Source organism: Grampus griseus (genome assembly GCF_964374135.1).
Source record: "Grampus griseus genome assembly, chromosome: 6".
Classification (NCBI taxonomy): domain Eukaryota; kingdom Metazoa; phylum Chordata; class Mammalia; order Artiodactyla; family Delphinidae; genus Grampus; species Grampus griseus.
In genome coordinates, this window is record NC_139000.1 from 81,601,676 (window position 1) to 81,890,033 (window position 288,358).

The following is a 288,358-nucleotide window of genomic DNA, read 5'->3' on the forward strand; positions in this document are numbered from 1 at the left end:
GTTCTTGGTGAAAATGAAAAATGTGTCTTTTATTTTTACTTAAAAACCGAAGGCACTTTTTGGCCAACCCAATATCTCATGCAAGTTTTCTCAATTTCCAAACAATGTGATATCACACTCTAATATGTATGGTAATTTTTTGTTGCTGCTGCCATTACCCACCCCCACCTTCTATTTCCCCGAGCATAAGCCATTTGAGGATATCTTGTACGTTCTGTAGGGTTTAGCATGCACAAAGTGCTGCGTAAATATTCACTGAGCTTAAATCCAATTAAATTGATTGTGCTATAAGCAAAAACAATACTTTCACACTGTTTCTGAAATTTAAAAAAAATCAAACATTAATGGAAGAGTAAATTAATTTTATTGACTGATGAAAAAGTAAAGTGATAAGAAGTACGAATAGTAAACAATAATCATTGAGTTGTGCTGGAATTCTATTTTTCTTCTTTTCACTTTAAGCCAAAAGGACATAAAATTATAAACCATTAGTGAGCTATCATTTTAAGTTTCTTCAACAAAAACTGCATAGTTCAGCAGTTGCACAGCATTAAATATATACATTTTTGCAAAACCCTGAAAGTTTTAATTTTTGTGTTGACCTCAAAGGCTAATGGAATCACCTACACTGGTCGGATTCAGAGTTTCTTTTCCCTTTTCTGCCACCCTGTAAAGAAAAATAGGGTAAATTATTGAGGAAATAACATTTTGGGGGCATTTTCTTTTCAAGAATAAATGAGATCAAAGGCATATTTGACTATGAAAAGGAAGGAACTTCTTTTCTGAGTTTGTTGCAAATTTGAATGAACATACCACTAAATTATTTTTACGTATTTTAAATAGCAATAACCGTTGTTATTTTTACAAACGGTTAAAGTAGGTTGTAGAAAACAGTTATCTATCTGAACTGGTCCGGACTTAGTCTGATCACCAGTATCTTATTTTTCAGAGCTCATTTGCACTGTCCCAGATTTTTTTTTTTTTAATAAAAATTTTGGTCAGGACTTCCCTGGTGGCACAGTGGTTAAGAATCCACCTGCCAATGCAGGGTTCGATACCTGGTCTGGGAAGATCCCACGTGCCGCAGAGCAACTAAGCCCGTGAGCCACAACTTCTGAGCCCATGCTCTAGAGCCTGCGAGCCACACCACTGAGCCCACACGCCACAACTACTGAAGCCTACGTGCCCTAGAGCCTGCACGCCGCAACTACTGAGCCCACACACCGCAACTACTGAGCCCACACGCCACAACTACTGAAGCCCACGTGCTCAAGGGCCTGTATGCCACAACTACTGAGCCTTCGTGCTGCAACTACTGAAGCCTGCACGACTAGAACCCATGCTCCACAACAAGAGAAGCCACTGCAATGGGAAGTCTGTGCACCACAACAAAGAGTAGCCCCTGCTCGCTGCAACTAGAGAAAGCCCGTGCGCAGCAACGAAGACCCAATGCAGCCAAAAAAAATTGATCAAAATAGACAATTTGCTCCATATGATCAGCAAATTTGGTGATTCACTTCATTACCCTTTTGGGTAATTCAATTTCTAATTCAAGTTCTGTATAGTTTTGTTCATATAAGACAGCATTAGAAATCTGATTTTGTTCATCAGTGGGTTGAAAAGATTGTACTTTTCATATTTGCTCAGTGACATATATAAATCTGTTTAATTTCCTCCAAATGAAATGCCATCAATGGTATTTGACTTGAGCCAAAGAAAGAGAAAGGTGGCTTAAAAGACAGGAAGTATTTTTCATTAATTACTTTTAACAACATTTTCTGCCTTACTCTGATTCAAAAAGCAAATAATCATTTTAAAAATATGGAAAGCACAAAGGTACAAAAAAATTTAATCATCCATAACTATTCTACCCTCCATTTTAACCATAAATAATGGTTTGATGCATTTATAATAATTTTATAATTTTTCTACATTTTTGTAAACTATGGCAATGATACTCAAACTTGGTTAATTACTAGAATCACCTAAGTAGTAATATTTTAAAAATTCTGATCTCTAGACTTTGTCCCAGCCTATTTACTTATGATAATTAGTAGTGGGCTGAACAATCAAAAAGTTCCCAAGAAATTCTGATGATCAGCCAAGTTTGGGAACTACTTGTCTGTGAAAGCACATTTTTTAGAGTGGTGGTTATATCAAGGGCACATGGAACCCAGACCCATTTAATAATGTTGGCAGCTTCTCTTTGTTTCACCCTTTTTCTGCCCATAACCTCCCTCTTGGTGTTCAAAAACATGTCTACAACAAACCTTCTTTAAAAAAAAAAAAACAGTATGAGAATGCTGTTATTCAGTCCTGACCAAATAAAAGTTTTGCAAAGATTCGTTCAGAGAAAAAAAAGTACGAAGAGGTTATATGAAACTTGAGATGTATAATGACAGGTGTTAAAAATAAGATTTCCTGATAGCAGGGAAATAAAAAATAAATTTACTAAAAAACTTTCTACAAGGTAGATACCCACTATACAGAGGTACCAATGTTATATAGCTTAAAACTCTTACCTTTCTTCTAAACAAGAGTTTTTTAAAAATAATAATAATTCAAAGATCCTTTTCAAAGCTTCCCAGGCAAAGGGAATCTTCCTTCCTGGATTGATGACATGTCAAAGCTGGAGCTAAACAACTTTTATGTTCTGTAGGCCACCAGTGGTGGCTTTCGAACTTTTTTGACTATGACCCCCACATCAATTAACTCATTTTATATCATGACATAGACACACATACATATGTATATACAAATATATGTGTTTGTGTGTATTCACAAATATACATATACACATATATTGAAACAAAGCCCTGATATTGTTTACTGCTTCACCCTGAAAAAAATGCTGAATGCCATCTTGTAAATGCAGACGAAATGACAGAATTAGAAAAATCACTATTTTGCAACTACCAAAATAATAACTGATAAAAATATCATTAATCTGGATGCTAAAATCATTGGGTAAAAAGAAAAGGATATTCATACAATCTCAAACTATAACTTCACATATTATTTATTAATTACAAAGGGGAAAAGATATCTTTACAATGAAGATATCTAGGAGAGATTGCTGTACCCAAGTGATAAAACTTATTATATAATGGGATAAATGTCATTATGTACCTTCCCTCGATAAGGTTCACTGGCACATATCTCACATCATCTATGTAGTACCAAAGGTCTTTTTGAGTTACTTTAGTTATTGCTGTATATACTAATGTCTAGAATAAACTTAACATTTTCTATGATGTAAATTATATAACCAATAATAACAAAATCATCAATATGTTTGGTGAATAAATTTTGGCCTAAGAATAAAATAGTACCTTTATTCTCACATGTATATACCTATTCCAAATGTATTATCTGTGATGAAAACACTTTCATAATTATAAAAGCATACCTGATATTTGGCTAATTCTGCTTGTAATACTTTCACTTTAGATCTTTCTTGTTCTAACGCAGCATGAAGTGAAGTTACCTATAACCAAATATTCAATAAAAAAAGACTTTTTTGGGTCTTTTTTGGTAAATACTCTTAATTGTTATTCACAATGATGATTTTTGACTATGAGATTAATGAGCATTAGAAGAGAACCTCTCTCCTCACAAACAATTTCAATTAGGCATTTTATTCAGCTGTATATTAAAGATACATAGGGCAAGCTCAGTGTTCTAAGACAAGACCAAAGAATAAGGATGGGAAGGGGAGAAAATCAAGTCCATGAACAGGATAAGTTCTGTCTGTCCTTTCTATCTCTATATTCAGCCCACATCAACTAAAATACAACCTTATCTTCCCCTATTCTTTAGGACATACATACCTCCCTCAGTTCAGTAAACAGAATTTTCAATCATTTGCTATTACATAATAATAATGAAGTATGGTTTGCAGTATTGATGGGCTGTGTTTTTGTTTAGTCAAGTTTCATAATTCAGGACTAAAGAACAGCTTACTATAACCAGTCCTATATATAGTTTTTCTTACCTGTATCGTTAGCTCATTCTTGATACTTTGTGATTCATCAACTTGCAGAAGTATTTCTGCTTTATCTTTCACTGACAAAAAAGGAAAAACAGCAGTATAATCTTTTCAATCACTCAGATACTTTAACAATACTTTTACTGAACCAAGACAGCAATACAGTCAGGCAAAGATTAATTGTCCTCATACTTAATGTATTCCTTGACCCTATATATACCTCTTAATTTTCACTGGTAAATTCTGATCATTATTATCACCACAGCAGCTTTTATTGGAAATCCTACATTTCTGTGGTGTTAAAATATTAATTGTACAGACATGACAAAAGATTAATTTTTTCCATTTATACTAAAAAGGACAAGGACAGAGAAAATAAAATATTTCACATAGGGAAAAAAACTTTAAAATGCCTCGACTAATCTTAAAGCAAGATTTTAAAAACAATTTAGAGTGTTTTTGTTTGTTTTGTTTTGTTAAATTGTCAAGGTGTGCATATCATAAGGTCCACAAGAATTATTTTTATATGACTTTTCATACCATTAAAGCACTATCAAATAAGTGTTAGCTCATATGAGCACAGTTAATCATATAACATCTGTGGTCTTAGAACTGTTCATTCGTCTAGAGGTTTTTCCCTCTTTGGGGAAGCAAGAGATCTGTTCTTTGGCCTCTGTGTTCCCTAAGCTTTAAAAATTTCCACATGGCTGACAATTTACTTAACCTATGGTAAAGGATAATACATGAAAAACTAATTCTTCAACTTTGAAAAGCTAGGAGAGACTGAAGAGGTAAAACTAATAAAATGAGTAAAGGAGGAAATGTCCAAATATATAAGAGTACTGATATCACCAGAGCTCCACCAATATAACTCTGTCATTCAAATTTATTTTTCATAGTTTAATATGATATGCACTAAGGTGAGATGCTGTGTCAAGAAACAAATCACAGTCCCTTAAGAATCAACTTGGGAACTTTTACAAATTATACTTTCTACTCCTCCATCCTCAGAATTAAACACACTCACTGAGAACTAGTGATTTTTAACAATTATGTAATATTTTAACTACATTCAATTTTCCTATAATGCTGTTTTGTGTTTCAAAGAGATTGATAAATCAGGGAACAACATGAACATAACATGAATTGTGTACTTAATGCTTAAGCACAATTTCATGAACAAAGAAAACTGCACCCACTCACACACCTCAAATATCTACCAGCTATTTCAGCGCACTGTGTCAAGAACCACACCAAGTTTCCATCCTTCCATCACTTAACAGTTAACACACACAAGCTGCAACCCTTCTGAAACCTACTTCTACAGCAAACTTTAGGTTGTCTTCAAAGTGAAGTGCCATATTTATTATAGTATTTATGTATTCAACCATTTTATCATGTATAAAACTGTTACTGTTATAGGTTCCCTTTTTTTTTTAAATGTGTCACTGATGAAATTTTTGAGTATTGTATGCTCCTAACTCCATTTTCCCCATAAACTTTGTGGTTTTAACTGTATGATTTTATAGAGATTAGTGATTTTTAGGAACACATGTTGTACTGTAACATAACTGACTGTATTTGCATTTATATTATAAATGCTAGAGTTTGTAAACTCTAACGTACTGTATTTTTCATGTCATGGTCCTGTATAAAATTGTTCTACTCGGACTACTTATAGTACGGAGTATGGACACTGATATTATTTACTGGTAGCCATTTTTAATCTATTTTTAAAACTTTATTTATTTTATTTATTTATTTTTGGCTGTGTTGGGTCTTCGTTGCTGCGCGCAGGCTTTCTCTAGTTGCTGCAAGCGGGGGCTACTCTTCGTTGCCATACGCAGGCTTCTCACTGCAGTGGCTTCTCCACTGCAGAGCATGGGCTCTAGGCACACAGGCTTCAGTAGTTGTGGCACCCGGGCTCAGCAGTTGTGGCTCGTGGGCTCTAGACCACAGGCTCAGTAATTGTGGCACATGGGCTTGGTTGCTCTGTGGCATGTGGGATTTTCCTGGACCAGGGATCGAAACTGTGTCCCCTGCATTGGCAGGAGGATTCTTAACCACTGTGCCACCAGGTAAGCCCCTTTAATCTATTTTTGAGAGTAAGTTTTTATCAGTTAATTTTCTCATTTTTCACAAACGTTTCCTTAAGGAATATTACTTTATTTTTAGGTATTTAAAAATCATACATCCAATGTTCAATGATACCCTTACTTTCTTCAATTAGAAATACATCTTGTAAACAATTATTTTCATATTTTTATTCATTAAATGATCCACATGAAGCTCAGTGACATGCATATCTAAATTAATCTCAGGACACTGATATCTAATTGTTCAAATAATGCCTTTTCCCATTATTATTTAACTTCTATTTTATCATAGTTAAGCTTGTAACAGTTAAGTTATATTATAAAAGTCATAAAGTTATAAAAAGTATTTGACTCTACTTCAAGACTATATATTCTGTTCAGCTGGACATGATTTCTGGTTTTTGATAACTGTTATTTAATAGTTTAAATATTTGGTTGGACAATTCCACTCCCAGTATCTTCATATTTGAAACAATTTAGGGTATCTTGTTTACTTAACCTTTAAGGTGAGCTTCATAATTTCTCAAGTGCTATACAGTACTCACAGGAGCTATATGTGGGATTTCATTAACATTTGTTAACAAGGGAAATTGTTTATTACACTTAATTTTGTCTATTCAGAAGACTTTCTCATTTATTCATGTCTTTTTCTATGTCTCTTTTATGGTTCATTTTCTTTTGCAAATTTAATACACGCTTCCCTTTCTGTTATTAATGGAAAATTTTCAGAGAGCTTTCAAGGTTAGCATCACTAGGTATTCATATTCAGGAATGCAATTGATTTGGGGGGTTTCATATAACATCAACTTTACTAATGTTATTATCTCTAATCTTTTTTGATTGATTTCCTTGGCTTCCTGCTGGTAATCTACTGCCAAAAGTTTAGAGTGGCAGCAAAAGTATGAAGAGTCAGGGCTGGTGGCGGGGGTGTGTGGGGGTGGGGGGTGGGGGGTGGGGTGGTGGTGGGAGGGGTACAAGGAAAACCTAAAATCATGACAGGCCTTCTCCTCTAATAATTAATAAACAGAATCTTAAGCAAATGTTTTCTTGTTTTGCCTCTAAATGTACTCCAATAATTCATAAGAATTGAAATTTCAAGAGTTTCTTAGCTGAATAGTTGTAAACTTGTAATACTAAGGTGCTGCAAAGGAGACTTGTAATAATAAAATTATCAACAATATCCAGTTTGTATCCTTTTGGGAAACCTTTTTATTTTGTTGAATTAATAAATCATATATCTTGAAAAGTTATCTTCAAATATTTTTAAGATTAACTTTTAATTCTAAAAACACAGAAATCACTTACTTTCACCTTCCTGAAGCATTTTCAATAACTGTGCATTTCTTGCCTTTACTTCTTTATACTTTGCCTAATAATCAAGGAAAAAAGATTTAATTTTTAAAAAGTAAATGGTATAATTAACGATTTACTACCAATTTATGGAGCTATGAATCTAGGCTTGCTCAAAGACATAAATTACTTCTGAAAGAAAAAAGATGGAGGAAAATGTATTCACAACTATCTACTACTTAATTAAATCCCTCGTATAATAATACAAATCAATATTATAGGTGACTGTATTTAAAAAGAGTAGAGTAAAAGTGGAGAAAACTCAGAATAAAACTAAATTTTCCTGAAGAGTCTTTCTCTTTTCTTCCTCAAATAAAATCCTTATACAATTCAAAATAATTATATGAAAACAAAAAGAAAAATGATTCATAGTTCTATACCAGTACTATACTAGAACTCTCTGTATCTGTTCTTTATCGGCCACTGTCCAATATGTGGCTGCTAACTACTAGAAATGTGGCCAGTGTTACTGAGAAAATGACTTTCAACTGTATTTAGTTTTATTTAATTACAATTTTTATTTTATTTAATTTTTATATATAAAAATTTAAAATTTTACTTTTATGTATTTAAAACCCATGTAGTGTATTAATTTTACACCACGTGTAGTAGTTACTGTACAGCACAGTTTTATATTTGCTCAGTTAAGGCTTTACTAATCTTTTGTTATTTCATTAAATATTTTTAAAGTAATTTTTGAATTACTTACATTTTGGCTGAAATGAATTAGTAATTTACTGAAATATCTTTCAATTATTTTTCAACTTAAAAAAAATGGCTTAGCTTCTTTTCAAACTACATGAATGACACAATTATACATTATAAATAATTTTGGAATAGTGTTCCCACATTAACATCCATATTCCAGGGAATTTTTCCCCTACACTACTCTTATTCAACGTGTCTTATAGCACACACTGAAGTATTTATAAATATTTAATACATTAGAGAAAACAATATATTTAGTAACTATAGAAATACAAGAGGTCAGAGAAAGAAAACAGATCAATATAAGAAATTTGTCATTTCTTCTCTCAACATGTACACAGATATGTGCAGAAGTTACCAGATTCAAAAATCTTTCTTGTAAAACAAAGTTGATGTATTTTAAATTAAGTCCAATAGATGACTTTTACTAAATACTCTGTCCAGTAAATTGCTGAGGATAAATCAATAATGTTACTGAGTAATACTGCAGACAATACATTGAATGGAAGAAGTAAACATAAAAGGGAGTAGGACTTTTGAGAAGCTAAGTAATGAAAGAGGGAGATAAGTCAGATGGAAACATAAAAATATGAAGGGGAAAAACAAATACAGTCAACTACAACTATACTCACTATGAATATAGAAATATATCTACTGGGAATATAAAACTGTATCCACTATGAAATTCTCACTCTCAGGGTTTCAATCAATGTTAATATCTCATCAAACTCTAGCTCAAGCCTTTTCTCCAAGGTTCAGATCAGTGTATATGGAAGCATGTCTTTAGTTAGTCTTCAAGACCTAAAGCCAGCTCATAAAGCAAAAATTGCAAATGAACAAAATTACCCCTGAATATTCTTTATACTGCGATAAAAATAACATATATAGTTTTGCATTTACAATACTGAAGAGTAAATGTATCTATGAAAACATAAGAGTATAAAATCCTAGTACTGTGCAATTTATAATAAAGAACATATGAAATATACAGTGCCCTCATTAGTATTTTTAACTTCATGAAAAAGAGAACACAAAGTTAAACGCACGTATGGTGTGACTTCAATGTGTCCAACACAGATGTTCAACATCCTGAACATCTATGCCTGCATCCACAGCCATTTCAAACTCACCATGTCCAAAACGAGATCTATTAGTTCCGTTTCCCCAAACCAGTTCAAAATGTGTTCTTCCTCTTACACTCAGTACCTGTTAATTTTGTTACCAGACAGTCTTCACTCCAGGCCTCAGCTATATGCATTATCTTCCACAAAAAAATTCTCATGTCACTTCCCTTCTAAAGCCTTCACTGCCCTCTCCGTGTCTAAAATGCAAATGCCTTCAAATACTGACCTCAACTAACACCCCCAATCTCACCTTCTACAACTTCGCATTTCTCTAAACATCAGTAACAATGCATTTCCTACCATTCTCATGCCTTGTATGCACTGTTCTATCTGGAAAAACTATCTTTTTTTTGGTGAAACCTTTACCAAGTTTCAATAGCAGCAACGGATTTATTCCTGTTTCTGGGCTTCTGGAGCACTCTGTCAGAACTCAGTCACAAATTCTACATTGTACTGCAATTATTTACATGATTACCTTCTCCATTAGACTATGAGCTTCTTACTAACTCATCTTTGTATTCACTGTGCCTAACACATGGTAAATGCTCAAAAAAAGCAAAAGAAAATATAAATGACAAAGAAAAAACTAAGGCAGAAGTGGGTGCAGTTCAAAAAGGTTTTAACAGGGATAATTCTTAAAAGCATGAGTAGACGAGGAAGGGAAATATAAGAACCAGCAGGGCTGGAACTTGACTCTTTTTCACTATTACATACACAGGGTCTAGAAAAGCACCTGGCCTATTACAGGCATTCAACAAATAATTGTTGAGTGAATAAATATTAGTTCAAAAAGAGAATGATACTTGAGATGAATAAGAGATTTTTTTAAAAGCCTAAGAAAAGAGGAGAGTAATAGGTTTGTGTTTAAAAAAAAATTGTATAAATGACAAGTGTTGGCAAGGATGTGAAGAAATTGGTACCCTTGTTCATTGCTGGTGGAAATGTAACATGGTACAGCTGCTATGGAAAACAGTTTGATGGTTCCTTAAAAAGTTAAACATAGAATTACCATATGATCCAGAAATTCCACTCTTAGGTATATACAAACAGAATTGAAAGCAGGGACTCAGATACTTGTACACCAATGTTCATAGCTGTATTATTCACAATAGCCAAAAGGTGGAAACAGTGCAAGTGTCCATCAACAGAGTAATAAACAAAAAATATGGTATATACATACAGTGGAGTATTATTCAGCCATAAAAAGGAATTAAGTTCTGATACGTGCTACAACATGGATATGCATGCTGAAAACATGCCAAGTGAAATAAGGCAGACACAAAAGGACAAATATCATGATTCCACTTATAGGAAGTACCTAGAATAAGCAAATTTACAGAGATCAGAGGTTATCAAGGATTGCAGTAGAAGGGGAAATAGGGAGTTTAATGGGTACAGAGTTTCTGTTTGGGATGATGAAAAAGTTCTGGAAATAGTGGTGATGGTTACACAACAGAGAAAGTACTTAATGCCACTGAATTGTACACTTAAAAACGGTTAAAATGGCAAATTTAATGTTATATGTATTTTACTATGGTAAAAATATACTATCATTCAGATTATATATAATTAATGCATTAAAAAAACCTAAATAGCAGAAATATTATTTCTATCAATCAAATATTAAACATATTTCAATATAATAAAAACAGAAAATGTACAAATTTATAGAATTAGTTTACAACAGTAAATATATACAAACCTCCCACTGAGTGATCACATTTTTCAGCTTCTGGATTTCAGCATCTTTTCTTTCAAGTTCCAACTTTAGTCTTTCAATTCTTCCATCTTTTAGAACTACTTCCTAAAGGGGGAAAACATTTTAGAACAAAGACAGTTCTGCCAATTCTGATTTACAATATCCTTTTTGAAAGGTTTAAGAGGAAAAAAAGTCCCAATTTTAATTCATTTTCTAAAGCAACCTAAACTGTTGAATACATTTCCACTTGTACTCAATTTTATAAATGTAATTATGTACAGTACAAGCAAATAAGATATTTATGCCTAATCTCAAACTACAAACGTAACCTAGAACAATATCAGGAATTTGAAATGATATTTCCATCCTGGAATAAACATACTGAAGTGGTCTCTGACAAGTTGTTATTAGTCTATCTTAACAACCTAAAAGAATTGAAAACTTATGAGAAAAATACAAAATAAATAATACAAAAAACCAAAAATAGGGCTTCCCTGGTGGCACAGTGGTTGAGAGTCCACCTGCTGATGCAGGGGACACGGGTTCGTGCCTGGGTCCGGGAGGATCCCACATGCCGCGGAGCGGCTGGGCCTGTGAGCCATGGCCGCTGAGCCTGTGCGTCCGGAGCCTGTGCTCCGCAACGGGAGAGGCCAAAAGGAGAGGCCCGCGTACCGCAAAAAAAAAATAAAATAAAAAAATAAAAATAGAACAGAAATAGTTTTTCTCTATATTAGCAATTAACACATAGAAGATATAACTAGAAAAAACATTTTCTCCAGACAGCAATAAAAAATATCCCCAAGAATAAAATCCAGTAATTTTCAGGATCAATAAATGATAAAATATTGAAAAGGACAGAACAAAGCATGTTTTTAGATAGGAAAACTAAGTATTACTAAATATTAATTTGTACATTCAACAGAAATTTCAATAGAGTTTTGTTCTTTGGAACTTAGCGAGATAGTCAAAACTTCACCTGGGAGAATACAGGATAGAAACAAAAAGTTAATGCAGTAGAATTTGCCTACCAGATAATTATATATTATACAGCAAAAATAATTAAGACAGCATGTCATGGCACCTATGTTGACACAGCAATGTAACAGAAAAGAAAGTCCAGAAAGAGATTTAAGACACAAGAATTTATTATAATATAACTAACTATGGTATTTTAAAGAAGTGAGAAAAGGCTGAATTACAGAATAATGGTAGTATATGGGACAAATGGCTAACTGAAAAATCAAGTTAAATGCCTGCCATCTTGTAACATACACCAAAATAAATAAATTTAAATGCAAAAAAATCAACCCGAAGTCATACTTTTCAGAAGGATATATACTGGTTCTCTATATCTAATGAGTAATGTGGTGACAATTTTATTCCAAAAATACTCACTGAGCACCTATGCTGGGTGCTGGGTGTACAATGGTGAACAGAACTGAAAAGATTCTTGCCCTCATGGGATTTGTCTGGTGGAAGAGGCAGATATTACATAAAGAAATGCTGCAATTAGAAACCAAGGTTTAAGCAATGACGAAAAGAAACACAGTGCTGTAAAGGGAATAATGTGGATTATTCCCTGGTGGATCAGGGAAGCTCTGAGGCCATGACCCTTAAGATGAACCTTGAGTGACTGGGTAGGAATTGGCTAAGTAAAAAGTGGAGGGAGATAAGAGCTTTCCAGGTAGAAAGAACAGTAGGTATAAAGGCCCTGAGGCAGGAAAGAGCCTACAGAATTTGAAGGATATTAAAGAGGCAAGCCCGGTTGGAGATTAGTGAAGAAGATGATAGTATAAGATGATTATGGAAGAAAAAATTTGGATCAAAATTAGAAATATACATACTATTATAATGGCCCAAAAATCTCATTTCCGGGAATTTATCTTAAATAGATACGCGAGGGGGGAGTATCTATGAAAGTGTTCACTGCTGTTACAACAAAAAATTGGACATCAATTTAAATGCCCAACAATAAGGATATAGGCTAAATATATGACAAATTTACAAACTGAAAACTCTGAAATCACTAAAAATGATGATACAGAACCATAAAACACATCTGTATGATCTCAAAATTGTAATACTATATACAAAGAAAAAATCCTGGAAGGACATACATCAACATTTTAATAACTCTCTTAGAATTATTATGGAAGATTTCACTTTATTGTTTAAAAATTTCCTTTCATCAAAATTGTTTTATACTGAGTATATAATCATTGAATAATATAAAATAGTATTTAACTAAAAAAAATAAAACCACTTAAGTATTAAACTCTTTATAATATTACTAGCTAACATCTTTGAATAGGAAAGCTCTTCTGAACATAGTATGAAAGGGAGAAAACAAAAAGGAAAAGACTGATAGATTTAACTTAATGAAAAATCTCCAGAAATACTGAAACAAAATCAAAAGGTAAATGAAAAAAACTAGAAAGAACAGTTGCACCTATATGCAGGCATATGACCAATAAAAACTCAGTAAGTGTGCAACCTCAGTAGTAAGCAATGTTATATCAAACTGGTATATTTAAATTTTTTCCTCATGGGCTTCCCTGGTGGCGCAGTGGTTGAGAGTCCACCTGCTGATGCAGGGGACACGGGTTCGTGCCCCGGTCTGGGAAGATCCCACATGCCGCGGAGCGGCTGGGCCCGTGAGCCATGGCCGCTGAGCCTGCGCGTCCAGAGCCTATGCTCCGCAACGGGAGAGGCCACAACAGTGAGAGGCCCACGTACCGCAAAAAAAAAAAAAATTTTCCTCAGTGTGGGTAACTGAAATCAATTTAGCTATAAACATTATTATTTAATGTAAAAACATTACAGTTGACCCCTGGACAATGTTGGGGTTAGGGACACCAACCCTCTGAGAAATCAAAACTACACATAGTCAGGGACTTCCCTGGCGGTCCAGTGGTTAAGAGTCTGCCTTCCAATGCAGGGGACGTGGGTTTGATCCCTAGTTGGGGAACTAAGATCCCACATGCTGTGGGGCAAGAGCCCGCATGCCGCAGCTAAGATGTGATGCAGCCAAAAAAAAAAAAAAAAAAAAAAATACACATAGTCGTATATAGTCAGCCTTCTGTATATGCGGCTCCTCTGCATCCGCAGATTCAACCAACCTCGACTGAAAAATATCCATGTATAAGTAAACCCAAGCAGTTCAAACCTGTGTTGTTCAAGAGTCAATGTCTTACTTAATGATCTGAATTGCTCACCATCTCTGTATTTAACTGAAAAGTGGTCCATGTAAGTTTCTACATTATTGGGGAAAAAGTGTAAATCCATAGAAAAGTAGGACCACAACGAAGTATCAATGGTAGTTTTCTCCAAGTGAATGAGATTAGGGTCAATTTTTTTCCACTGCATCTGCAAATTGGGGATCATAAAGGTGCCTATCAACTTCACAGTTAACTGTGAGAACTGAATGAAATAATCATTTTAAGTACTTAATAGAATATCTGGTAAATATATACTAAGCCCTCAAGTATTTTTGCCACTATTAAAATTTCTTCACTTACCAGTTATTTCCAGGATTTCTACAACAAACATCACTTTTTAAAACAGAAAACCATATTGTTTTAATGTATACCCATTTTTATGAAGTCCTATATTTCATTAAATAAATTTTAAACTTATCTTCTAAGTAGAAGACATTATACTAAAATGAAGATAAAAGGGTCTATAAGTCTATGTCCACAAGGGATTTGTAATCTATGTGAAATGTGCCATAAGAAAAACAAAATGCTATGAGGTATAGAAAAAGAAGGAAAGATCATATCCAGATTTTCTGTGTTTGGGATTGGGATAGGGCAATGAGAGAGCTTCAGGGAGGAGACGGCATGTGAAATGAACCTTGAGCAAAGCTGGGAAGGATCCAGCACTGTGATAGGAGTGCTCTGCTCTAGCTAGAAGAAAAAACTGGAAAGAGTACAGCTGAAGTTACTTAGGCCAAAGCTACACTGTAGAACAATGCTTTCAAACTTACTGGACAGTGACCCATGTTAAGGAATGTTTTATATCGTGACCCAGAATGCACATACATGTCAGTGTATGTATGTATTTGTATGTTATATATATACACATATACACAGAAACAAATTTCATAAAATACGAACAGATGTCATATATGCTGACAACTTTTTTTTTTGGTTAGTGCTGGTAGCAATCTACTAAATTGATTTCAGGACTGGTTAAGTGGGTTGGGACTCTCAGTTTGAAAAGCTTGAGGGCTTTAAATGTCAGGTCGAGGACATCTGCACTTGATTCAACAGACACTGAAGCTTAGGGACATGGTGTGGCATGGTCTTGCTTTTCAAAAAGTCATCTGTTCAGCTTCCCTGGCGGTCCAGTGGTTAAGACTCCACGCTTCCAGTGCAGGGGGCACAGGTTCGATCCCTGGTCAGGGAACTAAGATCCCACATGCCGTGTGGTGCGGCCAAAAAATTTTTTTAAAAAGTCATCTGTTAGCAATGTATAAGATAAATTACCTAGAATTAGAAGGCAGGATGCAGCAAGACTTATTAGGTTACTGAAATAATACCAGTAAAAGATAATGAGAGCCAAAAAAAAAAAAAAAAGATAATGAGAGCCTAAACTAGAGAAATGTTAATAAGAATGGAAGAGAAGATAGATCTGAGAACTATTTCAAAGATTAAAAACTCCCCAACTTTGAAAAACAGAAAAGTGAAACAGGAGGTTCAGAGTCTGAATATCTGGATAAAATGATAAAACCAAAAACAGAAATGAGGCAGTCAAGCCAAACGCTTGGTTTGGAGAGTAAATGATGACCTCGAGTTTGGACATAGTGAGTATAAGGTATCCACAGAACAAGAGTGAAATATGCCACAAAGACAATTGATAAAACAGAGCCCCAAAGGCCATTAGAGGGAATGCCAGTGAAGCTGTGGAAAAGTTAGTAAACTCATATCCTGCTGCTAGAAGACAATGTTGGTAACACATCAAGAGCAACACAGATGTTTACATGCTTTGATGCAATTACTATTTTTTTTTTTTTTTTTTTTGCAGTATGCAGGCCTCTCACTGTTGTGGCCTCTCCCGTTGCGGAGCATAGGCTCCGGACGCGCAGGCTCAGCGGCCATGGCTCACTGGCCTAGCCGCTGCATGGCATGTGGGATCTTCCCGGACCAGGGCATGAACCCGTGTCCCCTGCATCGGCAGGCGGACTCTCAACCACTGCGCCACCAGGGAAGCCCTGGTGACTTGCTTTTTTCATTAAAGATTATGTTTTTGATATTTATCCATGTTGCTATGTATTGCTGTAGCTCATTCATTTCTCCTACTGATTTTGTTGTCACAAACAACTGAGTTTGAATCATTCTTGTTGAAGATGTCTTCAGGGTTTAATCTAACGTAGAATTTCTAAAACACAGTCTCCCCATCATCTTCAACTTTAAAAGTTAATGCCAAATTGTTCTCCAAAATGGTCATACCAAATTACATTACCACTAGTAATTTGTTACTGTTGTTCTACATCCTTACCATATGGCATATTGTCCAATTCCTATCACTAGTCTTCACCTTCCTTCCGTTTTTCCTAGGCACTGCAGTGAAATTAGTATTACCATATAGAACTTTGTCCTCTGCTCAAAAACTCTTTATTATCTCCTGACTAAATCATAAATCAGGCTTTTAAGTCCTCCACAATCCCTCCAAACCCACTATGCCAAATTTATACTATGATCCTCTTTGAATTTTGTCTTAATTAAACTGGTTTATTCTTCACTGCCTCCATTCTTTTACTCTGACATTCCAGTTTCTTCTCCCTCACTTCTTCATGTTCAAATTCTACTGTCCCTTAAATTCCAATTCAAAAGCTATTTTCCGACTTCCCTGGTGGTCCAGTGGTTAAGATTCCACTCTTCCAATGCAGGGGTCCCAGGTCTGACCCCTGGTCAGGGAAATAGATCCTGCATGCTGCAACTAAGAGTCTACATTGCCACAACTAAAAGAGCCTGCATGCTGCAACTAAAGATCTCACATGCTGCAACTAAGATCCCACACATCACAACTAAGACCTGGCACAGCCAAATAAATAAATAATTTTAAAAAGCCCACAAAAACCAAAAGCTATTTTCTCCTAAGAAAGCCATCTCTCATCTCCATTCCTATGAATTACCTTTTTTGGATCTACCACTTTCCACCTTGTACAAAAACAATTATCAAGTGCATGCTGTGTACAACATGCTCTGCTAAACATTTTACATCATAATCGCTAATTTTCATAATAACAGTGCCTGAAAGGCAGGTAATTTCATTCCAATGTAACACAGCTGATAAGCTGCAGTGCTATATTTTGTGTTATTAGGTTTGATTTCAAAGACTGTTCTCTTTCTACTATACTGCACTGTCACTTTGGTTTTAAAATATCATTAACATTACTTAATAATTTAATTAAACTTATGTGTACCCAACTTTGCCCTACAAAAGATCTGAAACATCTAATTATTTGCTCAAGTATATTAATATCATTCTTACTATCCAACAATGATCTGAGATGACTCAGAAAAATAAGAAGATACAAACCACAACGGGGAAAATCATAATCAATGTAAAAAGAGGAAACAAATATGCTAACTATAAATGTTAACACAGTTGCTTGCACTGTACATAAAATTTGACAGTCAAGACAAGACAGGAAAACACAAAATTTAATTCAATGCCAGAAAGGAAGAAGCTCACAAGTACCTCAGGGCAGGCAAGGATTTCCCGTACTAAGTTGAAAATAGATTTTCATGTGGTATAGTGTTTTTATAAAGCAATATTATTGCTGCATTGGAGTGACAAGTTCTTAAGAGTCTGGCTTCTTTTGTGTCCTATATAACACAACACAGCAGTGTTTAATTTGTTGAATGACTGACCAGTAAGTATTGGAGGTCAATATAAGGTAAAGAACAGATTCACAGTTTAAGAGGAAGTAAAAGAGAAGACTGGTGGTTGTGGTGAGAACAATAAATGCAGACTTGGAGGTCTCTATAGGATAGTATCTTTTCTTTCTTTCTGTATTTCTCCAAACAATATTTTAAAATGTGAATACCATTCTTAGCTTGTGAGCCTTACAAAAACAGAATGCTAAAAAAAACAAAACAAAACAAAACAGACTGCTGACCAGCCATAGTTTGCAACCCCTGGTCTGCAGGATAAAATTCTAACTTCTTAGTTTCACATAAAAAGACCTTTATAATCTAAATCCAATCTATTTCTCTAGTCATGTTATCCCACACTCACTTAAGTCTATACTTCTTAGATGCAGAATTTTTCAGTTTCCTGAATATTAAGTCTAAGGCTTTTCATAGCTCTGGGCCATTGCTCTTGGAGCTCCCTTAGGTTTTCTCCATTTCTCAATTTATACAGTTATTCACCATTCAAAATCCATCCCAAATGTCACTTATTTATATACCTTTCCCAATTCACCCAAGGAGTGATCTATTACCTTTTCTATTCAAAAACCTTTTTTATTGTTCGTTTCTCTCTTAAAGCCTTCATCATGCTGAATGATATTTTTCCAGTCTCCCTCCTCCTATCCCCACTACTCTGTCTAAGGCATGGATGGTCTTATCCATCTTGATATTCCCACTCCCCTACACTGGTGCCTAACAATACCTAGCATTATAGCACATGCTCAATAAATATTCATCAACTAAAGAAGTCTTCATACTTTTTAATATAAGTATCTATGTGTAATAATGACTAAGATAATATCCTAAAACTGTAACTTTATACAATCATAATTGGGTTCCACTGCTTAGGTTTTTTAAAAAAGAAAAATAATTTCACTGTGATTTTAAGAGAATTTTCTATTTTACATGCCTGGTTGTGTTCATGAGCTGTGCAATTATCTGTTCCATTATATTCTGTAAGCTGTTCTCTTCTTTTTTCTCTAATAAGAATTTTATGAACATCATCTTCCAGTCTATTGAAGAATCCTCCATCATGTGATAAAGTCTGAGAAGAACTCAATTCCTGTCAAAAATGAATTAAGATTTACTATCAATCAACACAAAAGTGCATGCATGCATTTAATAAACCTGGTCAGCCACTAGAAGGATAGAGAATGAAAAAAAAATAACATAAAGACAATCAACCATCTGATTCTTCTCTATCTCCAGAAGATAACCAGTACAGATACATTTGCAAATGTCCTTTTCTTTACTTCATGTTTTTTGAGTTGGGTATTGCTTGATTTTTAAATTATTTTTTATCCATGTACCATACAATTTACCCATTTAATTTGCATATTTAAATGGTTTTTAATATATTCACAGAGTTGTACAACCATAACCCATTTATAAAGTTACATCAAGCCCAAAAAGAAACCCAGAACTTATTAGCATCATTTCCCATTCCCTCCTAATCCCTCCCCTCAGCTGTTCCCTAGGCAACACTAATTACTTTCTGTCTGTATAGATTTGGCTATTCTGGACATCTGATATAAATGGAATCATACCATATAAGGTCTTTTGTGACTGGCTTCTTTCACTTTGCAAAATGTTTTCAAGATTCATCCATATTATAGCATCTATCAGCACTTCATTCCTTATTGCCAAATAATATCCCACTGATGGATACACCATATTTTATTTCTCAATTCATCAGTTGATGGACATTTGAGCTGTTTCTACCTTTTGGTTATTATGAATAATGCTCCAGTAAACATTCATGCAACAAGTTTTTGTGTGGACATGTTTTCAGTTCTCTTGGGTATATACCTGGAAGTAGAATTGCTGGGACATATGGTAACTCTATGTGTAACCTTTTGAAAAACTGCCAAATAGTTTTCCAAAGTGACCATACTATTTTACAACTTGTTAATGTATTCAGTGTATGAGGCTTCTAATTTCTCCACGTTCTCACCAACAGTTGTTATTATACATCTTTTCAAATTATAAACACCCTAGTGGGTGTGAAGTGGGTGTGAAAGAGATTCATTGTGGTTTTGAATTGCATTTACCTGATGGCTAATGGTGCTAAGCATCTTTTCATGTGCTTATTGGACATTTGTATATCTTTGTGAAAAAACGTTTATTCAGATAGCTTGCCCAATTTTTTTGTTATTTTTTTGTTTTTTAAACTACATGTGAATTTATTACTAAAAAAATTTTTTTGGGCTGCACCACACAGCACATGTAATCTTAGTTCCCCAACCACGGATCGAACCTGTACCCCCTGCATTGGAAGCATGGAGTCTTAACCACTGGACCGCCAGAGAAGTCCACTTTGCCCAATTTTTAATTAGGTTACTTTTTATTTTTGAGTTTAGGAGTTCTTTATAAATTCTAGAAACAAGTCTCTTATCAAATACATGATTTGCAAATATTTTCTCCCATTCTGTGGGTTGTCTTTTCACATTCTTGACAGTATCCTTAGTATCACAAAAGTTTTAATCTTGACAAAGTCCAATTTATCCAAGAATTCACTGCCTAACTCAGGGTCATCAAGATTTACTCCTGTATTTTCTTCTAAGAGCTTTATAGTTTTAGTTCTTACATTTAAGTTTATAATCCATTTTGAGTTATTTTTGCATATGGTGTGAGAAGTGGTCCAAATTCATTCATTTGCATGTGGCTATCCAGCATCATTTGTTAAAAGATTATTATTTTCCCATTGAATTGTCTTGGCACCCTTGTCCAAAATCAACTGAACATAAATAAAAAGGCTTCTTTCTGGACTCTTAATTTTATTCTTTCAACCCATATGTCTACCCTTATGCCATACCACACTGCCTTAACTACTCTAGCCTTGTATTACTCAAACTTTTACAGTATATTTAAAAGCAATTTTTACATAAATTCTACACACAAATGATAAGGAGATAAGACTATCACAATCTACTCAATTATGTAAAGTTAGAGAGTTTATATGTTCTCCAAGAAAAGTATCATTTCCTTTCCAACTTCCTGTCGCAAGACAGAGACTGAAGAAAATGTTCCTCTCACTCTCATAGCTTTTCCCTATGTCCCACGTTCTTGAGTTTTAATATTCCCGATTTTACCCATTTCAACTGTATTTGTCAGCAAATGACCCAACAGTTCAATGACTGTTCATCCTTTTCCTTTCACCTTATCTTAGAAAGTGTTTGAAAGAAAAAAAAAGTGTGTATCAGTGCTTAATATACAAATAATATTTTAAATGTTTGTAGAGCACTTTATATTTTGCAAAGCACTTACAGAAACATCCCTTTAGTTGAATCTCATTAACACTGTAAGAAATTGATAGAGCAAGAATATTTTCCCCACAAAGTAATCATAGTCATAGGAAAGTTAAATAACTTGCTCATGAGTGATTCTACTGCCAAGTGGTACAGCTATAACTCAAAGTCTACTGCTTCATAAAATACTTCCAGTATATTCTGGTAAGACTTCATTTTAAAGCAATGAATACAGCAATGCTTAAAACACTGCTGAGCTTCTATGGAAGGTATAGCATGATGATGGCAACTAATCAGCCTCTGGATTTCACTACTTTAAATAGTGCAGTTCCAACTAATGTCCTCTGTTTTTTGATAGCTGCTACCATTACCAGCATGCCTATCCCAAAGGGTACTCTGTCCTTGATATTTTTTCTTTAGTGAGGCATAAAATTTCTTTTCAGCCTAAGGATAGAAGTTTTCAAAAGATACCTTGACAGGAAACTACAGAGAAATGAAACAAAAATGAACCAACAACGCCCCCCTCCCCCAACACACACCTCAACAGAAAAAAGACAAAAATGCACCAAGTGTTAAGAACACAGATCCTTTAATAAGTCTAGCCAATTCAATTTCAATTTAACAAATTCTGAGCACCTATTATGTGCCAAGAATGTAATGAAAAAGACAGTACAGTGTTTGTGTAGGTATAGCCTTATAGATCACTGGAACATAATTAGGAGACTGGACATAAGCCTTCACATTTATGGTCAATTTATTTTTTATGAAGGTGTCAAGTTACTTCATTAAAGAAACAATACTGTTTTCAACAAATGGTGCTGGGAGAATGGATATAAACATGCCAAAAGTGTATCTGAACTCTTTCTTCACACTACACACAAAAATTAACTCAAAATTAGATCATGGAGAAGATTCTGTGAAGATGGCAGAGTAGCAAGCACCAGGAACCTGTGTTCTCACACAGACAATAACTGCATTGGCAGAATCTGTCTGATTTGGGAACAACTATTTTGGAACTCTGAAGTCTGTTGAAGGCTTGCAACTTCCAGGGAAACTCTTGTATGGTAAACTGCAGTAAATTTTGGTCAATTTCAGCTCTTAGCACAGTAGCAACTACCCATCCACCACCCTCAGTGATGTGGCAGGCAGCTGTGTACATGTTCCTGGAGCAGCTTGTACACAGTTTATGGGAGCCAGGGTGGGCAGCAAGGAGCCTCTCCTCCAAATAATGGGGATCTGTGTTCTGGTCACTAATTGCCACTTCTGATTACAGAGGTGCAGACCAAGACACAAAAAGGCAGGCAGCCGTTTTTGCTGCACCTCCCCTCATTGTTGCAAGCCCCTCCCCATCTAGCTGAAGTGACTTCCAGTGGATTTAAAGAGCTAGTGCTCTCCCCCACCCCCTCATATTTTGCTTTTCCACTTTTGAGAGCCAGACTTTAAACATGAGGCCATTCATGGGCTTCCCTGGTAGCACAGTGGTTAAGAATCCGCCTGCCAATGCAGGAGACACAGGTTTGAGCCCTGGTCTGGGAAGATCCCACATGCCACAGAGCAACTAAGCCTGTAAGCCACAACTACTGAGCCTGCACTCTAGAGCCTGCAAGCCACAACTACCAAGCCTGCAGGCCACAACTACTGAAGCCCGCACATCTAGAGCCCATGCTCTGCAACAAGAGAAGCCACTGCAGTGAGAAACCTGTACATCTCAACAAAGAGTAGCCCCCCGCTTGCCACAACTAGAAAAAGCCTGCACGTGGCAACAAAGACCCAACACAGCCAAAAATAAAATAAATAACAAATTAAAAATATATATTAATGTTTGAAAAAGTACAATAAAGACCAGCTTATTAAAAAAAAATAGGCCATTCAAAAACAATTGCCTGTAAGGGGAAAATTAGAAAGTGACTATGAATGCCCAAGGAAAGGCTATGAAAAGACCTAAGAGATTAAGTTTACAACAATCAAAAAAAAAAACCCAAAACAGTAATAAAAAACACCAATCCCTGAGGAAGGAGAATCTGATTTCCAGAGTTACCATATTACTAGACTCAAATGTCTCATATTCAACAAAAAATCACAAGGCATACAAAGAAACAGGAAAGTATAACCCATTGAAAGTAAAAAGAAATCAATAGAAACTGTTCCTGAAAAATACTTATTTATGGCAGTTGTATTAGACAAAGACTTTAAAACAACTCAACTGTCTTAAAGACGCTCAAAGATTTAAAGGAAGATGTGGAGAAAATCAAGAAAACAATGTGTGGACAAAATGGAAATGTAATTAGGGATTAAAAAAAGAAACTTAAAGGGATGCCAAAAGGAAATTCTGGAGCTAAAAAGTACAATAACTGAAACAACACATTCACTAGAGTGACTGAAAGGCAGAGTTGAGCAGGCAGAAGAAAGAATCAGTAAACTTAAAGACAGGACAACAGAAATTATCTAGGCTGAAGAACAGAAAGAAAAAAGATTGAAGAAAAGCAAACAGAGCCTAAGGGACCTGTGGGACACCATCAAGCAGGCCAACATACAAATTGTAGGAGTCTTAGAAGAAGAAAAGAGATAGAAAGGGGCAGAGAGAATATCTGAAGAAATAATGGCTAAAAACTTCCCAAATCAGGGCTTCCCTGGTGGCGCAGTGGTTGAGAGTCCGCCTGCCAATGCAGGGGACACAGGTTCGTGCCCCGGTCCAGGAAGATCCCACATGCCGCGGAGTGGCTGGGCCCGTGAGCCATGGCTGCTGAGGCTGCACGTCCAGAGCCTGTGCTCCGCAACGGAAGAGGCCACAGCAGTGAGAGGCCCGCGTACCGCAAAAAAAAACAAAAAACAAAAACCACAAACTTCCCAAATCTGATGAAAGACATGACTATAAACATCCAAGAAGCTTAAAGAACTCCAAGTAAGATGGACTCAAAAAGACCCACAGCAAGTCACATTATAATAAATTTTCAAAAGACAATGACAAGGGGCTTCCCCAGTGGTCCAGTGGTAAAGAATCCCCCTTCCACTGCAGGGGACACAGGTTCAATCCCTGGTTGGGGGAACTAAGATACCACATGCCACAGGGCAACTAAGCCCACATGCCACAGCTACTAAGCCCACGCACCTCAACTAGAGAGAGTCCACATGCCACAAAATACAGAGTCCACATGCTCTGGAGCCCGCACACCACAAGTACAGAGCCAATGTGCTCTGGAGCCCATGCGCCACAACTGGAGAGAAAAAACCTGCATGCCACAACTAGAGAGAAGCCTACGCACTGCAACGAAGACCTGACGCAGCCAATTAAAAAAAAAAAAAAGACAATGACAAAATAAAATCATAAAAGCAGCAAAAGGAAGAAAAGCATCATATACAAGGGACCCTCTATAAGGTCATAAGCAGTTTTCTCATCAGAAACTTTGAAGGCCAGAAGACAATGGGCTGAAATATTAAAAATACTAAAAGAAAAAAACCTTTCAACCAAGAATGTTGTATGTGGCAAAACTCTCCTTCAAAAGTGAGTGAGAAATCAAGACATTCCCAGAAAAACAAAATCTGAAGGAGTTTGTGACCACTAGACCTGCCCTGCAAGAAATACGGTAGTGCTGGGAAGGTAAAAAGAATGAACATTAGACAGTAACTCAAAGCCACATGGGGAAGTAAACATCTCAATAAAGGCTAATTATAAAAGCAAGTATTGGGCTTCTCTGGTGGCGCAGTGGTTGGGAGTCCACCTGCTGATGCAGGGGACACAGGTTCGTGCCCCAGTCTGGGAAGATCCCACGTGCCACAGAGCGGCTGGGCCCGTGAGCCATGGCCACTGAGCCTGCGCGTCCGGAGCCTGTGCTCCGCAATGGGAGAGGCCACAACAGTGAGAGGCCTGTGTACCACAAAAAAAAAAAAGCAAGTATTATTGTAAAAATGGCATGTGACTGTACTTTTTGTTTTCTACATCATTTAAGAGACTAATATGCTTAAAGGAACAAAAACAATTATTGGTGTAAATGCTAACATTAACATAACTTTGATTTGTAACTCCAAATCTTGTTTTCTACATAACTTGAAAGACTAATGCACTTAAAATAATTATCAGTTTATGTTTTGGGGCATGCAATGCATAAAGATGTAATTTTGTGACATCAGCAACTGAAAAGGAAGAGTGGTCAAGACAGCAGAGTACAGAGACCAAGAGCTCACCTCCTCTCACAAGCACACCAACTTCACACCTATCTGCAGAACAACCACTGATGAAGAAGACTAGAACCTACCAGGAAAGATCTTCTACAACTAAAGACATAATGAGATGGGTGGGAGGGGTGGACTCGTGACACAGTCTAATCCCATACCCCCAGGTGGGCAATGCAAAAACTGGAGAATAACTATACTGCAAAGGTTCTCCCACAGGAATGAGAATTCTGAGCCCCATGTCAGGCCCCCCAGCCCAGGGGTCCAGCACTGTGACGACAAGCCCCCAGAGCATTCAGCTTTGAAGGTCAGTGGGGCTTAACGACAGGAGCCCCACAGGACTGGGGGTGATAGAGACTTTATTCTTAAAGGTTGCACACAAAATCTCATGCACACCGGGGCCCAGGGCAAAAGCAGTAATTTGACAGGGGTACATCTACCTGCTGGTCTTGGAGAGTCTCCTGGAAAGGTGGGGGGTGGATGCGGTTCACCCTGGGGACACAGACACTGGTGACAGACATACTGGGGAACATTCAGCTGTGTGAACTCTGCTGCCATGGGGGCTGACATCTGGGCTCATCAGCTCCAAGACCTGGCACCACCCAAGAGCCTGCAGGCTACAGTGCTAGGACACCTCAGGCCAAACAACTAACTGGGCAGGGACACAGCCCCAGGCATCAACAAACAGGCTGCCTGAAGACTTCCTGAGCCCACAGCTGCCTCCAAACATACCCCTAGATATGGCCCTGCCCACCAGAGGGCCCGAGACCCAGATCCACTCACCAGTGGCCAGGCATCGGCCCCTCCCACCAGCAAGCCTGCACAAGCTCTAGATTAGCCTCACCCACTGCAGGCAGACACCAGAAGTAAGAAAACTACGATCCTGCAATGCAGGCCAGACCCAACCCTGGGACCAGCCAGGCCCTGACCCTGCCCACTAGCTGGCCAAAGCACCCTCTGGGACACCGTGGACCCAAAAACTGTATCAGGAATTGCCTCCCCCCAAAAATCTGAAACGAGCTCTGAGATCCCTGGGACCTACAGCCAGACTCTAGGACAAGCTCTGCCTGCCAGTATTCCAGCACTAACCACAGGATCTGGCAACGGTGCACTGGCAACAGCCACAGACTCTTCAGGACCCTGACTCGGCCCACCAGTAAGCCAGTATTAGCCCCGGGGCTCCCTAGGACTCTGCATCCAATCCAGCCACTTTATGACCAGGCCCTATTAAACAGCAGCCAACAGCATCTGCACGAGGCAGGGTCTAGCAACTAAGCAGACTAGGGGCCAATCAAGGCTACCAGACTGCTCACATAGTGAGCCTGCTGCAAAAGAAGGACCACACAGCTCTCTTAGTGGGAAGCCCCAGAGCACACAGCTTGGGTGCCAAGAGGAGAGTGCACAGTGGGGACACACAGGATGCTTCCTACAGAAGGCCACTTCTCCTAGGTCAAGAATCAGAGCTGACCTATCACATACACAGAGATATGAATAGCAACATAGACAAAATGAGGCAGCAGAGGAATATGTTCCAGACAAAGGAACAAAATAAAACCCCAGAAGAAGAACTAAGTGAACTGGAGATAGGTAATCTACCCGAGAAAGAGTTCAAAGTAAGGATCATAAAGAAGATCCAAGAACTCGGCGGGAGAATGGATGCACAGAGCAAGAAGTCGGAAGTTTTTAACAAACAGCTACAAAACCATAAAGAACAACCAAACAAAGATGAAGAATACAATAACTGAAATGAAAAATACACTAGAATGACTCAATAGTAAACTAAATACTTCAGAAGAATGGATCAGTGAAATCACTGCCACTGAACAGTAAAAAAGAAAAAAGAATGAAAAGAAATGAAGACAGTTTAAGAGACCTCCCGGACAACATCAAAAGCACTAATATTCACATTGCAGGGGTCCCAGAAGAAGAAGAGAGAAAGGGCCCGAGAAAATATCTGAAGAGATAATAGCTAAAAAACTCCCTTGAAAAGTAAACAGTCACCCAAGTCCAGGAAGCACAGAGTCTCATACAAGATTAACCCAAAGAGGAATACACCAAGATAAACTGTAATTAAAATGACAAAAATTAAAGATAAAGAGACTATACTAACAGCAGCAAGGGAAAAGCAAAAAATAACATACAAGTGAACTCCCATAAGGTTATCAGCTGATTTTTCAGCAGAAACTCTGCAGTACAGAAGGGAATAGCATGATATATTTAAGGTGATGAAAAGGAAAAACCTACAACCAAAATACTCTATCCAGCAAGGCTCTCATTCAGATTTGACAGAGAAATCAAAGGCTTTACAGACAAACACAAAATGAAGGAATTCTGTACCACCAAACCAGCTTTACAACAAACGTTAAAGGAACTTATCTAGGCAAAAATGAAAAGGCCACAACTAGAAACAAGAAAATTATAGAATGAAAAAGCTCACTGGTAAAGACAAACATACAATAAAGGTAAGAAATCATCCACACACCAAGCTTGTAGGGAGATTTAAAGACAAAAGTAGTAAAATGGGGCTTCCCTGGTGGCGCAGTGGTTAAGAATCCGCCTGCCAATGCAGGGGACATAGGTTTGAGCCCTGGTCCAGGAAGATCCCACATGCCACAGAGCAACTAAGCCTATGCGCCACAACTACTGAGCCTGCGCTCTAGAGCCTGCGAGCCACAACTACTGAAGCACACATGCCTAGAGCCCGAGCTCCGCAACAAGAGAAGCCACTGTAATGAGAAGCCTGCACACCACAAAGAAGAGTAGCCCCCGCTCACGCAACTAGACAAAGCCGCACGCAACAACAAAGACCCAACGCAGCCAAAAATAAATAATAAATAAACAAATTTATTTTTGAAAAAAAGTAGTAAAATGATCTGTATCCACAATAAAGCAGTTAAGGAATGCACAAAACAATTAGACATAAAATATGATATAAAGAAACAGTAATCATGAGGGGAGAATACAAATGCAAGGTATTTAAAAGGCATTTGAAATTAAGGAATAAGCTACTTAAAACAATCACGTATATACATACACTGCTATACAAAAACCTTGCGGTAAACACCAACCAAAAATCTATAACAGATATACACACAAATAAGAAAAAGGAATACAAATACAATACTAAATATAAAGTCATCAAATCACAAGAGAAGAGAACAAAAGAAGAAAGGGGGAAAATACCTACAAAAACAAATCCAAAACAATTAACAAAATGGCAATAAGTACATATTAATAATTACCTTAAATGTAAATGGATAAAATGTTCCAACCAAAAGACATAGACTTCCTGAATATATACAAAAACAAGACTCATATATATGCTGTCTATAAGAGACCTACTTCAGATCTCGAGACACATACAGACTGAAAGTGAGGGAATGGAAAAAGGTACTCCATACTAATGCAAATCAAAAGAAAGGTGGAATAACAATATATCAGACAAAACAGACTTTAAAGACTGTTACAAGAGACAAAGAAGGATACCACATAATGACCAAGGGATCAATCCAAGAAAAAATATAACAATTGTAAACATTTATTCACCTAACATAGGAGGACCTCAATACATAAGGCAAATGCTAACAGCCATAACAGGGGAAATCAACAGTAACACAATCATAGTAGGGGACTTTAACACCCCACTATCACCAATGGACAAATCATCCAAAATGAAAATAAATAAGAAAACACAAGCTTTAAATGATACATTAAAGAAGAAAGACAATTGATATTTATAGGACATTCCATCCAAAAACAATAGAATACACTTACTTCTCCAGCACACATGGAACATTCTCCAGGATGGATTATATCTTCGGTCACAAATCAAGCTTTTGTAAATTTAAGAAAATTGAAATCTTATCAAGAATCTTTTCCAACCACAACGCTATGGGACTAGATATCAATTACAGGAAAAACACTGTAAAAAATACCAACACGTGGAGGCTAAACAATAGACTACTAAATAACCAATAAATCACTGAACAAATCAAAGATGAAATCCAAAAATACCTAGAAACAAATGACAATGAAAACATAATGACCCAAAACCTATGGGATGCAGCAAACCAGTTCTAAGAGGGAAGTTTATAGCACTACAATCCTACTGCAAGAAACAAGAAAAATCTCAAATAAACAACCTAACCTTACACCTAAAGCATTAGAGAAAGAAGAAAAAAAAAAACCCCGAAGTTAGCAGAAGGAAAGAAATCATAAAGATCAGATCAGAAATAAATGAAAAAGGAATGAAGGAAACAACAGCAAAGATCAATAAAACTAAAAGCTGGTTCTTTGAGAAGATAAACGAAATTGATAAACCATTACCCAGAATCATCAAGAAAAAAAAGGGAGAAGACTCAAATCAACAGAATTAGCAATGAAAAAGGAGAAGTAACAACTGACACTGCAGAAATACAAAGGATCATGAGATTACTACAAGCAACTCTATGCCAATAAAATGGACAACCTGGAAGAAATGGACAAATTCTTAGAAAAGCACAACCTTCCAAGACTGAACCAGAAAAAATAGAAAATATGAACAGACCGATCACAAGCACTGAAATTGAAACTGTGATTAAAACTCTTCCAACAAACAAAAGCCCAGGACCAGATGGCTTCACAGGTGAATTTTACCAAACATTTAGAGAACAGCTAACACCTATCCTTCTGAAACTCTTCCAGAATATAGCAGAGGGAGAAACACTCCCAAACTCATTCTACGAGGCCACCATCACCCTGACACTAAAACCAGACAAAGATGTCACAAAAAAAGAAAACTACAGGCCAATATCACTGATGAACACAGATGCAAAAATCCTCAACAAGATACTAGCAAACAGAATCCAACAGCACATTAAAAGGATCATACACCATGATCAACTGGGACTGGATCCCAGGACTGCAAGGATTCTTCAATATACTCAAATCAATCAATGTGATACACCATATTAACAAACTGAAGTATAAAAACCATATGAAAATCTCAACAGATACAGAAAAAGCTTTCGACAAAATTCAACACCCATTTATGAGAAAGACTCTCCAGAAGGTAGGCATAGAGGAAACCTACCTCAACGTAATAGAGGCCATATATGACAAACCCAAAGCCAACTTCGTTCTCAATGGTGAAAAACTGAAACCCTTTCTGCTAACATCAAGAAGAAGACAAGGTTGCCCACTCTCACCACTATTATTCAACACAGTTTTGGAAGTTTTAGCCACAGCAATCAGAGAAGAAAAAGAAATAAATGGAATCTAAATCAGAAAAGAAGAAGTAAAACTGTCACTGTTTGCCGATGACATGATACTATACATAGAGAATCCTAAAGATGCTACCAGAAAACTACTAGAGCTAATCAATTAATTTAATGAAGTAGCAGGATCTAACATTAATGCACAGAAATCTCTTGCATTCCTATACACTAATGATGAAAAATCTGAGAGAGAAATTAAGGAAACATTCCCATTTACCACTGCAACAAAAAGAATAAAACACCTAGGAATAAACCTACCGAAGGAGACAAAAGACTTGTATGCAGAAAACTATAAGACATTGATGACAGAAATTAAAGACGACAGAAACAGATGGAGAGATAGACCATGTTCTTGGATTGGAAGAATCAACATTGTGAAAATGACTACACTACCGAAAGCAATCTACAGATTCAATGCAATCCCTATCAAACGACTAATGGCATTTTTCAAAGAACTAGAATAAAAAATTTCACAATTTGTATGGAAACACAAAAGACCCTGAATAGCCAAAGCAATCTTGAGAAAGAAAAATGGAGCTGGAAGAATCAGGCTCCCGGACTTCAGACTATACTACAAAGCTACAGTACTCAAGAAAATATGGTACTGGCACAAAAACAGAAATATAGATCAATAGAACAGGATAGAAAGCCCAGAGATAAACTCACGCACATCTGGTCACTTTATCTTTGATAAAGGCGGCAAGAATGTACAATGGAGAAAAGACAGCCTCTTCAATAAGTGGTGCTGGGAAAACTGGACAGCTACATGTAAAAGAATGAAATTAGAAGACTTCCTAACACCATAGACAAAAATAAACTCCAAATGGATTAAAGACCTAAATGTAAGTCCAGACACTATAAAACTCTTAGAGGAAAACATAGGCAGAACACTCTATGACATAAATCACAGCAAGATCCTTTTTAACCCACCTGCTAGAGAAATGGAAATAAAAACAACAATAAACAAATGGGACCTAATGAAACTTAAAAGCTTTTGCACAGTAAAGGAAACCATAAACAGACAAAAAGACAACCCTCAGGATGGCAGAAAATATTTGCAAACAAAGCAACTGATGAAGCTGCTTGTGTATCTCCAAAATACACAACTCCAGCTCATGCAGTTCAACATCAAAAACACAAACAACCCAATCCAAAAATGTGTGGAAGACCTAAATAGACATTTCTCCAAAGAAGATATATAGATTTCCAACAAACACACGAAAGGATGCTCAACATCACTAATCATTAGAGAAATGCAAATCAAAACTACAATGTGATATTACCTCACACCACTCAGAATGGCCATCATCAAAATATCTACAAACAATAAATGCTAGAGAGGGTGTGGAGAAAAGGGAACCCTCTTGCACTGTTCGTGGGAATGTAAATTAATACAGCCACTATGCAGAACAGTATGGAGGTTCCTTAAAAGACTAAAAATAGAACTACCATATGACCCAACCATCCCACTAGTGGGCATACACCCTGAGAAAACCATAATTCAAAAAGAGTCATGTACCACAATGTTCACTGCAGCACTATTTACAATAGCCAGGACATGGAAGCAACCTAAGTGTCCATCGACGGAAGAATGGTTAAAGAAGATGTGGCACATATATAGTGAAATATTACTCAGCCATAAAAAGAAATGAAATTGAGGTATTTGTACTGAGGCGGATGGACCTAGAGTCTGTCATACAGAGTGAAGTCAGTCAGAAAGAGAAAAACGAATGCCATAAGCTAACACATATATATGGAATCTAAAAAGAAAAGTGGTTCTAATGAACCTAGGGGCAGGACAGGAATAAAGACACAGATGTAGAGAATGGACTTGAGGACACAGGGATGGGGAAGGGTAAGCTGGGATGAAGTGAGAGAGTAGCACTGACATATATACGCTACCAAAAGTAAAACAGATAGCTAATGGGAAGCAGCTGCATAGCACAGGGAGATCAGCTTGGTACTTTGTGACCACCTAGAGGGGTGGGATAGGGAGGGTGGGAGGGAGACGCAAAAGGTAAGAGATATGGAGATATGTGTATATGGATAGCTGATTCACTTTGTTATACAATAGAAACTAACACAACATTGTAAAGCAATTATACTCCAATCAACATGTTAAAAAATAAATAAAATAAAATAAAGACTATTACAAGAGACAAAGATGGACACTACATAATGATCAAGGGATCAATCCAAGAAGAAGATATAACAATTATAAATATATGCATCCAACATAGGAGCACCTCAATATACAAGGCAAATGTTAACAGGAATAAAAGAAGAAATTAACAGTAACACAATAATAGTGGGGGACTTTAACACCCCACTTACATCAATAAACAGATCATCCAGAGAGAAAATCAATGACGATACATAGGCCTTAAATGATACCTTAGGCCAAATGGACTTAATTGATATTTATAGAGCATTCTATCCAAAGGCAGCAGAAGACACATTCTTTTCAAGTGCACATGGAACATTCACCAGGATAGATCGCATGCTGGGCCACAAAGCAAGCCTTTAAGAAAACTGAAATAGCATCAAGCATGTTTTCTGACCACAACGCTATGAGATTAGAAATCAACTATAAGAAAAAACTGCAAAAAACACAAACACTTGGAGGCAAAACAATATGATACTAAACAACCAATGGATCACAGAAGAAGTCAGAGGAAATCAAAAAATACCTAGAGACAAATGACAATAAAAACACAATGATCCAGGGACTTCCCTCGTGGTGCAGTGGTTAAGAATCCACCTGCCAATGCAGGGGACACGGGTTCGAGCCCTGGTTCAGGAAGATCCTACATGCTGTGGAGCAACTAAGTCTGTGTGCCAGAACTACTGACCCTGTGCTCTAGAGTTCGCGAGCCATAACTACTGAAGCCCGCGTGCCTAGATCCTGTGCTCCGCAACAAGAGAAACCACTGCAATGAGAAGCCCACGCACCACAACAAAGAGCAGCCCCTGCTCTCCACAACTAGAGAAAGCCTGAGCACAGCAACGAATACCCAACACAGCCTAAATAAATCAATTAATTAAATTAAAACACACACACACACACACACACACACACACACACAAAAACACATGATCCAAAACCTACGGGATGCAGCAAAAGCAGTTCTAAGAGGGAAATTTATAGCTATACAAGCTTATCTCAGGAAACAAGAAAAATCTCAAATAAACAACCTAACATTACATCTAAAGCAACTACAGAAAGAAGAACAAACAAAGCCCAAAGTAAGTAGTAAGTAGAAGGAAAGAAATCATAAAAATCAGAGCAGAAATAAATGAAACAGAGACTGAAAAAACAGTAGAAAACATCAACAAAACTAAAACTGCTTCTTTGAAAAGATAAATGAAATTGATAAAACTTTAGCTAGACTCATTGAGCAAAAAAGGGAGAGGGCCCAAATCAATAAAACCAGAAATGAAAAAGGAGAAGTTACAACCGACACCACAGAAATAGAAAGGACCATGACAGACTACTATGAGCAGCTATATGCCAATAAAAATGGATACCCTAGAAGAAATGGACAAATTCTTAGAAAGGTGTTATACAATCTTCAATACTGAAACAGGAAGAAATAGAAAATATGAACAGACCAATCACAAGTACTGAAATGGAAACAGATTTTAAAACCCTCAACAGAAAAAGTCCAGGACCAGATGGCTTCACAGACGAACTCTATCAAACATTTAGAGAAGAGTTAAAACCTATCCTTCTGAAACTATTCCAAAAAACTGCAGAGGAAGGAACACTTCCAAACTCATTCTATGAGGCCACCATCACCTTGAATACCAAAATTAGACAAAGATATCACAAAAAAAGAAAATTACAGACCAATATCACTGATGAACATAGACACAAAAATCCTCAACAAAATACTAGTAAACTGAATCCAACAACACATTAAGGGGTCATACACCATGATCAAGTGGGATTTATCACAGGGATGCAATGATTTTTCAATATCCACAAATCAATCAGTTTGATGAACCACATTAACAACTTGAAAAATAAAAACCATATGATCATCTCAACAGATGCAGAAAAAGCTTCTGATAAAATTCAACATCCATTTATTATTAAAAACTCTCCAGAAAGCAGGCACAATGGGAACACACTTCAACATAATAAAGGTCATATATGATGAACACACAGCTAATATCATACTCAAGAGTGAAAAGCTGAAAGCTTTTCCTCTAAGATCAGAAACAAGACAAAGATGTCCACTCTCGCCACTTTTATTCAACATAGTTTTGGAAGTGCTAGCCACGACAGAAGAAAAAAATAAATAAAAGTTATCCAAATGGGAAAAGAAGAAGTTAAACTGTCATTGTTTGCAGATGATATGATACTATACATAGAAAATCCTAAAGATGCCACCAAAATATTACCAGAACTCATCAATGAATTCAGTAAAGTTTCAGGATACAAAATTAATACGCAGAAATCTGTTGTATTTCTATACACTAACAACAAGAGGTGAGAAACAGAAATTAAGGAAACAATCTCATTTACCACTATCAAAAAGAATAAAATACCTAGAAATAAACCTACTTATGGAGGCAAAAGACCTGTAATCCACAAACTATAAGATGCTGATAAAAGAAATCAGAGATGACACAAACAAATGGAAAGATATACTGTGTTTTTGGATTGGGAGAATCAATACTGTCAAAATAACTATACTACCCAAGGCAACCTACAGATTCAATTCAATTCCTATCAAATTACTAATGGCATTTTTCACAGAACTGGAACAAAATTTTTTTTACTTTTTATGGAAACACGAAAGACCCAGGATAATTAAAGGAATCTTGAGAAAGAAAAATGGAGATGGGGAGGAATCAGGCTCCCTGACTTCAAACTATATCACAAAGCTACTGTAACCAAAACAGTATAGTACTAGCACAGAAACAGAAATATAGATCAATGGAACAGGATAGAAAGCCCAGAAATAAACCCACACAGCTATGGTCAGTTAATCTATGACAGGGCTTCCCTGGTGGCGCAGTGGTTGAGAGTCCACCTGCCAATGCAGGGAATACGAGTTCGTGTCCCGGTCCAGGAAGATCCCACATGCCGCAGAGCGGCCGGGGCCGTGAGCCATGACTGCTGAGCCTGCGCGTCCGGAGCCTGTGCTCCACAACGGGAGAGGCCACAACAGCGAGAGGCCTGCATACCGCAAAAGAAAATAATAATAATCTATGACAAAGAAGGCAAGAATACACAATGGAGAAAAGACAGTCTCTTCAATAAGTCATGCTGGAAAAGCTGGACACCTACATATAAAAGAATGAAATTAGAACATTCTCTAACACAATACACAAAAATAAACTCAAAATGATTAAAGACCTAAATGTGAGACCAGATACTATAAAACTCCTAGAGGAAAACATAGGCAGAACACTCTGACATAAATCACAGCAGTATCTTTTTGGATCTGTCTTACAGTAATGGAAATAAAAACAAAAATAAACAAATGGGACCTAATTAAACTTATAAGCTTTGCACAGCAAAGGAAACCATAAACAAAACAAAATGACAATCTATGGACTGGGCAAAAATATTTGCAAACGATGTAACCAAAAAAGGTATTAATTTCCAAAATATACAAACAGCTCAATTTTAAAAAAATCAAAAAATGGGCAGAAGACCTATATAAACATTTCTCCAAAGAAGACGTAGAGATGGCCAACAGGCACACGAAAAGATGCTGAACACCACTAATTATTAGAGAAATGCAAGTCAAAACTACAATAAGTTGTCACCTCATGCTGTTCAGAATGGCCATCATCAAAAAGTCTACAAATAAATGCTGGAGAGGGTATGGAGAAAAGGGAATCCTCCTACACTGATGGTGGGAATGTAAACTGGTGCAGCCGCTATGGAGAACAGTACGGAGGTTCCTTAAAAAACTAAAAATAGAGTTATCATATGATCCAGCAAGCCCATTCCTAGGCATATATCCAGAAAAGACGAAAACTCTAGTTTGAATACATACATGCACCCCAATGTTCAGAGCAGTACTATTTACAATAGCCAAGACATGGAAGCAACCTAAATGTCCATCTTCGGATGAATAGATAAAGAAGAAACACACATACACAGGAAAATTACTCAGCCATAAAAGAACAATGAGATAATGCCATTTGCAGCAACATGGATGGACCCAGAGATTATCATACTAAGTGAAGTCAGACAGAGAAAGACAAATGATATCACTTATATGTGGAATCTTAAAAAAATGATATAAAGGAAGTTACAAAACAGACATAGACTCACATAGAAAACAAACGTAAGGCTACCAAAGGGGAAAGGGGGAAAGGGATAAATTAGGGATTTGGGATTAACAGATACACACTACTATACATAAAACAGAAAAAACAGTAAGGACCTACTGTATAGCACAGGAAACTATATTCAGTATCTTGTAATAATCTATAATGGAAAAGAATCTGAAATATGTGTGTGTATGTATATACACATATAACTGAATCAGTTTGCTATACACCTGAAACATTGTAAATCAACTATACTTCAATTAAAAGAAACTGAAAGGGGTGGGGACAGCAGTGTAAAGGAATAATTTTTGGATGTTACTGAAGCTAAGCTGCTATAAATTCAAATTAGTATTATAACTTTAGAATGTTAAATGTAATCCCCAAGGTAATCACAAAGAACACAGCTAGAGAATATACACAAAAGGAAACAGGAAAGGAATTTAAAATATTTCACTACAAAAAATCAACTAAACACAAAAGAAAACAGTAATGCAGGAAATGAGAGACAAAAAAACTATAAGGCATATAAATAGCACAATGACAGAAGTCCCTCCTTGTATCATGCTAAGTGAAATGAGTCTGACAGAGAAAAACAAGTACCATATGATTTCACTTATAAGTGGAATCTAAAAAACAAACATACTTATAGATACAGAGAACAAAGTGGCAGTTGCCAGATTAGGGGAGGGGGACGGATGAAATAGGCTAAATGAATTAAGATGTACAAACTTCTAACTGTAAGATAAATAAGTCACAGGGATGTAATGTACACATGGGGAATGTAGTCAATAATGCTGTAAAGGGCTTCCCTGGTGGCACAGTGATTGAGAGTCCGCCTGCCGGTGCAGGGGACACGGGTTCGTGCCCCGGTCCAGGAAGATCCCATATGCCGCGAAGCAGCTAGGCCCGTGACCCATGGCCGCTGAGCCTGCGCATCCGGAGCCTGTGCTACACAACGGGAGAGGCCACAAAAGTAAGAGGCCCACGTACCGCCAAAAATAATAATAATAATAATGCTGTAAAAACAGGGGACTTCCCTGGTGGCACAGCGGTTAAGAATCCGCCTCCCAAGGCAGGGGACATGGGTTCGAACCCTGGTCCAGGAAGATCCCACATGCCACAGAGCAACTAAGCCCATGCCCCACAATTTCTGAGCCTGCGCTCTAGAGCCCGCGAGCCACAACTACTGAGCCCACGTGCCACAACTACTGAAGCCCACATGCCTAGAGCCTGTGCTCCGCAACAAGAGAAGCCACTGCAACCAGAAGCCCACACACCGCAATGAAGAGTGGCCCCCACTCGCTGCAACTAGAGAAAGCCCACGCACAACAACGAAGACCCAATGCAGCCAAAAATAAATAAATAAACAAAAATTTTTAAAATACTGTAAAAACAACTTTGTGTGATAATGGATGTAACTGGTTTTATTGCAGTGATCATTTCACAATGCATAGAAATATCAAATCACTATGTTAAATCTGAGAAACTAACATAATATTTTAGGTTAATTATAACTAAAAAAAATAAGTACCTCCTTATCAGTAATTACATCAAATGAAAATGAATAAGCTCTCCAATCAAAAGACAGAGATTGGTAGAATGTATAAAGATTCATGATCCAAGTATATGCTCTCTCCAAGGGACTCACTTGAGATCCAAAGACACAAACAGGTTGAAAGTGAGGGATGAAAAATTACACTATGTGAAAATAATAACCAAAAGAGAGCAAGAGTGGCTATACTAGTATCAGACAAAACAGACTTTACATGAAAAAAAGTTTCAAGAGATAAAGAAGGACAGGATATATTAATAAAAGGTTTAATACAGCAAGAAAATATAATTATAAACATTTACACACCTAACTACAGACCCTAAAAATATATTAAGCAAAAACTGACAGGTTTGAAGGGAGAAATAGACAGTTCTCCAATAACAGTTTGGGATTTCAATACACCACTCACAATAATGAACAGAACAACCAGACATAGGTAAGGAAATAGAGGACTTAACACAATAAACCAATTTGATCTGACAGATACATGCAGAACACTCTAACCAACAACAGTATACTCATTCTAAGTGCACACATATTTTCCAGGATAGCCCACATTAGGCCACAAATTAAGTCTCCACAGATTTTAAAAGACAGATATCATACAAAGTATTTTTTCTGACCACAGTCGGATGAAGTTAGAAATCAACAACACAGAGAAAAGTGGAAAGTTCACAAAATGTGGAAATTAAACAACACAATTTTATGCAACCAAAGGATCAAGGAAGAAATCACAAAGACAATCACGTAGAGACAAGTGAAAACCAAAACACAACATACTAAAACTTACGGGACACGGTGAAAATGGTGCTAGAGGAAAAATTTATAGCTATAAATGCTTACCTTAAAAAACAAGAAAGATCTCAAATCAAGAACTTAACTTTACAACTTAAGGAACTAGAAAAAGAACAAACTAAATTCAAACCTAGCAGAAGGGGGCTTCCCTGGTGGCGCAGTGGTTGAGAATCTGCCTGCTAATGCAGGGGACACGGGTTCAAGCCCTGGTCTGGGAGGATCCCACATGCCACGGAGCAACTAGGCCCGTGAGCCACAACTGCTGAGCCTGCGCGTCTGGAGCCTGTGCTCCGCAACAAGAGAGGCTGTGATAGTGAGAGGTCCGTGCACCGCGATGAAGAGTGGCCCCCGCTTGCCGCAACTAGAGAAAGCCCTCGCACAGAAACGAAGACCCAACACAGCCATAAATAAATAAATAAATTTAAAAAGAATAACAACCCAAGCCAAGCTGTAGGATTAAAAAAAAAAAAAAAACCTAGCAGAAATAAGGAAATGATAGAGATAAAGCAGAGAACAGAAAAATAATAGAGAAAAATCAGGCTTCCCTGGTGGCGCAGTAGTTGAGAGTCCGCCTGCAGATACAGGGGACACGGGTTTGTGACCCGGTCCGGGAAGATCCCACATGCTGCGGAGCGGCTAGGCCCATGAGCCATGACCGCGGAGCCTGTGCTCCGCAATGGGAGAGGCCACAACAGTGAGAGGCCCGCGTACCGCAATAATAATAATAATAATAATAATAATAATAGAGAAAAATCAATGAAACCAAAAGTTGGTTCTTCAAAAAGATTTTTAAAAATTGACAAATCTTCATCCAGAAGAGCTATGGAAAAAAGAAAGAAGACTCGAATTACTAAAATCAGATATGAAAATGGGGGGCTTCCCTGGTGGCGCAGTGGTTGAGAATCTGCCTGCCAATGCAGGGGACAAGGTTTTGAGCCCTGGTCTGGGAAGATCCCACATACCGCAGAGCAGTTGGGCCCGTGAGCCACAACTAATGAGCCTGTGTGTCTGGAGCCAGTGCTCCGCAACAAGATAGGCCGCGATAGTGAGAGGTCTGCGCACTGTGATGAAGAGTGGCCCCCGCTCGCCGCAACTAGAGAAAGCCCTTGCACAGAAATGAAGACCCAACACAGCCAAAAATAAATAAATAAATAAATAAATTTAAAAAAAAATAAATGAAAATGGGGACATTACTACTGATTCTACAGAAGTGAGCATTATAAGAGTATTATAAACAGGTATACACCAAATAAATTGGATAACCTAGATGAAATAGACAAGTCCCTAGAAACACAAAACCTACCAAGACTAAATCACAAATAACAGAAAATCTAAATAGACCTAAAACTAGTATGGAGATTGAATCAGTAATGAAAAATCTCACAGCAAAAAAAAGCCCTGGACCTGATGGTGTCACTGGTGAATCCTACCAAACATTTAAAGAACTAAAATCAATCCTTCTCAAACTCTTCTAAAAAACTGGAAAGGAGAAACACTTCCTAACTCACTTTATGAGGCCAGCATAACCTTGATATCCAAGCTAAACAAAGACACTACAAGAAAACTATGGACTAACATCCCTTATGAACATCAATGCAAAAATCCTCAACAAAATACTAGGAAACAGGATTCAGCAGCATACTGAAAAAATTACACACTGTGACCAAGTCAACCCACAGAATGGGAAAAAAATATCTTTGAATCATATATCTGATAAGGGATTAATATCCAGAATATATAGAGATTTCTAAAACTCAGTAACAACAACAACAAACCAAATTAAAAAATGGACAAAGGACTTGAAGAGACAGTTCTCCAAAGAAGATATACGAATGGCCAATAAGCACATGAAAAGATGATCAACATCACTAATCATTAGGGAAATGCAAATCAAATCACAATGAGATGCTACCTCAGACCCTTTAGGATGAGTACTGTAAAAAAAAAAAAAACAGAACAAGTGTTTGCAAGGATGTGGAAAAACTGGAACCCTTGCACACTGTTGGTGGGAATGTAAAATGGTATAGCTGCTGTATAAAATAGTATGGGGTACCTCAAAAATTTTAAATAGAATTACCATATGATCCAGCAATTCTACTTCTGGGTATATTCCCAAAGGAACTGAAAGCAGGGTATCAAAGAGCTATCTGTACACCCACATTCACAGCATTATTCCCAACAGCTAAAACATGGAAGCAACCGAAGTGACGAACAACGGATGAATGAATAAGCAAAATGTGGTATATACAAAAAATGGACTATTAGCCTTAAAAACAAAGGAAATTCTGCAATATGCTGTAACACAGATGAAACTTAAGGACATTATGGTAAGTGAAATAAGTCAGTTGCAATAAGACAAATATTTATGTATGATTCCACTTATATTAGGTACTTAAAAGTACTCAAAGGCATAGAAAGTAGAAGAATGATGATTTTCAGGGGTTGGGGCGGAGGGGAGAATGAGTTATTGTTTAATAGGTACAGATTTTCACTTTTACAAGGTGAAAAGAGTTATTGGGATGAATGGTGGTGATGGCAGCACAATGTGAATGTACTTAATACTGCTGAACTGTACACTTAAAAATGGTTAAAATGGTAAATTTTATGTGCATTTTACCACAATGAAAAAAAGAAAAGAATGGATCATAGACTGTAAAAGAAGAATTAAAACCATAAAACTTCTGGAATAAATCGCTGTGGCCTTGGGTTAGGCAAAGACTTATTAACCAAAATCATGACATAAAAGAAAAAATTGATAAACTAGACTTCATCAACATTAAAAATTTTTCTGTTTCAAAAGACACCATTAAGAAAGTAAGAAGGCAAGTCACAGTCTGGGAGAGAATATTTGCAAGTCATATATTTGATAGAGGTCCTGTATCCAGAATTTTACAAAATAATAATAAGACAACACACATAAAAATGGGCAGAAGGGGGCTTCCCTGGTGGCGCAGTGGTTGAGAATCTGCCTGCCGATGCAGGGGACACGGGTTCGAGCCCTGGTCTGGGAAGATCCCACATGCCACGGAGCAACTAGGCCCGTGAGCCACAACTACTGAGCCTGCGCGTCTGGAGCCTGTGCTCCGCAACAGGAGAGGCTGCAACAGTGAGAGGCCCGCGCACCGCGATGAAGAGTGGCCCCCGCTTGCCGCAACTAGAGAAAGGCCTCGCACAGAAACGAAGACCCAACACAAACAAAAAATAAATTAATTTTAAAAAAATGGGCAGAAGGTATGAATAGACATTTCCCCAAATAAGATGTAAGAATAGATGATGAGTAAATGAAAAGATGTTCAAAATCTCTAGTCATTACGGAATTGCAAGTTAAAGTGAGACAGCCACTCACATAGCTACTAGTGTGGCTATAATCAAAACAAGAGACAGGGCTTCCCTGGTGGCTCAGTGGTTGAGAGTCCGCCTGCCGATGCAGGGGACACGGGTTCATGTCCTGGTCCGGGAAGATCCCACATGCCGCGGAGCTGCTAGGCCCATGAGCCATGGCCGCGGAGCCTGTGCTCCGCAGCGGGAGAGGCCACAACAGTTGAGAGGCCCGCGTACCTCAAAAAAAAAAACAAAAACAAAACAAACAACAAAAAAAAACCAAGAGACAGTATCAAGTGTTGACAGGGATGTGGAGAAACTGGAAGAACCTTCATATATATTGTTGGGAATGATAAATAGTACAGCCACTTTGGAAAACAGCTTGAAAAGACACTTAAATAAAAGTTAAACATAAATTACCATACAACCCAGCAATTTCACTCCTAAGTATCCACCTAAGAGAAATGAAAACACCTCCACACAAAGACATGTATCAAACGTTGATAGCAAATGTCCATCAACTGGGGAATAAATAACATGTATACAATGGAATGCTATTCAACAATAAAGTGAGGTGAATTACTGACACATCCTATAACACAGACAAACCTCAAAAACATTATGCTAAGTAAAAGCCAGATATGAAAGAATACATGTTGTATGAGTCCATTCACATTAGATACCAGAATAGGCAAATCTATAGGGACACAAAGTAGATCAGCAGTTGCCAGGGGTTGAAGGTGGAGTAGAAATTGACTACAAATGGATATAAGGGAATTTTGAGGGATGATAGAAACGTTCTAAATTTAGACTATAGTTATGGTTGCACAGTTCTTTAATTTATTATAAATTATTGAGTTATATACTTAACAATGGGTGAATCTTATAGTATGTAAATTATAACTCAGTAAAGCTTTTTTTTTTAAAAAAGGACACCCATGATTCCACTATTTTACTTAAAAACTAGACTATTACCCATACCATGTGCCCTCCAAAAGAGTAACAAATTTAGTGTTTATCATTTCCATCTTTTATTGTTGTCTTATAGATGTAACAGGAAACAATATATTTTCATTTTGCTTGTTTTACTTTTTATTATGAAATTTTTCACCCATATACTCTACACCTAGTTTTAACAATTGTTAAGATCTTCCTTAACAATTTATCCCACCCCCTTTTTTGCTTAGGTATTTTAAAGTATTGACATCACAACATTTCATCTTAAAATTCACATGCAGCTAGCTACAAAAAATAAATTTTCTAATTTAACCATAATGTCATCACACCAAACAAAAATACTCCTTAATACCTACTTCATATTTAAATTTATTCAATTGTATAAAAATGTCTACTATTGCTAATCTAATTTGGGTCTAGACATTACACTGGTCATTCTTAAATCTCCTTTAATCCAGAACCTCTCCTCTCCACAGTCCACCTTTTCTTCTCCATAATACTTTCTTGCTGAAGAGACCAGGCCAGTTGTCCTACAAAATGTCCATCTTCTAGATTTCCCTAATTGCTTCCATTAGATATCAGTTAACTTGTACATCTAATCCCTATAGTTCTTGTAAAATGGAAGTCAGATCTTCAGGCTTGATTTATGTACAGCTTAAACATTTTTGGCAAGAGTGTTTAGTTTTGCTTGATTTTACATTTTATAAAATTGGTATCACATAGTTCTAAGACATTTTCACTTAACATTCTCTTTTGGATTCATCCATTTTGTTGCCTAGAGCTACACATTAATTTTCACTACTGCATAAACCATCGTGTGATTATATTTAAAATTTATTCATTCTACTTTAGATTAACATTTGGATCTTTCCATGGTGTTTTTTTTTTTTTTTTTTTGGCTGGGCTATTACACATTCATAAGCATTCAAGTACAGTTCCCAGGACACATGGGAAAGTTTCTCTAGGGCATGTATACCTATATGAGAACTGGTAAGTCTTATCAGTGGTCAGCAAACTATGGCCCAAAAGGGGCCTGTTGCAGTTTTCTGTAAATAAAATTTTATTGGAACACATCCATGCTCATTTATGTATTGCCTATGGCTGCTTTGCCTATGAACGCTACAGTAGCAGAGTTCAGTTGTTGTGAAAAAGATTTGATATGCCCCAAAGCCTAAAAATTTGCTACCTGTCCCTTTACAGAAGTTTACTGACTCCAGGGTTATAATGTATATCCAACTTTCCAAGAACACCAAACTTATACAAAATATTTGTACTAATTTACACTTCCACCATTGTAAATGATCCATAACTCCCTTGATTTATAACCTCTGAATCTCGGTATTTCCAATCTTCATAATTTTTGCCTGTTAGTGGGGAAAAAAATGGTATCTCAGTGTGGTCTTAATGTGCATTTCTCCAACAGTAGCAAAGTTGGACATTTTTTTCATGTTTTTTGCTATTAATTTTTCCCTGTTCTGTAAAATGCCTGATGTCTCTTACCTATTTTAAAAAATTTTTATCCCATGTGACAGTAAGAAAACAAGACAACAATCTCTTTTTTAACCATGTGACAGTTGTTATATATCTGGACACTAATAGAGATCAGTTCCGTGTTTTGAAAATAGCTTCTCTCAATTTGTGCCTTGTCTTTTAAATTCTTTTTAGTATTTTTGTGGAAAATAAGTTACTTATTTTGAACAGCATCCAATTTAACAATCTTTCATTTTATAGTGTCTCTGTTAAGTTTTCCCCTATCCCCAGGCCAGAAACATATTCCCCTATATTTTATAGTTCTAAGGGTGGTATAATTTGTATTTCATATACAAGTATTTAATCTGTGTGGAACAGATTTTAATGTATGATGGAAGGTAGAAATCCAATTTGATTTTTCTAATGACTAACAACTGTTCCTTGCTCTTTCATATATAAGACATTATGATGTGATGAGCACATTGCAATATTAGCACAGGAATAAATGGACCTGTGTAATAGAATACAGGTATACCTCGTTTTATTGTGCTTTGCTTTATTGCGCTTCACAGATATTGCGTTTTTGACAAACTGAAAGTTTATAGCAATCCTCTATTGTCAGATGATGGTTAGCATTTTCTATCAGTAAATTATTTTTTAATTAATGTATGAACATTTAAAAGACATAATGCTATTGCACACTTAACAGACTACAATATAGTGTAAACATAATTTATATGCACTGGGAAGCCAAAAATTCGTGTGACTCATTTTACTGTAGCATTTGCTTTATTGTGGTGGTCTGGAACTGAACCAGCAGTATCTCCTAGGGTACTCCTGTAGTTTTCAGTGTACAGGTCTTTCACCTCCTTGGTTAAATTTATTCCTAGGTATTTTATTTTTCTGATACAATTGCAAATGGGATTGTTTTCTTAATTTTTCTGATAGCTCATTATTAGCGCATAGAAATGAAAGACATTTCTGTACCTTGGTTTTGTACCCTGCAAAGTTCATTTATTAGTTCTAACAGTTTTTTGGTGAAGTCTTTATGGTTTTCTATATTACAGTTGACCCTTGAACAATCCGAGTTTGAATCACATGGGTCCACTTATACGTGAATTTTTTTTCAATAGTAGATACTATAGTACTACATGATTTACTGTTGGCTGAATCTGTGAATGCGGAACTCCAAACACAAAGGAACCTCTAATATAGAGGAACTGTGTATACAGAGGGCCAACTATAAATATATAAATACATGGATTTTTGACTAAGTGGAGGATTGTCACCCCTGACCCCTGCATTGGTCAAGGGTCAACTGTAGTATCAGTCATCTGCAAACAATGACAGTTTTATGAATTCCTTTCCAATCTGGATGCCTTTTTTTTTTTTTTGCGGTACGCGGGCCCCTCACTGTTGTGGCCTCTCAGCGGCCATGGCTCACGGACCCAGCCGCTCCGCGGCATGTGGGATCCTCCCGGACCGGGGCACGAACCCGTGTCCCCTGCATCGGCAGGCGGACCCCCAACCACCGCGCCACCAGGGAAGCCCTGGATGCCTTTTATTTCTTCTTCTTGACTAATTGCCCTGACTAGGACATCCAATACTATGTTGGACCAAACTGTTTATAACAGGTTACTTCTTCATAAGCAGTGTACTATTCATTATGCTGTATCCTCAGCAACACTTCAGATCATCAGACTCTGATTTTTGCCAACATGGAGGATAAATAATATTCTCACTGTGGTTTTAATTTGCATTTCCCTGATGACAAAAGAGGGTGAACATCTTTTTGTATGTTTTTAAGGACATGTAAATATCCTCTTTTGTGAGTACTTGTTTTTCCACCCATTCTTCAATTGAATTCTTCTTTGGAAAAAAATCTTTTCCTACTCTGGAGATCATCCTTTCACTTTTCTAATTTACTTTGATGAAAAGAAGTCCTTGATTTAAATCTAGTGGGTTTTGTGTCTTCCTTACCCTAAAATCATAAACATATTCTTCTTATATTTGTACCTAAAAGAACACTGCCTTTGACTTTTAGGTCTTTGATCCACTGTGGATGAATTTTTGTGTATGATGTGAAGTAATAATCCAATCTCTTTTTTCCATAAATATATTCAGCTGGCCCCCAAAACCCACTTATTCTAAAAAGTACCTCCTTTTCCCAGTAATACTCCACATCATTCTGTTATAAATCAAGGGTACATACATGGTTGGTCTGTTTATGGGCCATTTTGTTCTAATGGTCTATTTGTCTATCACTGTGCCAAATCCTTTCAGTATTAATTATTAGTTTTATAAAAAAAAATCTTGGATATGTGATAGCTCAAGTGCTCCTTTCTTTTTCTTCCTCAAGAGCATTTTGGCTATTTTTGGTCCTTTGCACTTTCACATTAATTTTTAGAAGTGATTTCATTTTTATTTTAAAAACTAAATTGTGATTTCAATTGGGATTACACTGATTTTATAGATTAACTTGAGGAAAAGTGACCCCATTATAATAAGTCTGCCAATCCATGAATATGGTATGTGTCTCCATTTAAGTCTTTACTATCTTTCAATAAAGTTTTATAATTTTCCCAATATAGGTCTCACAGACCTTTCATTAGATTTATTTCTAAGTATTATTATAATCTATTATTGTAAAAAGCATTTTGCTTTTTTAAAAAAGTTATTTATTTATTTATTTGCTGCACTGGGTCTTAGTTGCGGCACATGGGATCTTCATTGCCCCATGAAGGATCTTAGTTGCAGCATGTGGGATCTAGTTCCCTGACCAGGGGTTCACCCCGGGCCCCCTGCAGTGGGAGCGCAGAGTCTTAACCACTGGACCACCAGGGAAGTCTCGCATTTTGCTTTTAAATTACACTTTCTGCTGTTACTGGCACAGAGGAATACAAATAATTATTGAAAATGTTTTTTCATTTAAAGTTTAGTGCAAGGAACTAAGACTAGCATCATAAAAAACCTTTTGTCAGCCTCCCTGCAAGGAATGCGAAAATAACTTTCTTTATTTCGCAAACTCCCACCTATACTTCCACAAGTGTAAAATGGTACAGCCACTTTGGAAAACTCTTTAGTAGTTTCTTACAGTTACACCTACCCCATGACACAGCAACTGCATTCTTAGGTTTTTACCTAAGAGAAATTGAACACATGTTCATAAAAGAACTTGTACACAAATGTTCATAGCAGCATTATTCACAATAACCAAAAAGTGGAAACAACCCCAATGTCCAACTGATGAATACAGAAATAAAATTAAATACAATGGAATGCTATTAACAATAAAAAGGAACTGTAGCATGTCCTGATACATGCTACAACATGGATGAACTTAAAAACCATCATGCTAAGTGTAAGAAGTTAAAAAAGACTACATATTTTATGATTCCATTCATATAAAATGTCCAGAATAGGCAAATATATAAAAACAGAACATAGATTAGTGGTTGCCTAGGCCAGGGGAGAGGGGAGGATAGGGCAAAAGGGGTATAGGTAATGGGCACGAGGTTTCTTTTGGGGATGATGGAAATAATCCAAAATTAGATTATGGTAATGGCTGTACAACTCTGTAAATATACTAAAATCCACTGAATAGTACACTTAAAATGGATAGCTTTTATAGTATCCATAAATTATACCTTGATAAAGCTGTTTTTTAAAATGTCATAGCAGCCTTATTCATAACTGTCAAAAAATGGAAACAAACCAAATGTTCATCAACAGGATGAATAAACAAACACATTGTGATACATTTACACCACAGAATATAATTTAACAATGAAAAGGAAAAAGCTACTCCTACACAACAACAAGGATGAATCTTCAAACATTTTACTGAGGGTAAGAGCCAGACCAAAGAATAACATACTGTATGCTTTATTTTAAATAAAGAGGCAAGACTAATCTATGATGGTAGAAATCACAAAAGTGGTTGCCTGTGGGGGACAGGGGAGGGCATGAGAGAATGACTGCGATGGGGCAGAAGGGAATTTTTTGTAATGTAATGAAAATGTTCTTTATCTTGATAGAAATGTATGTCATATAACTTTATGTATGTGTCAAACCTCATCAAACTGCACACTTAAGACTGGTACATTCTATTGTGTGCAAATTATACTTCAATTAATAAACCTAGCTTCCCACTGAGTACCTGTTTCCTATCTGAAGAACACATCATTTATGGAGTAAACTGACAAGTATAAACTCACTGATTAACAATTATTTTCATATTTCTAAGGGCTCCATGCCAACTCTTAGAAGAATAGCCTCCCAGCTTTACAGTTAAAAAAAAACAAAGAAAAAAACCCCCCAAATAGTTTTAAGATACTTTAATATACAGTAACATGTAAACTTCAAAATGTTCCATCTGTATGTTATTCCTCTTTTGCCACTTAAGTGCTTTGAATTTATTCCAAGAGTAAATCAAAATAATGGTGTTCTTTATATAAGCATAGTATTAAAGATGACAGTATATATAGGATAAGTGTACTTTCTTCTCTCCCCTAGAACAGACCCTGATGAACTCAAGTCTTGAATTTGACTTGAAATAATTATTTGTTAAACCCTTACTATGCAATTAATACTATGCTACATATCAGCTACTCTCACGGAACTCACAATTTACTACGAAAGACAAAAACCAACACACGATATAATAATAAACACAATAATTAAGCACTCTTCTATACACGTCAGGGATGGCAAATACCTGTAAAGCATGCAGCCACTTCTTCCTCTTTTATAAATGGCAAACATAATTAACTGATAGTGTGGCACTTTTTCTTGCTGAGCAAGGATGCAGTCTTAAAATTCTTCTTAATGCAGAACTCCATGAAGGCCCTAACAATGTGCTTGAACTGGCAGAGGAATTAAAACCTATATGCTTCTGTTACAGTGTGATAAAAATACACAGAAGAAGCAGACCAAAAAAGGCTAGAGAAAGTTTTAGAAAGAAAGCAGAACATTCACTCATCAACCAACATTCATTTACATTACCTATTATGTGAAAGGAGTTAGGACTACCAAAGAAATTAAAGCAGTAAGATATGGTCGCAGACTTCCAAAAGCTCAAATTCCAGTGAAGAAACAAAACAATGATAAAACAGGGTGTTGAGTGATATTAAGAATACACAGGATGTTTGGGCATCTAAATAAGACCATGATTAGTGAACCCTTCCAGGAAAAAGTGACTCTTTGGCCGAGTTCTGACACATAGTTAGCCAAATAAAAAAAGATGGAAAGGGTGTGACATCACCAACATGGTGACATAGGTTGTTCCTGATTTCACTCCCCCTCACAAGAACTAACAACTATCCACAGACAAGACACCACTGAGAAAGATGGAAGGGAAGAATACATGGGAGGCAAGGTAGTATGAAAAAATACAGCACGTTCAGAAGAACTCTAAATACTCTTGCATGGCTTGACACAGAGTCAATCTTGAAATATGAGAAGGACTTTAAAATGTAGTAAGAGAATGACAATAGCTGGGATACTACTGGTTTCATAAACTCTACCATTCAATTATTACTGTATGCATGTATTCCTGAAGTAATAAATTTAAATTTAATGAAGAACAAGCTCTAAAGAAATAACAGATCAAGCAAATAATCATTAACAGCTACTAAAAGCATCACGTGAAAGTCTGATGGGAAACTTTATATTGGCTCACAAACCTGAACCCACTAATCAATTTTTAAAATAAACTTTTAATTGCAGAATAGTCTTAGATTTACAGAAAAGTTTCACATAGTACAAAGTTTCCATATATCTCTCTCACCCAGTTTCCCCTGTTGATAACTTCTTAATTATGGTACATTTGTTAAAACTAAGGAACCAACATTGGTATATTACTCTAATTAGACTCCACACTTTATCTGGATTTCCCTAGAAGCAGTTCTCCTCTAATGTCTTTTTTCTGTTCCAAGATCCCATCCAGGATATATTACATTTAGTTACCCTGTCTCCTTAGCCTTCTCTGATCCATGACATTTTCTCAGACTTTGTTTTAGATGACCTTGATATTTTCAAGTCATACTGGTATACTGGTCAGGTATTTTGTAGAACATCCCTTGATGTGGGTTTGTTTGATGTTTTTCTCATGATTAGACATGTGTTTTCAGAGGAATAGGCCATTCTCTTCACATCGTATCAAGGGTACATGCTATCAACATGATTTATCCCTAATAATATAACATTGATCACCTGGTGAAGGCTGTGTTTGCCAGGTTTCTCCAGTGTAGTTATTTTCCCTCCCTTTCTGTACTCTATCTTTGGAAACAAGTTACTAAATACAGGCCACACTTAAGGGGAGTGGAAGGAGTTAAGCTCCCTCTCCTGGAGGGGGAATAAATCATATAAGTTACTGCAAATTTTCTGTATGGGAGATTTGTCTCTTGTCTCTCATTTATTCAAATAACTTATTTATATTAGTATCAACTCAGGGATTTTATTTTGTTTCTCATGTTGTCCCAGCTCTGGCCATTGCAAAGTATTTCAGGTTGGTTCCTATGTCCCTCTGATATGCCCCAAGCCTATCCTTTTGTTTTTTGAGCACTTCCTTATTTTCTGGCACTACAAGATGCTCCAGGCTCATCTTACATATACCCTGTTGCAGCCCTAGAAGTAGAGCCATTTCTCCAAGAAATTGTGGTTCCTTTTATTGGAGAATGATAGAACCACTGATCAATTTTAACATAATAACCAGACATTCTATGCCCCCTGATGCTGAGATGACAGGAAGTGTGACACACCACCCAGGAAATACTTTTGCTCTCTTCTTCTCCAAAAAACAAACAACAACAAAAAACACCTGAACTTCACTCTATCAAGCCTCAAGAGCTAATTAATAGTTTATAGGAAATCCTATAAAGATGTAACCCTGAGGTCCCCCAGTAACTACGTGAACTGCCATGAGGTGAGGCCATAAATGGTAACTGAGACTTGGGAGAAAAATGAACTATCCTAAGGCTATATAAAATACATGGCTCCAGTAACTATGAGGCCAGTTCTTTCCCTATTCTTCCATGGTTTGGCTATATGAACCAAATAAGTGTCTCCTTTCTTGCTTATGCTCAACTGAGTTCAGCTTCTGTTACTTATAACCAAGAGAGCTAACAAATATAATAAACATGAATAAGGGAAGGCATGGGAAGAAAAATGGATTCAGGACATTGAGAGGGGTAGGATATAGGCTGAATTGCTTAGGTAAAGTCAGATTTTAGGTGAGATTTTTTAAAGCTCAGGAGAATTTATTTGTTTTTAGAATTTAATGATCTATTATTGCTATTCTGTGTTTTGGTAGTATTAACTACTGGGTTCATTTTTTAGCATATAATAATTTCAGTCACACACTGACCATTTATCATAATTTTAGAAATCAACAGATCCCACATCTTACTTTTTAGCTAATATAATTAGGATCTAAAATGAATAAATTATTTATACAAGCTCATATATCCAAGGCAGACATGCTGAAAGCACAGTGCAATAAAAAAGAAATAGGCTGTGGACCCACATAGGACTGGGTTTTTTCCCCGGTTCTTTCTCTCACCCAGTGCTTTTTCTTAATGTAAAATTTTAATAGGTAGTACATAGACTAGATAGAAAATTCAACAGCTTATATTGTGAAAAGTAAGCCTTTCTCCTATCCCTGTCCCAGGAACCCCTTCTTCCCCACCCTTTGGCAACCACTGTTACAACTTCTTGCATTCTCTTCTAGAGGTAGTCTATTTAGGCTTATTGAAGACTTGACCTTTTAGACTGCAAGACATATGATGATCACTAAAATTTTTAAAGTTATTCAGTGGCATTAGAAGGACTGGAGTTGGGAAGGCCTGATAAAAGTGGGGCTAAAGAGAAAGGAGTAGCTACGTGATACTCTATCCAGAAGCACTGACATTTAAAAAGACAACAAGTTAAAATTAAAAACAAAAAAACTTTAAGGATCAAGTAATGTTCCTTAAAGGCATGATTAGTTGAGGTTTTTAAGAGCACCTATTCTATTATTCACTCTGCTTGTCTAGAATTCTCTTGGGATCTTCTTGACTATTGCAGCAAATAATGGGGAGGGTACTGATTTAACAGTGTAACATCTCCTGGACATCTAACAAAGACAATTTAATTGTTCCCACCTTCTACTCCTACAAATGTCATTTTTATTCCAATTGTTTTAGGGTGAGAGAGATTAAAAAGAACTGGAACTGAAAAGAAAACACTGAGATTAATAACATATAACCAAGATGGATGGAGAAAGAAAAGGGGGAATGATGAAATTAACCTGAGAACACGTTTAGCTAGCAGCTACAGAAATATACAGGCAGTTTAAGTACTCATCCTCACCAAGCAATAAAGTAAACATCTCTTCTTTTTTGAATTTTACCCAGTAAACTCCTGACTTAAAAGGGGATGGCTAGGATACCATGCATATTGCTCTCTACAGAGGTTAGGAATTTTACCCATGGGAAAAAATCTCTTGGCATAAGTGACATATTAAATATGGAAAGAATTAAGTCAATTATTGAGCATACAAGGTAACAAAACTTAGTACATTTTTAGGAGTAGAAAACATATCTCATTTTAGAGTTGAAATGAGAATTTTTTTCAGACTTATTTTTTTAACTCTCCAGAAAAAAGTTTTTCTAAATTCCTAGAACAATGGCATAACCATTGCACATTTAAATATCCAAGTCCCGAGAAAATAGGTAATAATTCTAACAGAAATACAACATAACTTTGGTATATTTTTAACAAGTGTCATAGGATAATGTGAATTACATATTCTTTTGACCAATTTCTTAAAACAGTTATGTAGGAAATAAATTATAATTAGAATGCATTTACAAATGTTTAAAATGTCTTAATCATCAGGATTACGCAAAGTGAATTTTATTACACATCAAATTATTTAATAATAGAAAACAGCTCTAAAACTATAATGGGAGACAAAACATATGCTATGTCACATACCTATGCTTGTTTAAATACGACTTGGGTTAAATATATTAAATAGATGAGATCCTGTCAGTCTGCATTTTTTTCTTTCAAATCAGTGAAGAAGAAAAAGCAAGCATGAATAGTTTATAAAAATTATTTTTCCCTCCACTACCAGTTGCTGGTAGTATCAAGAACAGTGTGTACCATTTGTATCTGCTTTCTCATTTGCGTAAAACTATCTTCCAAATAAATCAATGGGTAAAAAAAATTGAAATCAGTCCAAAAGTACATGTTTTCCACTTTCAAACATAATACTGTCTATATTTGCAGTCATTTAAATTTTAATCTAAAAACAGTGACAGTGGTTTGTAAATAACTTTAAAAGAATTTCTATCATCTAACAACAAATCAATTTTGTGCTTGTGTGCACAGTTGAGGACTATATTATTAATGTAGTCAAAGAGTTATTTAGATGTGGTTTTTTTAGAGGTGGATTTCATTTCCCTGACCTGTCAAGAAAACACCTAAAACAACAATAAAAAATGCTCAAAACCATGTATGCATTCTAAAGTGAAATCAAGGAACATCTGACCATTAAAAAAAATCAATTAATGGAATTACAAGAATAATATGTAACAGAAGAATAATAAAACTTTCAATTATTACCTAAAGAAGTCAAAAGAACTCTAACATTAGTACCTTCCTCAATATTAGAAGATATTTTATAGTAGTATCTTCCAATTCTAAAAGGTTTATAGAGGCTGTATTAGAGTCTTAAAAGAAAAAAAGTAACCAATAACACTAGGAAATTATGTGTAGGCTGCACTACCCTCTAATGGTGAATGGTAAGAGAAGTATATGATCAGGTTATCTTATCCACAGATATAAACTATAAAATCACAGCTTACCTCACAATTTCCATAATTCCAAAATATCTTGAGTCATGGTTTCAGGATGTTTTTTAGTAAAGATTGAAGTGTTACACCACTTTTCCCTAAAATTTTAAGCTTACATGTGGTAACCTTCGGACACACAACAATTAGGATGCTAAAGTCAAACGATATTATACTGCATGCAAATAGTATTTTTATTCTACTGTAACGTACTTTATATCCTTTTAATTGCCAGAGACAGGATTGAGTTCATTCATGACAAGCTAATGGGTTAAATAGCTATGTCTCAAAACAGACTTACTGCTAAACACTAAAGTATCATTCTTAAAACCATCAAGTGGGCTTCCCTGGTGGCACAGTGGTTAAGAATTCGCCTGCCAACGCAAGGAACACGGGTTCGAGCCCTGGTCTGGGAAGATCCCACATGCCGCGGAGCAACTAAGCCCGTGCGCCACAACTACTGAGCCTGCGCTCTAGAGCCCGCAAACCACAACTACTGAAGCCCGTGCGCCTACAGCCCGTGCTCTGCAACAAGATAAGCCACCACAGTGAGAAGCCCGCACACTGCAACGAAGAGTAGCCTCCGCTCACCGCAACTAGAGAAAGCCCGCGCGCAGCAGCGAAGACCCAATGCAGCCAAAAATAAATAAATTAAAAAAAAAAAAAACCATCAAGTGTTTTCTAGAATAAAGATGGTTATAATATTACTTACCTCAGTCTTTTTACTAATGTGATCTGTAAATGAAAAAAAAATGGTGAGACTTTACTGAAGGACATAAACATATAAAATATTTCAGGATGTAAAAAATATTTAAACAAAGTTATTGAAAAGAATTTCAAAATTATAATAAGAGTTACAGAAGACATTTGGGGGTTGTCTGGGACTCACATCAGGATTTACTTTTCTAGGGATACGATGTTAAAATTTACCATATAATTACTAATTTGCTCAGCTTAAAAGACTTCTATCCCAGTAAATGCCACCCATACCAAGGTGTATTATTAAATTTTAAACATTTGAATCCCATATACTTTAGATTTGTGGTTTCACATAATTTTGGGGGGGGGAGAACTTGCAGGGAGGTAAGTATGTCTAAAATCAATCACAAGGTACTGTTACTGTAAAAACTGTACAGATCACTGCCTTTGTGGAATAAAAGGTAGAATAGTAATTTGTGTCCTTCAAAACTGTTACCTAGTTTTTTTTTAATTTTAAATACATATCATAGTGATTTAATAATACTGTGAAAAAAATCCTAAAAATTAATGTATGTTTATAAATGAATACAAAGAAGATGGCATAACTATATCCAAATTAAACACATCATTGACTTAGTAACAACAGTATTTCTGGGAAGTGATTACAAGGAAGACATAGGGAATCCACATAGATATAAGGTTGAACTAAAGTACAAATAGGTAGCAAGTGTTCTTAAATTGGAGATGATCAGGATATCTAATATTTAACAATGCTTCTCGTGCACAGCAGAAATTTTCCATTCTCAAGGACTAAAAATAATTTAATAGCATAGCTTCTTATGAGAAATCTATTTGAGAATCTAAAAGCTGGTCCAGTTCTCTAAAGCATCTGTTGATCAGAATAGAGTCCATAAACCCAGTAAATGTCAAAATCACATGTTTCAGGTCAAACTACCAAATTCTGGTGGGTTATCCAGTCATTCTTCTAGCACGTTCTACTTAGTATACAATGTGATGCCCGAAACCCAGGGAAGTACTATGACTGTGTTAATCATGCTTTGAAATAGTTGTACAGCTTCCCTTTAACATTATCATACTAATGTTTTTCTCAATGCATCTAATAAATTTACATAGTACTTAAACATATGAAAAATAAAGAAGTTTTAAAAAGCATTCTTTTCATGTCTCTGCCTAGTTTTTAATGACATAATTCTTATATTAAAATCTTTCTTACTAAAGTTGGAAATTTAACATATATCTGTTCTTTTTAACCCCGAAACAAAGCAACTTAGAGAAGCAGACTATAGGGAAACGTTTCCTCATCCTTAAATGAAAATACGATCCTCTAAATTTATTCCTAACTTCACAGGTAGGCTTCTTTCTGAAAACAAAGTATTTTGGGGTTTTGTTTTTTTTTAGATTATTGCTACGGTCTTATTAATCCTCATGGAACAAATGCCCAACGTATTAAGCTTAAATTCATGAGTCAAACTGACTTCTTGGTCAATGAAGAAACAGGTGTTCATTTGGTCAGCAACTATTCCTTTTCCTTTTTGAATATAGTTCCTTGCGCTATACAGTAGGACCTTGTTGTTTATCCGGTTAGCAACTATTCTGATTGATATAAGCACAGCACTCTTCATTAAAATTTTCTGTGATGACAGTAATGTTCTATACCTGTGCTGTCTAACATTGAAGCTACTAGTTACATGTGGCTACTGAGCACCAAATGTGGCTAATGCAACTAAGGAATTTTAAATTTTAGTTCATTTTAATTAACTTATCTTTAAATTGCCACACATGAATAGTAGTTACCATATTATACAGCACAGACTTAGAGTTTTCACCATTTCCCAATTCAAAAATAATGTGCTTTGTGCTCTGTCTTCGAAAGGTCAGTGGATGGTATAATCTCCTTCTGTCTTCTTTGTTCAATAAAACCAATACAAATGATATTATAAAGAGATTTCTGGTAATAAGTCTCATTCTAAAAATTTACATTTTAATTTTCTAAGATATAGTTCCAGATAACTTGAAGAGGTTGACCAATAACGGATGAAATCTGAAAATACCATTCCTGGTCTAGTGTAAGCCAAATCAATTTATGTATAAGGACAATATGTTTCAAGATGACTCAAAAACTACAAATATCAATTTTTATTTTCAGTGAGTTTTAGAAAAGGAACAAATTCAGAATTACATAAACAAATTCTTATTGAAATTTTATGAGGTTTTAATGACTGATTTTAAATTACTTTAACCCCGAAATAGTTTATTTTCAAGCAGGTTTACATTTTTTACATTCTAAGTAACATATTAATAAAACAATCTTTACTTATTTTAAAAATTAGAGAGGTACTTAAAATGAAATTATACAAGGACTAAGAATAGCTTCTCTAATGTAATAGATTTCATACGTATATTACCTTCAGATTGAAACTTTTTTAGTGATATTGGGAGAGGTTTGTCTTTTCCCTGATGAGTCTTTCTTTTGTCTTTTTTATTCATAACCCTTGACTGAGCTGATGCATTTTCAGCATTTTCATATTCCTAAAAAAAATTACCAACAATAATTAAGCTTGGTTTAACACTAGTAAAATCAACTAACCAATGGGCAATATGTTTCTTAAAGTTTTATTTTTTAAAGATAAGAGGCAAATAAGAAAATCAAAACATAGGCTAGCCAAACCGTATAAAAAGACACCTGTTTATTTATACATTCAATCTCTTCCCTCTTAAACACTAAAATAAAAATAAAAAGGTATTCCTTGGTCTGTAACTCCTAGTTGCCACCCTCTTCTTCATTTCAGGACCAAACTTAACACAATAATCTACAGTCAATTTCCTTTCTTAACCACACTGAAATCTGGATTCTGCTAGTCTCTGACACTAAAATTAAAGTCAACCTTCTCTTCAATGCCAAACCCAAAGACATTATGTTTTCAACCATCTCTTGGTTTTCTCAATACACTTTTGACTATTCTTAAGTCTCCTTCACTGGTTTCTCTTTCCCCAACTATATTCTTAAAAATGCAGCCGCTGTTTACCATTATTCCATTCTTAACCCATTCTTCTCATGTTTTATACCTGTTGTTCCTCAAACTCAAAATTTAAAGTTCTACCTGATAACTTGTGTATGTACAGACAACTCAAACAGAATGTTCAATAAACATCTGCAAACTAAATATGTTCACCCTGCCTTCCCTGCTTGATCTTCTAGTAAGTACCTTGCTTAATGCCACCATCACCTACACAACTGTCTAGGTTAGAAACCTCAGTCATCCTTGCTTATTCTTCCTATACACTTCATATGCAAATTAGTCCCTAGGTCTTGTTGAGTTTATCTCCTAAAGATCTCTTAAATCTATTCTCATTTATTCATACCTTCTGTCACTTCCCCTATCTTCTCTAGCTTGACACTGCAACACTCTCTAATTTTAGCCCCTCCATTCATCTTCTACACTGTTATGGCATAAGTTTCTAAAATGAAAACCTGAAATCAATCTGAAAGTTAAAAATATTCAATAGCTCTCTGCCAACAAATGTATAAAACTCAACCTCCTTAGCCTGTACATGAGGTTCTTTATATTCTATTCTGGTAGCAGTATCTCCAGCAACTCTAGGTCCGTAAATTATAGTTTTTCAAAACGCTACTCTTTCATGCGTACATGTCTTATGTACTTGTTACTCCTTCCCTGAGAATGCATACTTTCTCTTGCCTACTGCTGAACTTCTAATACATTGAGTAAGACTCCACTTTAAAAACGCTTTCCTAAGATATCCTGTCATTTGTGACAACATGGATAGACCTTGAGTACATTATGCTAAGCGAGATAAGTTAGACAGAGGAAGACAAGTACAGTATGATATCACTTATATGTGGAATCTTTAAAAAAAAAAAAGTCAAACCTGTTAAAATAAAATGAGTAAAATGGTGGTTACCAGGGGATGGGGATGGGGATGGGGGTATGGTGTTTTAAGTATACAAACTTATAATGAGTAATAAATAAACCATAGAGATCCAATGTACAATATAATGAATATAGTCAATAATACTATACTACAATGCTGTAATATGATGAATATTGCTTCACTGGCAATCATATTACGATATATAAATGTATCAAAGTAACACACTGTACACCTTAAATTTACAAATGGTAACATTCAAATTTATCAAATAAAAAGAATCCTTTCCTAAAACCCACCCCCATCAAAAGCACAGAAAATTCTTCTATCTTCCTGAATTCCCACTGCACTGAAAACATAAAATCTCTCAATACACTACAATTATGGGTGTGTCTCCTTCCACTGAACTCAACAGCTTGGACCATGTCTTTATCTTTGTCTGTTTACACACGTAACAACAAGGATTACAGTTATTCTTGATAATTCTGGATAAAAGGAATAGGGACATGGAAAATGAAACTAACACATATAGTGTACCAAGTCCAGTCTAACAGCAATCTTCATTCTCTTCCCTTGAGCTATAAATAAATAGCAAACTCATCTACTGTAAATGTTAATTCCTCTCCTCCCTTCCTCTTGAGCGAAGAAGCTAGTGTACATAGTATAAAGGCCCTTAAGCATGACCAGAGGCCATTTATGATCAACCACTGAGTAATCACAAGTTGAATAAACTTTACAGACCAAAAAAAATTCCCAATATATATAAAGGACTAAAATGTTAAATAATATGGAGATGATATAAATGCTCAATTTAAACATAGAAAATGGAAACAAACACTACTTTTTGCGCAAATGTCCCTACAGTTACAAGCTGTAGAATGCATTTCAACACACAGCCCAATATCAAAGCTTAGTGATAAATGCTGAATTCACAAGGCCAAATTATCAGAAATGTCCTTCTATTTACTTCAGTTAATTAGCAGTGTATCTCTAGCAGAGGGTCTCTTAATGGATGCCCCTGTACTCACAGTTACTTAAATTTTTAAAATTTAACTATTTTCTAGGTTCATTTAAAATAAGTTAAAATAAATCATCTGCTATTAGCCTCATTTCCTCTCTCCCCTTCATCTTGGTTGGAGAAATTTCTTAACTGAACATTCCAAATCACCGGACAAAGCTTAGTGTTTGTGTTTCTGTTATCTCTAAGAACTTGAGGAGAAATCTCATGAAAACTTTATGTTAATTACTTTGTCACAAGGATAAATTTTTAGGACAAACTTTAAAGAACTTTTACACAAAATTCAGGAAGGGTGGTTCTAACTTTTGACCACTTAAACCTAAAACATCTAAATCCATAAATGTGTAAATACCTTTTTGTGTTCTTCATATTCTAATTTACTTAGCAACAATGCCTTCTCAAGATCTGCTTCAAACATTTCAGATGTCAGCTAAAAATAAAAAGAAAGTTTAACGATAAACAGATAATAGCATTATACAACACGACAATATATACAGGATAAGAAAACAAATACTTCAATAAACAGTCTGGGTTCTCCAAAGTTATCTACCATGCCAAAGTAGAGAACTCTGTGTTTTATAGAAGATACCAAAGCAAAAACTTACTATTTTGATATTTTTACTTTCTCATTGTCAATTATCTGTTGTATAATACATAATCTTTTTACTGTAACAAAACAAAATCTCACAAAGGAATTGACACTGTAATAGATGTTAAAGATGGTATCTAGTTTTGGACACAGAAAATATAACAGTGATTATTACTCAAAAATATAAGAATATTGAGAACTCAGTAAGCATTATAAAACATACCATTTACTTAATACAGACTAATTCACAGGTATAGAACCTTTAAATAAGGGACCAATTGTCCTGGTATATGCGTGATGTTACAGAAAAATTGTAGTGCATCTTTTTACTGCTATCTTTTTATTCCTTTTGTATGACTTCCCTACCTTTAAACTCCTCTAACACTATAATAAAATGATTCTTTGTGATCTGTATCTTTTGGTTCCTCTTTCTCACCACTCAATCTCACCTTAACTTCTCATAATCTAGCTTCTGCCACCCTCCAATCAAATTACTCTCTAAGAATTACTTTTCCTAATTGCCAAACAGAATTGGTACAGTGGTTGGATGGGGCTTTGGGTTGTCTACCTTGGGGGATAAGGTATATCTGCAGCTGAATAGGATAGCTGCCACATGTAAACATCCTGGATTTGTTTACATGTATGTGTTGACCTATGCATACTGTATAATAAAAGCATAAATTTAGTAGGCATCGCTTGTTTTTGTCTGTCCATAATCCCTTCCTTTATTTCTTTGAATAACTACAATTCAATCCAGTGTCCTAGGATTCTAGCAAGACAGCCAATCACCTAATTTTATATACCACCCACTACCACACCCACACAAATATGTATATGGTATCACCAACAACAGGATGGGAGCAAAGGACCTAACTCTTTTTTGTTCTCCTAGGAACTAAAATTTGAGAACACAAAGTAAGTGGGGTTCAATCAGCTGATGATAGCCTCTAAAAGTGAGTGTACTAGTTCATGCCTCTGAGCACCCCAGAATTCCTTTATTTCCATCTTTCCCAAGGTCTCATTGTTTAGTTTTTAATTCAAATCTGTGAATCACTCAGTATCCTTTTGTCAAATTATTTTTTGCCAAAGTTATTCAGAATTGTTTCTGTTGTTTAACAATTTAAAAAAAAAAAAACTAAACTAAAACAGAAACCGATTCCAAAAAGAAGTCATCTGTTTCAAAAGGACACCTTAAAAAGTAGAAAAATGTTAACACTGGACACCATGAACTAATAAATCTTTTATTTCTAGTCAAAGCATTTCATCCAATCCTATACTAAGACAACAAAAAGAGGGGGGAAAAATAGGTTCATCACAGAAAAAAATTAATCTAACTCAGAGAAAAATAGTTAGAATTAAAATGGTAAATAAGGGCATATAGCACTCGAAATTCTGGTTAAGCCCCAAGTAAACTGTACATACTTTTTCTATGGAGTAACTGAAAAGAACTGAAGAATTAATTCGATCCAAATTAGTAACAATCAGGAAAAAGTAATCTTTTTTAAAAGGTTAACCTTTTAAATACTTTATTATATAAATGTATATTAAAAAACAATATACAGTTAAAAGGTAAAAAGGAAGTGGATTCATGTTAGTGTTACACAAAAAAGGAAGTTTACATCAATTTCTCCACCAAAACTCAAAGCAATCTGAGTACAAAATACTTCAATATAATTAGAGCATAGCAGTCATTCCAACATAGAAAAAGTGACAAAACTACTTAAGTTTATTCTGAGAAAAGTTGGTTAAATTTACCACTAAGCTTTTAATCCATATTAATGACATTTAACATTTACAGAAAACACATTTAAGATTATTTCCAATATGTCACATATTCTGACTGATATTCCAAAAATAAATTAGTGGGCAGAAGAGGAGACAAAGTTGGGAGTCTTGCAAGATGCGATTATTTTTTTTTTCAAACTATCTCAAGTAACTTAGATATTAAGACAGCTGATTCTAAGAAAATGATAAAAACTGAATGAAATGGACCTTTTAAAAGTTAAAAATACGCCTCTCCCAAGCATTTGATTCTAAATACAGCAGTTTAAAGCTTACATTTACCTTTTAATTATTAACAAAAACTAATATACAAGGAAATACAATTAGGCAAAAATGATTTAAATTTCAGTTTAACTCTTTGAAAACTAGGAAAAACTTCCCAAATGTCACCATATGACCGTTTAGCCTATAAGGATTCACAGAGAACCCTCTATGTACTTTGCCTCTAGTCCTTTAAAGTAGCAGCAAAAATTTGGCTGTTGCCCTCAAAGAATTTCTACTCCAGTTGGGAATAAAAAACTAACACACATGACATACAGAAAATAGAGTAAGATATTAAAAGTGCTACAAAAGTTGACAGAAAATAGGTAAACAAGAAATAGAATTCAAAGAAGCATACAGAAAAGAAACTAAGTTGGTCCTTAAAGGAGAGATATAATTTGGATAGGTAGCAAAATGAATGGAAGAATTTTAGGAGGAAAGAGTCACGTGAACAAAAAGCGTGATATTAAGAATATATATATTATGGGATACATGATAAAAGATAAATTCTATGCAATACAAGAGAGATGTGGAAAAAACCCAGGCTTTGGAAGATCACACAGGTGGATAATTTAAATTTCTATTCCACCCATTCTAGCTGTGATCTGGGGCAAGTTATGTAACTTCTGTGAATCTCAGTTTCTTCATAAATAAAAAGGAAATAGAAATATCAACCTTGCAGTGTAGTTTTGAAAATTTTAAGCTATAATATATGTCAAGTACCTAGCACAGTGCCTACCTGGCACAAGAGTTACACACAATAAATTAGAATTCCCCTTCTCTATGCTGGAGAATAGTAGAAAATAAGATTGCTTAGGTAGGGTAAAATTAGGTTCCAGACACTCCCTAAAAATTATGGATTCAGGATAGATGAAAGAGGAAAACTGATAAGAGTAATTTTAAAGAAATAAACTGTCATATTAGAAGAATGAGAACTTAGAATCAATGGGTCTGGCTAAACCACTGTAGCCTCAGCATACAGGAACCTGGACCTGAACATAGCAATGCAGGAAACAAAGAAGGCTATTTCTCACCAAAGAATGACCAAGTTTCAGAACACTGATTAAATATGAAGAATGAATCAAAGATAAGATTTTTTACTCCAGATAACAGGGAGAAAGGTAACACAAGACTACAATACCAGGAAAGAGAAAGAAAACATGATTCCAAATTCCCTAAACATGCCTTAATTAGAGAATTAGTTAATCATAAGACTGCTGTCAATGTAATTAATCAGTACATGTAGAGGTAGAACTGGGAAGGAAAAAAAAAAGAGTCTGGGCCTGAAAGACAGGCACTGGACATGAAAATGCAATATAACCATGATTTTTAAAAAGTATCTTATATGTTAAGTTTGCAAATTGAGAATTCCTCATCATTTTCTTTGTACTTATGGGAGGAGGAGGAAAGGAAGAAAAAGAGGAAATAGTAGGCACTAAAATGCCTACAGGATTGGAGAAGATACTTACATGTGCCCAAGATGGAGTACTTCAGATCCCCTTCCTCCTGGCTTCCTTCATTGCCTCCTATCCCCATCTAGTAGTAAAACATTTTTTTTCTATTTAAATAAATAAACCTATAGCTCAAGGGTTTATGATCAGTTAAAGAGTATGAAGAACCAACGAAAAATGAGGACAGTAAATATTTTGTAACTAGATTTTTAAAAATTTGTAAATTAAAGTACCATAAAAATTTTACCCACTTTAAATCCAAGCAAAACAAATCCCAAATGAAGAATTAATCTTCATTTCTCAGAGGAACAGGGTTATTGTAAAACAACACACAGCAACATTCTGAGGACATCTAACACTTGCAGCCAAGTGCTTAGCCACAGTAGCAGTAGCGCCTTCTGGTCCTCTAACTCAGTGATTTTCAAAGTGTGGAACATATACCTTCACTAATTTGGAAAGCAGAATCATTTCCCAGAAAATCTTCCAGTAGTCTTATTGAACATTATGATTTTTTTTTTTTTTTTTTTTTTTTTTTTGCGGTACGCGGGCCTCTCACTGTTGTGGCCTCTCCCATTGCGGAGCACAGGCTCCGGACACGCAAGCTCAGCGGCCACGGCTCACGGGCCCAGCCGCTCTGCGGCATGTGGGATCTTCCCAGACCGGGGCACGAACCCATGTCCCCTGCATCAGCAGGCGGACTCTCAACCACTGCACCACCAGGGAAGCCTGAACATTATGATTTTAAAGGTTGTAAATATTCTACAAAAACTGTATCTACGTGTTCATACTAATGATCAGGTTTTGTTCATCTCAATTAATGCATCTTCATATCTTTTGAGTGCTGTTTACATTTTTTAAGTTGTATGTTTTAATTATATCTCAAAGTAATAAAAATGGTTCAATGATTCACTGAAGGATTAAAAGTAGTAATGAAAATAGTAAATAATGCAACTTATAAAAACACATAAATTTTAAAATGAAGAAGACTCTAATACAGTGAATACAGAATATAAATCTGCATGTGTCAGCACAAGAGTGATTGTCACATAAGCAAATGAAAAGGAAAATTATAAATAGAAAATTAACATAGTGAATATTTGAAATTTCAATTTATTGAGTCATCAATCTATTTGTTCCTAGCTTCCTGCTATGAAACATGGTCAGACCAGTGGCCTAAAGACATTATAGTTTTTGTTTCACTTCCAAAGCACAATGACCTGTATGAGTCTTTCCAGAACAGAACAAGTACCAAGTAATGCTTTCCAGAACAAAAGTGATGAATTTTGTTGCTAAAGAAAAAGCCAAAAAAACAAAGAGCACTGCTTATAGTAAAACCAGGTGCAAGTCAAACTATCAACAATAGACTTATTATACCAGCCACAAGGTTAATGAGAAATATCACACTCACAAACAAAAAACAGAACAAACTATTGGCAAAATGCCTTAATCAGATAGATGTACTAGAGGCTACAGTGTGAAAAAACAATTAACTATGCACAGCTAGCAGATATTCAACTTCAGAGTTGGACAAAACCAGTGATATGTGGAGTCTGAATCAATACAACAGGAGTAAGAAATACACAATAAAATTTGATCTATTTATCACTGAATATCCACGAGAAGAGACTTTTCTATTCATTCATTATGTTTGAGCCATGATGTAAAATTTTAAAAAGGTAATACTGGAATCAGTATTATCAATGCACTACCACAAATATAAGAGGTTATACCTGAACAACATCTACACTGAGATTTATTCCCAGGCAACAAGTAATGGTGAACAATATGTCTCTTGATCTTGATTCAATATTTTAAAAAAATGTTAAAAATTCTGAAAACAATCAAAGTCATGGCCTATTCTACTTTTTTTTAAACACCTTTACTGAGATATAATTCACATATTTTATGTATCACATAAAATCTACCCACTTCAAGTGTGAAACGTATACCTCCTTTGATGTATACATCTCTGCAAAGAAATTCTGTATTCTGCTCATCTCCCTTTCAATTTCTCTTACCCAATTTTTCATCTTAGTCTATTATTTCACCTTTTTATATAACATTATCGACACCTTGACTTTTACAAAATGTTCTAGCTCCTTAGTTTTTATTAAATCAAAAAATAGGTGCTGTCTAAAATCAATTTCTCTGTTCCCCGTAGCAAATCTTTTTCAAAGTACACTTTCACTTTGGACATTAAGTACAATGTTCTTCTCCTTTTATGTGGCAGAAACTTTTCTTCAGCTGGCATGAGATCAACTAAGATCCAGTGTTTGCTTCTAAGTAAGTGGAGTGGATGTTTCTTTACTGTCTATCTTGTTGCTGTTTAATGCCAGCTCTCAGATTTTATGCTGAGGCTTAGCCAATGTAAATTTACATTATCACTTTGATAATTTAGGAGTAGTAAACTCTGTCTTAGCATTTCTCTTTTGTGTTTACAATAAGCAGCCACATAACAGACAGGATTTCTATATCCAGCTTTTTGACTGGCTCAGCCCTCAACACGTGGCGTTTCTCATAGTGTTGTTTCCCTGTGTGAGGGAGAACACCCACCACAACTGTATACCTTCTGCCTAGTACAGTCACTGTCTGGTCCCTACTTTTAAAATCTATTATTCCACACAGTAAAATAGATTCCAGATGGTATACTGTCCATCAGTCCCAAAGCTTGCCCTTATCTCTTCTTCACTTGTCACTGTAATTATCCCAAGAACTACTTTACTTCTCATGACCTTGATTATTTTCCTACAAGTGAGACTTCCAAATAAGGTACCAGGTTTTCCTAAGTGACCCATCAATAGTATATCCAGCAGAAATTCCTGTAAGTTCCTCAGCCTTGGATGATATTTTTATATAGGGTTGGGGCCAAGTTGACTATTTCCTTCTCATAATTACCTGGTCATTTTGGCAGCAATCAATGGCAGCAGGAAGAAGGGCAATCAAATATCTGTGCTTAAGTTCCCCTATTACGTGGCATTTATTTTGGTGCAAAATTGAGTAGTTTTCCTTTATTAATTTTCCAGTGCCTCTTGGGCCACTGGGAGAAATTCTCTCTGGTGAAGACACTAGCAAATTCTATTACTGTCTAAACAAGTAGATCATTACGTTAATAATACTTGTAAACCAGAAAAAAAATTGTTATAATGAATGCTGTAGAAGGAAAAAAGAATCAAATAACCCCTCTAGAATAATACAAGATGATTTATCCAGTTAACCAATGCTCGGAAATATCATTTTTGCACAGCCCTAGTGTAATAACTGATGCTCGTAAAGATGAGCCCAAGGCACTACAAAATTCTATAGAAAATGTTATAATTAACATAGTTTATGTTAAGAGCAGAGTTTAGTATAGTCTACTTATTTATTGGCTGCGTTGGGTCTCTGTTGCTGCACACAGACTTTCTCTAGTTGTGGCGAGCAGGGGCTACTCTTCATTGCAGTGTGCGGGCTTCTCATTGCGGTGGCTCCTCTTGTTGTGGAGCACAGGCTCTAGGCATGTGGGCTTCAGTAGTTGTGGCACGCAGCCTCAGTAGTTGTGGCTCGTGGGCTCTAGAGCACAGGCTCAGTAGTTGTGGCACACGGGCTTAGTTGCTCCACAGCATGTGGGATCTTCCTGGACCAGGGATCGAACCCGTGTCCCCTGAATTGGCAGGCAGTCTTAATCACTGCACCACCAGGGAAGTCCCTAGTCTAATTCTTTTAAAACTGGTAACCCAAGCATGATAGGTATAGCCACTCCATTAAGCCAAACATCTGCTAAAACAATACCTATTCCCAACAGATCAAATGGCAGTTTAACAGATAAGAAAATAACTATTCATTTCCCATACATACAGCACCTCCTAGAGTACACTCCAGGCTTAGTGTGTTATTTCCCTGGATACCACACACACAGAAAGAAATTGATTGGTTTTATTAAATTATCTCTTTGATTTGGTTATTAATGACATTTATTTAATAGAGGCATAAAAGAACAAAACATCGTGTAAATAGGCTAAAAAAAACAAACGTCATAAACTATTTTACAACAAGGTTGAAAAGGAAAAGTTTCCCCTCAAAGTCTTTCTTTCTTTAAGTAAAACTGTCACTGAGTATTTTTTTTTAACATCTTTATTGGAGTATAATTGCTTTACAATGGTGTGTTAGTTTCTGCTTTATAACAAAGTGAATCAGCTATACATATACATATATCCCCATATGTCCTTCCTCTTGCGTCTCCCTCCCACCTTCCCTATCCCACCCCTCTAGGTGGACACAAAGCATCGAGCTGATCTCTCTGTGCTATGCACTGCTTCCCACTAGCTATCTATTTTACATTTGGTAGTGTATATCTGTCCATGCCACTCTCTCACTTAGTCCCAGCTTACCCTTCCCCCTCCCCATATCCTCAAGTACATTCTCTACGTCTGTGTCTTTATTCCTGTCCTGCCTCTAGGTTCTTCAGAACCATTTTTTTTTTTTTTTTGATTCCATATATATGTGTGAGCATACGGTATTTGTTTTTCTCTTTCTGACTTACTTCACTCTGTGTGAGCCTCTAGGTCCATTCACCTCACTACAAATAACTCAAGTTTTTTATGGCTGAGTAATATTCCATTGTTTATATGTGCCACATCTTTGTCCATTCATCGGTCGATGGACACTTAGGTTGCTTCCATGTCCTGGCTATTGTAAATAGAGCTGCAATGAACATTGTGGTACATGACTCCTTTTGAATTATGGTTTTCTCAGGGTATGTGCCCAGCAGTGGGATTGCTGGGTCGTATGGTAGTTCTATTTTTAGTTTTTAAGGAACCTCCATACTGTTCTCCATAGTGGCTGTATCAATTTACATTCCCACCAACAGTGCAAGAGGGTCCCCTTTTCTCTACACCCTCTCCAGCATTTATTGTTTGTAGATATTTTGACTGGTGTGAGGTGATACCTCATTGTAGTTTTGATTTGCACTTCTCTAATGATTTCACTGAGTATTTTTAATAAGAGACCTCTGGTCTTACAAATGTGATTTTTTTACTTGAAATAATTTAATCCTGTTTTTCTCCCTTCCCTATCTCTCCCTCATTTGTAAAAAGGCAGATGAATTTAAAACTCAGAAAATAATTGCTTGAAATTGCCAAAACTAACAAATATAATATGTGTCAATCTGCTTTCCTAGTAGATAAAAACCAGAACCTCTTATAAAAAGTAGCAAACACATGGGAGTTAATCCAATATAAAATGCTCCTCAGAACAGTGGTGTCATGGTCAGATGCACTGCTATCTTAAAAATGCAAAAATGCACTGAAAACCAAAGCAAAACAATTTGATTTACTTAGTTGTACCTGCTCATCTCTTTGTCTCCACTCTTGCCAATTTTCTTCCCGTGAATCCTTCTGTACTGGGTTTGGTAATGATAGCTCATGCTGAGCATTACAAATGCCATGGGAGGATTTCTGGGGAATTTTCTTAAAAGCAAGATTCCTGAGCTACGAAACAAACAAAAAATTAAATTCAGTTTACCAATCCTGAGATACAAATGATTATTTTGGAAGTTAAGAAATCAATATTTTTATACTTCTAAATACTCATTATGCTAACTCACAAAGTCACTATTTGAATTTTTTGTAGTCTTTGTAGAATGCTAATTTCACCAGCATTTGAGATAATTTTGGTGGATTTCTCGATGAAATGATTAATAAGTGAGAATGGATTATACTCTACTATACCACCATTTTAATGAGTCTGCTTTACTAAAGGGAAGTTTATAGGAGTAGAGAACAGGATAACAAGTATGCTTTTAAAATGCAAAACAATAGCGTTCAATAAGATTAAAGTTTAATAGCTTATAAATTTAAAAGTTTAAATAGTGAGAGAAGATAGCTTAAGGAACTCTAACAACTATTTTGCTAGTCCTGAAAAATACAGGGCCTAGTCCACAAAGTAACATAATGAACTAAAACTGTACTGGTCAAGCCACTCCCAACAATAAGAAAAATCTTAGTCACAGAGGTTGAAACAGGGAGAAAAATACTGAGAGGTTACTATGGATTAAAATGTATTCTCTCAAAACATATGTTGTAGGCCTAACCCTTGCTCTCTGTGAATGTGACCTTATTTGGAAATAGGATCTTTGCAAATATAATCAAGTTAAGATTAAGGTTATACTGAATTAGGGTGGGCCCTAATCCAATGAAGGGTATAGACAAAGATACACAAAGAGAACACCATGTAACAGAAGAGGCAGACTGGAAAGATGCAGCCACTAGCCAAGGAACATCAAGGACTGACAGCTACCATAAGAAACTAGGATGAGGCAAGGAGGGAGTCTACTCAGTCTCAGAGAGCGCCTGGCCCCGCTGACACCATGGTTAGAACTTCCAGCCTCTAGAACTGTTAAGAGAATAAATTTCTGTTGTTTTAAGGCACCTGGTTTGTGGTACTTTGTTACAGCAGCCCTAGGAAACCAATGAAGAGGCTTTAAATCAAGGATCAACAATTTAACTGATAATCAATAGACTGTTCTGCAAGAGTGATGAGATACAAACATCACTTTAAGCAGCTGTTTTCTGCTGTGGAAAAGACAGAGTAGAGGGGATGCTGCTAGAGACAAAGCCATGGCAGGTACACTACTGATTTATTACAGAAAGTAGACTGACAGAACTATAGCTGTGGAAGTGGGAAGGGAGGATCCTCAGGCTCATTCTCAGTAATGTAATGTAAACCCCACTATTACCTTATTTTTTGTTCCCCACATCTAATACCAAAAAGAAAATGGGGGCTTCCCTGGTGGTGCAGTGGTTGAGAGTCCGCCTGCCGATGCAGGGGACTCAGGTTCGTGCCCCGGTCTGGGAAGATCCCACATGCCGCGGAGCGGCTGGGCCCGTGAGCCATGGCCGCTGAGCCTGCGCGTCCAGAGCCTGTGCTCCGCAACGGGAGAGGCCACAACAGTGGGAGGCCCGCGTACCGCAAAAAAAAAAAGAAAAAAAAGAAAAAAAAAGAAAATGGTGGGCAATCAAAAGTTCTGTAAGACTGGACTTCTGAAAGGTTGTATGGTGAGAAAAATGTCTTTTAAAGTGACTCTCTGTGTGGCAGCATTTTAAAGAGATACTTAGAAAGCAATGGTGATGGAAATAAATTGAAAAGGCTTTTTCTAAGTCTTGGGATATTATAAAATGAATACAGGGGGAAAAAAACACTTTTACTACTTCTCTCATTAAGTGATACTGAGAAAAGTCCTTAATATCTAACTGCTTCTTCTGTTAAAACACAGATAGACACAGACTAGAGGTGTTTTTCAATGTTTCTTTTAAAAATAAATGGGCGCATTAAATGTTGGTCACGTAACTCATGCTAGGCATGTCTAGGGGAGAAGGGCCTGTTTACTACCCTTAAGAAACAGATGCCCATCAAATGCATAAATGTTCAAGGTTAGTCATAGGCTTATTGTCTAGTCATAGGATTACTGTCTATAACAGTAAAAAAAAAAAAAGGAAACAACCTAAATGTTTATCACAACAATCTGATTAAGTAAACTATGACAAAGCCACATAATTTTAAATAATGTGGATAAAATAATGTAGATCTTCATTTACTCATGGAAACCTGCTCATGCTAATTTTTAAAAAGCCAGATATGAAAGTCTATTATATAGTCTCATTTTCATTTAAGTAAAATATGAATGTATATATGAATGTATCTATATATTCAAGTAAACTTATATATGTATACAGAAAACACATACCAAAATATTAATTTCTTATATCTCTAGTTATATTTACAAATGACCTTTGTTTCCTTTTAAGACTTTGTTTTTCAGAAACGTTTTGGAATGAGCACATAAGCTTCCGTAGACAAAAAAAAAAAGGCAATTTAAAATATGTTCATTACATCTGACTTCAAATACACACAAATTTATATCCATTCATTCAAGTCATATTTACCAAGTACCTATGGACCAGGAACTGTGGATACATAAGTCAACAAGATAGTATCTACGCTCATTATGCATACAACCTACTGGGAAAGCAGACATGAATAATTATAATTGCTACCTCATTTGCTTCACTCTGTTGCTGTTCCTTCTTTTTTCTTCTTTTCTCTCTTTTCTTCTCATTTGTAGTTGATTTATTTGTTTGAGACTTTCCAGTATTCCGACCTTTGCCTTTTCCAGGCTCAGAATCAGAACCACTGCCACTATCCACTTGCAACAAGGCAAAACGAGAAGCAGTAGTGGGAACAGAACTAAGTACTGCTGAGGCCATTGTAAGGATTTTTCTTTTAAAATACTTCTGTCAAGAATAATTCCTGTGGGAAGGGAGAAAGGAGGAAGATGAATAAACACAGTAGAATTTGTTTCAGATTTTAGAACAAATATATATATATACACACACACACACATACACTTCTCCTGACACTGAATTTAGTTAACAGTTGGATTCGTACACACAGTTCTACTGGTAGAAACATACTTTTTAAACTTAAGTAAACAACGTAAGATTGTATAATAAAAAAAAAGAAAAATGATATACTGAGATTTCACAATTATTGCAAGAATACCACCAATACAATGTATTGATTTTCCATATACAGTTTCCAAAAATTAATGATTTTCCTCTTTCTCTTTTTTTTTTTTTTTGCAGTACGTGGGCCTCTCACTGTTGTGGCCTCTCCCGTTGAGGAGCACAGGCTCCGGACGCGCAGGCTCAGCGGCCATGGCTCACGGGCCCAGCCGCTCCACGGTATGTGGGATCTTCCTGGACCGGGGTACGAACCCGTGCCCCCTGCATTGGCAGGTGGACTCTCAACCACTGCGCCACCAGGGAAGCCCTTTCCTCTTTCTTTTAAATACACTGCTGTATATTTACATAATTATGGAGAATATCCTAATATATACATATATATGAAGAATATCCTAAATCTGATTAATATATACGTATTTATGGAGAACATCCTAAATCAATATGGTTTACAATGGAAGAGTAAGAATATCATTTTTCACCGCACACAGAGACCATTGGTCCAACTACATACTTATCCCCAACTTCCAAGACAGGAAAAAAGGAGTAGGAAACAAAGAACATTCTTACCGTGTACAAATTCTGCTTGAGTTTGATTCTAGAGGAGTGACAGCAAAATAGAGAACTTAAATTCTCTCAACCAAAGGAAACTTTTCAAAATCACCTTCCACCATTATCTTTTAGTTCACTAGTCTCAGTGCCCCCTACCTCTCTTAGTTTTTTTTTCTTTTATTGAAGTATAGTTAATTTACAATGTTGTGTTAGTTTCAAGTGTACAGCAAAGTGATTCAGTTATTTATATATATATATATACATATATATTCTTTTTCAGATTCTTTTCCATCATAGGTTATTACAAGACAGTGATTATAGTTCCCTCTGCTATACAGCAGGTGCTTGTTGTTTACCTATTTTATATATAGTAGTGTGTATATGTTAATCCCAAACTCCTAATTTATCTCCCCCCACTATCCCCCCTTGGTAAGTGTAAGTTTGTTTTCTATGTCTGTGAATCTATTTGTTTTGTAAATAAGTTTATTTGTATCATTTTTTTAGATTCCACATATGTGATATCATATGATACTTGAGTTTCTCTGATTTACTTCACTTAATATGATCATATGTAGGTCCATCCATGTTGCTGCAAATGGCATTATTTCATTCTTTTTATGGCTGAGTAATATTCCATTGTATGTATATACATCTTCTTTAACCATTCATCTGTCGATATTTAGGTTGCTTCCATGTTTTGGTTATTGTAAATAGTGCTGATACGAACATTGGGTTGCATGTATCTTTTTGAATTAGAGTTTTCTCCAGATATACGCCTAGGAGTGGGATTGCTGAATCATATGGCAACTCTATTTTTAGTTTTTTCAGGAGCCTCCATACTGTTCTCCATAGCGGCTGCCCCAATTTACATTCCCACCAACAGTGCAGGAGGGTTCCCTTTTCTCCACAGCCTCCCCAGCATTTATCATTTGTACTTTTTAATGATGGCCATTCTGACTGGTGTGAGGTGATACCTCACTGCAGTTTAGATTTGCATTTCCCTAATAGTTAGCAATACTGAGCATCTTTATGAGCCTGTTGGCCATCTGTATGTCTTCTTTGAAGAAATGTCTATTTAGGCCTTCTGCCTATTTTTTGATTGGGTTTTTTTTTTATGTTAAGCTATATGAGCTGTTTGTATATTTTGGAAATTAATCCCTTGTTGGTACCTTTCAGCTTTTTAAGAGCCTTTTAAACTTAAGACAGGATTGCAAAGGTCCTCTAGTAAAATATATGTACATAAAAAACTGAATCACTTTGCTGTACACCAGAAACTAACACAACATTGTAAATCAACTATACACCAATTAAAAAAAACTTTTTACAAAAAAGGTCCTCTAGTAATATCTAACCCAAATCCTTTTTTACAGATGAGGCAACTGGTACTTAGACTGGTTAGGTCACTCTGCAAGTTACTGGCAAAGTCAGGACCTGAAACTAGATTTGCTGAACCTTACTCTGCAATTTCTAAGTAAGCAGCCTTGTAACTACTAGAAGACTAAGTACTCTCTCAATTCAAAAGAAACAGATTCTCTTAATAAGTTGTGAAACTGAGAAACTTGTTTATTTTGAAATGTATTGAGTACATAACTGAATAAACTATAAAGGAACACTCCAAGTACCTAGCACTAAGATTAACAAAATGTTAACCCACCCCATGCCTCTCCCCAATAGCAACCCCCCAACTCCCACTCTGTCCAGAGATAATTATTATTCTGATTTGTTACTTATTACTTTGTTTTTCTTTATAGTTTTATCATGTCTGTCTTGAGCCACAGCGCTCATATCTGAACTAGCTACTGTTATTTCCACAATATCCTACTGTTTACACAGGTCCACCCTATTCATTGTGGGAAGGGACTGTGTGAAAGTGTGAATACTAAGAGGTGAGGATCACTGAGGTCCATTTTGAAAGCTAACCACACACTACAGTTTGCATGTTTTCAGGAGGGAACAAAAATGAGAAGCATACGTTCAATCTTCCATCTTAACCTAAGAATCTAGAAAATTATTTGGAAATCTTTCAATTTTTTGTTAAACAATGAAAAAAATCAAAAGAAGAACTGAGATTTGAAGATGTCATCTAATAGTTATGAAATCAAAGTATTTTTATCACAATACCACATTCATACCTACTGCTCCTATGTTCAGAAGCATACAGATTAAGATAAAATACCACAACATACAGAGATGACATCATACCATTAAAATTATGACGTATTTTTAGGCTTAAATCTTTCCCACAGACATGAGAATTAAGGCTTTGTAAGTTACTATAAGGAAGAAAATATTACAAAATGAAAAGGAAATTCCAGACTCAAAAATATTAAGGAAAACATTAATTCTGCTTCAACTTCAACATGCCATGTTAAAATCCTGTAAGTTTTAGTAGCTTTGACCACTTTAGGTACACTAATCCTACACAGTTGTTCTACAACTACTGTATTTAATTTTAACTGTCGCAACTATAAATTGCATATGATAGCTGTTCACAAATATTCACCGCCCCTCCCTGAAAGAGAATTGCGTATCACTCTCATGTTAAATGCAGGCTGGCCATGTGACTACCAGTGAAATATAAGCTTTAAAAAGCTTTAAAAGCCAGAACATGGTTCACCGTGTTCTCTTTTCTCTGCTTCTGTTATTGTGGAAGTGTATGCTGAGATGAAGCCTCCTAGAGTCAAGTCTGATGGAGTCTAAAACTACAATGAACAAAATCTCCTTACTAACCTGTAATGGATATGTAGCTTGAGCAAGAAAGCAACTTTGCTGCTTTAAGCTGCTGAGGTTTTCGGGTTGCTACTGCAATATAATCTAACCTTATCATCACTGATAGCTTACACAAATACATTTCCTCTCCATTTCAGGACTGATATCAAAACTGTGAATTTCATATTTGGATTGTTCTGCATGAGTGAAATGTTCACAGGTGTTCTAAATATCTCTCCAAAGCTCACAAAAATTTTTTTTCTTTGAAATGAAAAGAAAAAAGTTTTTAGGCATTGAGAATTTGTGGTTGAGCAGTCGGCCACTGAAGAGTCAGAGATCTAAAGATTATACCTAACAATGCATAAGGAAAACACCAATCTATCTGAAACACTAGAATCACAGTAGAGACTATCTCTTATACAGTGGACACACACAACAAGCAATAAATATTTCCTGAATGAATGAAAAGAATAAAAGAAAGACAAAGTGAAAAGAAAGCATCAGAACAAATACTGTTAACTGAGAAAAGAATCAGTGATAAACACTCAAAATAATTATTTTTCTGAGGCAGCTACCTATGCTACATCTTAGCAACCCATGTGTTAAAATACTTTCTCTAACTAATGAAAGGGTAAATGGAAAGGGTAAATGCTCACCTCCAATGATCCCTTGTTCGGTAAGGGGTACAGGTAGAATAGGAGAGTGGTAGCCACCTGCACTATACTCTACATAATAGTAAATAGTAAAGGCCAAAAATAGCTCTACTCAGCAGCTGAGGGAGTAAGGAGATGGGACAACTGGAAGGGCTCATCATCTGTACTCAAGCTGTACTTAAAAAAAAAAAAAAAGTAATAAACAGCCAACACATCAACTACCTCATTAGCCATGAGAGAAATCTGTATACTATGTCAAAAATCTATATACCATACACTAACCAGTACTTCAGAGGTGGAAGAGGGGGGAAATGTAAATTTTAAATGAAAGAAGGGAATAAAAATATAAAAATAATCCCCAATTTGTAAATATGTGTATTATTTATTTACATACCAAAAGGAGGAAATGCATGGGACTACTCCTTTTCCTTTCTATAGTTTTCACTATTTCCCCAAATATTCTGTAACGACCATATTCCTTCTATAAGAAAAAACTCTCATCGTGAAAAGGAAAAATGGTCATCTATACCCAAATTCAAAAAAGAAAAACATAATGTAATCAAAGCAATATTGATTTTTCTGCCCTGTGTCAAAACTTAAAAAGGGCAACTACAGGTCAGAATTAACAATGACACGCCTCAGGTTCTTTTATGTTAGTGATTGAGAAGACAAATGACACAAAGCAATTGTCAAAGACTGATTATGGTGCATGTTTTTAAGAGAACATTGCCTTCATTAACAGATTTTTCAGAATTTGCAAAAAGATAATCATGTTATACAATCCAGGAATTCATTTGTAACTGCTTTAAAACCTTGAAGAGAAAAAGAGATAAATAAGCAGACCACAAAAACATGAGACTTTTAAAGATACTATTTCAGGGAAAGGCTAGGGTCAGTATTCTTGTGAGGCTACCGTTAGAGGTCTTGTGTCCTAAACTTCTGCATCTCCACCTACGGTCATACCTAAGAGATACTTGGATAAATAGATTCAGAGTTCTTCTCCCTCCCCCTGTTATTTTCCCTTTCTTTATGCCTCACATGGTCTTTAAAATCCAGATACCTGAGTATATATAAATGCTCATTTATAAACATACACTTAAATAACAAGGACATAATTAAGATACACAAAACAAAAATACAGTGGACATCCACTAAGCTACCTACATTGGTCAGTCTATGAGTACAGTGGCTAGTGCTCTATGTTAAACAGCTACAAATTACTAAAATACTACACAAATTAGGTTTTTAGTCCAGAAATTTAATGATTATTTTCTATGTTTCTCCCTCTTCCCTTTGAGTCTCCTTTTATTTTATTTATTTATTTATTTATATATTGGCCACACCCCGCAGCATATGGGATCTTAGTTCCCCAACCAGGGATCAAACCTGCAGAGTCTTAACCACTGGACCACCAGGGAAATCCTGAGTCTCCTTTTAAAAAATAATTTAAAGGCTAATTTAAGTAGTTGAAGGAAGACAAAAGAAAATTTGAAAGATAATTTGAAAACAAATGTTTCAGGTCAAATGCATAAGAAACAAATAAGTTTACAAATATGCAGGCAGCTCATCACATATAAGTGCAACGTTCTATAATTTCTTAATGAATCTATTAGTAAAAACTATTAATTCCTCTATACTTAAAATCGCAGCAAAATCAAATTATAGTGAAGTCTCCACTTTATATATACTCAATACTAGAAAAGCCAATTACTTATTAAATATTAGAGCATATGTTAGGGCTTTCTATAGCAACTGTCCTTCCTCAGATTTTGTACTCCAGCAAAACAAACTACTTAAAATTTCCTGACCACACATTTAGTTTTACTTGCTCAAATCTTTTTGCTGTGCCTTTTGCCTAAAATGCCCTCCATCTCTTCCACTTACAACTTGTATTTGTTCCTTAAAATCCTGCTCAGATGCTAGGATCTCTATAACGCTTTCTCCGACCTGCCTGTTTAATCATTCCCTCCTTTGTAATATTTCTGTAGTTTATATTTACTTTTATTACTGAATAGATTTAATTAAAATTATCTGTTTACTGTTGTGCCTAGCCCCTTATAATCCTGATTTCAACATTCTGAAAGGCAAGAGCTTCCTCTTTCCACCCCTAACAAAACCACAGGACCTGGCACACAGAAGATACATTTATTGAATTTGTTTTTTTAAAAAATATTTACATTCCCCAAGTACACAGCTATCTATGCATTCAAAGACAAGCTCTAAAATAGAATGGAGCTAAAGAAAATGCAAAGTGCACTAGAGATAATCCTCAATTCCCAGAATGCAAATGTGAGTTAACAGTGATTATTAGCAGTTCAAAGTTGCTTCATTATAAGGGCCATTCTACTAACTGATTATCACCACAACTAATTTTGTTTAGGAAACATATTTGTTTAGGAAACACAACTGGTTTCAAAGTATTGATTAAAAAGAACTAGGATACATGAGGAGCTTAAGTAAACTACTTTTTTAAATGAATAGCCTAAACTGCAAGAAGGATTTATAAACAGCTGATCCTCTTGGGCTCCTCTACTAAGGTTCTGAGGACCAGTGCCACTATGATGTAATCCCTTTAGACTATGATCTCTCTAAGGTCAAGAAAGATGGTAGGAGTAGCCATACCTCAGGTCCAGGGAACCACAATTAGGGCACTTCAAAACTGGTATATGTATAAGCTCCTCAATCAAGACCAAATATATCCCTTTTATAAAATGTAATGATAGTCATCTTCTATTAACACTATTGACCAGTAAGCCTGATGAAAAAAGAAGTGAATACCATGTAGATACCAACTAGTGTGGTCTCACTGAAATGTAGCTTAGATTAAAAAAAAACAAAAACCATAAAATGAAATGGCATTGAGTATGAATGACTTAATACCTGGTGAAATTTTTTATCATATTATTTCACGTCTGTTCCTCAAATAACACAACTACACAATATCTTTCACTTTGGCTTCTTATAAAGTAAGGTTCACAACCAGTAAGTGCCAAGAGCATACCAAAACTTTGCTCGCAACAAACTTAACGCAAACAAACCATATAAACTTAATGGGTATGCCCTAAATTCCATTTTTTTTCTTCATAGTTAAATACTGCCTCCCATCTCCAATCTGCATCACCTAATTTCTGTGGGTTGAAAAACCTAGGCAAAAAGTACAAGCAGGTACCGGTTGAGGACCTAAGGGATTCGCCTATAAATAAAGCACATGTATTTTCATTTGCCCCAGTGATCTCTTGGTCAACTTCTGGGTTCTTCACTCTTAAAGAGTGAAGCCACCTGATTATCTTATAGATAAGTTTCTTGTAACCATTTATGACAATATCTTCCATTAATTAGGATTTGACTGATGAGAACTTAAGTGTTATGAACCTGTTGAGAAAAAAAATCTAAGTTTCCACAGATTAAAGATTTAAAAAATTTTTAATTGCCACAAAGTTCAATATTCTTATGGCTGCAAGTCAAATTTGTTAAACTGATGATTCAGGTTACAATCACAAGCACGTTTACTACGTAAAGAAATAGTAATGAACAGTGCAGAGAAAATTTCACTGGCTTTTCAGTAGAGGAAAGACGATCTTTCATTAGTGCTTCTAATGAAAGCCATAGCACCTACTCAATTGTAGAATCTAGCTAAGGTAAGAATGAAAAATCTAAAGGCGGAGAGAAAAGACAATTTAATAAGTCATTTTTTATCACTGTTCAATATCTACCAAGCACCCTAAGTGCTAGAGATGACAAAAATTCTGGAAGAGTGCTTGTTCCAAACAATAACTACAAAAAACAAACAAAATTCAAAACCCTTCTCCCTTTTACTCTTCAATAGTTAGCGGAGAGGAGGAGAAGCACTTTACTCAAAAAGTAATTCACTATACCTCATTCACGAATGAAAGCCAAATTTCACCCACAGGCTGTTAACCAATGCTCCAAAACTTATTCGCGCAAAGTACATACAGAAGGAAACAGAGCTGGGCGAGACCTAACTCGGGCAGAGAAGCGGCTTCAAAACCTGAAAGGGAGAAAACAGCGAGTCAGTTCGAAGCTCCAGAAATTTCCGAGCGCCTGGCTCCCCGGGCGGGAGCGCGATGCCCGCGGCGGGGAGGGGGCGGCGGCACCTGTCACTCGACGGCCCAGACACCGCGGTCGACCCCGGCCCCGGCCCCCGCGGGGTCTCGGGAGCCGCAGGCACCGCCCGGGCGCCTGGGCCTGAGGTCGGCTTGGGTCTCTCTCCGCCGCCCCCGAGACCAGAGCCGAGCGTCGGGGCCGCGGCCCTTCCCAAGGAGCGGCCCTCCCGCGCACTCTGCCCAGCGGCTCCGGACAGCGGGGCCCATCGCCTCAGGCCGAGTCCCCAACTGCCGAGACTGGGGCGCACGGAGCAGCGCGGCCGAGCCGCCACCACCGCCTCAGGGGCCCCGGAGCGGTCCCCCGCGAGGCGGCCCGCCCTCCGCGTACTCACCGGGCCTCCCCGGCCGCCGGCACGGCCCTCCTCTCCCTCCTCCCCCCGCCGCCGCCGCTCCGCGGCTCCTGGGGCGGCCGCACTGGGCGTTGGGACTGCGCTGGGTCAAGTGTCGGGGGGCAGGGGCGGGCTCGCTCCGGGCGGGGGTCGCACGGCGGACCCGCGAGCGGGCGCGGAGCACTAACGGGCCCCGGGGCGGCGGGCCGGGCGGACCGCGGCGGGGAGCGCGGCTGCGGGCTGCGGTGAGGGGCGGGGAAAACGCGGCCGCGAGCTGAGGGCGGGAGGGAAGTCCCGGCGGAGGGGGCGGCTTGAGAGCCGCGGGGCGGAGCGGGGGAGGGGCCTGACGCGCCCGCCGCCGCGCGCGGGGGTTTGTTTATTTTCTAGGTTGGTTGCTGCGCTGTCGCGTGGGTAGGGGTTCGCGGGTGACGTGAGCGCCCGGAGTTGGGGGAAAGGACCAGACCCACCTGCTGGAGAAGGGGAGCTACGGGGGCCGGGCAGGGTCCAAACGTCTCACGTAGGCGGCGGCGCCGCGGTCTTCGGGGTTACCGGGAAGAGAAGGGCTTACCCGGGGTAGGTGGAAGGACGGAGGCCTCCCGAGAGAATAGGACTCCAGGCTATTTCTCCGCAGTTCGGCGGCTTCACCTGAATCGCGAAGAGCAGTTAGAGAGCCCTGCAGTGGAAAAGGGCCAGTGGAACGTGGGGGCCCGAATTCCCAGCCCCTCCGGGCTCGACCTCCAGTTAGTGAAGTAGGGTTGGTCCTGCAAACAAGATTTGAATAGAAAGACTGCATCATTTCTCTGTAAGGAAAATAATGAACATTGCTCAGTTCTCTGTAGAGTTACAGCACTTTCACGTTACCTCCCTTCGTGCTACATCAGGTAGTAGGATTCTCATTTTGCAAGCCAAGTTAAGTGACTTACCCAAAGCCTCACATCTAATAAACGGCACAGCCGGAACACAGCTGTCCTGACTTCAAATTCTGTGCTGCTTACCGTTGTGTCACATTATCTTCCTAAATCACTTTGTTTCAACTAATAGTAGACGCCCCCATAGGTAAGACGCTGCAGGGTTACAGAGGGGAGTTAAAGCTGTTATCCTTGCCTTCAAAATAAGAAATAATACAAGGATAAAACAGTTAAAAGACAAACCATGACAGATGCCATGTGAAAAATACAGAGTACTGCAGAATATCAGAGAACTGCTCACACCTGTCTGGGGAATCAGGAAAGAAAGGCAGTAAGGAGGAGAAGGCATTTGGGATTGACCTTGAAGGAGATGGGGATGGTTTTACAGCAAGAAGAGACAGCATGAGAACATATATGAAAGTGAATCAATGGAAGTTGTGTTCAGGAAAAGCAAATGGTAAGGCTCTAGGGCATGTTGAGAAGTGGCAGACACAGAGGAGAATGGGGCCTGGGATGCCAAGTGGAAGAATTTGTATTCAAATCATTACTTAGTTTTTGTGGTTTAAAAGTTTGGGGGTTTAAAAACCTTGCTTTTCTTTGATCTCTCTGTGAATGGATACAGAAATGAGAGGTGGGAAAATGGTCAGATAGACTTGCCATAGGCCAGGTAAAAGGTAATGATAAATCTGAACTAAAGGTAAGGCAGGAGGAATTTAAAAGAGCTTGGCTAAAAGATGATGTGGAAGCAGAATCTACAGAATTTGGCATTTGATTAATTGGTTTTCCAGTAAGAGGGGATTGCTTGAGAACATACATGAAGGAGGAAGAGAAAAATTAAAGGTAATGGAGGTTTTGAGTTTGGAGATAATTATAGAAGATAGAAAAAAGACAATTAGAGATAGGAATAGGAACTTCTTGAGAGATCAATTTAGACTTGGACATTTTAAGGGTTTGAAAGATTGTTGAGACAGCCAGATAGAGGTGGACACTGAGAAGTTAGATGTAAAGGTTTTGAAGTAAGGGTAAGAGGGTTGAACTAGAAAATAGATTGGGAAGTTATCAGCCTAGCAGTGATACCACTGTGAGAGAAAAAAAGAAAACAAAGGGCAGAATCTTGGAGAACCTCTTCTTTAGAACCTTGCTACTCAAAGCATGGTCAGTGGCCCAGCCACACTGGCCCAGCATCACCAGGGGGTTTGTTGGAAAGGTGGAATCTCAGCCCTCCCCACCCCAGACCTGCTGAATCAGGTCTTCAGTTTAACAAGAACCCCAAGTGATTTGTATCACATTAAAGTTTAAGAAGCTCAGACCTAGATGAGAAAAGCCAACAAATAAAGAAGGGATCTAACCTAGATAGAGAAGCCAGCAAAGAAAGAGAGGAGGAAGTGGGAGGAGAACCAGAGAAACACAGAATCACCAAAGCAAGATACATTGGAGTTTCACAAAGACAGGGGCAGGAAGGAGAGTTGATCACAATATCCAAAACCACAGAGGTCAAAAAGTGCAAGGAAAGAAGTTATGTTTGAACTTTGTGATTAAGTGGTGTGGTCATTATGACCATGTTGTTCTAACTGAAAGCTTGGAAACTGCCCCTTTGTGATTGGGGACAGCCTAGAAATATAATCCCTCCAGTCCCCACATCTATGGGACATATTAAAGTAGGCTTGTGGATTTCATAGTGGGACAAAGTAGAAGTTCTTTTCTAGTTGCTTCTATCTTCTCAGTGAAATAAGAAACAAGATCATTTTGGGAGACTGCTAATTGTCCATCACAATGTATTCTCTCTTTCTTCCTAACCACAGAGACTATTTTTCTCAGCCTTTCTTTCAGTTGGGTATGGTCAAATGTGAAGTTATTGCTACTGGAATGTGAGCAGAGATGATGTCGGCCACTGCCAGGCTAGTGTGCCTCCTTCATGCATTTTTCCTTCCTGCCAGCTGGATTATGCAGATGACTACAAGTCCCTGGAGTTGGCAGAACCACAGAAAGAACGTGCAGGGATGAAGGAGAGCTGCCCATTGACCTGGAACACCCACTCTGGATTATTTTGTGAGCAAGGTATAAATTTCTATTGAGTGGGAGCCATAACATTTTTGTTTGTTATAACAGTTTAGCCTACTGTGGCTCATGTAGTTATTAACTGAAAGTAATGAGGGGGGAGTTAGCAGGGGAGGGAGAGAAGAAGAGAGATGAAATACTAGTCTGTCAGTGTGGGAGAGGGAATTGATGAGGGAAACATGGTAAGGTTTCCAGGCACTAATAACGCCCACCTGAGTGAGTGGCCATGAATTTATAGTGAGACCAGTCATTATGATTGTGCATTTTTCTCCAGACAGATTTAGTTGCTCATGCGATGTGCAAGCACTGAGTAGGCAGTTTTGGATTACCCAGGACTGAGATTTGGCTGGGCAAGTAGGATGGGGAGAGATTGGCAAAGGGTAGTTGAGGGTAGATGCAAAGGAGGCATTATAATTTCAGATGTGGTAAGAAATAAGGCTTTGAGAGGGGTGGGGAACTGTGAAAAGATGGGAGGGTGAATGGAATGGTGTTTCTGATCAGGTTGAAGAATTGCTGGAGTTTAGGTACCATAGAGAATGACCTGAAAAGAGAAGAGAGGGGTTGGAGAGTAGTAGGCTTGAAATTAAAATTAGAAGTAATGTCAGTAATGTCAAGGTGTAGGGAATGACCATAAGAGTGGGTAGATGCGATAGCAGAGGGAAAGATCATTCCAAGAGAGATGGTCAAGGAACTGAGAGGCAGTAAGAATTTGAAAGATATCTATGTCTATATCTATATCTATATCTTGCAAAGAATTATCTGCAGATGTGACAGTGGTGTTGGAGTAGTGAGTAGCTTTGAAGAGAGTGATAATGAGCCTGGTCCTAAAATCTTCAAAGAATGAGGGGCTGAATGCTCTGAATTAAGGTGTTCAAGGCCATCAGTGATTTAAGATGTTAAACTCTTGCATGTTTCAGGCACTTTAAAGTTTTGTTGCTAATGTGAGATTTCTAATTGCTTCTCTTTGACCTCTCAGATTACAGATGGTGACTGCTTTCTTTAAGAGGAAATGCCCATCTGTCTGTATTATAAAACAAACACATGCTAGGGTTCCCAGTTTAAATGACTATGCTTTAAAATTGGTCATAAACTACTCCTTCTACCTCCAACATGTATCTTCAAATAGACACATCAAAAGTGATGCTAGCCTTGCCACATCAAATAATGTGCTGTAAATGTTAAAATTCTGTGTGAAAAACCTCAGCTATAGCTTAAGCTAACAATAAATAGGGATTCATTAGAGGCCTGACAAGTTGAAAATAACAAGATTACCTGTAGTTTAAAACATGAAGTACCCCATTATATAGCATAGGTGGTCTGGAGTCAGACTGCTAGGTGTTGAATCACAGCATCCATCTCATGGGATTATTGTGAGGATAAAATATTAATATATATAATACATATAAGCATTTAAAAGACTTTTTAGCACATATAAGCACTCAATAAAATTTAGGTATATTATTGTACTAATCTATATCTAATTCTTATAGAATTGCCTATAACTATAGTTGGACTTTTCCCACTTAGAAAACATGTTCGTTACATCTATTCGTGTTCATGGTAAGGAGACTTCTGGTTAAACACGGTGCATTGATCACATGTTTTTCCCTACTCACTCCAGATACCTCATTAAAATGAGAGTGAAGGGATAAAAAAGGTATAAACCCATAAAGACAATGCAAACAGGAAAAAAGATCCCTGCTGATGAAGGATGTCAACAAACTTAGGAACATGGAAGGAGATGGATCAGTGACAACTAACTTACCCAAACTAAAAAATTTAATATCTAAGCTTCTGGGAGGAGGTTGACCCAGCCAGAGTGAACCTTTTCACATCCCAGACCCTGGAAAGGGTCTGAAGCTAGAGCTGCCGCACCTCTGAAAGCAGAAGTAGAGTGGGACTGAGAATGAGAATTTATTATGAAGACTTTATGATGAACAGTGGGATCCTTCCTTCCCCCAGTCCCTAACCCATTCCCTCCTGCCTTAACTCAGCAGACAGGAAGTTTACTTTCTGGACAGTTTGATGCAGAGCTCCTCTGGACCCCAGGCAGAGCTAAGGACAGGGATGACTCACTCCATAGAAAAGCAGAATTAAATGAAGTTATGCATGTTGAGTTATGAGACATATCCCCCCCACCCCAGCTTCATTCCCGAATTCAGATTCTAGAATGCTGGGATCATGTCAGGGAACTAGAAGCTTCCTCTGGGTGGAAAACCAGCTGGTCCAAGAGTAAAGGCCTACAAATATTGACAATTGGGGGTTCTGTAATGGAGAATGTGGCTTGTCACCTATCTCTTTACAATGAAGACCAACAATAGACAAGTCCTGTTCCTACCAACAGAAGCTCTCATCCACTGTTAGTCAATAGTGAATAGTCCAGGATCTCCAAATATTTGAAGAAACCTCCTTACATGAAAGAGCCTGAAATGAACAAACAGGGTAAAGAAAGAAAAAAAGAAAAAGTCAGAGAGAGAGGGAGGGAAAGAAGGAAGGAAGGAAAGAAAGAAGAAGAAGAAGAGAAAAAGAAAAGAGGGGCTTCCCTGGTGGCGCAGTGGTTGAGAGTCCGCCTGCCGATGCAGGGGACACGGGTTCGTGCTCCCGTCTGGGAAGATCCCACATGCCGCGGAGCAGCTAGGCCCGTGAGCCATGGCCGCTGAGCCTGCGCATCCGGAGCCTGTGCTCCGCAACGGGAGAGGCCACAGCAGTGAGAGGCCCGCGTACAGCGAAAAAAAAAAGAAGAAAAGAAACAGAGACAATGGAGGGAGCAGAAAAAGATGTCAAAGTAAAAAATTTTAACTCACATATGCTCAGGAATCTACTAGAGGGAGATGCCTCATCAAAATAAGGGTGTAAACCAAGAAACAGAAACACATAGGACCTACCTGGTAAACAGGAGCTCCAACAAAAGAGAAAATAGGGAGAATTCCTGAGATAAAGGTGAAGGGAAGTTCCAGGATGACGACTGTGTAGCAGGCCTGGAGAGCAGTCTACTCTGACACAGGAGGATGGAGGGCTCCAGAAGGGATGTCTCCAAGGAAAAAACAAAACAACAACTATAAAAGCCACAGAATTGATCGATTACCTACTGTGTTTGAACCTTATGAGAGAAATTTCACAGCTCTGGTGGAACATAAAGAGATGAAATGGTGATAGGATATAGAGAAAACTAAGCAACCCAAGGAAGAGGGGGCTATAAATTTCAGGGAAAACAAAATAATTGTGGTGGACTATATGATTGTTTAGTACTTGATGTTACCTTCCTGGAGGAGAATTATACTTCCCTGCCCCATTGATGTCAGACCCGGCAGGGTGAATTACGGTGGCCAGGGAAATAGAGGCACAGGCAGAAGCTTTAGAGCCATGTCTCTGAGCCTGCCACAAGGTGGGCACTTGTTAGAGGCTGCCTCTGGCCATCTGAGTCCTGAATGCAGACACGGTAGAGCGAACTGCAGCTGGCCTGCCGCCAACATGCTGTGTAAATGAGAAATAACCCTTTATTGTTGTAGGCCACTGAGGTTTTTGTGGTAATTTGTTAATGCAGCATAATTAACCTCTCCTGACTGATATAACATGGGATGCTGTGGACAATATATAAAATAGAGATTAAAATATATAAACACTGAACAATGGGATATAAGCATATTGGGAAATTAGTAAATGGCATAAAATGGCTAAAACGGAATAACTAAGCCATGGCAATAGAAATGTGCTCTTTAGGGCTTCCCTGGTGGCACAGTAGTTGAGAATCTGCCTGCTAATGCAGGGGACACGGGTTCGAGCCCTGGTCTGGGAAGACCCCATATGCCGCGGAGCAACTAGGCCCGTGAGCCACAATTACTGAGCCTGCGCGTCTGGAGCCTGTGCTCCGCAGCAAGAGAGACCGCGGTAGTGAAGAGGCCCACGCACCGCAATGAAGAGTGGGCCCCCACTTGCCACAACTAGAGAAAGCCCTCGCACAGAAACAAAGACCCAATACAGCCAAAAATATAAATAAATAAATAAATAAAAGATTACTGTTAATTGAAAAAAAAAGAAAAAAGAAATGTGCTTTTTAGAAACGTGGAGTTAAATAGTAGAACAGCAGTTTTCCTCTGAGAAGCAGGCATCAGAGTGACGACCAATGGAGCAGGGCCTTCTGTTTATTGTTACGAGCCTTGTAATTATTTGACTCAAACCATATATGCTGTCACTTTGAAAAAAATGACAAGAAAAAATGTAAGAAAAATTTTTTTCTTACACTTAAGAAAAAATTAATGCCAAGTGAGAAGAGGGAAATGTTGTAGTATTATTGTTTTCTTGTTTTTTGTGTGTTTTTTATAAATTTATTTAATTTATTTATTTATTTATTTGGCTGCGTTGGGTCTTCGTTTCTGTGCGAGGGCTTTCTCTAGTTGCAGCGAGCGGGGGCCACTCTTCATCGCGGTGCGCAGGCCTCTTACTGTTGCGGCCTCTCGTGTTGCAGAGCACAGGCTCCAGATGCGCAGGCTCGGTAGTTGTGGCTCTCGGGCCCCAGTTGCTCCGCGGCATGTGGGATCTTCTCAGACCAGGGCTCAAACCCGTGTCCCCTGCACTGGCAGGCAGATTCTCAACCACTGCGCCACCAGGGAAGCCCAGTATTATTGTTCTTAATTCAGTCAATTTAATAGACTGATCATTAATCATCCCACAGTAATATTAAGATTGTAAGTAAAACTATTCCTGATTAATAATTAATTTTAAAATATCTTTTTCAAGAGAATTGGATGAACCAAATAAGCTAAACTTTTTCATTCTACCTTCACACTGTCCACTACAAAATAGAAATGTCAATATGGCTTTGCTAGTATTTTGACTCAGCTACCTCCTTCCCTTGCCCTTACTATGGTGTTATTTATAGTGTACTATTTATATGAAGTCAAACATCACTAACTTGAATTTGAAAAATGACCTACGTGACTATGGAATTGTTTTATGAAAGGCTATTTTGTACTTTCAAAAATAATTAATTTTTAAAATACCCTCTCACACTAGACCCCCCCCCAAAAAAAAGGATTTTCCTCAGGAGCCTTGCAGTGATTAAAATCGATGTTATGCATAGATATAGACACAGATATCACCTATAAATTATTTGTAAATAATTAGTTCTACTTAATGGGTTTTAAATTCTCTTCTGGTATTTTGTACATCATTTGTACTATGTCTAAAGAGAAAGGATTTCGGGCAGCAAAAGTAAACCAGTCCAATTGCTGTGTAAATTGTACAGAATAAATGCAGCAGGCTTTCCATAGCCTTTCGATTCTTTAGTGTGGTCCTTTTGTGATCTAAGCTACCTTCCTATCCTCAACTTCAGCCATCCCTTACACCCAGCACTAATTCAGTCACTCAGCAGATCCTTATTTGGAGTCCCCAATGTACTAGGACCATTACTAAACTGCTTGCTGTTCCCTGAGTATATGGTGTTGTCTCCCCTTTCTTAGCCTTTGCAATGGGGTTTCCTGATCTAAAATGCTATTCCTCTTATTCTTATACCTTCTAAAACCCAACTTATCCATTAAGACACAAGGGGCACCTTCCCTTACCCTTGAACGTTAAAAGCCCTTCCTCCATACTCCCATAGTGCCCTCTATATTTTTACCAGAGCCATTATGTTCTCCTTTATATTGTGAGTCCCATTAAAACAGAAACCTGGCCTTTTACTCACTTGTATGTCACTAGAGTGCCAGGCTCCTTGTATGCGTTCAAATGGTCAAAATGTTACTGTCTGTCTTTATTCAACAGAGTGTGTGCTTCTTGGTGGATGGGTCTGTGATTTATTAAACTATGTTTTTTTTTAGCATAACACCTAGCACATAGAAATTGGTTGAATAAATTAGCTTTCTCTGCATCACCATTAATCTTTAAAATATATAGCATTGAGGAATATGCAGAAAGTATCCTCATGATACAGAGAGACAGGGTGCTGAGGATTGTTCCATTTGTGTTTTACTTAAATAGGAAAAATACATGTGAAAGACCTGAGACTATAGACTACAAAGGCCAAATTACCTAGTGGTGCTCTATGCTCTTACCATCCTTCACCTAGCAATAAGAAAAACAGAAATAATTCTTGAAGAAATAATCTTAAAATAATCAGCTAAAAAGTTATGATCATCAACAAAAAAAAGTTGGATTTCTGGGAATTCTTTAGCAGTCCAGTGGTTAGAACTCCGAGCTCCCACTGCAGGGGGGCACAGGTTCAATCTCTGGTTAGGGAACTAAGATCCTGCAAGCCGTGCAGCGCGGCCAATTTAAAAAAAAAAAAAAAGGTGGATTTCTGCTCGTTCAGTCAGTTTGTATGGGTAAACATTACCTAAGTTCCTTGATTCATGGTGTGGTGTGTTTCTAACCCAAATTTACTATTCATCACAAATTGTGATCAATATACAAAAATTAGTTGTATTTCTATACACTAGCAATGAACAATCTGAAAATGAAATTAATAGAACAAGTCCATTTACAATAGCATCAAAAGAAAAGAAATATTCAGGAATAAATTTAGCCAAAGAAGCATAAGACTTGTACACTGAAAACTACAAAAGATGGTTAAAAGAAATTAAAGATATAAATAAATAAAAGACAGCCCATGTTTATGCACTGGAAAACTTAATATTATTAAGATGGCAATACTCCCCAAATATAGATATATATTCAATGTAATTCCTATCAAAATTCCAACAGACTTTTTTGCAGAAATGGGTAAGCTGTTCCTAACATTCATAATCAAACTCAAGGGACCCCAAATAGCCAAAACAATATTGAAAAAAGATAAAGCTGGTAAACTGACACTTCCCAACTTGAAAATTTACTACATAGCTACAGTAATCAACTGTGGCACTAGCATAAGATATAAGCCAATGGAATAGAATCAAGAGTCCATAAACAAACTCAAACATCTATGGTCAATTAGCTTTCAATAAGGGTGCCAAGACACTTCAGTAAGGAAAAGATAGTTTTTTTCAGTAAATGGTGCTGAGACAACTTGATATACACACGCAAAAGAATGAAGTTGAACCTCTACCTCACACCGCATACAAAAATTAATTCAAAATGGACCCTAGACATAAATGAAAGAACTAAAATAATAAAACTCTTTTTATTTATTTATTTAATTTTGGCTGCTTTGGTCTTTGTTGCTATGCGCAGGCTTTCTCTAGTTGCGGCAAGTGGGGCCTACTCTTCGTTGTGGTGCGCGGGCTTCTCATTGTGGTGGCTTCTCTTGTTGTGGAGCATGGGCTCTAGGCACATGGGCTTCAGTAGTTGCAGCATGCAGGCCCAGTAGTGTGGCTCACAGGCTCTAGAGTGCAGGCTCAGTAGTTCTGGCGCATGGGCTTAGTTGCTCCGCTGCATGTAGGATCTTCCCGGACCAGGGCTCGAACCCATGTTCCCTGCATTGGCAGGTGGATTCTTAACCACTGTGCCACCAGGGAAGTCCCAACAATAAAACTCTTAGAAGGAAAGACAGGTGTAAATCTGTATGATATTGGAGTAGGCAATGGTTTCTTAGATATGACAACTAAAGCAAAAACAACCAAAAGAAAAAAAGATAAACTGGATTTCATCAAAAGCAAAAACTTCTACAATGCAAAGGACACCATCAAAAAAGTAAAAAGACAACACAGAATGGGAGAAAATATTTGCAAATCATATCTGATAAGGGACTTGTATCTAGCAAATATAAAGAACTCTTACAATTCAACATTGAAAACACAAATAGCTCAATTTTAAAGGGGCAAAGGATTTGAACAGACATTTCTCCAGAGAAGATAAACAAGTGGCCAATAAACACATGAAAAAAATATTCAGTATCATTAGTCATTAGGAAAATGTAACTCAAAACACAGTGATATACCACTTCACATCGACTAGGATGGGTATAATAAAAAAGACAGACAATAACAAGCGTTGGCAAGGATGTAAAGTAATTGGAATCCTCATACACTGCTGGTGGGAATGTAAAATGGTGCAGCTGCTATGGAAAACAGTTCAGCAATCTCTCCAAAAGTTAAACGTAGATTTACCATATGAATCAGAAATTCCACTCTTAGGCGTATACCCAAGAGAACTGAAAACATATTCACACAAAAGCTTGTACACAGATGTTTATAGCATTCTATAGCATGGTTATTCATAAGAGCCAAATTATAGAAATAATCCAAATGTCCATCAACTCATGAAAGGATAAACAAAATGTGGTATATCCACATAATGGATTATTATTCAGTCATACAAAGGAATGAAATACTCTTACAGGCTACATGAATGAATCTTGGAAACATTATCCTAAGGAAAAAAGCCATACACTAAAGGATGTATGAAATGTCAAAAACAGGCAATTCCACAGAGACAGAGAGATTAGTGGTTGCCAGGGGATGGGAGAAAATGAAAATTGGGACTGATTACTAATTAAAACAGAGGTTTTTTTGGCATGATGAAAATGTTCTGGAATTAGTAAGATTGCACAACACAGTGAATATACTAAAAACTACTGAACTGTGCACTTTAAGATGGTAAATTTTTTGTTATGTGAATTATATCTCAAAAAATTTTTAAGTGGAATGTGATCCTAAACTTAAAATAAGTTCTAAGCAACTGTATAGATCAAAACAGTAGATCTAGAGCAGTTTCCAATGGCTCAGCAAAATTAGTCAGTGCTCTTCCCCTCCCATAAAAACTGGCTGGATGGGATTTCTGTGTTCAGATGCAATTTATGATAATTGCCCCTTTTGAGCATGCATGCACTGGGTCAATTGAAAAGCAATTTTTAAGTTGGTGAGCTTACATCTGTTTTTTACAGCTTTGTGTGTTTGCCTAACTCAGAAACCATTTCTAACTAAAAAAAAGCATCCTTGATTCTCTATTCCCTTACCCTGCTTTATTTTCTCCATAGTACTCATCACTGCGATCAATGTAAGTTCCTTGAGTGATAGGGCTTTTAGTTCTCAGCTCTAGCCTCAATGATAAAAGGTTAATAGAAAACATAAAGCAGAAAAATGCCTACAAATATCTAAAGAAAATTTCCATCAGTTGTCTATAGATGCCATTTTTGTGATATCTTCAGAATACAGGTAACTTTAATTATCAGCTCACCCTTTGAAAGAGGTACAGATTTTTCCCCGTACAACAACTAAACCCCGGGGTACTGGCCTGGTTCTGAAGGGTGTTTTGGTTTGCTGTAGCCTGGCCAATTAAACTCACATAATCAGGTCCTTACATCTAGTTTCCCTTCTCAGTGATTAGTGAGATAGTGAACTTTGTAATAAACCTTATAAGAGGACCAATGAAAGTAACTCTCCCAGGAAAAGTGTATGTTAGTATTCTTCCTCTCTATTTGTTCACAATCCACTAGAATACTTCTGATTATAGGTTCCATTACACTTAAAGTCTTGGCCTTCTCTTTGATTACTTGGCTGCACAGGTCATGGGTGCTTTGATCTAAATAGAGACAAAGTATTCCTTAACATTGGCAGATACTTGTGAACTAAGGGAAATGAGCTTCCCTCAGAATACTTACAAAGGAGACTGCCATGGTAATGTTAGATTTAATTCTAATATACTTCTTGTATATAGTAGCTAAGAGTATGAAAGGCCAAAGACTGACTTTGCTGTTAATTTGATCACATACCTATACATGTACCAAAAAATTAACTTTTACAGTTTCCCTAAGGGAAAAATTGAGCTTAAAATATTTACCAAATAGAAACTAGACTTTTCAGTTTTAAGGAAAGTTATTTTCTTTCTTTTTTTTTTCTTTTTAATTTTTGGCTGCGTTGGGTTTTTGTTGCTGCACTCAGGCTTTCTCTAGTTGTGGCGAGCGGGGGCCACTCTTCATTGCGGTGCGCAGGCTTCTCATTGCGGTGGCTTCTCTTGTTGCGGAGCACGGGCTCTAGGCGTGCCAGCTTCAGTAGTTGCAGTGCGTGGGCTCAGCAGTTGTGCCGCACGGGATCAGTAGTTGTGGCGCACGGGCTCAGTCGCTCTGTGGCATGTGGGATTTTTCCGGACCAGGGCTTGAACCCGTGTCCCCTGCATTGGCAGGCAGATTCTTAACCACTCCACCACCAGGGAAGTCCCAGAAAAGTTATTTTCTAGCCAGAATTCATCAATAACAAAAAAATGTAATTGTTACTAAAGAAATAAGTAATAAATGGCCAAAAACTGGTGGTTAAAAACCCAGTAAAAACATATTTTTTTGTTTGTAAATCAAAGAAATAGTAATGAAGCACTTCTGAGGCCTATAAAAATAGACTCAGCCAAGTCTTTAAAATATTTTCTTGTGAGAATTGAATTCACATGAAACTTCCCAGAGACTAGTTATTTCTACTGTTGCTAACATATATAATTAAAACTCTGAGAATTTGTTTTAAAATGTTTTTTGATATATATAAAATAAGCAACCACATTTGTGCTAAAAAGTTATCACATTTTGACAACCAACTCCATGGAAAACCTACTTGTAATTCTATCATAAACATGTATGATCCTTTAGTTTTCAAAGTGCTTTTATATATTTATTTGATAAAGCAACAAACTATTTACATGTAGTAAAAACAGTAGTTTCACTACCAAATAATTTATTAAATAATTAGAGTTGCATTTGAAAAATAAGGTTTTGATTTTAAATGCAAGGGAGTGATTCATACATTGCTTTCTTTTAAAAGAAATGGCTGTTTGGTGTTTTAGAAAATATAATTATTTAAGGTACTCCATTAATAAGATTATAACCTGGGTCATTCTGATCATGTTCTGGTTGTCTTACAGCCAGTGACACCTAGGGAAAATGTCCAGTGAAACAGACAGGCTTACTTCCAGGCTTTGAATGGAACAATTTAAATGCTGCCCAACCCCCAGGTGATGGGTATGAATTTCAAAAGAAGACTGGCACCTCAGTATACAAATACCTTGCCCTTTTCCCGATCTAGAAAAAAATAATCACGCTAGAAAGTGACAACAAAACTTTGATAATACTTATAAATTATCAAAATTATAAATTCAGATTCACTCCTTACTCCTTTTCATGGTGGACAATGAAATACCACTGAAGGCCACAAACAAAAATGAATAACATCAGTTCAGCCTCTCAAGGCAGTCTAAGAGCTGCTGGTTTGTAATTATGAATGGAAGTCTTTTAGCCAAAGATTTTTCAGGAGAAAAATTCAGGGATATTTTAGCAGAGAGAAAAATTAAGCAAAATGGTTAAGTATTGTTTTATAAAGATAAATCCTGTCAATTCTGCCTACAGTGTTTGTTTTTGCATATTCTTGATGGTTCTTCAACGGTAAAATCACTTAAGTCCTTCACTTAAATTCTTCAGTTTATGTTACAACTGATGAAATTTATCTAAAACTAATGTTTCTTGTAATTCTCTACTGAATGGCTCCACAATTTCCATTCAAATTCTGTCTAGGGTGGCTTTTTTTCATACAATCCTGAATTAATAGTAATCATAGGAAGAGAGATCAGTATTAAAAACTGGGATGTATATTTTCAAATGGCAAATTCAATACTAACTAGGAGTATTCTTTAGGGTATAGAGATAGCCAAAGAGTGAAGTTAAATTTATGTTGCTTCAAGAGAAATAAAATATATTCTCTTAAAACATTTTTGAAAATTCCTTGCTGGCCTATGGAATGCTTTAAAATAAACCTCTTTTTCTTCTCTTTTTATCAGAGCTATTTGAATCCTGGAACACTGTGAGGAGTGAGGGGAGCTATAATCTGCCTATAATTTGTTGTTACTTGGGGCAGGGTTCAAGAAGTGGTTCTTTTAAGAGACCCCTCAGATCAAATAAATTCTAACAATATTTACCACTTTGGACTTGAAAAATCATACCTTGCTTTGTATATACTGTAATAAGCTTGAAAACACAATAATACAGTATGCAAATATTGTTTCAAGATGCATTTCTTTTGTTCTACTTTAATTACATAAGTATTTACTAATAAATGGAGTTTTAAATTTCCAAAAATCCTAAGTATACAAGTTTTTAGATGTTTAGTTTTCTACTCTTCTGTTGTGAATGGTTCTGTTCCCTGGACATATAAGGATCTTGCTCATTATAACAAAGTCTGTGAGATTGTTCTATTTTTCTCTTTGAGTACTGTAGAGATCACTCAGTGGAGTTTTGTGTAATAATTTACCAATAGAACCTAATACCTAAATCTAAGTCAATATATTTGGGTTCAGTTAAATGACAATAGTGACAATTCTGTTGATTCATTGTGGACATTCCTAGGAAAGAAGATATAAAAATGGACAAAAAGAACTATGCAAAATATCAAAAGCCAACATTATAACATCAAGTTTTTCTGAGCTTTCTTTTTATAATTTCTCTTGTTCTAACTACCACCACATTGAGGTATTTTTGGTGTCAACATGAAGGCCATCATAAAAATCAAACACCACTCTAGTATTCGCTGCCACGTATGCACTGCATTCCAAAAGCAAGGAATGGAAGCAGTCACCCCTAATGCAGGCATTAAGGGGTGCATTGTTTGTAGAGAATTTTAAAACAATGAAACTTATGAAAAGTCAGTCTACTTATTATTATTAGCATCAAGGTAAACAATGACAGTGATAAAATACTCCTCGCCATAAGAAAGATGCTCCTATATCCACCCTTTGAGTATTACTGCCCAGATGAGCTCAAAATACTACATACCCAATGCATGAGATATTTATTGTGGCAAGATCTCACTCTCAACTTTATTTTCTATTTTTGAAAATATAAACATAGAAGATATATGTGTTATCAATCTAATCAAGGCAGCCTGCAGCCCGTTATATCTTTAAATGTAAAATATACATAATGAATATTTTAAAAAATTCCAGTGAAGTTGAGAGAGGAATTGTAGACATGAGTGGACACTGAGCTTTCATTATTCATACTCCAGGTGCTTTATAAAATCACAAGTATGTCCCTAAGGAAATAAATGAAAGAGCAGAACATGTCACACTTGCTTTTAATGCATGAGAATTTGTGTTGACTATAGAACCGAACTCCCACTAAGGACTTCACTTCTTAGCAATTCATTCTAAAACTTAGTATGACACTTTGTTTTAAAATATAAGACACCCATTCTTAAATAAGCATTTATCACTTTATTGACCTGGACTATTACAAACAAGCCAATGGCAATAAAGTCCACATTACTGAAGATCATATGTATATTTTTGCTGACTCCTTGGACACTAAGTTCATGAAGATATGAAGAACTAAGGGGGGGAAAAACATTAGCGAAGGAAAACAAACATTAAAGCACAAAAGCACCTTCACTGATGTTCTTGCCACCCATAGTTCTCAGACTCATAGAATTCTCCAACTCTGTTATCTACAACACTCTGGAGTTAGGGAAAGAACTAGTACTTTATGGAGGCAAATATGTTTCTTTCCAAATGCTCTGTTATAGGTGGAAAAAAAATAATGAACAAAAAAACCCCCACAAACATATTTCATATACACGCAAAAAGGCAAAGACAAAATGTTTAGACTAAGGAGAGCATATGAAACAGAGGGTAAATTTATTACTAGTTAATGTAAAAAAAATTGTACTTGCCTTGGGGGAGATGACAATTTTTCTTTCCTTTGTGACTGCACTGACTAAACAAGAAAGACAAGAGGTTCACTCCCAGAATATATTATCCAGGACATGATTTATATGTTTGTTTATTTATATGAAATCTATCATAGCATATAAAGGATGCATGTTTAACCAAAAGGAAGAAAAAAAATTGTACCTTTGTTATTTAGATGTCAGTTCACATTTGCATTATCAAATCTACTCATTGTTGGTTTAATATAAATTTTCTTGCTTTGTTAGTGAGCTGGCTTTTAGAAAATGTGTTTATATTTCCACAGGTAAAGCAAATATGTGTCAATTTCTTGGGCAAGCAGAATTCCAATGTCAAAATACATTCTTATATTAATTATTTCTAAATTATTACTTAATTTTATAAGGAACTTAAAATTAGGGGCTTCATTAATATGTACATATTAATAAATATATGATTGCTGTGCTTTGCTAAGGCACTGGCCTTTTGCCATTGTCTATCTATCTATCTATCTAAAACACACATTATATACAATATATATATTAAATACATATCATACAAACCAAAGGTAAAAAGAGAAAACTAGCTGAAAACAGGAATCTGACTTCAAATAGTCCCTGTTAAAAAAATAAAATCTCTAAGTTGGTTTGTAAATTTGTTGGTTGAAACAGTTTCTCATTGGGCCGAAGTTATAACTTGTGGTTCCGTTTCCAGGTTAAGTCCACAGAAGTCTATTTAACCCATAATTCAAATGAGTTTTAATACCATACTTAAGAGATCTAGAAACTATTCACCAATTTAGAAGTTTGTTTTGGCTTGGTTTTCTTCTCCTATAGGAACTGTTTTTTACCGGTAAGACCAAGGAACCCTACTTCCTAGGGGCTAGAAAATAGAAAAGGAAAACAGTCTTTGAGCACAGGGCAACAGTCTGGGTCTTAGGTAAGATGGTCAGGGTCAATAGCAACAAAGGAAAGAACAAAAAAAACTTAGTATCAGGTAGGAAAAGTTGGAGTCAGTAATAAAGTGGGTTACTCTCATGGAGTAAGCTTCCATAAATCAGGGTGATTTTGCTACTGCCCCCCAAACAAACATTAATTGGTTTAAGAAAAAACTTTATTTTACAAGCAAAAGTTTGGAAAAGTAACAAAAATAACAATATAAGTAACAAAATCATACCTCTGGTCATTATAATGAAATGTTTTCTGTGATTGAAAACTACGATGAAAAATTTGTTGGGCAAAGCAATGTTTAGTTCTTAATTCCAAACTGAGGTTTACATTATATAAGATTTAGACCAAAAATATCTTGAAGAAAAAATTTCATTTACATATTTACAACCCCCGTGCAATCTGGGCGGCCTGTGTACAGGCCTGACTAACCAGGTTGTAGAGGAAAAAAATCTCAGATTAAGCCCATCAACTTATTAGCTAAAGATCCTCTGGCTAGATGTCAAGCTTTATAGGTGTACTCCATATGACTAGATACCTTTTCCTTGATATGTTAGAATACTTCAGTGTTATTCTGTCCTTGTTTCCCTATTCCATGGAACTGTATTCATTTCTCCCAATTTTAGTAGCATAATGAGAGATATGCTGAATAGATAGGGCAAGAGAGAGATGATAAACCTATATTCCAAAATATTAGCAAACCAATAATATAATACTCTAAAAGCAATTCCAGAAAAAAGAGCAGAGACCATGTTTAAAAAGTCAAGAATGATCACTCAGCCTCTGAGGAGCATAAATTAACCTTAATCCCTAAACCTAGCCAGTTGCCTTAGCCCATAGAGTGCATTCTGGCACAAATTTTCAGCTGTTTCAGCCAAAACATATGCAGCAGGTGACTCTCTCTCTGATATAAGCAATATTTAATTGTTTCTTTTTTTTTTAAATAAGATGTTGGGGGTAGGAGTTTTAGTAATTTATTTATTTATTTTTGCTGTGTTGGGTCTTCGTTTCTGTGCGAGGGCTTTCTCTAGTTGTGGCAAGTGGGGGCCACTCTTCATCGTGGTGCACGGGCCTCTCACTATAGCAGCCTCTCTTGTTGTGGAGCACAGGCTCCAGACGCGCAGGCTCAGTAGTTGTGGCTCACGGGCCTAGTTGCTCCGCGGCATGTGGGATCCTCCCAGACCAGGGCTCAAACCCGTGTCCCCTGCATTAGCAGGCAGATTCCCAACCACTGCTCCACCAGGGAAGCCCCCTGTTTTTTAAAAAAATAACAAAATATACTTGTATTTGAGAATAACAATATAAATTTATATTATAATTATTGTATTATAACATACTCTTATAATATTACAATATACTTAATAATATACTTTTATATTATATAATAATATACATTTAATGGATATTTTAGTTTATTATTCTACTCTTAGTTTTGTTCTTCAAATATGCCTGGAAAAAATTTTAAGCAAATTTAGATGTGGAAACATTTAAATGTTCCATTACTTGATAAAGTATGTGTTTGGTTATTATGGAAATACAAATTAAAACTCCTCAAATATACTATAGAAGATATACATATCCATGGTATACAAAAGGATTAGGGATTACTTCCTCCCCTTCTTCTTTTATCCTGAGGGAACAGCTAGTGATCTTAAGCTTTAATTTTTAACAGATTAGAAAAAGGAATCTTACCACCTACTAAATTAAAATTTTTCTTATTAAATGCCTAAGTTTTTAAGTCACTCATTTTCCTAGCTACTTCAATGGAATCAGCAGTCATAGACCCAACCCCAACTCCAAGACTGGAACGTCGTAACAACAGTTCCAAGGCAGAAATCTGACGTAACTCTTTGCGACACAACTTTACACGTGTGACAGTATGCAACTGTGCCACATTTCCTACTGGCTGAATTTGGGGTGTTGGTCGACTGTGAGATTTTGTAAACTGATTGCCATCCCTTTCTGTTTTGGCCTCATTGCTTAACAAATGCCCACTAGTGGGTGCTAAAGAGCTATAAATTGGTGGTAATTCTGCGCCTTCTTCCCAGAGCTTCTGAGGATTTGGTTGTGTTCTTGAACTGCTTGCGGAACTCTCCAATTGTCTTTCCCTTCCACTTAATTTTATACTTTCAGTTCTGGATGCCCGTTTTAATTCTTCTGAAACCATGCCTGCTTCTTCTGGGTTCTGTACTCCATTTCCAGCATCATGATCTAAAAATAATCCAAAAAGCAGAAAAAAAAATTAAGAGGTTTCCTCCAAAACAGGTATTTTAATCATGATATCTTAACATAACTACATTATTATCATGCAATATAAATTGTCTTCCAGCTTTTTTTGTTAAGTGACTTCTTTGAGAGGAACAGAAGTGTGAACATTAATTATTCTTATTTCACTTAGAGGCATCTTCCATGTGAATAACTGAGAACTTTCAATTAATAGAACAAAACTGAGAAGTAGTCTTCTAGAGATTTTGGTACCCCTGGAAACACAGAGGTGCTTTAGGCCTCTCTGGTGCCCTTCCACACCTGCCTCTGCTGGGCTTGCCACTGGTGAATCACATTTCAAATCCTGGTCATATCTCCAGGGAATGTTCTGGGACTTGGCATTATATGTGTGAAAAATCTAGTCTTTTTTTTTAAATTTTTTTTTTTTGCGGTACACGGGCCTCTCACTGTTGTGGCCTCTCCCGCCGCGGAGCACAGGCTCCAGACGCGCAGGCTAAGCGGCCATGGCTCACGGGCCCAGCCGCTCAGCAGCATGTGGGATCCTCCTGGACTGGGGCACGAACCCGTGTCCCCTGCATCGGCAGGCGGACTCTCAAGAACTGCGCCACCAGGGAAGCCCAAAAATCTAGTCTTGATTGAACTCCAAGCATGAGAGCAGGGTTCTTCCGTCTGAATGTACTCTGGGGTACATGCCACTGCTTTCACCATCAAAATGGAAATGACAGCATACCCCTCAGTGGGGACCACCTTGCTGGAATGAGTGATAGGAGTGAGTGAAATTATCAAAGCTTGAGGCCCTCAAATCATAGAATAATCTAATATCAAAGACAAAACTTACTTAAGGGAAGTCCATATAGGTACTAGACCTAATGCAAAGAAACAATGCCAACTTTAAAATATGTTGATGATGCAATTAGGACACTTCTGGTCCTGCGAGAACCAAGTTTAAAAACAGAAGTTGCACACTGGCAGCTCCCAAGCCAAATCTGCCCACAGACATGTTTTACTTAGCCTATAAAATAATATGTGATACAAAATTTAAAAAGTGGAAAGTTTCATATAAAAATATAGATTTCCGGATTTTAAAGAAAATGAGAAAAACTGACAATTTCTGCCTGGCAACAGCAGCTGGAGCAGAGCTGCCCCTGCCAATTTAGACAACTGCTGCAGTCCCACCGCTCACTTTGGCTTCCTGGCTTCTGCAGGCATTTTAGTTTGTGACCCTGGTTTAAAACATAATTGATTTTCTATATAACCTTTAAAAATTGTGAATAACTCTTTTGGGGCTTCCCTGGTGGCGCAGCGGTTGAGAGTCTGCCTGCCGATGCAGGGGACACGGGTTCGTGCCCCGGTCCGGGAAGATCCCACATGCCGCGGAGCGGCTGGGCCCATGAGCCATGGCCGCTGAGCCTGCGCGTCCAGAGCCTGTGCTCCTCAGCGGGAGAGGCCACAACAGTAAGAGGCCCGCGTACCGCAAAAAAAAAAAAAAAAAAAAAAATTGTGAATAACTCTTTTGTACACCTGAAATTTATATAATATCATACATCAACTCTACTCAATAAAAAAAAGAAAAAAAGGATTGATTTTCTAGTTTTTAAAATTCTTCTCACAAACAAAAAACTTGAACTAGCAAATGACATAAATCCTCATGTGGAATTAGCAGGTACAAACTTGATCATAGTGCTCACAGTGGCTCCCCAACTTTGCTGCACATTAGTGTCACCTGGAAGCTTTTAAAAATCCTTTGGCCTAATAACCTATAATGGAAAAGAATCTGAAAAAGAGCGTGTGTGTATATATATATCTGAATCACTTTGCTGTACACCTGAAACTAACAGAATATTGTAAATCAACTATATTTCAATGAAAAAAAAAAATCCTGATGCCCAGGTCACAGCGTCTCGGGGAGGGAGCCAGGCATCTTAATTTTTTTTTTTTTTTTTTTTTTTTTTTTTTTGCGGTACGCCAGCCTCTCACCGCTGTGGCCTCTCCCGCCGCGGAGCACAGGCTCCGGACGCGCAGGCCCAGCGGCCATGGCTCATGGGCCCAGCTGCTCCGCAGCATGTGGGATCCTCCCAGACCGGGGCACGAACCGTGTCCCCTGCATCGGCAGGCGGACTCCCAACCACTGTGCCACCAGGGAAGCCCCTTAATTTTTAAAGATCATATGAGAAAGAGCAGAGATGGGCTCATTGGAAAGGCTCACTCCCAAGCCCACTTAGATTCCTCACAATATAAAGTTTCCCTCTTCCAGAATTTCAACACCAAAGGAACAAACTAAAGAAAGATTTATTCACCCATAGTCACACAGCCAGTAAAAGAAATTAGGATCCCAACCAGATCTTCTGACTCTAGTATCCTGACATGTAGAGTTTTATAGTGGTTTAAATTGATACAAGAATAGAGTTTTGGGGGAGACCTTCAAGATGGCGGAGGCGTAAGACACGGAGATCACCTTCCTCAGCACAAATACATCTGAAATACATCTACATGTGGAACAACTCCTACAGAAAACCTACTGAACACTGGCAGAAGACCTCAGACCTCCCAAAAGGCAAGAAACTCCCCACATACCTGGGTAGGGCAAAAGAAAAAAAAACAGAGACAAAAGAATAGGGACAGGACCTGCACCTCGGGGAGGGAGCTGTGAAAGAGGAAAAGTTTCCACGCACTAGGAAGCCCCTTCACTGGCGGAGACAGGGGTTGGGCGGGGGGGAAGCTTCAGAGCCACGGAGGAGACTGCAGCAATAGGGGTGCAGAGGGCAAAGCGGAGAGATTCCCGCACAGAGGATCGGTGCCGACCAGCACTCACCAGCCCGAGAGGCTTGTCTGCTCATCCGCTGGGGCGGGCGGGGGCTGGGAGCTGAGGCTCGGGCTTCGGAGGTCGGATCCCAGGGAGAGGACTGGGGTTGGCTGCATGAACACAGCCTGAAGGGGCTAGTGCCCGAGGAGAGGGGATTCAGAGCACCACCTAAACGAGCTCCTGAGACGGGCAAGAGCCGCGGCTATCAGCACGGACCGCAGAGACGGGCTTGAAACGCTAAGGCTGCTCCTGCAGCCACCAAGAAGCCTGTGTGCAAGCACAGGGCACTGTCCACACCTCCCCTCCAAGGAGCCTGTGCAGCCCACCACTGCCAGGGTCCTGTGATCCAGGGACAACTAGCCCGGGAGAACACACGGCACGCCTCAGGCTGGTGCAACATCATGCTGGCCTCTGCCGCTGCAGGCTCGCCCCACATTCCGTACACCTCCCTCCCCCCGGCCTGTGTGAGCTAGAGCCCCCTAATCAGCTGCTACTTTAACCCCGTCCTGTCTGGGCGAAGAACAGACGCCCTCAGGCGACCTACATGCAGAGGCAGGGCCAAATCCAAAGCTGAACCCCGGGAGCTGTTTGAACAAAGAAGAGAAAGGGAAATCTCTCCGAGCAGCCTCAGGCGCAGCAGATTAAATCTCCACGATCAACTTGATGTACCCTGCATCTCTGGAATACCTGAATAGACAACGAATCAGCCCAAATTGAGGAGGTGGACTTTGGGAGCAACTGTTGACTTGGGGTTGCTTTCTGCTCTAATTTGTTCCTGGCTTTATGTTTATCTTAGTTTAGTATTTAGAGTTTATTATCATTGGTAGATTTGTTTATTGATTTAGTTGCTCTCTTCCTTTTTTTATATATATATAGATATGTATATATTTTTCCTCTATTTCTGTGAGTGTGTATGTGTATGCTTCTTTGTGTGATTTTGTCTGTATAGCTTTGCTTTTACCATTTGTCCTAGGGTTCTGTCAGTCTGGCTTTTTTTTTTTTTTAACTATAGTTTTTAGTACTTGTTATCATTGGTGAATTTGTTTTTTGGTTTGGTTGCTCTCTTCTTTGTTTCTTTCTTTTTTCTATTACTTTTTAACTTTTTTATTTTTAATAATTATTTTTTTAAATAACTTTATTTTTCTTTCTTTTTTTCTCTTCTTCTCCCTTTTCTTCTGAGCCTTGTGACTGACAGGGTCTTGGTGCTCCGGCTGGGTGTGAGGCCAGTGCCTCTGAGGTGGGAGAGCTGAGTTCAGGATATTAGTCCACCAGAAACCTCCCAGCTCCATGTAATATCAAACGGCGAAAGCTCTCCCAGAGATCTCCATCTCAACGCTAAGACCCAGCTTCATTCAATGACCAGCAAGCTACAGTGCTGGACACCCTATGCCAAACAACTAGCAAGACAGGAACACAACCCCACCCATTAGCAGAGAGGCTGCCTAAAATCATAATAAGGCCACAGACACTCCAAAACACACCACCAGATGCAGTCCTGCCCACCAGAAAGACAAGATCCAGCCTCATCCAGCAGAACACAGGCACTAGTCCCCTCCACCAGGAAGCCTACACAACCCACTGTACCAACCTTAGACACTGGGGGAAGACACCAAAAACAACAAGAACTACAAACCTGCAACCTGCGGAAAGGAGACCCCAAACACAGTAAGTTAAGCAAAATGAGAAGACAGAGAAACACAGCAGATGAAGGACCAAGGTAAAAACCCACGAGACCAAACAAATGAAGAGGAAATAGGCAGTCAACCTGAAAAAGAATTGAGAGTAATGATAGTAAACATGATCCAAAATCTTGGAAACAGAATGGAGAAAATACAAGAAACGTTTAACAAGGACCTAGAAGAATTAAAGAGCAAACAAACAATGAAGAACAACACAATAAATGAAATTTAAAATTCTCTAGAAGGAATCAATAGCAGAATAACTGAGGCAGAAGAACGGATAAGTGACCAGGAGGATAAAATAGTGGAAGTAACTACTGCACAACAGAATAAAGAAAAAAGAATGAAAAGAATTGAGGACAGTCTTGGAGACCTCTGGGGCAACATCAAACGCACAAACATTTGAATTATAGGGGTCCCAGAAGAAGAAGAGAAAAAGAAAGGGACTGAGAAAATATTTGAAGAGATTATAGTTGAAAACTTCATAATATGGGAAAGGAAATAGTCAATCAAGTCCAGGAAGTGCAGAGAGTCCCATACAGGATAAAACCAAGAAGAAGCACGCCAAGACACATATTAACCAAACTATCAAAAATTAAATACAAAGAAAAAACATTAAAAGCAGCAAGGGAAAAACAACAAGTTACATACAAGGGAATCCCCATAAGGTTAACAGCTGATCTTTCAGCAGAAAGTGCAAGCCAGAGGGAGTGGCAGGACATATTGAAAGTGATGAAAGGGAAAAACCTACAACTAAGATTACTCTACCCAGCAAGGATCTTATTCAGATTTGAAAGAGAAATTAAAACCTTTACAGACAAGCAAAAGCTAGAGAATTCAGCACCACCAAACCAGCTTTAAAACAAATGCTAAAGAACTTCTCTAGGCAGGAAACACAAGACAAGGAAAAGACCTACAAAAACAAACCCAATATAATTAAGAAAATGGTAATAAGAACATACATATCGATAATTACCTTAAATGTAAATGGATTAAATACTCTAACCAAAAGACATAGACTGGATGAATGGATACAAAAACAAGACCCATATATATGCTGTCTACAAGAGACCCACTTCAGACCTAGAGACACATACAGACTGAAAGTGAGGGGATGGATAAAGATATTCCATGTAAATGGAGATCAGAAGAAAGCTGGAGTAGCGATTCTCATATCAGAAAAAATAGATTTTAAAATAAAGACTATTACAAGAGACAAAGAAGGACACTACATAATGATCAAGGGATCAATCCAAGAAGAAGATATAACAACTATAAATATTTATGCACGCCACATAGGAGCACCTCAATACAAAAGGCAAATGCTAAGAGCCATAAAAGGAGAAATCGACAGTAACACAATCATAGTAGGGGACTTTAACACTCCACTTTCACCAATTGACAGATCATCCAAAATGAAAATAAGTAAGAAAACACAAGCTTTAAATGATACATAAAACAAGGTGGACTTAATTGATATTTATAGGACATTCCATCCAAAATCAACAGAATACACTTTCTTCTCAAGTGCTCATGGAACATTCTCCAGGATAGATCATATCTTGGGTCACAAATCAAGCCTTGGTAAATTTAAGAAAATTGAAATCGTATCTAGTATGTTTTCCGACCACAACGCCATGAGACTAGATATCAATTACAGGAAAAAGTCTGTAAAAAATACAAACACATGGAGGCTAAACAATACACTACTTAACAACCAAGAGATCACAGAAGAAATCAACAAGGAAATAAAAAAATACCTAGGAACAAATGACAATGAAAACACGATGACCCAAAACCTACAGGATGCAGCAAAAGCAGTTCTAAGAGGGAAGTTTATAGCAATACAATTCCACCACACGAAACAAGAAACATCTCAAATAAACAATATAACCTTACACCTAAAGCAATTAGAGAAAGAACAAAAGAAGCCTAAAGTTAGCAGAAGGAAAGAAATCATAAAGATCAGTTTAGAAATAAATGAAAAAGAAATGAAGGAAACAATAGCAAAGATCAATAAAACTAAAACCTAGTTCTTTGAGAAGATAAACAAAATTGATAAACCATTAGCCACATTCATCATGAAAAAAAGGGAGAAGGTTCAAATCAATAGAATTAGAAATGGAAAAGGAGTAACAACTGACACTGCAGAAATACAAAGGATCATGAGAGATTACTAAAAGCAACTCTATGCCAATAAAATGGACAACCTGGAAGAAATGGACAAATTCTTAGAAAAGCACAAACTTCCGAGACTGAACCAGGAAGAAAAAGAAAATATAAACAGACCAATCACAAGCACTGAAATTGAAACTGTGATTAAAACTCTTCCAACAAACAGAAGCCCAGGACCAGATGGCTTCACAGGCGAATTCTATCAAACATTTACAGAAGAGCTAACACCTATCCTTCTCAAACTCTTCCAAAATATAGCAGAGGGAGGAACACTCCCCAACTCATTCTATGAGGCCACCATCACCCTGATACCAAAAGCAGACAAAGATGTCACAAAGAGGGCTTCCCTGGTGGCGCAGTGGTTGAGGGTTCGCCTGCCGATGCAGGGGACACGGGTTCGGGCCCCAGTCTGGGAGGCTCCCACATGCTGTGGAGTGGCTGGGCCCGTGGGCCGTGGCCGCTGAGCCTGCGCGTCCAGAGCCTGTGCTCCGCAACGGGAGAGGCCACAGCAGTGAGAGGCCCGTGTACCGCAAAAAAAAGATGTCACAAAGAAAGAAAACTACAGGCCAATACCACTGATGAACATAGATGCAAAAATCCTCAACAAAATACTAGCAAGCAGAATCCAACAGCACATGAAAGGATCATACACTATGACCAACTGTGGTTTATCCCAGGGCTGCAAGGATTCTACAATATACATAAATCAATCAATGTGATAAACCATATTAACAAATTGAAGAAGAAAAACCATATGATCATCTCAATAGATGCAGAAAAAGCTTTCGACACAATTCAACATCCATTTATGATAAAAACCCTCCAGAAAGTAAGTATACAGGGCACTTACCTCAACATAATAAAGACCATATATGACAAACCCACAGCCAACTTCGTTCTCAATGGTGAAAAACTGAAAGCATTTCCGCTAAAATCAGAAACAAGACAAGGATGTCCACTCTCACCACTATTATTCAACATAGTTTTGGAAATTTTAGCCACAGCAATCAGAGAAGAAGAAATAAAAGGAATCCAAATCGGAAAAGAAGAAGTAAAGCTGTCACTGTTTGCAGATGACATGATACTATACATAGAGAATCCTAAAGATGCTACCAGAAAACTACTAGAGCTAATCAACGAATTTGGTAAAGTAGCAGGATACAAAATTAATGCACAGAAATCTCTTGCATTCCTATACACTAATGATGAAAAATCTGAAAGAGAAATTAAGGAAACACTCCCATTTATCACTGCAACAAAAAGAATAAAATATCTAGGAATAAACCTACTTAAGGAGACAAAAGACCTGTATGCAGAAAACTGTAAGACACTGATGAAAGAAATTAAAGATGATACAAAGAGATGGAGAGATAGACCATGTTCTTGGATTGGAAGAATCAACATCGTGAAAATGACTCTACTACCCAAAGCAATCTACAGATTCAATGCAATCCCTATCAAACGACCAATGGCATTTTTCACAGAAATAGAACAAAAACTTTCACGATTTGTATGGAAACACAAAAGACCCCGAATAGCCAAAGCAATCTTGAGAAAGAAGAATGGAGCTGGAGGAATCAGGCTCCTGCACTTCAGACTATAGTACAAAGCTATAGTCATCAAGACAATATGGTACTGGCACGAAAACAGAAATATAGATCAATGATACAGGATAGAAAGCCCAGAGATAAACCCATGCACATATGGTCACCTTATTTTTGACAAAGGAGGCAAGAAGATACAATGAAGAAAAGACAGCCTCTTCAATAAGTGGTGCTGGGAAAACTGGACACCTACATGTAAAAGAATGAAATTAGAACACTCCCTAACACCATACACAAAAATAAACTCAGACTGGATTAAAGACCTAAATGTAAGGCCAGACACTATAAAACTCTTAGAGGAAAACATAGGCAGAACACTCTATGACATAAATCACAGCAAGATCCTTTTTGACCCACTCCTAGAGAAATGAAAATAAAAACAAAAATAAACAAATGGGACCTAATGAAACTTAAAAGCTTTTGCACAGCAAAGGAAAACATAAACAAGACGAAAAGACAACCCTCAGAATCGGAGAAAACATTTGCTAATGGAGCAATTGACAAAGGATCAACCTCCAAAATATACAAGCAGCTCATGCAACTCAATATCAAGAAAACAAACAACCCAATCCAAAAATGGGCAGAAGACCTAAATAGACATTTCTCCAAAGAAGGTATACAGATTGCCAACAAACACATGAAAGTACCCTCAACATCACTATTCATTAGAGAAAGGCAAATCAAAACTACAATGAGGTATCACCTCACACCAGTCAGAATGGCCATCATCCAAAAATCTACAAACAATAAATGCTGGAGAGGATGTGGAGAAAAGGGAACCCTCTTGCACTCTTGGTTGGAATGTAAATTGATACAGTCACGATGGAGAACAGTATGGAGATGCTTTAAAAAACTAAAAATAGAACTACCATACGACCCAGCAATCCCACTACTGGGCATATACCCTGAGAAAACCATAATTCAAAAAGAGTCATGTACCACAATGTTCACTGCAGCTCTATTTACAATAGCCAGGACATGGAAGCAACCTAAGTGTCCATCGACAGATGAATGGATAAAGAAGATGTGGCACATATATGCAATGGAATATTACTCAGCCATAAAAAGAAACGAAACTGAGTTATTTGTAGTGAGGTGGATGGGCCTAGAGACTGTCATATGGAGTGAAGGAAGTCAGAAAGAGAAAAACAAATACCCTATGCTAACACATATATGTGGAATCCAAAATAAAAAAGGTTCTGAAGAACTTAGGGGCAGGACAGGAATAAAGATGCAGATGTAGAGAATGGACTTGAGGACACGGGGAGGGGGAAGGGTAAGCTGGGACAAAGTGAGATAGTGGCATGGACATATATGCACTACCACATGTAAAACAGATAGTGCGAAGCAGCTGCATGGCATAGGGGGATCAGCTTGATGCTTTGCGACCACCTAGAGGGGTGAGATATAGAGGGTGGATAGAGGGATCTAGGGACCACCTAGAGGGATAGAGAGGGAGACGCCAGAGGGAGGAGACATTGGGATATATGTATATGTATAGCTGATTCACTTTGTATAAAGCAGAAACGAACACACCATTGTAAAGCAATTACACTCCAATAAAGATGTTAAAATAAAAGGTAAAAAAAAAAAAAAGATGAATGGTTTTACTAATGTAATTGACCACATTGTAAATTATATATTTACAAATGTATGGTATAACACACAAATCTAATTAATGCATTTAGTATCATATACATTCATCAAATTTTTATTGTGTCATAAACTTGTACCTCCAGTGTAACGTCTTCAAAATATTATATATTTTATAATTAAGTTCATAACTTTTGCTAAAAAAGAATTTTCTTTCTCAGTGAAATTCAATGTAATCTCTGAAATGAATGATATGTAAGTATTTTTATATTCAAACAACAATCCTCTCCAAAGAAAAGAAACAATAATTAAATTCTTCTAATTATGGCTAAAGCTGAATTTAAAGAGTTGCTTGGATTTAACGAAATAAGAATTTATGTCTTAAATTGTGTATCTTTCAAGACTTTTATGTTTTGTTTTGGGATAAAATACAATATTATTCAATTAAAAAAAGTATAGAGTTTTAAATACTTAAACAAGTACACAGACTGCATGTCCATATGTACTGATTTTATCCTCACAAAATGTTAGAAAATAGATGCACTGTGACAGAAGCATGACCAAGTGCTTTTAGTCTTTTTGTTCACTTTTTAGAAGTGACCAAGATATTTTAGTCAAAAGATTAATTCTTTTGCTATTTGAAAATGCTAAAAATATTCAAAGCAGATAAAGTCTGGTAGGCAGACAATGAAAAGACTACTAACAAAACCCCGTCAACTGAATACCAAGACAGTTATATATTAATTAGGATACTGATTATTAAGCATATAATACAGGTTAGGGAACTCAAAATTTGATATATTTAAACTGCTATATTTTATAATTCAAACAAGTCTTATTTAATGTCATTTTATTGGAGCTGCATTTTGAGGTAGGATACAGTACAAGCTATATCACCAATATGATTCCAAATGAATTTTTTTAAAACATAAGGAAAACAGTGAAAAGAATTATGCTGAAATGTTAATAGTTGTGGGTAGGATTATGGGTGGTCTTTTTCTGATTTTTTTCTATATTTTCAAAGTTTTCTATAATGACTATGTATTACTTTTTATAGCCAAAAAATAAACATATTTAAGATGGTTCTAGGGGATATAGCAAATTAGCTGAGATAACATCTTCAACATTATTATTTTTAAGACTAGACTTCCAGGAATTCCCTGGCGGTCCAGTGGTTAGGACTCTGAGCTTCCAATGCTGGGGGCCGGGGTTTGATCCCTGGTCGGGGAACTAGGATCCTGCAAGTCACGTGGTGCAGCCGAAAAAAGAAAGAAAAAGACTAGACTTCCCAGGTCAGTTGGTAAAACAGGAGTTATCCTCACTTTACACATCTCCAAGATTATTTAGCTTTTTTAAAGCTTTTTATATTTGTTTCATTCAAGAGCATGATTAGGATCCAGGTTTCTTTCTTTCTTTCTTTTTTAATATTTATTTATTTACTTATTTTATTTTGGCCGTGCCGGGTCTTAGTTGTGGCACATGGGATCTTCGTTGCTGCGTGCGGGATCTTTAGTTGCGGCAGGCTGGATCTAGTTGAACCCTGGCCTTCTGCATTGGGAACGTGGAGTCTTATCCACTGGCCCACCAGGGAAGTCCCAGATCTAGGTTTCTTAAACCTGTTTACCACCATATACCACACTGTCATTTTAAGAGATGTCTAGTAGACTCAGCAGTATAAACATGGGCCATTTAAACAGTAAACATCTAATTTCAGATATCTCAAATTTGAAAGTGAATTTTTTTAAAGCAAAAATGGTTTTGTGCTAATTGCTCTGTGTCCTACTTAATACCTGTTTACATTTTAATTTTTTGCAGATAGTGTTTCAAGTAAAAGGTTCAGCTATATGTTGCAGGCTGTATTTCAAGTAAATATTTTAATTATATGAGTAAATACCTCTGCATTACTACATTGAAAATCAGAAAGGTTAGTCTCTTTGGCAGAATTCATATGTTTGTATCACATCTCTATCCTAAAATGACTTTTATACTAGAACACAGAACCAGGAATCAGAAGACCAGGGACCTTAGACCATGCTCTAATTACTGGTCAGCTCGTGAGTCACTGGACCGCTCTAAGCTTTAATTTCCTCATCTAAAAATGAGGTTAGCATATACCGGCCTACCCTGAGTTTGAGGGCTAAACTGAACTATTTGGGAAAATGCCTGTAAATGATAAATACAATAAATATAAGGTAGTATTAGAACTACTTTTCTAAAATATTACTAAGTTTTAAGATTTAAAACTATGTTAATTCTGCTTATATTATATATTCAGTATATATCTTTTCATTATGCATATATATCATTTTCCATTGGTTTCTATATTTTTATGGTTTCATTTTTATAATTATATTTTTAAGTTGAGATATAATTGATATATAACATTATATTAGTTTCAGGTGTACTCTTTATATCTTGTTGTACCCATCTTTAGTTTTCTTTACAGGTACAAAATAGTTGTGTTCCTAAAAAGAGCTGTAAAGTCAACTTTCAAAAGCCATTCTTAACTTATTAGAAGAATACTTTCTCTAAAGGAAGGCTAATTCTTTTATAAAATGAGTATACATTATTTTAGAGATATTGATTTCTCTCTATTGGTGGCTTAAAGACAATATGTTTTTTCTTTTTTCTTTTTATTGGAGTATAATTGCTTTACAATGTTGTGTTAGTTTCTGCTGTAGAACAAAGTGAATCAGCTATACGTATACCTGTATCCCCTCCCTCTTGAGCCTCCCTGCCACCCCACCCCCATACCACCCCTCTAGGTTATCACAGAGCACAGAGCTGAGCTCCCTATTCTATACAGCAGCTTCCCACTAGCTATCTCTTTTACACATGGTAGTAAGACAATATGTTTTAATCATAACAGTATATCACCTTCATGGCACTTCTTGCTTTTGCAAAGTTCTTTGTCATGTTTTATCATTTCATTGAGGAAGATGGTTATTTCTACATATCTACATATAATTATGCAAGAAAACTTCCTTGTCTCAATGATGGGTTTTATTATATGTTTGAATTTCTAGAGGTCATGATATGAAAAAACATGACTGATCTTAGAAATACATAAATATTATTTTACTTTTATTATTCTCTATTTTACTTTTTTATGATAATCAGAAGGCTTAATTTACTATAAAACAGGAAAACAACAGCTATCCTATATTTAGGGTTATTTTAAGAATTAAGTGAGTTAGAGAACACAAGAGCCCCTGGTACATGGCAGGCAATCGAATAAATGATCATTTCCTTCACACATATACATTTGTTCATTTATTCTTTTCTCCAGTGGTTCTGTGTTACACATAGACTAGACAACTATTTTTGTCTACAGAGACAAAGAGAAGTTAAATATCTAATCCTAAATAATCCAATCAATTGGGAAAGGCTCCACTACAAACCATGCTATGGTGTTGGCGTGACAAGTAACACTAAATCTCTTACTTTCTGATGGTACTAGTTGTCGCCGAATTGCTTCCCCTACCAATTCCTTAAGTTTCTTCTTAAGATCTCTGCTGGTTTTCTTATAGAAATAAAGCTCTCTTTCCAGCTGCTGGATTTTATCTCCATAATTTTTTAAAGTTTCCACAGTGCCTTCCCCATCTTGCTCTATAAAACAGAAATTTACATTTAAAATCAGTTTAAAGTAAATGATTGAAAATTCTAACAGAACTCCCAGACTGTATTGTAGGGTCAGAAGTATGTTACATGTATCTATTACTTGGCTGGATTTGTTTTCAGCTACAATTTGGAGTCTTCTGCCTGTAAAATTTTTCGAAGTAGGATGAGCCCTTCTCCACCCTAATCCCTACCAGCTACCGCATTTTTCATGATTCATAAGCACTTTTTGAATAGCTACTAACTAAATTTATCCTCAGAAGAGCAGAAGTAAGGTTCACATTTGGAACTCTGTCCAGCTGCATCAATGTCTTGAAGTTTATATCAGGAACCACGGATATATGGAAAGTTATAAGCCTAAAGTTTATAGGCCCAAGAAATATAGAACCAAAAAAACGCTCAAAAACTGGAAACCTGTCAAAAGAGGCTAGAAAGATTAAATTACAAAGGAAAACACCACCAAAAAAGGAGAAGGGGGGGAAAGTATAAGTAAAGTTCTAGTTTATGACACAATATAATTTTAAAGCTTCTAATTAATATTTAGGAATGTCTAAAACTGTCCCCTTTGGGTTAGGTTCTAGAACCAGTAAAACGCAGTTTACTGACCTTCAGAAATACACACTTTCAGATCTACTCTTTCCTATTGGTAAATCTACAAAATGGTCCTACTGGTTTGTAATTTTCTTTTGTTATAATTGGTTGTTTTGTTAAAATTGATCTAAGTATATCTGTAATTTTATATTAACCCATCATCTTATTTAAAAAACATTTTAAATTAATAACATTACAAATCAGAATCCCCATGAAGGATATCATAAAAATGAACTTAATTTTATGGCCTATATTCAGTTGAAATTAGAAAATTCATAAGTTGTTAACATTTTCAGTTATAACCTTGCTATGAAAAACTTGTCCCAGCTATAGAAATGAATGATTTTTTAAATGTTCTCATTTGGCTAAAGCATGAACTTTTGCGGTAAAATGCCAACCACTTGAAAAACATATTAAAAATTCTATTAAAATATCACTTTTAGAGACTTAAGACAGAATTAACATAAGGTAAGGAAAGCATGTTTGAATGAAATAACATATGGAATCCAGTCAAGGAAATCCTGTCATCAGGCAACTGGTTGCTAATTAACTTGTTATAGAATTAACTTAGAGGCAAACTGCCTCAACACTCAAATGCATATATTTTCCAATTTTCTGCTTACTCAGGTTGCTTCTTCCAGATCCTTTTTAGCACATTTCCAGCTATAGATTCATAAGAATCAAGACTAAACAGCCAAGCCACCTGGACTGAAGCATTCCAGGCATTGAAGTTATCGCCAGGCAGTGATTTTGTTGCCACAGGAACTGTGTGTACCAGCCATAAGCCCAGGTATTGAAGACCAATTGCTATGACAACTCCATACCACAGTTGACGGTTGAACTACTGTGCACTGATAACACTATGTGCCCATCAATGGTAGACTAATTTTGACCTAAGCTATAACTTAATGCATAAAATTTATAATTTACTGAAAACTGTAACAAGAAATATAACCAGAAACCTGACAGAACCTATCAGTTTAATTTTATGAAGGGAAAGTGATTTAAATATCAAGGTTCTATATCCTAGAGATGGGGAACTTTTCAACTGTACACCACCAAGCCAGAAGTCATCCCACATTCCTACATAAAAAGTAGACCACAACAAAGTAACAGGATTGCAGCAGTTCTCTGTGTGGCACTGGGGACAGGCAGAGGAGATGGCATTTCAAGCATGAATAGCCCTGCAACAAAGTCAACTATCCCAACATGTGGACCAAAACATGTAAAGCACAAAACACATATAAGTAGTAACTATTTATACATGTTGGACTTTAAGTGATCCAATTCTGTCCTACCTTCCTTTCCCAATCCCCCTCCTACACGTCCCCATTACACAACTGATGTGAAGGGGCAGTTACCTTTGAAATGATGTAGCAGAAGCTGCATTTTTTGCTCGTGTTCCTTTTGCTGAAGGGTCAGTCTCCGGTCACACTGCAATTTCAGATGTTCCAGTGTAGATTCCAACTCACGAACCACATTATCCCGTTCCAGAACTTTCATTTTAATTTCTTCATTCTGTAACTGTAGTTTCCGTTCAGCTTCTCGCAGATTAACCACCTAGCAAAGACATTTTTTTGATCTTTTAAGTGTGTTTTAGACAGCCTAATAGACAATTTACTTCTCTTAGACTTCATAAAGATGAACTCCCTTAATCCCCATGGTATAACTAGGCAAATGCTTTGTAATATACCCACAAGATAACCTAACAGCCTTTTTAATTCGTTGAGATTCTGAATTGGTAACAACTTCATTTTAAATATAATGTTGCTCTACTCTAACAATCACCTCTCCATCATTTCTTAGACATGATCTTTGAAGTTTACATTTATATTCCTACAACTCCATTTCTCCAGTCTAAAAAGATATCAAGAATCTAAAGATTTCTGTAACATCTAGATAATTCTCATCTTTAACTCCAAAGTGAATGTTATAAATAAGTGACAGAATTTTTAAGCTATAGAGTTCAGTCTCAGATTGTACATTTAGTCCAGTGGGTTCCTCTCTGCACTGATATAAAGTAAAAACACTTCAGACAATATCTGTGTCACAGAACTTGTTAATAATGTAATGACATTCTCTCCAGAAAAATACTCATTTCTACAAAGAGTTCTTAAGACCAGAAAATCCACTGACCTTCACCTGGGTGCTTTGGGTTAAGAACCCTTGCTCTAAGAACACCACAGAAGAGTTATCTGTATCAAAGCCTCAGACAACATGCACCATATTTCTGCCCTCCACACACCCAGTGATGGGATGCACTTGCATCAATAATAGAAGCTTACTACTGACGGTAATTATCCAAGAGAAGGCCTGTGTATCACATTTCCATTAATTTAGTCATCTTTATTTCAATTGTCTAACAGAATTAGAACTTTATTTTAAAACTTCTGTGTTTCATTTTTCATCAACTGTCTGCTATTCCCTTAAACTGAATATATTTTTCAGAGAAAAGAGTTATCTACTTGTTTAACACTTCATAATATATATCTTAAGAGAAGACATTAGAGAAAAGACAGATATAGTTTTCAATGCTGTGAAACATCTCTATCAGTAAGCTGTCAAATCTGTATAAAATATTTTAATTTATATTAAGCCCATCCAGGTTAATGCGAAAATCTATTACTATCTTTGTCACTGATGCACCATTTCACCTCCATTTCAATTCATAGGGTATAATGAGAAGGTACAGGTTACCCCTACCCTACAGCAATGAAGGAAAGGGAACCCAAACCTGGAGGGCCCTTGATTTTTCACGAATGCTGAGTAAGAACAATCAAATCTAGAAAACATACAACCAAGATATAGTGACTGAGGAATATAACTTAAATTCTTTGGTTTTTAAAACTATTCCCAAAAGCCCTCTTTCAAAAGGCCCTTCAACTTTAAGAACCTCACAAAGTTAGGCCTACATACGTGGATAAGTGCAAAGATTTCAGATGACAACATTCAGTGCTGTAAATTCTACATAAATGTGAGCTGTATAAGCATCTCAACCCCTCTTTATAAGAAAATCCTCTGTCCCTGAAGAACAAACCTTATTGAAATATCTGAAAAGAATAGCTCTAATCTCAACAGGACTCAGGCAGATTAGTTTTTCTAAGACATTTTCTTCACTATGAGAGAGATTTTGAAGTGAAGCTCTGAGTGAGTTCTGGCGACTCTGGATATGTTCGTTCTTGTATTCAATTGCAGCTTCCAAAGCTTCAATCCCTTCTTCAAGTTGGAAAAGAACATGTTCTTCCTAGATATAATACAAAAGAAATCACTCATTTTAAATGAAACAGTATAACTTGGACTTTGTCATATACTAAGATCTTATTATGCTATTTGAGTCTAACGGACAGTACCATTCTTCTACTAAATTAAAAAAAATGTTTATTGAGTGCTTACTATGCTACACAATGCACTGTGTGTACACACACACACACACAAACACACACACATATATATAACAAATAATCATTGAATCTTTGTAGTAAACCTTGGGTAGCAAAATGGAAGAGGAAGAAGGTTAGGTGAGTTATGAAACATCCCAAGGTCATAAGCAAATGCTGATCACGAAGGAATACACTTGAACAAAGCCTCAGCCCACAGGTTTGACAGTGTCATCATGTTATCTCCCTCCATGGCTCCTAAAGTGCATATTATGTGTCACTGAGATCTGGAGACCTCAGGGGTCCCTTCAAGGATCTATCAAAACAATATATTGCTAGGAAGGAAAGAGGAAATATATTAAAATAAGTTATTAAGAACTAGTAATCAGAGGAAAGTCTCCAGGGAAAAAACACTGTGTAACATAAGAAAAAGTAGTGAGGATTTAAGGACATGAAACATTTTATAAGATTCCTAGGAGATGTCATTAGAGGGAAAGTGGAGGCACTAAAAATGGTGGCAGCAAAACCTTTTTTTCATATGCCAAAGAAGATTCCCTCTGTAGGAAAAAAAAAATCTGATGAATTGCTGTCAGAAAACCTAGCCGTTCTCTGAATTATCCAAATAACATCTTATTTGGGGGATCTAAATCTCTGGTAAGAAATTATTTTGGACATGGTAAGACCTGGATATATATTTTTGTATCCCCGTACTTGTGGTGGAGGCCACTTCAACTTTAAGTTCCCTGAGGGCAGATGGTCTTGTCCATACTCACATCCTTATTGCCCAGCACAGTACATATTACATAGTTTAAACTCAGTACGTATCTGCTGAACAACTTAATGAAGAGAGAGGAGCAAAAAACATTTTCATATGTCTTGGGTATATGACCCAAGTATTTCTCTCCTCTCCTCCCCATAGCATTTCAAAGAAAAATAATGTTACTATTTCTGATCTCCCCAACGAACAGTTAGAATGACTTCTGGAACTCCTTTTCTGGAATTCAGGGAAAAGGTAGGTTAATAACCTATTCCAATGGGAGGTTGAATAATACTTATATTTTTAAAGCCATTTTATAAAATCTCCTGAAAGAGCCATTTTGGAAAAAAAAATGTTCAGCAGCCATTTTATTTCTTTGTGCAATTACTGAATTTGAAGATTTGATAATCACTCCATAAGGAAGAAAATAATATTCACCTTTTTAAGAAAAACAAACTTAAATCCTGAAAGGTACTTAGGTGAATAAGAAGAACCAGAAAATAAAAGTGAATAACCCAAGAAAATATTTGACTTTTGAATGCATACTATGATTATATTCTACCAAAAACAAATGTGGATAGTTTTCTGCATATAGGTCTTTTGTCTCCCTAGGTAGGTTTATTCCTAGGTATTTTATTCTTTTTGTTGCAGTGGTAAATGGGAGTGTTTCCTTAACTTCTCTTTCAGATTTTTCATCATTAGTGTATAGGAACGCAAGAAATTTCTGTGCATTAATTTTGTATCCTGCAACTTTACCAAATTCATTGATTAGCTCTAGTAGTTTTCTGGTGGCATCTTTAGGATTCTCTATGTATAGTATCATGTCATCTGCAAACAGTGACAGTTTTACTTCTTCTTTTCCAATTTGTATTCCTTTTATTTCTTTTTCTTCTCTGATTGCCATGGCTAGGACTTCCAAAACTATGTTGAATAACAGTGGTGAGAGGGGACATCCTTGTCTTGCTCCTGATCTTAGAGGAACGGTTTCAGTTTTTCACCATTGAGAATGATGTTTGCTGTGGGTTTGTCATATATGGCCTTTATTACCGTTGAGGTAGGTTCTCTCTATGCCCACTTTCTGGAGAGTTTTTATCATAAATTGGTGTTGAATTTTGTCAAAAACTTTTTCTGCATCTATTGAGATGATCATATGGTTTTTATTCTTCAATTTGTTGATATGAAGAAAACTATAAGACACTGATGAAAGAAATTAAAGATGATACAAACAGATGGAGAGATATACCATGTTCTTGGATTGGAAGAATCAACATTGTGAAAATGACTATACTACCCAAAGCAATCTACAGATTCAATGCAATCCCTATCAAATTACCAATGGCATTTTTTACAGAACTAGAACAAAAAATCTTAAAATTTGTATGGAGACACAAAAGACCCCGAATAGCCAAAGCAGTCTTGAGGGAAATAAACAGAGCTGGAGGAATCAGACTCCCTGACTTCAGACTATACTACAAAGCTACAGTAATCAAGACAGTATGGTACTGGCACAAAAACAGAAATACAGATCAATGGAACAGGATAGAAAGCCCAGAGATAAACCCATGCACCTATGGTCAACTAATCTCTGGCAAAGGAGGCAAGGATATACAATGGAGAAAATGCAGTCTCTTCAATAAGTGGTGCTGGGAAAACTGGACACCGACATGTAAAAGAATGAAATTAGAACACTCCCTAACACCATACACAAAAATAAACTCAAAGTGGATTAGACACCTAAATGTAAGACCGGACACTATAAAACTCTTAGAGGAAAATATAGGAAGAACACCCTTTGACATAAATCACAGCAGGATCTTTTTTGATCCACCTCCTAGAGTAATGGAAATAAAAACAAAAATAAACAAATGGGACCTAATGAAACTTAAAAGCTTTTGCAAAGCAAAGAAAACTACAAACAAGACAAAAAGACAACCCTCAGAATGGGAGAAAATATTTGCAAACGAATCAACGGACAAAGGATTAATCTCCAAAATATATAAACAGCTCATGCAGTTCAATATTAAAAAAACAAACAACGCAATCTAAAAATGGGCAGAAGACCTAAATAGACATTTCTCCAAAGAAGACATATAGATGGCCAAGAAGCATATGAAAAACTGCTCAACATCACTATTTATTAGAGAAATGCAAATCAAAACTGCAATGAGGTATCACCTCACACCAGTTAGAATGGGCATCATCAGAAAATCTACAAACAAATGCTGGAGAGACTGTGGAGAAAAGGGAACTCTCTTGCACTGTTGGTTGGAATGTAAATTGATACAGCCACTATGGAGAACAGTATGGAGGTTCCTTAAAAAACTAAAAATAGGGCTTCCCTGGTGGCGCAGTGGTTGAGAGTCCGCCTGCCGATGCAGGGGACATGGGTTCGTGCCCCAGTCCGGGAGGATCCCACGTGCCGCGGAGCAGCTGGGCCCGTGAGCCATGGCTGCTGGGTCTATGCGTCCAGAGCCTGTGCTCCGCAACGGGAGAGGCCGCAACAGTCAGAGGCCCGCATACCGCAAAAAAACAAACAAACAAACAAAAAAAACAACTAAAAATAGAATTACCATATGACCCAGTAATCCCACTACTGGGCATATACGCAGAGAAAACCATAATTCGAAAAGACATGTGCACCCCAGTGTTCATTGCAGCACTATTTACAGTAGCCAGGTCATGGAAGCAACCTAAATGTCCATCGACAGACGAATGGATAAAGAAGATGTGGTACGTATATACAATGGAATATTACTCACCCATTAAAAGGAACAAAATTGGGTTATTTGTAGAGACGTGGATGAATCTAGAGTCTGTTATACAGAGTGAAGTAAGTCAGAAAGAGAAAAGCAAATATCGTATATTAATGCATATATGTGGAACCTAGAAAAATGGTACAGATGAACCAGTTTGCAGGGCAGAAATTGAGACACAGATGTAGAGAACAAATGTATGGACACCAATGGGGGGAAGCAGCAGGGGGTGGTGGTGGTGTGATGAATTGGGAGATTGGGATTGATATATATACATTAATATGTATAAAATGGATAACTAATAAGAACCTGCTGCATAAAAAAATAAATAAAATAAAAATTAAAAATTAAAAAAAAAAGAAAGGATTACCTAGTACACCTGAGCACAGTGAGCCCCATTATTTGTGAAAAAGACATAGTTCTGCTGATAACTCTTTCTCCTGCAAAGTAGTAAGTTCATGTTTTCTGCAAGCACAGGAGCTAATATTTATTGCCATAAAACTGACATTTTATAAGGCCTGTAAGTTAAAACAGTTCAGAAAGGTCACAAAAAAAAAAAACCAAAAAAAATAAATGTGGAAAGAGTTTGCCTTTATGTAATGGCTGAGAACAATTTGGTACAAATTTAGTTTCTATAGTTTTGGATCTATGTTAGCGAAGCACTGAGATAATGTAAGGTAGCAAATCTATAGAACCCTGAGGATAGCCTGCTCTAGTGAGGCTCCAGCATATAAATATTTGTGGTTCCATCTAACCCAGCAAAAAGTTGTAGGTTGAGAAGATGAGGGGCAATGGGAACCTGTCCCAGGATGAAGAATTTGCCACAACTCAAACCTTAGATTATCAAGAGTTGACTATGCTTTGTCACAGAGCACTGCTTTCCAAACATGCACCAGGGAGCTTGTAAAAATGCAGACTTCTAATTCAGCAGGTCTTGGTGGTGCCTGAGGCTCTGCATTTCTAACAGGCTCCCAGGTGATACTATTGCTGCTGGTACAGAGATCACACTGCGAGTAACAAGGATCTAAAGCAGTGGTCTCCAAACATCTTAGATCACAAATTTCCCATTAGTAAAAAACAAACATGACAAACAAAACCTTTTGAGCAAGCACTGCATGTATTTCTCTATAAACTATATGCATTTTCTAATGATAAAACATGAAATTAAAAAAAAACCGAAAAAACATGAAATTGAAAATGTAAAAGATGAAATAAACATAGATATTCATATGTATTCTTCCTATACTCCACTTACTAGGTAACTGCTCTGCATTATTAGAAAAACAGAGTTCAAATATTTTATTTTTTCTAAATTTTAGTTTCTGGATTTTACCCCCCAAAAAAGGAGGTGATTTGTCTATATTAAATTGTTGGGTAATCCTGTACTAGTATAGTGATCTAAAATCTTTCTATCATTTTCCATGAAGTAATACAATTAGAAAAAATATTCTGATTTATTGTGGAAAGAAAAAATAATTCTGAGCAAGTTTAAAGACATCAAAACAGCAAACCATTCCACCTAGATTTTACTGATGTCTTACGTCACAGCAGAATCTCATGTTCCTGATCATCTGCTACTGGAGATCTATTTAGTACTACCAATCTTGGCGTGAAAACAGTGGTGAGAGCAGAGCCCATTTCAGAGCTACGCTAAGAAGAACCAACCATGTGGAAGCAGGGTGCACAGACGCTCACAGGACTAAATGGAACCCCACCGATTGTAGGCGGCTCACTCTTCCCTCAAACAAATCCAGGGTGGCTGCCAAACAAGTACCATGCATTGTGCTGCATTTTCACCACAAAACACTACATAATGTTTTTAGTTACAGAATTCCTCATGAAATAGAAACTTAAAGGTTTCTTGAAGATAAGAATTGACCCTCTAGAAATGCAGATGGCCAACAGGCAAATGAGAAGATACTCAACATTGCTAATCATCAGGGAAATGCAAATCAAAACCACAATGTGATACCACCTCACACCTGTCAGAATGGCTATCATCAAAAAGAACACAAATAACAAATGTTGGTGAGGATGTGGAGAAAAGGGAATCCTCATACACTGTTGGTGGGAATGTAAATTGGTGCACAGTGGAAAACAGTATGGAGGTTTCCCAAAAAACTAAAAATAGGACTACTATATGACCCAGCAATTCCACTCCTGGGTACATATCCAGAAAAAAAAAAACACCCACTAATTAGAAAAGACACATGCACCCCATTGTTCACAGCAGCATTATTTACAACTGCCAAGACACAGAAGCAACCTAAGTGTCCATCAACAGACGAATGGATAAAGAAGAATTGGTATATATACACAATGGAATACTACTCAGCCATAAAAAAGAACAAAATTTTGCCATTTGCAGCAACATGGATGGACTTGGAGGGCAATATGCTAAGTGAAATAAGTCAGAGAAAGACAAATGCTATATCAGTTATAGGCAGAATCTAAAAATTACAACAAACTAGTGAATATAACAAAAAAGAAGCAGACTCACAGATATAGAGAACAAAATAGTGGTTACCAGTGTGGGGGGAGGGGCATTATAGGGGTGGGAGTATGGGAGGTACAAACTATTGGGAGTAAGACAGGCTACAAGGATGTATTGTACAACACAGGGAATATAGACAATATTTTGTAATAATTCTAAATGGAGTGTAACCTTAAAAATTGTACAAAAAGGGCTTCCCTGGTGGCGCAGTGGTTGAGAGTCCGCCTGTCAATGCAGGGGACACGGGTTCGTGCCCCGGTCCGGGAAGATCCCACGTGCCACAGAGCGGCTGGGCCCGTGAGCCATGGCCGCTGAGCCTGCGCGTCCGGAGCCTGTGCTCCGCAACGGGAGAGGCCACAACAGTGAGAGGCCCGCGTACCGCAAAAAAAAAAAAAAAAAAAAAAAAATTGTACAAACAGATTAAAATTAAAAAAGAATGGCCACGCTACCCCTCTGCAAACATAATTTGCTCATTCCCATCTCTATGCCTTATTTAACAGTGTTCTATCTAAAATGGCCTTCTTTCTTATATCTATCAATATATACCATGTTTTTCATAATCCAGCTCAAGATTCTGATCTAACAAGGCTGCCTTAATTGAATCTTCCCCCAAATGATCACTGCATTGTTTTGTATAAATAATGTAATAAGTATAGCTTTATTACATTATCTATAACTTGCTTTTTTATGTTCTTCAGGGTTTAGAGTTTTCTCATCTTTCTATCTGTCTCCTCAGATGTAGTATGAATTCCTCAGGAGAAGCATAATGTTTTCTCCTTCTTTTTTTTTCTCCCATAGGGCCCAGTAACTGTCCTGGGCAGGCAAGAATTCCTTAAATCCTATGTTTTGCTGAATCTAAGGCTCTCAGACCTTCACATCTGTAGGCTTGGGGCTCCAATTTAACAGCCTCAGGAGGACAACCTCATTCTGTGATCCTTGACAAAGCTACCCCAATTAAGTTATAAAATAGGGCAGTAGAAGCTTATAATGTCACATAGCCCCCAGTCAAGGTTGTCTTCAATTTCTTTCATCAACTCAATGAACAATAATGTCATGAAATCCTTTCCCCTGTTCCTTCTTAACCAGCCCCTTTCACTTCTTGTCACACTTGCTCCAATCTAAAACACCACAAGATACATGATTCCCAGCCACTTACTTTCTCTCAGCAGCTTTCCCTTACTTTGGACATCAACCATAAATATTTGCAGAGAAAATCCAGGCTCAAAAGTTCATCTTTGGGGCTTCCCTGGTGGCGCAGTGGTTAAGAATCCACCTGCCAATGCAGGGGACACAGGTTTGAGCCCTGGTCCAGGAAGATCCCACATGCCGCGGAGCAGCTGAGCCCGTGCACCACAACTACTGAGCCCGCAAACCTAGAGCCCGTGCTCCACAACAAGAGAAGCCACTGCAATGAGAAGCCCAAGCACTGCAATGAAGAGGAGCCCCCGCTTGCTGCAACTAGAGAAAGGCTGCACACAGCAACAAAGACCCAGTGTAGCCAAAAATAAATTAAAAAAAAAAAAAAGTTCATCTTTGTCTGATAAAGTAATAAGGTATAGATACCACTGCCAACTGAAGTAAAATTTTGAAAAGACAAAGTCTGGGACAGTTTGCTAGCCAACAAATGAAACATCTTTTACATAGTTAAAAAAAATAAAGGTGAGAGAAGTCATATCCTCCCCTAAATGAAAAATCCTAAAAGGTGTTTTTTTTTTGTTTTTTGGTTTTTTTTTTGCGGTATGCGGGCCTCTCACTGTTGTGGCCTCTCCCGTTGCGGAGCACAGGCTCTGGACGCGCAGGCTCAGCAGCCATGGCTCACGGGCCCAGCCGCTCTGCGGCATGTGGGATCCCCCTGGACCGGGGCACGAACCCGTGTCCCCTGCATCGGCAGGCGGACTCTCAACCACTGCGCCACTAGGGAAGCCCCTAAAAGGTGTTTTTATTGGGGTATGAGTTTTATGCATCTACTTGGCTAGGACTTAGAGTGGAACATGCTCCCATACTTTCTGAAAGAATTAAGCATTAATGCCCTAGACATCGGTTATATGTGATGAATTACCAAGTATCATTCAAGAAAGGTACATAGAGAGAAGACAGGTGCCCTCTTTGGAAGAAATGAAGAAAAGTGTCCCTCAAATCTTTTTCTGTGTTCTGTGATTTCAGATGAGAAACCCCAGCTAAGAAAGACCATACTCAAAAGAAACGTTAGTCTCCCAGTCCCTGGCAATGCCTGGAAGGGACCACGTTCATGGACCTCTACGAGAGGACATCACAGTTTCTAGTCAAGCATGCCTCATGGCGCCAAACAGGTGACAGGCAGACTCATTACATCTGACAAAAGTCTCAAGGAAACAAAGTTGACCAGATTTGTCATTTTTATGTTTAAGTAACAAAAATGGAGGAAATCATCCAAGTGATCCATCATACAGTACTTCTAGTTTCAAAGCATACCGACTTACTTCAGGTGATAACACACTACCATTTTTAAGTTTCTCATCCACGCTGTTTCTTCGTCTCTGTAGCTGATCCTTTTCTTTCTGGAGGGCTTGAACTTGTTCTGAAATCTTTATTTTCTCCTCAGCTGTGCTGTTCTGGAGCTGCACATTCTTTTCAGACAACTCTTGGTCCAACAAGCTCAGGCGAGTTGATATTTTCAAACTATCTGTGTTTAAAGCCTAAAAAGACAATCAACCAGACGCCCCAAGATCAGTTATTAGAAATCCAGACTGTAAATAAATTAGGAAAAACACAGAGAAAATTACTAAGTGAACATATTTTTAGCTTTTACATTATTGTTTTCTCCCATGGAGTTTTTTGGGGGACTGGGGAAGCTTCATTTTCTAAAATCTTAAGTTGAATGCCTTTTTTTAAAAAGTGGAGATTTTTCAAACAATGAATTTATTACTAAGTATTGCTTGGCCAAACCAGACTATACAACACAGGTTTGAGAGGCAGTATTTTTCTTTTGTATTATTTTCCAAATTAAACTTTTCTTTCTTGGCCTGTTACATAGTAGAATTAAGTATGCTAACATTTCCTAGAGGTTGACATTTGGTTTGTTGTTATTTAAACATACAATTTGTTTCTACTCTTATTTCATTCCGGTCAAAATTATGGCCAGTTAGATTTACGGTGATCTTCATTATGACCAATTTAAGATAATCTTAAAAAGAGTTTTTCGTCAAAGTAATTATATGTATATACTGCCATAAGGTTTAATAATGTTTTTAAAAAGAGTCCCCTACCTGACCCTTTCCCCTGAGTCCTGCTCCCTAGAAACAACCATCTTTAACCTTTTAAGCTATTTCTTTTGGTGTTTATGTCCATGTTTCTAAATAACATTACCAATTTTAGATACTGTCTGCTGATTATCTATTACGGAAGACAAGGATTTAGCACTCCTATGCCTCCTCTTCTGTACTTCCCCTCCCTCTATTCTCCCAACATAAGTTGTATTATAGTTTTTAGATAAACCAATGGTCAGTTTACATGATTTTGTGAATACATGAACATTTTGCCTGGAGCCTCCATCCTCCTGCTCCAAACTGGACTAGTTGTTCTTGGACTTCCTTTGGTATTATCCTGAAAATTTCCAGTTAGATCACATTTGCAGGATCCTGAGTCTTCCTTTATCATAGCTTGCACCCTCATTTTTAAGGAGCACATCCTCTAGTAGTTTCCTGAGACAGGCTAGGTAGTAGGTAATTTTTTCACCGGAAAATGTCCTTATTCTACCTTCCCATTTGATTGATAGTTAGGCTAAAAAGAGAATCCTTGTTTGGAAACCATTTTCCTTATGAATTTTAAGACTGCTTCAGGTCTTTTAACTTCTAATGAAGAAGGTTGAGAAGTCTAATGCCATTCTGACTCTCAAGATTTTCAAGTGACTAGTCTTCTATCTGGAAGCTTTCAGGATACATTTTTTCCCCTAGTGTACTCAAAACTTCACAATGATATGCTTTTAGTACTCTTTGCTGTGCCTTTGATAAGCTATTTCAACCCAGTCTTATATCTTCAGTGCTGACAAATTTTTTTGTATTATGTCTTTGATAATTTCCTCTTCTCCTGTTTTCCCTGTTGTATCTTTCTGGAATTCCTGTTACTTGGATGATGGACTTTGTGGGTTTACCTGCCAATTAAATTTTATTCCTCCTAATTTCTATTTATCTTTTTATTTACTTTCTGAGATACTTCCTTAACATTATCCTCCAATCCTTTTAATTTCTGAAAGTTCTTTCATGTTTTTTATAGGCTGCAATTCTTGCTTTATGGATAGAGTATCATCTTTTACCACCTTGAAGATATTAAGGTTTTTTAAGAAGTTTTTTCAGCTCCTTGCTCTATCTCTATAATTTATCTGAGCTTCTTTTTTTTTTTTTCCTTTTGTTTTGGCCTCTGTCTTTAATGTTAGTAGCATTCCTGAAATATACATCATACTTAAGAGTCAGGTATTAAAATCCTGATAAACTGCTGTGGGCAAGATGTGTCACAATAGGATATATCTGGGATCTGGCCACTTAGTTGGGGGCTCCCAAATGTAAATTTTTTAAGGTCTTTTTTTCTGGGACTGTTTCAGAAAGATCCACCAATCTCCTGCTGGGAAGTGTAAGTCTGGCTGCCAGCATTTTGGGATCCAAGTAGGGGTTAGGAAATGGATATCTCAGGATTCAGACTTTCATTCATTCCCTGTTTATTTTGACTTAACCCGGCCCTCTGCTGTATCTGGTTCAATCTTCAGAAAATAAATCATCTAGTCCCAGAATCAGAAAAGGATGCTTTCCTGACTATGCCCTGTTTTCATCCTTAGGCCTCACTCCCGCCGTCTAAAAATCAGGGTCCCTTCATTTCTGAGTCTTTTTCATGTTTATGTGAATTATATCTCATAAAGCTGTTATTTAAAAAAAAAAAAAAGCTAAAGTTAAAGGCTTGGCTCTCATTGATGTCCCTCTTCTAGACATTTGGATTTCAGCTTCTTCTGTTCTGCTAAGTCAGTAACCACTTATCTATCTGCTTTCCATCTTACATTTTTTGGTAACATTTTGTCCTCTGTTGTCTCCCCTACTGTTTTTTCCCTTTATGGGTTTATAGATTTTTTGAGTAATAGCTTTACTAAAATATAGCTCACGTACCATACAATTCACCTAAAGTGTATAATTAGATGGTTTTAGTATATTCTCAAAGTTGTGCAACCATCACCAGAATCAATATTAGAACATTTCATCAGCCCCAAAAAAGAAACTCCATGCCCACTAGCAGTCATTCCATTTCCTCACCAAGCCCCCACCCAGTCCTAAGTAACCAGTATTCTACTTTCTGTCTCTATGGAACTGCCTACTGTGACTGGCTTCTTTCACTTAACATAACATTTTCAGGGTCCATCCATGTTGTAGAATGTATCAGTGCTTCATTCCTTTCTATTGCTGAATAATATCCCATTATTTCATTTATATATTATCAGTTGAAGGACATTTGGGTTATTTTCATATTTTGACTATTATGAATAATGCTGTTATGAACATTCATGTACAAGTTTTTCTGTGCACGTATGTCTTCACTTGTCTTGGATATACACCTAGGAGTGGAATTGCTAGGTCATTTGGTAATTCTATGTTTAACCTTTTGAGGAACTACAAGATAGTTATCCAAAGCAACTGCACCATTTTACAATCCCACCAGCAGTGTATGAGAGTTCCAATTCCTTCATATCCTCACTAACACTTATTATCTATTTTTCTGATTATAGCCATCCTAGTGGGTGTGAAGCAGTATCTCATTTAAATTTTAGTTTGCATTTACCTGACGGCTAATGATGTTGAGCATCTTTTTATGTGCTTATTGGACATTTGTATATCTTCTTTGAAGAAATTTCTATTATATCCTTTGCCCATTTTTTAATTGGGTTGTCTTTTTATTATTGAGTTGTTAGAGTTTTTTATCTATTCTAGATACAAGTCCTTTATCAGACATATGATTTGCAAATATCTTCTCCCATTCTGTGGGTTATCTTTTCACTTTCTGGATAATGTCCTTTGCATCACAAACATTTTTAATTTTGATGAAGTCCAATTTATCTAATGTTTCTTTTGTTGCTTGTGCTTTAGGTGAAATATCCAAGAAACCATTGCTTAACCCAAGGTCACAAAGAGTTATACCTATGTTTTCTTCTAAGACTTTTATAGTTTTAGCACTTACATCTAGGTCTTTCATTCATTTGAGTTAAATCTCTATATGTTATGAATATAGGCTTTTTTATATCATGTTTCTTGTCTGAAATGCATATGATCGCATCTTATGGTATTTCTTAAATACTGAAAAAATATGTAATATTCTTATGACTTTTGTTTTAAAAGAAACCCAGAAATATGTCTCAAGTTTCTCTTCTGTTTTATTAAAACAACCTTCAAAGAATCAATTTTGCTATGATTTCCTGTGGGTTTCCTTTATTTGCACTCTCTGCTTACCTCAGTATGTTCTGACTTCCTAAATATCACATCTTGTTGAAACTAGAAAACTAGAAGTCTCCCTTGTCTTTTTAATTAGAAAAATAAACAAATCTTCACTATACAAAATCTTCTTTCTTTTACAGGAAACCTGCAAACCCCTAACTGTGAGTAGTAAATGACAGATCGTTTTCAAGTCTATTCTTCCAAATTATCAATGTTCACTCTACAGCATCAAATGGTACAATTAATTTTTAAAATATCCAATAAGGGGGCTTCCCTGGTGGCGCAGTGGTTGAGAGTCCGCCTGCTGATGCAGGGGACATGGGTTCGTGCCCCGGTCCGGGAAGATCCCACATGCCGCGGAGCAGCTAGGCCCGTGAGCCATGGCCGCTGAGCCTGCGCGTCTGGAGCCTGTGCTCCACAACGGGAGACGCCACAACAGTGAGAGGCCCGCGTACCGCAAAATAAATAAATAAATTAATTAATTAAATATCCACTAAGGTTAATAATAGAGGCTGCCAGGGGAAATGGTGAATTATTGCTTAATGGTTACAGAGTTTCTGTTTGAGGCAATAAAAAGTTTGGAAATAGACAACAGTGATGGTTGTGCCACACTGTAAATGTAATTAATGCCGCTGAATTGTACACTTTAAAATGGTCAAAACGGTAAATTTTATGTTATGTATAATATACTACAATTTTTAAAATACCCCCCAAAAGTTAATAATAAGTAAATCATACTTGGTAGAACATTGAACATTTTACTTCAAAATAGATTTTAGTGATAGACATTAAGTAAGCACTAATAAGCGAAATACACTGAAAACCAGAAAAGTTTTCTTTTGGTTTCTAACTTTACAGTGGTATGATTTACTTCATAGAGAAAAATAAATCCTAGTTTATAAGGCTTACAACCAGAATCAAAGAGCATATTAAATAGAATACCTGACTAGATCGTAACTTCTTATTTTCCAGATGGCTCTTCTCCTGTAACAGGGCCTCCTTCCTACAAACTATGGCCTCCCGTTTCTTTAAGTCTTCTTCCAGCTCCTCTAATTCTTGGCGTTGGTTCAGAACTTTCTCTACTTCTTCATCTAACCATTTCTTTTGCTCATCCAATTTCTACATTAAAATTCCAAAGAAATGTTATAATTTTTCTTCACCATAAAATTTATATGGTAATAATATAGCTTCAGATTGACTAAAACACCTTAAATGAACATTTAAAAACTATCTGGAATACCTTAAATGAACAGTGAGAATAATAAAATAGTGTCTGTCCAAAACTGTCAAGAAATAAGTGGTTCTAAGCTAACATCTTTCTGTGTAGTTTTATAAGGAATTAAAATTTATTCCACAAATATGTTTTGAGTCTGAGATTTTTCAGGCTGACAGTTTTCTTTATATTGAGAGTTAGTTCTGAGAACATGCTGGAAATCTTCTCTGTTACAGAGGTGCACACCTCTCTCACAGCACTAATACTACTGATTGTTCTACAGTCTTTCTCCCCTACTTGAGCTCCTTGACTGATTGCAGCGACAGTGCTTTTTGCCTCTGTAGCCTCAGTGCCTGCTCTACTGCCTGGCCCATGATTGGCTTTCAATAAAATGTTAAATGAATTCTTGATTCAATCAATCAACTAATGAGGTGAATAAATGAATACGCATTGTGGAAGACATAGATGATGGAGCATGGAAATCCACTCTGCATTGTAGCCTGTCAACATCAAATAATTACAAAATAAAATAAATTGAGCTGTAAAGATTTCCAAAACAAACATCTCAGTATTCTCTTCAGTTAAGGATACCCAGAAATAAGTACAAACAAAAATGTGAATGGAATGATTGTCCAAGATGAACTCTACCAAGTGTCCATCTGCACTGGGACATAGTAATGAAGCAATGCCACCTAAATAACAAATAATAAGAAAACAAATCAATATAGAACTATTTTCCAGTTCTTCTCAAACTTGATAAAAACTGTCCCTAGAAATCTATATTAAGACAATAAGACAGTGAATATGCATGAGAAAAAGAGAGCAAAGTGGCCAAGGCAAAGCAGGTCCAGAGCTATGTAGTTTTCCATCCAGACCTAGATAGTATGGTCCTATAAGCAACAGCACATCCAAATAATATTGAGGCCTAAAATAGCAGCTCTACAATTATTAGGAACAGGAAGCATATCCCAGAGCAGCTACAGAAATACTTTAGTTTTGTTATATCCAGCTATACCTTAGAAACTCCATATATGAGACCCTATGAAGACTAGCAATTAACTTAAAACATATTCTACAAATATTTCTTGACTGTGAGTGGGGTCTGAAAGACGAATAACATATTCTGTAAGCTCCATTCCAACAGGAAAGAAACCAAAAAATTATGACGGTTGATAATAAATGTTGTATACAGCAAACTCCTAGGTACTATGGATGCAAAAATGGAAGGAGGGATCGGTTCTGTCTGAGAAATGGAAGAAATGTCAGTGCCAGCCTCACAGAGTAGGCAATATTTTAGCTGTGCTTTGAAGAATGGGTAGGAGTCTGCTAACATAATACAGGTTTTTTTAGGGAAATAATAATAAATGAATGGATTTTTCTGCATTTGATATAATAAAGGGTATGATTTGTGCAATTCACTGTATCTTAGTAACTTTTCTGAAAATTTCTTATTTTGTCTTTTCTTATAATAAATATTCCTACCACACAGTTCCAATTTTAAATACTCTCTTCTTATAAGAGAGCTTCATATCAAATCAATGTCCTATTAAAAGGTCTTTGGATAGTCATATTGATTAATATATAATCTTGTTCTTGTTTAGAATCAAATTCTGGAAAATGTTGTTTTACAACATTAAAAAGCATGAAGGTCTCTGTTTGTTTGTTTTATTATTATTTTTAACCCAACATAATCAGTGCAAGCTGTGGGAATCTATTATTGTATTCATTTAAAATTTAGATCCTTAACATTTTGAAAAGCAGGTCTAACTATTTTATGCATTCCTACCTCACCTACTCCCCCACATACCCTTCCACCCAGAAATATTACCAAGCACGTCAGAGAGAGAGCTCTTCAACTAATTTCTAAAATACACTAGTAAAATAACTGAGAATACATCCATGTCCTAAATTTTACTATTAAAATATATAAGGTTTAAGAAGAGAGAGCAAATAAATTTTTCAGAATTAAGGTGATGTATTTGCATTTGAGGGTAATTACAGTTTTAAGCACATTAATCTTTAAGACTTTTAGAACTGCCATTTCTAATTTACATAAAATTAAAACTTTGTTTCTTTGAACTTTGATATTAATCTATGGATTTCATTTTTTAAATGTGGCACTAAAACAATAGCTTTTTAATATATTATATATGGTGCATATACAATTTGGTTGTGCTTGAGTAGAGATCTCTTATCTTTAGAAATATATGTTTCCAGGTGAATAAACCAGTCTTGACATGGGAATAAATACAATCTAGTTTTCATGTTTACATTCCTCAACATTCAGATAAACCCATTTCTACTGAAATAAGAATACAGCACATTTCCGGATGGGAAATTAATTTTTTAATAACACAAAAAATTCAGAAGAAATATTAGAAATTTTGTACTTGAGTGGCAAAATCTAGTGTTTGAAGATTTTATTCAGAGTCCACCACTTTTTACCCCTACTTAGACAATCATCAAATTGAAGTGAAACCAGGAAACACTAAATAGAATCGACAAACCTGGAGTTGGTCTATACTTCCAAACGAACCTTTTCTCCTTTTCATCTTAAATGCATCAAGGTCCTCAGCTTTCAGTTTTAGACCTTCTCCCTGTTCTGTTTTTAACTGTAGTTCCTATAGATAACAGGAATTGAAAACACCTTATTGCTTTTACTACATGGTCATCATTAAATATTTATGCAGATAATCATTTTAACATTTACTTTCTTAGTTGCAAAAAGAAAGAAAACGAGTAGATGAAGGTTGGGACCATTTAAGAAGAAAATAATGTTAGCCCCTCATTCAAGCAATAAAATCTCACAGTAAAAATCAGGATTTACTAGAAAAACTAGGTATTTTTTTTCATTCTTTGCCAGTGTTACAAATTTGCATAACAGGGATAAGAGTATGAAAATTATAAATTTGCTCTTTTCTTCTGCCTTTCTGAGTTCATTACCTTCAGTTAGTCCACCCAAGGCACCCATCTGCAATGGGGATATTAGAATTTATCACAGGAGAAATGTAAAAAGAAAAGTTATATTCAGTTTCCAGCATTCAAAAATCAGATTCTGCAGCATGAAAATAGTCTTTCAAGATTGATCATGGTCCTCTGAAGAGTATTTTCCAAATTCCTTTAGTTTCCATTCACATCTTAAGAGTCATGTCAAGAGGGCCCTTGTGTTCTACTGGGGTTTAGAGACGATGTTGCCATCCACCACCAAAGCTTAGCAGGAATCAGGAAGGAGGCCATGAACTCAAAGTGAACTGGTCCACACTGCTATTCCTTACTGGTCCACGATGGATAAGTACAGAAATTAAAAGTAAGTGTTTAGAACCTTTTACAAAAATTTAACAGAATAATTTTATGTCTGTTGAATCTAATAATTAAAAGATAGACTTGTATATTTTAGTTTTTATTTCATTTTTCTACTAGTTCTTGTTTTACAAAGGTATTGGGCTGTGACAAATTAATAATAAAATGAAACTTGTATCTTTTCCATAGGTAATTTCAGAAGTACTGATAAAAAGGAAGTAAAAGGGAAGTCTACCATTTTCCAGCCCTGGAAATGGCAGAAAGGAGAAAAGAGACAGTAAAAAAGATGTGTGTCCCAATTTTCTTCTCTCTGAGTTTTGGCCCAGAAAGGGGATGATAAACAAAGGTATCACTGAGAGCAGACGGAGAAAATGAGGACTGCAGCGCAGAGGCCTCACACACACATGGATCTGCCCAGTCTTGCTGAAAGAACAGAGAAGTACGATCAGGAAACAGAGACTAATTGGACTTCTTGGCCTCAGATGATGAGGATCCTGAGTTGAGAACAAATAGGGGTCAGTTATTGTGGGGAATTGACCCCAAAACTGAAGGTGAGGACAGGCCACTGGGCTAGCAAGCTAGATGTAAGATCTAATAGTCTCAACAGGGATTTATAATGCCATTAGGAGATGAGATGAAGCCAAAGCACCTCCAGGCTCTAAGCTGAAAGTGAGACCAATCTATGAACTATACTGGCTTCATATCAAGTGCCAGCAGGGAAAGGTGAACAAGAGAGAGCAGATTCCAGCCAGTCACATCCAAGGACCAAATGAAACTCAGAAAGTCCCTTCCCCTTCAACACCATGTGATGCAATAAAGCTACACACCAGAACACCACATATACCAGACTCTATCTTTGAGAATCATGGGGAGGAAGAGGCCAAGAGACTGAATATTCTTATTCAAGAGAACTGAGAATTATTTGAAGGAAATGTTTAAACTATCAGAATAAGGTTTGGACAGACTGGTAATTTGGTTAGTTCCCATGATATTTCCAGAAATTCTCGTGACATGGTTTGGGCAGGGCAGGGTGGGAGGGGTGTCATAAGGAACACAGGTCTGCTATAGACTAGATAAATTTTCTATGCCCACTTGAGTTGAATTATGAGTGCATTTGGACCCTGTTATATTTACTACCCATTAATTTTTCATGCTTCCCTAGCTCTAGTTCACAGTTATAAGTTAGCCCCTGTCACAGTCACAGCAACTTCAGGATGCTGAAATAAAGGCACCTTATACTGGAGCTGACTGCCTACTATTCCTATTCTTCTACAAATGCTTTGAAAGTGTACTGCAGGTGGTCTAATCCCCTCTTTTGCATGTTGCTCTAGACATAATTACCTTTACCTTATATTGTAATCTCTATTATAATAGTAAAATAACTGTCTACCAGGTACTGTGCTATGCTTTTTACATCTATTTAATTATCCCATTTAATCCTCACAATAATCCTATGAAACAGATACCATTATAAATCCCATTTTATAGATGAGGAAATTGGTGCTTAGAGAAGTAAAAATCCCAGGTCACATTTCAGGGGTTCCTATACCTTTCCTTTATAGCTCATCCATAGTCTTCAGTTAAGAACTGAAGAACCTATGCAGAAGAACATGCAGAAGAACATGGAGAACCTATGCAGAAGTCATAGTATTCTCTGGAAATGGTTTAGTCAAGTGAAAAATGGAATGTTAAACAGTTAGCTCCAAACAGAAGACAAGATATCCCTTAGGACTCTGAGCAGGTTTTGCTTTTGCATTAAGTAGTAGAAACTTCAATATATCTTCGGGGCAGACTGTTCCTTTCTCTGGAATACTCATTCTCCCCTTAAATGGGTCACATTTCCCTAGAATGAGAGAAGGAACAAAATTACCCTAGATAAGAATGTAAAAAGTTTAAGTTACAGGCAGAGTTGCATTTCAGCAGACTATGCATTCTGCTCAAAAGTATTTTTCTTTTCCCTAAACATAGATTTAGAGAGTGCTATGTCTTGTTGCTTTAAGCCAGGGTTCATGAGAGATGAGAAGCTGAGACCCAAAGACCACAGGACTGACAGGCAGGCCTGATCCTCACACTGGAGGAAGGACAGGAACGAACAGACTAGGCTGTTGTCAGCGAAATGAGAATTGAACAGATTCAAGATATTTAGAAGACTCAATTTATAGGACTTTGTGATTCATTGGATATGCGTAATGAGGAAGAGGACAGAGTCAAGGATGACTGCTAAATTTCTAGCTTACCCATCTGAATGCATTGAAATGTCATGTAAAGTACACTGGAAAACTATATTTTCTCTCCCATGAAGGGAGCAGGGAGGAGGAATAGTGGCGAGGTAAGTAAGGGAATTCACCTATAAGACAACCTAATAAAGATGTCAATGGTTGGATATATGAATCCAGAGCTCAAATGGCAAACCTGGTATTAAGGATTAAATCTGGGAGTTGTCAGAGTTAAACTGCAGTCATGGAAAAAGACAAGGTGAGAGGTCACCCAGGACAGAGTATGGAAGATACGAGGGCATAGGCTAGAGCCCTGAGTAATTTCCATAGGTAGGAAACGATAGTGTAGGATAAGCTAGCAAAGACAAAGAACAAGCAATCAGAGAAGAAAAAACAAGGTGAGTATAATTTCACAAAGGCAAAGGGGGAAATATTTCAAGATGGAGGGAGTGGTGAACTATGGTGGATGCAGCTGAGGTGTGACAGAGAGAGCACTAGTGAACTTCTCAAGAGCTTTGAAGTGAACGGTACAGCCAAGACCCAGAAACCAGACTGGAGAGGAGAAGAGAACAAATGAAAGGAAAGGAAACAGAATCAAATATAGTAAACTTTTCCAAGAAGTTTGGTTATAAAGGGGAGAAGTGAGAGAGAGAAGTATAAAGTTGAAGGAGAATAATTTTAGGATGAGAAAAGTCTAAGATGTTTAAAGAAAGAATCTAGGAGAAAAGGAAAAGATGAAAATACAGGAAGAGAAAAAGACAAATGAGATAAAGCACATAAGTGCTTAGCACAGTACTGACGGAAGACAAATAATAAATATTATTTACTGCTATAATAATGATTATTACCATTATTATTTAGAATGAGTAACTCAAGGAAATTAAGAAAGCAATTCCATTTATAATAACATCTAAAATAATAAAATATCTGGGAATAAATTTAACCAAGGAGGTAAAAGACTAGTACACTAAAAATTATAAAACATTCAAAGAAATTAAAGAAGATTTAAATAAATGAAAAGATGCCCCATCCTCATGGATAGGAAAACTTAATATTGTCATGATGCCAATACCACACTAAGAGATCTACATAGTCAACACAATCCATATCAAAATTCCAATGGCCGCAGGCTTCCCTGGTGGCACAGTGGTTGAGAGTCCGCCTGCCAATGCAGGGGACACGGGTTCGTGCCCCAGTCTGGGTGGATCCCACATGCCATGGAGCAGCTGGGCCTGTGAGCCATGGCCACTGAGCCTGCGCATCCGGAGCCTGTGCTCCGCAACGGGAGAGGCCACAACAGTGAAAGGCCTGTGTACTGCAAAAAAAAAAAAAAAAAAAAAAAAAAAATCCAATGGCTGGGACTTCCCTAGTGGTCCAGTGGTAAAGAATCCGCTTTCCAATGCAGGGGACTTGCATTCAATCCCTGGTCAGGGAACTAAGATCCCACATGCCGCAGGGCAACTAAGCCCACGCGCCACAACTACTGAGCTTGCACGCCTCAATGAGAGAGCCTGTGTGCTGCATACTACAGAGTCCACGCACCCTGGAGCCCACGCACCACAACTAGAGAGAAAACCTGCATGCCACAACTAGAGAGAAGCCCACATACCACAACTAGAGAGAAGCCATTGTGCCACAACAAAGAGCCTGCACCACAACGAAAGATCCTGCATGCCTCAACTAAGACCAGATGCAGCCAAAAAAATAAAGAAAATAAATAAATTTTTAAAAAGTGGATCTACAGAGAAAAACCGAAGAACAGATCGTCGTAAAAGGAATAATTTGAAAATAAAAATTTGTTGAGTACTGCTGTAAAAAAAAAAGAACCATGCATTAAACACAATTAAAGCATTAAAAAAAAATTCCAATGGCCTTTTTTGCAGAAATGGAAAAGCTGACCCTTAAATTCATGTGGAATTTCAAGAGTCCTCAAATAGCCAAAACAATCCTGAAAAAGTGCAAAGTTGGAGGACTTACTTCCCAAAATCTACTGCAAAGCTACGGTAATCAAAACAGTGTGTACTTGCACAAGGATAGACATATAGACAAATGGAATAGAACTGAAAGTTTAGAAATAAATCCATAAATCTACAGCCAATTGATTTTTGACAAGGGTACCAAGTCCATTAAACAGGGAAAGAATAGTCTTTTCAATAGATGGTGCTGGAACAACTGGATTTCCACATGCAAAAGAATGAAGATGGACCCCTACCTCACACCATATACAAAAATTAACTCAAAATGGACCAGGAACCTAAATATAAGAGCTAAAACCATAAGATTCCAGAAGAAAACATAGGGGTAAATCCTTATGACCTTAGATTTGGCAACGGATTCTTAGATATGATACTAAAAGCACAAGCAACAAAAGGAAAAATAGATAAACTGGAACTTCATAAAAAATGTAAAACTTTGGTGCATCAAAGAATATTATCAAGAAAATGTAAAGGGCTTCTCTGGTTGAGAATCTGCCTGCCAATGCAGGGGACACAGGTTCGAGCCCTGGTCTGGGAAGATCCCACATGCCACGGAGCAACTGGGCCCGTGAGCCACAACTACTGAGCCTGTGCGTCTGGAGCCTGTGCTCCGCAACAGGAGAGGCCATGAGAATGAGAGGTCCGTGCACCACGATGAAGAGTGGCCCCCGCTCACCACAACCAGAGAAAGCCCTCGCACAGAAATGAAGATCTAACACAGCCAAAAATAAATAAATAAATAAAATTAAAAAAAAAAAGAAAATGTAAAGATAATCTACAGAATGGAAAAAAATATTTGGAAGTCATGTATCTGATAAAGTTTAATGTCCAGAATACATAATGAATTCCCACAACTCAACAACAAAGAGACAACCCAATTAAAAAGTAGACAAAGAACTTGAAAAGACATTTCTCCAAAGAAGATATACAAACGGGCAATAAGCACATGAAAAGGTGTTCAATACCATTAGTCATTATGGAAATGAAAATCAAAACCACAACGAGATTCCACTTCACATGTACTTGGATGACTATAATAAAAAAGAAACAGAAAATGACAAGTGTTGATGAACATGCAGAGAAATCAGACCCCTCATACATTGCTGGTGGGAATGTAAAATGGTGCTGCCACTATCAGAAACAGTTGGTGGTTCCTCAAAAAGCTAAGCATAGAATTAGCATATGACCCAGCAATTCCACACCTAGGTATTTCAATTCCAAATTGAAAGCAGGCACTTGAACAGTTACTTCTATGCCAATGTTTATCACAGCATTATTCGATAGCCAAAACGTGGAAACAACCCAAGTGCCTATCAGATAAATGCAGAAACAAAATGTTGTGTATGCAATGGAATATTACCCAGCCATAAGAAGGAATGAAGTTCTGATATATACTACAACATGGCTGAACCTTGAAAACATGATGCTAAATGAAAAAATCCAGATACAGGACAAATATTGTATGATTTTACTTTTATGAAATATCTAGAATAGGCAAATTCATAAAGAGAGAAGTAGATTAGGGTTACCAGGGGCTTGGGGGGAAGAGGGAAAAGGGAATTATTGCTAATGGTTACCAAGTGTCTATTAAGGGTGATGAAAAAGTTTTGGAAAAAGACAGTGGTGATGGTTGCACAACACCGAATGTAATTAATGGCACTGAGCTATATGCTTAAACAAAGTTAAAATGGTCAATTTCATGTTATATTATTTTATAAAAATCAATAATGTAATATACCAAAACTCACTGTACGCTTTACATGGGTGAACTGTATGATATGTGAAGTATATCTCAATAAAGCTGATTAAAAAAAAAAAAAGAATCAGTAATTTGGCTTACATGCTCTTTTAAGTTCCCTTCCATCACTAAATTCTGTCATTTTTTTTTTTGAAGGTCTGAGAATATATTATTTTCCAAAGTTTAAAATCTAGGAAATCTCCAATTACGTTCCAAACCTTGGGTCTGGCTTAACATTTGAACAGAACAGAGCCTGGTACACAGTGCTAGATAAGTGTTTGTTGTTGTTATTATGATCATTATCATCATTCTCTTCTTCAAAAGAGCCCTACTGAGGCAAGTATGATAAGGCCATCTTAGATAAGAATAAACAGACACAGAGAGGGTAAGTGATTTTCTCAGTAAATGATCTTATCTAGCCAGGAAGTGAGAGAGTTGGGATTGAATACATGCAAGCCTGGCTCCAGAGCCCAGGCTGACACCACTAGTTCCTCCCCAGCCCAATCCATTCTATAGAACGGCTGGGCATACAGGTCTGATCACTTTCCTGCACACTATGAATGAAATGGTACCATTTTACCTTGTACTTTTTTCTATGCTGCCACATGGACAATGCATGTCAAAGCACTTTGAAAATGGCAAATCCTATTCAAATGTTATATATTTTTTTAGAAAGTCAGCTTTATAAATTTGTGTTTTTGACAGCCTCAACTGAAGTTAAGATCCTAGTTACAGAAATTATCACGGCACTTTCTTTTGGGAAGTCAAAGCCTTCAAGACAGTACTCAGAATTCAATAAATAGCTTTTACTATGTAGATCAACAAAGTTTTAAAGTGAATGAGGACAGCAGCCAAGGACAGGCCAAGGTGAGATACCTCACAAGCCAACTGAATCAAGACCTTGGTTACATTAGCTCTGAGCCATTGAACATTTCATATTATGCTTAGCAGGAAAGTATGACAATATTACTTTGATTTTTTGTTGACCCCGCTTAATTTCTGCATCCAGTTGCTTCCTTTTCTCATTTTCTTCTTGAAGTCTTTTTTGCAGCTGTACCTTTTGATGCTTCATGTGATCTACATTCTGCTCTAGTTCATTAGCACGTTTCTCATTTTGGATCGACAGTGATGCCAATTTCTTACTATTTTGTTGCTTCTTCTGTAAGACCTGGGATCATATGAATATTTCAAAATGAAAAACTGCAACTCTCATATCCCTCCACTAAACTTAAACTTTTCATTTAATGACGCAGGTAGGCATTTTTGCCTAGATTTTAATTTATTCTTGATAGTTTCACAACTGTTTTCTACATTTCTACTTTTACAGTCAAGCAAATATCATAATTTTCACCAGATATAAAGAATAATGAGACTTCCTGGTGCTGACAGCCAAACAGAACAAAATTGACATCATTGCTTTTTTTATTGTTTTAATTTTAAAATATTTTATGTACATAATAAAAATTAAAACAATACAAAACTAAACTTATATTTAAAATGACTCTTCTCTCAGGCGCCTAATCTACCTGTCCTGTTTCCTGAAACAAAATTACCAATTTCTTAAATATTCCTTGAGAAATAATTTATATGCACATAAGTAACTTTATGTTCTAGGTAGACTATTCTCCACCTCCCCTTTTTTTCTGTTTAACGTATCTTAGAGGTGTTTTCTCATAGATTTGTTCTTTCTATATGACTGCATAGTATTCCACTGTGCTCATCTTTAATATCCAGCTGCAGCCTAAATCATTAATCCCTGAGTTAAGATGATCAGAAATGATACCATTTTCCCTGAGAGTGACCAACCATTGTAATTACTATTTTAATTACCTTAAATAAGGCTTTTCCTCTCTAGGTAAAGTTATCCATAGACAGCATTAAAATTTTTTGAAGAGTTTACTAATATAAAATACCAGAGTATTTCAATTTAATCCTGATCAAACAAGCAAACATATATTAGATTTGTATGCTGTACTTTAGCGTTACACTAAGTAAGTACCTCTTATGTGACATAAAAAAGTTAAGGTGAGGTCATTTGTAAGTTATGCAGACTATGATTAATTATTTTCTTTATCTTGGCGATAAATTGTTGACATAAACACATTTTGTTTTAATTAAACTAAGTATTCACAGAGGCATTGTAGCTTAGAGCAGCGCTACTCAAAATGTGGTCTGTGGACCAGTACCACTCACAGACTGTTGTCAGCCTGCACCATGAAGCACATTATTAGATTCAGCTGATGATGTTTTCATGCAAGACTTTGTTGATGAGAGAAGCTGTGCTCCCATTTACCTTTATCTCACTGCAGACCAATAATAAACAATCTGCAGATGGACTACTTGGAGTACTACTAGCTTGGAGGCCACAGGACTCTGCAGTTTCCCATGCCTGGATTTGCACCCTGGCTTTGTCACTTTTTTTTTTTTTTTTTTTTGCGGTATGCGGGCCTCTCACTGTCGTGGCCTCTCCCATTGCGGAGCACAGCCTCCGGACGCGCAGGCTCAGCGGCCATGGCTCACGGGCCCAGCCGCTCCGCGGCATGTGGGATCTTCCTGGACCGGGGCACGAACCCACGTCCCCTGCATCGGCAGGCGGACTCTCAACCACTGTGCCAACAGGGAAGCCCCTGTCACTTATATTTGACAGTATTGCAATACTGGAGTAAAAAATGTTAATACTAGAATTTTAGTGTCTTTTCCACATGATATTGAAGATATCAGTATAAGTACTGATAATCTTATTTAAAAGTGAGATAGGTTTGTCATTTGCACTTATTCCACAGATGCTCAAACGTGCACCTCTGTTAGCATTAAACAGAGCATATAATGCAGCATATAATGCTATATATATCTAAAGACCAAGAATACAGATTTTAGATTTTTTTTAATTAAAACAAATTTTTTAAGTTTTAAAAACTAAAATAACTTCATTATACCAATAAAACCACTAGTATTTCAATGTTAAAATGGTATGAAATGTTAGAGTACTGAAAACCATTATTATCATCACAATTATGTGACTGAGTGAGTTATTTTACCTTTGTAAACCTTAGCTTCCTCATTTGTAAGAGTGTAAAAATACCCACTTCAGGGCTTCCCTGGTGGCACAGAGGCCGGCGTACCGCAATAAATAAATAAATAAAAATACCCACTTCAAAGGATTAAATAATGATTAAGTAATACATATAATACATATAAAACATCTAGTATGTATATAGCACTTGGTAGATACTTAACTATCACACTTCTCATCCCCACCACCATCCTTATCATCTTTAGCATCCCAATCCCCATCAGTTGTGCATGCATATGGCAAAGGCACAGAAATCTCTAAAACTATGTGGGACACTTCTTTCAGTCCTCCTTCTATGAGATGTTTCTTTTGAATTTAATTAAGTTCTTTCCTTTCCTCATCAGTACCCTCAGCAGAAAAAGATACACAACAAGAAACATGGAAAACAAAAAGAACATGATAATTCAAACCCTATTAATAATCTTTCATTTAATCTTTTTATCACAACCATAAAAATAATCTTTGCTAAATCCACACACAAGGCTTAAGCCATAGATTCATATGGTTAATATAATAACCTCCTTAGAAAAATAATAATTTTGGCTATTTCAAGAAAACTGGAAAAAACACAAACACATGAAGACTAAACCATGTGCTACTAAACAGCCAATGGGTCAACAAAGAAATCAAAGGAGAAATCAAAGGAGAATCAAAAAATACCTTGAGACAAGTGAAAATGGAACCACAACTGTCCAAAATCTATGCGACACAAAAAAAGCAGTTTTAAGAGGGAAGTGTACAGTGATACAGGCCTTCCTCAAGAAACGAGAAAAATCTCAAATAAACAATCTAACATTACACCTAAAGGAACTAGAAAAAGAAGAACATGCAAAGCCCAAAGTTAGTAGAAGAAAGGAAATAATAAAGGTCAGAGAAGAAATAAATGAAATAAGACTAAAAAAACAATAGAAAAGATCAGTGATACTAAGAGCTGGTTTTCTGAAAAGGTAAATAAAATCGACAATTTAGCCAGACTCAGAAAGAAAAAAAGAGAGGGCTCAAGTGAATAAAATCAAAAATGAAAGAGAAGTCACTACTGATACCACAGAAATACAAAGGACCCTAAAAGAGTATGATCAGGGGCTTCCCTGGTGGCGCAGTGGTTAAGAATCCGCCTGCCAATGCAGGGGACATGGATTCGAGCCCTGGTCTGGGAAGATCCCACATTTAGTTGCCGTGGAGCAACTAAACCCATGTGCCACAACTACTGAGCCTGAGCTCTAGAGCCTGCGAGCTACAACTACTGAGCCCACGTACCACACCTACTGAAGCCCGCGTGCCTAGAGCCCATGCTCTGCAACAAGAGAAGCCACCACAATGAGAAACCTGTGCACCACAACGAAAAGTAGCCCCCACTCACCGCAACTAGAGAAAGCCCGTGCGCAGCAATGAAGACCCAACACAGCCAAAAAAAAAGACAAAAAAGAGTATGATCAACAATTATACACCAAAAAATTGGATAACCTAGAAGAAATGGATAAATCCCTAGATACACACAGTCTTCCAAGACTGAATCATGAAGAAATAGAAAATCTGAATAGACAGATGACCAGTACAAGATCGGTTCTTACTTATTAATACTGAGTATAAGAATTACAATCAGAACTGAAGGTAGGATAACCTTTCTGCCCGTGGATGCCGCCAAGTAAGCATCATTGAAGCCTCTCCCCTCTACTGCCGTCGTGTCTAAGTCAGTCTCCCAAAGAGCCCGAACAGCTGCAGAAGCTCCTCATCAGACGTCTGAGCTTTGAAACAATTGATGCGAATCTGAGGAGCCACCTGAGCAGCGGGCAGCGCTCACAGACTGTGTGGTAACCAGGGGTCCAAACACCAGGTGCTCCAGAGGCTTCGGGTTTGTCATGTATGCCATTGCAGAGGAGGTGGATGCAGCCATGGACGCGAGGCCACACGAGGTGGATGGAAGAGTTGGGGAACCAAAGAGGGCCGTCTCAAGAGAAGATTCTCAAAGACCTGATGCCCACTTAACCGTGAAAAAAATTTTTGTTGGTGGCATTAAAGAAGACACTGAAGAACATCACCTAAGAGATTATTTTGAACAGTGTGGGAGAACCGAAGTGATTGAAATCATGACTGACTGAGGCAGTGGCAAAAACAGAGGCTTTGCTTTTGTAACCTTTGATGACCATGACGCCGCAGACAAGACTGTCATTCAGAAATACCACACAGTGAACGGCCACAACTGTGAAGTAAGGAAAGCCCTATCTAAGCAAGAGAAGGCTAGCGCTTCATCCAGCCAAAGAGGTCGAAGTGGTTCTGGAAAATTTGGTGGTGGTCATGGAGGGGGTTTTGGTGGGAATGACAACTCTGCTCGTGGAGGGAACGTCAGTGGTCGAGATGCCTTTGGTGGCAGCCATGGTGGTGGGGGATATGGTGGCAGTGGGGATGGCAGTAATGGATTTGGTAATGACGGAAGCCATTTTGGAGGTGGCGGAAGCTACAATGATTTTGGCAATTACAACAATCAATCTTCAAATTTTGGACCCATGAAAGGAGGAAACTTTGGAAGCAGAAGTTCTGGCCCCTATGGTGGTGGAGGCCAATACTTTGCCAAACCACGAAACCAAGGTGGCTATGGTAATTCCAGCAGCAGCAGTAGCTACGGCAGTGGCAGAAGGTTTTAATTACTGCCAAAGTTTAGCAGGAGAGGAGAGCCAGGAGAGTGACAGGGAAGCTACAGGTTACAAGAGATTTGTGAACTCGGCCAAGCACAGCGGTGGCAGGGTCTAGCTGCTACAAAGAAGACATGTTTTAGACAATACTCATGTGTATGGGCAAAAAAAACTCAAGGGCTGTATTTGTGCCTAGTTGTATAACAGGTTATTTTAGTTTCTGTTCTGCGGAAAGTGTAAAGCATTCCAACAAAGGGTTTTATTTAATGTAGGTTTTTTTTTTTTGCACTCATGCTGTTGATTGCTAACTGTAATAGTATGATCACGACGCTGAATAAATGTGTCTTTAAAAAACAAAAAAGAACTGAAGGTAGGATAAAAACCTATGAAATTATAAATAAATTTCATAATAATCATAAAGGAAAGCTCTTAATTGTTTTGTTCTACTAATGTTTTGTTAAAACGAGTACTTTGTTAGATGTCGCAGCCTTAATTTAACGGTCAAGAAATTTTAAAAAATTGATCGCAAGACTCTCGGAGGTGAATTGCTAAGGGAAAAAATGTATTCTGAAGGAAAGTGCAAAGTGTCACGTCACGTTATTTTAACTTGGTGTTGACTTGAGAGGCTACTTAAGTAAAAAAAAATTTTAATGGCGATGTGCAGATGTTTGAGATGGCATTAAAAACCCTAGAAGAAGGGACTTTTTTGCTCTTTTCACTCCTGCATCCCCATCTAGAACAGGACCTGGCACACAAGAGGTGTGCGGTGAACACTTATCTTGTTGAAAGAAAATAACTGTCGCACAGTTTCAAAAATAGATAACTAATGCTCTGACTAGGTTAACTACAATTCCATTCTATGTACAGTGGAAACAATATGAAAGCAATAGATTATGAATCAGGGACTTCCCTGGTGGTCCAGTGGTTGAGAATCCATATTGCAATGCAGGGGACGCTGGTTCGATCCCTGGTCAGGAAACTAAGAACCCACATGCCATAGGGCAACTAACCCTGCATGCCACAACTACAGAACCCATGCACTCTGGAGCCCTCACACCACAACTACTGAGCCTGCCCACACGCTACTAGAGAGCCTGCACACTGCAACTAATGAGCCCATGCGCTAGAGAGAAGCCTGCACACCACGGTGAAGAGCCCACATGCCACAACAAAAGATCCCACGTGCCGCAACTAAGACCCAACACAGCAAAAAAATAAATAAAATATTTAAAAAAAAAGATTATGAATCAAAAGAACTGGAAAAGGCACTTTAGTAAATTCCTTATAAGCAAACTAACAAAGCACTCTGACTATACCAAAAGCATCTGGGAACGGCTTCATACACAAAATCTCTCTATAATGGAATACTTCTCAAAGAATAGAATTTTTAAACTGTAGCTATATTTGAGGATATAGCAAAGTACAGCATTAGGAAATTAAGAATAAGATGTGGTACTCAAAGTTATTAACCTTTCTTAAACCAATCAGTTATGATTTCAGAAAACTGTCTGAAACACTTATATTTGTTGAGTGTCAAGAAAGTGCTATATACATACCAGATGTTATATATGTATTATTTAATCATTAGTTAATCTTTTATCCTTCAGAAAAGGATACTATTTTCTGTGGTTATCTTTATTTCTCACCATGTGGTTTTTGATAAAAAGATTAAAATAATACACTTCCTGAATGAAGAAATATACTACCCAGACTAAAATTATGTAAACCCACCAGCATACTGGAAAAGAAAACTTGCCATCCAGTTCCTCCCGCTAGTAAAAACTGAATCCTACTTCTTTCCTAACTAGGTACAAGAATCCTCAAAATCAGGAAGCCTTAAATAAGTTTTCTCAATTATATTTTTTAAATTACCTGGACTCTTAGCTTCGCAGCATCCATCTTTTTACGAAATTCCTTCTGTAATTTTACCTTCAAAGCAACATCAGAAAGATCTTTGTTTTCCAGTTCCTCAAGCTGCTTTTGCGTTTCAGTTAATTCCACTTTCGCCTGTTCTGCTTCCTGTTCAAGTTTTGTTACTTTCAGAGAATACTGTTTGCTTACGGACTTGACATCATTACCTTCATAATAATAATAGTAGTAATAACAATTATAAATTATGTTTAAAAACTAAGTAAAACACCAGAAACATAAAATTTCCCTACTCTTAAAAAGCTGGGGGCTTCCCTGGTGGCGCAGTGGTTGAGAGTCCGCCTGCCGATGCAGGGGACGCAGGTTCGTGCCCCGGTCCAGGAGGATCCCACATGCTGCGGAGCAGCTGGGCCCGTGAGCCATGGCCGCTGAGCCTGCGCGTCTGGAGCCTGTGCTCCGCAACGTGAGAGGCCACAACAGTGAGAGGCCCACGTACCGCAAAAAAAAAAAAAAAAAAAAAAAAAAAAAGCTGGGCAGTAACTATTTAAGGCATAGCATTAAAAATCCAGCTGTCCCTCCCATCCCCATCAAACACAACTTGCCACCTGTCCTTTTAATAATTAGTTCCTTAATGACTGTCCCCATCTGGTGCCATTCTATCTTCTCCCTGGTTCATCTTTTGTTCTGAATTTGCAGTTTACCTTTGCTGGCATCAAACTTCAGTTAAAAGGTATTTGGGGTGACTCACTGGCCTACTGCTTACTACACTTTGTCTTCCTACCACCCATAATCTGTCTCCGAATTCTTTTCTTTTACTATTATGAAAAATTTTTAACATATCAAAAGTAGAGAAATAATATAATGAAAGTCCATCACCCAGATCCAACAGTTATCAAGATTTTGCCACAGCTACTTCATCTATACTTTTTTTCTTCAATTTACTTAAAAACTTTAAAGCAATCCCAGATATAATGTCATCACCTATGTATACTTCAATAAGCATCTAAACAGAATATGGAAATAATCAAAAAGTTATTATCACACCTAACAATGCTAATACCCACCAGTTCCTATTCAGACTTCCCCAACTGTCTCAAAATGTCTTTTACAATTAGTCTATTTTAATCACAATCCAAACAAGGTCACAGTACATCTTACTGTTATGTTTCTTAAGAATCCTTTAATATAGAGCTAGCCCCCTCTCCTTTTTTATTTCATTTTAACTTGTTAAAGATAATTTTTTTAAAATGCTTTTCTTATGAATATTTAGAACATAGAGAAAAATAGAATATAGGTATTTCTATATCTCTTTTCATTCTAAGCCCAGCTACTGACCCTAAAAATTTAGTTCTGATTTATTCTGAATAGTCGACTGTCCTGAACCAGACTGGCAAACTAGCAGCAGTGGGAAGTAAGAGTCTAGAGGTCATGAGGTGAATAATCACCAGGACAGGTTGTTATACTGGTATACTGTAAAGCTCTTAATTTTTTAATACAGGGAGTTATTGAACTAAATGCACTGTAAGTTGTCTTCTGGCTCTACAATTCTATGCTTTCAACTAACTTCAAAATACATAGGACAACAATGTTTTAATGAATCTGTGATCCCATAAATTGTTTAACACGCTAATATTTTATGAACCACTAAGAAAAAAAATATACAGTACCAATTACACCATGACAAAATGCTAAAATGCCACTGATTTTTAAGATGCATCCTGATTTCAGAGATATTAAAATGTGAAAAAAGTGTGTATTAAAATTGATGAAATACAGTATAATTGTCATTGTTATTAATTTTGGCTGAAGTAGCTACTGTTTGGGGAAGTCTTCAGTGAGAGGACTTGGAAAAGTAAGTACACATTGACCCTTTTGCTAATCACCATTTCTAAGGGACTTTAGGAAAGCTCCAAACTGCCCTTCGTTCTATGAACAAGAAGAAGACCTTCTCTGTTTAAGTTCAGGTATCCTCTATTTTAAGGCAACCAGGATGGGTATACCAGGTTACAAAAGTGTGCTTGTTTAGTTAGATATCCCATGGTGGGATAACCTATATGAAAGAAAATCGTTTATTTCAGAGTGGTAAATATCCTCAATTTCTACACTCACTACCCTAAAATCATGGGGATAGAGAAGCTATTTAAACCCCTAAACCATTTCCTAGATACTCCTAAGAGAGGTTTACTGGCATTGATCCTGCCTATGAGGAAGGAGAATGGTCAAAATCAAACATCTGGGATAACTGGAGCTGGGACGATGCATAGCCCATACACCACTAGGAATGAGAAAGGAAAACGCATTGGACAGCAGCTAGAGGAGAGGAAGTTGAGAAAGGAGGACCGACAGTCAGAAAGCAAGCTTGCAGGAAAGAGGAGGGAGAGGCCAGGCAGGTTTCTCTTTGCTGGCAGAGGATTTGGGAACCACAATTCGTGTAGTTTGAGTGTGATTATAGTCTTGGGCTTGAAGAAGAGGAGGATAGTATTTCCTTCAGTTTCCCCAAATGTGACCAGAGTTGTTTTGCATTGACATTGGGGAAAAGAAAAGCTAGTGTGTCTTATTCCTTCAATTCTTTACTGAATTTCAGAGTAGTCAAGGCTTACACTTGGAGTGTATTAGTGAGAGGAACCCCAAAAGCTTGAGATGTGCATTTTAAGGCAAGCCTAATGGAGTTGCAGGGTGAGGAGAGGATGTTGTACATATGCCCAACCTGGTAGATTAAGGGGAGGAGATGAAAGCCTGGCTCACTCAAGAGGACAGCTCTCAAGGACAAATCCTTATATCTTCAGAAAAACAAAAATTAGCTACATTTAAAATATAAAGTTTATAATTAAGGTTAAATATGAACTATCCAAGAAAATAAAGACTAATAATTTAAAATAAGTATTTACTAAAAATGAACTCGGAAAACATCTCAGACTTATCCCAGATGCCTAGTATAATGTTTCTAAAGAGTGGCAAAAAACATTAAGTACCATAGAGTTCCAGCACAACACAGAGTTCACACTGGTTAGAAAAATTCATAGATGAAATCAAATATAACAAAGTTCTTTTGATAATTAACCTCCACATACTGGCTCTAGAGCACACCTTGTTAGAACGAATTCCAAGCTAACGTGGATAGTCCTGAGCATCAAAAATTAAAGTAAATGTTACAACATCAGAAGCAACTTTAGAAGATTTTTTTTTTTTTTTTTGCGGTACGCGGGCCTCTCACTGTTGTGGCCTCTCCCGTTGCGGAGCACAGGCTCCAGACGCGCAGGCTCAGCGGCCATGGCTCGCGGGCCCAGCCACTCCGCAGCATGTGGGATCTTCCCGGACCGGGGCACGAACCCATGTCCCCTGCATCGGCAGGCGGACTCTCAACCACTGCGCCACCAGGGAAGCCCTAGAAGCTTTTCTTTCTCATACAAGCTGGTTCACAGGATACTATTACCTGTTTTAATTAATTCTTTAATCAGATCTTCCTTCACCTTGATGTTGATAGTAAGTTCCCTCATTTTTTGTTTAGCTTCAGTAAGTATGAGCTCTGAATTCCTTAATTTTTGCAAATTCAACCCTTGACTCTCCTGGAGACATTCAATCTTTAAATCTTTAAAATAAAAGAAACAAAACTGAGAAATAAAAACTATCTGCTCAGAAATATTTGACAGAAGTAGAGTTTAAAAAAAAAAAGGCAGATACACAAGCAGTCTAGAGGAAACAGAGGAAGGGACAGACAGAAAAAAAAAGGAAAAAATACATAGCAATTGGGACTTTAGTTTCCCAGCTCACAGTGAGTTTTCCTTTTCTTAAAACATATGTATATGCTCTAGTCATATCCTGTAGGTTCTGATACAGTTTTTCATTACCCTTAGATATTCTGCAATTTGACTTTTTCTTTAACCCGAGTTATTTAAGAAAGATATAAAATCTCCAGATAGGTAGAGGTTTTAATTTTTTTCCTATTAACTCACAGTTTTACGGTAATCAGAGAATGTAGTCTCCCTCTACCCCAGGCTAATAAGAGTGTGGCCTCACACTGTTTGTTTCTGTCTTGTACTAGAACATAAATCAATTACCTCACTCTTTTAGCTCAGCTGACATTTTTTTCACAGTGAGACTTCCTCAATGAAGGAGCTGGTGCACTGATTTACATCCTGACATTAAGTTTCTTACCTGGTTGTAGACCAGTAACAAACAGTTCAAGGATGGCTACTTGGGTAGCACTTATCTACACTATTTATACATTTTAAAAATTTATCTCAATTTCATTTTTTAATATTACATGCATAAGCTCAAATTTATTTTTAATTATTTATCTTTGGTTGCACTGGGTCTTCGCTGCTGCACACAGGCTTTCTCTAGTTGCGGCAAGCAGGGGCTACTCTTCATTGAGGTGAGCAGGCTTCTCATTGCGGTGGCTTCTATTGTGGACAACGGGCTCTAGGCGTGCGGCCTTCAGTAGTTGTGGCTCACGGGCTCTAGGGCGCAGGCTCAGTAGTTGTGGTGCGTGGGCTTAGTTGCTCTGCAGCATGTGGGATCTTCCCGGACCAGGGCTCGAACCCGTGTCCCCTGCATTGGCAGGCAGATTCTTAACCACTGCGCCAACAGGGAAGTCCCCCATAGGCTCTTAAAAAGATGCTATTTTCACAGTGTAGGACTTATCATGTTATTTATATTCTCTGTACTCTTACTCTTGGTGTTGTGACCACACATAGGCTGAGAGAAATGAGCTAAAATCTCCGCGTATACTTTTTGCAACATAAATGTCTTTTATGCTGTTTTTTGATGCATAAATTCTCGTCAGTTGTGAACATTATAAGTACCCACTAGACTAAGTTGGCTCTAATGCCAAATATATCACTAATGGTAGGCATGGGTGCCAGTGAAGCAGTAGAGAGCTAGTAAATTACTTAAGATGCATTTTAAATAAGTCAAGAGTACAATGTATATCAACTCATGTTTGAATATAAAATCCCCATTCTGAGAGATTTAGCCTATAACTCTAGCTTGAATTGATTGGTGGAAAAACTGTTTTCATTAAGGAATAAAAACGAACAAAAATTCAGAGGTAGAGCAGAGAACACAAAGGAAAAGCCAGGAAAGCACTCCTAATCAAGTTCCCGTCTTGGAGAATTCCCAGATGCTTCTTAAATTATTGCCTGAAGAAAAAGAGAGGTGTCATAAATATTAGATCTAAAGTACTTGAGAAAGTCTGTGTACCTTCATTCTCCAATCTTGACTTTTGTGTTTGATCCTGAATATCATTCAATTCAACAAAAGAACAAACAGAGCCTGGCTTTTGAATCCACGAGCAACCTTTATGTCTAAAAAAAAAAAATATCAGGATCAAAGGTAACTTGTCTGTTAGTGGTTTCTAATATGCCCTCAAATTAGTTTCCCCCCAAATTATTCTTTAAATTGATTAATTATTCTGTAAATGATTAATACAAAACAAATGGAACTTACTAATATTCCACAAAATAAAAAGATATCCCCCACCATGTTGGACCCAGTGGAAAATTCATCATGTTTGTTGCCACTGTGGCAGCAGAATTAGGAAATCCAAAATCATTCTCTCTGAAAATTAAAATTCAACCACCATAAACGCTTTAAAGCAAAATTATTTTACAGTTGTTAGACGGATGACTTGTGTTCAAACACTGGTTTCATAACACATTAGTTGACAGTACATGTAGCAAAAACCACTTAACTCTCCTACTAAATGGAAAAAGATATACTTTAATGAAAAAAACCCTACATCTGTATATATTAATTGCATCATGTAATTATGTTTATTAAATCAGTCTATATTAACATACCTAATTTCAGATTTCTCTTGGCCTTCTGACTCTTCATCATCACTGTTATCAGAAAACTGGCAGTGGAGGACTTCATCCTGCTCTTCTAAGTGACCCAGCAGCATCTGACTTCGTGTTCGAAATCCGGCAACTAGTCGATCCAGAGAGTATACAGGAGGACTTGTGTAGACCTTACAAGTGATTCCCCCACCCAACAACAAAAAACGTGATTTTTAGTGTCTGTTTTTATGCTATCACTCAAAATGTTTTTTAAAGAGGTTAGACAGGTACTCTTAAAATAGCCAATCACTGAAAATATACATTCCCCCCCCCCGCCCACAAAAAAAGTCAAAATTCATTTCATAATACTATTGTGCCTCATGGACACACACTTCTTTCAGAATCTATACACAGCTCTTCCTCTTCTAGAAAGCTCGTATAGCTTCAGGGAAAATAGCACTCAAAAATGAAACCAAAAAGAGGCATGAGTGAAAACATCACAGCTCTTTTTTTTTTAATATATTTTTTTAAAGATTTCTTTATTATTTATTTATTTATTTTTGGCTGCGTTGGGTCTTAGTCGCGGCATGCGGGATCTTCGTTGAGGCACGCGGGATCTTTCATTGCGGCATGTGTACTTCTCTCTAGTTGCGGCCTGCGGGTTTTCTCTTCTCTAGCTGTGGCGCGCAGGCTCCAGGGCGCGTGGGCTCTGTAGTTGTGGTGCGCCAGCTCTAGTTGAGACATGTGAGCTCAACAGTTGTGGCACACAGGCTTAGTTGCCCCTCGGCATGTGGGATCTTAGTTCCCTGACCAGGCCCTGCACTGTAAGGCGGATTGTTTACCACTGGACCACCAGGGAAGTCCCAACATCACAGCTCTTAAACATAGCTCAGGCACTCCCCAACAAATGTGAAGCCCATACACAGTGTAATAGGAGACAACTGTTACCCACCCCACCACAATCTTCCCATTTCTGAACACTTGGAGAATTGCAGTGCTGCTAAGGATCTGCAATTCCCCTCTAATCCAAATCCCACCACATGAAGAAATCCAGAGCCACTACCACTCCTTCTGCCAGGGAAAAATATTCCTGATTTGAAAATTTGAATGTATTTATTCAGACTTTACATGTAGTAGTCAGGGAGAGCTGAATTAATGCTCTAAGTGACACTTAATATGTATCATGGGATAAACAGATTTTCATGGACTAGCCTGGAAACTTTCTATATTATTATTCTATTGGCCTTAAGTTCTCAAAAATTCACCTTGGAAAACAATGAATTAGATATTGCCTTTATACTTTTATTCTAGTTTCTGTTACCAAATATTTCCTTTTTAACCACTTCTCTATAACCAAACCTGAGGGTAATTTCTCAAAAAAGGTAAATAATAAGATCTTAGAGGAGACATTCAATTTATTAATATAAATCATTATAAGCTATTAAAATTACTACATACAGTAGAATGTGTATATCACATGGTGTGAAGATTCAATTGACGTAGGTCCTTTACACACCACCTCCCAGGAAAGCCAACCTGATACTGGATATTCCTTGATACTTGATTTTTGTGCCTCCACTGTTGGTCACCTAATAAGACCATCCATCACATCAGCACCATGATGGATGGAGGGTAAAGTTTTCTAGGTGGCCTCCCAATTCTGGGGTATGGAGATTATTTACAGAAGAACCAACTCAAGAAGTATTTATCTAACAAGCACATTGTACCTAGCATGGCCACCTGCACCATAACCAACAGGATTCAAGGTTGCTTTTTGATGAGGGTGGGGGTGGGGGCTGGGAGGAGGGCTTTATTTCAGGAGCAAATAAAACTTTTTGTTCAGAATCAAACTTTGTTTTCTGGGATTGTAACTTGCTTTAAAATTTTCTTTTTACAAAGAAAAGCAAATGACCCAGCTTAATAATGAACGCCAAATGGGTTCTGCCACAATGAGTAACATTCAGTAAATTAATTCCTTAACAGTCATTCCACCCAAAAGAATGGTTCTTAGCCCCTTCTGGCTCACCAAGCCTTCTATAATCTGGCCCCTTCCTACCTAAGTGTTGGGTCCTGCTTCTTTCAGTTGCTTCTGCACTCCCTGCTCCCAACAAAGAATATTTTTGCATTTTCAACCATACCCCAAGCAACACTGATCACAATGTAAGTACTCAATAAACTGAGTAATAATTCAGATAACTTAAGTGTATCCAACTAGAAGGCAATTTTTTTATTCTAACCATTTTTTCCGAGAATTACATAGCAACAGGACTGGACAGAACTTTAAAGATTAGAGTTCAACTCATCCCATGTTTGACTCTCCTCTGTAATACTGCAAGTTATCATTTAACCTCTGCTTAAACAAATTCACTGTGGGGACCCGCACAAGCCCTGAGACCTCTCATATTACTTTGACAGTTCTCATTAATAAATCCCTCTTTATATTGCCTCTTATATTGCCTTATTGCTTCTCATTGGTCCTAGCTCTAGAGACAAAGTCTAACAGTAATGATAAGCCTTCAAATACTTGAAAGTAGTTATCATGTCTCCTCTGAATCAGACTAAATCTAGAGTTACTTCAGATTTTCTCCAAGGTCCTTCAGCAACTTGGTTTTCTCCAAAAATAATCTAATTTGACTTAGGTGTTGTACCCAGACCTGAGCATAATATTCTCAATCATCATACAATAAGATAATCTCTTCTCACTAGTGATGCGTTTGATTTTGTTTCATGAGATGTGTTGTAACTTATTTACCACAGATTGTGGCTTTCACATATTTAATTTTGTAGTTGAATTTGAGAGTTCCACAAAGGTTCATAAGATGTAATTTGTCATTTTGCTACTGTGAACTTGGTATGTTTTGCAGGAATGAGTGCTGGGCTGGCAAGGGAACCTGGTCAAAGCTCAGCAGACACATCTCACACAGCTCTGCTTCATCATGAGCAACAATCTATGCAAAGACGTGATTAAAAAGCAAAACTAATTAATTATTTTGTGAGAAAAAAAATGGGCTTTGTGTGAAAGATAAAATCTTAATGAAAACTGAAAAGGCTGTTGACTTCAGTGTATGGGATTTAATGCATAAGAATTTTGTGACTCAATAAAAATGTAATTCATTCAGGAAAAACAGAAAAGATTTTACAGATATTTCCACTTTTGTGAGTTTGGAGATTCCAGAGGTTTTAAAAAATATATCCCTTGGGACTTCCCCGGTGATCCAGTAGCAAAGAATCCACTTTCCAATGCAGGGGATGCGGGTTCAATCCCTGGTCAGGGAACTAAGATCCCACATGCCACGGGGCAACTAAGCCCGCATGCCACAACTACTGAGCTCTCGCACCTCAACGAGAGCCCGCATGCCACAAACTACAGAGCCCACGCACCCTGGAGCCCACGCACCACAACTAGAGAGAGAAAAACCCTCATGCCACAACTAGAGAGAAGCCTGTGTGCTGCAACGAGGAGCCCACGCACCGCAATGAAAAAGAAAGATCCCGCATGCCGCAACTAAGACTCGAGGCAGCCAAAAGAAAAAGAAAGAAAGAAAGAAAAAAAATCCCTTAAGAACATTTTTGTTGGTTTTCTTACTATACAATTATGTCAAGTACTGAAAGTGATATTATTTACCTATTGCTTTTATTTCCTTTTCATAATACAATATTTTATCAAATCTAAAATGTCATCAACTGTAAGACACACCATTATTTTTATACCAGCAAAAAAGAAAAAAGCTATCATCTATGACATACCATCAATTGTAAAACATATCCTACCACCAAAGATGATAAAGTGAAAAAAAAAAATGTGAGTCTTATAACCATGAAAAATGGTAGCATCATCAGCATATATGGTATTATTTTAAACCTAAGTAAAGACTGGTACCACTTTGTAATTTTTTTCCTTCCAAAGTGCCTTTTTGGTATGTACTGATATAACACTGGTGTTTGGCTTTAATTATATCATATTTACCACATTAAGAAAATAGAAACCTCTGTTACATTTTTTTCCTTAAATTTAAATCTAGATTCAATTTTACATGAGTTTACATTAGATGAGTTTCTGGTATCTTTTGAGACAAATGAGTTTCTTTCTCGTTTTTCCTAATAATTTGGTAAATTATAATATTTAGTTGTGAAGGGCAATTTCTTTAGGATTTCTACATAAGTAGATAAATCCTAAAATTCCATTTTGGAATTAAACTTTTTAGATTAAGAGATGGTTGCAAACAACTTAAATGTGCAACAATAGGAAAAAGTACACAATGGTATATCCTTAGGATAAAATATTATTACCTGTCAAAATCATGATATAGAATATTTAATGACTGTCAAGCATTTGTGATACATTAAGTGAGAAAAGCTAGCTACAAAAGTATATGTTTTATATATATATATATAAAAAATACACTTTTAAAATAAATAAGATCTTTTCACTTTCCCTCCAATATGCATAAACAAACATATAAGAAATAAAATCAAACTCTTTATGCAATCAATTTAAAAACTAATTAAGCCATTGTTCCCCTTTTCCTTTGAAAGTTTTTTTTTTGTTTTGTTTTGTTTTGCGGTACGCGGGCCTCTCACCGTTGTGGCCTCTCCCATTGCGGAGCACAGGCTCCGGACGCGCAGGCTCAGCGGCCATGGCTCACGGGCCCAGCCCCTCCGCGGCATGTGGGATCTTCCCGGACCGGGGCACGAACCCGTGTCCCCTGCATCGGCAGGCGGACTCTCAACCACTGCGCCACCAGGGAAGCCCTCTTTGAAAGTATTTTAAGTCAAGGAAATATTTCCCTTGTCAGACTATTTTTACTTCAAGAAAATATTTGAGCTAAATTCTAAAAGAAAATATTAGAGCTGGAAAATATTAGCTCAACTTCTGCCAAGGTGACAGAAATCCAGGAAAAAATGAAATGAGATTTCAGACGTCTTCTTTAGCTTAATTTAACTAGTTTTGGTATTTAATATGAAACGTTCTGCTCACTCTAGAACAATGGAACAGGAAACAGGACTTGAACAAGGCTTGGCAGGCTTTGTGTCTTTCCATGCAAGTCTTCATGTCTGCTGCAGTAACCAGTCCAAGCAAGAGTGGGGGCCAGGATTCCTGGACACACAATAGGAGCAAGAGAACTCTCAAAACTGCTGATCATTGCATTTTCTCCCTTTTCCCCTTCTTTTAGTGGCTAGAAGGGTTCTTTTGGGGTAGAAGGAAAATTCTAAAAACAAAACTAAGAATTTGCTAATTTGAATACATGTCCATCCATGATGAAGGAAACAGCACTGGGAGTAAGTGTTGCCATTCCTCAACATAATGCAGAGTCTCTCTGGTCGGGTCTTTTCCTTCCATGTCACAGCAATCTTTTGGCAAACTCACTGGTTCTTTCTTTCTGTTACATCTTAATCCCACTTGGTCATAAGGGAACTTTGAGATTACCTGTAACCACAGAGGAGCTACAAGTCTTATAGTGTATCTGCCCTCTCCTAAGCTATGGTAACCACACTTATGTTTTCCAAACCAAAACCCTTGAAAGTGAAAGGGGGCAACGAAACTAATTAAAATTTTAAAAATAATAATTTTCTAATTTGAAACAATAACTGTGGAAGTCTTTATTCCAGTCATGGCTGTTCAGGTCTAATCAAACAACTAGAGATAAGAACAGAGGGGCCTAGGGACCTCCCTAGTGGCACAATGGTTAAGAATCCACCTGCCAGTGCAGGGAACATGGGTTCGAGCCCTGGTCCGGGAAGATCTCACATGCCACAGAGCAACTAAACCTGTGTGCCACAACTGCTCTAGAGCCCAGGAGTCACAGCTACTGAGCCCATGTGCCACAGCTACGAAAGCCTGCACGCCTAGAGCCCGTGTTCTGCAACAAGAGAAGCCACCGCAATGAAAAGCCCGTGCACTGCAACGAACAGTAGCCCCTGCTCACTGCAACTAGAGAAAGCCCGTGCACAGCAACGAAGACCCAACACAGCCATAAATAAATTTATTATTTTTTTTTAATCTTAAAAAAATAAAGGAACAGAGGGGCCTAACCCCTTCTCAAGAGTCCATGGAGCTCTGTCTCCTCAAAGAATGTGTGTGTGTTTGTGTGTGTGTGCGCGCACGCATGTGTGTGAACATCTAGTAAAAAGAGAAAGAAACAGAGACTGAGATAATAAATATGTCTAACTTTTATAATCAGAAAAATATGTTGTTATTATTATAAAATAAAAGAATGAACAGAGGGACTTCCCTGGTGGCGCAGTAGTTAAGAATCTGCCTGTCAATGCAGGGAACACAGGTTTGAGCCCTAGTCAGGGAAGATCCCACATGCCGCGGAGCAACTAAGCCCGTGCGCCACAACTACAGAGCCTGCACTCTAGAGCTCGCAAGCCACAACTACTGAGCCCACATGCCACAACTACTGAAGCCCGCGCGCCTGGAGCCCATGCTCCGCAACAAGAGAAGCCACTGCAATGAGAAGCCCGCGCACTGCAACGAAGAGTAGCCCCCGCTCACCTCAACTAGAGAAAGCCCACATGCAGCAATGAAGACCCAAAGCAGCCAAAAAAAAATTTAAAAAGAAAAACAAAGAATGAACAGAAACAGGAAATTCTTTCACATTACTAGCCAATAGTAAAAAAAATTCTTTTTAATATAGAAGACTTGATATATAATTAAGTTGAATTAATAGATATCCAATTTGAATCCTACGAAGACCTTATCTTTCTTCTCAAATGTTCTATGCAAATTTACCATGTATTCAACCAAGAAAAAAATGTCAATAACTCTAAAAAGTTTAACTGAAATTAATAGTAACGATGGTTTAAATTTTAAATCCAACCACTCAAAATTGAAAACTGTAGAGGTAACAGCAGCATCTGTCCCACTCATTCTGAGGCATGGAGCCTGGGACATAGTAGAAGCACCCCATGAACATGTGTTAGGATGCAGTGTGCCAGGCACTTTTGGAGTCAACATCTCATGTAAATCCTCCATACACCCCCGCAGGTCCCCCATTCTGACAGATAAGGAGCCTGGGGTTCATACGGTTTTAGTCATCCATCCAGGCCTACACCATAGAGATGGTATCCACACCCAAGCCAGCCTGACTGCAAAGTCTATGACACCTCTCATATTTCTTATCCCTTTGACTGTAACCAATGTATAGATCTCAAACAAATCATTTCCAGTCCTAAAATTAATAAATGGAAACCAAAATTCATGAATCTGCTAATTAGTCTTTTCCATGGTGGAGATTCCTTGATTTTTCAAGAGAAATCAGTGTGTGCACATATTTACCACCCACACACATATTTTTTATAAACAAATAAAAATTAAGATGAAACTTCACACTCATTTTTATATAGTCTTGATTATGTCAAACTTGGCAAGACTGAATAATACATAAATGTCATTTTGAAAATAATCAGACAGACAAAGTAAGTCAAAATAAATACCTCCAACCTCATCAACTTGGGTTGGGTAATTAAAGATAGAAAAAATTCATGAAGATATCAGACTTAGTCATGTCTGAAAATACAATAGCAAAGAGTAGCTTTTTTCTCCTTGATAAATGTAAGCATTATCTTCAACTATTCCTTCCAAATGTATCTATACATTCTCCTACCTACTAATTTTTTTATTAAAAAGAAGCATGATTTAAAAAAGAGTATACATAACAAACAAAAAAGAAGAGTATAAACAAAAGTGTATGAAACCAAATGGAAAAAAAACCTGCTAAGACTATACAAATACACTGTGATATTATATTATATACAATATTTTTAAAATCTCATAATAAGAAAGAAATTAATGCTTAGACTTTACCTTCCTGGAATCTGATCTTGCTGGAATATAAATATAATGCTCCAAACGGGTATCAAATGGTACAGTATATGGTCTCTTTTCAGGTATCCTGGCATCTGGCCCATTACCACAAGTTTCCTTAACTGACGAAGTCATTGACAGGTTAAGTTTTGTTAGTTCTTCACTCAGTTGATCCACAAGAAGTTGTTGTTCTATTATTTTTTCATTCTTTGTAGAAGAGAGATAAGAATTTTAAAAACAGAGAACCTCAGTATGTGTATAATGATTAAAAATAACTGTACATCGACCAAAATTACAACTACCTTAACAAAACAGTAAAACCTCATTTATCCAAAGACTAGCCTTCTGGGATTTCCCTGGCGGTCCAGTGGTTAAGACTCCACACTTCCACAGCAGTGGGCGCAGGTTCCATCCCTGGTCACGGAACTAAGATCCTGCAGGGTGTGTGGCGCAGCCAAAAAAAAAAAAAAAATTTTTTTTTCTAAAAAAAAAAACCCAAAAAACAAAGACTAGCTTTCTGGTGTTCACAAGAATTTAGGATTGTCCTGAGTGGTAAAAACTTTCGAATAGTAAGCCGATAAATACAGCCTAAAGAGTGTGCAAGACAGTGCCCCACACACTGTGACTGGTTAGCTTGCCAACCTGAAGCACTGTGATTAGCTGATCTTTATAAAAGTTTGAAACTTCAGAGTGAAATCCAAGAAGTAACAAGAGACCAGAAAGTTAAAAAGTGTAGAAAATTGCAAAGAGCTGAGGTGACAGCAAAGGGGACAGAAAGTGGTAACAGGTGCAGTGAAGTGAAAGCCTTTACTCAGCAAAAAAGAAAGCCAGAAACACAAAGAGATAGAAGATAGGCAATTGAGAGTCGTGGGAGAAAGAACTTGGAAATCAAAGGCAGAACAAATTATATGGGGGGGTGGGGGGGGGGGAGACACCGTGTGTGGTTTAGCTTCTTACATATCCTCTAAAGAAAAATTTTGAAGTATATCCAATCTAGAAAGCTCTAACATCAATCTTTGTTTTATAAGCACAAAATTATGTAAATAAGAAATGTCATTCATCTTAATATTTCACATGTATTATAATGTTTAAATAGGAGAAAAAAAAACCCTAAACTTTCACTGTGTTAATGCTGAGCTATAAAATGTAACTTTATTTTAAAAGTCATGTATTCAGATAATTAAAATATAAAACATCAATAGCATATAAGTTGACGGGGGATATTAAATGGAGTCCTTATACTCTCTAGGAAAAGGGTAAAAATACCAATTAATATTAGACTGTATTAAGTCAAGGGTGCATGGTATACTCTCCAGAATAACCACTAAAAAAAGTGAAAGTACAACTTCTAAAGTAATGAAGTAAATTTAAAAATACACAATTAATCCAAAAGAAGGTAAGAAGGAGAGAAGAAACATAGAGCAGATAGGATAAGTAAAAATCACAATGGTGGGATTATAACCAGAATGTAATAGTAATTATGTTAAATTCAGAAATGAACTAAGTAATCCAATTAAAGGATAAGGACTGTCAGAAAGAATTGTAAAATTATCTAACCTGCTAATTACAAGAAACACAACTAAAATAGACACAGAAGGATTAAAAAGAAGATGGAAAAAGAGATACCATGTAAACATTAATCAAAAGAAAGCTGGTATAGCTATATTAATATAAAATAGACTTTAAGGCAAAAACCATTAGAAGAGATAAAATGAGGGAAAAAGTGATTTAAAAAAAAGGTCAATTTACCAGGATGATGTAACAATTCTACATTTCTATGTACTTAATAACCGAGCTTAAATATATATAATGCAAAAATGGTCACTATTCTCAAGACAAATCCAAAATTATAGTGGGTGATTTTAACATCACTCTAAATCACTGATATGACAAAAAGACCCCCAAAAAGTGAGTAAAAATATAGATTTGAATAACAGGATGAACAGGATTAAGAGTACCCAATGATTGCAGAATACACATTCTTTTCAAACACTTCTGTAGTATCTACAAAAACTGGCCTTATGCTAAGCCATAAAGCAATTTTCAACACAAAGAACTGAAATGATACAATTAAGCTAAAAATTGATAAATCCAACTAAGCTAAAAGTTAATAAAAAGAAATCCTCCATGTGTTGGAAATAAAATAACTATATAACCCATAGGTCAAAGAAAAAAGTCACAATAAAAATTAGTAAATATTTTGAGGCAAATGTGAAATGCAGGTAAAAATAAGCTTAGGAGGAAACATATAAATTTAAATACATATATTATAGAAGGCTAAAAATATATAGAAAGGCTAAAAATCAATGAACTAAGCATCCATCTAAAGAATTTAGAAAGATAGCATAGGATGCTATCCCCAAAAAAGCAGAAAAAATTAAATAATAAAGATAAGGGTAGAAATTAATTAAATAATAAATAAACATATACTAGAGAAGATCAACAAAGTCAAGAATTTCTTCTCTGAAGAGACTAATAAAATTGATAAATCCCTGGTGAAGTTGATCAAGGAAAAAAAAAAAGAGAGAAGGCACAAATAACCAGGAATGAAAAGGGGGATATCATCACACCTCTAAAAACATTAAAGAGATAAGAGACTATTACAAACTTATGCCAATAAATATGAAAACTTAGACACAGTTGTTAGATTCTTAGACAAATAAACCTTATCAAAAGGGGGGCAAAAAGAAAATATGATTGAATTCATAATAAAACATTCCACAAAGAAATGTTCCAGTCCCAAATGTTTTTCAGGTGAATTCAACCAAACATTTAAGGAAGAAATAACACTAATTTTTCACACACTCTTCTAAAGTATAGAAAGAGAAGGAATGCTACCTAACCTATATTATTAGGCTAACCTAATTTGTTACAATATCTAACAAGAATATTTTGAGAAAGGAAAATATAGGCTAATCTCACACATGAATAGAGATGCTAAAATCCTTAACAAAATAATCACAAACCAAATCAAGGACACTTGTAGAAAACAGTTAACACAGCAGACCTGACTGCTATCCTTTGAAAGACCTGCTTAAGAGGTTGTCCATTGGCTGGTGTCTGGGAACTTGGATCCTAAGAGGGTTCCCAACACCCTAACTGGTAAGAGTGGCTCACTGTGCTCAAAGTGTTTGTACAGACAAGGTGGTTTATGTTGAACACCTGCTTTCCTTCTGGTAGTCTGGAATTTTGGTACATGCTGGGCAGAGAATGCCTTCATTACCAGCCCTCAATAAAACCTGAGTCTCTACTGAGTTTCCTTGGTAGACAACATTTCACGTGAGTTGTCACAGGCTTTGCTGGGGGAATTAAGCACATGTGGATGACTCCACCGGGAGACAACTCTTGGAAGCCTGTGCCTGGTTTCTCCTGGACTTCACTCTATGTCCCCGTTCCCTTTGCTCTCCTTTCACAGTAATAAATCTTAGCCACGAGCACAACTATATGCTGAGTCTTCCTGGTTCATCATCCAACCTGAGGGTGGTCTTGGGGACCCCCAACACAATACATCATGACCCAAAAAAAGGTTTATTCCAGGAATATAAGATTGGTTTAAAAATTAGAAAAATCAATATAATTCACCACATTAACAGGATAAAGGGAGGAAATCATGATAAAGAAAAATCATTTGATAAAATTTAATATCCATTCATAATAAAAATTCTCAGCAAAGAAATTTTCCTTGGTTTGATAAAGGATAAATTAAAAATATATATATATTGGGACTTCCCTGGTGGTCCAGCAGTTAAGACTCCACACTTCCACTGCAGGAGGCACAGGTTGATCCTAGTCGGGGAAGTTCCGCATACTGCACAATGCAGCCAAAAAGTAAAAAAAAAAAAAAAAAAAAAATCTACAGCAAACATGATACTTAATAGTGAAACAGTGAAAGCTTTTCTTCAGCAGTTGGAAACAAGACAAGGATGTTTGGTATCAACACTTGTATTCAACACTGTATTAAAGATGTCAGTCAATGAAGTAAGGTTAAAAAAAAAAACAGAAGGTATAAGGATCATAAAGGAAGAAATAAAAATGTCTTCATTTGCAGATGACATAATTATAAATGAAAATCCTAAAGAATTTACATAAAATATCAGAATTAAAAAATGAATTTAATCAGGTTGCTGGGTATAAGCTATCAACATACACAAATCAATACAGTTACACATACCAACAAAAAATGAAAATCTGAAAAGATTCCATTTACAGTCACATAAAAAAATAAAGTACCTGGGAATGAATCTAACAAAAGATGTGCAATACTTCTACATACACACAAAAAAGTCATTATTGAGAAAAACCAAAGAAAACATGAGTAAATGGAGGAATATACCATGTTCATGGGTTAGTGAAAAGACTCATGATCAAAAGATGTTAACTCTTTCCAAATGTATCTTATAGATTTAATGCAATCCCAACCAAAATCACAAAAAAGTTTTTGTTTTTTTTTTTTGTGGTCCTTGAAAAGCTGATTCTAAAATTTATATGGAGCAACCAAGACATTCTTGGGGAGGAGGGAAACAGAGCAGAGGCCTTGCTCTATAGAATATCTAGACTTATTAGGAACCTGCAATAAATAAGAAATGTGACATTGGTCCAAAGACAGAAAAACCAATGAGATACAACAGAAGTCCCAGAAATATACAATAGATGCATGCATGAATGAACCTTGACTTATGACAAAGACAGTGGTGAAAAGATGGCCTTTTCAAAAAGTGACGCTGGAACAAATGGATAGCTATATGGAAAAAAAATGAAATTTGACCTTTACTTTACCCCATACGCAAAAATCAATTTCAGGAGAACTGTACAGCAAAATGTAAAAGGCAAAACAATAAAGCTCCTAGAAGATAATAAAGAAAGACTCAGTCCAATAGGAAAGCAAGCAAGAAACTTGAATGAGCATTTCACAAAAGAAGGTATCCAAATAGCAAAAAAACATGAAGAAGTGCTCAACTTCACTAGTCATCGGGGAAGTGCAAATTAAAACCACAATAAAATAATATTATATACCTACCAGATTGCCTAAGATTTAAAACTTTACAATAACAAATGCTGGCAAGCAAGTGGAGCAGCAGGAATGCTCATACAGTGCTGGTGCAAGTTTAAACTGGAAAACAAGTTTGGTATCATTTACTAAGGTTGAAGATTCGCCTACCCTATGACCTAGCAATTCAACTCCTAGGCACAAATCCAAAAGAAATGTGTGTGCGTGTGCACCAGGAGACATGTTTAAGAAAATTCATAGAAAAAAATGTCTATCAACAGTAGAACAGAAAAATAAATTGTGGTATATTCATACAATGAAATCCTGTACAGCTATAAACTAATCAAGCTACAGCTACACACAACGTGGATGAATCAGAACAGATAAAATGTTCAATAAAAGCAACCAGATACTAAAGAATATATATTGAATGATTAAATTTATAAAAATTCCAAAAACTAAACTGTAGTGTTCAAGGATACATAGTAAAACCACAAAGCAAAGCAAGGAAATTATCATTATGAAAATTAGGAGAGCAGCTCTCTCCGAGGAGGAGAGACTAAGGGCTTCCGAGGGGCTGGCAGTGTGCTATTTCTTGAACTGGTGGTGGCTACCCAGCTGTTCTCTTTGTGATAAATCACTGAACAACACATATTATTTTATATATGTTTTATGTTTTTAAATTATTACAGAATTAGAAGGGTTAAAAAAGAAAACAAAAATAATGTCAAAATCAAAGTCTAATTTGTCTGAATCAGATTATTACTCAGAGCAGTAGTTACTCCTTGATAGGAAGCTAAAGTCTTTAAATGAAATTAACTGTTTGGGGGGGGTGGTAGGGTTCATAGCCAGGGAGTATAATATTTAGGGACATACCATGTTACTCTGCAGGCACATCCATGTTAATACAGAAAAGCTAAGATAGAGAAATTGAAATATTTAGCCAAAATTAAAGAGGAAATCACTGATGGAGTATAAAACGATAATCTAACAAATCAAAAAGTTTAAATTATGTGTTTACCTTCCAACACTTGACAATATCATATTGCCTATTACTTTGGCAAACAACGGAAGGGAAAGTATAAAGAAAGGATAACCATAATATGATTTGCAAATTAAGTTCCTGGGTATAAGGTTTTGTTTTTTTGTTTGTTTATTTGCGGTACGCGGGCCTCTCACTGTTGTGGCCTCTCCCGCTGAGGAGCACAGGCTCTGGATGCGCAGGCCCAGCGGCCATGGCCCACAGGCCCAGCCACTCTGCGGCATGTGGGATCTTCCCGGACCGGGGCACGAACCCGCGTCCCCTGCATCGGCACTTGGACCCCCAACCACTGCGCCACCAGGGAAGCCCCAGGTTTTGTATTTTTGAAATATAAGTCAAGCTAACTATAAAAATGTTTTCCCTTCACACCAATTTAGGAGGAAAACTGTAATAACTCTTTCAGGTGCTTGTGTTCAGAATTCCATCTGAAACCTATTTTTGCAAACATTCCCACTTATCATTTACAATGCTATTTTATTTAGTCATGTACTATTCCAATGAAATATACAGAGCAAGGTACATTAAAAAACTCTACCTGCAACCTATTCACTTTTTGTGCTTCTTTCAAAGATATAACATGTCCTTTGTTTTCCTGCATCATCATTTGCATTTGATTCTTTAGTTCCTTCACTTCCAGGTCCCTCTGATTAAATACTACTTCAGCAGCAGCAAGAGCACACTGGGGGGAGGGAAAGAAAGCACAAGAGAGATTCAATATGGAAAGTACTCGAGAGCGAGCCCACATAATACCACAAAAACTGTGGTTTAATGACACCTTGAAGATGTCTCTTAAAATTGTCTTATCCTTTGTTTCTGGTTTCTTTATAAGAAAGGCAGAAACAGCTGAGAGGACCTATTACTGCTATAATGTAAGAATTAATCACCACAAAGACAGGAAGATTTTCCTTACTTTTATTTCCTGCATTTTAACATTGAAGCCAGTTATTCAAGTTCTAGAGTACATTCAATGAGATTTTTATAAGTTTTCTAGAATTGCCATGAGATTTTAATGTGGGTTTTTAAAAATCAAAGAGGTCACATTTCCCAAACTGACCTATAGAATATAACAGTGCATTTGGATGTTTAAATAAAGAACATTTGCTAATTTTGCACTCTTTCACTAAAAAGAGATATATTTTGAAGATGTCTGGAAATATGGTTAAACGTATAGTTTTCTTAGTTTGCCTGTCTCCAAATAAACTCGGGATATGCAAATAATACTTTTAAAACAAATTTTGAACTAAATAAACAGAAAATTAACATTGATCAAGGGTCTACTTTATGCTAGATTGTAACTTGGCATTTTAAAAATATCTCACTGAATTGACATGATTCCTTTTTCATGAAGAAACTAAAGCTCAGTGAGTTAACACCTCTTCCCAGGACAACACACTGGATAAAACCAAATTCCTGACAGTCAACTCCAGGGCCTTTCTAGATCCGAAGCCTATGCTCTTTCTGCTAAGCCACAGGAAAAGAGAAGAAAGAGTAGCTATTTACAAAATGGTGCTCTCTTTACAAACAAGATTTAATTCACAAAACCAGAGCATGTGCGTGACCTCTCAGGCGGTGGTGTGGAGGTGGATGGGCCTCTGCACTGGGAACCCACGGACTAAGGCCAGCCTTGAATTTGCTACAGCCTTCCCTTGGGACTTTGGGCAAGTCCCTTCTTTTCTCTGCTTGGGATCTTTGAATGACCAAATAAGGAGAGGACGCATGACCCTGATGGTCCTTATAACCCTATATATTTATATGACCTTTATGACTTTTCTGTTTTTAAAATAAAATATAACTATAATTCTCATTAGTTAATACCCTCTGCTATGGGCAATTAATTGCCCATCCGAGAAGCTTAAAATGTAACTGCTCTCCCAGTGCTGCATATTTAAATATTTTTACATATACTTTATAAACTACAGTTTTATTGTTTATTATTTATTTAAAAGTATTTATCTGTTGAGTATATTCATGTTCACATACTGTCCCTGTGTTCAAATTATGGAGTACAAAAGTAACCAAGAGACTTAAGAGGTATTTATGAGGGGATTAGCTGCCTTCACAGAACCCCTGGCACGTGGCCCTACCTACAACTACTGAGTCCAATCCCTTAGCTGCCACAGATGTATAACCTAGGCCCAGGTAGAAGAAGAATAAATGAGAGGAGATCATAATAGGCTAATGTGTATTAAGCCTTACTATAGCTCAGGCATCTTTATCATCACTTTATGGGAACTCATAATGCTCTAATAGCTTTCAAAGCAACCCTAAACGGAGCTTATTATTAGTGTTTCCATTTTACAGGTAGGGAAACTGAAGCACAGAGAGGTTAAGTACTTGTCCAAGGTCAGAGAGCTAGTAAACAGAGGAGCTGGGATTCAAACCTTTGAAGTTTGTTACCCACGTTCTTAACTACTATATTCTCTCACAGAAAAAAAGAACAGAAATGAAGTTTAAAAAACAATTTTTTAAAGAGACATATGGGGTAAGGAATGACACCAATCATTTGTCTATTTGCTGTTCAGTGGTATCCATAGATTACTAGGCCTAGAAGGTTGCAGACCAAAAAAGGGAATCCATTTTTTTAAATTGGGAAACACTGAATGCTATATCTCTCACCTGGAGACTCACAATATACATCAGTACTTTTCAAAGTTCTGGGAAGTCTTTGGATTAAGAAACCTGTTTTTTTTTTGCAACCTAGCATTTCCCAAAACTATCTGATCATGGTACCATTTTTCATCAAGACTGTTAATATCTTTGGGATATCATAATCTAGAGTACATTATCTAGAGCAAGTTTAAATTTAGAGTTTCCAACAGACGGAGAGAGGAGGTTACTACCCATCTCACCCCCAAGCAGATGGGTTTTGTGGGCTTCCAAAATCAGTCATCTTAGAAGCATGCTTTCTACCACCAACTCCTATAGTATACCACAAAGTTCAAGCTTCCTATTACCTGTACTTAATGTTCTGCCAGTGTCTTATACCAAACAGGAAGGGCCAGGCCTGCTCTATTTAAGAAAAAGGCAGACCAGAGTTACTGCCTTTAAAAAAAAAAAAATCCATGATTTTAAAAGCAGTACTTTATATGCTTATATTTAAAGATCAAAGCTTTGTAAAAGAGCAGCAGTTCTCGTAGTGTATTCAGTAGTGAATCTTTTAGCATGAAACTTAGATCCTTTCAGGGTATCCATGAGGTTAAAACCATTTTCCTAGTTATACTAAAATGATATTTGCCTTTTTCACCATGTTGTCATTTGTACTGATGGTGCAAAAACAATGATATGTAATACTGCTGGCTCCTAGTATGAATAAAGAAAGTGTCACCAAACTGTAGTGGTAGCCACTGTATTCTTCACTGCTGTGCCCTAACAATACAAACAAACAAACAAATGCCAGTTTCACTTAAGAATATCTTGATGAAGGAATAAACATGATTTCATTAAATCTCAACACATGAGCACTTTTTTAGTATTCTATGTGTCAAATGGGAGGTATGCATAAAGTAGTTCTGCTGTATACTGAAGGGTGATAGTTATCTGGGGCAAAAAATCTTGTGCAACTGTTTGAGTTGCAAGCTGAACTAGCCACATTTTTCATAGGGTGCTATTTTTCCTCTAAAGAACAACAGACAAACTATTCACACTTGTATGTGTGACAGAACCATCATTTCAAGGAAAACAACTAATAGTATTTGTTGCAAATGATAAAATTCAAGTTTCATGCAAAAATTAGAATTTTGGAAAACACTTCTGCTACTGTAAACTTGACAGCTTCCAGTAATTAACAACTTTGCAGGTGAGATCAGTGGTGATATTAAGGAATGTGATTTTTTTGATAGTGTATAGTGAAATGTGTCAGCATTGAAAGATCTTCATAATTTAGTAAACAAATATTTTTCAAGTGTCCAATGCATGTTGATTCAAAATCGTGTGTGGATAAAAGATCCATTCAAAGTACAAGATAAAAATCAGTGAATGTTAATGTAACAAAATGGTTTCAAATCCCACATTGCAGGTAACCTTTAGGAAATTTCCGCTTGTTGAGTTTTGATATAATGTCAAAGAATATGCACAATTATCTGAAAAAGTCATTAAAATATTCCTCTCTTCCAGCTACAAATCTAGATGAGGCTGGATTTTCTTCATATACTTCAACTAAAACAACATATTGCAACAAACTGCATGCTGACTGATATGAAAATCCACCTGTCTTCTATTAAATCAGACATGAAAAGAGATTTGAAAAAATATAAAGCAATTCCACTGTTATTAAATTTTTTTGTTTTGGAAAATAGTTATTTTTAATGAAAAAATGTTCTTTATATTAACATGTAATTGGGTTATTATTGTTAGTTCTGAGTGAATTAATAGTTTAAATTTGTTGTTTTAATTCTAGTATGGTAAATATCAATAGATAAAAGCCCACACAAACAAAAGCTCTTTAGGGAACCTCAATTTGAAGAAAGTAAAGAAAACTTGTGAGCAAAAAGTTTGAGAATTGCTGTAATAGAGGTTTCTTTCTAATACATACAAATAGATATTGAGGAAAGATTTCTAAATAGAAAGCCGTCTTATTACCTATATCTTTTCCTATTTTAAAAAAAATGGTGGACTATCCATTTGTCCACCAGATTGCAAACTCCACATAAGCAGAACTAGGTATGTCTATTCTCCATTATTTCCCCAGTGACACATAATCTTTAAATAACAAATGTTTTTCAAATGAAAAGTGGGAAAATGTAATTTTAACTCAATATACATATATACAATATGTATACATGTACATAGCTATATTCCTTAAATATTATCAAATATGATGATTTATTTGTTTGTCTAAAAAATCAAAACACCAAACTCAAGGAGTCAGGTAGTATTTTTTTTCTTTCAAGAAGCACTGACCTAAAGAGGGATTAAAAACTCAATAAAATTTAACCTAATTTTGTTCTGAAACTGTGTTTCTTCTCATCCTCTAAATTAATGACCAGTCCCACAAGAGCCTACTTAATAAATACAACAAATTAAAATACATTTGAAGAAGAAAGGAGGAGGAACCAAGAAAGAGATGAATTATGAGGAGAAAGCAATAGGAAAAGGGAGAAAGAAACAGAGTAAAGGCAAATGAGATTTTATATATAATCCTTTCCAAAAAAACTTCTGAAATTCCAAAATGACTCTTACTTGCCCAGATAAATTTAGTCTTTAAACAAGTTACTTACAAAAGTGTCTAAGTACCTGGCATTTCTTAAGCTCTCGCTTCAGCTGGAGAACTGTAATATGCTGTGGTCCTTCTTCCAGGTTTCCAATGCCTTGGTCTCCTCTGAATGAGGTGACCTCCTGGGTCACGTTAAACCACTCCTGCAGTTTGTGTTGCTGATTTTGGTTTAGTCTGACAGAATCTTTTAAGTCCACCAGGAAGGTAAAGGCTTCCTCTAAACAATTTTGGTAACCCAAACATTCTCCTTGTAGCTGAGCAACTTGCTCCTCAAGAGAATGGATCCTATTTTTATCAGGAGTCCCCTCCCGATGGATCTGGCTAGTTTGGTTGCTACTAGCCTGCTGGCTTTGCAAAGCTTCTCGAAGCAACTTAATCTCAAATTCCATTTCGCCCATACGGTCTGACTCGGGGCTGAAGTCTAAGGTGGGTTTGTTTCTAATGTTGCGTGCTCTGTTGGCATATTTGAGAGAATTTAAGGACTCGTCAAAATCCAAGGAGGATGGACTGACACAGGTGATCATGACGGTCTTGGCACTGCCTCCCAGGGAATCTTTCAGAAGCCGGGTAATTTTAGCATCCCTGTATGGAATATGTGAACTCTTCCTGCGTGGGTCCCCAAGAGCGCTTATTACGTTTCCTAAAGCCAGCAAGCCACTGTTGATTTGAATGGATTCTTTGAACCGTTCACCAGTATTCCCTGTTTTGGTTACTCTTTCTGATCCAGCCAAATCCACAAAGTGGAACTTTGAGACAATATGCTGATGGGAATACCACGATCCATCTTCAGCTGCCTCTTTATTTTTCGCCACTTGACGAAGGCTGATTGTGAAAATCGCGTGTGACCTACTGGAGTGCTCGTTCATTTGGGTGGTATCCGTATGCCTGGCTGCATTCCCCATCTCCAGGAGACTCATCACTTCATCTGCAGTCTCCACCTGGCATTCCTTGGCCCCAACAATCACTTAAAATAGCAACAGCAAGTTTTAATCAAAATCCAGTAGAGTTAAATTAACCATACAACAATTATCATTTGCTTATACCGCCCAGCTAAGACAGTCCCTTTAAAAAACTTCATAGCATTTCAAAATAAAAGTAACATCAGCAACATCATTAAATAATTTTAGATAATCTGCTAACAGGACTATTTTAATAGATGGCATTCATTTTGATGTTTAAATTCTAAAAGATGTCATATATATGTATGTTTTAAACAATCTGTGGGTTTTTTGGAATCACACTCAATTCTTTAAAACACATGACAAAAGAAAAATTATTTATTCCAGTATTTTGATTTGTAGAGTCTAATATACTGATTGAAAGATAATAGATTAATTATATATATAACTCAAAAGAATTAATCAGTAGTAGATTAAAATTAAATTAAATTAGTTTCTTTTGAGTTTCGTTAATATTCAAGCCATCCTAAGGTTTAAAGTTTTTGGTAAATAACCAATGATAAATGAAAATTTCAATATAAATAAAGTTGTTTATTCTTTTTTTTTTTTTTTTTTGCGGTACTAGGGCCTCTCACTGTTGTGGCCTCTCCAGTCGCGGAGCATAGGCTCTGGACGCGTAGGCTCAGCGACCACGGCTCACGGGCCCAGCCGCTCCAAGGCATGTGGGATCTTCCCAGCCCGGGGCACGAGCCCGTGTCCCCTACATCAGCAGGCGGACTCTCAACCACTGCACCACCAGGGAAGCCCTGTTTATTCATTTTAAAAACAGTTTCCCCCTACATAATATAAGAGTGCAAGGCAATTCAAAAAAGGCAAAAAAGTTTCTATTTTAACAACAGAATAGAACCCAAAATAACCTAAGCTTACTACATGTGTTATTTGTTTATATCCAAAAATATTTCGAAAAGGAGTAGGTGGATTTGGGAATTGAATCACAGCAGTAAACCTCCCAAGTCTGTGCTTGAATTACAGCACCAAGCTTCCTCTTTAATCAGATCTTGTCAGTCACTGTTTCTTTAAAAAATATTCACTTTTCTTGCATTGTTTCCATCATGACACCTTTTTTAACAGCCCAGTTCATTTAAAGTTCTAATGTACCTGTACTACAACAGGGAGTGCTAAACTATCAGTTTATAAAATATAACAATTTAACCATAAATCATAGTATAACTTTTCTAAAAGTTTTCTAATGTTAGGCTATAGCTTAGCACTATCTATGGTCCTCAAACCCAGCTGAATCACCTAGGAGCTTTATAAAAGGGAAAGTGCCAACACCCACGCCCCATCTTTAACTAATTCATCAGAATCTGTGAAAAGTGGGGCCCAGAAATCAGTATTTCTTAAAAAGCTTCCAAGGTGATGTTAATTGTGCAGCATCTAGGTTGGATACCAACTACCACTTGATACAGAGAAACTCAATAAATATGTCAAACAAATGCATTTTGGTTGTGATTGGGACATTTTATAAGATATATGGTAATTTGTCTTAAGACTGTTACATCCTCCCAAAATTTTTGCAGGATTGCTATCAGGTGTGGAGTATTTCCATCATTAAATTTATGAGGAGTGATAGTGTATACTTCCCTACTGTCTATTTTACAATAAACATGTATTTTTTGGTAACTTTTAATAAAAGATAAACACATTCAATAATTACACTTTACAGAAGCTCAAAACATCCGTCTGGATTTCGTCCAGAAAAGATAAACTATACAAAATTATCTAATAAGGTCACAAAGTACTATGTATGCTTTCTTTCTAAAAAACAAAACAAGGGGCTTCCCTGGTGGCGCAGTGGTTGAGAGTCCGCCTGCCGATGCAGGGGACACGGGTTCATGCCCTGGTCCGGGAGGATCCCACATGTTGCAGAGCAGCTGGGCCCGTGAGCCATGGCCGCTGGGCCTGCGCGTCCAGAGCCTGTGCTCCGCAACGGGAGAGGCCACGGCAGTGAGAGGCCCGCGTACCGCAAAAAAAAAAAAAAAAAAAGATGCCATACAATATGTGGGGTTGTGAGTGTATTTTTTTTTTTAATCAGATGTGTATAGAAAAAGAAATCTGGAAGGAAACACACCAAAATTGGAAGTTGCTATTTCTGAGTTCTGAGATTAAAGATGATCTTTAACTTTCTTCCTTATACTTTACTATATTTTCAAAATGTTCTACGTTGAACATATTACCTTTTAAGTCAGAAAATCAGAAAGTGTTATTCTTTAAAATACTTGTATTTTGACCTTCCCATTCTAACGTTCTCCCATTTCCAAACAAATAGATGTTTAATGAGATTAACAGGTTGACAGCACAGAACGTCAGACGTTGAGAAGCACAACAAAGGACGAGTAAATGTCAATATGAAGGAGCAAACACATAAACTCTAAATTTAAAAAAAAAAAAAAAGAGGAAGCAATAGGTGTGCTGGGACAAAAATCAGAAAGGAAGAAAGGAGAGTTCTTGGATCAACTTGGATGAACACCAAAACACCAAAGGGAGAAGCCATCCCCAACCTCAGGGTAACTCTGGGAGAAAAAAAAGTACAAAAATTAATTTAGCCTATGTCACACTTTCTTAAGATCAGCCCAGGGGCGGGGGAGGTGGCAATTATAGGAAATAAATACAGTTGATCCTTGAACAACACGGGTTTGAACTGTGCAGGTCCACTTACATGTGGATTTTTTTCAATAGTAAATACTACAGTACTACACAATCTGAGGTTAGTTGAATCCGCTGAGGCAGTGGATACAGAAGGATGACTGTAAATTATACTTGGGTTTTTGACTGCACAGAGGGTCGGCACCCCTAATCGCCACCCTCCCCACCACGTTGTTCAAGGGTCACCTGTATTTGGAATTACACCTTAATAACTTCATCTTACCAACCACTCTGAACTTCTACTTTTCACCTGGGTGCGTTAACTGCTACTGGTAATCAATAAGCTATTCAATTTAAAAGCAAAAACAAATGCATTTTGTTTCTATGTCTGTTTTTAAAGAATCCTTGGAAAATATCCAGAAACTGAATTAAATCATATTCATTTGCTAATGAAGACTAACAATTAAGTAGGCTACTTTACCTGTGTTTCCCTTTTCATCTTCTCGGATGTGAAGATCCTTCATAGATGTCTCCAATTCTAGAAGATCTCTTAGGTCTTCCTTGTATACTTCTATATAAGACACTTTTATCTTAGAGTCAATGCTAAGATTTTCAGAGATGTTTTGAAATATTTCTTGGATAGCACGAGGAATGATACCTTTTTGACCCTCCACAACTGAAGCTGAAAATTTAGAGAAAGAAAGCACATCTGAAATTTAAGATATAAGAAAAGCTACAATCAATAAATTTATTTTCTCAAATTTCTATTATAAAATTTAAAAATAGAAAAAGAAAACTTTTTTTTCTATAAAGTTCAGAAGTGAAAATTTTCACATGTATGCTCTTACTCAAACTTCATTCATGCATTCATTAAATATTTATATAGTACCTACTATGTGCCAGGCAGTATTCTAGGACCCTGGGAACCATCAGTGAACAAAACAAGGAAAAGATCCCTGCCCTTAAGGAACTGTACTAGGATAGACAAACAACAGCTAAAAACAATAAGTGAATTATATAGTATATTAAAAGGCATTAAGTATGCCTGGAGAAAAAAATAGGGCAAGGTAAGGGGGACTGGAAGTGTAAGTGTATTTGATGGGAGGTGCTTGTAACTTTAAATAGGAAAGTCATGATGGGTGGGCATCACGGAGAAGCTGACCTTTGAGCAGAAACTTGAAAGAGGTGGCAGAGGAGCCATCTAGGTATCTGAATGTCCCAGAACAGCAAGCATAAAGGTGCTAAAATGGTGTGATCCATAAATAAGGAGGCCATTGTAGTTGGAGCAGATGGAGCAAGGGGAGAGTAGCAGGGCATGAGGTCAGAGAGGTGACAGAAACAAGACCATGTAGGTCCTTGTAGACCACGATAGATTTTAGGTCTTATTCTGGGTGAGATGAGAGCCACTGGAGCAGAGCAGTAACTTGGGATTTAAAAGAGACCACTCTGTCTGCTGCGTTTTGCCTCAGTCATAGAAGGGTAGGGGCAGAAGTGGGGAGACCACTTAGGAGACCAGTGCACTAATCCAGGAGTCTAGAGGGTTCGGGGGAGAGGTGGACATGATGGTGACATAAGCTTGGCAGCAGAGAAAGGTGAGAAGTGACCAGGTTCTGGATTTATGTTGAAGGGAGAGCCATTAAGATTCCCTGACAGATTGGATATGGAATGTGACAGAAAGTGATGAGTCAAAGATGACTCCAAGATTTTGTCTTGAGCCAGTGGAGTTGCCATCAACTGATATAGGGAAGAGTGTGTGTTGAGTTGGTTTAAGGGGAAAATGTCAGAAGTTCATTTTTTGACCTATTAAGTTTGAGGTATCTATTAGGGATACAGTTGGGAAGGTTGAATAGGCAGTTGGATATATGAGACTAGAGTACAAGACAGTCATTTGGACTGGAGGTAAAAAACTGGAAGCTACATATAGATGGTATTTAATGTCGTAGGGCTGGATGAGACCAAGGGGAAAAGTTGAGAGTCAGAAGAGAAGAACACCAAAGATTGAGCCCTGGGCACTTCATCATTTGTTGGTTCACTTATCAGGAACCAGCAAGAGAGCATGAGTGACCAGTTAAGTAGGAGGAAACCAAGAACGTGGTGGCCTGGAAACCAAGTGGAGAGCATGCATCAAATTTGCTGAAAGGCCGGTTTGATGAGAATTGACCACTAAATTTAGTAAGTGAAGGTCATTTGTGATATCTCGACAATTGCAGTGTCAGTGGTAGTGGAGGTGAAAGTCTGAACGGAGTGAGTGTATGAAAGACCAAGAGGAGAACTGACACCACGAGTCACAGATAATACCTTCAAGGTTCTGCAGCAAAGAGGAGCAGTGAGAAGTGGGGTGGTTGGATGGCAGCGAGAGTGGGTAAAACAGAGGGGAAGTGAGAAATGTAATTATTTTAAGATACAATAAAGACTGAATTACCCAGCATTCTCTCAATTATTAACACTAAAATACTATTAAAAATCACATCATTGTAATTGATGAAAAAACTGTATTCACAATGTAATTGTGAACATCAATGTAATTAATGAAAAACTGTGATCACTGTTTATGACTATTCACTGTTTAAAATGTCATGTGAGCAATGATTTTTAAATTTGATAATGCCTCATTTCCTCAAGGTGAGCAAACTGGTCCTTTAGAATACTATGACAATATTAAGCAGCACAGCTTTTTTGGAGAAACATTAGTATAAATAGTATCAAAAGTTGAAACGTGATCACCCTTTGACTCAGATATAGTCCTAAAGAAATACATATACACATACCCAAAGGTGTTGTATAAGGATCAGTAACAATTTCCTGTAATTGATAAAAAATTCCAAACACTAATAAATCCATTAGTAGGAGAATGGTTAACAATGGTATACTATGCACCTATTGTTAAACAGATGTCTAAGATCCATAAAGTTAAAAAAAAGCAACTGCAGGGCTTCCCTGGTGGCGCAGTGGTTGAGAGTCCGCCTGCTGATGCAGGGGACACGGGTTCGTGCCCCGGTCCGGGAGGATCCCACATGCCACAGAGCAGCTGGGCCCGTGAGCCATGGCCGCTGGCCTGTGCGTCCGGAGCCTGTGCTCCGCAACGGGAGAGGTCACAACAGTGAGAGGCCCGTGTACAGTAAAAAAAAAAAAAAGCAACTGGAGAGCAAATTCATTTGCATAAAAGAAAACATACATATCTATGCAAAGAATATTTTTGAAAAAATTCACAAAAAACGGTGGTTACCTCTGGGGAGTTAGAACAGGGAGAGAAAAGAAAGGAAAACTTTTACTTTTATCTTATGGCTGTAATATCTGAATTTTTACCTTTAGAAATAAATATATATAGTCTAAAAGTTTTAAATATAAATAACTTAAAAATAAACTAAATATACTGTATAGAATTGCAAGCAGCACAAAAAAAAGCTTACAATCAAATGACATGACAATGAAAAAAACTAAATGATAGTTATATAACAGTTTAAGGCAAAAATAAAAGATTTAATAAGAAAATATTTATTGAAAACCCCAGGAATGCAATAGGCATAAGTGGCACCAGTGAAGTTCAAAATAGGTAGAGGTAGTACCTAAAATATCTAAAATATCTCTCTTTAGATCATTTATTATGGTCTGGAGAGAATCCCAATCATTGGAATGCAACTCATTTATGTTAGCAAGAACCCTTTAAAAAAAATTATTTGTGTCGTATTTCTTCAAATTTAGCCAAAAAGCATGTTTTGAGATTTCTGGGATGGAAAGGTACAGGTAGTTTGAGGGTAAACAGGCATAAGAAAGGGACAGGGGAGCAAGCCAGGGTCTAATGGCAACAAAGGACGTGTGCAGAAGAGAGGTACAGAAAGACCAGTTCTGCCCAAGCCAAGACCTCAATCCAGGAATGAGGAAGGGAACATCTCTACGCCTCTTCTCCTCCATTACTGCCTCTTCTCCTCCATCACTTGCGCAACGCAGAACACAGATTAACACAATAACATGAATGAACAGAAATGCATACAAGAGACTCAGGTATTTGTACACCAATGTTCATAGCAGCATTAGTCCCAATAGCCTAAAGGGGAATACAACTCAAGTGTCCATCAACAGATGAATGGATAAACAAAAGATGACTTATACATACAATGGAAAATCATTCAGTCATAAAAAGGAATGAAGTTCCAATACATGCTACAACATGTAGGATATCCTTAGATACATTCTGCTAAGTACAGAAGCCAGACATAGGAGGACGAACACTGTATGACTCCACTTCTATGAAATATCTAGAAGAGGCAAACTTACAGTCAAAGAAAGTAAATTCGAGGTTACCAGGGGATGGCAGGGGGAGGACAGTTATTGCTTAATGGGTACAAAGTTTCTATTTGGGGAGATGAAAAGTTTTGGAAAGAGCAGTGATGGTTACAAAACACTGTGAATATACTTAATGTCACAGAACTGTACTCTTAAAAATGGTTAAAATGGTAAATTTTGTTTTACATTTATTTATTGAACCACAATTTTTAAAATAGTAAAAATAATGTACAAGATAAAATTTAGAATAAGTACAAGAATAAATTGGACTTAAAGTTAAATAAGTTTCTGTAGGCCAATTTAGAAACCTGCCCACCATTTTTAGCATTGTTCCATGGAAAATATATTCCAAGCTACAAAAAGGTGGCTTACAAATGAACCTTAAAAACAACTTGCTTCCAAGTTGAAGATTACCAATGTTCAGATTTTTGGCAACAAACATCCTGAAAATCTGAACCTTACTAACTTGGACCGCCTTTGATTGCCATCATGTAGCAAATATGGGAAGCTGCAGGTTTTTCGAGTAAAAGAGAAAGTGAAAATTCCTTCTGGAGAGCTTCCAGGAACTAGCCAATAGTACTATCTATAAACTCCAGCATATATTGAATATATGCATTCTAGATTAGCCAGAATATGAGGCTGATCAGAATAGCTCATTCATTTCCCACTTCAACAGATTACAAAGCAGAGTAACTCAAAAGACTTAAAAAAAAAAAAAAAGCTGAATTACAAATAATATTTACAAATAAAGCTTCAAAATGTATTCTGGTAACCTAAAGATCACATTTTCACTGTCACTCTTATATTCCTGAAAGACTATTTCAGAGAGAAAAACTGTAAAGTTTTATACTTTAATAGCCATCATTTAGCTCTTATACACTATTTAAAGAGTATGCAGGGCTTTCCTGGTGGCGCAGTGGTTGAGAGTCCGCCTGCCAATGCAGGGGACACGGGTTCATGCCCCGGTCCGGGAAGATCCCACGTGCCGCGGAGCAGCTGGGCCCGTGAGCCATGGCCGCTGAGCCTGAGCGTCCGGGGCAACGGGAGAGGCCACAACAGTGAGAGGCCCGCGTACCGCAAAAAAAAAAAAAAAAAAAAAAAAAGAGTATGCAAATGAAAGCTTTTAGAGAAGATTACACCTGGTAAAAGTTGGTAAATCCAAGGTTCTGAAAAACAGGGAAATGAATAGTAATTTAAATAAGCATCATATTGAAAAATAAGAGATTTCATCTACCACAGTGCCTAGCATGGTACTCTAGCCACTGCAAAAGCTCAATAAATTATTTATTGGAGAAAAAAACTACATTATTTGCACGGTCAATAATCAAACAGCAGATGACTGACCCAGAATTGGTGTCTTACAGCTAGGCTGGGAAATCAAAAATGCTATTTTCACAAATACACCAAGAAATGTAACTTCAAACAACAAAGTGCAATTTTTCACTTATCAGATAGTGAAAAAAAAATTTCGGATTTCTGATTTCCAGTAACTGGCAAGGATATGAGCAAATAAATGGCTTTCACATATTGGTGGCAGGATATAAACTGGTACACCCTTTTGGATAATTTGTCAGTATCTATCCCCATTTTAAACGTGCATACCCATTACTCAACAAATCTACTTCTAGGAATCTATTCTACAAATACTAACAAATGGATGCAAAGTTAAATGCATAAAGATATATACACTGTAACTTTTTATAACAGTAAAAATCAAAACCAACCATTAATCCTGTCCATTAATACTGGAATAGGTGAATTATGATCCATTCAAACTATGGAACATTATATGTACAGCCAAAAAAAATGAGGTGAAATTCTATGACCCAAATGGAAAGAAGTGAAATGATATTTTATATCGTTAAATGCAAAAAGAAAGTTACAGAATCACAGGTATGAAATACCTCACCAAACAATTAAACTAACAACAAAAAAATCCAAAACACTACATGTGTGAGTACTTGTAATATACCTAGAAAAATGTCTAGAGGACTCTGAATGTATACATCAAACTGTTATTTCCTGGGAATGAGAGGAGCTTTCATTAGTTTAATTAGATTTCTTAAGCATCACTTGCAATTCTTTTTACAATGAACATTAATTTTTTTTAAACTAGCAGAAAAAAACATCAAAAACTCTTCCTAATGGTGATCTGTTTCTTTTGGTATGAAATATTTTAGCTAAAATATTTTAGGACAATAGATAACTTTAATAACCTTTTCCCTTAAGGAATTAAAATTGTATTCATGGCCTCTTAAAAAAAAATAATATAGCTTTAAGTATGTGACCAAGCTGTGAAAATTGTTAAGGGAGTAGAACTTAAAAGTTCTCATCACAAGAAGAAAAATGTAACTGAGGTGATTGATGTTAACTGAACTTACTGTGGTAATCATTTTGCAATATATAGATATATCAAACTATTATGCTGTATACTTTGGACTAATACAATGTTGCATGTCAATTATATCTCAAAACTGGGGAAAAACAGCAAAGGGCTGAATACTGAACATTGTCTTAAACGTCTTTCCTCAAGCTAATATAATCATAAATTGTTTAATGAAACTTCACTATTTAAAGCAAATCTTTCAAAGATGATGATCTTATGAACACATCTGTTATCCTATTGATTATTTCATTCAGTTAATACGCTGAGCACCTACTATGTGTCAGGCACTGGTATTTCAGCTTCTTTCTACTGTCTGAAATAAAAGTAAAAGAGTATGAGAATCTTACCAACATGGCCTCCTCCAATGGTGTATGTCTTCCCAGATCCAGTCTGTCCATAGGCAAAAACGGTTGCGTTATAGCCCTCAATGAGTGACAACACTAGTGGCTTTATACAGGTATTATAAACTTCATCTTGAGTGGAATTTTTGCCAAAAACAAAATCAAAAGTAAAGACTCTATCTCTCCCAATGATAACTTGTTGGGTGTTTGGAATAACTCTCACACAAGCCTGATAATTATGAAGAACTTCTTTGCACAGCAGAGGTCTAATTCTTACAGCAACTTTTACTGGTATTTCTTCCATGGCAGCTTAGATTTTACTAAACAGATTTTCTACTTAATATTCAGTATCTAGCGTGAGAAACATCCATTTTACGTAAGATCTGGACTCCTGTGTATCAAAATAAAAACAAAATTTAGTTATTGACTTCTCTATCCTAATAAACTAAGCAACTTCTAAAGCAAAGTCAATTAAAGCAGGTTTTGTTCTAATATAAGATAGCTACAAAGAGTAAATCTGTCTTGAAAAAGTATACCTATAATTTATAGATGAAGTGATATGATGTCTGGATTTGCTGCAAAATAATCTAGGGGATGGGAGCCTTGAGTTGGTAAATGATGAAGCAAAGTGATAAGTGCATGGGATTCCACTATGCCATTCTTTCTATAGTGGTAATATGTTTCCCAGCTCATTAATCTAAATATTGAATAACCGGGGAATTAGAAACATAAGGCAAGGACTTCCCTGGTGGCGCAGTGGTTAAGAATCCGCCTGCCAATGCAGGGGACACGGGTTCGAGCCCTGGTCTGGGAAGACTCCACGTGCCACGGAGCAACTAAGCCTGTGCACCGCAACTACTGAGCCCACATGTCACAACTACTGAAGCTCACGTGCCTAGAGCCCGTGCTCTGCAACAAGAGAAGCCACCACAATGTGAGGCCCACGCACCACAACGAAGAGTAGCCCCTGCTCTCAGCAACTAGAGAAAGCCCGTGTAGCAACGAAGACCCAACTCAGCCATAAATAAATTAATTAATTAAAAAGAAACATAAGGCAAGGAAATAATTGGGTAATTGTACATGTACACAGTAGTGCAAAGCAAACCCTTAGATTTTACAGCTATGTACTGAAAAATAACAACTCCTCTTTGTCGCAAATGTTAGAAATCAATCCATGAAAATAGTTTTAAGGATTTCTATAAGTCAATGTAAATTTAAAACTAAATCTTCTATTTAAAAATAACCAAAACTAACAGAAAAACTGCTGTTCCACTCCTAAATTACATGGTACTTATTTCTGAAGATCTCTGGTGGAATTAATACATTAAAAATTATATTGGGGGACTTCCCTGGTGTCCAGTGGTTAAGAATCCGCCTTCTGGGCTTCCCTGGTGGCACAGCGGTTAAGAATCCACCTGCCAATGCAGGGGACACGGGTTCGAGCCCTGGTCCAGGAAGATCCCACATGCCGTGGAGTAACTAAGCCCATGTGCCACAACTACTGAGCCTGTAAGCCTAGAGCCCGTGCTCTGAAACACGAGAAGCCACTGCAATGAGAAGCCTGCGCACGGCAACAGAGTAGCCCCCACTCAACATAACTAGAGAAAGCCCGTGTGCAGTAACGAAGACCCAGCACAGCCAAAAATAAATATATAAAATAAATTATTTTTAAAAACAAACAGAAAAGAATCTGCCTTCCAATGCAGGGGATGCAGGTTCGATCCCTGGTCGGGGAATTAAGATCCCACACACCACGGGCAACTAAGCCCGTGCACCACAACTACAGAGCCTGTGCACTCTGGAGCCTGCGCGTCACAATTGCTGAACCTGTGCATCCCAACGAACAATGCCATGTGCCGCAACTAAGAACTAATGCTGCCAAAAGTAAAATAAATAAATATTTTTTAAAAACTGCAGGGACAATGTTTTAAAAAAATTAAATTGGTAGCTATACTTACAATGAACAACCTGAAAAATAAATTAAGAAAACAATTCCATTTACAATAGCATTACAAAGAATCAAATAAATTTAGGAATAAATTTAACAAAAGATGTGTAAAACTTACACTCTGAAAACTACAAAATATTGTTGAAAGTAAAGAAGATTTAAATAAATGGAAAAACATATCATGTTCATAGATTAGAAGACTTAACATATTAAAATGGCAATATTCCCCAAATTGATCTAAAGAGTCAACAGAATGCTTATCAAAATCCCAGCTGACTTCTTTGTAGAAACTGACAAGCTGATCCTAAAATTCATATGGAAATTCAAGGGACATAGAATAGCCAATACAATAATGAAAAAGAACAAAGTTAGAGGACATACTTCCCCAATTTTAAAACCAGGCAACAGTAATCAAGACAGTGTGGTACTGGCATACGACAGACTTAAAGATCAATGGAAAAGAATTGAGAATACAGAAATAAATCCTCATATTTATGGGCAACTGATTTTCAACAACAGTGTCAACACAATTCAATGGGGGAAAGATAGTTTTTTCGACAAGTGGTCATGGGACAACTGGATATCCACATGCATAAAAATGAAGTTGGACTTCTACCTCACATCGTATACAAAAGTTAATTCAGAACGGTTCATAGGACTTCCCTGGTGGCGCAGTGGTTAAGAATCCGCCTGCCAATGCAGGGGACACGGGTTTGATCCCTGGTCTGGGAAGATCCCATATGCTGCGGAGCAACTAAGCCCATGCACCACAACTACTGAGCCTGCAAGCCACAACTACAGAGCCCATGCACCACAACTACCGAAGCCCACATGCTCTAGGGCCCACATGCCGCAACTACTGAGCCTGCGTGCTGCAACTACTGAAGCCTACTCACCTAGAGCCCATGCTCCACAACAAGAGAAGCCACCACAATGAGAAGCCTTCTCACTGCAACGAAGAGTAGGCCCCCCTTGCCGCAACTAGAGAAAGGCCGCGCACAGCAACGAAGGCCCAACGCAGCCAAAAAAAATAAATCTTAAAAAAAAAGAAGATACTCAAAAATGTTTAAAGAAACAAAACAAAAATAAATGGTTCTGGGCTTCCCTGGTGGCGCAGTGGTTGAGAGTCCGCCTGCCGATGCAGGGGACACGGGTTCGTGCCCCGGTCCGGGAAGATCCCACATGCCGCGGAGCGGCTGGGCCCGTGAGCCATGGCCTCTGAGCCTGCGCTCCGCAACGGGAGAGGCCACAACAGTGAGAGGCCCGCGTACCGCTAAAATAAATAAATAAATGAATGAATAAATGAATAAATTTTAAAAAGAATTTACATGTCTTTCAAAAAATCCATAGCACTTATACTTCTTCAGATTCTGATCAATTACAGCCATCAGAAGCGTATGTATTAATCTCACCAATCAATGTAAAGAAAGGTGAAATCTGATTGGCTGGCATACTCAACGGAGTTTTGAAATCTGAGCAAAGGTAGGAGAAATATTCGATCACTGATGCCGTGTCGTTGATCAGAAAAGTGTCTCCAAATACCGTTGCCATCCTGTTCCCTTGGCTTTTCAGAAGTAGTGACTGCTAAAAATTGTAGTTTGTAAGTAATATTTTCTTAAGAAACTTTCTGGCAAGTGGATAGTGAATCTCATAAGGATCTCAGAAAAGGCCCCAAATGCATAAAGAACAGATGGAGAAGACAGGAAGCAAACAGGGGAAACAACAAAGATTTTTAAAGTTGGAGTGGGCGAAGTTTTATTTTAAAAGTGTTTCAAAGAAAGAATCTGGGCACCCTTTCTTTCTCAATTATCTCCTGCTCTAAGGGAGGGGTCTTTCAGACTTCCGCAGAACTTATAATGCACCGAAGTTTCAACATCCGCAATGGAAAAAGGAGACCTGTGACAAAACGAAACCCCCAAGGAAGATGGGCCTTTCCATCCCTCTTCAGATACCGCAGCTGGAAGCACGAAAACAAGAAATACACAGGATCCGATTCAGTGAGGCTCGGTCCGGGGTTCCCGGGGTTCCCGCGCGTCCCTCTTCCCCAAGCCCTTCTACCTCAAGGCGCACCCAACTTCCCCGGCCGCTCGCCTGGGAGTCCCAGCATAGGCCCAGGCCCCTCGGACGCACTGCTCCGCCTTGCGGGCGCCCCGACCGCCCTCCCCGCCAGCCGAGCCGCGGAGGCTCCCAATCCCCTCGGCCGGCCCCTTCTCCTCCCAACGGCCAACCGGGAACACCGGCTCAGAGAGCCGGCCGGCGCCGCACCAGGGCCGACCCCGCCAGCCCGGCCCGACCCGCCTGCCACTCACTGACCGGTTCGAGAAACCCCAGTCTCCCGCGGCTAGCGCAGCGCAGGACTCTTCGCCTTCACTTCGCACCGCCGCACCACAGCTACCGCCTCAGCCCGCGCCTTTTGTTGCCGCGGGTTCTCCCGGCAACCAGCAAAGCCCGCGCTGACGCGCCCCCACCCCTCAGGGCGGCCGGAAGCTCCCCAGGCCCCGCCCCAGCCCGCCAAGCCCCGCCCATGCCCCCGCCCCGTCAGGGAGGAGCCTAGAGCCGGCCACCTGGAGGCCCCGTCTCCCAGATTAGCTCCGAAGTAAATACTACCCAGGGACCCCTCTCATAGTGCTGAGCCAGAGAACTCTCCAGGAGTTTGTAAGATGAATATGAGAAAGATTCACATTGCTTTCAATATTTTAGCTACCAATTCGTTTATTTTTATTGAAGTTAAGTCCGCATAACATAACATGAACCGTTTTAAAGTGTACAATTCAATGGCGTTTTAGACATTCACAATGTTGTGCAACCATAACCTATTTCCAAAACATTTTCATCACCCCAAAAGGAAAGCCTCATACCAGTTAGCAGTCACTCCCATTCCTCTCTTCCCCAGCCACTGGCGACCACTAATCTGCTTTCTGTTTCTATGGATTTACCTGTTCTGGGCATTTCATAGTCATAGAATCATACAATTTGTGGCCTTGTGTCTGGCAAGAGCTAAACGTTTCCCAGTTTCACCCATGTTGTAGCATGTATCAGAACTTTAATTCCCTTTTATGGATGAATAATATTACGTTATGTGGACATACCACATTTTATTTATCCATTCATCAGCCGAGGGATATGTGGGTTTTTTCCACTTTGGGAATAATATGAATAATGCTGCTATTAACATCATGTACAAGTATTTGTTTAATGTTTTGTTCTGTTTTTTTCAGTTTTTCTGGGTATAGACCTAGGAATGAAATTGCTGGGCCATATGGTAATTCTATGTTTAACTTTTCCAATTTACTTTTAAATGCCTCAATGCCTCCCATTTTTAATAGCACCATCTAAGTATCTTCAAAAAGCAGTCCTTCTCTCATAAAAATTAAAAGTGAAAGCAGGAAAAAAAGCTGCTTAAATTATTAAATTGAATTATTTTGAATTTTTAAAATCCAAAGATGTGAATTTGTTAATTATGTTGCACTTTTAGAATTTTTTTTTTTAAAGTTGCCTATCATGACTGGTCTGCTGACAAAACTGCAATGAATAACAGTAACAATTTAGGTTTGGGAATTCCCGGGAAGACTAGGCAGCAGGTTTCAGGAGGCCACATGTCTGCAGACGAGGTCAGCAAATGCCTAACAGAATTGGAACGGGACATTTCCTGTTGCCCCCAAATTGGTGTCTTGAGTCCAAAGTTGAAGAGAAGGGGTCACTTAAGTTCCCCACATTGTAGACACCAGTCATTATCACCCCCTTCACCCCCAGGATTTACAGCAGAACAAAACTAATTCCATTCCAACTCCAATCCTATCTCCTTTTATAGCCCTTATAAAGAGGGACTTGGCGTGTTAAAGGAGAGTCATGGGGTCTTGGTCCTTGTGGAGTGGGGAATAGAGGGTTCACAAGTAAGAGGCATCTCTCTTAAGTCAAAGGAGGCTCTAAGAGTGACCTGGAGAGCCTGGGGTAGTGGCACCAAGGGGAAACTGGCCTTCTGGTTGGACAGGGCTAGGGCAAGAGGCTGCATGTGCCTCTCTATACTGAAGCAAAGCAATTGGATAGCAGTGCAGGGAGGGCGCTGGAGTGCAGCAGCCTGCACTCCCACCATTTGGCAGGGCAAGAACCTGTGATTTTCCTGTGTTTCCCATCTTGCCCTCACAAATCCTTCCTGCACACCTGCTATAGTGATCTATGCAGGACACAAACTTGACCACAAATCTGCCCTTTGCCTATACCATTTCTATGACGTCATGGAGAATATTACTACTCAGCAGCTGGAATGAGAAATCCATGTAGAGAGAGAGACTTCTTTTGCCGAGAAGATGCTTTGCCAGCCTACACCCAGGTGGAAGTTAAGTCTCCTGGGTTTGACCTTTGGTAGGTACCCAGGCTTCAGAGAAGATGGTGTTGCGCATATGAACCAGGAGAATTATTTGACTGCTCTTGAGAAGGAATGAGAAAGATGGAGGAAGCCCAAGATGCTGGGAAGAAGCTGAATCAGAGAGAGGGAGAGGATAGCTGATAAAGGAATTCCAGGGAGAACAGAAATGGCTAATGGAGATCTTTAGGTTGCATGCTGTGAGGAAGGTGAACCTCTTCCTCTCTCTCCCCTGCAAAATCTTCAGTAAAGTCTACATTGCTAACCGAGGTATTTGTGACAGAGGATTGTTTGTAGCAACTTAAAGATCTGCCAGCCCCTAAGTCAAGTCTGGTGCTGGACAAAACCAGTCTGGCTTACATGTCAGTGATGTTTTACTTCACTAATAAACCAAAACAATGTAAATTAAAATGATAGGGACTTCCCTGGTGGTCCAGTGGTAAACAATCCGCCTTCCAATGCAGGGGATGCACATTCAATCCCTGGTCGGGGAACTAAGATCCCACATGCTGCGGGGCAACTAAGCCCACTTGCCACAATTACTGAGCTCGTGCGCCTCAACTAGAGAACCCACATGCTGCAAACTACAAGAGCCCACACGCTCTGGAACACACGCACCACAACTACAGAGCCCATGTGTCCTGGAGCCTGCGTGCCACAACTAGAGAGAGAAAACCTGCATGCCACAACTAGAGAGAAACCCACAAGCAACAACTAGAGAGAAGGTCGTACACCACAACTAGAGAGAAACCTGCATGCCGCAGTGAAGAGCCTGCACCACAACGAAAGATCCCGCATGCCTCAACAAAGACCCTTCATACTGCAACTAAGACCTGACGTAGCCAAAAGAAATAAATTAAAAAATAAATTAAATTAATAAATACTTTTGTTTTTGTTTTTGTTTTGCGGTACGTGGGCCTCCCACCGCCGCAGCCTCTCCCCTTGTGGAGCACAGGCTCCGGATGCGCAGGCTCAGCGGCCATGGCTCACGGGCCCAGCTGCTCCGCGGCATGCGGGATCCTGCCGGACTGGGGCACGAACCCGTGTCCCCTGCATCGGCAGGCGGACTCAACCACTGCGCTGCCAGGGAAGCCCATAAATAAATATTTTAAAAAATTAAAATGATAAACCATTTTCCCCTATAAAGTTGGCAACATCTTTTCATAATGTAATACGGGCAAGCATTCAGTGAGGCAGACTGTATATTTGCACATTTTGCTGTATATTTTGCTGATAGGGCAAGCCCTTCCTCATTATTGTAACTTTCTTGACTATTCTTAGCATTTCTCTTCCAGAAGAACTTTTGAATCAGTTTGACATTTTCCAGAAGAAAGTTCCATTGAGTTTTTTTTATTGAATTGCAGTTAAATTTTTTAAATTTATAACACATTTTTATAAACATAGAGGACAAATTTTAAAATGTATAAACTGCATGGCTCTTTTATGAAAAAGATAAAACGGCTCTCATGATAAAGTCCAGTCTTCTTGACATGGTATACAAAGGCCTTCCTTAATCTACTTTTTGCCTACCTTTCTAGACTCATCCCTGCTATTTCTTGCCTCACATTTTATTCTCCAGCATCAGCAGAGACCATATATTATTTATTTTTATGCCCCCATTGTTGAGCAGCATTTAATACATAGTAAATACTAAGCTCGTCGCAGAGATGCAACAAATATTTATGGAAATAAAAAACTAAAAAACAGACAGCAAGTAATTTGCTCAAGGCTACATGGTTGGTAAGTGACAGAGGCAAGACTGAAGCCTATATGTGTCAGATGACAAAGTCAACACGGCCTCCTCAAAGACTGAGCTCAGCTATAGCTTTCTACATAATGTACATCTTTCTCTCTCTCTCTGTCTGTTCCCCTCTCCATCTTTCTCTCTCCCTGTATTTACTCAAATCAGGATCCAAACATGGTTCACATGTAGCATTTGGTTGACAGGTCCCTTAATTCTCTTTTAGTAAGTTACCTCCACCTTTTTAAAAACTGTGGTAAATACACATAACATAAAATTTACCATCTTGACCATTTTTAGGTATGCAGTTGAGAAGTGTTAAGTCCATTCACACTGTTGTTCAACAAATCTCCAGAACTTTCTGACTTGCAAAACTGAAACTCTATACCCAGTAAACAACAATTCCCCATTCACCCCTTTCCCCCCTGGAAACCACCATTCTAATTTCTGTCTCTATGAATTTGACTACCGTAAGTACCTCATTAAGTGGATTCATATGGTATTTGTCCTTTTGTGACTGACTTATTCTCTTAGCATAATATCCTCAAACTTCACGCATGTTGTAGTGATCTTGGGTGGCCTTGGCCTGCAGCGGCTTGAAGTGAGATTTCGGCTCCCGGCCAGTAACTGAGGTCAGGTTGTGGCGGTGAGAGCACTGAATCCTAGCCACTAGACCAGTGGTCAGTGACAAGGCCCTGGCTCTACGTCTTTGCAGAAGAAGAATTCGCACAAAGACGGAAAGTAGTGAAACAAGTAAAGTATTTATTAAGAGAAAAAAAAGTACAGTACGTGTGGATAGACACACAGGCGGGCTCAGAGAGAGAGTCGCGCCATCGTGGCAGTTTAAATCACTTATATGGGGCATTTCTTCCATGTTTCCTTTGACCAAGCATTTTGATTTGTCTGATTCAGAGTCCATATTTGGTGTACCTCAGGATTTTCCCATGTGTGCACATGCATCTCTTAGCCAAGATGGATTCTACCAACGAGGCCTACGTGTAGGTTTGGTCACTTGGCATGACTCCCCTTTTGACCTCCAAGGAGCCTTTCTGCACATGTGTAGTCGGGAAGGTCTTCTAACTTCGAGAATGAGGTCTCTTATCTTCTATCTGGGCAGGGCTGAGCCTCCTCTCTCAGTTGTCCTGTTATTCCCATCTCAGAGTATCTGTCTACAAGGAACGAACGCAAACCGTTTGCCCTGAGGGCCCATCTGTCTCTTGCCTCAGTAGCATGTGTCAGAATTTCTTTCCTTCTTAAGGCTAATATTCCACTGTATGCATATAACATTTTGTTTATCCGTTCATCTCTTGTTGGACACTTGAGTTGCTTCCAACTTTTGGCTATTGAAAATAATGCTGAAAAGCACAAAGGTGTACAACTATCTCTTCAAGATCCTGCTTTCAGTTCTTTTGGGTATATACCCAGAATGGAATTGCTGGATTGTGTGGTAATCCTATCTTTAATTTTCTGAGGAAGTGCTGTACTGTTTTCCACAGCAGCTTCACCATTTTACAATCCCACCAACAGTGCACAAGGGATCCAATTTCTCCACATCCTCACCAATGCTCACCACTTTTTTTTTAATCACTTATTTGTTGAAGAAACTGTGCCATTTGTCCTTTAGACATTCTATATTTGGCGATGGCATCTTTGTGTTGCCATTTAACTTGTTCCTCTTTTTTCCTACATTTCCTGTAAACTTGTAGATCTAGATTCTTGATTAGATTCAGGCTCAATTTTTCTGGCAAGAATACAGGGCTGTGTACTTCCCTTGCAACACACCAGGAGGTACATGATGTTTGAGTATCTCACTTCTGGTGATAAGATTATTAGTGAGTTCAGGTGCTTTCAGCCTAATCCATCCCTTTAAAATTTACCCATCAGCATTTTACTTAATGGTTTTAACAACCATTGATATTATTTTACAGAGGTATTATTTCAGTAGGAATTCCAAAATGGTAATGTCCTAATTCTAATATTCTTTTTTGCATTTATTAGCTAGAATTGTTCTATAAAGAAGAGCTTTCCCACTATCAGGTTATCCTGAAATACAGTTAGTACAGGAACCATGCTTGATTTTTTCTTTCTCTTTTAAAGATTTAATTTTTAAATTTATTTTTGGCTGCATTGGGTCTTCATTGCTGCACGTGGGCTTTCTCTAGTTGTGGCGAGCGGGGGCTACTCTTCATTGCGGTGTGCAGGCTTCTCATTGTGGTGGCTTCTCTTGTTGCGGAGCATGGGCTCTAGGCATGTGGGCTTCAGTAGCTGTGGCGCAGGGGCTCAGTAGTTGCGGCACACAGACTCTAGAGCGCAGGCTCAGTAGTTATGGTGCACGGGCTTAGTTGCTCCGCAGCATGTGGGATCTTCCCGGACCAGGGATCAAACCCGTGTCCCCTGAGTTGGCAGACGGATTCTTAACCACTGCACGACCAGGGAAGCCCTAGTCAGCAAATTTTATACCTGAAAGGAATCTTGAAAATTACTTAGTCCCATTATACATTTATTAATTTCTCATTATATATTCGATATCCCTGAATTAGACAAAAATTATTTTGCCATTTTATTTATTCATACCTGTATTAGGGTCCTCCAGAGAAACAGAGCCAACAGAATATATATAGAGAGATAGATACATAGATCTAACTATAGACATATAATCTATATATGTCTATCTATCCCTCCACCCATCCATTCATCTTTCTAGAGAGAAAGAGATATATTTTAAGGAATTGGCTCATGTGATTGTGGGAGCTGTCAAGTCTGAAATCTGTAGGGCAGGCTAGCAAATTGGAAATTCAGATAAGAGCTGATGTTACAGTCTTGAGTCTAAAATCTTCAGGGCAGGGCAGCAAGTGGGAAACTCAGGCAGGGTTTCTACGTTTTAGCCTTGAGGCAGGGTTGTTCCTTCTTCTGGAAAGCTCAGTCTTTGCTCTTAAGGCCTTCAACTGATTGGCTGAAGCCCCTACGTTATGGAGTGTAACTGCTTTACTCGTCTATTGATTGTAAATGTTAATCACACCTGGAGAATATCTTCACAGCAACATCTAGACTAGTGTTTGACCAACTAATTGGGCACCTTGGACTAGTCAAGCTGACACAAAATTAACCACCACGATATCATCCTACTGCAGCCTGTAAATGAGACATGCATATATTTTACAAAATGATGCAAAAAGAAAACTGGAACCAGAACTAGAAAATCAGACTCAGATTATCCTCTTGCATATTTAAATTAAATAGGCATAGGGATTTTAACTGATTTGTTCAAAAGCTGATGACAGAACCAAGGGAGTGAGCATACAGTGATTCCCCTTAGGGCAGCCCAGACCCTTGGATCTTAATTCTGGATACTTTATACTATGGAGAACTCACAATTCTGGACTTCCTTACTTTGAGGATCATTACCTCCCATGGTTTGAGAGCAAGTACAAATGTTGCCTAGGCCATGGCAGCTTATCTTTTTCCCAAAAAACGCACAAGCACAAGAAAGGGTTGATGGCGACAACATTGAACTTTACCTGAGCTCTGTACTTTCAGAAAACAGTGACATTAAGAAATCCCTCCAGAGGGGCTTCCCTGGTGATCCAGTGGTTAAGAATCTGCCTGCCAATGCAGAGGACACAGGTTCAGGCCCTGGTCCGGGAAGATCCCACATGCTGCAGAGCAACTAAGCCTGTGTGCCACAATTACTGAGCCTGTGTGCCACAACTACTGAGTCTGTGCTCTAGAGCCCGCAAGCCACAACTACTGAAGCCTGTGTGCCTAGAGCCCATGCTCCACAACAAGAGAAGCTACTGCAATGAGAAGCCCGCACACGGCAACAAAGAGTAACCCCCGCTCACCACAACGAGAGAAAGCCCACGGACAGCAACGAAGACCCAACGCAGCCAAAAATAAAATTAATTAATTTTAAAAATTATAAAAAAAGAAATCCCTCCAGGGACTTCTCTGGTGGTCCAGTGGTTGGGAATCTGCCTTTCAATGGAGGGGACGCAGGTTAGATCCCTGGTCAGGGAACTAGGATCACACATGCCGCAAGGCAACTAGGCGGCAGCTACTGAGCCCTCACTCAGGAGCCCGCGTGCTACAACTAGTGAGCCCGCATGCCACAACTACTTAGTCCACATGCCACAACTACAGAGCCCATGTGCTGCGACTACTGAGCCTGCACACTCTGGAGCCTGCGTGCCACAACGAAAGATCCCACGTGCCACAATGAAGATCACGCATGCTGCAACTAAGACCTGACGTGGCCAAATGACTAACTAAATAAATATCTTAAAAAAGAATGAAAAGAAATCCCTTCAATCTTTTAACCTTTTGTTTTCTGAAATCCCCCACCCTTTTATGTTCTGGGAAACGGTTTACCCAAAAGAACGACCCTTCTCCATGTGACTTAGATAAGACTGTCTGTCGACTCTTTCTCATGTCTCCCTGCTTGACTTGTGACTGTGACAAGACCAAACACGAATCTTTCCCCTTTCACCCAAACCTGCTGAGGAGGCCAGCCACAGACTCCCCAATTCCTCATTCTTTGTCTCGTGAATGATTAGCTGAGATCAGAACTATCTGTCTGCCTCAAACTAGCTAGACACAAAGATAAAAATTTCCTCTTCAGGGAACTGAGATGCCTTCTGATTGCAAAACAAACCCACCTGTGAATTCCCCCACCTGTAACCTGTCTACTCCTCCCTATAAAAGACTAGGGCAACACCACCCTGCCAAGAAACCCTGATCTTCGCATCTGGGGTGCTCTTCATATTGCAATTAACTGAATAAGGTCAATTTCCTTACTTGTTCAGGTATTCTCTTTGGCAATAACATCCACCAAAGGGCTGAGAATAAAAAAACAAAGTAAAAAAAGAAGAAAAAAGGAAAAAACTGATCTAAGCACACTGAGGGAGAGATGAGTCATAGAGCTACAAGGAAAAGGAAGGTGTAGTTGCCTCAAGTCACGTACTGTGGCTCATTAAACCTGCACCTCCGCAACTGGATTATTAAACCATTATCCATTCAGCTTCAGGGAAGAGGAACAGTGAAGGAATTCATTAATTGATTTCTGGACTGAATTGAATGAAATCTATTAATTTCTTTAGTGCTAATCAGGGAGAAGTTAAAGGTTGAGAAAGGAACAAAAGCAGCCCCTGACAAAAGCTGCCCTGGCACTCACAGCTATGCCATGGTATTCTCCTGTTGAACATAATCTCAGACGAGGTTACTCAGAGACCTTGATAAAGTGAGACAAAATAAGTCCACTTGATAATTTTGCCTAGGCTACTGTGCCACACACACAGAACCAAACATCCTACTATCTTGGCTGAAATGAGTGACTGATGCTTCTTTACCAATTTCTGTTTTTCCTTGCTTCAGCCTGCCCTCCTTATGGATAAGATTTGAGATAGCCAAAGGTAGAATTGCCTTTGGCTGATGGCATCCAATTTAGAGAGAACCTTGCTTCCTTAGACCCTGTCCCAAGGCATCCTCTTACTGAGACATCCCATGCTGCAACAAGTAATTAACCCAACCTGTTTACTTTGGCTGGAGGACATCAACATGGTACCATGGCTAAACCATCAGAAAATCCTAAAGAAATCAATGAAATATGTTTTTAAAAAATGTTTTTTGAGCTTGTTACAAAGCAAAAGCTATTAAAGGAAACAGTCACCAAGGAATCAGAACTAATGTTTGATCTCTGCTAGGGAACTGGTTTAATGACAGTAAACAAAGGACTCCCCTGAATGGAGGGCTGTGATGGGGAGGGCGGGGGAGGGCTCCAGGAACTGTGCACATTTACATTAATTGTCTTTGAGATTAGCATGCAGAATAAATCAACATAACCAGAAACCTTTCTAGATCCTATTTCTACATTCTCATCTTCTGGAACTTCAGGAGCTGTGGCTCCAAGTTCATTATGCTCCTCAGTCTATCCTGAAATCCATCAAGAGAGAAGTTCTCTCTGTGCAAGGCTCACACAACCAAGAATATTAGAATTAGAATATTACTATTTTGCAATCCCTAATGAAACAATAGATCTGGAAAGTGAGCATCATTGGCTGTTAAAACCATTAGGTGAATTGTTATTTAAATTCTTAGTCTGTATCAGGTATGAAAACTATAAAATCCATGCATGGTGACGAAAACTTGCTGTTTCTTAATATTCATCCACACTCCTTAGTTTAGCTGGTACCCAATGCCTGGAATAGAGAATAGTTCCCTGGCCTCCCTGGCAGTAAGTTGTGGTCATGTGACTAAGTTCTAGTCAGTGAAATGAAAGCAAAACTGCACGTGGGAACTGCTAGAGGCTTCCTGTCAACGCTTGCACTCTTCAACTTCATAGCTTCTTCAACCCTGCTGCCTAGATTAGAACGCAGACACCTTGGATGGCGAGTCCAGGCTGTGCTCAGTGTAAACAAGAGAAAAGACAGCTGTGTCTTGGACATCAAGGAGCACCATACAGCCCTAAACTGCCTTCCCTGTCTTTTACATGATGGAGAAGTAAATGGGGAAAGCAGGAAGCCCAGAGCTGGCTGAGCCTGGAGGGGGAAGGAGAGGGGAGGAGAGGGAGAGGTGGGGAGGAGGGAGAAGAGGGAAAAGACAGGAAGCAGGGGAAAGGGTACAGCGGTGGGCAGGACAGGGAGAGGAGCAAGAAGGGCGACAGGAGAAGGAGCTGGGCCAGCCCTGAGGTCTAAGCAACTGTTCTGCTTACGCTTCCTGGAGCCTTGTAAGAGCGGGTTAAATTGGAAACTATTAACTATGATACTTTCTACAGAAAACTAATTCAAAATTATGGCAATAATAAGGTGCTGAGCTCATTATCTCAGGAATGAAGGCCATAGCTAGGTTGGACTCAGGCAGGGCAGGTCCAGGAGGGCTCTGGCTCCACACAATCGTTACTACAGCTTCAGGTATCACATTTTAGGCAGAACATTGCTCAGAGGAAGAAGAGGGATCTTCTCCCATGGCCCCTTCTTAAAAGTGAAGAAACCTTTTCCCATAAGCCTCCCTGCAGACTTGCCCTCCAGTGTCACTGGCCAGAACTAGATTATATATCTATTATTAGAACAATCACAGGCAGAGAATAGGATTATCATGAATAATACACCATTCATATTAACTCGGGTCTATCTCCAGAACTGGGGACAAGATCACTTTCCCCTTAGTCACACAGGGGAGAGACAGATACAGGACCACTACTTCTGGCGGGGCAAGTTGTGCAGTACAGGACTCCAGGGGGCCCCACTCACATTCCCACTCATTGTCATTTGTAAAGCTATTATGACAAGTTTCCAGCAGATGGCAGTGAAGTGCTTGGAGAAAGGCCGGCTTTTTCTGATTCACACCAAGTCACAGTGAGGTGATAAGGTAGGTAACAAAAATCAAGATCACGTTAGAAGGGAGGTAGGGATGAAGGTGGGAGACGAGTGCTTGCTTGGTAGGTAATGAGAGTCCTGCAACATAAAGTAAATAGTCAAATTCATTGTAAACCTTTTAAAAATATGTGTGGTAAATTCTATTTTAATGAAATAATTCATTCCAGATTTAAGAGAAGTTTAAAAAATCTTTATTCAATAAATTCTAATATAGTTACTCCGAAGGAAAAAAAGAAAACTGGACAGATATCCTAATTGAAAATCATTATGTTTATCAATAAGAAGTTTTTAAAAATCTGTCAAGATTGATTTCTACAAGAGCAGCAGCATTCATACAGCAAAGACCCTACTTTCCCTCTCTCTTATATCAAATGATTAAGGTATATAGAAAATTATGACACCTTGAAAAAAGATACCAATAGAATGGATGAAATATTATTACCAAAGATCAATAACATTATAAGGCATGATTAATTTTAAGAAAACTGGGTAGGGAGGGTGGGAGGGAGGGAGACACAAGAGGGAAGAGATATGGGAACATATGTATATGTATAACTGATTCACTTTGTTATAAAGCAGAAACTAACACACCACTGTAAAGCAATTATACTCCAATAAAGATGTAAAAAAAAAAAGAAATCTGAGATTTAAAGAAAGCATTAAATTTCCTTTACTATTTCTGTCATGTATCCACAGAAAAGGAAAATATAGTTAGAACTAAACAAGCAAACAAAGGGAAAAGTTGGCAATACAGAGTGATATGTCAGGAAAAATATTTTAAGAGAGCCTGGGTAATCAATTTTCTTGTTGCTGTAACCTCTACCACCTTCTCTAATAACAAAGCAAAATTATACAAATAATTATGCGATATAAAAATGCAAGTTTTTAGGGCTTCCCTGGCGGCACAGTAGTTGAGAGTCCGCCTGCCGATGCAGGGGACACGGGTTCGTGCCCCGGTCTGGGAAGATCTCACATGCCGCGGAGCGGCTGGGCCCGTGAGCCATGGCCGCTGAGCCTGCGCGTCCGGAGCCTGTGCCCCGCAACGGGAGAGGTCACAGCAGTGAGAGGCCCACATACCACAAAGAAAAAAAAAAAAAAATGCAAGTTTTTTTAGGATCAGTTTACACTGTGGGTCAATAATATATGCAACGTGTGCGATGAAATGGAATTCCTTTCATATCTTCCCTGTGATCACGGGCATAGTCCCATAAGAAATAATCCAGAAGAATGGAATTGATCTCTCCACTAGTTTTTTCATCCTTTTTTTCAGTAAGCTCCAGAAGACAATCCCGGATCAGCTCAACACACCAAAGTGAACACCCTCTGATTTCCACCTCTTGCCTATTCCCATACGAAAGCACTTCTCCTGAAAGGGAAAAAAGACAGAGCAAGAAGCACTAATAGTCAATGAAATGAAATCTACTCAAAACTTTACTATAGGACAAAACACAGTATTTAAATAGTACTGATTTTAAAATTGTAAATCTCAGATTTATTTTTGGTAATTTAAACCATTTCTAAACTCAGGCATTAATTCAAAATTGCAAGTTAAGTTCCACAAGGACAAGGATCATGTCTGGCTTAGTTGTCTCAATATTCCTAGGACCTAACCTAGCACCTTGCATATACTAGCTCCCCAGTAAATAAAAAGTATGGGGTAACCATACTTTTTTTTTTTTTTTGGCTATGCTGGGTCTTTGCTGCTGTGTGCAGGCTTTCTCCAGCGGCGAGCAGGGGCTACTTTTTGTTGCGGTGCGTGGGCGTCTCGTTGCGGTGGCTTCTCTTTGTTGCGGAGCACAGGCTCTAGACACGCGGGCTGCAGTAGTTGTGGCACGCAGGCTCAGTAGTTGTAGCTCGTGGGCTCTAGAGTGCAGGCTCAGTAGTTGTGGCACACAGGCTTAGTTGCTCCGCAGCATGTGGGATCTTCCCGGACCAGGGCTTGAACTCATGTCCCCTGCATTGGCAGGTGGATTCTTAACCACTGCACCACCAGGGAAGTCCCTAACCATACATTTTAAAATATGACAGCAAGATTATTAAATTACTTTTAGAGAAGATTTAAATTTTGGGTTTAATGTCAGGAAAAATAAAAACATTATTGCAAAATCTGGAGGACTCCTAGGGGGCCAAATAAACAGTACCTCCCTTCCCCACTTAACACTGTCTTGGGGACATGCCAGGTACATCAAGGAAAACTTAGGAAATCAAAGTTCTTAGCTTGAGCAAGGAAAACCATCATCATTCTTCGGATTTAGGATCCTTGAGAGCTTGTTTGGAGGTTCTAGCAGGGGAGCGCAGCTACTCGTATACCCTTGACCAAAGAACGGTCCTCCTCTATCAGGGAAGGTCGTCCTCTTCCACCGAGCGCGCAGCTTCAGGAGGGACGCACATGGAGCGGTGAGGGAGGAAGGGGACACCTGCCTAGCCAGCCAGATCAGCCGAATCAACCCTGGCCATCAATGGGGTGACAGATGTCGTAGCCAGACTGCCCTCACATCCTGGATTCAGGATCCTTTAGTCAGCTCTGCCTGAATATGGAGCCGCGAGCTCCTATAGGACCTGCAGTATATTCAGCGCCCATCTCCAGGGTATATCTGATCCTGCAGGGTGGGCGCTGGCAGTGCTTTGCCAGGGAGACTAGAGTTGGGCTCATCAACTCAACTGCCTATAAAGATAAACCAGATAGAGTAAGTGGATGCAGCTGCCAGATGCAAACTGTGGTGAGCTAGAGAGCATGTGCTGCCCCGTGTAAAGGTAAACCCAATGTACCTATATTTCTCTACTCGTACAAGAGAAGCCAGAAAGTTGATTTTCATGTGAAATCTCCTATTTGTCAAGTGCTGATAACTAATTAAAAATCACTTAAAACACTGTTCAAGCCAAACAAAACACATCTGCAAGCTAAATTTGGCCTCTGGCCACCAATCTGTACCCTTGCACAGAGCTTCACAGTACCTGAGAGGCCCTGTGATCCACTGAGACCTAGGGAAAATACCCTAGCCCCATTGAGTTCCACTCTGTCACCTAGGATCTTAAATAGTGTCCCCTCCATCCATCTCTCCCTGATCCCTGGGGCAGGTGGAAGAACAGACACTGGCTGTGTCCCTCCATTTCCTTACTTTGCCCCAGGTGCCAGCATACAAATCCATTCTTCAGTTCTCTTGCTAATCAACTCCTTCAAACTTGACTATCAACTTGCCAGATTTGCCAAATCAACCATGACAGTGAATTTGGAGGTAGATACCACACCCAAGTGGAGCCATTAGATAAGACCACTGCCCCAGCTAACAGCTTGACTGCAACCTTGAGCCAGATGCACTCAGTTAAGCAGCACCCAAATTCCTGATCCATAGAAACTGTGAGATAATGTTTGTTACTTTAAGTCATTAAATATGAGCAAAATTTGTTACACAGTAACAAATAACTGTAGAGTTGAACTGTGTTTCCCCCCAACCCTCCCCGCCCCCAAAATACATTCGAGTCCTAACTCCTGGTACCTGTGGATGTGGCCTTACTCGTAAAGAGCCTCTACAGATGTAATCAAGTTAAGATGAGGTCATAACTGTGTTAGGATGGGCCTTCAATGCCATGACTGCTGTCCTCATAAAAAAAAGAGAGGATACGAAGAGACAGAGGAGACACACAGTGAAGAAAGCCATGGTTGGAGTGATGCAGCTACAAAGCTAAGGAATGCCAAGGACTGCTGGCAGCCACCAGAAGCTAGGAAGAGGCAAAGAAAGATTCTTCCCAACACCCTTCAGAGGGATCAAGCATGGCCCTGCAAACACCTTGATTTCAGACTTCTAGCCTCCAGAGACATGAGAGAATATATTTCTGTTGTTTTAAGCCATCAAGTTTGTCATAATTTGTTATGTCAGCCATAAGGAAACAAAGTAACTAATACAGCAACTTATAGTATGGAACAGGACATGGACTTTGAAACAGAAAAAGAATGAAACCATTTGAGAGGACTGACATAGATTAGAGTCAGGGAAGGTAATTTGGCCAACATATTAGGCCTAAAAGTCAGCCTTAGAATCACAATGAAGAATCTAATTTAAGCCAAACTGCATTGTCAGTCTTTATAGCTAGCTAAAAAATATGCCTTTGGCAAAGAGATGGGCTAAAGATAAAATGAACAGAAATCTAGGTAGGTAAATGAACAGAAATCTAAGTAGGTCTTCCAAGGGCTGCCCTACCCAGAAGAGAAGAGAAGAATTATACGTGTAGCATATCCTCAAGTTTGGAAAAAGTATCACTGGATATCAGTTAAGGAAGTTTCTACCTCATCTAATCAAGCCACCTGGTTCTAGATTTCACTTAAGATAATCTTTAGGGGCTTCCCTGGTGGTCCAGTGGTTAAGACTACATGCTCCCAATTCAGGGGGCCCGGGTTCAATCCCTGGTCAGGGAACTAGATTCCGCACGCTGCAACTAAGAGCTCGCATGCTGCAACTAAAAGAGCCCACATGCCGCAACTAAGACCCGGCGCAGCCAAATAAATAAATATTAAAAAAAAATTTTTTTTATCAGTGTCCTAGATTTACGTGTGCTCCTTTATATTTATAGGTTCTATCAATGTTTCTCCTCTAGTTTGCTAGTAAAGTACTTTTTTGGGAAAAAAAATTCCAACTTTGCTTAAATAAACTAAGAGGCAAGGGAATTTGCTCCCCCTATGACAAACTAGCGAAGGATAGTTTGAAGCTGGATGTAATAAGAGGCAGTAACAGCTGCAGCTGGACATCTGGAAAAGAGCCTCTGGAGGTGAAATGGATGGTAGAAGAAAATTCAGACAACTCTGTACAACTATGCTGGGTGATCCCTTCTCACCAGAGTTTTTCTCACAGTAGCAGAGACAACTGGGTGCTCTAAAAACTCAGGAGAAGGAGACGGACAAAGCATGGAGAGTTAGGAAAAGCTATGTGGAAGAGGTAACATTTGAACTAAGCCTTTGTGGATGTGTAGGATTTGAATTGAAAAAAAGAAAATCTGGGTGAGGGAAACCAAGCAAGAGTGTGTTTAGAGATAGGAATGAACATTCTATATGTTGGCCAAAAAAAAGATCAGCTGAATACGGCTGTATGTAGAAGACCTGACTGCTAAATGTTGTCCCTTTTAAAGGTATCCAACAATTAATGACCCCAGACATGAGCACTGTGACATAAAATAGCTTGTTATTTTTCAAATGAGGAAATGGGCAAAACAGATTGCCCAAGGCTGCATAAAAACCTGGTAGAAGCAATCATAGGAATAATGGTACTTTTATATCCTGTGCTATTCTTATTTTGGGTGATTGAAATCTATTTCACAAGAGAAAATTATTCAATCATAAAAACTACTTCTTTTAAAAATAAAGAAAAAAGTGGCTGAAAAAACTGTACCTAAAAGTGAAATTAACATGAAAATTGTACAGTATAATTATTTTCCTTATACAAAGAAATGTTTAAAAAACAAAAAGCTACTTTTCATACAAACACAATTATCTATACTCACATATTATAATAAGGCTCCCACTCTTGAGAATCAATAATCAAACCCAATAATGGCAAATAAATAAGCCTAGGAAAGTGAGCGACTTGTGCAACATAAGTCGGTGACAGACCTTGGAGCCTCCTAATGCAAAATCCAGTACATATTACCTATCTCTCTGCCCACCTTTTTTTTTTTTTTTTTTTCCTGTACGCAGGCCACTCACTGCTGTGGCCTCTCCCGTTGTGGAGCACAGGCTCTGGACACACAGGCTCAGCGGCCATGGCTCACGGGCCCAGCCGCTCCGCGGCATGTGGGATCTTCCCAGACCGGGGCACGAACCCGTGTCCCCTGCATCAGCAGGCGGACTCTCAACCACTGCGCCACCAGGGAAGCCCTCAGCCCACCTTTTATTTCACAGTGTAGTGTGCTCTTCAGCTTAGCACGCTTTAAATACAAACCTGAACTGTCTTAGTGTTGCACACCTTCACGTGACATAAATTTAGGTTTCATTTTATTATAAGACTCTGAAATGATGATGTCCAAATAGTGTGATTTCCAACAATATCAATATTCCACACTGTAAACAACAAAAAGCAATTTCCTTTGTAATTTAATTGCCCCTGCATTCTTCTTTACATGTGCTTTTAACAGTAATAGTGTTTTGTTTTGTTTTTTAAGGAAAGAAGACCTTTTGTGAAAGAAACTAGACAAAGACCCAACATATAACAAAGAATGGCTTAATTAAGCTGGCAAACCTTTGAGAAGTTTCTCCAGTAGTTCGTCAGAGTATTTCAGGGCTCCCAGGTAAACAAGAACCTGAGGTAATCTATAGTCAGCAAACATGGTGATTCTGGAGATGTCCTTAAAGCAGCCATCTCCTTTTCCCTCTAATACACTCCACGTATCTGCCACAAGGATTTGGGCCCGTTTGTAAAAAGAAATTCTTTTCCCCTGATGAATGAGGAGAATATAAATGTTACCTGGGTATGTGAAAGCTTTATGTATGCTGTTAAAAAAAAGGCACACATAGAAAACATTTTTCAAGGGTGGAATAATCTTACTCTTTGGTAAGAATTTATAGGCCTTTTACAGAAGAAAAGAAGGGGTCTAATAAATACTAAGTTATCTCTATCACTCCAAATTTACTTCCTATATTTTTCAAAGCACATAAAATACAATTTATGGAATCATGGCACTATTTAGTGTTCTTTTTCAATGGCATTACTTCATATACATATTTCCGTGTCACTATAATCCACCTGCTTGCTATTGTTAAGGGCTAGATAGCATTTCTTTAGAAAGTTTCTTAAGTTAAAAAATATATGTTTTTCTGATTGCAACATAAATCACATTAATTGTATAAAATATGGAAGAGTATAAAGAAGAAAATACTCATTCCTAAATTCACCTCTGAAGAGAATTACAACATCCATTTTTTAATGTTTCCTTTCAGATAAAATGATTAACTTATTTCAGAGATAAAGACAAAACTGATCAGCAGCTATAATTTATCAAGTCTACCCTTTTTGGAAATGGTCCAAGTTAATATGTAAGTCCATATAACAAAATTAGTTACCAATTATATTTATACATGGAAGAAACAAATTTAACCAGGCATTATAAGATAATGGGTCATAATTTAACTCAAAAATTCTCTATAGGGACTTCCCTGGTGGTCCAGTGGTTAACACTCCATGCTCCCAATGCAGGGGGCCTGGGTTCAATCCCTGGTCAGGGAACTAGATCTCACATGCCGCAACTAAAGGTCCCATGTGCCGCAACTAAGACCCCGGTGCAGCCAAATAAATAAATAAATTTTTTAAAACTCTCTATAAAACTACAAATGCTCATTAGCTTTCACTATGGAAAAACAGATAATTACAGTCTACTCCTAGTCCTAACACCAATGCTAATAACCTCAAATCATCTTTTTTAACTGCTAGTCTGCTAAATGTGAATAATCAGTATCACTGGCTCCCAAAATATATTCTGACCACCTTGGAGAATGTTTAAATAAGTAAATGACATAAAGAAGTAAATAAAAAATGAAATTAAATTCTTCAAGGAAAGACTCCATATAAAAATTCTTTGAGATGATAATATAGATTCTTTTATTTACTAAAAAAACCTCCAATGCTACACTGTCCTAATGAGAAATAACCTAATATTCCTTAACCTTAAGGTATACCTCTTACAATCAATCCAGACTTACTTTTACTAAATAAACTAAATTTCATTTCTTTTTTTTTTTTAAACTAAATTTTCTAAGGCCACCACTAAAAAAGCAGGTATCTTGTTTTCTAGGGCAAACACATACACTCATTTTTTGACATCGTGTAAAGACTGTAAATTACACTGAGTGCTGGGGGAACAAATCACCACTAAGAAATATCCCTATAGCATTTGCTAATAATCTATATTCTCAAACCTATCAAAATATGACAACCTGGCAGCTGTTCCTCTATATACACTGGACTTATATATGGTAACTAGGTTTCTAATTCAAGTCTACTTTATTAAACAGCAAGGCATAAAACTTAATTGGCAAAATAAAACTGTTTCAAACAAAATTATTACATCATAATATTTACTATGATAGAAGCTATTGTCTCCTATTTTTAACAAGATTCATAGAGCAAACTGGAAAAATCTAGGAACCAGACTTATATAACAAAATCAGTGCTGGCATCTAACAAAATACAAATTGTCACATCATGAGCACTGTTTCCATGGTAGCCAACTAGTATCACAAGGATTAGATTATAATACCCTAAAATGAAAACAAAAACAAATTCAAGCAAGGAATCTAAAAATAAACTCAAATCACCTCTAAAACATTTTCTTAACAAGCTGATATGGTTTTTAGTAATGAAATAATTTTAGTAATAAAATTCTACATCTGTAAAATATTAACTGATATCACTGAAAATATAGTAAATCCCCAAATAACAATTACCCTATATTTCCATAATATTGCTTTGTGAATAAAATATTTTCAAAATAGTACCTTTATAAAGTAATTACCAGTGTAAAACTCTATAACCATGAGTTGATTTTCTGCAACAAACTTATTATGAACAAATTAGAAAGGTCAAAAATTACAAATGCTTAAGAGTAACATAAAATGTTATCAATTAAAATATCAGAAAAGCTCATGCTTTTCATGTATATTTATCAGTACATCAGCGTAAAGGAAGCCAATCTATTAATTAGGACTTTTATATAGCTACTGAATAGTCTAAATCAGAGTCACTTGAAGAGCTTGAAAAAAATAATTCTTTTACCCATAGATCAGAATCTTTGAGGATGGTGCTTTGGAAATGTATCTGAATTCTGAAGCTTCCTAACTGATTCTGGGGCACAGCCAGGTTGGGAAATCACTGATCTAAAACTGTCTCATTTAGACAAATTTTCTAATTTCATTAATTTGTTCATAATATCTAAAAATGAATGATAATCGCAGTAACTAAATAAACATTAAAAACAATTGTAACTATTTTTATGTAACTTGCTGAAGATTAAAAAATACAGCAACCAAAAAAAAAAAAAAATACAGCAACCAATACCACGACCATATTACGAAGGAGCAGGGAAAAGGGCATTCCAATATGCTGTGGCTGATCATCTTTCTGGAGAAGAGTTACCATTTTTATGTATCACAAGCCTGAAAATCCTGGCCATGCTCTGACTCAGTAATCCCATTACTAGGAATCCATCCTAAGAAAATATTATGGGTGTGAACTGTTGTCAGTATTGCTTATTATTATATAAAACTGAAAACAATAAGATACAAAATTTAATTTAAAAACTAAAACTGTGTATCACAATTATTCTGGTAAAATAGTTCGGGCAAATAATTATGGTAAGGTACATCCATATGGTGGAATACTGTGAAGTCATTAAAAATAGTAGTATGGAAAAAAAAGTGTGCTGTGAAAGAATTTTTATTGACATAGATGCTCATAATATGTTAAATTTTAAGACAGTTTGTATAGCATAACTCTCCCCCACTCATATGTATACACATTCACACACAGAGAAAAAGACCCAATTGTGAACAGTGGTTACCTCTTCGCAGAATAAAGACTGCTCCTCTGTACCTTCCAAATTCTGTATTAATTTGTTTTACTTTTGCAATTAGAAAATTTTTAAATATGGATTAAAAGACATTTGATTTTAGCACTTTCTGAATTCAGAAGCAGCGCCCAAACTTAATTAGAATTCCTTTAGACTTGGAATTAATTGAGCAAAGTGCTTTAACTATTTATATATCTTTTAAATGAATATGCAAAAGTAACTGTAAATTAACTAATCAAAGGGTTAAGTGAACACCCACTACATGCTCAGTGTTATGTTAGGAATCATATGGCTTTCAGAAATATAGTGCTTTTGAGTAACAATAATGATAATCTTATGAAAAAATACATGAAAAAATATAATACTCCTTTAGGAAAGTGTTAAAAGGTTTAGGTTTGATTTTTGTTACGTTTTGGGGATATTTCTGTAAGAATGTATTTTAGAAATAAATACTGATGGGAAATGGTTCAGGTACTAATTTTCATTTAAAATGTATCAGCCTTAAAATTAATCTATATCCTGGTACAGTTTTTAACTGAACTTTTCAGCATACATAACAAATCAAAAGAAAGCACTATGCTGTAAATAAAAGAGAAATTCAACAAATGCTTACTAAATCAACACCATAATCTACCAAAAAAATCACTCCTTTCTTTCACAAAGACAAAAATTCAGGACAACTTGAAAGTAAATAAACTACATGGTGTCCTGAATTCATTCCATCCTGAAGTCATGTTAGATTTAATCTCAGCCCTTCTTGTACAACAACCATGTCAGTTCTGGAATACACAGAGTCTTAGCCACATTAATGGCAGTTTGATTTATTTTATACACTGTTTAGTATATTTATAAATGGTCGGAATGATGGACCAAGGAACTTGATCCAAATTTCCTGAAAAACAAGGTTGAAATGACATACTTTGAAGACAAAGATAAATCTCAAAGTACCCTCTGCATTAGTAAAATGGTTCCTCAGAAGAGAATAAAGTTCAACAGTGGCCTAGGGCCTCTTTTCTAAGAACTGCCTCTGTCCGGCCCATTCAGTCCTCGTCCAGGAGTTTTAGAACCCAGAGGAAGTTTCTCCCTCTCTCCCTGATGGCTGAAGTGATAAAATGCAAAATTCATGGACCTTTTCTACTTCATGGAGAAAGCTGGTCTGCAGTAAAGGAAAAATGGAGTCAAGAGAAACAAAGAAGAGAGACTGAATCCTGATGGCATTGAGTCCCTGATCCCGGATGTTTATCCCCAGTACCTAGCCCCAAATTCTTTTTGCTTAAGTTTTTTCTTGTTTTGTGTCTGTCAGTTGCAATTAAAAGAATCTTAACATACATAATCAGGCATCTCTCACTTTACAGCAGAATTGAAAAGCTAGCTATTTCTTGACTAAATGACCTAAGATACACTAGTTAACCTTTCTTTTTTTCAGACTTTGGTTCTTGGTCTGCAAACAGGACTGTAATGTTCCTTGTCCCTAGGCCCCACAGAGTTGTTCTGTGGATCAAATGAGAGTGTCTGTGCAAACACCCTGTAAATCATAAAGAACGATTTGAACAATATTACTGGTAATTTTAGTTGTAGAATTGTGGTTACAAAAGGGTAGCTTCAAAATTTTAAGTTGACACAAGTATTCATTAACTTAGTCAATAGATTTACATTATATGATCCCCCTGAAGTTGCTTTCAATTCTACGTCACAGTTAAAATAAACAGTGATAACAAATTCTAAAAGAATTATACAAAAGCAAAATCCAGGTGTACACTGGGAGAGTACACAAAATGTTCACCCTTTTTTTTAAATTTTTTTTTCACCCTTTTAAAAGAGCACCTATTTAAACTTTTTTGTACCATAAAGCAAATAATACTGTTAAAGTACCCTGTGTATGAAAAAGAAAACACACAGTATATATACATGAGAACTCTGCAAGAAATATTTTTTATTAGAGAGAATTTAGTATGCATCCTGATTTTCATCCAATGAAGTAAATTTTTTGAAGTACTAAAAGGACCTCACTATCCCTAAGTGACAACATCATGTTGAAGGTCTAGTGTTAATTCAGGTTTGAAACATTTTTAAAGGACAGAATAAAGAGAATACACTGATTAGAAAAATTAAGAAAATATCTTTGAAACACTACTTAATAATTTTGTTATTGTTCCTTTGTTCCACATGGAAAAAAAATTCCAAAATTTAAATTTTTATTCTCAAAAGGAATTCTGGAAGTAAAAGAGTTAACTATGAGAAGATAATTAAAGAACTCTAAAATGGCCAACAGGGGCTTCCCTAGTGGCACAGCGATTAAGAATCCGCCTGCCAATGCAGGGGACACGGGTTTGAGCCCTGGTCCGGGAAGATCCCACATGTCGCGGAGCAACTAAGCCCGTGCGCCACAACTACTGAGCCTGCGCTACAGAGCCCGTGAGCCACAGCTACTGAGCCCGTGTGCCACAACTACTGAAGCCCGCGCGCCTAGAGCCCGTGCTCCGCAACAAGAGAAGCCACTGCAATGAGAAGCCCGCGCACTGCAACGAAGACCCAATGCTGCCAAAAAATAAATAAGTATATTTTAAAAAATAAAAATAAAAAAAAATTAAATGGCCAACAGAAGCAACTCACCTCAAACTGAGTCACATCTCTATAAGAAGGAAAGCTTTCAACTACCAGGTGCAATAACTTCTGAGCACTTTTATCACTTTTTCGGACACAATTAAGAAAAGAGCCTTCAAATTTCTCAAGCAGAATTTTCCCGGTTTCATTGAGAATCCGATGCCTCTCTTCTATCAAAGGCATGGGGACGTCTGTATCAGAACGGAGTATATGCCGAACCTCATCCAGGGTAACTGTGGCATAGTACGAAGCACTAGTTATTGGTATCCCTTGGGGAGAAAAGAAAAGGCATTGGAACAACGTCATACCTTTATATTCATTAGGCCCTTGCTATTGCAACACAATTAAAATGAAACTGCATAATTGTTACAGGAATGCAGTAAAAGTGGATGAGTAATTAAAAATCTGAAGCAGATCCCTCATTCTCTATTTGCTTGTCTGTATTTATTCATCCACTTCTAACAATTGTAATATTACATCAGATGTATTTTGACTGTGTAAAATGTGTTATAATTTCTGCCCTTTGTTCCTCAGATGCCATCAAAGTGGCATTCTTTAGAAAACTGACTTTGACTTATCTGTGACAATGATAAATATTAGAATCATTTCCCACTGAATAAAGATTTCATGCCAGCCTCTTCTCATACTTTTAAGCAGAGGTACCGGCAGTGAAGAACTTCAATTTCGCCTTATCAACACATTATTCCATCTCCCAACCCGCTCTGTGGGACCCTCCCACTAAACTGAAACCTCAAAGCTGCTGGGTCTGACCGGGAGAAGGGGCACCAACCTTCGTCCAGGGCTCTGTTGACCGCGGCGCACAGGGACCAGTACCCCCTGTACGTTTTCCCCCCGTACCCCACCAGACATCTGTGCTCGTCACTCTCCGACCAGAAGGAGAAGTTGAGCGTGTCTGTCACGAACACCCAGTTAACGGCGGCCTCGTCCGCCGCCTTGGGGTTCAGCTCATGAAGGGCCTTCCAGGCCCCAACGCGCAGCTCGGGCCCCGCGGCCTTGGCCAGCAGAAGCTCGGCCACCCTCCGCACGCCTCCGCCGTCAATGAACACATCTCGACTGTTCTCCGCAATGAATTCTGCGGACTCCCTGGGAGTCAGAAGCCCGTCCATCCGCCCCTCCCCTGTGGAAAGGGAACCGACGCTTTCGCCCGCAGGCCGGCCAAACTCTCTTCCCTCTCTAGCTGGGGCAAGGGCCAGGGTCCCCTACGACTCTGCCTCCCTTTCCACCGCGGGATCGCTGCCCTAAAAGGCACCCGCCCTCTCAGAGAGGCTAGCAAAACCGACTGGGCCCGGCCCCGACAGCCGAAGCCGTACCAGACTGGGGAACTGTGCATACCGCTGCGCTGCGCAGCGCGCCAGCCCGAGGCCGCAGGCACTTCCGGGAGGGCGGCCCCGCCCACTCGCGCCGGGGCGCACTCCCGCGACCGGCTTCCGCTTCTGAAGGTCTGGAAACCGCCTCGAAGCGTCCGGCGCGCCCTTGCTGGGAGTTGCCCACTCCGAGACGTGGGGCTTGGCTGTTTTGCCCGTGCTCCCCCCTCCCTCGGGCAGGTGGGCCTGCGTCCGCCGCCGTGGCCCGAGTCGCGATGATTCCGACCGGTGTACTGCGTTGCCCTCACTTGGCTCCCGCCCCTCCCCTCTCCACGGAGGGCGAAGTCTAGGCAAGATATCCGTGGCAACGCCCTGCATCCGGGTTCCTGGAACGCGAGGAGCTTTCTGGCCGCGGGTTTCGGTATGGGGGGCCGAGCCACCCCTAGACTACGACACGGGTTGGCGGTCCCGCCACCCCCACCCACATGTCCCAGGCAGGCCACTTCTTCATTTTGCTGAATCCTGGCCCATTTGGAGGTTTAGGATTAGTTGGAATGTTTGGAGAAATGGATGAGGAAACAAGTGTATTAAATCGTTAAATTAATATTATGTGCCTGGATTTGTGCTTAGATACCGAATCCCATTTAGTCTACGGCCGTGTCAAAAGCAGCAATCGTAATCCCTATTTGTGCAAGAGAAGCTGAGTGATTCAGTGCTTACTTCCTGGTCATGTCAGTGGTCTGGGCTGAGATTCCATCTCCAAGTCAAAGGCACTTTCCACGAACCAAGCTCACCAGTGCCAACCATCCTGGTCAAGTAAGGGACTATGTCAGTGGCTCTAGTCAACTGAAGAGACATTATTATAAAATATAAGTATCACCTTACAGCCCCAAACTTAAAAAAGCAAAACAAAAACGCACACAAACCTTCTAGTAGTATAAGGAGAGAGGTTTAGGAGTCAGTTTAGCGATGATCCAAGTTTGCCTCGTGATGAAATTTTGGTATAGAGGCATGTATTTTTTTCCCCTTCAGAGACTTAAATCTCCATGGATCATATAAAACGTTCACATCTTTGAAAATCACCCATTAAAAATAATCATCAGTAGTCATCTCTAGTTATTGAATTGGGGGAGTATTTGGAACTTTAAGTCTGACAACTGTGCCTTTAGAGAAGCAGAACATTCTTCATCCCTGCAGTTTCTTCGTTTGGATAAGAAAAAGGAACTTTAAGAGCTTCACTACGATTTGCTCTTCCAGAAAAAGTCACTAGTACAGTAATACGGTTGTTGAATAAATGTCAACCTGTTGACTACCCCAGCAGTTGTAAGTCTTGGGAGTCAAAGAAGTTGATTAGTAGGGAGTTCCCTGGCGGTCCAGTGGTTAGGACTTGATGCTTTCACTGCCACGGCCCCAGATTCAATCCCTGGTCCGGAACTAACATACTGCAAGCCATGTGGCCAAAGGAAAAAAAAGTTGATTGATTAACAAGAAAATTTAGCAATCTATGAAAGAATCCAAGAGGTTAAATAATTTAGGCCATTTTCTTATACTGAGGCTTGTTGACAAAAAAAAAAAAGTCAAAATTCTACTATGTTCAGGCTATTGAGTGAGACATAAGAGTAGTATAAACAAAAGTAAAACATGCTTCCTTCTCTCAAGGAACTTGTTAAGATAAAGCATAAACTTTTCGTGTATAAGAGGAGTTGTTTTTTTTTTAAGTATGTTTGCAAGATGCTAGGAATAGAAAAAGTGAGTTCTTTACCTACTCAACATCCTTTCCCTCTTTCTTCCTTCCCAGCAGAATTTTTTTTTAACATCTTTATTGGAGTATAATTGCTTTACAATGGTGTGTTAGTTTCTACTTTATAACGAAGTGAATCAGCTATACATATACATATGTCCCCATATCTCCTCCCTCTTGCGTCTACCTCCCACCCTCCCTATCCTACCCCTCTAGGTGGTCACAAAGCACAGAGCTGATCTCCCTGTCCAGCAGAATTCTGACGTTGTTCAGGAATCTCTCTCTTACCCATAGTTGGTGTCGCACAGCATCCTCAGCTCCAGAGGTGGTCTGGACTGGTCTAAGGGTAATATTACCCTCTTGTCAGGGATTGGATTAGGATCATGCATGTTCCCCAGTTCACCTCAATGAGTTGCAAGGATAGGTTTGCAGGATGCTTCCAGAAAAGCTATTCCAGGAGAACTTCCAGAAGTGATTCATGCTCCTTCTGGACATGGTTGTTCTTGGATATGAGGCTTGAAATTGCTAGTCTTTTTTTTTTTTTTTTCGGTACGCGGACCTCTCACTGCTGTGGCCTCTCCCGTTGTGGAGCACAGGCTCCGGACGCGCAGGCTCAGCAGCCATGGCTCACGGGCCCAGCCGCTCCACGGCATGTGGGATCTTCCCGGACCGGGGCACGAACCCGTGTCCCCTGCATCGGCAGGCGGACTCTCAACCACTGTGCCACCAGGGAAGCCCACGTCAACTCTTAAGTTTGTCTTACTTTTGGATTCCAGTTATCTGAGTTAATAAACTTCCTTATAGTTAAAGCAGTTTTGAGTTGGGTTTTCTATTATTTGCTATGAAAGCTTCCTATCTTAAGTAGCAAATACAGACATGCTATCTGACATCTTATGATCTAGTGGGGAAGGCAGACAATCAAATGTCTGGGTAGAATTGTGCTTCAAGCAACAGAAAACCAGATTCTAGTGACTAAACAAAAAGGGGATTGTTATTCTCATATAATAAGTCCAGAGGTAGGCACTCCAGGGCTGGTGCAACTCTTTGAGAATGCCAGCAAGGAGCCAGGCTCCTTGCTTCCTGTCTCACTATCACTAGTATATGCCTTTATGGTTGTAAGATGGCTCTACCCTTACAAGGCATGTGTCCACAAAAAGAAGGAGGAAAGTAAAGGGGGCAAAGGGCCAAGGAAACATGCCAACTGAGTATGTTTCTTTTGAAAACCTTTGCCAGAAGCTCTACCACATAGGCATAGGCTTTTGAAGAGATCAAGGGAGGGAGGCATGGTCAATGATGTTGTGTCCCTATCATTTTCCACCTCCCAAACAGTAATCAAGTTAGATTATTCCAGTTATCAAGAGAGCCATCATTCTGAATAGCTAAATTAAATGTCAAGCACTGGCAACAATCATTGCTACATCTGCTCTTTTCTGTCATGATCTGCTATGGCAGATACTTAAAAAAGTGGGTTAAAATGTATTCTTGGGCAAAAGTTGGCTAGAGCAATGGACGGACAATAGACATTGCTAGAGAGCAGTAGTTTCTGATATATGCAGAAGGAGGAAATTAAAGAAGTAAAATGGATTTTGTGAAGGTAGGATATCTGTTATTTTCATTTCTCCTGACTCTCCCGAAGTGACCAACATACTAAAGCCCCAAGAAGGCTTAACAGAAAAGAGATATGGTTCACTACTATGTAGTTTTTCTGTTCATTTTCTCCTTGATTTATCCATGTATAGCATTTAAAATTGATCACTTCCTTAAATTCACTCTTGGCTTCTAGGGCATTATATTATATTATCCTAGTTTTCTTAGTACCATTGAAGGCTCCTTCTCTTCCTCCTCTCTTCTTATTGTATGTAGAACGTCCCATCTACAGGCTTTGCTTAGGGACAGAATGGACTCTTTTTAGTGAAAACTCTGACTCTTAAATACTTCAACTTCTATTTAAAAATATGCAGCTATAATGGAATAAATATATCATTTCCATTATATATCATTAACATTCTCACTACAGTTCAAAACCAATTAGAATTTTTTTGAACCATAGTTTGCTTTTAACTAGTGAAATATTAATATTAACATTTCCTACTTTGGAGGAAGAACTAAGTATTATTAAAAAAACAGTACAGAGCTTCCAGATTGGTGAGATTCGGGGAGAGTAACATGCTGGGAGAGCATGGAAGCTCCATGCCCCTTCCCACATACCTTGCCCTATGTGTCTCTTTCATCTGGCTGTTCCTGAGTTTTATCCTCTTACAGTAAACTGATAATCTATTTATTTTCCTTGCTGTCTAAAAAACACAACAAAGTTCTGGAACAAGCCAGACAGTCCTTGAGAGGTTTGCTGAGTTCCAGGAATGTTCCTTTAGCAGATTACAAAAAAGACTTAAATGTCATTGAAGAAATGATTTCAATGATGTTAGAGATCATCAGTTCCTGCCTGCCAAGTTCTCTTCACCACCATCCAAACTTGGTGTATGCACTGCTTTGAACATGAGATCTCTTTGAACAATTTTGAACTCACCCTTCATTTCAGGATGTAACACAAAGTATTGATCTGGTAATCACCTTCTTTAGCTCAAGGATGCTACAAGCTGGAGCTGAGCTGTCAGTGGAATGGGTTCTGGAAATCATCAAGCAAGGGGTTGTTGCACTGCCCAAAGACAAGCTAAAGAAATTTCCATAACTGATATTTAAATATGTGGAAGCAGGGCAGGGGAAGGGGGAATTGGATGAAGGCAGTCAAAAGATACAAACTTCCAGTTATAAGAGAAATAAGTACTAGGGATGTAATGTACCACATGATAAATATAATTAACACTGCTGGATGTTATATATGCAAGTTGTTAAGAGAGTAAATCCTAACAGTTCTCATCACAAGAGAAATAAATTTTTTTCCTATTTCTTTAATCTTGGACCTATATGAGATTATGGATGTTCACTGAACTTATTATGATAATCACTTCATAATAAAATTGATGTATGTAAATCAAATCATTATGCTGGGGACTTCCCTGGTGGTGCAGTGGTTAAGAATCCACCTGTCAATGCAGGGGACATGGGTTCCATCCCTGGTCCAGGAAGATCCCACATGCTGTGGAGCAACTAAGCCTGTGTGCCACAACTACTGAGCCTACGTGCCACAACTACTGAAGCCCGTGCACCTAGAGCCCATGCTCCACAACAAGAGAAGCCACCACAATGAGAAGTCCGTGCACTGCAACGAAGAGCCCCCGCTTGCCACAACTAGAGAAAACCTGCGCACAGCAATGAAGACCAAAAAACAAACAAAAAAAAGTAGCCAAAAAAAAAAAATCATTATGCTGTACATCTTAAACTTATACAGTGCTGTATGTCAATTATATCTCAATAAAACTGGAAGAAAATAACACACGAACCAAAAAAAACGCAAATGTGGGAGAGGTTCTGGGGAACAGAAGTAGACAGATTGCCTGGTGTACCTTCTAGTAAAGAGGATCACATGATCATGTTTGCAATGCACACTTTGATTTGCAGAATTGGTGCCAGTTGGCAGCAGATCACTTAGTGAAAAAAAAAGGTGTGGGTGGAGTGGGGATTCACAGTAACATATGCAAAAAACCTACTTTTAAAAAGTGCAAAAATAAACAGATACAAAGGAATATTTATCATGACAGAACCTGAGGCAGGGATTAAGTGCTGATGTTTTATCTATGAGGTGCAATCTGAGGGCATTGACAGTGAGGGAGAGGAAAAGAGGAAGTTCGGTTGGCAAGTAACACAGGGGGACATAGTATGTGTGCTGGCTACTGCTTCACGGTGAGCCTGGAAGAGACACAGCTAATCACTGTGTAGAAGCATTGGCACAGCCTGCACTACCTGGACAAACTATGTGAAGAAACTGTGCCTCAGAGCAGTCTGTGGAGGGAGAAAAGAAAGGAAATCCTCCTCTCTCTCTCTGTCTCTCTCTTTTTCTAGCTGTTTTAGGATTTTAATGTTCTTCACCTATTCAACATAAAATACTGACAATATATAAACAATAAGGGAAAAGACTCTTCAGCAAAGACCTTCCAGAACTCAGTTTCCCTCTGGTCAAACACTATAAAAGAACATTCAAGTGAACAAAGGATAAGGGAATTTAACAGAGAATTTTAGTTCAACGGCATAACCAAAAAAGAGCCAATCAACCAACCTTCTCTTCTACTCTTTGAAAGGAAAGCAAAAGTGAACCTGAGAACTTCTAAATCTTTTTTGTAAAGCAGCTTTAAAAGGGAGGGAGGGTGGAAGTGGGGAGCGCAACTGTGGCTAATGTAATGTTATAATGCAGGAAGTGAAGGATTCTAACACATTCTAAAATTCTCTATGTGTATTACTGAGAACCACATTATTGGAAATATAAGCGCATAGTGATATAAACTATTTGGTACTAAAAACAGACCTTGCTATATAAACATGTAGTATGTCACTTTTATCGCTTTATGAGAATAACAGTATAAAGAAAGATCTCCAGTTTGCCCTTTAGTCTGGAACTTCTGAACACTCAGCACACGGTCAGTGCAGACCTGAATTAACAGCTGCGGAAGCCAGGAGACCCCACTGCTGTCACTTTGTTAAAGATCAAGAATCGAGTTTGTAGAGAACACCATCCACCCTCCTCACTGTGTGTTTGTGTGCCTCTAGAAACAACTTCAGTTTGCGTAATTAAGTCCACAATCAAGTGTGAATACTGAGATCTAGCTAGAAAAAGTAGCAGCAAAGGCAACATAAGCTAGTTTTTGTTAGAAAAGCAAGAGGAAGATTTTTTAAATGTTTCCTGTTCAAGTCAGAATTAAGATGTCTAAGTCCCACCAGCTGTGGATGTTTTGCTATTGTTCCTTGAAAAAAAGAAGAGTCTATAATAAATATGTCCATTCGAGAAAAATGCCGTGTTTGTTAAGTTTTTCGTAGCCATTCGCAAGTTACTTTAAATTTCGTCCGATGTTCAAGGACAGAGTACGTATTGGTTAGGATGTGTTCATAGATGTATCTCCAAATAATTTTTCATGAAGGCTGCCAGCTTCTGAACATCTTCTCTCCTGTTGGCATTATACAGAGAAGCCATGATGCCTGCCACAGACCCATGCCCTTTCAAGGAGATTATATTGAATTCAAAAGCTTTATTGAGAAATCTTTTAGTCTAAAGCATCATCTCCTTTGGCATTGCCAATGCAGAATGGAATATTCATCTTGCTTCAGAATGGAATATTTGCCTTGCTTCTATTCTGGGCATCACTGGATATACATAGGATCCTTGAGAATTATCAATAACATCATAAATCATTTGAGATTTGACAGAGCTAAGCTTCATGGTTGCTTCACCACTGTTAGTCTTCTTTTTTTTTTGCAGAACTTCCCCGACCAGGGATCAAACCCTCGCCCCCTGCAGTGGAAGCATGGAGTTTTAACCACTGGACCACCAGGGAAGTCCTTCACCACTGTTATTCTTAATATACTCCAAGACCAAGCCAATGCCATAGAAGCCGAAACAGGGAGCTGTGTTGAATAGAATTGTTTCTGGCTTGCACTTTGTATTCCAGGATGGAGGGGCACTTTCTGAGAGTGAATCCTAGCAGGATATCTTGAAAGATCACCACTGTGACCCCTGAAGAGCCAGCATTCTGCTGGGCACCATCAAAAATCACACCAAACTTGTAAACACCAAACTGGTTTATATGGGAAATTTGAGGACGTGTCAAAAACCAGCAGTGCTCCCCTGACATCAGAGATAAAGTAAAATTCTATTCTGGACCTGGTCTCATTTGTGCAGTAATACATAGAGGAAGTGACCTGATTGAAGTTCCAGGGGCTTGGATCCAGAATTTTCCTATAACTTCTAAGTTTAGAATAGATGACACTCACAGTTCCCAAACTTCTAGGCTTCTGGGGGTTTTCACGTCAATCAGGTTTAAGGGGACAGCACTGAACTGGCCCAACCAACCCTCCTCTTTGCACAAAAATCATTATCTGGAACGGTTAACAATTTCCACATGAGATTCTTTTTTTTTTTTCCACATGAGATTCTATGTGCCGTTAATAATCTCAGCTAAAGCTGATGGCCTGTGGCTCATTTCAAGAACACTAATGCCAACTCCTTTGTGGTCTAGTAGTTCTTTTTGTATGTCTAACAACACAGAGCTAGGCAGCTTGGTGGCCTGAGCTAAAACTGACTGCCTACCTCCAAGTGTTTGCAGTGCATCCCGAGCAGCATGGCTGGAGCTGGCTGGAGAGGATCCATCACAGGACAGTGTACATCTCTCTCCTGTCTCTTATTTCCCCATAGTCAGAGAGTCTTCCCCACTGGGAGTTAACTCCTCCGTCATCCCAGATTACATCACCCAGCCCCTTTGGTGGCTGTTAGAGAAGTCAGATTCCTTGCCTGTGACGTGTGGCATTTTATCGCAGTCTGAAAGTGGAAGAAAAAGCCAGAAACTTGGGGCACATTGCTAGTTGCTCTGGATGTTCAGTGGCAGCCTTGAGATAGGGCCTGGCACTTTCCTATAAAATGACTGATTTATGCCCCAGATGGCATAGCTGTGAAGGCCCAACTGACACTGGTTGCAGCAGTGGCAGCTGAGGTGGAGCAGGAAGCTCTCACCCATACTTTGTGGCTCTCCTCCCTGAAATTAGCCATGCTGCCTGTACAAGAAAAACCTCTTCTTGCAACAACATGGATGGACTTGGAGGGTACTATGCTTAGTGAAATAAGCTGGACAGCGAAAGACAAATACTGTATGATATCACTCATGTGGAATCTAAAAAATACAACAAACTAGTGAATATAACAAAACAGAAGCAGACTTACCAGATATAGAGAACAAACTAGTGGTTACCAGTGGGAAGAGGGAAGCGGGGATGGGCAAGACTGGGGTAGGGGATTAAGAGGTACAAAGTACTATGTGTAAGATAAATAAGCTACAAGGATATATAGTACACACAGGGAATGTAGCAAATATTTTATAATAACTATAAATGAAGTATAACCTTTAAAAATTGTGACTATGTTGTACACCTGCAACTTATATAATATTGTACATCAACTACACCTCAATATAAATAAATAAATAGAAAACCCTCTTCATTTGATGGGCTGCATGTAATAGCAACTAGCTAGCTAATTAAGGAAAACAAATTTTTAAAAAAGTTATGAAAAAGCTCTCAGGATGGAAGGGAAGGCTGGGGAATGAAATGTGTAAACAGAAATCAGGCAGTTCTAGAGTACTGAGAGCAGAAACTACCCAAAGTTCTCTTCTACTGGTGCTGCTGAAAAATCTATGATAATTGTAACTTGCTTCCGTTATTTTGTTCAAGGTTCAAAGTCCCAGGACAAAGTGTCTGGTTGGGCAAGGCTGGGTCAAATGCCCACTCTTTTGGGTGATAAGGAGTCTCTAATGACCAAGATTTCTATCTCATCAAGTCTACATACAACCAGGAGAGAAAAATTCTAAAAGGAAAACTGGGTTCTATTAGAAAGGAAAAACTAATGCTGTGTTGTTTAACAAAATTCACCCCTATGGCTGTTCGGCACCCAAACAATTTTATTCCCATATATATACTTTCAAAAATACTCCTGCCTAACAGAATGCAGCTATGCCTCATAAAGTAAAAGGATTCGCACTCCTTCCTCAGAAGGAGATAATTCAATGTATCATTATTTACTGCATCAAACTCTGTCAAGCGTGTCTAGGTGAAATCAATTTCTGCTCTAGCTCCAGCTCAGCTGTCTTAGATCAAGTGCCTAGAAGCAGAGCCCAGCCCAGGGATTCTTGTGCAAATGATTTGCTGGGGAAATGCTCTCAGGTGAAAGGGAGTGAGGGAAGCAGGATAGGGCAGGGAATCAGTCAAGCCATGATTTGATCTCAGCTGGAGATTAGTGTCAGCCTGATCCCACAGAATTCTGGAGTCTGGACGGTACACAGAATTGGTGCCACTTTGAAACACAGGTATGAATAAATGATCTAGATAAAAAAGGCCACGTGATTTACCAAATGAAGGCCCCAACCCAACTGGGGCCACCTCCACCTGGAACATATAGTTTGGTAGTAGTAGCCTTACCTCTCCTGATTTTATTTATTTTTTATTTTTGGCTGCGTTGGCTCTTCGTTGCTGAGCGCGGGTTTTTCCTCTAATTGTGGCGAGCGGGGGCTACTCTTCGTTGTGGTGGCTTCTCTTGTTGCGGAGCATGGGCTCTAGGCACACGGGCTTCAGTAGTTGTGGCTCGCAGGCTCAGTAGTTGTGGCTCAGGGGCTCTAGCGCACATGCTCAGTAGTTGTGGCATGCTGGCTTAGTTGCTTGGTGGCATGTGGAATCTTCTCTGACCAGGGCTTGAACCCATGTCTCCCAGGCGGATTCTTGACCACTGCACCATCAGGGAAGCCCCTCTCCTGCTTTTAAAATGGGGTCTTCTAGAGGTCCCAAATTCCCTTATACCCTCCTTCTCATTAAGTTTCCATTTTCCACTGAGGTTAGAACAAACACATAAACTTGCCAAGTAAAAGTAAGTTGATCTCTTCCAGTTTAAAATGATCTAATTCAAGTTAGATAACTTCAGTTAACTTAAAGGTCAGACCTATTATTAGGGCTATTTGTTTTCACTAAAAGCTCTTTCATTTCCACCTTTCCAAGACTTTCCAAGGTCTGGGTGCAAAGGGTTTAGGTGTTCTGATAATGGAAGGAAAGGGCCTTTATTAGTAAACTCTGACCTCTGAGGCGTAGTCTGTCTGGTGTCTGAATTTTGGCACCTACTCTCCCTATAGTTACCACTGAATGACCAATGCTAGTGTAACTGGTGGTCTGGTTTCTCAGCACTCAGGCCAGTGGTCTTCCTTGACTAACTTGATCTCACTTTGGCTTTCACTGGTATTGACAACCCTTTTAAATTCTGCTGTGTCTCCATCCAGTCCCTGGGTGGGCTGTCTACCTTATAGCTCCTGTCATGCAGTAACCACCCCCTTCATCACAGTGGCCCCATGGCAAGCCCCTTAGCACTTAACTAATATTCTTCTTATGCCATATAGGAATCAAAGGGAATTCTGAGGAGAACGAGAGCCTCAGGTTCTCTCTGTGCCCAAACATGATATGTCTCAATTCTGCTGTGCTTTACTAGCTTATGTGGTCATAGGGACACTTTGTAGTGTTCCAAATAGGTGTCTTGAGCCTTGCTTCTGTTTTTGGCTTCTTATTCAACCTCCCTGGAATTTCTGCTCACTTGCCCTGCCCCAGGCTGAACCCTAGGGCGATCTCTGAGGGACTTAGCTGGCACTTTCTACACTGTTTCTGCCAAATCTGTCTCATTACTATCAAAATCACTTCTCCCACTTTTGGTCTAATATGCAGATATCATATGCTTTCCCTTGCTACTCTATAGACTTTCTTCATACTAGGTGAACAAGGTGACCCTTCCTTTCCAGTGAAGCCTGTCCTTAATGGTAGAAAGACTTTAGGGAAAAAAGGGGCAAAGGGAGTAAGATGTCCAAAAGGGGAAAATGGGGAATTCCCTGGCAGTCCAATGGTTAGGACTCTGTGTAGGTTTGATCCCTGGTTGGTCCGGGAGCTAAGATCCCGCAAGCCGTGTGCTGTGGCCAAAAAAAAGGAGGGGGGAAGTGGGGAGAATGAGATTTTGAGAAGTGTGAGGTTTTGGTGACCAAATGTTTATTTCCTTCACAATTACAGGTTTGGGGGTTATAGGTCTGAGTTCGGGGGAGGAGGGAGAAATTGGGGGAGATCTGTAGAGAGGGAGGATAGGAAAGTCTTATGGGTTCTGGACAAAGAGGTGGATAAAGCTTTAAAGTCATAGGATAGCTGGTATATCATTTTACCCCAACACTCGCTAGTGCCTGTTGCTCAGTTAGCAAACAGGGAAGCCCAACCCCACAAAACACTTGCATTTTCCATTTTTCCATGTGTATTTGCACATCCAACCACCTTGATTCAGCAGATGAGCTCCCCATTTTTCATATAGACAAATGGTAACTGCTTGGGCTTTAATTTTTCAGGTATTCCCCTTCTTTTTCCTCAGGTCAGATGTCTTCCCTGACTGGAAGTGTTGAGGCCTGGCCTGGGTAAATGTTGATCTGTGTATATATGCCCCATGTCTTTATTTTTTCATCTGCTAAGAGGAGCAGAAGGCAGAATTTTAGTCAACACACTGGGATATTCCTAGTGCAGTTTTGTTTCAAGCAATATGCTTGTAATGACTATACATACACGTACACACATGTATGCTGGTTTCTGCTTTCTTAAACACATCTCACAGTACTGTTTCTTTTTCATTACCAGCTTGTTGTAATTATTGCTCTCTCCAAATACTTTTTGCTAACCACTGCCTCTTCAGGGCCTACCACTGTACACCTAGGAACAAAATATGTATTTGATGAATTAATGAAAAAATATGGAAACTTGTGGTTCTCTTAACTACACGTTGCTATATTACATGTCTTCAAAACTATTTTAACTCGAGGAATTTGTTAAATATGCAGATTCCTGGCACCTCTTATAGAGATTGTGGTTCAGTACAGCTGAAGGATGGTCCAGAAATTCTCATTTTTAACCAGCACTGTTGATTTTGAAGGTGGTCCTAAGAACAGCCTGAGAAACACTGCAATATTGCTTCCCAAGGGTTCAATGCCACCATCAAGAAGTTGGGTTGGGACTTCCCTGGCTGTCCAGTGGTTAAGACTCCATGCTTCCAGTGCAGGGTACACAGGTTTGATTCCTTCTTGGGGAACTGTGATCCTGCAGGCCACAAGGCGCGGCAGAAAAAAAAAAAAGCTGGATCAGTTTCACTTCAAACTTGCCAACAATGGGCAAACCTTGGTAAGTGGGAGATGTAAAATGTAGCATTCAAGGTTACTTTTTCAATAAACATTTTGATGACACTGAACACCTATTGACAGAAAAGTTTCCACTGGTGTAAAAAGAATTTAAAATACAGGTCTCTTTATCTAGCAGCAGTCTTAAGCAAACCACAACCTATCATGTTTGTGGAACAGTAATTCCATTTTGAGCACCAACAACATAAGGCATTTCAAAACAAAACCACTAGTATGGTTAACAGAAAAATTGCTGTCCGCTTTCCTTAAAGATTCAGTCTCTATGTGTTGCAATGGTATCAGTGATTAGATTTAGGAGTAACTGACAGATCATTCAATAAAATTCATGTACTTTATTATCAGTTTCATTATGCAAACTATTAACATTTGAATAGTAGGGAAAAGATTTAAATTCCTTTCCTTGATCCTGAAAAAACTTTGGTGCAATCTGGTTTCCAACATTGTTTGCCTCACTTGATTTTCAAAAAGTTAGGCTAAAAACATTTTTGAAACTACATTTAAACGTTTAAAACTTCAATAAATCTGCCTAATATTTATTTCTTACAAAATAGGCTCAAAATTCCGTTTGTTCAGTGAATTTTAAGCTTACTTCAGAGAATTTTCTCAAATTGCCAGCCCATGTTCAGACACCATTTACCAGGTAACAGTGGAAATGAAACAGGCCCCTCCCTCCAAAGTTGTGTCCCCAATTTACCAACGTCACAGATTTTTTTTTAGTAGGTTGTGTTCAAGGTCTGATTTTTAAAAGGCAAAAATAAAAACTTTCAGCCAAGTCTATTTACATAATTTTTTAAAGATTTTTTTTTCATGTGGAACATTTTAAAGTCTTTATTATTAAACTTGTTACAATGCTTTTGCTTTCTGGTTCTTTGGCTGCAGGGCACGTGGGATCCCAGCTCCCCAACCCGCACCTCCTGCATTGGAAGGGGGAGTCTTAACCACTGGACCCCCAGGGAAGTCCCTGCACAACTAATTTTTGAATGACAAACGAAAACTTTGAAAGCCAGTGCTCTCTCCAGGGATACTTTCCTCCAATATAAGTAACAATTTGACTAAAATGTCATTACCGAATAGTTTTTCTCTAGGGGAGGGGCACATTTCAGCATAAGTACACTATACTGACCCTATGCAACCCAAACTTACCCATACTTAAAACAAACACAAGAGGGAAACTAACACCCAAGTGGCAATTCAGACTAATTTCACCTTTGGGGAAACCTTATCACAGGTAGCATTTTAAGTGATGTTGTGATATCACTGTCACTTATCAAGAGAACACCCCATCTCCCTCCCTAAAAAGGGGTATCACTGAAATTTTAAACACCTTTGCATGTACTAGTCATACATAGTCCAGAAAATTCTGCTCAGTTCACTTTCTTCTATCATACACAAGCCTCTTCTAGACTTAAACAGAATTGCATCCATGAGTTCTTTTCCATGTAATTGCTGAGTTCTCAGGCTTTCTGGGCAGTTGGAAGTTAACAGGTAGCATTTTAAGGATTTACGGAGCCAAGAACCAGAAAAAAAAATTTTACATTCATCTGTAAACACTCTCAACAAACGAACTATTTTAAAGTTAAACCTAAGAAACTCAAAGCAGCTCACAGGTAATGTGAGAATAGGACTTGTAGAATTGGAATGACTCAGCTCTCATTATGCTGGACTCCCCTTTAAAACTAAGAGCCCAACTACTGTAATTTTTAACTTACCACCCCTATCATATCTGATTTATAAATGCTAGAAAAACACTTCACACGAAAAATATATAATTTAAGATTACTGTATTTCCTTACAAGAGGAATGTTTTAACAAATTTTACAGGTGTCAATCAACCTTTGTTCGAATTGGGCACACATCAAATCTAGCATTTTGGGAGTTTTATTTTGGAAGTGAACTTTTAACTATCAATACAAATGCCAAGATACTACACAAAACATCCACAGGAACTTTTTTCATCTTTTTTTGAATTGTTCACAAACATTTCCTACATAATCCAACATACAACAGAGAAATGGTACATCTTTTTCTTTCAGTTTGCATACAATGGAAAAACAAGAATATATATATATATTTTACAAAGTTTAACTAATAGACACTACCAAGCTGACAATTTAAGTCTATAGGTGAGAAATTATCTAATAAAAAATAATCAGAATTTATTTAGCATCAGTCACTTCCATAACCAAGTATTATTCTGATTAATAAAACTTGCTGCCATTAGGCTTCTGGTATATAGTTATACCAACTACTCCATATCTGTTGTATTGCTCCCCACCTTGGTTCTTCACAATTACAAACAGAAAATCGTTGCAAAGTAGGGGCAAGCATTTGCAAAAACAAACAAAAATCCCCAGCTTATTATAAGCATGAATGTGTGGTGGAATTTCCTCCCAAGCAATGGACTTTCAAATCACTTAAGAAATCACCAGAACTTAATGTGTCAAGATACTTTGCCTAAGTCCAAGAAGAGATGCATTTATTTATATCCAACAGAGGACTGAAAATTAAACTTAGTGTTTAGTTTGGGGGCAGGTTGGGGGGAATTCAGCCATTTGAAAAATGACCGTCTTAAAAAAAAATGACCACCAAAAATAGGTTCACTAAATTTATTTTAAAAATCATAAAACGTTTCTTACAAAAGAGCATTACATTCTGCACACTGCTCTGAATAGATGCCAGGGACATATGGACTATTGTTACTTTCCCTCCCTGTCCCACCCCCCCCCAAATGTTACAGTGATCACAAAGTAAAGTGTTCACAATAATTACATGGGGGGATTTTTTTTAAACCACCAACAATGAACAAAAATTAAAATTCACTCACTCTGCTGCTGTTTCAAAATTTCAATGTTAGTTTTTGCACACCCTCCCCCACCCCCCACCCCTGTTTGTAAGGAACTAAAACATTACATCTGGTGAACAGCAAAGATTTCACTACACCTCAAATGCAGAACACCTATGAAGCAGAGGAATGTTGGCTTTTTAAACAGAAGCAGATAAAAAAAAAAAGATGCAGGACTCCTTCAGTTCTTCACTAGTCTTAGAAAAACTTTCCAGAATACTGCTTCACACTATAAAAAAGAAAAAATATCTTGCATTAGAATCCTTCAACATCTGCATACTGCTTCACACTATAAAAGAAAAGAAAAAAAAGTACGAATTAGAATTTTTGTTCGTAACATCTTAATCAACATTAAGACAATTTCAATGCTAAATTAAAATGATAAACATGTCCATTACACAGAGATAAGAATTAAAACATTAGCAATTACAAATTAGAGCAATGTAAAACCCAAGAAAAAAGATTAACAGTAAATCAGACATTAGTAGAGCAGAATTAAAATCCAAAGTTGTTAATATTTGGTAGAAAAGACAAAGAAATGTCAGTTAAGGTGTGAAATGCTGCATTTTACAGCACCAATCATTTGTCCTGTAGAGGCATGGCCTGTGCCATATGGCAGACTGTGATTTGTTGTCGATTTAGTTATCTAAAAACAACAAAATCACTAGTCTTCCACACAGAACTAGACCAACATCCATTGAATCTTCTATATTTTCTACAGGCTCTGTATAATTTATTACAAGTGGTTTTGGCAGCAGTTTTCACCAGAGAAATGAGAAGTTTGCTTGGTTAAGGCTTCTTCCAGCAAGATTAGTATTGAATGTCTTCTTTTATTTAGTAAGAAAGCAGAAGAAAATTAAAGCAAAGCTATTAGAATGTTTAGAAGTTAGGTCCCCAAAAGGTTGAGACACCATGGCTTCTAAAAAGAAAAATCAGTTGAGAAGAGAAGCTTTTTAAGGTTTTAGTATGTTTAGGCTAACATAAAGCTAAACAAACTGACCTGTTCTGCAGCAAGTACTGTGCATTTTGTATCTGGTCCTGTGTTCCTGTAATGGTAATGATCCGGTCTTCGGACCCTTCTAAAGGCTCATCAATTTTGATCGACGCTCCTGACTCATGACGGATTTGTTTAATCCGCTGACCACCTTTGCCAATAATAGATCCAGCCAGCTGAAAAGAGTTTTAAAAACAAGTGTTTATTATATACTTTCAAAGTATTATCCTGTATGTTCAGTGACCATCAAGAGTATTAACTTTGTACAACATATTGACTATGCTGTGCTAATTTAATGCCCCACACTAGTCAAGGTTTGAATTACAATGTAGTTACATCACCCATAGACATTTCCTTTAATAAACGAACCAGGGGCTCAGAACCCTCCTAACTGCTTTTTAATGGTACTGAACATCTTTCGACAAGGCTTAAACTGGAGAATGACACCTCAGCTGAAGTCCTTGAAACACAATTTTAATCCTAAAATGGAATATTTTTGTTAAAACCTTTTATTAAAAGCCAGGGAACTTAAAATGACTTACTAAATGTCCCTTATAATATTAAAGATACTTACATCTTTGGGAATAGTTACTTGTGTAGTAATAATAGGTCCACCAAGATCACCATATGAGCCACGACCCCCTGCATAGGAATAATCTGATTTAAATAATGAGTATTAAGTTCATTTACAAAGCATGAAATAATACTTGATTTCACAAAGAAGAAAACTTACCATATCCAGAGCCACCCTAAAAACAGAACAGAAAAAAACAGAAAATTACTTCACCTTCAAAACTTCAGGTGTTTTAACATTAAATCCCCTAGAGTTTATTAGGAAAGCAAAGTCCTCCTATATCTTCCCTAGTAAGTAAATCTCAAAGACAATCCTCAGGGGAAGAAACCATTCAGGTACACAGTATCCCAAGAAACAAAAATGTTATATGGGGGGAAATAGAACACTTATCGATGACTAAACGAGAATGTTAAAATTATTAGTGACATGAATAATAAACACCCATGATACTCAACCTGTGGTTCATAAGCCATCTGCCACTCTGATGGGCTCCATGTATCTATTGCAGAGTCCCAGGTTTCATCAGCACTGAAACCAACCTGTGTTAGAGATAAAACTATTAATATGAACCTGCACTATATTTGTCTGAAATCACCATTTTTATGACCAATTATTATTTCACATCTCTATATACACTGGCAGTAATCATGTATTTTGGGGGAAACAAAGATGGAACAAGTCTTAATATCCCAGCAAACACCCAAAACAATGATTTAAGTGGCTATCTATCTACAAAAGCCCGTTTGTAAGACAAAATTCCTCAGTTAATAATCTTGAACAAAATGTTAGCTATCCGACTTTAAGACCCCTTTTAGCACTCATAAATAACACTGATGAAATATCAAAGTTCTTACCATGCCATCATAACGGTCTCCAGGTCTTCCTCTTCTGTCATAGGCCATTAGATCTCTGCAAGCATAGTACTTGTTGTAATCTCAGCTGGTCACACATATCAAATAAAAACCTACCCCCTCTACCCATAAAGTGCAGCTTCTTGTATGTTAATGTGTGGATGAAAGAAACTTACCCCCCTCTAGGTGGTGGTGGTGGAGGAAGAGGAAGATTCCGAGCTCTGCTACCACCCCGGCCACCTCGTCCAGGAGGAGGTGGAGGAGGTCCTCGACGAGGGCTCATATCATCATAATCTCTTCTGGATGGAGGCATGGGACGCCCACCCCGACCAGGAGGCATTCTGTCAAAACCACCTCTTCCCCGCATGGGAAATCCCACAGGACGTCCACGGCGGTCATCAAACATCATTGTAAAACCACCATAATCATAGGTTTCATCGTAAAAGTTGGGATCATAAGGCTGAGCACGTCCTTTAATGGGAGACTGAAACAAAAACATAGCAACTTTATAGACTGAGGAAAAAGCCTTAGTTCACACCAAACATTCTTTTAACAAACAGAACATTTCAAGCCCTTTGTATTTATCCTGGGAGGTACTCGAGATAGGGCTAGGAATATATGCAAAGATAGGAAGGATTTAAAAAAAGCATTTCTGGTGAGTTTCAAACAAAAAAATTTGAGTTTTACTGCTTGCGAGGTAAGGATTAACAGCTTTATTTTACCCTTAGAGCTTAAGTAACAGACTACAAACCCCTTTCACATTTCACAATGGGGATTATGAAGAAGTGACCACCCCAAGGGCTGAGGGGATCGATATCCTGGGTATGCAGTGTAGTACTATAAAGGAACCATAGAAACTTCTTTTGAAGGACCAAAGGCTATTAAAAACCTCACCAACAATGTAAAGACAACTCTCCAGATTCTCCCAAAGTATTTCTAAGTTAAAGTGATAGCTAAAAGCAGGGTGATAGAAAATTGTTAGGTGAAGGAAAAGTAAAAGTAAAAGCCATTTGTCTAAATGTTCTCAAAGTACTTTTGAACAAGACATCTGTTTTACAAAATTAAGCGCAAATAAAATAAAGGGTTCTGAAGGTACCTCTGATATAAGATCAAGGATGATCTTTATGCACTCTACAACCCTATCAGGTTTTCCTCCAATAAGAACGACTCTGTCAGTGGATTGAGGACAACATTCCTGGAAAAGCTTGATTGTTGTCTGAGTGTTCTGTAACAGATTTACAAAAAAAGCAGCATTAATCAATCATTGATCAATCAGAAAAAAGGAAATGCAGTACAAAACAACGTCCAGGTTTAGACAGATTTAATTTGTATTTCAGTAAAATTTCCCCCCATATAAAAAGCTTGTTAGTAACACTAGGACTTTGCACAATAAATTTTTGGCAAAATAACTTGTATAGCATGGTCAGGCCTTTCTGTTATATTTTAATTAGCAAACTAGATAAACTTAAGGGAGGAAACTCAAAAAGGGGAATGAGAGAAGCCCACGGAACCAAGTCCACATAAAAAGCTATTTTCCAGTAATATGGCAGGAAAAAAGAAAACTATCACTTTACCTCTCGAAGTTCTTTGATTTTAGCACCTTTGACCCCAATAATTCCTCCTGCCAGACTCTGATGAATCAACAGTCTCAACTCGCAGTCAAAGTCGCTTCCTTTATAGTGTTGGTACTGCGGAGGGAGAGTTATAAAATTTTAGTCCCAAATCAAGGATTCCCCAAGAATACACACTTATCTGCTATAAGCATACCAATATACTGTTGCAGTGAGCAACCTGAATTTATATTTCAATAACTTTACCAGTTATGTGCTTATTATCCTCAATAGCCAGGCCCAAAAAGGACATTCTGCACCACCTTAAAAAACTATTTTATTTTCAGGTCCTGCAACACCATACCCACACTGCAGCCATTTAGCATGTCGCTGTTACCACAAAATTATTATTAACATTCAAATAACACCATAATAAAAATGACTGCAAAGCACTTTGCAAATGTAGTTAATTCCCACTGCAGCATGGAGCAGGGTCAACAGTGAGTTGTAAGACCATTCATTTATCATGTTTTTAAGCCTTTTTTCTATAGAGATGGGAAAAGTACGCTATGTTGAAAATAAAATTGATCCTATGGGCCAGGCTCCATACTTCAGTGGGGTTCAATGGCACTATGACATACATTTAAGCATTCCACAGCATCAGATTCGAGCGGGAGCTGGCTGGTTGCAGTGGGTGATGGCAACTGCAGGCCCTGAAAGTAGAAAAATAAGAGTAATAGGTTAAGTGTCTAGTGTGATCAGGCTATTGTCGCATATATTGGTAAAGCTACTACAACATATTTCACATCTATATCATTAAATAACAAGAAACTGCTTATCTACGTTAAGGATCAACATACATTGCTTTTCTCTATACACCTAGTAAATAAATGATTACATAAAATTTAAAAATCCTTGAACTAAATCAAACAGTCCTTTCTGACAGTCCCACAATCATTATTCTAACTCAAAATCTCTAAAACTAAAGCCCATAAAACATATGCTAAACCTCATGAAAGTGTATGGCCACAGGTAGTTCCTATCTACTCCAGTGGCTAGACTACATTTTCAAACAAGTAATGTGGGTATAATAACCCTGCACCTTAAGTGGCAGAGTGCAACACACTGCTGCTACAAAACTGTTATAGCCAATGTCTCTCCACCTCCCCCATTTTGCCTCATTAAAACATCCTTTAAGCACCCCCCAACTGCCAAATACATTTTAAAAATGAGCCTACCTCTTCCAAGGTAGGGATGATTTTCTTCAGAATTTCTCCAATTGTTTCAATATCAGCACTGATACTCAATATGCTGTCAAACATCACAAATACCAGATAGTACAAAAAAAAGGTGGAAAAGAAAAATGAGTTTTGTGGTCATCACTAGTAGTCAAACAACTTTTACAGAGAAGAACATACAATTATTTAATCCTCCCCATTTAAAGTAGCCTATTTATACATTTTTCACATGCATTTTGTTTTATGCCCAATACAAACATCGTAACATTATTAGGAGACTTGCAGAGAGACAGAGAATGGGCTCTTGGAAGGGCTCAGATTAAGTGGGCAATAAATTGACCAGAACTGAAGCAGAGTTGAATACTTATGTTCCCCGCCACCACTAAGTTAATTAAGGATACCCTCGCTGTTACATTGGTAAAACTGGCACACCTTCTCTTAGGCAAAGTGGGGGAATATGCAAGTGGTGAACATTATATTTGGAGTAAGGTTATGAATACCAGTTAGAAATTAGATCACTAATGGGCTCTGCAAGAAAACAAATACAAATGCAAGACAAAAACAAAGACAACACAAATGAGAAGTGAAGGAAAGTGAACCAGAGTTAGCATTTCATCAGAAAAAATTATGAACAGGCAATGTTGGGAAGCAAGGTGGGCCACAAAGACAGAGCGAGAGACTATTTCGGTAACAATTTGATTTACAATGCAGCAAATATGCAACACTTGAAGCTGTGCTCCTTCCATCGAAATAAAATTAGTGGATCGTTTGGGTGGGCAACTCACGGTAAAAGTTCAGTGACAAAAAGACTTAATGGGGAAAATAAGACAGAAACTTGAAAAACAATACACCGTCTAAAGGGGATACTATTTAATTATATAAAAGGCAGGTAATAAAATACATTTCTCTCTTTCTAATCAGGCAGTGAGGCATAAACTGTTGGGACATACCGCTCGGGGCCACTGCTGTCTGGGACTGAAACACTGGCATTGTACTGCATTGGTCATTGGCGTTCGTGGATGTTGGCATTGGGCATGGGCATTCAATCAGAAGTTGTCAAGTATGGTACCCGTTTGGCAACGAGCACATTTTTGGGCATAGCCAACCAGGGTTTTCACATGGGCGTTCAGGGGCGGATGGGCCAACGTCATGGTGGGCAACGCAGGGGTAAGTCGATCCAGTACATGGGCAACGGAGATATATGGCCAAAAAAACAAGGAGAGGGAAAAGGGGGAAAAGCAATAAATTTTAATTTAATACAAACTATACTCATACTCTCAATTAATGAAACAAGCTTAAGTTGTTCTGAAGACTAACACAATAATGGACTTCTCTATATCTGACTGTGGCTTAACATTTAAGGACCTTTAATGATGGTACTTTTTTTTTTAAACAAACAATGTTTCAGTAGCAGGCTGGCTCATGAGGGTAGACACAAAACCTGTCATGACTCGAATTCTTGAGGAAATGGGGAAATTATTAACCCAGATAATTATATAGAACATCTGGATTAAAAGGAAAGAGGTTTATAAAAGACAAAACAAAAATTCCCACACCACCAAAAACCCTAACTGTTAAAAGACTGTTTGGTTTCCTGGAGATTTAAAAACGCACTCCTAGATCCTACAGGCAAGTTTGTAAAATTTAAACAATTTTTCAAGTTCAGTTTACAGTAATCAAGAGGAACATACAAAGATCTGTGACCAAGAGAGAAATGAAAAAATACCAAATAAGTATTCAACACAGTTATTATTTGCCTCAACTTTAGCAAGAAAACATCAAGAGTGTGTACATGAGAAAAAAAATTTAGGAAATCTGGTGTACCCAAGTCCTATAAATATGCTCACTTCTGGTGATACCAACATTTAATGTGTCTAATCACAAGAGTCAACCCACTATAAAATATGAAGACTCAAAACAAATCATCGGCATTGACAAACGGCTTCCCAGTTGTAAGATTAAGTGCCTACTCTATTCTTTACCCATATCTCAATCATGCAACCTTAATTTCTTTGTGCTCCATGTGCAAGCTGTTAAAGAACAGATGGGCAAATTGGAAAAAAAAGGGAATAAAAAATTTGGAGTTTAATCAGCCACCTGCAATGGTTTTCAGTAATACTGTACTTGATTCATACATGGGAAATGGTACAAATTAAGGAGTTTTATATTGTTATTTCTAATTAAGATGTTATCTTGCTTGAAGTGAATAATTTGGTGTAAAGTTATTAGAAAGGGAGATTTAATATAGACCACCCCCTGCTCAATCTGGGCTTTGTTAAATTAGGAATGTCAAACCTTGAAAATCATCTATGTAACCAATTATTATAAAAGGCTTGAATCTAGACTATTAAATGATTTCTATGATGCAATTCTTTAATCCTACAAACACATAAACTGAAGCTTCCTGTGTAGTAGTTTAAACTCTTAAATACTTACGTCTGTACGGAGAGCCTTAATATTCTTGCCTCCTTTTCCAATCACTGCCCCAGCATTCTGGAGAAAATAAGAAGAAACTTATTTTGTCTTTTCCTAGAATTAAGGTGTCTTCCTACGCTCTTAAGATTTTAGCCAAACAAACACCAAACATGTCTAAACTCTTTTTTGGTTATAGAGATGAAAATCTATCTGGGGATGTCAAGACCATCAGGTTAGCAAAAACTGAAGAGTCTATGTGCTTTAGGGACTAAACACCAAGGCAGAGCTTTGAAATACTCAGAACATACTGAGTCTAAAACTTAAGCAATAGCACTAACTTTACAATGTCTTTCTGCAAGCCAATTAAATAATTTAAATGCCAGTAGGTACTTTCACATTGTGAGGTGTATTATCAGTCAGGTAAGCTGCCAACCAGGATGTTTTCTAATGAATTCACAATGTAATCAGACACAATCTTTAATCCATTAATGCTTTAAGGATCATCCACACCCATCTCCTAGTTCAGCCCTGTAGTAGGCTCACTATGTTAAGGGCTTTCTTTTTAATTGTTGGCAAAATAACACAATTACCATAACCTAGAAAGTCTGTTTAGGAAAAGCCAAACAAATCTTTTATATTCTGCAGGCTGTAAGCTTTTGCAAGCTTCCCAGAAGGTTCAATCAGAACTTTTCTTAATTCCTACTTAAGAACCACTTTCAAAGTTTCAAGAATAAAATTTATACCTTGCTCTGAAGCAGAATGCGTAATTCAACCATCTCATCAGTGTTTCTAGATCTTTTAAAAGCTTGTTCCTCTTCCATATCTTCAGCAGGGCGTTTACCTAAAAATTAACAGTTCAAATTTCAGAAAGCACCAGCATCTTCAAGGAAGGATAGGTTTAATTACATTTCAATTTTAACCTACAGATTAGAGAAACTTTAAGTCCACTGTTTAAAGGGATTTGTTGCTAATCTTAGGTATGTTTTAAAAAGGCCAAAGGCACTGGTTCTTGGACTTTTAAGCATGAATTTAAGCACTCCATTCCAAATGGTTTTCCAAACACAAGATATTGTGACAACACTTCAAAGGATAAGAAACTTCAAAATGCAAGAAAAACATTAGTTTTACATTTACTGGCTTTCTTTTAATCACTTTACCGTTACCTATGCAAATGAGTTACTTCTGGTTCATAAATATATGCTCAGATGTAACTGACACGGATCTCACATTAAACATACAAAGTAATAATGAAATTAACAGACCAACAAGAATAAAATTGTTAAAATGTCTTCTCACCAAATTCGCCATTGGTTTCGGTGTTGGGAAAGGTTTCCTCTGGCTGTTCAGTTTCCATTTTCTTGTATTAAAGGAACACACCAATCTGTTGAAAAATAAACAGGCTAGTACAACTGGTTTATTGAAAAGTAAGCTGTGCATCTTGCTAAATGTTAAAAACAAGGGAAAGTAATGACTGTTTCTAGAACGTACCAGTTATTAAATATATCCTTGCAGGGCAGAACTGAAGTGTTCTGGGCAGGACCAACTGACACCCTAGTGCTGCAGTAGCCTATAAAAACCAACACAAATCAGTTTTGCTTTTTTGGTTATTACCGAATACTAATCAACACCAATTTGAACACAACAAACAAAAGATCTATTTCTAAAACTTGCTTCTTTGTTTTAGGGTCTTAAACTTCCAAACGATTGCCTTCAAACACAAAAACACAAGCCAAAAGACCGTATCTGATTCTTTTGTAAAAGGAAAAACACATTTTTAGCCTTTGGATCAAGTCTCACCACAGCAATTAGTTATTTTATATGATAAATACAAAGAAAACTAGACACATGTAGGGCATATCGATAAACCCATGAGTCTATTGTTCCCAAATATAAATTTATAAAAAGATACACAAAATTATTTTTACATTGGGATTTTAAACCGCTTTTGGGTTTCTTTCCATTGGTGACTTGAAAAACTACCTTCTGAAATCTTTAAAGTTTACAAATACAAAAGCGAATTCAAGCCATACCCAACCGGCAGGTCAATCTACTGGAGCGATAAACCTGCAAAGCTGATACAGGAGCACACCCAAACTGCTAATACTACTCGACTATCCAACAGAACCCCTGAACACCAACACCATCACTAGCGAGATATTTTACATTACGTTAAAAGCGGTATAACCTCACAATTATACCTCCAACACCACACTGGCGATAGGACTGCAAACAGCCTTTTAGCTCGCCTCTCATGACTGGCAAAAAGCGGCGACCTGCGGCCCCCAGGAATAGCTGAACAGCTTAGAGCTAAAAATCAAGGCCATATTTACGCCTTCCACTCTTCCAATGACCAACTGAAACGCTAACCTGGCCCATCACTCAGTTAAATACTGAGGTGTGGTGGAAGATTTGGGTAAAGTGGTTTAACGACCGCAAGCTCTATTTATGAAAATAAACAAGTATCCTTCAGGTCCTTCAGTCACCGTTTCTCAGACCGTGAAAATCGCTAAGTACATGCGTGGCCAGCCGAGCGCAAACATGCCGTTCTCTCTCCAACGCCCGGGACACCGGGATCGGCAACGGCCCAGCAACAGGAGTTGAAAAAGCTCCCGAGGCGAGAGCACAAGCGCCGCACCTCTCCTCACCCGGATCCGACAGGAAATGGCGGCCCGCGTAATGGCGACTACGTGCTACTAGGCGGAGCCGACCGCGGACCCCCCCTCCCCCACCCACCACGCGGTCCCGAGACCTCGTCCCCCGCGCCCTCCCCCCACCGCGGGAGAGACAAAGCAACTGTGGCAGCCCCGACCCTTCCAGCTCGCCCGTTCCCGCGTCGGGCCCAGGCCGGGAGCGCCCAAGTGCGCCGGAACCCACACAAAGAGAGCGGCGTTCTCTACCGCCCTCGGGGCCCGCCCGCCGACCCCCTCTCCTTCCCACAAGACCTAGTTCCCAACACTACAAAACTGCAGCTCATTCCACCGTCACAAGCCTCGCGACTCCCCGAAGCCTCCAGTACCGCAGCGCAGACTGCAGATATACGCTCAGGGAAATGGCGGAGGTGGGGGGAGGGGAAACCCGGCAACGTTCCATCCCAGAACAGGCCAACCACCAAGCAGCCCCAACCGCCTCCCTCAAGTGGAGAAACTGGTCTCCGGCCCTCGCCCCCACGCGCCGTTCGCCCAGCCCCATTCCTCACCGGGCAAGGCTACCGTCCCTATGCCGCCGCGCCGCCTCAGCCGGTCACAGCTAGACAGAGAACGAGCGTAGGCCCCCACCGCCCTCCCCGCGCTCTCCTACCCCGCCGCCGGGCCCGATAGGCTGCCCCAGCTACAGCGGTGGCGCGAGGGCGAAGCGATTGGCCCAAGGCCGCGTCAATCAAGGCGCTGGAGGAGGCGACAGCCCCGCCTCCCGCCGGCGCCTCCCTTCAGGCTGTAAGGCCGCTAAGGGCCCGAGAAAAACCAGACTTGGAAAAAGTCAGCGCAGCCTTTAGGGAGGCCAAACCCCTGCCCGAACCCATAATACCCAAGCCCCAATAACCCTAATTACCTATGGGCCGCAAATAACCGGGAAGTAGGGAAGACGTCGACGTTGGTGCAGCAGAGAAACAGAGGATAATGGCGCCTGCAGTGCTTTCGCCCGGAGAGCCCTCCTCCTTTCTCGTTCGCGCACTCACTAGCTGGGGGGAGGGGGGGGAAACCTCTCGCGAGAACTAAAGGCTGTCCAGTTCACGCGCACAGGGAGGGGGCGGGTGAAGGGGCGTCTTCGGGGCCCTGAGGAGTCTTCAGGGTTTGGAGGAGGGGCTTGAGTGCGCGGCAAAACGGGCGGGAAGGAGCAAAAAAGGATTAGGGCGCGCGCCGTGGTGGTTCCCGTTCTCACAGTCGCGAGGCCCAGGAAGCAGTGTTGCGCGAGGGGAAGGCGGGACGTCCAGGTCGGTGTTAGGCCCAGGCGAATGTCCCCGTTTCCACAGCCCGCATTCGCGTCTCCTTTCTTCCCCCGTGCTCTCCTCTCGCCCGGGCTGCGGGGCGAGTTGTGTGTAACGGGCCGCGGCGCCCCTCAGGCGTGGCCTGGGCCGGGGGCGCAGCCGGAGGGTCGCGGCCCGCTGTCCGCTGGCGGCTCGGGGTTCCGGGAATTGTTGGCCGTCCCGCTGGGCTGTGGCGGGCGAGCCTCGGAGTCCGGGAGAACTCAGTCCCTTTGCTTCCGGCGCTGAGCCTGTACTCCCGGGGTCTTTACAGGGCTCTCCGTTCTGACGAAACCTTTCGTTTTTCCTTTCTTTGTCTTTCTTTCTTTTTTGTTAATGGGACCTGCGATACGAGTATTTTGTAGTGTCGGTGCTGCCGCTACGTGTGAAAAATTTCTGGAAGTATTGCTTTCATGTCCTACAATGAATGCAAATCGCAAAATGCGTTGTAGACATCCGCTTTGCGTTCGTTCACCTCTTTAAAGCGCCCACCGTGTGTCAAGGTATTCGGCAGTGATTAAAACAGACTAAAACCCTCGCTCTCAGATATGTTACCGTTCTAGCGTGTTCAGTTTATACTTGCTTTGTGTGCGGTTACTTCTAAGGCCCCTGTGTCAGGCTTTGATGGTTTCTTCTGTTAAGGCACTTAAGGTCACGCTGAATCGGTGACAAACCTGGGAAATTGCCAGTAACTAGTACCCAGTATCCACAACCTGACTCAGCTCTCCAGCTCTCACCCACAACCCCAAACTTGTGTTCAAGCATAAAAATGTTATAATTTACATGGGATGTAAGCCCACCGTTAGAATACACTTTTTTTTTTTGTAATTATGAATTTGTGCTGATTCATTCCGCTGTAACTTGATTTTCCTCTTGAATACTTTGCAAATTAGATGTAACCAGCATTTTAAAAAAATGTCTGATTTCCACCATCTTTTATCTTTTACTTGCTTAATCAGGAAGAGAACTCTTTAGGAGGAACGGAGAACTTCATGAACCACCAACATTTACTGGCTGGGAGGATAGTTAACAAATACTGTTAGAGCATACTGTCTGGGATTGTGGAGTTTTTAAAAGGCTCTTTGAGTGGTAATATAATTTTTTAATGGCCCCACCATGAAGAATATCATAGCCTTGTTGGGAGGTAAAACTTAACTTGTGTTTGGTTTTACGATACATAGTTTGGATTTTTATTTAATGTTCAGCCAAGAAAATTGAGTGTATGAAGGGGCTGGCGATACTTGGATTGTAGAGATTTAATCTGCCAGTCAGGATTTGCAGCATTTAATTGAATCTGTCATTTAAAACCTGGGACACTTCACTAACACAGATAGGCACATATAGGGGTACTGTACTAATGATGTTTTCTTTCAAGCTAGTATTTCTGTTGCAACCATCATTTTCTGCCTTGATAAACAGTGATGATTGATGAGCAGGAATGCAAAGTAAGCAGCTTTATCTTAAGAACTTATTCCCAGTTTCACTGTCTTCTGACTGGACCCTAATTGCTGAAAGGTCTTATTTCTCTTTTCTAGATGCCATTGTCAGGTTTTTTATTTTGTTGTTGTTGTTGTTGTTGTTTTTTTGCTTTTTTCTTTTTCTACTTGTTTTCTTCCTTACCTGTTTTAATTTGCTTTATAGGTTTACTGTTTAAATAACAAGAAAGTCTGTTTTTTCCACCATTTTCATTCAGGGACTTGCTCTCTTGAGGAAAGTCTGTCTTTTCACCATCCTTTCATTCTCTATTGTTTTCAGCCAAACTGTTACATCTGTGCTCATTCAAGAACTTACCAACTTGGTTGATACATTGTGGCTCCTGTGTTGAGTAAATAATTGTATGATTATTTGGATTCCTGATGAATTTAGAGCTAGTATTACTTAGCTTGTGGGATTTGCTTTAGATAAACTAATATAATTGAGATTGTACACCAGCGAGCTGGATGATTACTTAAAATTTTATAAGTACTATTTTCTGAGTTTGTGCCAGACCTTGTGCTGGCAGTTTAATGCTTATTACAGTTCAGCTAGTAAATTGTGGTTAAGAAAAAGTTAAGGAACATGTCTAAGGTCACATAGCAGAAATGGGATTCAGACTCCTAAACCTATTCTCTGTCTGTCTTTTCCTTACATTAGGTTATGGAGGATCCACAAACAGCTCCACTAATTACTTCTTTCTGATTTCAGTCATTAAATACAAATTTTTTTCCCATAATTTTCAGAGTGCCTTCTCAAAATTCTGGGGTTACCTTAAAGTCATCCCCAAGGAGTTAAAACACAGACTCACCTGTATTTTTTAGATGAAGACAGTGGAAACATGGACTGGTTATAACTTGAGTATTTGTTAGTGCTTTTAAGTCTTAGCTATTGATTGAATGCCGCATACAGTGTCCAAAAGGATGGTATCAATACTTCTGCCTCTTTTTCTATTTTTTAAAAAATTGAAATATGTGAGGCTGACTGAAAAGTAACATAAATCAAATTTGCCTAAGTCTTAGTGGCAAATGATAGAATTTTCTTACTCTATTCTCTTCTGCTTAGTTCCTGCAGTCAAGATCTAGAATGTAGATTAGTGTGGTCAGCCAAGTTTAGCAAGCACAAGATGTAAATCAATTTTTAAAAAACATTTTTTTCATGATTATAAAATTAATGGAGATTAAGATGTATGTAGTTTTACATCTGACCTTTTCTCCTAACAGAATAAAAATATGAACATATTTTCATGTCATTAAATAGTACTTAAAAATGTTTTTTCAGAAGACTATTTCATGGATCCAATGTAATATATTTAATTAAAAAAATTTTTTTTTTACTGTTGTTGAACATTTAGATTGTTCTGGTTTTTTTCCGAAGTGTAAAAGCACAGTGATAAACACTCTGGCACATAAAATCTTTGTCCTCATTTCTGATTATTTTCTTAAGATTAAGTTTTGAAATCATACGGTGTGAACACTTCTTAATGTACAATTTCAACAACGTATACTTTTTCATATTTTTTTCTTGGACAGTGATGTTCTTGAGGATCAGGGGCTGTTCTTTATGTATGAGCAGATGAGAAGTTGTGCTGCTGTAGCTAACACCTCCCCTCTGAGTTGCTTCTACCTGCGGTGACTGTGGTTACTCAGTTTCTCAAGAAAGGGAGGAACAAAAACCTTAGGAATTCTCTTGAAGGAGTAGATGCAAGTAATACAATTTACTAAATTATTAAAGGGCTCGGTTATTGAAACCCAGTCTAAACTTTGTAATCCCACATGATAATACTTTTTCCATTTAATTAAAAAATTTAATAAGCTTTTCTTTTTTACCTGTAGGAAAAAAAAATCCTATTATATATAAAAACATCTTCTTATTGAAATTGTTTTTAACATGCAGTTGTGGGGAGTAAACCATGTTTCAGATCAATATGCCCTCCACTTTACTTACTTTGCTGTTAAATGAAGAATTCTATGTAGCAAATGTGCATTTAGTTATAACATTATTATAAAATTGTAGTATATCATGTAGCTCTGGAAGTGGAAATTTAAATCCTAGAAGGTAGTATTTGGAGAAAATTATTAATTAGAACTGCCACGTGTTTATAGAACAATTTCACTGTGGTTCATTGAGCACTGTTTCTCAGAATTTGTCCCAACTATCATCTGAAAGGAGTTTTGTCACTTGCCGAATGCAACAACACAAACAAGGAAGTGCGTGTTTGAGATAACTACAAAATTAAAAAAATAAAATAAATGAATACATAAGCCTTAAAATATCAGTTTGTAATATTTAAAAATTTAAAAAAACTTTTATGTCATATTTTAGTAGAGTTATAGCAAAAGGAAAAGTACTTAATGATAACACTGTTTTGAAGCTGTTACAAAGATAGATGCAGTAGGTGTTTCTTTGATTTGACTTTGTAAAGGAAATAATTTAGAATATACTAGGTGAGCTTGTCGTTTAAATGAGATCTGAGAAAAGTCTGTTCATTGTAATAGTGTAGTGCTCTTATAGAATGGCCATTTATGAATGAGTTTTATAGTTTATATGCAAGTGGGTAAATGTAAATGAGAGACTGGCTTTACTTTCTCTTTTAAGTCGAACAGGGTCTAGAAAATGATATAGAAATGGAGGTTAGCAGAATTTCATTCTGCGTCTGCTACCATGTATGATCTGTATGTCTTAATCTTCATGCCTGTTTCATTCTCACCCAAATAGATGACAATCCCTACCCTTTCTATCATAAATGACTATTTTGAGGTTTAGATAATATTACAGATGTAAAAGTATGTATTTTGAAAAAGTTTAAAATCTTACAAATAAGAGGTTTTAATTTTTATTAAACCTTTTTCTTCAGTTCTCTGTTTAAACAGCTGTACTGCTGGGATATAGAATTAACACCACTGAAATTCCTTTCTTTCATTTTCTATCCAGCCTTGACCTTTTCAGTTCACAATCAATCAGTCTTTCTTTTTTATTGGTTCCTTCATCCTCCTAGAAGTACTAACAGTATTAACTCCTACTGTTTAACAGGTTCAGGTAGAAAATAGCATTTGTGTTAAATGGCTGCATATAATAATTTAGGGATATATACTGTATACACTGAATAATTTATAGTACAAAACATTCTGCAAACAACTTAATTAATTGTGGCATTTATACTTGATAATTCATTTAAATAATTATAACTCTACTGAAAGTACACTGTCTTGATTTCAGTTTACTTAATGACTGTCATCTCATTACTACAACACCTCTGCCAATTAGACTAGGCCCATTTGCCAGTGCTGTGGTGTTTAAATTTTAGTGGAGAAAGTAAGGTAACTTACTATTGAATGAGCACACCTAAGAGCCTTGGATCTAGCTTAATTTTTGAGGTTAAAAAAATGACAACAGATGCGATAAAGTAGCACTTGGGAATCTTAGGTTATAGAAGTACAGATCTCTGTCTTGAGGATAAGATGTCACTCAGCTGTGGCCTCATAATATCATGCTTGGGGATTTTAACATGCCTTATTTTAATTAATTTCATGCTTCGATGTTATTTTGTTTTAGGGTCATCTTTTAAGCATGCAGCTGAACTTGGTTTTTTCAATTTGAGAGTATCTTTTAACAGGTGAGTTAATCTATGTTCATTATGATTGCTGATATATTTAGACTTATTTCTACCACCTTGTTTATTCTTTCTATTTATAGTGCTTGCCAGTTCCTTTTGTGCCTTCTTTTGGATTGTTTTCTTTATTCTGTGTTTTCCTCAGCAAGTTTGAAAATTAGTTATTAAATATCTATCCTTTTGGTGTTTGTCTTCAGTATTTTTATTGAGGATATAATTTACATTCAGTAAAATTCATGTTCTTTTTTGTATATAGTTCTATGAGTTTTGACAAACATTAGTCACATCATCGCTGCCACCTGTTTCTATAGTGTTGCCTTTTCCATAATACCATCTTGGACTTATACAGTGTTTGTCTGGCTTCTTTTACTTAGCTCGCTGCATTTAACATTTGTCTTAGTCTATTTGGGCTATTGTGACAAAATAGCATAAACTGGGTGGTTGATAAACAACAGAGATTTATTTCTTTGGAGACTGGGAAGTCCAAGGTCAAGGTGATGGCAGATTTAGTGGGTGTCTGATGAGAACATGCTTCTTTGATTCTTAGATGACAGTCTTTTTACAGTAACCTCCCATGGCAGAAGGGGTAAGTAGCTGTGTGGAGACGTCTCTACTGTTTATTTATTTTTTTGTTATTGGGTTGTAAGTTTTTTTTTTAATTAATATCTTTTCAAAATTCTGACTTTATTTTTATTTATTGATTTATTGATTTATTTTGGCCATGCTGCATGGCATGTGGGATCTTAGTTCCTCAACCAGGGATCGAACCCGTGCTCCCTGTAGTGGAAGCAGAGTCTTAACCACTGGACTGCCAGGGAAGTCCCATGAGGGCTTCATTCTCATAATGTAAACACTTCACAAAGGCCCCACCTCCTAATGCCATCACATTGGGCATTAAGATTTCAACATATGAATTTTCTGAGTGATACCATCTGTAGCAGTATTCATCCATGTTATTGCATCTATTAGTTTATTCCTTTTTATTACTGAATAGTATTCCATTGTAATGATGTACAACAATTTGTTAATCCATTCACCACTTGAAGGACATGTGGGTTGTTTCTAGTTTTTTGGTGATTATGAAAAAAGCTGCTATAAATGTTCACATAGAGATTTTTAATGAGTATACGTTTTCATTTCTCTTGAGTAAATACCTAGTAATGCTGGGTTGTATGGTGAGTTTAACTTTGTAAGAAAATGCTAAACTGTTTTTCTTCCTAAGAAACTGCTAAACTGTTTTTTAAAGTGGCTGTGTCATTTTGCTTTCCCACCAGCAATGTATGAGAATTCCAGTAGTTGGTATTGTCAGTTATTTTTTATTTTAGCTATGCTAATAGATGCGTAATATCACACTGTGATTTCAATTTTGCATTTCCTTAATGTCTTACTCGTTATCTGCATATCTTTTGGTGAAATGTCTATTCAAATCTTTTGTTCCTTTTAAAATTAGTTTGTCTTCCTATTGAATTTTAGAATTCTTTATATAGTCTGGATATAAGTCTTTTGTCAATTATGTATTTCTCCCAGTCTGTGGCTTGTCTTTGTGTGTGTTTGGCTTGTCTTTATACTCTTAACAGTGTCTTTCACAGAGCAGAATTTTAAAATTTTGGTGAAGCTCAGTTTATTAATTTCTTTCTTTTATGGATTATGCTTCTGGTGTTGTATCTAAGAACACTGTTAAGAAACCAAGATCACAAAGATTTTTCTTCTAACTTTTCTTCCCCTTTAAAAAAAATTGAGGTATAATTGACATATAACCTTTTAGTTTCAGGTATACAACATAATAATTTGATATTTGTATACGTTGCAAAATGATCACCACAGTAAATCCAGTTAACATCCATCACCACTTAGTTACAAAAAAATTTTTTTTCTTGTGATGAGAACTTTTAAGATCTACTCTCTTAGCAACTTTTAGATATGCAATATAGTATTTTAACTACAGTGACCATGCTGTACATTACATTTCCATGACTTACTGATTTTATAACTGGAAGTTTGTACCTTGTGACCCCATGCACCCATTTTGCCCACCCCCACCCCTTACCTCTTGCGGCTACCAATCTGTTCTCTCTTATCTATGAGCTTGGTTTTTTTTTCTCCTAACTTTTCTCATAGATGTTTTATAGTTTTAGTTTTCACATTTAGGTTTGTGGTCCATTTAACTTTTATATATGATTTGAGGTATTGGTTGAGGTTCATAGTTTTGCATATGGATGTTCAGTTGTTTTAGCATCATTTGTTCAAAAGACTATCCTGTTTCCTTTGAAATGCCTTTGCATTGACTATATATGAATGGGTCTGTTTTCTAGGCTGTCTTCTTTTCCCATTGACTGATATGTTAATCCTTTTGCCAATACTTCACTGTCTTGATTACTGTAGTTTATACTAAGTCTTGAACTCAGTGTGAGTCTCCAACTTTTTTTTTTTCTGAAATTACCTTGGTTATTCTAGTTTCTTTGCCTTCTCATGTAAATCTTAGAATCAGCTTGTCATTCTTTAAAAAAAAAAAAAATGCTGGGATTTTGAATGGAATTGCATTGAATCTATATATCTGTTTGGGGAGAATTGAAACTTGATCATAGAGTCTTCAACACAGCATATCTCTTCATTTGTCTAGGTTGTCTTTGATTTCTTTCAACAGTAGTTTGTAGTTTTCAGCATATACATCCTGCACATATTTTGTTAGATTTAAGTTTTGAGGGCTACTGTAAATTGTACTCTTTGTTCATTGCTCGTACAGTCAAGTCTCATTATTCCTGGTAGTTATGTTCTATATAAAGTCCCTGTGAACACTGAATTAGGGAATACTGAACTATTGTTCCTAGGAGAAAGACAAGGTTAGGTTCCTGTGAGCCTCTGGTCATGACATTTTCACCAACTGCTTAGTACATAACCTTGTTTTATTTGTGTTTCTGTTTAAAGACACTTCATTCACTATATGTTGTTGATTCATTAACTGAACTTACGACCAGTGGCACTATAACTAATGCCTGAATGAAGCTTAATCTAACACACAGATTTTACATATGACACATCTCACACAGTTTTCTTATGCTTTGGAACACTAGACAGCACTTCAGAAGTATGCTACGGGGCTGTTTTAAATAGTGAAATCATCAACAAAAAGCACAAAAGTGTGAAAATGTGGCACTAAATAGAGCACAAAAAAGACACTTGCATCTTGCTAACTCATTTATCAGGTGATATAGCTTCTTTGTACATTCTTTGGCATTTTTTCATAAACATTCATGTCATCTGCAAATAGAGGTAATTTTATTTTTTCCTTTTTTTCCTCCTCTACTTCCCTCTTGATTTTTCTCTCTTTCTAAAAAATTATGGTAAAAAACATATAACATAAATTTACCCTCTTAACAGTTTTGAAGTGTACATTATGTATCTTCCTGATGTGGGATAGGGATGCCACAGTCTTAAATGTCTTAAAGAATCGTCTAATCAATCTTGTTTTTAGAGTACCCTTTACTTCCAGGCATACTTAGTATTGCCTTTTGTGGGTTCTGGGTTTTTATATCAGCCATTCTTAATGCCACCTTAGAATTCAACTTTCTAGTGTCTGCTAAATCATGTACTAATCTGTTTGCTTTCCAGTTTCCAAAATTTGTTGCCATTGTTTCTTCTCCCATTTTCTTTGTTCTTAGAATTTTATGACTTTTAAAAAATCTATTATCTGAGTTTTGCGGGGATTATAAGAATGTTTTTTCAATCTTTCATTTTTACCCTTAAACACATAATTTTTATATTTTTCTTATAAAATAGTAAACATAATCAGAATCTCTATTATCCTCCTTGACAAAACATAATACCTTAACTTCCCTCTGAATTCTTTTTGTATTTTCTACATTTTTGTTACCTCAAATTTTAGATCCAGCTTGTTGAATCTTAAAATTTAAAAAAAAAAAGATTTTTTTTCTTTGTCCTTGATGTTTTACAGTTTACCATGCTATGTTTACAGGTGGATTTTTACACTTGTTGCTTAGCAGTATTGAGCTTTTGCACCCTACAGAATCATATCTTTCTTGAATTTTAGAAAAATTTCAACCATTATTCTTTATTTTTTTATTATGAAAAAATTTCACTTTTATTTATATATTTTTTTTCTAGTTTTATTGAGAAATAATTGGCATACATCACCATATAAGTTTAAGGTGTATAGCATTTACATATACTGTGAAAGATTACCACAACAGATTAAGCTAACATCCATCATCTCATATAGATAAAAAGGTAATTGGGCTTCCCCAGTGGTGCAGTGGTTAAGAATCCACCTGCCAATGCAGGGGACACGGGTTCGAGCCCTGGTCCGGGAAGATCCCACATGCCACGGAGCAACTGAGCCCGTGTGCCACAACTACTGAGCCTGCGCTCTAGAGCTCGTGAGCCACAACTTCTGAGCCCATGTGCCACAACTACTGAAGCCCACGCACCCAGAGCCTGTGCTCCGAAACAAGAGAAGCCACTGCGATGAGAAGCCCGTGCACTGCAAGGAAGAGCAGCCACCGCTCACTGCAACTAGAGAAGGCCTGCGGGCAGCAACAAAGACCCAACACAGCCAAAAAAAAAAGAAAAAGAAAAAGAAAAAATAAATTCTCCTTGTGATGAGAACTCTTAGGATCTAATCTCTTAACAACTTTCGTATATATCGAACAGCAGTGTTAACTACAGTCATCATGTTGTGCATTACATCCCTATTACTTGTTTATCTTATAATTGGAAATTTGTTCCTTTTGATCACCTTTAACCATTATCTTAAAAAAAAACAAAACTGTTTCCTTCACCTCTTCTATTTTCTTCTGAAACTGATTACTTCAGTGTAGAAGCCTGTTTTCCCTACTTAGCCTTTTTTTCCCTTCTTTGCTTAATTTCTTAAATTTTCATACTCTGTTCTATGTAATTTCCAAAGTGTAAGTTTTTTCTTCATTTGTTTTTAGCCTTTTGTTTATCCCATCTACTGAGTTTTAAATTTCTGAGGCTGTTTCCCATTTCCAAGATGTCCAATTGATACTTTTCATAAATGCCTGTTACTGTTTAATTATCTTCTATTCTTCTTTAAGGATTAGTCCTACTTTTAAAGTGTATTTAGTATGCTCAAAGACATTTTAAAAATATTTAAGATTATTTTAAAAATATTTAAGATTCTTCATTTAAAAACAGATTTCTCTAGGTATAAATTCTCCTGTTAGTTGTGTCTGCTGATGTGGCTTATGGTGGTGATTTTCCTTAAATATGTTATAATTTTGGTTTGAGAGCTCATGTTGGATAGAGGTTTTTCCCATGTGTGTTTTTCCCTTTTGTGTTTTTTTGGAGTTGCTTCAACCTGACCCTCTGGCTGGCATAGCTCTAGATCAGCTGTGTCATTAGAGACTTGGGTTTTTATGTGAATAGCCTAGTTCTGGACCATGCTATATGTACTATACAAGTTATGTAGGCCTCATTTCCATTCTTAGGTTATCTCTGTTTCCTCCATAGGCCATAGGTAGGTATTGAGTAGAAGATTTTTTTGGCCCAGTTCTAGCAAGTAGTCTGTTCTGGTCTTCTGACCTATAATTGGCACACTGGACCCTTAAAACTTAAAGCCTTGGAGCTTTAGCCTGAAGTCTCCTTTTCCTGGTGGCTTTAAATCAGCACTAAAACTTTAGGTTTCTCCTCTGTTCCTAGCCCACAAGACTTTTTTAAAAATTAATTACTTATTTTTTATTTTTGGCTGCATTGGTTCTTTGTTGTTGTGTGCGGGCTTTTCTCTAGTTGCGGCGAGCGGGGGCTGCTCTTTGCTGAGGTACACGGGCTTGTCATTGCGGTGGCTTCTCTTGTTGTGGAGCATGGGCTCTAGGCACGTGGGCTTCAGTAGTTGTGGCACACGGGCTCAGTAGTTGTGGCTCGCAGGCTCTAGAGCACAGGCTCAGCAGTCATGGCCCACGGGCTTAGTTGCTCCATGGCATGTGGGATCTTCCTGGACCAGCGCTCAAACCTGTGTCCCCTGCATTGGCAGGCAGAGTCTTAACCACTGTGCCACCAGGGAAGCCCTGGCCCACAAGATTTTGCTCTTTGTTATTGAGTGTAGCTATGTATTTAAAGTTTTATCTAGTTTCTTGTATATCCTTCTAGAGGTCCTTTATGTATAAAGTAAATAAGAATGTGCTTATTTTCCTTTCTTTTGTACACAAAAGCACACTGTGTTTTGCTTTTTTTAGCCAGAAGGTAGAAAATATTTCCATTTGATAAATCAGAGGACTCATGTAGAGATTGTTGGTTTCTTTGTTAAAGAGACATGCCGATTTGACTCTGCATGGTTTATTTCTATCACTATGGGCAGGGACCTATCCTACCTTTGAATTTTTACATTGTTTTTCACATGTAATTTAAAAATTATATATCTGTACGCTCAATTATTTTCTTCAGTGTAAAGATTTATCAGTTTGGTAGTTATGACCTTCTTAATTCCTCCTTTAAAATGTTATTCTTGTATTCCTCACAATAACTAACTCTTCCTTTAAATTTTAACCATTTGTTAAATTAATAATGTGACCACTTGTTTAGGGTCACAGAGTTTGTAAGTGAAAGATAATTTGGCATCACACTTGCACTCTGAACCGCTAGATTATATACTGGCTCTCATTTGTTTTTTTATTTATTTATTTTTTACACGATAAGGGGGTTTTACTTTTATTTATTTTATTTTTTTATTTTTTATTTTTTTGCGGTATGTGGGCCTCTCACTGCTGTGGCCTCACCCGTTGTGGAGCACAGGCTCTGGACACGCAGGCACAGCGGCCATGGCCCACGGGCCCAGCCGCTCCGCGGCATGTGGGATCTTCCTGGACCGGGGCATGAACCTGTGTTCCCCTGCATCGGCAGACGGACTCTCAACCACTGCGCCACCAGGGGAGCCCCGGGTTTTACTTTTAAATGATTATCAGTACACCAAATAACAACATGTAACAAATTCTTGTCCTCTAGTAATTTTTATTAAAAGATATTAAAAGCAGCCCAAACAATTATACTAGTATTCATTGTTCTAACCTTTAGCCAGAAAAGACTGTTTTAAGGCTGGATGCTGCTTAGTACAGGTTACAAATAACTATTTACTATTTTTTGATAGATAAATCCCCTGACCTTCACAAAGCTTTAGGGGGAAAAAATTAATCCCTTTCTTCTTAAAAAATTAAAACCAAACAAACAAAACTACATCTACAAAAGAAGAAGTCAGTATTGATATATATGTTGCTTTAGCTAAAAGATATGGGAAACCAGACAACATATGCCTATTACATTTTCTAAGAAATGCAAGGTTAAAAAAATGAAATCTTTGGATAAGCTTTAAGTTTTTTTTTTTTTTTTTAAAACTCAGTGTGAATTTTTTTTTTTTTAATTTTTATTTATTTATTTATGGCTGTGTTGGCTCTTCGTTTCTGTGCGAGGCTTTCTCCAGTTGCGGCAAGTGGGGGGCACTCCTCATCGCGGTGCGCGGGCCTCTCACTATCGCGGCCTCTCTTGTTGCGGAGCACAGGCTCCAGATGCGCAGGCTCAGTAATTATGGCTCACGGGGCCAGCCGCTCCACGGCATGTGGGATCCTCCCAGACCAGGGCTCGAACCCGTGTCCCCTGCACTGGCAGGCAGACTCTCAACCACTGCGCCACCAGGGAAGCCCCAAGCTTTAAGTTTTTACAAGGGAGCTAGATTTGCTATTTTCCAAAAAGTGAGAGGACCTACTATATAATATACAGAGATAATTTAATGCCTTTTCACAGGAATGTAACTTGAGCTTTGTTAGAATTTCATTTTCCATGAAGGCATGTAAAATGCCAGTCCATGGAACAGAGCTTCTTCCCCTATGCATTTATGCAGTAGTTTTCATGGATCTCTGGCTAGATGTAGCAGACAAAGGCCAAGAGGTTATCTAACACTTTCATCCCTGTTTTGCCAGAGGTAGATCTGGAGAGTGGTCATCACCTGGGTCTCTTTTTCCACCCCAGTGCTGCCCCTGCCATGGAATCCCAGAGCTCCAGCTTCTCTGGCTTTGAACCTTTCTCCCTCTGCAGTTGGTACTGTTCAATTTCAGTTTCAGCTGCTTTGGTCTGCTTCAGCCTCAGGTTGCTTGCGGGCCTCGGACGCCTTTTGGGTGGCCTGCTTCTGGCCTGCAACCATTGCTGGGGCCTAAGTGAGCAGCCTAAATGATTGGATTGCCACCTCGGGTCAGCTGATTTGTGCCTATGCTGGTGCTCTGCCCGCCATCTTCTCCTATCCTTTAATTTTCACAGTAGCCCTATGAAGTAAGTATAAAGGGAAAGAAACAAGCTAAGGTAGAGTGTCTGAGTTTCTCGTGGTAACTTGCTTTTGTTTATTTCATTCCAAACCTCATGTTTTTATTCTGTACTACCTCTACTCTACCCTGATTGATAATAGGAACCTTCAAACCATACCATCAAACTTTGCACTTATGAAAATAGGCTAGTGATTCTTTCTGCAGCTTCCTCTTATAACCCTTACTGCTTCTTGTCTTAGCTCTCAGGGCCATTTCTGAGCAATAGAGGTTACAAGTACTCCACTGAACAACCAGTTCCAAATCCCGTCCTCAAATCCTGTGCTTCTGTTCCAAATGGTAAGTTTTCTTACAGGCATGTTAAAACTTTTATAAATTTGAACTCTTAGATATCTTCATCTGTAGAAGGAAAAAATATACTTTTGTGAAAAAAGGTTAGTCTTTGGCTACTTTTTTATCATACTAAGAAAATCAGAAGTATATTTACCTGATAGGACTGTTGAGAATTATTTAGCCAAACAAATAAGATGCTTTACATCAGCTCAGAATCTATTGTTACTTGTTATAATTTTATGGAATACAATGGTATAAGTTTTAATAGAGTATGAATTATAGATATAGAAAGGACCTTAGTAAATATTGTTTCCTAGCTAAATTTTAAATGATTAGAATCTGATTATTATATTAACATAACTACTAATTACTACAGGTATTTCGTAGGTCTGACATTATGCTTTACAAATGTTAATCATGTAATCCTCACAACAACTGTGTTAGATAGGAGGTGGTACTGACATTTTACAGATGAAAAAATTAGGTTAGAGAAGTTAAGAAATTTATACTAGATCACAGAACTTATAGTTTGAAGAGCTAGCCTTCAAACCTAGGTATATCTTGTCTCAAACCTTTTGCTTTTCTTATTTTACCATCTGATTACTTGTGGCATTTGAAGTTTTGCCATGTAGAAAGTCAAAGAATTATAAAGGTGCTGAAGAGAGAAAAATCTAAAAGTTTGATTACTCCTGTTTGTGCATTGTAGAGAATTATAGAAACTATATTTAGATGTACTGAATTACCATAATTTTTTTTTTTTGTTTTCAGGTAATAGATGCCTAATATTTCTTTTATATAAAAGAAATGAGTATAGCTAGTATTACATTAAGAGTTGAAACCTGGCTTTTAGCTACATGGCATGTTAAAGTGCCTTTAATGTGGCTGGAAGCTTGTATTAACTGGATCCAAGAAGAAAATGATAATGTTAATTTGAGTCAGGCACAAATGAATAAACAAGTGTTTGAGCAATGGCTCCTTACTGATCTGAGAGATTTGGAGCATCGTCTTTTACCTGATGGCATTTTAGAAGTTCCAAAAGGAGAACTGAATGGATATTTTGCTCTGCAGATTAATTCATTGGTTGATGTAAGTCAACCTGCATATGCCCAGATACAAAAGTTGAGAGGAAAGAATACAACCAATGACCTAATTACAGCTGAAACACAAGTAACCCCAAAACCTTGGGAAGCAAAGCCTTCACGAATGTTGATGCTACAGCTTACTGATGGAATTGTACAAATACAGGGGATGGAATATCAGTCTATTCCAGCTCTTCATAGTGATCTTCCTCCAGGTACAAAAATTTTGATTTATGGAAACATTTCTTTCCGTCTTGGTGTTCTCTTATTGAAACCAGAAAATGTGAAGGTGTTGGGAGGAGAAGTAGATGCTCTTTTAGAGGAATATGCCCAAGAAAAAGTTCTTGCAAGATTAATTGGGGAACCTGATCCTATAGTTCCAGTCATACCAAATAATTCTAACCAAAGCATCCCCAGAATTACAGATGTTCTACATCCTGCGTTAGGACCTTCTGATGAAGAACTCTTGGCAAGTCTTGATGAAAACGATGAGCTTGCAGCAAATAATAACACCTCTTTGGAAAGAAGTTGTTTCAGCACAGGTAGTTCTTCAAATACTGTTCCCATCAGACAGTCAGATTTTGAACCAGGACTTGTTATTTCTCCAAGATCAAAGGAGAAACCACAAAACCAGTCTATGCTTTTTACTGATGAGGAATTAGATGACTTTTCATTGGAGGAGGCCTTGCTTTTAGAAGAAGCTGTCCAGAAAGAACAAACAGAGACCAAAGAATTACAGCCACTGACTTTGAACAGAACTGCAGATGAAAGTATAGAGAGATTTTCACATAGATCTAATACTCTGAATAATTTTTCTTTGATTTGCAAAAATGAAAATAATAATTGGAATGAAAAAAATTTATCTGAGCAAATAACTAATGAAGACAAATCTTTTAGTTGTCCATCTGCTAGAGACCAAAACAGTAGTATTGTTTCAGTTAATCATAATGTACCCCTACCCCATAATTTTACAAATAAAGATAACAACTCAGAGACATATAATAAAATAAAACAAACCAGCAGTTCAGATGGACATTCCTTAAATAATAAAATATTAAACGGAGAGCTGGTCAATTATGTACCAAAAAGTTGTTCACACATTTCTAATAAAAATGAGCACCACTTACAGACTTGTTCTTCAAGATCATCAGAGAATAGCACTAACCTTTCTATCACCATGGATTTATATTCTCCACCTTTTATCTATTTGTCTGTTCTAATGGCCAGCAAACCAAAGGAAGTTACAACAGTGAAAGTCAAAGCATTTATTGTAACCTTAACTGGAAATCTCTCAAGTTCTGGTGGCATTTGGAGTATAACAGCAAAAATTTCTGATGGTACTGCATATCTAGATGTAGACTTTGTAGATGAAATACTTACTAGTCTGATAGGGTTTTCAGTACTAGAAATGAAACAGTTAAAAAAGGATCCTTGTAAATACCAAAAGTTCCTGGAAGGTTTGCAGAAATGTCAGAGAGATCTAATAGATTTGTGCTGTCTAATGACTATTTCATTGAATCCCTCCTTGTCTAAGGGAACGGTACTGGCATTACAAGATGTTAATGTGGAACACCTTGAGAACCTAAAGAGGCGAGTAAAGAAATAATTTACTAGCAAACAATTTAAAAAAACAAGGAAATATTTAGAATTAAATTTGTCCTTTTACTTTTCACAACTTCCTTTTTGTAAAAGGGGAAAAGGAAGTTTCATAACTGATTTCAGTCTAATTTTAAAATGTTTAATTATGTTTGTGTATGTAAGTTTTTTAAATAAATTTTTTATAGTAACTGCTGAAGCAATTTGATGACCCACTGTTGTTGAGAAATTTTGTTTTCCACTTGTTATTTCACATAAGGTGACTGCTAAAGTACTGTATTGGTGTTTACTGATGAATCATACTGTTGAAAGTTAACAATTACAAGTAGGTAGTTGAGTACTTCTAATATGTAGAGTACCCCAAAAGATTTGTTTATATTATTAGGAAAAAATGTAAATTCAGTGGATTAGAATGTCAGACTCAGATACAAATTGTTTTGCTGGTTTTTGTTTTGCTGATTGGAAATATTTGGTATATTTAAAACAAATATTATCTTAACTAGATACCATTTCAGAGATTATATTGAATAGTTAAAAACCTTATTTTCAACGATAATCTATTATTATTAAGAAGATCCAGTAAGTATTTCATTTTTTTTTCTGGATTAAAATAAGGTATTTACACATGTCTTTAGTTATTTCCTTTTTTTTTTTTTTTTAAATTTATTTTATTTTATTTATTTTTGGCTGCGTTGGGTCTTTGTTGCTGCACGCGGGCTTTCTCTAGTTGCGGTGAGCGGGGGCTACTCTTCGTCGTGGTGCACAGCTTCTCATTGCGGTGGCTTCTCGTTGCGGAGCATGGGCTCTAGGTGCGCGGGCTTCAGTAGTTGTGGCACATGGGCTCAGTAGTTGTGGCTCGTGGGCTCCAGAGCACAGGCTCAGTAGTTGTGGCACATGGGCTTAGTTGCTCCGCGGCATGTGGGATCTTCCTGGCCCAGGGCTCGAACCCGTGTGCCCTGCATTGGCAGGCGGATTCTTAACCACTGCACCACCAGGGAAGTCCCAGTTATCTCCTTTCTGAATTAGATGTACATGTAAGTTCTTCCTTTAGTTTTGTTGGAAGTGCTGATTTCTTTTTTAGGGAGCTTGTTCCCCCCGGCCTCCCACCCCCACAAAAAAAAACCAGAAGGGAGACTGTTTCCCACTTTCCCACTTTGCTGTTAAAAAGTCACATTTGAAAGGTAAAATTATTTTTATTATTCTTTTGTTTTTAAAAAAATCTAAATTAAAGTATCTTGAATTTTAAAACATTAAACAAATACTTAAATAATAAAATGAAGACACTGTGTTTTTAGTTAAAATAATGTAATAGGAAAATATCTGGAAGTAAGATAAATACATATATAAAAATATGATATGGATATAGTAGAAAAATATTCGAAAATCTTTTGTCATTATTGCTTGAAGGATGATAATCAGAGTTCAAGGCACAATCCAGATTTTGCTGCTATATCATCTGATAATAACCACTTCTATATACTTGCATAGCTCTTTTACTACAAGAGATCTAAATGGATGTTATCTTTCATTATCTTTCTTGTAAATGTTCTCCTGTACTCTATCTCTTTGAGTAGTGCTGGAAAGCTGGGATTAAACCTTATTTTCTCTTCATATTCTGTCACTAAAGACTGGGTGTAGTACTTTACCATATCAGTCCATCCTTCTAATTGGTGCTTTAATTCTGGCTCTAGTTTTCTCTGGCCTTAAGTATTCCAGTAGTTTTACTAATTGGCCTGTGCCTTATTTTGCCCTTAAGCCTTTTCCCGTAATTCTTCCTGAATGATCTTTCTTGAATAATAAATTCCTTGTTTTCTGTTTGTTACCCTTAAATAACAACCTCCTCCTATCCGCTTACCTACAGGGTGAAGTCCAAACTCTTCATGTATAGTATGTAAGGCCTTTTGCAATCTGACTCTTGCCTTCCTTTTCCGCCTCATCTTGCCTCCTTATTCTTTTTTTTTTAAAAAAATTTTTATTTATTTATTTTTGGCTGCGTTGGGTCTTTGTTGCTGCGCACAGGCTTTCTCTAGTTGCGGCGAGTGGGGACTACTCTTTGTTGTGGTGCGTGGGCTTCTCATTGCAGTGGCTTCTCCTGCTGTGGAGCACAGGCTCTAGGTGCGTGGGCTTCAGTTGTGGCACATGGGCTTAGTTGCTCTGCGGCATGTGGGATCTTCCCTGACCAGGGCTTGAACCTATGTCCCATGCTTTGGCAGGTGGATTCTTTACCACTGCGCCACCAGGGAAGTCCCATTATCTCCTTATTATTCACCTACCTGGTCTGCCACTAAATTTTAGTCATAGTTGTTCTCCAGATGTGGGGAATATACCTCATGCATGGCTCACAGTAATACCGCTACCTCCCATATTCAGTTGTATTTCCACTCAGCTTAAGCTTTAGATGCCCACTGAAGTGTTTCATGAATTCCCCTGCCCACTTCCATGCCCTCTATACATTGTACAGACTAATATTATATATATTATTGTACTTATTTGCTTCCTTTATTTTACTGCTATATTTCGGGCAGAATAATTCTTTGTTGTAGAGAGCTGTCATGGGCTGGCCTCTACCCATGTGATGTCAGTAGAATCCTTCCATTTGTGACAACCAGAAAATATTCCCTGGGAGACAAAACTGCCCTTGGTTGAGAACCATTGCTTTAATGGAATATAAGCGGCTTGGGGGTATGGCTAAGTGATTTACCTTTGTAACTCCAGTAAATATTTATTGTTATTACAAATGAATCAACATATCTGATCATCTGCGTTCCCTTGCTTAATATCTTTTAGTGATTTCTCATCATCTGTTCAATAACATGGTACTTAAAGCTCTGAAACCTCTGCATACATGGCACCTCAAATATCTTCTTCAGTGAAAGAGTAAATTAGAAAAATCTGCCCAATAGCAAAGGGAGACTATAAGAAAACTTGGTTGACTTCACCTAGATTCTAGTAGAGAGGTAAAAAGTTTTCCCTGAGAATTCGTAGCCATAGGTCTGCTCTTATGTGAGGCTAAGCAGACACTCAAGTTACCTGCATGATAATCTCCAACTGAGAATTCAAAAAAGAATGACGCTGTGGGAGGCTGGCAGAAGCAGATGGGAAGGTGAAAACATGGGCATAATCAGATCATCTTTGTGTGCCTCTTAGGAGTGAATCTGCTTTCAGAGAGTACACATTCTTTGCTCCTCCATTCTGTATATCTTACATGTATTGGCCCCTGCCCTAGTCCACCACTGCTTGTGATTGGGTGGGTACATCTGCTCAATTCTGGAGTTAGCAGGCACTACAAGAAATGCTCAGACACTCATGGACAACTGTGTAATATGCGCAAGAGGAAAACAGAAAAGTTTGAAAATATCAATAGGGAATTGGGAATTTTAAAAAACTAAACGACTATAATAGCTAAAAATAAAAAATCAGTGAATGAGTTTAACTCCTGATGAAACACAGCTGAGGGTACAGTGAATTAAATTTGGTCAGAAGAAAAAAATTCAGATTAATGTATAGAGAGACAAAAGCATGGAAAAGAACCAGAAAACAGTATAACACCAAGAAGGGCTAACATTAATGTAGCTGTAGTCCTTGAAAGAGAGGAAATAGAGAACACTTAGAGTTAATGCTTAAGAAATTTATAAAGTTTATGGAAATCAAGCTACAGGTTTCAGAAGTCCCACAAACCCCAAGCAAAATATATTCAGAGAAAATCATACCTGTGCAAATATTATCAATACCATTGAAAGCTAAAAAAAGAGAAAAAGAGCAGTGAAAGAAGGCATATTTCAAAGGACCAAAAACATGGCAACTGACTAAATACAGTGGGAATCATGATGGTGTGCTCCTGAAACTTATATGCCAATTTTACCTCAATTAAAAAATTTGGGGATCAGAAGACAATGGGATGGCATCTTCAAAATGATAGAAAAAATAAGTACCAACCTAGAGTTCTGTACAAACCAAAAATGCCCTTAACAGTACGGGTGCAATTGGTAAAATTAAGAAAAATTCACACACAAAAATAATTTTTTCCCTAACAAACTACACAAGAAGGTTGTCTTTAAGCAGAAGGAAAATGGTAACCAGATGGAAGCTTGGAGACACAGGAAGGAATGATGAACAACTGAAAGGGTAAATATATGGGTTAAATGAATAGCAATTTTGAAATGAAAATAATGCCTTGAGGGTTAAAAAAAACCAAAGGACTAAACTACATGAAAACAATGGCAGTTGAGTGAGGGATAAAGAAAAGTATTTTAAGGTCCTTATGTCAGAGAAAAGGTTAAATCTGCTGTTTTATATTGGACTTGAATATTCAAAGTTGCATGTTCTATTTAGAGTATAGACACTAAAAGATTTGAAAAGTAGTCTATCACTATATACTAATGAGAATAAAAGAACAACAAGAGCAAAAAAGTGTTCTCAACCCAAAAGAGCAAGAAAGGGAAAAGAACAAAGAAAAAATGGTATATAGGAAAAACAGTGGGTGAGGTGGTAAATTTAAATCCAAATGGATCACCCAGAGAGATAAACGCACACACATATGGTCACCTTATCTTTGATAAAAGAGGAAAGAATATACAGTGGGGAAAAGACAGCCTCTTCAATAAGTGGTGCTGGGAAAACTGGACAGCAACATGTAAAAGAATGAAATTGGAACACTCCCTAACACCATACACAAAATAAACTCAAAATGGATTAAAGACCTAAATATAAGGCCAGACACTATAAAACTCTTAGAGGAAAACATAGGAAGAACACTCTATGACATAAATCATAGCAAGATCCTTTTTGACCCACCTCCTAGAGAAATGGAAATAAAAGCAAAAATAAACAAATGAGACCTAATGAAACTTAAAAGCTTTTGCATGGCAAAGGAAGCCATAAAAAAAGACGAAAAGACAACCCTCAGAATGGGAGAAAATATTTGCAAATGAATCAATGGACAAAGGATTAATCTCCAAAATATATTAGCAGCTCATGCAGCTCAATATTAAAAAAACAAACAACCCAATCTGAAAATGGGCAGAAAACTTAAATAGACATTTCTCCAAAGAAGACATACAGATGGCCAAGAGGCACATGAAAAGCTGCCCAACATCACTAATCATTAGAGAAATGCAAATCAAAACTACAATGAGGGGCTTCCCTGGTGGCGCAGTGGTTGAGAGACCACCTGCTGATGCAGGGGACATGGGTTCATGCCCCGGTCCGGGAAGATCCCACATGCCCCGGAGCGGCTAGGCCCGTTAGTCATGGCTGCTGTGCCTGCGCGTCCGGAGCCTGTGCTCCAAAACGCGAGAGGCCACAGCAGTGAGAGGCCCGCATACCGCCAAAAAAAAAAAAACTACAATGAGGTATCACCTCACACCAGTTAGAATGGGTATCATCAGAAAATCTACAAACAACAAATGCTGGAGAGGGTGTGGAGAAAAGAGAACCCTCTTGCACTGTTGGTGGGAATGTAAATTGATACAGCCACTATGGAGAACAGTATGGCGGTTCCTTTAAAAACTAAAATAGAACTACCATATGACCCAGCAATCCCACTATGGGGCATATACCCTGGGAAAACCATAATTCAAAAGGAGTCATGTACCACAATGTTCACTGCAGCCCTGTTTACAATAGCCAGGACATGGAAGCAACCTAAGTGTTCACTGACAGATGAATGGTTAAAGAAGATGTGGCACATATATACAATGGAATATTACTCAGACATAAAAAATGAAATTGAGTTATTTGTAGTGAGGTGGATGGACCTAGAGTCTGTCATACAGAGTGAAGAAAGTCAGAAAAACAAATACCGTATGCTAACACATATATATGGAATATAAAAAAAAAAAAGGTTCTGATGAACCCAGGGGCAGGACAGGAATAAAGACGCAGATGTAGAGAATAGACTTGACACAGGGAGAGGAAAGGGTAAGCTGGGACAAAGTGAGAGAGTAGCATTGACGATATACACTACCAAATGTAAAATAGATAGTGGGAAGCAGCTGCATAGCACAGGGGGATCGGCTCCATGCTTTGTGACCACCTAGAGGGGTGGGAAAGGGAGGGTGGGAGGGAGATGCAAGAGAGAGGGGATATGGGGATATATGTATACATGTAGCTGATTCACTTTGTTATACAGCAGAAACTAACAACATTGTAAAGCAATTATCCTCCAATAAAGATGTTAAAAAAATCCAAATGGATCAGAAATTCCATTAAATGTAAATAAGCTAATTCTTCCAATAAAAGACAAACATTGTCAGTTAACACAATCCAATTGACAGGCATACCTTGTGCTTTGCTTTACTGTGCTTTGCTTTATTGTGATTTTTATAAATTGAAGGTTTGTAGTAACCCTGGTTAGCAAGTCTTTTGGCACCATTTTCCCAACAGTGTTTTTATTTCAGTGGCATTTAGTACTTTTATTTTTTATTACTTTTTAAATTTTTTATTTATTTTTTAACATCTTTATTGGAGTATAATTGCTTTACGATGGTGTGTTAGTTTCTGCTTTATAAACAGTGTTATTTTTATTTTTTATTTATTTTTTATTTTTTTGCGGTACGTGGGCCTCTCACTGTTGTGGCCTCTCCCGTTGCGGAGCACAGGCTCCTGACGCGCAGGCTCAGGGGCCATGGCTCATGGGCCTAGCTGCTCCGCGGCATGTGGAATCTTCCCGGACCAGGGCACGAACCTGTGTCCCCTGCATCAGCAGGCGGACTCTCAACCACTGCGCCACCAGGGAAGCCCAACAGTGTTATTTTTAAATTAAGGTATGTACATTTTTTTAGATATACTGCTAGTGCACACTTAATACAGTATAGTGTAAAGATAACTTTTATATGCACTGGGAAACCAAAAAAATTTATGTGATTCACTTTATTGTGATAATCGCTTTATTGTGGAGGTCTGGAACTGAACCCAGAATATCTCCGAGGTATGCTTGTATATACAAGAGAAACAAAATGTAATGATACAGAAAAGTTTATATAAAAAATATATAAACACTAACCAAAAGAAAGCTGCTGTGCTTATATTAATATCAAACAGAATTTTAGACAAAAGACTTACTAGTAGTAAAGAGAATTAATACTACTAAAGACTTACTAGTAGTTGATAATGATAAAAAGACTAATTATTAGGAAGATTTTACAATTTGAAATTTATAGAATTCAATATATTGCTTCTAAGTTTATCAGAGGACTACAAGGAGAAATAGAGAAATCTACAATCATAGAGGAAGATCTCACACTCAGTAATCAAAAGTTAGTAGGGATATAGAAAGTACAATTGACCTAACAACCATGTGTAGGCTATTGTACTCAACAAATGGATAATAGTTTTTCATGGACATGAGGGACATTTACAAAAACTGTCCATTTTCCATACCAGGAAGCACATCTAAACAAGATTTAAAGAATTGTAACCAGAGTATATTCTCTGACCATAATTAAAATGAGATACAAAAAAAATAAAGGCAGGGGTTTAGAAAATCTCATATATTTAGAAACTACAAAACATACTCCGAAGTAACCTTGGGTTAAGGAAGAATCCACAATGAAAATTAGAAAATATTTCATTTAAAAAATAAAGTATCAGTTCATGAGGTGTAGGTAAAGCTGTGCTTAGAGGGGACTTTATATCTTTAATTTAGTAGAAAAGATGGCTAAAAGTCAATGAGTGGAGCATTTATCCCAGTAAGTTATAAAAACTGCAAATTAAGCACAAAGGGGGAAGAAAAAGAGCCTAATTTATTGAAATAGGAATCAAACATACTAAAATTAAAGCTAAGAGTTGCTTCTTTGAGATTAAAATGAAGAAAAGTGTGAAGACAAAAATATCAAATGAAATAGAGACACCACTTATTGTTTCTATATATATTAAAAATCTTCTAAGAATATATTATGAATAAATGCTGAGGCATTAAACAATTTAGATGAAATGGTCAAATACCTGAAAAGCTACAGATAGAAGAAGAAAGAAAAATCTAAATTGCTCCATATTTTGTTAAAGTAGTTGAATTTATTTTTGTCAAGGGGAAATAATAGTCTTCAATTAATGGTGTTGGTACAACTGCATAGCCACATGCAAAAGAAAGAAGTTGAACCTATAGCTCACATCATATACAAAAATTAACTCAGAGTGGATTGAATACCCAAATGTAAGAGCTGTAACTATAAAACTCTTTGGAAGAAAACATAGTTGTAAGTTTTTGTGACCTTGGATGGGGCAATGGTTTCTTATACATGACAACCAAAGAAGAAACAGATAAATTGGACTTCATAAAAATTTAAAAAAAAAATTGTGCTTCCAAAGTCTATCAAGAAAATGAAAAAACAACCCTCAGACTGGGAGAGTATATTTGTAAGTTATATATCTGATAAGAGATTAGTATCTAAAATCCTACAACTCAATAAAAACAAATAATCCAATTTAAAAATGGGCAAAGTGTTTGAATAGATACTTCTTCAAAGAAGATCTATGAATGGCCAATAGGTACATAAAATGCTCAAGATCATGAGTCACTAGGGAAATGCAAATGAACACCACAGTGAGGTACTATACACTCACTAGGATAGCTGTAATCAAAGAGACAATGATAGTTTTGGCAAGGATGTGGAGAAATTGGAACCTTCATATATTGATGGGGCTGTAAGATGGTACAGCCTCTTTGGAAAACAGTCTGGCATTTCCTAAATATAGAGTTACCATATGACTTAGCAACTCCATTCTTACCCAAGAAAATTGTATGCTCACACAAAAACTTATATATGAATATTCATAGCTGCATTACTCATGATAACCAAAAAGTGGAAACAACCCAAATGTTCATCAACTGATGAAACAAAATGCATACATATGTACAATGGAATACTATTCATCCATAAAAAGGAATGAATTATTGATAAATGGAACAACATGGATGAATCTCGAAAAGCATTATTCTAAGTGTAAAAAGTAACACAAAAGACCACACAGTGTATGATCCCACTTATATGAAATATCCATAATAGTTAAATCCATAGAGACAGAAAGTGATTCTTGGTTGCCCAGAGCAGGAGGGAGGATAATCAGTGAATGACTGCTAATGGATATGGGCTTTTTGGGGGGATGATTTACATGCTCTGAAATTAGATGGTTGTGATGGTCGCACAACTTTATTAATATACTAAGAACCACAGTCAATTGTACACTTTAAAAGGGTGACCTACTACTTGAAAGCTCACAAATCCAGACCTAGATGGCATCCCCAGTGAGTTCTTCCAAATATTAAAAATTAACACCACTCTACATAAATTCTTCCAGAGATTAGACAGCAAGAGGATATTTCCCAATTCTTTTTACTAGGCTGACATAACTTTGAACGTGCATAGGAGATTGAAAAAAAGAATTACAGATTAATCCTCATGAATATAATTTCAAAATATAAATTCATCCTAAATATAATATTAGCAATTAAACCTAAAAATATAAAAAGAATACATCATGACAAAGTGGGGTTATTTCAGGAAAGCAAGGATAGTTTAACCAGTAAATGTAATTCACATTAAGAGATAAAAACTATAAGCCCATTCCAGTAGATGCAGAAGAAGCATTTGATAAAATTTATGTATTCATAATAAAAACAAACTAGTAAGAGGTAGTTTTCTTATTCTAATGAAGGGTATCTACATAAAACCTATAGTAGACATCATATTTAGGATTGGGATTAAGACTGGATATCTGCTATTAGTACTTCTGTTCAACTCTGTTCTGGAGGTCCTAGCCAGAGTAATAAGGCTAGAAAAAAGAAAACCAAACAAGTGTTGGAGAGAAATAAACTTCTTTATTTATTTGCCAATGACTTGTGTATGTAGGAAATCCAAAATCTGTAAACTATTAGTAGTACATTGTACTTGGCAATGTTACTGTATATAGGACAATAGAAAAAAACACTTGATTATGTTTTCATGTATCAGGAACAAATATAAAATGAAAAGAGAAACTGCTATTTACTAGCATAAGCATCAGGTACTTTGCAATGAATGTAATGAAAGATGTGTAAGACTTCTACACTAAAACCCACAAAATATTAAAGATGTAAGTAAATTCAGTTCATAGATTAGAATACTCAATATTTTAAAGATGTCAGTGCTCCCCAAATTGATCTATGGATTCAATGCAATATCACATTTTCAGTAGAACATGTTAGTGTAAACCGAGCTGATTCTAAAATTTATATGAAAATGCAAACTTAAGCTGTGTCACCCCCAAATACTTCAGCAAGTATTTCCTATAAACGGTTACAATATATGTAATCAGAATAGGAAACACAAATTTATATGGAGTAAAGGGATGTTGAAAGTAATGTACAAATGGAGGCAAAACTGGTCTTTCCACAGAGAGGACAGGAATTTAGCTGATCCTCTATCAGATAAGACAACTTGCATGTCTATAGACAATTGTTTTGCATTGCTATCAGGTATCTACAACTTACAGAGTTGTAAAATAGCTCCCTTAGGATCAGAATTAGATAACTTGGAGGAGAATTATCTACACAAGATGTAGTTTTCTATTGTAGCACTCATTTCCCCCTACATCTTTAATTTGACTTTAATCCTTCTTGGGTTGGTGGTAAGCTCAACCACAGATAATAGTTGGGTTCCATTACTCAGATTCGTGTGAAGTTTCCAGAGGGCTTTAGAAAGAACTGAACATTAGATGAGGCCCCACTGGTCCCTAGTCCATGATGTTTGCAGCTGATATTCATGGTATAAGCCCAAATGACTCCTTTTGTGCCGTATGGGGTACATTCTACTTTGCCAAGGAAAGAACCTCCAGAATAGCCTAAAGAATATAAATATACATGCAGGGGGACTTCCCAGGTGGTGCAGTGGTTAAGAATCCACCTGCCAAAGCAGGGACACGGGTTTGATCCCTGGTCTGGGAAGATCCCACATACTGTGGAGCAACTAAGCCTGTGCACCATAACTACTGAAGCCTGCGTGCCTAGAGACCGTGCTCCACAACAAGAGAAGCCACGGCAATGAGAAGCCCACACAGCAACAAAGACCCAATGCAGTCAAAAAAATAAAATAATAATAATAAAAAAATATATATATATATATGAAGATGAGGGATAATGAAAGGGTTTTTTGGTCTCATCAGAATTTGCAAATATTTACTTCTCTTCAGCTTCCCCATATATTGGCCATAAGGCTGTTTGACTCTTTCTTTAGGTTCTTGAGCCCTGGTGCTAAGCCCAACTTTCCTAAGTGCACCAATAGCCATTCCCCTTTCAGGGGTGGAGTGGGGTGGGGAATGGTTTTTTTTGTTTGTTTGTTTTTGCAGTACGTGGGCCTCTCACTGTTGTGGCCTCTCCCGTTGCGGAGCACAGGCTCTGGATGCGCAGGCTCAGCAGCCATGGCTCACGGGCCTAGCCGCTCCGCGGCATGTGGGATCTTCCCAGACCGGGGCATGAACCCGTGTCCCCTGCATCGGCAGGCGGACTCTCAACCATTGCGCCACCAGGGAAGCCCAAGGGGAATGGGTTTTATTATTGGAATTCCCACACTCTGCCATCTGCTTTCCAGTTTTGGAGAATTCTCCCCCCTTTCCAAATTTCTCATTTTTCTCCTCTTTACCTCCCTCTAACCTAATTCCCTGGGTGATTCCAGGCACACTTTTTTTTTTTTTTTTTTTAAATTGAAGTGTAGTTGATTGTATATGTATATATATTATATATACATAACATGTTTTGTATATATAATATATATACGGTCCCCTGGCCATCTGTTTGTCTGTAGGAAAATGTCTATTCAGATCCTCTGCCCATTTTTAAAATGGATATTTTTGTTGTGGTTATTGAGCTATATGAGTTCTTTATATATTTGGATATGCTTATTGGATCTATGATTTGCAAATATCTTCTCCCATTCACTAGGTTGTCTTTTTGTTTTGTTGATGGTTTCCTTTGCAGTGCAAAAGCTTTTTAGTTAATGTTGGCCCATTTGTTTATTTTTGCTTTAGTTGCCATTGCCTTTGGAGTCAGATCCAAAAAAAATACTGCCAAGAGTGATGTCAAGGAACTTATTGTCAATATTTTTTTCCAGGAGTTTTATGGTTTCTGGTCTTAACAGTCAAGTTTTTAATCCATTTTGAGTTAATTTTTTTGTATGGTGTACAATAGTGGTCTAGTTTCATTCTTTTGCATGTGGCTTTCCAGTTTTCTCAACACCATATATTGAAGAGATTGTCCTTTCTACATTTTATATTCTTGGCTCCTTTGTTGTAAATTAATTGACTATATATATGGGTTTATTTCTGGGCTCTCTATTCTGTTTCATTGATCTGTTTTTATGCCAATACTGTTTTGATTATTACAGCTTTGTAGTATAGCTTGAAATCAGGGAGCATGATGCCTCCAGCTTTGTTCTTTCTTCAGATTGCTTTGGCTAAATGGGGGCTTCTGTGATTCCGTACAGATTTTAGGATTGTTCTATTTCTGTGAAAAATGCCATTGGAATTTTGATAGGGATTGCACTGAATCTATAGATTGCTTTCGGTAAAATGGACATTTTAACAATATTAATTCTTCCAAACCATGTGCATGGAATATCTTTCCATTAATTTGTGCCTTCTTCAATTTCTTTGATCAATGTCTTATAGTTTGCATTCTGCAGGTCTTTCATCTCCTTTGTTGTGAAAGTTAACCAAAATAAAACAAAATATGCAGTATTCATGGTTAAGAACATGCTTTCTACTGTCTACCACTTCCTGCATTATTATTTTTTGCCCCAAAGATAATCACCTGTCTGATGGCTATTTTGCTTCCTGGTTCTTGGCAGGAGAGTGGGTGCTTTCCATATACAGGCTTTAATTAATTACCCTGCTTTCAGACCCAGCTGCTGTTGTCCATCCTAGTCAGAATTTCCTGGCTCTAAGTATTTTGGGTTTCTTCAGGTAATATTGGTGCACTCCTCCATTACATTCTTTTCCACTCATATTCTAAGTAGTGGTTCCTCCTGCCCTGCTTTATTAGTCATTGGTCTTTCATCCTCTTTCTGTTTCCCAAAAATTTGTTAAAATAATGTGTTTTCTAATGGCTTACCTTCTCTCTTAAATGTTGTGGGTTTATAAACTGAAAATAACTTTCAGGTTTATTTAAATAAGGTTTTCAGAGGATTAACAAAAAGCATTTGGCTCTTCATCGTCTTGAAGAAGAACAAATTATTTAATTCTCAGAACAACCCTATACAATTCTATTTTACAGATTTGGAAACATTGGCACAAGGAGGTTAAATAGATTTTTCTAACACAAATAAGCTATTTGATGATGTAGTGGGAATTAAATCCCAGAAGCTCTACTCCAGAGCTTCATATTCTTGTTTTCTCTCTAAATTCACTACTAAGAAATCCTAAGACATTTAGAAATATCCTAGGAGACAGCAGATGTATTATTATCTTGGACTATTTCATTTTCAAAAACCCAGAAGACACCTGGTTAAGTATATGATTCCTAATTATGTTTGGCAGATGATACATTCTAAAATGTATCAATTTATATTTCTTCTGGATTATTCCACTTTGCATCTCCTTAATCAGTCATTAGTTGCTTCATATTTGATTTATTTAGAACTGTTTTGTCTGTTGAAAAAAATTTTTTTTAATCAGAGAAGTGCAATGGAAAAGAATAGATATCATTTGGAGAAATGAACAATAACAGAAAAGGGGCAGTGGGGTGGCTTAAAGTGGCATACATAAAACATAAGTTTATTCCTATATCTTTTTCCCTGAAGGCTTATTCTTAAGGGACGTCTATAAAACAGAAATGTACCAGATGGCCATGTTGAGATCTGGTTAACACTTGCCAGCAAATACTGCTTTATAAACTCTAGAAGGGACCTGTATATTTAAACATAGTAATCTGTATATCGAATGCCAGAAACCTTGTTTTAAATATTCAGTTTATATCCTGGCACTGATCACTGAGTTGTCTCCTTGATTTTCTATTCAGTTTTGCCATTGAGAATGAGCAAGTCTTGTTTCTCAGAACCTCAGTTTCCTCATGTATACAAGTGAAGAGGCTGGACCAGATGATTTCAAAGATCTTATCCTCCCACAGAATTCTGATTCTATTATTCAGCTCTTCTTATTTTGTTTTTGGTGGTTCTTAATAAACCTTTTGATCAATACTTTATTTATTTATTTATTTATTATTATTTTTTTGCGGTACGCGGGCCTCTCACTGCTGTGGCCTCTCCCGTTGCAGAGCACAGGCTCCGGATGCACAGGCTCAGCGGCCATGGCTCATGGGCCTAGCCGCTCCGCGGCATGTGGGATCTTCCCGGACCAGGGCATGAACCCGTTTCCCCCTGCATCGGCAGGTGGACTCTCAACCACTGCGCCACCAGGGAAGCCCTGTTCTTTTTTAAAAAAAAATTATATTTATTTATTTATTTGGCTGTATTGGGTCTTAGTTGCGGCACACAGGATCTTTGTTGTGGCATGCAGGATGTATCGTTGCAGCATGTGGGCTCTTCCTTGTGGCACATAGGCCTCTCTAACTGTAGCGTGGGCTTCTCTCTAGTTGTGGCTCAGGCTCAGTAGTTGTGGTGCGTGGGCTTAGTTGCCCTGAGGCATGTGAGATCTTAGTTCCCTGACCAGGTATTGAACCTTCATCCCCTGCACTGATAGGGGGATTCTTAACCACTGGACCACCAGGAAAGTCCCAGTTTTGCCTGTTCTTGAACATGATATAAATGGAATCAGACAGTATGTTTTATTTATACATCAAAGTACATGAATGTTATGGCAGTGTTATTCGTAATAGCCAATAGTGGTAGCCACCCAAATCTCCATTAACTGATGAATGGATAGACAACATACAGTATATCTATAAAATGGAATACTATTTGTCAACAAAAAGGAAAGAAATACTGATGCACTCTTTAGTGTGTGGCTTCTTTTACTCAGTGTAATGATTTTGAGATTTTGTTGTTGTGTGTATCAGTAATTCATTCCTTTTTATTGCTGAGCAGTGTTCCATTGCAAGTAGCATAAAATCTCAGATCCTTCACAGTTCTTTTTTTAAAAAATATTTTTATTTTAATACAGCAGTTTATTATTATCAGTTTTATACATATTAGTGTATATTTGTAAATCCCAATCTCCCAATTCATCCCACCCCCACCCCCACCCCTCACTTTCCCCCTTTGGTGTCCATACGTTTGTTCTCTAAATCTGTGTCTCTATTTCTGCCTTGCAAACCAGTTCATCTGTACCATTTTTCTAGATTCCACATATATGCGTTAATATATGATATTTGTTTTTCTCTTTCTGACTTACTTCATTCTGTATGACAGTCTCTAGGTCCATCCACGTCTCTACAAATGACCCAATTTCATTCCTTTTTGTGGCAGAGTAGTATTCCATTGCATATATATACCACATCTTCTTTATCCATTTGTCTGTCGATGGGCATTTAGGTTGCTTCCATGACCTGCCTATTGTAAATAGTGCTGCAATGAACATTGGGGTGTATGTGTCTTTTTGAATTATGGTTTTCTCTGGGTATGTGCCCAGTAGTGGGCTTGCTGGGTCATATGGTAATTCTATTTTTAGTTTTTTAATGAACCTCCATACTGTTCTCCATAGTGGCTGTATCAATTTATATTCCCACCTACAGTGCAAGAGGATTCCCTTTTCTCCACACCCTCTCCAGAATTTATTGTTTGTAGATTTTTTGATGATGGCCATTCTGACTGGTGTGAGGTGATACCTCATTGTAGTTTTGATTTGCATTTCTTTAATAATTAGAGGTGTTGAGCAGCTTTTCATGTGTCTCTTGGCCATCTGTATGTCTTCTTTGGAGAAATGTCTATTTAGGTCTTCTGCCCATTTTTGGATTGGGTTGTTTGTTTTTCTAATATTGAGCTGCATGAGCTGTTTATATATTTTGGAGATTAATCCTTTGTCCATTGATTCGCTTGCAAATATTTTCTCCCATTCTGAGAGTTGTCTTTTTGTCTTGTTTATAGTTTCCTTTGCTGTGCAAAAACTTTTAAGTTTCATTAGGTTCCATTTGTTTTTGTTTTTATTTCCGTTTCTCTAGGAGGTGGGTCAAAAAAGATCTTGCTGTGATTTATGTCAAAGAGTGTTCTTCCTATGTTTTCCTCTAAAAGTTTTATAGTGTCTGGTCTTATATTTAGGTCTTTAATCCATTTTTGTTTATTTTTGTGTATGGTGTTAGGGAGTGTTCTAATTTCATTCTTTTACATGTAACTGTCCAGTTTTCCCAGCACCACTTATTTAAGAGACTGTCTATTCTCCATTGTATATCCTTGCCTCCTTTGTCATAGATTAGTTGACTGTAGGTGTGTGGATTTATCTCTGGGCTTTCTATCCTGTATCATTGATCTATACTTCTGTTTTTGTGCCAGTACCATACTGTCTTGATTACTGTAGCTTTGTAGCATAGTCTGAAGTCAGGGAGTCTGATTCCTCCAGCTCTGTTTTTGTCCCTCAAGGTTGTTTTGGCTATTTGAGGTCTTTGTGTCTCCATACAAATTTTAAGATTTTTTGTTCTAGTTCTGTAAAAAATGCCATTGGTAATTTGATAGACATTGCATTGAACCTGTAGATGGCTTTGGGCAGTATAGTCATTTTCACAATACTGATTCTTCCAATCCAAGAATACAGTATATCTTTGCATCTGTTTGTGTTATCTTTGATTTCTTTCATCAGTGTCATAGTTTTCTGAGTACAGGTCTTTTACCTCCTTAGGTAGGTTTATTCCCAAGTATTTTATTCTTTTTGTTGCAATGGTGAATGGGATTGTTTCCTTAATTTCTCTTTCTGATCTTTCGTTGTTAATAGGAATGCAAGTGATTTCTGTGCATTAATTTTGTATCCTGCAACTTTACCAAATTCATTGATTAGCTCTAGTAGTTTTCTGGTGGCATCTTTAGGGTTATCTATGTATAGTGTCATGTCATCTGTAAACAGTGACAGTTTTACTTCTTCTTTTCCAATTTGTATTCCTTTTATTTCTTTTTTTCTCTGATTGCCATGGTTAGGACTTCAAAACTATGTTGAATAATAGTGGCAAGGGTGGACATCCTTGTCTGGTTCCTGATCTCAGAGGCAATGGTTTCAGTTTTTCACTGTTGAGAACGATGTTTGCTGTAGGTTTGTTGTATATGGTCTTTATTATGTTGAGGTAGCTTCCCTCTATGCCCACTTTCTGGAGAGTTTTTATCATAAATGGGTGTTGAATTTTGTCATAAGCTTTTTCTGCATCTATGCAGATGCTCATGATCATATGGTTTTTATTCTTCAATTTGTTAATATGGTGTATCACATTGATTGATTTGCGTATATCGAAGAATCCTTGCATCCCTGGGATAAATCCCACTTGATCATGGTGTATGATCCTTTTAATGTGTTGGTGGATTCTGTTTGCTAGTATTTTGTTGAGGATTTTTACATCTATATTCATCAGTGGTATTGGTCTGTAATTTTCTTTTTTTGTAGTATCTTTGTCTGGTTTTGGTATCAGGGTGATGTTGGCCTCGTAGAATGAGTTTGGGAGCGTTCCTGCCTCTGGAATTTTTTGGAAAAGTTTGAGCAGGATGGGTTTTAGGTCTTCTCTAAATGTTTGGTAGAATTCACCTGTGAAGCCATCTGGTTCTGGACTTTTGTCTGTTGGAAGATTTTTAATCACAGCTTCAATTTCATTACTTGTGATTGGTCCGTTCATATTTTCTATTTCTTCCTGGTTCAGTCTTGGAAGGGTATACCTTTCTAAGAATTTGTCCATTTCTTCCAGGTTGTCCATTTTATTGGCATAGAGTTGCTTGTGGTAGTGTCTTATGATGCTTTGTATTTCTGCGGTGTCCGTTGTAACTTCTCCTTTTTCATTTCTAATTTTATTGATTTGAGTCCTCTCCCTCTTTCTCTTGATGAGTCTGGGTAAAAGTTATCAATTTTGTTTATCTTTTCAAAGAACCAGCTTTTAGTTTTATTGATCTTTCCTATTGTTTTCTTCTTTTTCTATTTCATTTATTTCTGCTCTTATCTTTATTTCTTTCCTTCTACTAACTTCGGGTTTTGTTTGTTCTTCTTTCTCTAGTTCCTTTAGGTGTAAGGTTAGATTATTTGAGATTTTTCTTGTTTCTTGAGATAGGATTGTATTGCTTTAAACTTCCCTCTTAGAACTGCTTTTGCTGCATCCTATAGGTTTTGGATCATCATATTTTCGTTGTCATTTGTCTCTAGGTATTTTATGATTTCCTCTTTGATTTCTTCAATGATCTCTTGGTTATTTAGGAACGTATTGTTTATCCTCCATGTGTTTGCATTATTTACATTTTATTCCCTGTAGTTTATTTCTAATCTCATAGTGCTGTGGTCAGAAAAGACGCTTGAAATGATTTCAATTTTCTTAAATTTACCAAGGCTTGATTTGTGACCCAAGATGTGATGTATCCTGGAGAATGTTCCATGTGCACTTGAGAAGAATGTGTAATTTGCTGTTTCAGATGGAATGTCCTATAAATATCAATTAAATCTATCTGGTCTTCTATGTCATTTAAAGCTTGTGTTTCCTTATTAATTTTCTGTCTGGATGATCTGTCTATTGGTGTAAGTGAGGTGCTAAAGTACCCCACTATTATTGTGTTACTGTCAATTTCCTCTTTTTTTTTTGCGGTACACGGGCCTCTCACTGTTGTGGCCTCTCCCATTGCGGAGCACAGGCTCTGGATGCACAGGCTCTGCGGCCATGGCTCACGGGCCCAGCCGCTTCACGGCATGTGGGATCTTCCTGGACCGAGGCACGAACCCATGTCCCCTGCATCAGCAGGCGGACTCTCAACCACTGCACCACCAGAGAAACCCTTGATTTCCTCCTTAATATCTGTTAGCATTTGCTTTATGTATTGAGGTTCTCCTGTGTTGGGTGCATAAATATTTATAATTGATATATCTTCTTGGTTTGATCACTTGATCATTATGTAGTGTCCTTCCTTGTCTCTTGTAACATTCTTTATTTTAAAGCCTATTTTATCTGATATGAGTATTGCTACTCCAGCTTTCTTTTGATTTCCATTTGCATGGAATATCTTTTTCCATCCCCTCACTTTCAGTCTGTATGTGTCCCTAGGTCTGAAGTGGGTCTCTTGTAGACAGCATATATATGGGTCTTGTTTTTGTATCCATTTAGTGAGCCTGTGTCTTTTGGTTGGAGCATTTAATCCATTCACATTTAAGGTAAATGAATTGTTCCTATTACCATTTTCTTAATTGTTTTGGGCTTGTTTTTATAGGTCCTTTTCTTTATATATATATATATATATATTTTAAATTAATTTATTTTTTTGGCTGCGTTGGGTCTTCGTTGTTGCATGCGGGTTTTTTTTTCTTTAGTTGTGGGGAATTGGGGCTACTCTTCATTGCGGTGCATGGGCTTCTCATCGCTGTGGAGCATGGGCTCTAGGTGCACGGGCTTCAGTAGTTGTGGCACGTGGGCTCAGTAGTTGTGGCTCACAGGCTCTAGAGCACAGGCTCAGTAGTTGTGGGACATGGGCTTAGTTGCTCTGCAGCATGTGGGATCTTCCCGGAGTAGAGCTTGAACCCATGTCCCCTGTATTGGCAGGCAGATTCTTAACCACTGCACCACCAGGGAAGCCCTGTAGGTCCTTTTCTTGTCTTGTGTTTCCCATTTAGAGAAGTTCCTTTAGACTTTGTTGTAGAGCTAGTTTTGTGGTGCTGAATTCTTAGCTGTTGCTTATCTGTAAAGGTTTTGATTTCTCCATGGAATCTGAATGAAATCCTTCCTGGGAAGCGTAATCTTGGTTGTCTTCATTTGTTTTCATTTTTTTCCTTTATTCTGTTCTTCCAGGTCACTTATCTGTTCTTCTGCCTCAGTTATTCTGCTATTGATTCCTTCTAGTGTATTTTTCATTTCAGTTATTGTATTGTTCCTCTCTGTTTGTTCTTTATTTCTTCTAGGTCTTTGTTAAACATTTCTTGCATCTTCTTGATCTTTGCCTCCATTCTTTTTCCGAGGTCCTGTATCATCTTCACTATCATTATTCTGAATTCTTTTTCTGGAAGGTTGCCTATCTCCACTTCATTTAGTTGTTTTTCTGGGGTTTTATCTTGTTCCTTCATCTGTTACATAGTCCTCTGCCTTTTTATTTTGTCTATCTTTCTGTGAATGTGGTTTTCGTTCCACAGGTTGCAGGACTGTAGTTCTTCTTGCTTCTGTTCCCTTCGCAGTTCTTGACAAAATGACATTCAATAAACATATACACTTGCTTACAAAATCTCTTAGCAACCTAGGAATATGAGGAATTTACTCAAGGTGATGAAAAGGATGTATCAAAGGAAGTTTTACATGTGTCATACTTAATAGTAATACTTGAAAAGCAGTCTCAATTATATTAGAAATGGGCCTTAGTTTGGAGTGTATTAATTGGTGTAAGAGACCAACTCCACTTTCCGGCTACAGGTCCCCAAGTGGAGCGGGAGGCCTGACGGGGGAGCCGAGCGGCAGCGGCGGCGGGGGTGGTAATGACAGAGCTGGTGCAGGGGCAGAGCGCTCCGGTGGGGATGAAGGCTGAGGGCTTCGTGGATGCTCTGCACCGGGTCCGGCAGATTGCTGCTAAAATTGATTCAATTCCTCACTTGAATAATTCCACACCTCTAGTGGACCCCTCAGTGTATGGCTATGGAGTACAAAAACAGCCCTTGGATGATGGAGTAGGTAACCATTTAGGGGCCTTCTTACATCAAAGGGCAGTAATAACAGAAGAATTCAAAGTGCCTGATAAAATGGTTGGATTTATTATCGGTTGGGGAGGTGAGCAGATTTCACAGATTCAAGCAGAATCTGGTTGCAAAATTCAGATTGCCTCAGAGAGTTCTGGGATTCCAGAGAGGCCCTGTGTACTTACCGGAACCCCAGAAAGTATTGAACAAGCCAAACGGCTCCTGGGACAGATTGTGGACCACTGTCGGAATGGACCTGGCTTTCATAATGACATAGATGGCAACAGCACGATCCAGGAGATTCTCATCCCTGCGTCTAAAGTGGGGCTGGTCATCGGCAAGGGAGGGGAGACAATAAAGCAGTTGCAGGAGCGGACAGGTGTGAAGATGGTCATGATCCAGGACGGCCCATTGCCCACGGGAGTAGACAAGCCTCTTCGCATCACCAGAGACCCATTTAAAGTACAGCAAGCAAGAGAAATGGTATTAGAGATCATCTGAGAAAAAGACCAAGGTGATTTTCGAGGTGTACGTGGTGATTTCAGCTCCCGAATGGGAGGAGGCAGTATAGAGGTGTCTGTCCCTAGGTTTGCAGTTGGGATTGTAATAGGAAGAAATGGGGAAATGATCAAAAAGATCCAGAATGATGCCGGTGTGAGAATTCAGTTCAAACCAGATGATGGTATTAGTCCAGAGAGAGCTGCACAGGTCATGGGACCCCCAGAGCGATGCCAGCATGCAGCACATGTCATCAACGAGCTTATTCTTACAGCTCAGGAAAGAGATGGCTTTGGAGGCCTGGCGGTAGCCAGAGGAAGAGGCCATGGTCGTGGTGACTGGAGCGTGGGAACCCCTGGTGGCATCCAGGAGATAACCTACACAGTGCCGGCAGATAAGTGCGGCGTCGTCATAGGCAAAGGGGGTGAGGACATCAAAAGCATAAACCAGCAGTCAGGAGCACACGTGGAGCTTCAGCGGAACCACCCTCCCAACACGGACCCCAACCTGCGAATATTCACCATCACGGGAGTTCCTCAACAGATTGAGCTGGCCAGACATCTCATAGATGAGAAAGTTGGCGGTGCCAGTCTCGGAGCGCCCGGAGATTATGCACAGGGCCCCTTCAGCCAGCCACCTGCCGCGCCGCATCAGAACACCTTTCCTCCAAGGAGCTCAGGGTGCTTCCCAAACATGGCCGCTAAAGTGAACGGAAGCCCTCACAGCACGCCTGTGAGTGGTCCTCCGGCCTTCCTGACCCAGGGCTGGGGCAGCACCTACCAGGCGTGGCAGCAGCCCACACAGCAGGTTCCAAGCCAGCAGAGCCAGCCGCAGAGCAGCCAGCCCGACTACAGCAAGGCCTGGGAAGACTATTACAAAAAACAGAGTCACGCTGCCAGCGCCGCTCCTCAGGCCAGCTGCCCGCCAGACTACACAATGGCCGGGGCGGAGTATTACAGACAGCAGGTCGCATTCTACGGACAAACATTAGGGCAAGCTCAGGCCCACAGCCAGGAGCAGTAGGACAGTGGCCTGCAGCTCCCTTTCCCCGCCCCCTCCCAAACCATTGTGAGCAAAACCTATTTGTAACAGAGGTTTTTAGATGTGCAAACCTTTTGATGAAGAGCCTTTGTTTTGTTCTGTGAAACACTAGATTAACAGAATTTTTCTAAATATCGGGAAAATCAGTTACTAAAAATTGCTGATAATTTTTGTTTTGTTATTTTTGTTTGTTACTTCAAATCTGTAAGCTCTGGGATTCTTTTTGGAGCAATACCTGCAAATTCGGGCACCAGAATGTGCCGCAGAGCAGTGACATTTCAACATGGTGTGTTTTTGTTTTGTTTTGTTTGCATGTCTTTTTATTTACAGTTTTTTCTGTTGCAACAGAAAGTGGCTTGGAAGTCTTAGGTGGCTTGTAACAAATTCTTTTAAAAAATTTTTAAACAATATTTAAATATTCTTAAATGTGTAAATTCATTAAATGTTTTACTTCTAATTTCTTGTGTCTTGGCTGTCTGGTTTCATTGCATTTTTTAAAAAACTGAACTATTATGTATTATAATTAATTATGTGAATTCTGAATTGAGACAGATAATTGTATTGCTGTCCAACAGGGTTCGGGAGGGGGCATTTTATAGGGTTTGTATAATTTCTAGAGTTCTAAAGGGGTAATAATATAAAAATGTGTTTGTGTGTTTAGCAGACGTTTTATCATGTCTCCATTACCTACCGATTGCAATTGTGTATCTAAGACCTCCAAGCTTGTTTTAAAAACAAAACAAAAAAACCTTTCTCTATTCTCTCAGAAATATAAATACTGTTATTTTTAATATTAAAAATAAATTCAATATAACTTTTAAGAAACACTGTGGAACATTAAATCACATAAAAATGTAACTTTTTAAATTCCAAGGTGTGTTTTGCTTTTTTCTTTTAAATATTTTCTTAATATTTGTCAAATTAACTAGATGAATAAATAAATTTAGCATTAACCACAATATGAATGAAATAATTTTGATTTAATAAAAGGGATAATATGATTTCCAGTGTTTACTGTAGTGTATCTTGTACAGATAACATGTATTTTTAAAAGAAAAATGGAATTGAAGCTATTTTTTCTTGCATTTTTCAGTTGACCTGGGGGACATTCCGTTTGAGATACACTGAAGTTACTGAAGTGTCTGGGGTTTTTCTCCTTATTTTCCTTATAATGCTTGAAATATCTAACTATTAAAAAAGGCAATTGGAAAAGGTTATGCATGTTGTTTTTTTAAAAAAACTGTTGTTTTTATTGGACTGAAAATTCATTTTACACTCTACATAATAAAATTTCCACAAGACATCTTGTGCGCAAAGTAAAAAAAAAAAAAAAAGAGACCAACTCCAAAGTTTCAGTGGCTTAACAAAATAGAAGTACATTTCTTGCCAGTATAGCAGTATAATGTGCGTGTTCCTCATCAGCAGATGTCTATTCTAGAGCTCATTTAGAGACCCAGGCTACTTCCATATTGTGGCTCTGCTATCCTTTAAGAGTTCAGAGTTCTCTGCATCCAGCCAGCAGGCTAAGAAAAGGTGGTGAAGGCATGCCCGTTTCTTAATTGACTTTGCCTAGAAGTAACAGATATCATTTCTGGTCACAGCTGAAACTATAGCCCAGGGACTTTTGAATCTAAATTGTAAACTAAATTTAAATTTAAATCTGAGTGCATTTAATACTAGCTCAATCAATGGCTTCTTTCTGAAACTATGTCTTGTAGAATAGAAATCTGCATCAAGCACATTTTGAAGAAGAAAATAGAATACTTCAGTTTATGACTTGGAGGGCAAAGGCAAAGACTGAGCAACACAGTTTAATATTATAGTGATAAGATTTTCCATATTATGATAGAACTATTAAAATGGTGACTACATCTTTTAAAAAACCTGACAGTTTTTAGACAAGTCTAAAACCTTGAATGTAATTTAGTTTGAGTTGTTGTATTTAACCTCACTATATATTTCTTCTCTATTCTTAGTGATTATCTATATCCATAGTTTCCAAACTGTTTGCTGAGATGCTCCAGGCATTCCAGTGAACTTACATTTTCAAGAGACACAGTGTAACCTGTTGAACACCACACAAAGTATTGCTATTAGGTTTTGAACCTAACTAATAATAAATGGGAGGGCTTCCCTGGTGACGCAGTGGTTGAGAATCTGCCTGCCAATGCAGGGGACACGGGTTCAAGCCCTGGTCTGGGAAGATCCCACATGCCGCGGAGCGACTAGGCCCGTGAGCCACACTACTGAGCCTGCGTGTCTGGAGCCTGTGCTCCGCAACAAGAGAGGCCGCGATAGTGAGAGGCCCGCACACCGTGATGAAGAGAGGGCCCCGCTTGCTGCAACTAGAGAAAGCCCTCGCACAGAAACGAAGACCCAACACAGCCAAAAATAAATAAATAAATAAATAAATAAAAATAATAAATGAGAACAGTTGGTTATTTCTTTTAACTTAAGGTGGTTAGTGATGTTGAACATCTTTTCATGTGCATATTGGCTATTTGCATATCTTCTTTGGAGAAACGTCTGTTGAAGTCCTTTGCCCATTTTGAAATTGGGTTTTGTTGTTGTTGAGTTGTTGGAATTCTTTATATATTCTATTAGTCTATTATCAAATACATGATTTACAAATTCTTTCATTATGTGGGTTGCTTTTTCACTTTGTTTGCTGTGTTCCTTGATGTACAGAAGTTTTATATTTTGATGTAGTCTAATTTATTTTTTCTTTTGTTGCATGTGCTTTTGGTATCATATCCAAGATATCATTCTTGACCTCCAAATCAATGTCATGAAGGTTTTCACCTGTGTTTTCTTCTAAGAGATTCATATTTAGTTCTTTGATCTATTTTGAGTTAATTTTTACATGTGCTGTGTGTGGTGTATAAAGGTTCAACTTCATTCTTTTGCATGTGAATATTCAATTTTCCCAGCACCATTTGTTTCAATGGTGTTGAATGGTGTTGGCACTCCTGTCAAAACTCATTTGGCCATAAATGCAAGGCTTTTTTTTTTTCTGGACTCTCTATTTTATTCCATTGTTCTTCGTGTGTATCTTTATGCACGTACCACACTATTTTGATTACTGACTTTGTAATAAGTTTTGAAATCAGGAAGTGTGAAATCTCTGACTTTGCTATTCTTTTTCAAGGTTGTTTTGGCTATTTGGGGTCCCTTGAGATTACATGTGAATTTTAGGGTGGATTTCTGTCTTTCTGTGAAAACAGAATTAGAATATTGATAGGATAGTTTCTGGAATATTATAAACGTTACCTGCAATTGTTGTTGTTATTACTATTAAGTTTAAAACCAATCTGGTGACCTGAAATTCCTGTATACAGAGTTTAGGAAAAAATTATATATATATTTTGAAGAATTAAGCTCCTGTAAACTTTTTAAAAACTTAACTTTATTGAAGTATTATGTATGTACAATAAGCTGCATTCTTGGGGGCTTCCCTGGTGGCACAGTGGTTGAGAGTCTGCCTGCCGATGCAGGGGACACGGGTTCGTGCCCCGGTCCGGGAAAATCCCACATGCCATGGAGCGGCTGGGCCCGTGAGCCATGGCCGCTGGGCCTGCGCGTCCAGAGCCTGTGCTCCGCAGTGGGAGAGGACACAACAGTGAGAGGCCCGCGTATCGCAAAAAAAAAAAAAAAAGCTGCATTCTTTTAAAGGGTACAGTTTAATGGATTCTATATATACCTTTAAAACAACATAATCAAGATACAGAACATTTCCATCATCACCCTCCACTCCTGATTTTCTCATGTCTCTTTGTAGTCTATTCCTCCTGCTCCTGGCCTCAGGCAGTCACTGATCTTTTTTTTTGTCACTATAAATTAGTTTGCAGTCTTGTGTATTTTACGTAAATAACGTGATACAATGTGTGCTCTTTTGTGTCTGGCTTCTTTTACTCAGTATAATGAATGTGAGGTTTATCTGTGTTGTGTATACAGGCATATCAGTATTTCATTCATTTTGGTGCCGGGTAGTATTCCATTGTATGGATGTACTACATTTTGTTTATTCATTCACCTGTTGATGAATATTTGAATTGTCTTCAGTTTGGGGCTATTGTTAATAAAGCTATTTTGAACATTTGTCACAAGTCTTTGTGTAAATATACACTTTCATTTCTCTTAGGTACACACCTAGGAGTAGAATGCCAGGGTCATATTGCAGGTGTATGCTTAATTTTATAAGAAACTCTTGAACAGTTTTCCAAAGTGGTAGTATTGTTTTACATTCCCATGAGCAGTGTATTAAAGTTCTCTTGTGACATTTTAAACAAATGTCTACATAGGTAGTTCATTTTTGTTGTAGAATTATTTTAAAATATGTGAGTAAACAAAATAAATCACTCAAAATGCCACCACAAGACATAATGAGTTAACATACTGGAGTATATTCTTCTTGTTTCTTTCATACCTATGCTAATTTTTTATGGTTTAATAGACTTTTTAAAAAATTGAGATATAATTGATATATAACATATTAGTTTCAGATATATAACAATGATTTGATATTTTATACACTGCAAAGTGGTGACTACAATAAGTCTAGTCACCATCCATACCTACACAATTTTTTTTTTCTTTTTTTTTTGCGGCACGCGGGCCTCTCACCACTGTGGCCTCTCCTGTTGCGGAGCACAGACACTGGACGCGCAGGCTCAGCGCCCATGGCTCACCGGCCCAGCCGCTCCGTGGCATGTGGGATCTTCCCGGACCAGGGCATGAACCCGTGTCCCCTGCATCAGCAGGCGGACTCTTAACCACTGCGCCACCAGGGAAGCCCTCCTACACTATTTTTAATAAAGTTGTACTGTATACACTACTCTGTATTTTGCTTTTTCCACTAAACATGGACTAGATTTCTATTTCAATAAGTATAGAGTTATACCATCATTTAAAATAGCCATATAGTATTCCATTGCTTCAATGCACAATACACTGAAACTAGCCATTTGGCTATTGTTGGAGTTTTAGGTTGTTGCCACTTCTCCTTTTTATAAATAATTTTAAGGTGGACATTGTTGTATAAATATAATTATATATTTCTCTAATTATTTCTTTATGATAAACTCCAAGAACTGCTAGCTCTAAAAATATACAAATTTTAAAGTTGTTTAATATTCATTGCCAAATTGCGTTCTAGCTCTGTTGTTGTTGTTTTCCACTATCTTTGTGTTCTTGGATATGTTACTTAACCCTTTTTGAGCATCATTTTCCTCATCCATAAAACAGAGATAATGTGAAAATATATTGTTTTAAAGTAGTTAGCACAGTGCCTAACACATGGTAAGTACTCAGTGATAGCTATTTTACCCTTTTTTTTTTTTTTTTAGTTTTTCCAGTTCATATTTCTACCTGGAGTGTTTAAGAGTTTGTGGTTTCTCAATATCACAAATACTTATAAGCTATTATCATTAAAAATTCATTGCCAATCTGATCTTGTATTTCTTCTTTTGTGAATTGTCTTCCTTAATTATGGTCTTAAATATTTCTTAAACATTGGAATGAACAATAGGGCACCAACGTTTTAGAACAGTCTCTAACAATTAGAAGTGAAAGACAGGTGATTATCCCATGAGTAAATTCAATAAATTTGGTGTCTTATTTGTGAATTCATGCTGTTGGTATTCATTGTGGCTTTGAGATTCAGGGCAGCAGACTCAGAGTGTGTTTAAAAGATTCAATATAAATCAACTTTAAATATGTATTTGACATTATTACTTTTCCATGTTTGCCTGGTTTTTTTTTGTCAATTTTATGGGACCTCAATGCTAATGAAATGAAACAGAGCTGCATAAGCCCAAGTTTATTTAATCTGTTTTTTTCTCCATGTTCTTTTTATGGAAAAGAACGAGAGAGCTAAGATGTTTTTGTTAGGTTACATTTCTGGGAAATACAGATTGACAGATTGTCCCTGGTAATTTTACATTATGAACATCACTAAATGTTATCAAGCTATTTACTCAAGAGTTTAAAAATTTTTAACTTTTAACTCTGAGTGGAGGTAGGGGAAGAAGGAGTAGAAGGTGGAAGGAGAATGGAAGAGAAGTGTCTCAAGTGTTTCTGTTTTGGCTTTGTCCTTGGAACTCACAAATGTTCAGAAGGGAGAACAAGTTCCTGACTCCTGCCTTTCTGTGATGGAGTGGAAGTGTAGCTAAGGGGCAACAGGAAGGTACCGCCTGACCAGCTTCTCCCTCCCAAATCATCATATATATGTCCCAAACAAAACAAAATGAAATCTTTCCCTCCCCTCCAACATTCTAGAGATTTAAGAAATTAATTTATTAAAATGCCTTTACTTCTTAATGTGAATTATAGTGATCGGACATACAATTTTCAACTCCTTTTATGGTTGTTCACTGACTGATAACCCATAAATAATAATGGAGCTGTCGACTGAAAGAAAAAAGCATAACTTAAAGTTGAGAGTTACGCTTTATTCAGTGGACAGTCTTAGGACTTCAAGCCTGGGAGTCAGTGTCTCAAATAACTCTGAGAGACTGCTCCAAAGAGGCAAGGGTGGGGAGCCAGAGTATACAGGAGTTTTTGCAACAAAAGATCAGGTACTTGGAATATCAAAAGATTACTGTTAATAAAAGAAAACCAGATATCTCAAGGAATTTATTACTTTTCTATGTATGGGAAGATGCAAACATGTGGGCTCACTGAAATCATTCCTCAGCTATCATGCACCTCAGCTATCTGGAGCCAGTATCCTGTGTTTTCTCATCCTGAGTTTCCTCAGACTGCACAGTTGGGGGTGGCTGCAGCAGCTGACTGCTAGATGGGGTTGGCAGTGGGCAGCCTGTTTGTCTCCATCCTGAGTTCTCTCAGGGCTCACCATCTGGGGGGCTGTAATGTGATGGCTTGATGGCTGCAACATCCTTTGTTTACTGATATGGCAGGCAGTATTTTAGTTCTCAGAGCAAATATTCACCTGGAAGAGGACAAGTCTGATCCGGTGTCCCAGGGAGGGCTTTGGGCTTCCAAGTGGTGGTGTTAGGGAATGTGTCCTTGGCAATTGTCTAATTTCTTTGAGCCCCAGTTTTCCCACTGGTAGAGTGAGAGTGATGATTTATAGCCTACAGTCTTGCGAGGCTCAAATGAGACAAAGTATGCAAACATCTTGCACAGTTAATAATCACTATTACCACTAGCACTGATAATCACTAGCACCAAATTTTGGTGTATTCTCCCATAGAAGTAATAAATCTAAATTAGGATTGCAGGCCACTTGCATGTCTCTTACAATTTTTCCGTATGTATGTTTGGCTAGCTCATCTTGCTAGTGAACATAAGTTCGTGTGCCTGACGCACAGCGAGGCCAAACTAACTGAAACGTTGGAGTTTGGAGCAGGGAAAGCTTTATTGCAGGGCCATGGAAGGAGATGGGTGGCTCATGCCCAAAAAACCCTGTACTCCCTGAAAGGGTTCAGCAAAGGTATTTTCTGTCTTTTTCATCTTAGCCATCCTGAGCTTGGGTTGAGTGTGTGTGTGGTGGGTGGTGTGCAAGCACGCACTTCTGTCTATTTAGAGTTTACCATATATTTCTTTCTTTTTTTTTTTTTTTACCGTACGCGGGCCTCTCACTGCTGTGGCCTCTCCCATTGCGGAGCACAGGCTCTGGACGCACAGGCTCAGCGGCCATGGCTCACGGGCCCAGCCGCTCCTTGGCATGTGGGATCTTCCCAGACCGGGGCATGAACCCGTGTCCCCTGCATTGGCAGGCGGACTCTCAACCACTGCGCCACCAGGGAAGCCCCCAGCAAAGTATTTTTGAAGGCCAGGTGAGGGAGTGGCGTTGCAGGGTATGTGATCAGCTACTGCCCAATTCTCTGATTGGTTGATGGTGAGGTAACAAGATGGTGTCACAGGGGTTAACATTATCGATCCTCAGGCTCCAGGAGGCCTGGGGGCTATGTGCTCATGGTCATCAAGTGGTTAACAACTTCCATGTGGTGGGGGGTTTTCACATCTGTAAAACAACTCAGAAAATGTGCACCAGTTACTGTTATCTAGGTACTTCAGAGAGGAGCTAAAGCAGAGGATATGGGGCAATGGCTTGCCCCTGGGAAGGCCCCATAGGGTCCTGCTTAGTTACAATCTTCTTAGAGGGTAGAATATGAATGTTAACAGATTGAAGTTTAAAGTTGCAACCCATAGAACCCTTACATTTAGGTCTTTAATGCATTTTGAGTTTATTTTTGTATATGGTGTTAGGGAGTGTTCTAATTTCATACTTTTAGATGTACCTGTCCAGTTTTCCCAGCACCACTTATTGAAGAGGCTCTTTTTTCTCCATTGTATATTCTTGCCTCCTTTATAAAAAATAAGGTGACCATATGTGCGTGGATTTATCTCTGGGCTTTCTATCCTGTTCCATTGATCTATATTTCTGTTTTTGTGCCAGTACCATACTGTCTTGATTACTGTAGCTTTGTAGTGTATTCTGAAGTCCGGGAGCCTGATTCTTCAAGCTGCATTTTTCTTTCTCACGATTGCTTTGGCTATTCGGGGTCTTCTGTGTTTCCATACAAATTGTGAAATTTATTGTTCCAGTTCTGTGAAAAATGCCATTGGCAGTTTGATAAGTATTGCATTGAATCTGTAGATTGCTTTGGGTAGTAGAGTCATTTTCACAATGTTGATTCTTCCAATCCAAGAAGATGGTATATCTCTCCATCTGTTTTTATCATCTTTAATTTCTTTCATTAGTGTCTTATAGTTTTCTGCATACAGGTCTTTTGTCTCCTTAGGTAAGTTTATTTGTACGTAGTTTATTCTTTATGTTGCAATGGTAAATGGGAGTGTTTCTTTAATTTCTCTTTCAGATTTTTCATCATTAGTGTATAAGAATGCAAGTGATTTCTGTGCGTTAATTTTGTATCCTGCTACTTTACCAAATTCATTGATTAGCTCTAGTAGTTTTCTGGTAGCATCTTTAGGATTCTTTATGTACAGTGTCATGTCATCTGCAAACAGTGAGAGTTTTACCTCTTCTTTTCCGATTTGGATTCCTTTTGTTTCTTTTTCTTCTCTGATTGCTGTGGCTAAAACTTCCAAAACTATGTTGAATAATAGTGGTGAGAGTGGCCAACCTTGTCTTGTCCCTGATCTTAGAGGAAATAGTTTCAGTTTTCCACCATTGAGAAAGATGTTGGCTGTGGGTTTGTCATATATGGCCTTTATTATGTTGAAGTAAGTTCACTCTATGCCTACTATCTGGAGGGTTTTTATCATAAATTGGTGTTGAATTCTGTCGAAAGCTTTTCCTGCATCTATTGAGATGATCATATGGTTTTTCTCCTTAAATTTGTTAATATGATGTATCACATTGATTGATTTGCGTATATTGAAGAATCCTTGCATTCCTGGGATAAACCCCGATTGATCATGGTGTATGATCCTTTTAATGTGCTGTTGGA

At 37.8% G+C, this 288,358-nt stretch overlaps 6 protein-coding genes and 2 pseudogenes across 24 annotated transcripts; 3 read left to right on the top strand and 5 right to left on the bottom strand.

Annotated features, from left to right (window-relative positions):
* Positions 1-352: 352 nt before the first annotated feature.
* GKAP1 (G kinase anchoring protein 1) lies at positions 353-81,543 on the bottom strand. 2 transcript variants are annotated; one of them, XM_082655894.1, is made up of 13 exons: positions 81,358-81,528; positions 80,777-80,910; positions 72,523-72,775; positions 69,814-69,957; positions 60,762-60,839; positions 57,909-58,032; positions 55,496-55,518; positions 18,793-18,945; positions 10,969-11,070; positions 7,390-7,453; positions 3,995-4,065; positions 3,410-3,487; positions 353-667 (listed from the first exon to the last, which is right to left on the bottom strand). In XM_082655894.1, exons 3-13 carry the CDS (start codon positions 72,730-72,732, stop codon positions 620-622), a joined length of 1,095 nt encoding a protein of 364 aa, XP_082512020.1. In that variant the 5' UTR covers positions 72,733-72,775; positions 80,777-80,910; positions 81,358-81,528; the 3' UTR covers positions 353-619. The 2 variants fall into 2 exon arrangements, with proteins under 2 accessions (XP_082512020.1, XP_082512021.1); XM_082655895.1 differs by lacking the exon at positions 18,793-18,945 and having other exon boundaries at positions 81,358-81,543.
* An 18,721-nt stretch (positions 81,544-100,264) lies between these two features.
* KIF27 (kinesin family member 27) lies at positions 100,265-184,655 on the bottom strand (the record flags this gene model as incomplete). Of its 4 annotated transcripts, none has more annotated exons than XM_082656808.1 (17): positions 100,265-101,044; positions 114,358-114,522; positions 116,484-116,682; positions 118,160-118,366; positions 126,963-127,178; positions 131,892-132,068; positions 134,670-134,783; positions 142,363-142,560; positions 148,968-149,173; positions 152,398-152,553; positions 154,167-154,270; positions 154,766-154,935; positions 162,555-162,761; positions 169,119-169,262; positions 173,816-174,759; positions 177,822-178,022; positions 184,358-184,655. In XM_082656808.1, the coding sequence occupies 17 exons, from the start codon at positions 184,653-184,655 to the stop codon at positions 100,560-100,562; spliced, it is 4,191 nt and encodes a 1,396-aa protein (XP_082512934.1). In that variant the 3' UTR covers positions 100,265-100,559. The 4 variants fall into 4 exon arrangements, with proteins under 4 accessions (XP_082512934.1, XP_082512933.1, XP_082512935.1 ...); XM_082656807.1 differs by having other exon boundaries at positions 177,822-178,049; XM_082656809.1 differs by lacking the exon at positions 142,363-142,560.
* LOC309823715 (heterogeneous nuclear ribonucleoprotein A1-like) lies at positions 142,637-147,107 on the top strand (annotated as a pseudogene). The gene is made up of 2 exons: positions 142,637-142,645; positions 146,127-147,107. The product of its transcript is annotated as a heterogeneous nuclear ribonucleoprotein A1-like (transcript).
* Positions 184,656-199,948: 15,293 nt separating the features above from the next.
* Positions 199,949-213,740, bottom strand: QNG1 (Q-nucleotide N-glycosylase 1). 3 transcript variants are annotated; one of them, XM_082656771.1, is made up of 4 exons: positions 213,280-213,740; positions 211,936-212,195; positions 206,001-206,196; positions 199,949-201,139 (listed from the first exon to the last, which is right to left on the bottom strand). In XM_082656771.1, exons 2-4 carry the CDS (start codon positions 212,107-212,109, stop codon positions 200,907-200,909), a joined length of 603 nt encoding a protein of 200 aa, XP_082512897.1. In that variant the 5' UTR covers positions 212,110-212,195; positions 213,280-213,740; the 3' UTR covers positions 199,949-200,906. The 3 variants fall into 3 exon arrangements, with proteins under 3 accessions (XP_082512897.1, XP_082512896.1, XP_082512895.1); XM_082656770.1 differs by having other exon boundaries at positions 213,258-213,358; XM_082656769.1 differs by having other exon boundaries at positions 212,717-213,307.
* Positions 213,741-219,988: 6,248 nt separating this feature from the next.
* Positions 219,989-220,788, bottom strand: LOC309824173 (phosphoserine aminotransferase-like; annotated as a pseudogene). The gene is made up of 2 exons: positions 220,431-220,788; positions 219,989-220,334 (listed from the first exon to the last, which is right to left on the bottom strand). The product of its transcript is annotated as a phosphoserine aminotransferase-like (transcript).
* Positions 220,789-228,434: 7,646 nt separating this feature from the next.
* Positions 228,435-239,987, bottom strand: HNRNPK (heterogeneous nuclear ribonucleoprotein K). 11 transcript variants are annotated; one of them, XM_082656187.1, is made up of 17 exons: positions 239,853-239,983; positions 237,795-237,873; positions 237,603-237,687; positions 237,050-237,147; positions 236,328-236,384; positions 234,842-234,885; positions 233,892-233,964; positions 233,295-233,366; positions 232,678-232,791; positions 232,200-232,328; positions 231,280-231,587; positions 231,107-231,161; positions 230,708-230,791; positions 230,412-230,427; positions 230,253-230,320; positions 229,685-229,854; positions 228,435-228,913 (listed from the first exon to the last, which is right to left on the bottom strand). In XM_082656187.1, exons 3-17 carry the CDS (start codon positions 237,658-237,660, stop codon positions 228,883-228,885), a joined length of 1,377 nt encoding a protein of 458 aa, XP_082512313.1. In that variant the 5' UTR covers positions 237,661-237,687; positions 237,795-237,873; positions 239,853-239,983; the 3' UTR covers positions 228,435-228,882. The 11 variants fall into 11 exon arrangements, with proteins under 11 accessions (XP_082512313.1, XP_082512312.1, XP_082512311.1 ...); XM_082656186.1 differs by having other exon boundaries at positions 228,435-228,973; XM_082656185.1 differs by having other exon boundaries at positions 230,253-230,335.
* Positions 239,988-240,077: 90 nt separating this feature from the next.
* On the top strand, positions 240,078-257,074 carry RMI1 (RecQ mediated genome instability 1). Its single transcript, XM_082656177.1, has 4 exons — positions 240,078-240,234; positions 245,293-245,353; positions 253,872-253,968; positions 254,731-257,074. The coding sequence occupies exon 4, from the start codon at positions 254,767-254,769 to the stop codon at positions 256,645-256,647; it is 1,881 nt and encodes a 626-aa protein (XP_082512303.1). The 5' UTR covers positions 240,078-240,234; positions 245,293-245,353; positions 253,872-253,968; positions 254,731-254,766; the 3' UTR covers positions 256,648-257,074.
* Positions 257,075-277,166: 20,092 nt separating this feature from the next.
* On the top strand, positions 277,167-278,949 carry LOC309824537 (far upstream element-binding protein 3-like). The gene is given in 2 exon segments (XM_082657485.1): positions 277,167-277,880; positions 277,884-278,949. Coding segments are annotated over 2 exon segments (1,716 nt in total). The 5' UTR covers positions 277,167-277,184; the 3' UTR covers positions 278,904-278,949.
* Positions 278,950-288,358: the final 9,409 nt, after the last annotated feature.

Coding starts and splice junctions, on each gene's coding strand:
- GKAP1 (XM_082655894.1), bottom strand. CDS start 72,732: ATGGCCTCAGCAGTACTTAGTTCTGTTCCCACTACTGCTTCTCGTTTT. Junction 18,946..55,495: donor ACATTAGTAAAAAGACTGAG/GTAAGTAATATT, acceptor CATTTTTGACAG/GAATTGAGTTCTTCTCAGAC. Junction 4,066..7,389: donor AATGCTTCAGGAAGGTGAAA/GTAAGTGATTTC, acceptor CTTTTTTGTCAG/TGAAAGATAAAGCAGAAATA.
- QNG1 (XM_082656769.1), bottom strand. CDS start 213,053: ATGGACGGGCTTCTGACTCCCAGGGAGTCCGCAGAATTCATTGCGGAG. Junction 212,196..212,716: donor CAACAGAGCCCTGGACGAAG/GTTGGTGCCCCT, acceptor TTTCTCCCCAAG/GGATACCAATAACTAGTGCT. Junction 206,197..211,935: donor GAGATGTGACTCAGTTTGAG/GTGAGTTGCTTC, acceptor CTCATTCATCAG/GGGAAAAGAATTTCTTTTTA.
- HNRNPK (XM_082656183.1), bottom strand. CDS start 237,660: ATGGAAACTGAACAGCCAGAGGAAACCTTTCCCAACACCGAAACCAAT. Junction 236,385..237,049: donor GCATTCTGCTTCAGAGCAAG/GTATAAATTTTA, acceptor TATTTTCTCCAG/AATGCTGGGGCAGTGATTGG. Junction 233,367..233,891: donor TCATCCCTACCTTGGAAGAG/GTAGGCTCATTT, acceptor TTCTACTTTCAG/GGCCTGCAGTTGCCATCACC.
- RMI1 (XM_082656177.1), top strand. CDS start 254,767: ATGAGTATAGCTAGTATTACATTAAGAGTTGAAACCTGGCTTTTAGCT.